The 288,358-nt window shown below is 40.9% G+C and overlaps 7 protein-coding genes across 7 annotated transcripts; 1 reads left to right on the plus strand and 6 right to left on the minus strand.

The window, feature by feature from the left end:
- Nucleotides 1-10,609: 10,609 nt before the first annotated feature.
- On the minus strand, nucleotides 10,610-23,353 carry wnt5a (wingless-type MMTV integration site family, member 5a). Its single transcript, XM_042491234.1, has 5 exons — nucleotides 22,251-23,353; nucleotides 18,949-19,097; nucleotides 16,445-16,692; nucleotides 12,789-13,081; nucleotides 10,610-12,191 (listed from the first exon to the last, which is right to left on the minus strand). The coding sequence occupies exons 2-5, from the start codon at nucleotides 19,083-19,085 to the stop codon at nucleotides 11,733-11,735; spliced, it is 1,137 nt and encodes a 378-aa protein (XP_042347168.1). The 5' UTR covers nucleotides 19,086-19,097; nucleotides 22,251-23,353; the 3' UTR covers nucleotides 10,610-11,732.
- A 1,860-nt stretch (nucleotides 23,354-25,213) lies between these two features.
- Nucleotides 25,214-212,135, minus strand: LOC121946446 (ERC protein 2-like; the record flags this gene model as incomplete). The annotated part of the gene is made up of 18 exons (XM_042491008.1): nucleotides 25,214-26,603; nucleotides 69,649-69,714; nucleotides 74,181-74,342; nucleotides 81,718-81,865; nucleotides 111,158-111,318; nucleotides 115,539-115,691; nucleotides 120,626-120,719; nucleotides 132,107-132,112; nucleotides 132,434-132,627; nucleotides 135,173-135,214; nucleotides 140,651-140,839; nucleotides 147,391-147,528; nucleotides 170,701-170,868; nucleotides 187,887-188,054; nucleotides 191,715-191,870; nucleotides 194,688-194,762; nucleotides 205,055-205,816; nucleotides 211,389-212,135. Coding segments are annotated over 17 exons (3,390 nt in total), but the record flags the coding sequence as incomplete, so codon positions are not given.
- Nucleotides 212,136-219,055: 6,920 nt separating this feature from the next.
- On the minus strand, nucleotides 219,056-223,982 carry tlr9 (toll-like receptor 9). The gene is made up of 4 exons (XM_042491451.1): nucleotides 223,948-223,982; nucleotides 222,926-222,979; nucleotides 219,491-222,463; nucleotides 219,056-219,382 (listed from the first exon to the last, which is right to left on the minus strand). The coding sequence occupies exons 2-4, from the start codon at nucleotides 222,926-222,928 to the stop codon at nucleotides 219,176-219,178; spliced, it is 3,183 nt and encodes a 1,060-aa protein (XP_042347385.1). The 5' UTR covers nucleotides 222,929-222,979; nucleotides 223,948-223,982; the 3' UTR covers nucleotides 219,056-219,175.
- On the minus strand, nucleotides 223,446-236,603 carry apeh (acylaminoacyl-peptide hydrolase). Its single transcript, XM_042491452.1, has 23 exons — nucleotides 236,544-236,603; nucleotides 235,947-236,076; nucleotides 235,740-235,866; nucleotides 235,547-235,634; nucleotides 235,273-235,348; nucleotides 234,859-234,950; nucleotides 233,281-233,355; nucleotides 233,031-233,168; nucleotides 232,824-232,915; nucleotides 232,697-232,737; nucleotides 229,725-229,846; nucleotides 229,435-229,495; nucleotides 229,245-229,342; nucleotides 229,105-229,156; nucleotides 228,832-228,920; nucleotides 228,572-228,710; nucleotides 227,625-227,708; nucleotides 226,795-226,875; nucleotides 225,918-226,006; nucleotides 225,385-225,575; nucleotides 225,003-225,105; nucleotides 224,163-224,269; nucleotides 223,446-224,055 (listed from the first exon to the last, which is right to left on the minus strand). Exons 1-23 carry the CDS (start codon nucleotides 236,553-236,555, stop codon nucleotides 223,950-223,952), a joined length of 2,193 nt encoding a protein of 730 aa, XP_042347386.1. The 5' UTR covers nucleotides 236,556-236,603; the 3' UTR covers nucleotides 223,446-223,949.
- Nucleotides 236,604-237,092: 489 nt separating this feature from the next.
- On the plus strand, nucleotides 237,093-242,180 carry capza1b (capping actin protein of muscle Z-line subunit alpha 1b). Its single transcript, XM_042491538.1, has 10 exons — nucleotides 237,093-237,169; nucleotides 238,760-238,823; nucleotides 238,975-239,026; nucleotides 239,267-239,330; nucleotides 239,422-239,628; nucleotides 239,715-239,794; nucleotides 240,005-240,083; nucleotides 240,188-240,259; nucleotides 240,415-240,477; nucleotides 240,631-242,180. Exons 1-10 carry the CDS (start codon nucleotides 237,131-237,133, stop codon nucleotides 240,769-240,771), a joined length of 861 nt encoding a protein of 286 aa, XP_042347472.1. The 5' UTR covers nucleotides 237,093-237,130; the 3' UTR covers nucleotides 240,772-242,180.
- A 694-nt stretch (nucleotides 242,181-242,874) lies between these two features.
- On the minus strand, nucleotides 242,875-265,795 carry LOC121947192 (CTTNBP2 N-terminal-like protein). The gene is made up of 5 exons (XM_042492126.1): nucleotides 265,713-265,795; nucleotides 260,921-261,028; nucleotides 249,088-249,339; nucleotides 248,478-248,585; nucleotides 242,875-246,960 (listed from the first exon to the last, which is right to left on the minus strand). Exons 1-5 carry the CDS (start codon nucleotides 265,716-265,718, stop codon nucleotides 245,668-245,670), a joined length of 1,767 nt encoding a protein of 588 aa, XP_042348060.1. The 5' UTR covers nucleotides 265,719-265,795; the 3' UTR covers nucleotides 242,875-245,667.
- A 1,676-nt stretch (nucleotides 265,796-267,471) lies between these two features.
- On the minus strand, nucleotides 267,472-274,064 carry LOC121946723 (cytochrome P450 3A30-like). Its single transcript, XM_042491444.1, has 13 exons — nucleotides 273,959-274,064; nucleotides 272,731-272,824; nucleotides 272,587-272,639; nucleotides 272,389-272,488; nucleotides 272,176-272,289; nucleotides 271,535-271,623; nucleotides 271,207-271,355; nucleotides 270,988-271,115; nucleotides 270,226-270,304; nucleotides 268,613-268,773; nucleotides 268,303-268,529; nucleotides 268,043-268,205; nucleotides 267,472-267,917 (listed from the first exon to the last, which is right to left on the minus strand). Exons 1-13 carry the CDS (start codon nucleotides 274,027-274,029, stop codon nucleotides 267,822-267,824), a joined length of 1,524 nt encoding a protein of 507 aa, XP_042347378.1. The 5' UTR covers nucleotides 274,030-274,064; the 3' UTR covers nucleotides 267,472-267,821.
- Nucleotides 274,065-288,358: the final 14,294 nt, after the last annotated feature.

Here is a 288,358-nt window from a genome sequence, read left to right on the forward strand (position 1 = left end):
AACTTGTAAAGCTCCTGTAAATCCAGTTTCTCCCCGATGAAACTGGTGCCTGGGTCGCACCAGATCTTTCTCAGATGTCCTCATAGGTCTGTAAACATTTGATAGGCCATCCGGAAACTCTCAGATGACAGTGCGTTGACCAACTCTGTGTGGACCACTCTACTGGCCATGCAGCAAAAGACGACACCGCATACTTTCAATGACACTCTTTTCTTGATGAAAAGAGTGATGATTTTCTAAAGAGGTCTATTGTTGTGAACTGGAATGGTGCATCAGGTTTAGTTCTCTCTGACGGTAAGTCACCCACAGTCTCCTGCAGGTCACGCAGCCACCAACCACCCTTTATGACCCATGCCTTTCTCCTCATCTTGAGTAGGGTAGCAGCGACTCCGTCATGACTTTCAGAGTGGGCCTCCCAGGCTAACAGCGTGGACGCCCAGGCATCATGGGGCAGGATAGAGACCAAAACTTTGTCTTCTTTGAAGGCTTGCCCTCATCCACCACAAACCAACAGCCCTGAGTCTTGGTCTCTGTACACTACCAGCCTGTCTGTAGTAGGGCTGGAGAAGGTTGGGCCCTCTTGTGCTGCAAGAAAAATGACTCTAAGGGCATCTTCCCATTCTCTCATTGAGATGACTCCTGATGAAGAGACTGCCTCACACTTTTTTATCATTATTTTTTTGGGCTTTTATTGCCTCGAATTGACAGGACAGTGTAAGCGTGAAAGGGGGAGAGAGAGAGTGGGAGACATGCAGCAAAGGGCAGAGGCCGGATTTGAATCTGCGGCCACTGCGGTGAAGACACAGCCTCTGCACATGGGGCGCCGCTCTATCCACTGAGCCACCAGACTGCCTCCCACTTTTGACTGTTCATGGCTTGGTTTTGTTCTGTGAACAGTTTTTCTGCTTTCCAAATCCATGCGACTGTCCTTACAAGTCCGGTTAGAACACTGAACTGTGTGATGTTCACAAGGCCTCTAACGGCTGACCCTGCAGGCAGCCTCACTTGCTTTTTGGGGACTTGATTGTAATTTTGCTTTAGTTGTTGTTTGTTTGCCTTGGCCCTTGTCAGTACAGCAACAAATGACTTCTTTTGCAACATATGCTCGACATAGCAGGATAGCTCCTTTCTGCTTTACAGGAGTTACCAGGCCAACTGAGTCGTACAGTCCTGACACTTGGCTGAGCAGCTCTTTCCATGTTAAGGGGTTTGGCATTTGGACCCTGATTTGCTCATGTAGGAGGTCTCGACCAAGTCACATTTTTTTCCTTCTCTTTGAGAAGTTAATTGAAACCATGACGTTGAGCTTGTCCTCTTCCACCATGTAGTGCAGGCTGAGTGCTTTGTTTTCCTCTTCGCACATTTGGTTTGGTAAGACCATGGTGTTTGCATTGGTTTCTAGCTTTGCTTTGGTTTCTAGTTTGTTGCATTCCTTCCTCTTACTTTGCCCTGAGAAGACCCAAGGCTAGAGTAAGAATTCTCCAGCTTTCAAAATCTGCTCCACATTTGCTGTGATGGTTCACAGTTGGTCGGGATTGTTTTGGGATGTGAGAATGTCATCAACATAACTGTCGTGTAGGAGTACTTTTTGCTCCTCTTTGAGGTAAGTGAAAGGAGAGAGGATAACCTTTGACAAACTAGTCTCATAGGGGGCGCGACAGAGTGCTGGTTAGGGGCGATCAGATGACTAACATACCATACCATTCCAGTTGACGATCGTGTCTTTGGACAGTTTAACTACGGCCCGTCGGTCGACCATGTCATGCACTTGAGCAGTGTCGGTAGTCTTGCAGTCAGGCTCTCTGACTAGTTGTTTCTCTGTTCTGAAGAATGTAGTGTCGACTGTTTGTTTGATGTATGGCAGGGAAGCTGGATCCTCCACCCAAGGATATTTGGTGTGCCAATACGGCTCTTTGCTGTGGCTGTCCTCTGTGACGTAGGTGAGTCTTCATTTTATGACTTCAAGTACTCTTTCCTCAGTAAGAGTCATCTCTTTGTCGCCTAGATGGCAGTTTCCACAGCACTGTGCCAATATTATCCCACCTCCACCACTGTAGAAAAACCTTTCAAAAAGGAGCAGAAAAAGAAGGAAACTATTTATATACATGTACTAAATATATGCTACTTAAATCCATGTAATAAAAATAGAAACACATTTTAAACCCATTTACAATCACCATAAACACATATTCCCACATCTAATAAAGTGCAATTAGCAAATAATTACCACTTTAGTCTAAAATAAGAAAATAATTGAATTTTGTATTTAATGAACGGTACATTAATTTGGTAACTGTTGAATTCATTCATTTTTATCTGTGTCTTTATCATATTTAATGACTGTTAAGTTCTTTCTGTTTAACAAGTCTTTTTCACATATTTGAATCAATGTCAAATTATGAATTAAGGAAGTATTTATAAAAATATATATTTAAAAATTAAATTACGAATTTTTTCTCTACCAGCATCATCAATAAACTGACTGCGCACAAATCTATGCATCCTCTCTACACACCAATGTGAACCAGGAATATTCCTGCAGCTAACAATCACCGCCACCACTGCTGCGCTTTAACACGCTATACACTGATATATTTACAACAACCCGGTGACGTTTACCAGTAAACAAAAGAAAGTCCATGAACGTGCGTAACGCCAGCGCTAAATTAACCCAGCGCGGCAGCAATCTTCAGCTGTCATACAGTCTTTCTTTTACAAATCCAGCGGTTTACCGGCTTTCCTCTGCTCCGAAGACTTGTCTTGCTCCGCACTGTTTCGTTGAAAGTCGCTCGCAAACAGTGAGGAAGGCGTGGGGTGCTCCATGATGGGATGATGTTTTGTAGCATGAATCTATTGTAGCCTGTTCCGGTTGTCTTTGTGTGCGTCTTCATTATCGCTCCGGGCAGCGCTGACAAGTTCCGGGTTTGACTTTACACACACCCGTGCCTAGAGAGTAAATGCAACCCCTCCTGGCCGTGCGCCGCATCTTGCGCTCAGATTATCTGCTGCTTAACTAGCAGAATGGACATTGGCACCCCGTAAAAAAGCATTTGCGACATGCATTGCAGATTGTCTAAATAGGATCCTTGGAAGTAATTTCACATCATTTAAAAAGTTCTAACAAAGAATTCGTATAGTATGTCATAAAAGGTAAAATAAAGACATGGTGTGTGTATTTTTCTTTGAATCCTCAACTATAGGATGACCCCCTAAATTGGCACTAAATTATTATAACTATAAGAACACCTGATATATAATTTATGTTTCAAAATACTATAAAATGGTAAGTTTAGCTCAGAGGGAGTATATATTCCAAATAGTGCCCCCCCCCCAAAAAAAATTAAATGGGTGATTCCAGACCTGTGACAAACAAATTATCATCTTGCATGAAAAAAATCTTCCTCCCCATGTGTATCTGTGGGTGTGGCTTGAAAACATTAAAAAGCATTACTGTATACAACTGCACTATTTTAGAAAAGCTATCATCCTTGCCAAAGCAGACAAATAAACACGACATACAATATGTGGGAATATGGCGGCCTTTCCAAGCCCGCCCCCAAAGAAAAGTCAAAGCCAATAGGAAGTGTGAATGTTCCACAAGCAGACACAGGGCCTTACAGAAGGATATTCACCTTTTAAAAGGTGTTAGGTTTATTGGATCTAGCGGGACATTACCTGCATATCCAGCTATTCCACTTTTCCGTCTGCACTGTGTTGATTCATTAACCACAAAGACCTCAGTGTAAAGCCCCTGTTTAAACCTTATTTCATTAAGTGCTTTTTAATGAGGGCGCTAACTAGCCCGGGTGTCAATCATCAGGAAAAAGACGGCCAAAGCTGTTGGAAAAATATGTTTTTCTGTGGTCTATTACATTTTTCCTGTGATGGTAAAAGTTCTGATGAGCGTGTGTGTCGATTCTCCTAGCTCTCAGTCCAAATGCATCCTGTGTGACCTGTGCAGGGGGATTTTTTGCATAGCTGTTCCTTTATAAAGGAACTGGCAGTGGCACAGTTCTCCCTGTTCCACAATTGCATGACTGGGCCTCCATGCTCACTTGCAGAAATATTATGGTCCATTTACTGTGCTTGTTTTCAACATGGCAAATTAATAAGTTTGTCTATTTTTTCTGATTGATTTGACAATTCTTGAGGCAGTGCCTCATCTTCACTCAAGACTTCATTCTTGTCACTCAGTTTCAATGCATTTTGAGTATCAAGTTTTCCTCATCCTCCATGTACGAAAGGTTATACACACCTGTAATTTACAATTACAGTCCTTAATCTATACTTTATTTTAGTTCTCCTTTTTGTTATTTTATTCTCAGATTGGTAGGAGGGATGAGAGTCTATGGGAGGACTGGCTCTCAGCTGATTGATTGCCACCAGTGGCCATTGACTCACAGGGATCTCTCTTAAACCCGAATTTCAACACTTCACTGATACACTTCATTAATAGGAGCATTAAAGCAAATGACTTCATCTGAGAGACCAGAGGTGCATCAGTCACTGTCTGTCGGCTTCCGCTGCTGTTTCCTTACAGTTGTTTTTTTAATTACATTTTTACTTTTGAGAGCTATGAGAGTGAGTGTGTTCAGCTTATTGTAATGTATGACATGTATCTAGCCATAGTGGATACACTTTTGCTTGCACAAACTGAAAATACATTTGAAAACAGGTGGATAGAAACACCTTTAGTTCATGTGTCCACCATACAACTTAATTCACTCTCATCGCTCCTATAATGCCACAGCAGGACCACTGCACACTACCTGTTCAGCACCAAAAAGCAGACAAGCACAGTAAGCAACTAGCAAAAATGCTAAAATGAAAAATTTCCCTCAACGGTTGGTAGAGACCAAAAACAGAGATAAAAGAGCAAATATTGGACATTAAATCGCAAAGAAACCAATCTCCAATTGAATGCTAATACTGTTCCATAATTTCTAGATGTGTTCACAACTAGTTTCCACTGCCTTCAAGTGGCCAAAAAAAGGCTGTTATGACAGATCTTAGTTATTATTTAGGATATACCCTGCACTGTGAACAACACACAGGGTTGTAGGAGAGTAGAATTCCTCATGGGGATAAATAAAAGGTCATACTTCTTTTGTATCTTCCTGAAGTTCTCAAATTTCTAGCAGAGTTCCTGCAGTTATCTGACGTCATTAATACTGCATTCTACCACCTCTTGTAAAGAGTGGTGAGTGTCATGGTAGCTATAGATGTAAAGTTAAAAGGTGGACACTGAGGATGAAGAGCGAAAAGGAAGCTTAGCAACTGCCGTATGATAGTTTCACCATAACTGGGCAGAGCTGCGCCGATGTCGGAGCAACTCCAGGGGCTCACTTTAGTGTAATCCACGAAGGCTTAGCAGGCTGACAGAATCACTCAGCTACTGGCTCTGACCTGGCACTCAGCTCCCTGTGGGGCAGAGCCGCCACCCCCCCACACACACACAGACACACACACACCACCATCAGAGGAGAGAAAAGAAAGAGAAGATCTCATGGCAAACCACAAGCGAGTCTGTTCTGCTCTTATAAACATGTCTCATCGTGTAATATATTGCAGGCACTCTGAGAGGAAACCATAATGCAAAGATGTGATGACAGTGAGAGAGTGTAAAATGTAACCTATGTTAACTTGGGAATGTAGTTGTGTCAGAGCTGAGCCGTGAGATGACAGAAACAAATAGCATCAGCATGTTTAAGAACAGCAGATCAAATGTCAAAGTGGAAAACTTCACAGTTAATGTTTACCTTTTGTTGTGAAAGTTCTGTAAAATCAGTTAAAGTCGTAATCGACGAAAACAAGGAAAAACTTCATTGTCATTCTGTACAACATTTAAGACAGAATAACCGATTGTAATCCTTTACTGTCCTATTAAGGCGAATATGTTTCCACATCTGTAGGAAATAAAGCGAGAACTGCAAGAACTGCAGTGCAGCATATTGCGTGCGTTAATATCATAGAAAGTAATTTTGAATTTATGTTTCACAATAATTATTGTGATTGGATTATTACATTTGCGGGCTAAAAAAGGTGTTATAAGTTTACTGATCCCTGTGAAGACTATTATAAAACACTTGGGTGATACTGCATGCATTCAGTTTCTGAATGGCTGATGGGAAGCGCTTTTTGATGCTTTGGCCATCCAGGTCTTGCACAGAGAATGTGTTTTCAGAGATCACACAGATCTATGCGCAAGTGTATTTAAAAGTATGTCAATTTCTTATTCCTTTTTTGGGGGCATCTCTCCAATTCTTGGGCATGTGTCAGAGTGTTTGCACATGGCACAACACCTGCCCTTATATAGTGTTTAGGGGATACCTATAGGTTATATTTGATAAAGAGGGATTCATCATTCAGCACATCTGGGTAAGAGCAGATTTGGTTGGTTAAGAATGTTTGGCGCATCTGGAGTTTACCTTTCATATTTTTTTCTTAACAGAAAACTAAGAGAAAATATTAGCTGCTTTAGGCCCAATCTAAGAAAGAGAACAGTAATTGAACTTATACTCATTTTTCTTAGTAGTCATTCTTCCCTCACATTCTTTTTTTTTCTCGCTTTCTAACACACACATACGCATGCATACATGCACAAAAGCCTCAGTCATGCAATTGAGAAAATGTGACCTATATGTATAACCTTTCTATTTTCGGCCGGAGTTGTGCCCCATTGAAACAACTTGTGGTGCAAGTGGTTTTTGGGGGGACACTGGGATAGAATTGGCAGTGAGAGAAGGGGTGAGCCGGTAACTCTGTGGCACCGACCCGTCTCTCTGATCCAGTCCAGACTGTTTGCGACGTCACGGTGCGGTGTCCTGCCCTCTTTCTCTAAAACACACAACCACAATCCCAAATAGCTCTAAATGCAGCTCTGTGGAGAGCCTTATTTTGGCCCCGTTGTCGCTATATGAGCGTTTTACAGTAAAAGCCGGGAAATGGAACAAGCTCTACTTTGGCTTGGAGCGCTGAGCTTTACCAGAGCTGATGCCCTGACAACAGATGTATTCTGTTTTTAATGGGGCTTTAGAGTATTAAGCTGGCCAGCACTGATCAATAGAGTTTGTGTTTTTTGGGGGGTTTTTTTTGCAATTGTGGATGTTTTCGACAGTGACAATTGTACAATGCTCAAGGTAGAGTCCTGATTAGTAGTGATATAAATTGACTACATTTGCACCAGAACTCACCCAGCCATGATGTAGCGGTAAAGAAAAAAAAAAGGCCAGAGTTCAAGCTGAGGTTTTGTTTCACAGATGGTAAAATGTGGTGTAAATGTATTACATCAATATGTGCAGCCTGGTATATTACAGTTACAGTAGAACATTAGTTCAGCCTTTTTCCACTGCAGGAACAGAATCAACAAAATATTTATGAATCTACAAAGCTGCGGTCAGCAGATCTGGCTTCAGTAGAGGGAGGTTGCCTTATATCAAACAGCTGCTTTGTTTTAGGAAAACACAACTTGTCACGTAATCGTCCTGAAGAACCTCGGAGGAATTTTAATGCAGTGGGAAAAGAATAGAGTAAAACCACTCGATAAGCCCGGTGAACCTCAATCTTTATCCGGCCTGGTCCATTCATCATCGTAATTATCACCTTTGCATGGATGCAAAAACACACACGCACGCACACACACATGCAACCAAGTATTTAACGCACAATAGACGCTTGAGTTATTTTCATATTTCAACATTTTCAAAATATAAAACCATGAATGCTAGTTTTAGGAAAAACATTTTCGTAAACATTTGTTCCTGTTTATTTTCCAAAGAAAAGGTGATTAAAAAGAGAGAAAGTATGAGAGCAATGTGAAAGAAGGTCACTGTTTTCTTAGATAAACCGTGAAGAGCGGATGACAGACTGCCAAGGTTTACACCAGCTCAAAATATCTGCTGAGCACCTCCTTCCCTAAGTATGTGCACTTGTGAAGCTGCAAAGTGCCCCTGCGGTGAATGCATAATTGTGTGAGCAAAACCTAAATCACAACCTTATCACCCTGTGACCACAGCCCCCAAAAAAGAAAGTGTTGTTCCTTGCAAAACAGGCATATAAATATTTACACAGTCGCCCGCATTATGTGTCAGATTGTAGGTGGGAGTGGAGTGAGGAGCAGGTGGAGAAAAGCCTGCATCCAAGCACTTTGTTTGAATATTTGAAAGAATCCGTGCCTTTTCCTCTCACCGAATGTGTCATACCTGTGCGCACCTGTGAGTTTCAGGTTTCCTCTGTCTATGTGTTGAATCAGCCTGCTGTGCACCTGGATTTCTGTTTATGCTATTGCTGGAGCAGTCCTGCTGGTATGAAGTCAGTCAGTCACTCTGACAAGGAGCCCCGTCCAGCACGTGCAAGTAGTTCGTCACCTTCATGAACATAACAAAGTTGAAGGGTGATTTCATATGCTTATAAACCACGCTGTTGACAGAAGGTTCAAAAATGTAAAAACTCTTTTCTGGTCTCCTTTGAGCCTTTTTACACTTTCTCTCTATTTGTATCTGTTTCTTATGCTTTTTCTTACTGGCCTACGTGACACCAATCAGAAATGTAAACACTTGTCATGATGTAACACGTTTTGTGTGAGTAGGTGCTCATGCAAGTGCACAGACACACACACACAGACACACACACACACACACACACACACACACAAGGCCCAATTGACAGGGTCACATATGGGATGTGCTCCTAAAGTCAGTATCATTTTCCCAATGTAAATATTAGTCAATGTCAAGACCGTTTACACTGTAATGGCAGTCCTTCAGCTCTACTTTCCTTAAAGCACTTTCTCGCTCCGCTCCTCTCCCTCGGGCTTCTCCCCCTCTCCTTATTACTCCTCTCTCATCCAGCCCTCGTGTAATCCCCCGTTTCTCATTACCCAATCTTCTCTTCTGTTCTCTGCGTCTCCTCTTGAGCTCCAGCAGTTCCCTGACAAGGCCCAGTCGTCTTCCAGACAGCCCCATTTCCCGCCACATTGAAAATCCCCCTTCTTCCTATTCTCCTGACACAATATGATTAATCATTCCATTAACTGATCCACTGTCATTGGATTGTTGAGGGGGCTCGTAGAATACAACCTCAACCATCCCCCTGAGAGACACCCAATCTTCAGGCCATCTTCCAAAGCTCTCAAGAAAACTCGCCTTGTCTTTGTTCACTACACGCCTAAAACAGCTGTCATCCAATGTGGGTTTGACTGTCCGTCACTAAATCTGCCCATGGGTGAGGAGACTGAATGAAGGAATGTAACTGGTTCAGAAAAAAACAAAACTGTAATGCTGTTAGAGGGAAAAGAAAAGTTAGATCATATTGAATGGGACCAGAATCCAAATCTGTATTTAAAGACACATTTCAAGTAAAAACAAAAATGGCTGGGTTAAAAATGGAGCCAGATTGAGTCAAACTTGGTTAATTTTGCAGAGTACAAACTGGATATTTTCATCCTAGGTTAGTGTTATTTTTGGGTTATTTACACAACTAAAACATGGTTATTATGACCAATGTCATACGCAAAAAGCTCAAGTTTTACCTTCAAACTGTCAGTCTTTTTTAACAGAATACATGCAGACAGGGACGTAGCATGAACAAGAAGGCCCTATACATAAGCTGTCTGTGTGACCCCCCACCCCCTTTCCCCCTTTGATCCATGTTTCTCTCAATCACCTTTTGAATTTTATTTTTACAAAGTCAGTTTTATTTATGTCTTTCTTTCTTGGTACCCTAATTTCTCCTTTCTTGGGAAGGACATGACAGAGCATAAGCAGTCACTCACTCAGCTGTAGCTGCAATTAGAGACAAAGTCTCGTGCAGGGTAGGACTAAACAATTTTGCACCTTTAAGGGGTAAGAGGAGCCTTTAGAGAGCTTCCACTTTTTTAATATGAAGTTCAGTATTTCAACCTCTTCATTCAACCAATTTACATTTAATTATGGCAATAATTATTTAGAAATACACAAAAACTGCAAATAGAACCTTTTCATACCAGGCTTTTCGAGGGCTTCCCTTCCAGTGGGCTCCAAATAATCTGTCCTGCTTTCCCCCCACTTCAACGCCCCTGCATGCAAAGAATACATATTTACACATTAGTTAACAATCTGTCATAAATACTGACATGCCAGTTTAAAACAGAGCTAAAGTAGATTGTAATGCTTTTCAAAAAATAAGGAAAAAAACACATTGTCTCGAATGCTGAGTAAAAAGATCCAGATGTTGTGTTGGTGCTATGTTGACCCAGTGGTTTTTAGTGTGAAGAGAAAGTTTCTTAGTTGTGTATATGTGAAAAGGAAAATTAAAAAAAACACTATGAATATACTTCTCTGCTGTTTTTACATTTGATATTTATTGAAACAAAGTAGAGCACGGAGCCAATTTGTAAAAAGTAACAAAATATTAGCTATAACACATTATCAAACCTCAAATTCATGGAGAAGCTTATAAATATACATGTTTGGATTGGTAGTTTTGTCTATTGAGAATCATCACAGGGATAGTGAGCAGTTAACTGAGTGGTACTGGGAATCTGTGGTGACAATAAAAAATCTGATCATCTGTGACATATATATGTGTGTAACAGTAAAGACGAACATGAGTGAGAAGAAAATAATGTGTGTGTCAAAACAATAAGGTGCATTTCCCTTTACAATAAAACGTGAAGAGCCGCATTAGTGAGAAACTAAATTTTAAAAGTGACTTCAAAGCTTGAGGATATCTGACTAAATACTGATCTACATTGGGGATGCTTTTCTGTTTTAAACTTAGAGGAAGACCTGGTTATAGAAAATAAATACAGTTTACTGATTGGTTGGATAGACATACTATATACACAGAAAATGGAATATTTCACCACTGTAACCACAACATTGCCCATATATATTCAAACCATATTAAGTATTGTAAAATAATGTTAAATGGATAATCTGAATTAATATGGAAAAGAATGTAGGCTATAATATTGATATATTTGCTGATGCACTGTAGTAAAAAAACAGACACGCACAGACAGGTTTAAGCCTCTGTATCAAAGTGCATAATGGTGGAGGGCTTGTTGCAACACCTGGGGAACTCTAAGGCTTCTGGGACAGCTTAATAAATGGCCCAATTCCCAAAATAGCCCTCTTATTGTACCCATTGTACTCAAGGACTCGCACAACCCAACAGTGTTCCTTACTCTACATGTGGTGAGAGGGGACGAGTAGACCTGGGTTAGGATGTGAAGGCTGGTTTGGGACTGGGCCTATGAAAACACATCCATACACGACTACATCATACCGGCGTTCTCCTCTCCACACAATCAGACCTCTTCTCAACTAAATATCAAACACTACTCTTCTTGGGAAATAGGAAGCACAGTCCAATTTCAAAATCAGTGTGACCCAACTGACAAGAAAAATGGCATTTTCTGATAATAAAAGAGGGTGAGGGGAGATTTCCAGCCTGTCTTAGGCACTTGAAAGGGTTAAAATCGGCTTGTGATGACTGGGCCAAAATAAAACATAACAATCTCAAAATAAATATTTCACGATACTCTCAGTTTCTGAAGACATAAGATTTTTTTTTTTTTTGAAAAACGGAGTCAGTCTTTTTGCAATGGCATAATTGTTTAACTCTATAAATATAATTTATATAGTTTCTTTCTTCCACTCTCTCTCTGTGTTCAGCTCCTTTGCTCCTGAATACACACAGATGTATGCCCATCGTCTGCAAGCAAACTCAAACAGGTGACTCTCCTCTTCTCACTTGCAGACAAATTGGTCTACAATTTTGGTGCAGCGTTTGCACTTGACGTAGCAGCACCAGTGGAACTTGCAGTGGCAGCGCTCCACTATCTGGGCCTTGTACTGGTCGTAACCGCGACCGCAGCACATCAGCTCGCACCCATCCATGCCCTCCGAGGTCTTGTTGCAAAGGCGCCCCACTGTGCCTAGGGAGCCCGTGCTTTGGTTCTTCAGGCAGTAGTCTGGACTGGACTCGATGTACACCAGGTCATGGCTTGTGGGAGCATTGAACTTGCTGTGCATCTGCACCAGCTTCCCACGCGCGTTGAGCTTCATGGCAGCGGCGCTGTCATACTTTTCCTTCAGGGCATCGCCCACCTTGCGGAAGTCGGCTAGTTGCAGCCAGCAAGTCTTCAGGCTGCAGGAGCCGGATACGCCGTGGCACTTGCAGGACACATTGGCAAGGTCCGATACGGTCTGAGAGCATGGAGGAGGGGGAGAAAGAAGGATTAATAACCAGATGAAGAACTTGCAAAAACATTTATTCTTATGTGACAAACTGCAGTCCAAGCGACACATGCTTCATATTTCTTATTTGACCTGTCTGCATAAATATTTGCACAATGTGCTGCTCATGATCTCATAAGGCATCGCTTTGCCATAAAGGACCGAATGATCCTGTCCATGTCTCCAATAGTGCACTGAATAAAACGTTGTCCACTCATTTGTCCGACTTGAAAGAGAACAGCCTGGCAACAGATATCTGGCATTACATTTCCTTTGAGGTGGTTTCAAGATATTTGGAAAGGAAAAGAAACCCCAGAGCTGCCTCCAATGACTCCATCTCCCCACAGATCAAAGCCTCAGGAGGGGAGAGCTGTGAGAGCTGTTACACAGATGATCAGCGGAGACCTATCTGATTGACCTGGATTGTCTCACTTCCAACTCCTCCTGCTCTTTCTCTCACTGGTCGGTCTCATTCGAGGGCCTGCAGTTTATATCTCTCTGCTCCCTTCTTATCTGGTGACATCTTAAGATCTGTGTGTGTGCGCACATATAACCCCAGTAACTTACCCTCCTTCCAGCCTCGTTATTGTGAAGATTCATCATCAGCCTGGCGCTCTCATATGAGCCTTTGGGGTAGCTCTTCTCCCTCTCACGTGCGTCCACAAACTCCTTGGAGAACCTGTAGCCATAGTTGAGGTTGTCTCCACAGCCGCCCCACAGCCAGTCTCGCGGCAGGTCTTTGGGGCGAGCTGCACGGCTGCACCCACAGCTGGAGAGCTCCCCCTCTCTGCAGGCACGGCTCACCGCGTTCACCACCCCTGCTGCGCTGATGGCATAAGTGAACGCTGTTTCTCGGCTGCCTGCAGACACACAAACAGGAACATCATGTCACATTTGCCACAGTAAGAAACAGAGTAAATGAGACATGTTTATCATTTGGCACTTCCATCCGCCTATTCCTTTTTTTCTCGGTTATGCGTGTATATTTGTTTTATATTCAACATGTCATTCTACTTTAAGAGTTTGTGCAGTGTTTGGAAATGTGATGTCATTTGACAGCATTGACCATACATTTAAGATTACAGAGCACTTCAGCCAAGTGCTGCAGGCTTCTCATCACCAACATGTTGAACGGTGGAATCTGGTTTGCTGTTATTGGGCTGCAGCCAGAGAGGAGAGCGCCCTCCAGTGACAGAGACGCTTCTTAACAAGCAGCGGCCATTTCACCCAGATTGAAAGTGACAGCAGCTTTTTTGCTTTATCTGTCATGACTCACTGACCCTGGAGCCGCTGCTCATTAACTCCTCAAAATTTCCTCGATAGGAACAAGAAGTTAAGAATACACCAACAGTTTTTGTTATCACTAATCCATTACTACCTCTGTACAAAGCCACATTGCAAGAAAGAAATGAGATGAGGAGACAAGCTACTAAAAGAAGAAACACCCAACCAAACTATGAGGCTGCGTGTTGACATTGAAGACGGGGGCTGCTGCAAAATAAAAATGCACAGCTCATATACCTGCTGGGCCGAACCTTTAGAGAGCGTGCTGTAATGACAATAACATATGGACAGAGAACGGGAGGTGAGGGAGTAGAAAGAAAGGACAACCTAAGAGATAAGTCAAGTAAAAGACGTTGAAGAAAAAAGCAGGCAAAATGGAAAAGGAGACACACGCACACAGTTAATATCACAAAAGGCGGAAACAGACAATGGCCCAAGAAGAGGAAAGATGAAGAAAGAAACTCTTTGGAAAGTATTCCGGTGGGAAACTCTGACAGGAGGTGATCAGAGAGAGTGGGGGATTTATTAGTCTAGTACATGTTTTAATCCAGCCCGAGGATATTGGCCTAATAGTGGACCTGTGGACAGACAAACTGTCGTCTCCCACACTGCTGCCTCCCTTCTCCTGTACCCCACCCTGGAGCGAGCCAAGCCAGGCAGGGGAGAGGGTCTGAACCCAACTACGCCAGCACCCCCTGGAGCTCAGCTTTAAATCATCAGCAGTGTCCTACGCCAGCACACAGACAGACAGTAAGACAGGCTTTCAGATAGACAGCCTTAGAGGGGAGGACATGTTTACATGGCCCAGAGTGGGCCGAGATGGGAGCAATGTTGGGGAGGGAGAAGAGGAAAGGGAGAATGGCTGCTGATGAGGTTTCTATGAAGACTGATCTGTGGAGAGGGAGTCGGCAGCGCCAGAGACATAGAAAAGCAAAATTACCAAGAGGAGTGTAAAAATGCAGACACGCGCATTCGAGGGCCAGTTCATCTAATGTAAAAACATATATATAGTTAAAATTATTTTGAAAAATACATTTTAAAAGAGAAAATGTGTTCTTAGAGCTCATGGCATTAAATATAAAATTTACAGACAATGTCACTTTCCAAAAACAATACCCTGATTACTCCAGATCATCTACAGACAGGGGCATGGTGGTGGGGGGAGGGAGTGGGACTGATTACCCAGGATCCCAATGGGATGGGGGCATCAAAAAGGAATAAATGGGTTAAAAGATAGAATTTTGTATAAAAAAAATAATAGAGGAAGCTCTCTAAGGCCAGTCTTGGCCAGTCTCAAAATGGTTTAATCCACCCCTACACTAGGATTTATCTCTAAACCCAGCTAGAGCCCCGTAAGTGACTGATTATGCTGCTGGAGCACTGCCGTAGACTGTCATATCTTTCCCCAAGAAAGGGAAATTGGGGTCCCAGAAAAGAAAAGACATAGTAAACAGATTTTGAAAAAAATCATAAGGTGCATGAGAGAGAAAAGGATCGAGAGAGGAAGTGAAGTGGCCCAGACAGACTGCTTACGCATTGGGCATTTTTGTGCTACGCCGCTGTCGACAGACCTGAGTGTGAGCGGTTTTCAGTGGAACTACTTTTCTAACTTAAAATAGTCACCCTAAAAAACAGTTGACAGTGTGTTCTTCATCGGTGTTGATCATCAGGAGTAATGGGAACATTATTACTGGAAAGACAAGTTGCTGTTGAGCACATTAGAGGGTTTTTTTAAGCTATGAGCCTCAAAAATGAAATTCCATTCGTTATTTAATCCATTAATTGCATCAGGATAAGAGCAGAAATGTCAAAGATAGATATCTCATATTCTGGGCAGATGTGTGCTATCTAATTAGGTGAGAAATGTATTGTTGGGATTTTTTTTAGGAATTTTTGATGAACTGACCCTTTAAAGCGTGCCAACAAGAACAAAACACTGACCCCTCTGCATGTGTTACTTAAGCATAATTTGAAAGATTCCAAAAAATGTAACCAACACAAGCGCTGACTTTTGCTACTTTTCAACCAAGCCTCCTGTAACTCTGCTATGATCACAACATCAACATCATACAGATTCATTGTAATTCAGCTGGAGAGTTATGATCAATAAATGGTAAACCACCTTTACATTAGCCCCTGAGGTGTGGGCTCACATCCAAAGAAAACTAAAACAAACCATGTTAAATGATAGGATCCAAAAGTGGGGATCACTAAGAGAGGATTGTAAAGCTCTTGAACTTTCTATACGAGATCTGAGCACACTGCATGTCCATGCGTGCGCGCCCGCCCGCCCACACACACACACACACACACACACACACACACACACACACACACACACACACACGCGCACACACACACACACACAGTTTAATCTTTGACAAGGTGATATATTGGTGCATACACTCTCTGCACTCCCATTACTTGTAAATACAGGGCAGCTAAAGTCCAGCTTCACAGTGTGTGTGCATCTGTGTGTGTGTGTGTGTGTGTGTGTGTGTGTGTGTGTGTTGAACTAGATTAGATTGTCTCCCATTCATCAGGGGAAAAGCAGATTCTCTGCCTCCCTCCTGCTCCATGTCGGGAGCTGGTTTAGCAGGCCAAAGCCACATGTGATTTATCCAGCAACCTCACCCACCAACTATTCCCTCCACACAGCTGCTGAGAATCAACAGCCCCATACATTTCACACGCACACGCGCATGCCCGTGCACGCACGCGCACGCGCACGCACACGCACACACACACACACACACACACACACACACACACACACACACTTTCACAAACACACAAAGAGGGTCAGTGAATCAGAGAGATGGAGAAGAAGAAAGGAAAGACACCGTATGTATGTACAGCATACATGTTGAAATGTGTCTATGTTGTCCTGCGTATTCATGTACATGTTTCAAATACTGTTTTTTTTGTCCATTTCTTACCTATTTGCATGACCCGTCCAAAAACAGAGGAGTTGTCCACTGTACTGCAGTTCCAGCGCCGATGTCTGAACTGGTACTGGCACTCTCTGATGCCTGTCTTGGCACCTTCACCAATGTACTGCATGTGGTCCTGGTAGAGCTGGCACAGCTTCTTCTGGCCCTGTGACAGGCCCACCAGCTGGCTGCACAGCGGCTGGGCTCCGATGATGTAGGCCTCCGGGATCAGTAAAGGGTTCATGGCCAAAGACCTGGATGGGAGGGGGGGGGGGGGGGGGGGCACACACACATAATGCAGTTGTTTTTCATCATTTGCCGTTATGACGCAAATGTATGCATTCTTTGAGGCCAAATTTACAACCAACAGCTCATTTCACTTTATTAAGTTGTCCCTCTCATGGGTGAAGATATGTTAACTGATGAAACTGAATGGAGCAAAACACTGTATACTCTTAGTTGTTATTGAAACTGGACTTCAATTTGTGTGCTATTTTGGGGCCAAGGACATACAGTAAATAGAAGCATAGTGAGGAAACCAAGGGTCACAGAGTAAAAAAAGATGAAGAATATTTAAAGTAAAAAGAGAGGCTAGAGTAAAACGAAGAGGGCAAAACAGAGAGCAAATCTGACACAAACATACTATTTTCTATTTGTTCAGTGTCATAAATCAGAGTATGCCAACCTTTTTTATTTGCGACTCTTTAGAGCAATGTTTGTCAGTTCCCTCATCACAAGTTGCATATTATGTCTATGAGCTTAACCAAAAAGTGATGCTCCCCTCTCTCTTTGTTTCATTTAAAAAATAAATGTTATTCAATTTGTGTAGCAAAAGTGTTTTTTTGTCCTCTCTTAACTAATAAAATAGACCCTTTAGATTTTACTTGTGACCCCATGTGCCCAACCACATGTTCTGAAGCAATGTCATAAACCTACTACAAACAAGTGCTGTATCGTTTGAAAAAAAAAAAAAACGATCGAAAAATGAACAAATGTTTTTGACGCTTGTGTTGAGTGCATTTCATGATTCCTCTCGCCAACTTAACGTACCGGATAACTCGTTCTGATCATTTCATCTTACAGTTCTATTCAATGTTGTGTAAGAGAAAGAAAAAGAAATAAAAATGGACTAGGGGAGAGAGAGAGAGATGAACTAACAGTTGAAAGAGAGAGAGGAACACTAGTATGAGCATCTGGTTCCAGGCCACAGGACAATTAGAGCAGCCCATCCCTGAGCCCTAAGAGAAAGACAATTAGCCCCCAGTGTAACCTGATCGACTGGGGAAGTCAGCAGCGAGGGAACACAGACTGAACACACACAACATACAAGTACACACATAAACACATGGAAAGAAAAAAAAAAAAAACATACAGACATGCAGAGTGACGCTCTGTCTCTCACACACACACATACATACACACAGTCAGAAGGCCCGCTGCTCTGACACTCTAAATCATTCACACCTGTTTGTCCTCTCAAAGAGGAAACTGAAAGACACACACAGTTTGTGCTCCAAACTCAGCTCAGGGTCTGTGGTAATGTGTGGGTCCTCAGCATGTAAATCCAACTCATTACTTAAACTAAACTGTAGTCGCCTATTCAGGTGAGCCCACTAAAATATGTTTATCTGTAGAAATTCTCTTCAATTTAATTCTTTAAATTATTATTTTCATAAAATTAGGCCATCACCAAGTGATGTCACTACAGACTTTGATCTGCTCATTTGAAGTAAGGAAAAATCATACACACAAAGTGTGGGTTTACTGTAAATGCTCTATGTGCTTCTACAAGCGTATATGCCGGTATACACAATTAAACACAAGTGCACAATTAGACAAAAACACAGAAAACAGCCACAGTATGTAAAGAGTTGTGATTTGCTTTAAGCGGTGCCTCTACAGTATTTTCCCCCTATCAGACCTGCTCTGTGTGTTTCAGTGTAGCATGCTCAAATACAGACTTTTCTAATGGCAGCAGGACTTGTGTCTACTCACGCACACACACACACAGTCACACACGGTGCTCGTGTTTGCACATATTTGGACGCCAACTCATAAACCACAGCATTCTATGTTTTCTATAATATTCATAATTTTGGTTTGGCAATATACGAAGAAAGAAAATAAGGGAGAAAAAAGGTCCTTCCTGAAAAGTTAATGTGCTACAGTCAGCATGTTGTGTTACTTCATATGTGGTGCAACTAAAGCTGTGGAGGCTTACTTAGCAAACACGCACACACACACTCACACACAGGTTTGAAATTGACTCTGAAACTAAGACAAATGTAAACATAAACAAAAATAAAAAATCAATATTACCCTTAATCTGGCTTTTTTCATGTCTTTTTTTAAAACTTGTTTGCGCTTAGCTGCTCCATTTACAAATATGACTCTTCTGTGAGTGTAAAAAAAAAAAAAAATCTTTTGAAAGCTGACAATCTCAACTGGCCATGACACAAGTAAACACAACGTTCACAAATTTCATATATGGAGAGAAAATTAATGCATACCACCATGAGTTGGCCTCCACCACCACCTGCATGAGGAGTGTGAGGAGTGTCAGGGCAAAGACACAGTGTCTGGAGTCCAACAGGCTGCTAAAGGGCCAGCAAACCGGCCGACACACACAGCCCAGCCCCAGGTTCATATTGCCGCTGATCTGAGGGAGGACAGAGAAAAAAGGATGCTTGTCAGTCTGCCTGCCTGTCTGGCTGTTTGTCTCACACACAGTTTAATGTGCATAGCAGAGAAAAAGACAGATATCTGTGATGTCTAAATGTATGAAGGGAATGCAGGAAAAATTCTTTCAGCTGTATGCCTGCATATCGAAACTCTCTCTTTTACATGCAAACAGCACAGTGCTTGTGTGTGTGTACGTGTGTGTGTGTGTGTGTGTGTGTGTGTGTGTGTGTGCTAGTGCCTGTGTGCGTGTGTGTGTGATAAGAGCCCTGAGGCCATCAGTGCTCGCACAGCAGAGCAGTCATTTGGCAGCAGGTCTGAGTGTGAATCACGTAAGACTGATAGACGTGCAGCCAGAGAAGACACAATGACCATGAAAACCCAGCTAGACACATTCCTGACAGTTCACTTTACTCAGGGAAAGAAACACCCAGAGGCAGACAGACAGACAGACAGACAGACAGACTGACAGACAGACAGACAGACAGACAGACAGACAGACAGACAGAAGCCTTAACTGACTGTGTGAGTGCCTTATTTTAAATCCAATTTAGCCAATATATTTACTGTTAACATTAGAATAAAAAATACATTTTCTCAATTTCAACTAATAATTAGCCTATGTCATTTTTAATGCAAAGATAGTTCACTTAATATAAAAGATCTTAAACATGGGCTTAGAATAAAACAGTATGTTTTTATTCCACGCTTGTTCATTTTCAATCTATGGCAGGCCTGACTGGTGACAAGGTCTATTTTGTTTCAATTTTTTAATTAAGAAAAATCTGTGGGAAATAATACTAAAAGTGTTATTCTAGTTTGTTAATTATAAACATTTTAAAAGGACTTCAATGAATATTTATACAGAAAATGGAAATATAAGGGAATACATTTCATTTATAAAGTTGTTTCCACCTCGATTTGTGATGCATATTGCTATCAAATATGTAATTTGACAAATAACGATGATGCCGGTATACAGTTATATTGAAATTAATTCTAGTATTTATTAATTGACTGTGCATCGGACTGAAAGGAGCCACGTCAGCGGCCTGGGCCTGCACTGTGCAGTCTTTTGCCTAACGAAAATTACAAGGAATTAAAAAAGGGAAAAAATGTCAATTCTCTTTGTGGCTTTGGTGATACAGTTTGGCTGCTATGTGGGCAGAAAATGAGTTAAAATAATTATCCTTAGTATTTGCGACTTTAACCGATGTGCCAGCCTTCCAGTTGGGCCGTGTGTGAATTTTGGGACTCAGAGCAGCTCTAATTTGTCACGCTGCGTTATTTTCCAGGGTTGAGTCGTGGAGACCTGGACCTGCCTAATACTCATTAAACACAAGGCCAAGTTCACCATCACTCACCCAGCATGCGCGCGCGAGCGTACGCACGCACGCACAGACACAGCAGCATGTGCTTTCAGTTTGTGCGCTGCTGCAGTAATAGCTGGAGAGGTTATGTTATGTTCCCAGCAGTTCTTCCACATAAATTAACGCAATAATCCACAAAGGGCGGCGGTTTTACACTGATTTTAAATCAGCTAATTGGACTTGTTCCGCCCGCCAGGAAGTGGATTTAAAATATATTCTTATTTACGGATAATTAACTTCTACAATTGAATATAATCTATTTTAGCGCAAAGCAGTACAATTCAAAATAAGTGACTCAGCCACACTGACGGACAGGTTTCATTCTGCGTATTCATGTTTGAATTCACTGTGGTGATGCCACAGGTGCCTGCAATTATCTAACACTTCACAACAAACTCTCGACCAATGAGAATATAGAAAAGTAATTATTCGTTTTAAGAGAAAGGTTATTCTATAATTAATATTTCGTATTTTGTGAGGCCAGAGAGCCAGCTATTTAACGCTATACATAACTTTCTAATTGATTTTTAAAAAAGGTAAATGCGCATTCCTGCATAAGGCATCCCCGCTGCAAACTGCGTAAATCCTGAGCTCCGTGACCCATGCAAACGATTTGACCCGAGTGAAATATTCACTGGGACTTCAGTAGATGATTGACGACCACCTCGCTGATTTCTGTCGGTAAAAATGGCATCAAATTGGGCAAATTTCAGGAAGAGAGCAATTAGAATACCGTCGGCAGGATGATAAAACATCGGGGGCTGCTGTTGCAATGGATCATTTCAGAGGCTATTTTAAGGCCCATATGGGACTAAATCCATTTACATTAAACCGGAGAGTGAGGGAAAACTAGTCTACTGTTTATTTTACATGAGAAAAATCTTCTTGAATTATTTCACCCTTTGCTCTAATTTGGGCCTGTGGGTTTTTTTTTTTTTTAGTTTTCTCTGGCTGGAACATTTGACCAAACCATCTAAAACATCATTACAATTCAATATAATAGCATTTGAATAATCTTGGTAACAAATTAGTGTGAAAATGTGAATGGAAAAGCATATGAGTGTCAAACTATGACAACTTTCAATAATTTTCTGGGCTTTTATAAAACAACGTTATTTTCTGCATCATTAAGCCTTTGGATAATATGCAGTGCAATGATGACTTTGAGCTTTTGTTTAGTTTTTGGTTTTCTTAAGGAGGTGGATGGGTGAAAAAAATTAACTCATAAAGCGGTTTATTATTCTATTACTTATCGTTATTATTTTGATTTATTTCTTTAAAATAGCACATTTACCCAAACTGCATGTCATCGTAATTTAGAGTAATGAATGAAATATTATCCGCATTTTATAGCGCTAAATAATGAATCTCTTTTCTTGCCTCTCTTGTTTAAAAAAAACCAGGAGAGGGAGCCAGGTACAAGGATTTGATGAGGAGAAGCAGCACAAAGAATACTGCCTGACTTTAAATGGGGACCGTTAACAATGGTAACAAAAATATATGGGCTTATTTTTTCTCATTAATATGCATTTTAAAACAAATAATTTCTGCAGAATTTTATCTGAATTCGTTATTTGCTCTGTTGACACATGGGTCACAGTCACTGCAGTAAAGGGATAGCATGTTTCACACATCACATCTGTCAAGGACTTTTGTCCACATCCAAGATTAGTCCAGAAAGGTCCCACAGAAACAGCTTCCTCTCTTTAAGATAAACTGCGGCTGCATGGAAAAGTGAACCAGGAGACCTGAAGGCTACTCACCAGGGAGCACAGCCCGTCAGAAGTTGTAATCCACTTTCTGCAGACGATATCAAACCAATAATCCCAGAGCAGGCCAGGTGGATTTAAGATTTCCTTTTCCGCTGCAGTGTAGACAAGTCTCGTCGTTTTATCCGGATTTCTTGGAAAGTGCTTGGCTGGGGTTGAAGGAAGCGGAACGCTTAAAAAGTTTGAGAGTTCTTCAGGTTTGGTGTTTTGGTGAACACAACAACGCTCCGTGCGCCAAACAGTTTAGAGGGTTTGTAGGAAGCAGCGGGATGTATAAAACGTCCAAAGACAGTGTAAGAAAGCGATCAGAACATTTAAAGAATCAGTGCGTGACTGTAAATATCAACTATTAACAGATAAAACCATCTACGGTAGCCCAATGTGCCACTGCCGGAAACGTCGGGTTGTCGATTCTTTTTTTGATTGAAAGCGGCCTACTTTAAAACTCCCTATCCGAGTTAAAAAAAAAACTGTCCCAAGTTACAGCTAAACTATGTCAGAGCAAAAACACGGAAAACTTCGTTTTATAAGCATTAAATCCAGCCGCTGACACGCTCAGGTCATAGCGTGTTTTACCTGCAGAAAGATCCACACGGTGATCCTCGCCACAAACGACTTGTCAATTTACCTTCCATTCTGCGCAAAAAACGACTTTGACAATTCCTCAGCACGACTTAAAAGTCCTCACTTGCAAAAAAGTAAGTCATCCGCCTTGCAAAAAAAAAAAAAAAACAAAAAAAAAACAGATGCCACAATTAATCGGCTCCAGACAGTATGCTCCAAAAAACTTTCCGCGCGGACTATCTCCAAACAGTGCGGCTTGGCGAGCGCGCACGGTGCCAGGGGGAGGAAAAGAGCACAGCGTGTGAACAACAGCGGCTTTGCTGAGGCTCCGAGTCTGTCGTCCTCTCACACCGTATGTGTGTGTCTGTGCGTGTTGAAGTGCAGAAAAGTATCACCGACTATCCCTCCCTCTCTGCCTTTTCTCTCTCTCTTCCTCTCACCTGCTTCAGTCGCCTCTTCTCTCAAACTAACACACTGCAGCATGGATGCACAGCGCAAAACCCTCACATGGCGCATGCGCTTCACGTTACTCCTCAAATCCCTTTTTTCTCCTTCCAGTCACCAACTTTCAAGAAGCAAGGAATCTGAGTGTAGGTGAAATTGTGGGGAGAGAGAGAGAGAAAGAGAGAGAGAGAGAGAAGGGCGGAACAGGCTGTAACAAAACAAGCGTCTCTATTACCTAAAATAAACTTATAAAGCACCCGAGGCTATTACCCTAGGAGTTAGGATTTTCACTGGAAGCAGATCGAGTTACCACTCAGTAAAATCAAGACAAGCAGGTCCATATCGTGTGCTTATACAGGCTGCTCTCATCACCTGAAGGCCTGTGAGCATTACGGTCATTACGGTAATTATTATTTTATGGTACATTATCTCAAAACATGCTGCAGGAATCCGCCGGCTTACAGTTCGATATTTTTCAACGAACCCGATGATGAGTGTCAGAGGGCAAAGTGTTTAATAGTTTCACGTGTGTCACTGCAGATTTCTCAGTGTGAGCAGGCTGCAGGCATTCAAGGGTGAAAGCCGTGTTATTTTCAATTGCGCTGGACAGAATTTCACCTGGATTGAGGAAACAGAGATAGAATAACAGTCAGCAAAAGAAGTAAAACAATGCTCTAAATTTAATGGAAGGAGGCAGTCAACGGCATATCAATCTGGCCGTGTACCCAAATAAAGACTTGCCTCGGGTGATAGGTACAGAGAGCAGGAAGAGAGGAGGACAGAAATTTAATCAGACATATTTATAATTCTGACCTTTGTAATTGAGAATAGTCAGTCTTGTGGGTCTGATAGCAACCTCATTTATATCAGTTTTAGTCCTGTCACCATGGGCAAATAATGAGACAGTGGGCCCCTGGGTGCAGAAATGCAAAAAGGCCCCACCATTTCACCTATGCAGGACTGGAAACACACACACACACTGGCTCTGTGGTAATTTTGCCTCTCTCTCTTTTTTTTTTAAGCTATTTTTTTCTGCTTTTTTAAGATAACTTAAGAGTATTTTTTTTTTTTTTTTTTTTTAAGTCTCTGTTGTCATTTTGTGTATCTTTGCAATTGCTTTGCATCTCTTTTTATGTCTTTGTGTTCTGGGTCGGTACGTGATAATTTGAGTGACAGTTTGCAGGTAAAGGCCAATGGAGCCTCTTGGCCTGTGCCCAGTAGGCCCATTCAGTAATCTGTCCATGTCCACAACCCCCATATAAATGAAGGGGGCAAATAAAAGTAAACATGCATAAGAAACAAATCTTAATTCTAAGTCCCTAAAGTGTGTAATAAAAAAAGATCAGTAATGAAAACTTCAGGCCCCAAAATTGCTTTGTGTTTTTTTTTTTTTTTGTGAGAGCCATAATTTTTTTCACAATTTTTCAACAAAATGTGTATCTCCTTTAGTAATGTAACTCTTCATGTGATTGTGAATATCTGTGGCAGAATTGAGTGTGAAACGCCTGCAAACCTTGCGAGAGTTCTGTTCCCAGCTAATGTTACCGTGGTGGATGCTGGAGGCTGCGACTGCGTCAAAGAGCACTTAAAACATGCTCAGCCACATTTCTGATCCCTCACCATGCCTCACCACCCCTCCCTCTCTCCTCCGCCCCCCGCGTTCCCCTAGGAAGAAAACTGGGCAACATCTGGCTGAGTTTATGAGAGAGAGAGACAGAGAGAGAGAAAGAGGGAGAGAGAGAGAAAGAGAGAGAGAGAATTGGTAGACCATGAAAACTGGGGAGAATTCTTTCTTGGGCAGTGCAAGAGTCTATTGTTGTAGTTGCCATTAGTGGCGGTGAAACTTTAATCTTGTGAAAATACCCATTGTTGCACTCAATTTTACCAATAACACTGTCAATGTCAATGTTCACATTATTGTCTTTCTGATAAAACACATGTTGCAGTTCTTGTGAAAACAACTTTTATTCAAACAACAGAGACAAGCTGACCACTGCAAAACACTGTGGAACGAGTCAAGGGTGAATACTGTTACCCCCTTCCGAAAACTTTCACAGTCATCACAATCATGAGAGCAGCATGAAACCACACACACATGCACACACACACTGTACAAAAACTGTACATGTTAGATCAGGGCCAAAATGGAAACATTGTTATATTGTTGAATCAAAACACAGTACTGTACATTATCATTGATCTCCAGTACAGTGAAAAAAGTCATGACACAGTGCTTTAAGATGCAAGTCACTTCATTATAAACAGATTCTCCACTCAGATTCACAGGATCAACAAAAAGACAACAAAATAATGCATGGCTCTTCGGCAGAATAAGTCACACACAGCTGTTAAAACTTTAAAAAAAAGAAGAAGAAGAACAGTGGCACTCAAAACAGTTTTGGATGTAGAAAAGCTAACAGAACATGATATTGGTTCATTAAACAAACGCACAGCAGGCTAAAAGAACACAAGGAGAAATGTATAAACAGACTGTTCTTACGGTACACTGGCTGATTTGAGCTCAGCCACGTCTCGTTCCCTGTTAAAGAGGGTCCTAATTTGTAGAGAAGGTGTAAGATGATGCTCAAACTGTTTTTGTGGGGGCATCTTTTAGCCTAAATTAGCCTTTTCTTGTTGATCTCTCAGCAGGAAGTGGGAGACAGTGAAAGACATGAGTAACTAGGGCGGCTCACTGGGTAGTCCGAATGATTCAGTCCCATTTCAGTAATTTGTTTCAGCAGACAGGATTGTCTCCTTTGGCACGGTACATTGAGAAGGTCTCTGTGGATTGTGGATTTTGAGGTCCATGTTGTTATATTTACAAAAGTCTGATATTTAGCTGCAGAAGTAAACACATTCATGCCATGATAAACCAGTCCGGGATTGGCATGGGTTTACGGCTGGTTCCACTGGCTCAGCTTTGCCACACCAGTAGTCGACAGTGGTGGAGTGATTGTCGGTTGATGTGGAGCCAGAACTCTGTAGCACCGCAGTACTGTAAAGTGAATCCAGCTCCCAGTCTATTGAAAACAGCTAGGGAAATGAAGGCAGTGGACCGCTTGCCAATTCCTTGAAGCTCCACACTGATGACTGATGGTCCTGTGAGGGACATTCACCCACCCTCCCTGGGCCACTGAATTTATTCGAAAAGGTGACATTCATCAGTAAGAAGAATTTCTGACTGGCTTAGCGCTGAGCTTGTCCACAATACGCTGACTTCCCAGGGTATCTGTTTATAAGTATGTCTGATGGTCTCAGTGTTGGAGGGCATGGGCCGGTTCAGTGTACATGCTTGCAGTTGAAGCTCTTGAACCTCTTGGTACCTGGCTCTACAAACAGCTGTTAAGAGAAACATTCGGAAAGAATAATCAGCCTGAGAAGTCAACCACTAAGAATGAAAAACAAAAATCCACACAGGGATACGAAGATGCATCATCTAACCAAGGAACTTAGCTTGTTTTTAAGTTGTCTCTCCTAAAAAGGTTACATCATACAATTGAATTGCCTTGTAATGGACAAAGAGAACTCAAGACACTCAGGTCCAGTGTAGATATTTAGTTTTTCCTTAGCTTTAGGTTTACCATTTTCCTCCTCTGACTGTCTGGCGAGCCTCCAGAGGTCCTTAAGAATGCTCTAAATGCAGCTGGAAGCAGCCCAAATATCAAGTGCTCATTAATAAAGAAAAAAAAAAACTCGATTGGAATGTGTCTGTTATTCAGGCCACACAGCAGTCAACAACAGCTCACTTCTTCTTAAGGGGTAGGTTGTGAAAAAAAGAAAAGAAACAATGATGTATGTCTAGCTCGCTGGGGGCGCCTCATTGGCTGAGCAAACAGGCCCCAAAATAACTACCAATCACTGAAGATGTTATCATCAGTCACTCAGAGAGTGCATAGTGACAGAGCTTTAAAACTTTGTTTGTTGGAGATGTTCACAGGTAGAGTTGGGGAAAATGTTGTGATAGAGATAATTTGACCTGGGTACCCCCAAATCTTGATGGCAAGGGAATTGAAATATTATTGTAATATTTTTAGTAGTATCTGATGTTAGTGAGTTGTGTATAAAGAGGAATGTCAACTTGTATGGAATGTGTCCAGTTCTGCTGGGCTGCTCACACTCTTCCTGTCTACCTCTGATTGGCTGCCAGGCAGAGAAGGACCATCCATTACAGCCAGGAGTAAATAAACATGCACAGCAATTAAAGTGCCATCATTTGTTATGCAACACAGGGTGCGTGTGTGTGTATACATAAACCTGCTTCCATGTAAGTGTGACCCAAATGTGTGGATGCGCATATACATGCTGGTGTGCATGAATTTGTGCATGTGCGCTGGACGCCATTCTCAGGTTTCTTCGCCGTCGTCTGCACTTAAATTAATGATTTGGGGGCTAGAGAATCAACAAATGTGGCCCCCGGCAGGGCATAATGGAGAGCACGAGCTGCCCGTGGATGTGTTTGAAGACCGCTCCTCTTTCTTCTCTGTCAACACCTCACTACTTCCACACAACAGACGCATTCACTATACAAACTCACGTGTGACGCCTGTGTTCATGTTGTTAATGAGGAAGTGTGTGTCGCTATGTGGTCATGAATGTGTGTACGCTTATCGGCCTGTGATTATTTTACATGTCAGCATGTTGTGACAGAGTGTTAAAATCAAATGGAATTTTATGTTCATGAGTTGTGCATTTGTAGTCATGATTATGCCCGCTTTAGAAACATGTGACAAAGCAAAGCATATTATATCAGCCAGGAAAGCCACAACCATGCTCCGGATAATTTAGTGAGCTCAAATGGCTCTGACAGGCTGCTTAAAGCCTTTTCAGCCCAAAGGTCATTGTCCACAATTTTCTGCATCATCAGCTGCTAAAGGCAGAAAAAAGCCAGCTACACATATATTGCACAGCACTAAGAGAACATTTTAATAACTTGTACATTCTTGTTTTTCTCAGTATAAACTCCAGCTGGGCAAGGTCACACTTATCCCTATTTTTATCAAAAGTAAATTTGATATTAGTAAAATATGATTAAAAACTAGAATTACCACGTTGAGGCTGTATGGCTACACGAACCAGTCAAGTCACAGTTATAGTTTAGTTGGAGGAAAGCAGCCCTGGAGGAAAAGGTAGGGCTAAAGGTGCTGTAGGATGAGCTCAAACAAAGGCTTGCAAAGCTCCGCCGAGCAGAAAGGATAAGGAGGCGGAGAAAAAAGAAGGAGAAGGAAAGAAGAGACTTCTTCAAGGACCAATTCAGGTTTGCCCACCATCTACTGGATGAAAAGAGAAGTGGCAAGCTAGTCATCTTCAAAGAAGAGTTGGAGCAGTACATCAAGGTCCAATACGCAGATATAGCCAAAGACACACCACTTGGCTCACTGGTGTATGTACCACGCCCAGCACCACCAAGTACCCTCTTTAATACCTCCCCTCCAAGATTGAGTGAAATCCGAGAGGTCATCAAAAGGACCAGATTAGCCTTAGCGCCAGGACCGAATGGAATCCCCTACAAGCTGTATAAGAACTGCCCCCAAGTGGTAAAAATCATTTGGAAACTCATAAGGGTTGCATGGAAGAACCAAACAATACTACTTGAGTGGCAAAAGGCAGTCGGGGTATTCATTCCCAAAGAGTAAAATTCCGCCACCATCAGCCAGTTCAGGAGCATTGCTTTGTTGAATGTGGAAGGGAAGACTTTCTTCTCAGTCCTAGCAAGAAGGATGACCAGCTTCCTCAAGGGTAAGGGGTTCATCGATACTAGCTTCCAAAAAGCCGGGCTCCCAGGCTTTCCAGGATGCACTGAGCATTCATCCATGATCTTGGAGCAGATACAACATGCAAAAAGAGAGAGGAGTGATCTACATGTGGTTTGGCTCAACTTGGCAAATGCTTACAGCTCCATGCCACATAAGCTAGTCAATTTCGCATTCGAGTTCTTCCATGTTCCACCGTGCATCATCAACATCATAACCAAGTACTACAGCAACCTCCACATGTGCTTTACCCTGGAAGGTTTGACAACAAGGTGGCAGCCACTGGAAGGTGGCATAGCCATGGGCTGTTCGATATCCCCAATACTCTTTGTTACCACTTTTGAGATCATCCTGATTGGAGCCAGGCAATCAGTCAGAGGTCTGATGTTACCGTCTGGTGAAAGACTTCCTGCTCTGAGGAGCTATATGGATGATGTCACAACCATTCTGCAGACACCTCCGTGCACAGCAAGACTCCTCAAGTGCCTGGATGAACTTATACTGTGGGCGAGGATGAAGATCAACCCCTCAAAGTCCGAAGGAAAAGACAGAGAAATGACAGCGCAGTGTTCACAGTGGGATGAGAGAAAATACCATTGCTGGCGGATCATCCAATCCGAAGCATCGGAAGGCAGTATTCATCAGAGCTCTCAGATAGACAAATGGGGAGTTTTGTAAAGAAGCAGCTGGCAGACGGGCTTACAAGAATAGATAGCAGCCAGCTCCCTAAAAAGCTAGAGCTGTGGTGCTACCAGTTCACACCCTATCAGCGAATAATGTGGCCTCTGAAGGTGTGCGAAATCTCATAGTCATTGGCCAGCAAGATGGATGGCATCTCCAACACCTATTTCAGGAAGTGGTCCCTTGCTGTTTTTCAGATGCAGGCCTCTTTGACAGAAATATTCTTCAGCCTCCCCTGATGTCCATAAGGCTCGGATACAGGCAGGAGAAAACCCATCTTGCAGTTGAGCTGAGGGAATCCAGGAGCCATCTAATAAAGACAGCAGAGGTGGACACCCACACAAGGCATAGGTGGAGGGTGCATGAGGAGGTGGACCAAGCCATCAATAGATTGCAGCACAAAGAGCTTCTGGGGAGAGTCCAAGACAGTCGGGCAAGACTTGGCTGGGGGGGAATCGGTCCAGTTCTGGTCCAAAGCCACAAGGGAGCAGACAAGGAGCATGGACACATGGGAAGATGCCATAAGCAGGGTCCTAAGCTGGGAAGACATCTGGCGGACTCCACAAGTACGCCTCATCTTTCTGATAAGGACAGTCTACGACACCCTTCCCTGTCCTCGAAACCTCTTCCAGTGGTTTGGAAGTGAGGAGTGCCCCCTATGTAGCTTAGCCAACACAGGCCTCCAGCACATTTTTTCAAGGTGCTGGAGGAATGCAGAGTTGGGGTAAACAATTTCCCAGGTCATGATCAGCCACTCGTCCCCTTCATTAAGCCAGGAGAGAGTCAGCAGAAGTCAACTGCAGGAAAACCATCATCTTCTCACACCTGGAAAAGAATGGGAGATGCGCGTTGATCTGGACAAGCAGCTAGTTTTTCCCATCTGAGATCACACAGACAACACTCAGACCAGATGTTGTGATGTGGTCCACATCTGCGAAAAGGATCCTTATCATTGAGTTGAATGTCCCTTGGGAGGAGGGAATCTCAGCATCACATGAAATCAAGAGGCTCAGTTATATCAGATTATATATATCTGGCAGCGGATTGCAAGGAGATAGGTTGGGCCACATCCATCCATCCATTCAGTGGAAGTCAGGTCCAGTTGACCTTTTGGATCTAGAATGTCATCACTTCAACATTTTATCCTATTAGACGTTTGTGTGAAATTTAGTCATGATAAGATTATGAATTCTTGAGTAATGACCAAAAACACTTTTGCGAGGTCACAGTGACCTTGTTCTTTTTTGACAATCAATATCTAATGTATTCATTCTTCAGTCCAAGTGGACGTTTGTGCCAAATTTGAAGAAATTCTCGAAAGGCCTTCTTTAGATATTGCATTTTGAGAGAATGAGATGGGCACAAGACCAGTGTGACCTTGACCTTTGACAACAAAATTATAGTCTGTTCATCCTTTCGTCTATCTGGACATTTGTGCCAAGAAATTCCCTTGAGGTGTTCTTGAGGTATTGTGTGCACAAGAATGAGATGACCATAGTAACAGGGAACTTTGATCTGTGACTTCTAAAATAAAATAAAATATAATCAGTTTATCCTTGTATCCAAGTGGACGTTTGTGCCAAATTTAAAGAAATTTCCTCATGGCGTTCCTGAGGTATCATGTTCAAGAGAATGGGACAGACAATCCAAAAACAACTATTGCTGGCCATGGCTATTGCAGGCACAGAGGTATAACAACTGAATGCACATTTGACACAAAGTGGTAAACACACATGGAGATTCCATTTATCAAACAGACACTGGTAAAGTGCAGCAGTTTGGTGTATAAGCACTGCATGGGTAGGAATGTGACAAATTGCACTGTAACATCCAAACCGTGACCTGAATCTTCACTGGAAAGGCTACTGATAAATCTGAAACATTAACACTTGACACTCACTCCAACAGATCAGACATAACCCTCCCATTATCATATTGAGCCTCTTCACTGAAAGTAGGTTTAGTAAGGGGGGAAAGGGCACATTTGCTAATGGTTTTATACACACACATGTGAACATACATATTTCTATGTCTCTTCTGAGGCTCGGTTTAGATCTTACTTGGCTGTACATGCTTTTAAATCAAAAATTGGTGCCATTTCTATGCATACCTTCAAATATAATTTCCCTCTCCTCTTCGCAGCACTCAGTCATCATCTCCCTCTAACTCCAATCAGCCATTCCTATCTTCTACTCCCTGCGTAACCCTCATCCTCCTCCCCACTCCTCTACTCTCTCAGCGTGCTTGATGGTGGGATCAGACGGGGTGAAAACTTTCTCATATTAATACTGCTTCAGCCTGCGTCTGGAGACAGGAATATGATTGACTTATCCAAATCTACAAATGCCCACTGAAGAAACAGAGGTGCAGTTGAGGTGAAAACCTGTTTCTCTTGCCTGATGCCCCTGTGTTAATTAAACAATGTTCATTTTGTCAGTATTGTGTGTCTACATACACAACATACCAGGTCAAACTCCTTGTAAGTGGATAGGTAATTCAAATGAGGCTGTAAGGTGTCTATTTTGTTAGTCTAACTGTATTTCTCCAAAGCCTGTACTCGTCTGACGTTATGTCCGAGTGTCTGTCTTTGTCCTGAGGATTGGGTATCAGGCCAGAGAGTCTGGATGTGAGTGGCTGAACCCCTTCTGGTCTTTAAGTGCTACTAATATAAACTGCCTGTTAAATGGATCCTTACAGAGTTTTGGGACCACCAGTGTTAAAGTGCTGCTCTTTCACTTGGAATTACGCTGTGGTTAGTGTCCTTTCACTCGTACAGAAAAAAAAGAGAAACACACCAAATTCAATTACCAGTACAAAGATTTGTTCCCCACCCCCCATACCTCCACCTCACCAAGAACAGAAATGTAAAACAACCAATTGATGCAACATTGGGGTGAAATACAGAAAGAGAGAAGTAACAATTAGCTGACTCTCACTGCTCTGTCAACATAGTCGTGCAAATGTTTTTGTTGAGATACTTTGATAATACAGGATGTTTGAAACATGAAATTATCTGCGTGCCCACAGATGATATCATGTTTATGATTGGATGACCTACTTAACCTGGGAAAAAAAGGTCAGAAGAGAATCACTTTTGACAAAATGCCTCACAAGGAATGACCAAAACCCTAAAAACAAATCACTGCTCTTATCATATGTCTGATTTATTGAATGCAGAGCGAGTTACAACCTCTGAGGTTGAAAAATTAAGCCAATGCATTAATTGCCAAAAACTGCAGTTTCCCAAATGGTCACTTGAGGCTGGCTCCAAGACAGGGTCAATCCTCATAGAGCCCAATGTTAAAATGCTGGATTTTACAGCAGAAATAAACACGTTTACAGCCTAATATAAAAAATGGTTTTGGTCTCAATAGCTAGATTCAACTTACATGACAACTGTAAGGGGGCCTAATTTATTTATTTATTTTTAATAAGTCAGTCATTTGCATTTTATCAAGGCCCAAAGTCACACATATTTAATGGAAAGACTGCTTGAGTGATAGGCTGTTTACAAATTGTTGCTAGTCAAGTCAAGTCAATTTTATTTATAGAGCCCATTATCACAAAACATGGTTTGCCCCAGAGGGCTTTATAGTGTACGATATCCCTCTGCCCTTCAACCCTCACATCACCCAAGGAAAAACTCCTGAAAAAGAACCCCTGTAATGGGGGAAAAAAAGAAGAAACCTCAGGAAGAGCGCCAGAGGATGCTACCAGTCACTATAGTCCATGAGTCAGACCCCCCCCCCCCCCTCGCTCCTCCACAGCTCCAACCTCTAGTCCAAACATGGTCACTTCTGGCCCCAAAAAAATATAAGATGGCAAAGCGGAAATGCCAAACTCCAAGCCTCAAAATGACAGTCCATAAACCAGTGGGGATGTCATGGTAGCTATGTCCATTTCAGTCTGTGGTTAAACCCCATAGACACTTAAATGTGTTAAAATGCACAACTTTACAGCAGAAATGAACAAGTTTATTTATATCTGCAAGACGTTGTTACAGTCCATGAGTCAGATCCACCCCTCGCTCCTACACAACTTCACCATTTTGTCCAAATACTGTTACCTCTGGCCCCCCAAAAAACATGATGGCGGCACATGAATTGCCGAACTTGATTGGTTGCTACGCCCATTATTTTATACACTCTACAATGCAGAGCCTATGGTGTAATGGAAAGTCAACATGCTCATTAGTGGAACAAAGAAATCATACAGCATCCCTCAGTGTCTCTTCAGTGTCTAAGGTAATAACAATTAATATCTGGCAATAAACAGCACCTAAATTTTGTTCCATCTCCAATTCATTGATCTGAGGTCACAAATTCCAATGAGCTAGATTACATATTACATGGATTAAAATAAAACATGTGTTCACATTCAGTCAATCTGAAACCACAGTTCTTTAGAAGCCTTAAAAATATGGCCTTCATCAAGCCACCCCAGGAAGAGAGAACATCTCCTCAGCAACAATTGCTTCAAGAGCTTGCCCTTTCTTCCCTATATTTCTCCCTTTTCCCTCCCGCTTTCTTTTTTTTGCCTGACTTTTACAACTTCCTCCTGGTTGGGACTGTAGCTCTAACCCAAACAAAACTCCATTTTTTAGTTATTGGCCCTCATGGCATGTAATGGAGAATCAAGCTAATTATCCCTACAGCTGTTTTCACTTGCTTTTTATGTAAGCAATACCTGGCTGATCCAGAGAGCAACAGTGAGGCCCTTCTTAGCGCTCCAGGCCTCCAGGCCGGCTGGAATTAGAGAGCAAAATGCCAGGTTTCCCCCCCTCCCTGCTGCCCGTGTGTACCCCTGCACCCATCTCCCTGCACACAACCCCCAGTCCAACGCAACCCCTGCACACCCAAATCTTCCATCTCCTCTCCGTCATACACCTCTCAAAACTCCCTCCTTTGATGTTCAACAAAGCTGCTCTTCATTTTAGATCTGTATGACAAGCATTCATTTTCTTCCACTGATGGTCTCTGGCAATTAATGAAGGAGGTGAGCTCGGGTGTGGCTCGGATTAACTGTCTCCTGCTGTCATATGACTAGAAAGAGAGAGAGAGTGCAAAAAAAAGAAGAGGGGGGTAAAGAGTGAAAGAAAACAATCCCTCACAGGCTAATTACATAATTTCCTTCATATGAGCAAACACATGCTGGGTGAAAGCAAGTGTGAGCAAGCCTCACAGATGCCAGGCCAAGAGGTGCTGAGCAGACCTACTAACACAGTCTGCAACTGCTCTCTGCAATGGACAGCCTACGCCACAAGGGCACCAATCCAGATCTCAGAGGCAGCATTATCTGCACTGTTTATAGCTTTTTGTGGGATTCATATCTAAATTCTTATTGATCCTCCCTCCTCCAGCAATCTCAGGGTAGAATGACTCTGCGCAGATAAACAATTGCTGGTGTAATGTTTCCCTCATTACAGTTCATTCCTCTCTGCAGCCAGAAATCTGTTCAGTGCAAACACCACTAGGTGGAGTTGACTGTTGATGAAAAAAAAATCTCATGTATCAAACTCATTAAACTCCCATGGAGAGACAGCGTGCATCTGTAAGTGAGTCAGACACCGTGCATGCTTCACATGTGCCATTTCAGAGCTTTTCTTCCTGTTTAAACATCGTTTCACTAGCGCACACTGTCTCCCTTTCCTTCATTTGCCTCCTTAAACTGACATCTGGTTTGAAATTAACAGAGGCAGAGATAGACAGAGACAGAGGGGGACACTGGTAGCAATTTTAAAACTTATATTATTTCAGCTAAATTATAGTAACAAATGTGCCAGCAACAACAACCAAAAGAGCAATCCCTCTCTTGAACTTTCCCTCTCCCTCCTTTTTGGTCTCTAATCCTGTGAGGAATGATGGAGGGCTCTGTGGAATGGTGATGAGTTTCCCGAGTCCAGCCAAGGTGTGCCAATGTACAAATGATACGGGCGGAATCTGCAGGACCTGCTCCTAATGTGAAGGTTGTTTTGACATATTTTGTGCACGCAGACACAAGAACCCCTGCACACACAATCACACAAACACATGCACGAATGCTTGCTATAAAAGGTAGTGCATGTATCTATATATTCATGCACACCAGCATCAGAGAGGGAGTTTAAAAAAGGATTATTGTTGGGGCATCTTCAAATATTCATTCATCACTTGGGGCGAGAAAGAAACTATGTTCATAAAAGTGCAAAATGTTCAAGCAGGTCTAAAACACAGGTTTGCGCAACAACAATAAAAGGTGTATGGAATTCTTTCTGCTCCCAAATTCCTCCCCTACTCTGTCTCTCTTGATCTGTCTCCTTTAGCGCTCAGAAGTTCCTCTCAGACTAATCTCACTCATTTAGTCCAAGATTTTTTTTCACTTTATCACAGGATTCTTTCTCTTTTCCTCTCCCGCTCTGAGCACAGTATGAGTGGCAGTGTTTATGTTATTGGGAGAAATGTCAAGAGCTCTACTGTGGGCCAGCTGTCTCAAAGTCTGCCTGTGAGTGCCTGTATGGCTGCATATACAACCCACTATTGCACCTTTTTTTTAATTTTTTTTTTTAACAGATGAATTACTTGGGGGACCCTGGTGAGTTTATGTCCCATAACAACACCTTGACTAGGAGCTGCACCTTGAAGTGCAGCAGCGACGGCACATCAGAATCCAGGCCGAACAGCCCTGAACGTGCCTGCATTCTGACACCAGCGCAGGCCCAGCCGGGCAGGGGAGACAAGTGAAACCCGAGCCCACTTTAAAGCACCTTCATCAGGTAGGAGATCAGGGGAGGCCTCCATGCTCTCAGTGTCTGCGGGGGTCCGGGCCTCTGAGGCCCTATCTCACCTCCATCTGGAAAGAGAATCTGAGGGCAGTCAGATGGTTCGATAAGAGGCCGTGCCGACTGACATGGTAACAGCCTCTCACCCCCATTCGCAAAAAGCGGAGTGGATGCAAGTCTAGCTGCGGTGCACTCTCATGCGGGTTAAGGGAGGGAGGGTGGAAACCTAGGTGTGTGGGGGGGTGTGGGTGGGTGCATGGTGGCATTCTTTCGCTTCGTGGGTTTCACCCAGTACCTTGAAATGTGTGTCGAGATGCTCCTCTTACAGAAACAAGTTTAGATGCTGCATTCAAATGGAGTTGTGTTTACCGTGCTCATGACAAGAATCCATATGAACACCCCATATGAACATGCTCTGAGTTCACAAGTGTGTTGTGTTTGCTGATGTTTTCAAAAATGCCGCAGCACATGGACGTAAATTTTTCAGAAAATGGTAAGTTGACATACTGTAATTTTATTCATATAGAGTTGTTCTTCATAATTTTACAATATTTCAAAGGAAAATGTAAATATTACGAGCAACATCATGTTTTTCCTCTGTCATTATAACTTTGCATTTACTGCTGGCCAACTTGCTAGCATTCTTACAAATTAGCCTAAGTGGTTTCTAGACAATAGACTGTAAAAGTTATGGACGCAGGTACAGAGACATCACCCACAGCTTCGTGGACTTGTGTTTTGAAGCTCGCCATCTTTGCTTACCGGAGCCAGAAGTGAGCATATTTGGGCAAGAGGCTGGCCCTGTGGACGATCGAGGAGTGGATCTGACTGAGAAGCTGAGGACACTATTGATGGAAGCCTGTCACTCAAAGTGGCATACATTTAATTATGTGTAACTTTAAGCCTAAAAAAACTGTTAGGTTATTCCCCAGGGTAACAGTGTGACTTACATATAAATTCACACATGTAGAGTAATGAAAAGGAAAATTAGCGATAGAGACCAAAGTGTTTTGTCTCAGGCTGTAAATATGTTTATTTCTGCTGTAAAGTTGTGCATTTTAACATAGAGGTCTATGGAGATTAACTGGCCTTCCGAGCCAGCCTTAAGTGGTTATTCAAAGAACTTCAGTTTTGGGCACTTTTGTGTTGGCTTCATTTTTCAGGCTCAGCTGCCATTTGTTCTAGATGCAGACAGTAGTGTCCATGTAGCCATTGCCTTGGAGTAGTTCTCTCACAACTTTACCACTTGAATGTCAAGCATTGTGCGTGCTATAACCATGATCTCACGAGTTCCATTTGAAGGCAGCAATAGTGTAACAGTGTGCATACATCAAACTCTTCTTTCGTGCTTTTATTGCTTTTTGTGTATTGAGAAACTACACACACAAATGTGGGGAAAAACATGACAGACATTCATATTTTAGTTTTATAAGGGAGGAAAGTTTCCATTGCGGAGATACAGTGTGGCCTGGAGTGAAGACCTTATTTCTGAAAGATGGAAAAGAAGGACAGAGAGCCAGAGAAATGGTGAAACGCATACTTTGCACAGTCATGTTACAAATATATATCTTCATTCACCATAAGTCTCTCTTACCTAGTATCTTCCCTTCCACCTTTTCATATTTGAGTTTTTGTATATGCACATTAAAAAATACTGCCACACTCATGTGAGGAGTCACCCCTCTATTGTTTTCTAGGGTGCTATTAATGCTTCACCCTCCTCTTGATGTCTTCTCAAGATGAGACCAACTCCACTGACCCGTCAGTCGTCACTTCTGACCCAACTAGTTGCTTCCTCTCTCTTTCTGCCCACAGACTCAGTCTCTCCATCTGTTCTTTATTGTCTATAGCTCACTTCCTTCTCTTAACCGATGTGCCCTTCCACCATACCAGGCTGCAGACACAGAAACATCTTTTTTTTCCTGATGTGTTTCTACAGTATAAATCTTGTTTCCTAAAAGCTAAGACTAAACAAAAACACACACTTGACAGAATACAGACAACAAAAAACCCTGAGAGTTGTAACACACATTAACAAGAAACGGCGGATTACTGAGCTTCATTTGGGTCTTTTAGACATGAGGCTGATATGCAAGCATACGAGGTAGTAAAGTCTCTCTCTCTGTATGTGTGTGTGTGTGTGTGTGTGTGAGAGAGGTGTGTGCTTGCTATAAATGGGCACAGAGACAATGAAGCAGGAGCTTCGGATTTCACATGGTTTGGTTTGGTCTGGTTTGGTCATCTCAGATCTATTTAGGATCACTTGAACCAGTTAAGCAAATAAATGTGATCCTTCAGATCTCAATCTGCCCTGAAGGAAAAACAGGCTCACCTTTACATAGGTGTGTGTTGGTGCACATATCTGCGCCTGCATGTGGACCTGTGCGTGTTTGCGTATGAATCTGTATCTATGTGTGTGTGTGTGTGTGTGTGTGTGTGTGTGCAGGACACTTGTGTCAACAAAATGTGATAATAATGTCTATTCAGTAGCTACAAGTATTTGAGGTAGACAAGTTCAGGCTGAGATTTACACAGTCAGCGAAGATCTGTGTTTGGTCATCAAACATTAGACCTGCTGCCCATCCAATGTTAACAATGTGTTCATTTATTCATCCATCCCACTTGGACGAGGGGTTAACTGATTTTGTTTTGTGATTTATTCTCTCTTTTAGCATTTGTGTGCCTCCTCACATCGTGGATAAGCACGGCCAAAATGTGTCTACAAGCTGGATCTGAGACAGAGTGGCGAAGTAGAGGTTGATGTCAAGTGGAGTGAGTGTGTTTGTGCTAGCACAGCTGCACTGTGGTGCTTAATGCTATTTAAGTCCGGTCTCAGGAAGAGCCAATCATGTTGTTGGCCGAGTGTGTTTGGTGCTCCTGGGGTCAGTATTGCCCCAGGACATGAGAAACATAGGATATACGCTGTGGATAAATAGGGAGGCTTTCACAATTCCTGGTGGTCTGCTAGTGATCTCTACCTTAGTATGACCTGTGTGTCAGTGTGTGAGAGAAAAAGGGGGGAAGGAACACTTTAAAAAGATGCCAAAAAGCTATTTTTAAAGTTGCTAATTCTGAGCATTACTCTCTCAGGTGAGATGAACTTCAAGAAGCATGTACGTATTAAGAAAAGAGAGGGTAGAAAACACTGATGACTTAATCAGAGTTTAAATGATGATGCAGTTCTAAATTAGATTTCTTAAAAGAATACTTAATCAAAGGACAGCTGATGTGAAATTTATATTTATTTAAAAAGAATACTTCACCCACAAAATGACCATTTGTATATCACTTAGTTAAGCTGTGTTATCTTGAATCCGTGAAGAAAACTTTCTCATACAAGCCTCCATGTAAAATAGTATAGTAACATATGATTTATTAATTGATTGGGGCCCATGTTTATCAGCAAACAGCAAAACTCTATCAAAACATCAGTTTACAAAACAGTATAATCCAAGTCTCATCTATCCAGTCGTACGCACACTACTTCTAAAACACATGCATTTTTACTTGAACCTTACTATTTAAAACTTAACTGAAAGTTAAACTTTTTTGCTGTTGTTGTTTCTGTGAAAATGTGTTTGGAACGCTGAGCACTGGGGACATGAGATTTAGATTATATATACTGCACAAGTTGTGCGAGAGTTTGTAAATGGATGTTTTCATATAGTTTTGCTGTTGTTAAATGTGGTACCAGTCAATCAATAAATCAATATTTTTGCTGTTTTCTATAGAGGCATATGGAATTCAAAGTAACACAGCATGACTAACTGCTTCACTAACTGTAATTATGTGGGTGAAATATTCCTTTAAAAAATACATTTCACATCAAACGGACTGTTTTTTGTGTGTCTATGTGTTTGTATGTGCGTGTGTGGTAGGTACACAGGCTGTGGGGTCCCACTGCCAGCAGGCATGTTGTGGGGCAATGAGAGGGCTGGAAAAAAGAGATGATCAGAAAAGAGGCAAAGGGGGATGTTTTTTGGGGAATAACCTAACTTTGCAGCCTCAGGGTGGATAGGGTGTGTGGTGGGGAAATGCGGGTGAGCTAGAGGAAGGGGAAGGAACAGGTTATAGGGGTATCTGATAGGACAGGGAGGCCAGAAACACAGACATGAGTAACCAACAGGGTAGCACTTTATTTGGATAGTCCACCTATGGATAATTTATAGAGTATGTTTAAACTTTTCAACAGCTTATTAGATGTGATTCAACAATTCAGCTGTTTCATTTTATTGTGTAGATCTTAAACAGATGTTCTAAGGAGTATATGTGACAATTCATGAACATACCTACATATTTTCAGAATAATTTAGTCAAACTTGAACTAGTCACTCAACCTTTTGTAGCATAGGTTGAGTAAGTAATTTCAGTTCAACAAAGTTTTTTTTGAGAATGTGTAGTGAATTGCCTCATAATTTATAGATAAACATCTACAGACAAACAAAACGGTGGAGTTGTTGAAGTGTTACAAATAATCTATAAACTATCTGGTGGACTATTCAAATAACACATTGCTAACAGTTAAGAAATCAGCGCCAGTTATGATTCCTGAGACTTCTCTGAACTTTGAAAGGCCTCTGGAGTGCCAAACCCCCAAACATGTAAATTTGTCGCTGTGACTAAAACCACCAACACTCCTTGTGCAGCCATCTTGAACCTTAAACAACCTTTTGGAACGCTCTCTACGACACTGGAAAGACCCTGCCAGTGAAACTTAAAGGGAGATACTGTGGATCATAAATAAGCATCGTAGAAAGTGACAGCGGTTTGGCTCGGAGCACAGATAGAGAGTAAATAATCCTCATTAGTTCTGACAAAGCGACTCATAGTTTTGTGATATTTATTGCTGAAACACACTGTACCCATTAAATAAGCACTGATAGAGCCATCCACAGTGACAGAGCTAAGGCTCACTTATAACATTAAGTCTTGCAGTGGGACTAATGCAACAGGTTATGATGCACTGGCCAGGCAAACACTCTTTGTTATGATAGCTGAGGATGATGTAGAGTGGAGTTGAGACTGTAATGTATGTAAACCTGTCCTCACTCTGTTTGTGAAAGTCTGTGATGTGGAATATTTATTGTGCTGGCTAAGTTAGGGAACACTTCTCAACTCTGGTTCATTGAACCCAGATAACTAAAACCAATGACGTGCTGCTCCAGACATCTTATTGATATTAGGACAGAAACATAGTCGCTGAAAATTCCCACTAAAAGGACCCGTGAGTCTGCGCAGACTTCTAGAAACTCATAAATTTTGAAATGTTGGTATGTGTGTTTGTGTGTGAGGGGGAAGTTGTTCCACTTTTGTCTGGGTGGTGCTGGGAATAGTATCGGCTTAAGGCTGAAAGAATTCAGGCCTCCCAAGCAAGGTCATGTGCTGATGTTTAGTAGGAGCTTTCTCAGGTCACAGACTATGATTTTCAACCATCACTCACATTACCACACATCTTTGAGTAGTTCTGTTTAACTGGCATACCCCACATCTCTCCCTAAGTTTTCTGTAATGACAGGTGACAGCCGTCTCAGTCTACTTACCTAGTTGAGGGAGAAGTCAAGCCGAATAGCTGCTAGACATAAAATGGACTTTGCAGAGTCTATTTTGTAGCCTATAAATTTTAGGTAAGGTAACTCGGCAAATATTGGTGACATAGTTTTAGATTTAGATTTAACTTAAAAATGTCTAATATGTAATTCATGTAAAGCACTTTCAGAGCCAATTGTATTTCTGCATTTAAAAAAAGATTTAGAAAAATCTACAGAAATGTGAGTTGATGGTTTTGGACCGATTCTTGCTTTTAATTTTCTTTAACACATAAAAATTTGAGGCCAAAGCAGATAATAAGAGACAACTATTATGATGTCAAAGCAGTTTGGTAGCGCACTCAAACCTTGAAGGATATGTCTGTCTTAAAACAAGACTGGCTCAAATCTAAGTATATGGCTTGATTGTGTATGAAATGCTAAAGAGGTTTCAATTTGAAACATAAAGTGGCAGCATTACTAGTCAGTCACTAGTCCTTACTCTTTGCAAAAGTGCATTTCAAAGTTCAGCTGAAACTTATATGATGCTTCAGTAGTCTGAGTTACAAAAGTCAAGTGGTTCTTTTCAGCGGTGTAGTGGTACTTGATGTGGTGTACTAATGGGTAGATGAGTAAGTTACTGAGGAGGATGTGGGTATACTCTCCTATTGCAATGACCTTTTGGCTGATAGGTGGATATGGTGTAAACGACCAGGAAAAGAGGTGAGTACACCTCGTATGCCTGTGTATGCCCTCTACTACACTATACCAAAACCATTTTTTTTAATGAATGATTACAGCAAGCATAACCTGTGTCAGTGTTCATAAGTGCACCTGACAAATGTTTAAAGACAGACTTGAAAAATTGCAAACCTATCCTTTAAGAATGTGTATTGAATGAGGTGCAATAGCTATGCAGGAGGATGTTTCTATGGTTACATAAGCCAGCTGAGTGGTAAATGTGCCCGGCGGTGGTTAAGCAAACAGAGATTGCTCCCTGAGGTGCCCTGGTCTCGCTATACCTGCTGCTTAGCTTGGCATCCCCTCTGCTGCACACTGTATAGTAAAGCTCTGCAGCACAGTTCTGATTTCTACTTTCTCGATCTCAGACTAACTCTGCAATAAATAAAACCATCTCTCTCACCCGCCCCTTCGACTCAGCTCCTTCTGTTGTCGTCCTTTAAAGTCTGCAGAACGGACCATTTAACTCACCACAATAAATTAGCATCAGCCCCTGTAACTGCCAGTACACATGTGTACAGTGTTTGCGTTACAAGGGTAGTGTTTCACAGGGATAATTGCATTGTGCCTCGTCCCACCTGGGTTCTCACACATGTTCAACAGCTCAGACAGACACACCCAACCTAACACTTTAACATCAGACTGTCAGAGCACAGAAGAAAGAAGGGAAGACAGAGAGGGGTCCACAGACTTTGTGCTTCCATCATCTCTTGTTCTAGAGTTACAGAGAGACAGTCTGTGGTGCTATTTCTCACATACATGAAATACTCACACAATCCTGAATGGTAACAAACATGCAACAGTAAAAGAAATGTCATGTGCATCAATGAATCAGGTCCAAAGTTTCTTCCTAGAAGACTGGATAGCTGTCCTGTTTCATTCCATACCTACCTCTGCACATCTGTTCTTAGCTAACAGCATGGGTAACCTTGGCTTTGACTGCAGGACTCAGTGGCTTTCTGACTCCAGCTACGACTCAATGCAACAGCTACTGCAGTAAATATTAAAGAAAATCCCCTCCAATTTAAGATTTATGTACACTTACAAGCACATTCATAGCACATGTAAAAAGGCAGCAAATGACAAAGACAGAACAAGACAAGCAGAATAAGAGAGAGAGAGAGAGAGAGAAAGAACAAGAGACAGCGAGACAGAAACAAGTAGTGATGTTTAAAAAAATGAGTGTAATAACAGTGGTTAAGGCCTGCTCTTTCATTGAGTAAATCTGGCCGGGGCTATTTCACACCGTAGGAATCTCCTGTCGACAAGATCAAAGGCTTGCATAGAGTCAGGGCTCGTACAGAGCACAGAGAACAGGTGATAGCTCCAACACACACAGAGGCATTCACACGTGCATACACGAACCCTCTACCACCAACACATATTTGAACACACAGTGAGATCAGAAAAGCAGAGAGTGACAGCTTCTTTTGTGTCTAGATGAGCCTGTGGGGAAGTCTTACTGAGGAACTACAAGAAAATCATACATCTATCATCTGAGCTTTGAAAACCACTTAAAGAGAGTCAATACAGGCTACACACACACAAACACACACACCAAGTATGCAGCGGGTATGACAAAGTACATTCAGACTTTACAAGTACGAGCGTGACATGTACCATATGAGTAGAACATTGATGAGACTAACACATGTAGAGTGGACATCGAGCTATGAGTGGTATAGGAAGCATGTGAGACTTGAGTGCAGCCTTATGATGGATAGATCTAATATAGAGTGGGCCATATCCAGAGGGGGTGAACATAAGGCTATGTCATCACTGGCCCATCTCTCTCCATACCTTCCATCACTTTTCACTCCCTCCTATAAACAGCAGGATGGGGGGATACTGTAACTCCCACACACAAGGACACGTACAAACATAGACACACAAGGACATACGCACTTGCAACAAAACACACGGGGGATTCAGGCATATGCGTGCACAGATCTACTCATTTAATTGCAGCAGAGTCCAGACATGCACAAAAACGCATGCATGCATATACACAATAACATTTTCACAAAGAGAAATTAATCCCGGGTGGTCTCAGACGCAGCAATGTTTCCACTTGAGAAAGCTCTGGTTTTGAAATCACGCGATCCAGTACATACTGGGTTCAGAATGCATTTGCACACGACACGCGCACACACACACACACACACACACACACACACACTGTAGAGTGATTTCCATGAAATAAAATAAAGATTAAATAAATGTGTACAGTAGAGCATGGAGACAGAATAAATGACTGCAGGGCTTCTGGTAAACACCACCCTCTCTCTCGTTGCTATCCAGTCCCAGCCCATATCAAGCTAAGATGCTGTATGTTTAACATGGGAAGGTCCCACCTTAAACATGGCCATTACGGCCAATAGCTTTCGCTGTTTTCATAGAATATGAGAAGATTACACAGCATTATGACGGGCCAATTACGTCCTTCACTAAAGCACACCTCTGTACCAACAACTCTCTAATGATGATGGCTTAAACGTTTTCACCAATAGAGCCCTTTCAGCTGCCCTGGCAGTCACACACAAACATACTCTGCTGGTATAGTTAAATACACACACACATACATTGCCCCAGATGCTGACTGAGTCAAATTGAATCCTTGTGTTAAGTGTATAGAGCATCCTTCTGCGCCACAAAGGGCTGTCTGTTTTTGTGTGTTTGAGTGTGTGTGTGTACGCGTATGTCATCCCCACGGGCCAACTTCTGCAATCAGGTCAAGGATTGCTTGGTATTGGAACTGAGAAAGAAAGAGACTGAGACTAGAAGTGCCAGCCTTCCTCTCACATCTTCTCAACATCCTCTCTCCATCCCCCTCTCCACTCAAACCTGTGTCACCTCTGACCCAGGTCCAATTCACTACTGTCATTATGCAATTAACACCAATTAAGTCATTTGCCTGTAAGAATGTGTGTGTGTCTGCATGTATGTACGTGCATGAATATGTGTGTGTGTGTGTGTTAAGTGTGTGGATGTGTGTTCTTGTGCATGATAGGGCAATTACAGCAGCACAAGGGAGCCTTTTGGAAGCGGAGAGCACTGCAATCAACCAATCAGCCTTCAGATGGCTTTGACATGAAAAGAGAGCGTGGCCTCTTCTAACCCTGAGGGTCAGCCCCAATTTACTCTATTTACCCACTCAGGAATGACTCGCTGTGTGTGAAGAAGGAGACACAGAGTGGGGGGAGAGTGGAGGGGGTGATGAATAGGTATGGAAATGTCTAAGTTTGTGAGTGGGAGCGAAATAGAAAAGGGGTGAAGGGAGGGGAGGGAGTAGAGGGGATGAGAAGCCTTGGGGTTGTTGGGCAGGTGAATTGTGGTGGGTGGGGGGTGAGGTTGAGTGGAGAGAAGGGGATGTGGGGAGAGGCCTTCAGGTTGTGTTTGCAAAGCTAAAAGGCCAGCAGTTGGAGCCCATTTGCTAACAATTTCCCCTTGGAGAGTGGCTCTACACACACTCCACACACTTTTCCTATTCCGTAGAGCGCATTTGAGGAATGACAACTTCACACTTGGCTGGAGCTGTTAAACAGTGAGATGCTCCATCATGATAATAGGACTGTCTCTGCTAAACAAAAGGTAAAAAAATTACTAATACAACAGCAAGGGATTATTAGATTACGCCAGTTTGTGTCAGTTGTTTGGATCCACCCTGTTTATAAAACCACACTTTTTTGCATGTTTTATCCCATTAACCACAAATTCTATATACAAATACAAATCATGTTTATATCACCGCTGACCATTTTCCAAAGCATACGTTTTTTGATTGTTTGTCCATCTTACGGGCAGCCACGTAATGAAAATGAACGTGGATACTTGAAACGCACATAACACAGGTAACCCATCTGTGGACAATATTTTGTTTTTTTGGCAAGTTGCATTAATGATTGTAATGCAGTTGGAAATTCTACTTGTTGATGCATCCGAGAGCACTCCAACAGCAAAGAGTTAGCTGCCAACAAACGCTGAATTCATGAGCCAAGCTGTCAGAATATTAAACTAAGAAGATAAATAATAAGCACACAAAGAGGCTGTGAAGGGATAATGCAAATGTGCCTGTTTCTGCTAATGAAAAATGCTGTAGCTTGGCAACCAATGCTAACATCTCAGAGCAATCTTGAATGTCCCAAGGAGGAGAGCGTTAGAAACAATCACTGTAAATGCATTACTGTGCAACAATGACACAACTTAAACAAAAAAAATCTGACAAATGTACAGACAATGAAAGTTTGTTTCCCCAGCTATGCTAGTTAACTTCTATGGATTTTACACTTGAAAAAGTCACTGTTTGTGCAGCTCTCCTTACAGAATGAAACAACCCACTTGATCAATAGCCCAGCTGTGAGGTCTGGTGCCAGGGCTGGGCTGCAGAGCAGTGAGTAAAATACAACAGGACCAGTCAGCCCCTCATCACACCAAACAACCTCCTGGCTACAGAACAAGGGAGGGCAGAAAAACCAGAAACAGACAGAGAAACTTAAAGAGAAAAGAAAAGAGAAGTAAACACAGATGCTCAGTGTTTCCAGTGCTCCTGGTCAATAATATCACATATCTGACGAGAGGGAACCAGGTTATTCTATATCTAATGTGTGTGTGTCAGAGAAAAACTGTCCTGCTCCAGGGGTCTTAGATGTGGACCGTAATCAGGACCACATGACTCTGCCACAGGAAGTCCTCCAGCGAAAGACAGGAAGCAGGAACACAAGGACCACATCATTAGTCTCGCTAGTCCAGGACTCCACAGCCAATAGGAGTCTCGGACATGGTGGGAATGGGCGTGGTTTTTGGTGTGTCCACAAGTGAGCACATGTACGATACATTTGTATTTGAGTGTGTGTGTGTGTGTGTGGCGCCTGCAGGCTGGTATTAATGACTTATTTGTTTACTGAGTGTAATGAGTCCAGGTTGTGTGTGTGTTTGGTAGAGTCAGAGCAGAACTCTGGAGCAGGTTTGGGCCTACCGCCAAGATAGCGGAGCTAAATAACTACAACACACACACACAGATCCCCAGACAGTGAAGACAAATGAGAAACAAATGGTTCCATTGTATGGAATATACCTTGTCTCCCCTTTTCTCTGTCTTATGAGAGTGCAGTTTTGAAAATAGTCTGTCCAAAAATCCTCCACCACACATACATAACCACACACACACACACCCACCCACCCCCACACACACACGCACACACACACACACACACACACACAAACACACACCTCTACAAAAAACCCCACCAACGGCCCTCCTACCACATTCTCACCGCCCCTACCTTCTCTGTTCTGCAACCCATCAAGACTAAAGAGGCTAATTTCTGTCGATGGCTTACAGGTGGCCAGTGCAAGGTGAACCACATCCACTCTGCTGGCCGATACACACACACACAGACACACACACACACACACACACACACACACAGGCAATGCAACACTTTGAAAAAAAATCATACCTCTAAAACCTACCCTTTTATAAACCCAATGCCAAACATCAAAGAGAGAAACACACCTTAACACACCTCAAAGGCACCAGAGACACACACAGTTAGGCATGTGTGCGCACACACACACACACATACACGCACATTAAAACATCCAAACTCAAACATATGCACACTCGTAAACCTTAAAGCACAAAGGATTTCCAACAAATGGTTTGAGGGTCAATCCTAGGCCTGTGACTATCGCGTTTCCAAACGCCTTCCAGTGCTTTCATAAAAATCTTGTAACTGTAAGAAATTTTCATGTTCAAGTTCCTCAAAGACTTTTGTGCCATTGCCAAAAGTTCAAAATCAGCATCAATCTGAAAAGGAGACTTTGAATCTTATCTTTGATCCTGAGAAGTTGCCTTTTGGAAATGGAAATTCTTCAGCTGACACTAACAATCTCCCCAGTGTGAGGCGACTGTTACAAATGACAGCAATATTATGTGGAATGAGGTTTGCTCCAGCTCTGAGCTTTGTGTAATTCAGTTCCCACAATTTGCCTATTAGCTCTGAAATTTCATCATTCTTTCAGCTTTGCACATGTCACCTTCAATATCTGCGTGCTGCATCAGCCAGAATGTATCATGATACAGAGACATGCATTAACACACACAGTTAGACACAAACATTGGTGTTTATGAATTAAATTTTATTTTGTGAGCAGTTTCAGTTGAGACAGGTGAGCCTCCAACCTCAAAGAAAGGTGAACTAAACTGTTTTGTCACATTTCTCAAGTCATTTTAATGCTGTATGTTTTTGATCATTCGCTCCCTTTCACACAAGTTCAACATTTTTGGATATCCATCTGTCTCTTCACCTTATGAAGGTTAAGAAGCACACCGCCAAAATACAAGACCAGGCTGAAAGATTGTGAGCTCAAACTTTCACATTCGTCCCAAACAGCAGAGGTGTATGTGTGTGTTGTGCGTGCTGAATGTGTGTATACTTCTGCACATGTCGACTGGATTGCAGCTCTTTGAAGCCATGCCCTTGCCTTCATTAAACACAGTCCTAGAGCCTGGAACAGTTTTCTGGGAATGTGTCGATAGCTCACACAGACACACACACGAGTGCACACACTGCAGTGCCAGTAAAAATGACCAGCTCTCTTTGAAGCCTGTGTCACTGTGCAAAGTGATAAGATGAAAGCTGATCATCCCCTCAAAGAATCTTGCAAAGCCTCAAGTGAACACTGTGCCGACAAGCCTGCGCCTAGGCCAGAAGGGCCTGACGGGTGCCAAGCTAACTGCTACATGCCATACTTATCAGCTGCTATCTGATTGGACAGCGATTGTAAGCTGCCACTTGGCAATTACAGATTAAAAGTGGACAAGCTCTTCTGACAAAAAAGGTCCTTTGAAGTTGTGTTGCACACATGGATTCCAGACCCAACAGGTAAATGGCAGAGATTGAAAGTATGTTTTTTTCAGCCATTTTAGTAATATGATTATTTCTCCAACTATGTGGCGGCAACAACTTGGACAACCATAGAGATGTTCCGATACCATTTTTCCTCCCTAATGCTTATTACGATACCTGAACTTCAGCATTGGCTGATACCGACCGTTTCAATACCATAGCGTAAAAATAATAATAAAAATAATAAAAAAAAAAACCTGTACTACTATAGTATACTACTAGGCTATCATTGTTGTATGGCATTGCTCAGGTTAAACCCTTTGTAAAACAGAAACAAATAGCCTATCTATACAGAATTAATGCCATAGAACTTTCTTTTATACAGTGTAAAATATTGCCAATTTATTGACATTTTGCTAACGAAGACCATGATTTCCCCAAGAGAGGTTGTTAGGCAAGGTGGCAAGTGCCTTTTGATGGGGCCACGGGCATGGCTCAGGCTGGGGTTCAAGGGTCTTTTTTGACGGGGGCCAGCGACAGACTTTGTTTTGATGTTATTGATGCAGCTAAGTTAAATCAAAATCATTTATTTTAAATGCATAAAAAGTCACATTTGGGAAAAGTGCCATTTACACAGGAGTAAAACTTCTTATCGGATGACCATAGACTTGTGCACTTGCCGATACCAGATCGAGCATTTTAAGCAGTATTGGAGCCATTTCTGATACTGGAATCAGTAACTGAACAGCTATAAATAACAGCCAACAGAATCAAACATGCTTTAAATAATATGCATGAAAATCATGAGCAGCAATCTGATAAGAAGGTTGACCAGATTATTTCCGTCTTTATCTTCTGAGCCACCAACACCAACAGACTAAAACCAGAACAGACTCGACCCAACATAGTCTGCTTCTTGGTGAAACCAAAATGTTACTATAGTCTGCCCAAAAATCGTAATGTGTTACCATATCTGGGAATGCTCAGCAACCCAGAAGAGTCTGACAGCAGAGAGCGCAATCCTGGCTCAAAGGCAGTTCCTAAACTCAGTTTATCTCAGTATATGCAGCATGCACACAAACAAACACACAAATGAGAAACAGTAAAGAGATACAGGACAAAAGAAACTGGGAGCGGGAAAGAGACATTTGAGAAAAAAGAAAAGATATAGTGAAAGTAAGGAGGGGTAATCCCTGTTCCCTCCCTGTAAAGGTGTGCAGGCAGTGATGGAATGGCGTGCTCACACGCATTTGAACAGGGGCTTATCCCAGCACTTTGATACACCTCTCTATAATTGCCTGTGTACATTTCTGTGCGTATGTTTGGAGCGTATGTGTGTGTGTATGTGTCTGTGGAAGTGTACAATGTTGTCTTGTCTGTCAATCTTGCTCATTATGCTTAATCCAACGGTTGACATTCTCAATCCTCTCTGTCAACCTAGGCCTTTGCAGCAGCACTCAGGCAAGGAGCTGGGTTTAGCACTTGCTCACTCTCTCTCTCTACACACACACACACACGCAAACACACACGCCTGTCAGGTAACACCAAAGCAGATCACAAAGAGAAGAAAGCATTTTTGCTTGGCAAGAAAAGCAAACAACTATCCCACATCTGTATATGTGTGTGAGAATGTGAGAGAGAAAGGGGAGAGGGAGTGAAAGCAACTGAGAAGGAGAAAGAAGAAATACACACACATACACACACACACAAAGAAAGAGGAAATCAAGCAACACTTCCTGTGTTTGGAAATTCAAAACTGCCACAAAGCGATGATAGAGAACGACTACAAGGAGGCTTACACTGATCACTGAACAGCGACACACTTTAAAACCCACATAAATATCTATATTCATTATTCCATTGACCCCCCCTCTCCCGTCTCTCCTCTCTCCTTCTCATCTCTGCCCATTTTTCTTTCCACCAAAAGGGAATCCGAGAAATGTCCACAAAACATCTTTCACCAGTTGTTAATACCGTTTCTGCTTTGCCATGATAAAGTCACGGTATGTTGCCTCATTCCATTTAAACTACCCTCACCCACCCCAAACACACACACACACACACATAAATATACAACAAAGGTGGACCTCAAGCATGCAGGCATACAAACATGCACTCATTTGAAGTTGTAGGTCTTAACCCATTGGGATTGAATTAAAACTTGAAATTCTGAACTCCTTGCTGCTTCATCCAAAATACACAAAATGTAATCAGTCTCTCCTCTCGTTCTTTGACATCAGAGCATCAGATGATAATGTGTTCGTGTGTGTGTGGGGGAGTGTGTGTGTGTGTGTGTAGGATGAGGCAGAGGTAGGGCTGACTGAGCTGACATAACAGCTGACATCATTGATAAAACTTCTGGCTTGTGATCTCTCTGTGTGTGTGGTGCTGGACAGTTGGCAACAACAACTTGGATCTGGCAACCCCCTTAGGTGATCTGGCAATTATTGCCCCCTGTTGACCCGTGGTATTGAGGGGAAATATGCTCTCAGTAGGTGGTGCGTGTCCATGCGTATTGCACTTTAAAACCCTCACACAAGATCAGTGAGGCCTATCAGTATGAAAATAATGCTGACCAGTGCAATTTAACTTTATTGGTTGACGGAGGAAGTATTTTACAAAGCTGTTATAACAGCCAAAGATGACATTTCAAGGGAGCGAACGGAAATGGGAAGAAAGCAGGGAGAGAAACAAGAATGAAAAGCATTAATTTGTGGATGGCTTGCTTCCAAGTTCAAAGGTACAGGCTTGTCTTTATGTGCAAATGTGTAAAACGCAAGGGAGTTATTCCTTTGATCATGCTCATACACACACAGACAGACACACACACACACACACACACACACACACACACACACACGCACACACACACACACAGACAAACATCCACACAAACAAATTATGGCTAAGCCTAGTTATTACCTAAGCAAACAGAGTTAGTCTGAATGGAATGCCTGCTGTGAGACACCACAGTTCCAGACACAAAGCCCTGCATTACAACAGCGAACCAGACACACACAGAATTTCGAAACGCACACACACTTTACACACAAACACTGTGTGAGAGAAATAACTATGTGTATATGTAATTAGAAGGCAAAAACAAAGCAAACACATGTTTGGGCCTTGTTTTCTGGCCCGCACTTCAGTTCATTTGCACCGCGGAGCAGGAGGTTCTGCTAAGCCGTTGTTTTTGGTGCTGCTAAACACATGGTGTCTCACTGGAGTGGCAAGAGGTTGAAGCTGGCCATGGATGAACACATTCATGTGTGTGTGCAGTGTGTGAATGTGTCAGTGTAGTTGGTCAGGGAATATCATTAGCATATAACAATACATACTGTAAACATAGGTTTAACTGAGCAGTGATTGTTTAGATTTTATTTACACAAAGGGTTTTGTTTTTTCTTTTGTGTTGACCCAATCATAATGTATATTCCGAGTTACAACTTCTGGGGCTGAAAAATGAAGTTGAAGTGCCAAAAACTGCAGTTCCCTGAATGGCCACTTGAGGTTGACTTCAAAAGCGAGTCAATCTCTATAAATTCCAATAATAAAGGAGAAATTAGCATGTTTACAGCCTTTATAGCCAATTTCTCCATTCAAGACAACCAGTGCTTCCCACAGAATTACAAGTTTGAGGGTGTTTTTTTTTTGCATTCATGTGCCCTTTGCATCACTCTGTGTCCATTCTCTACATTTGGACATGTTTGCAGGTCTGTGAACACAGTGCAGGCAGAGCTGTTCATGAGTTCTTTTTTTCCCTCAGCAGCAGTTTGTCACTGGGTGGATAACCGATCAACTGATCTGGTTGGAGCTGATCAGCTGATGAGAGAAGCAACTACTGCAGATTGTAAAGTTTTAGACCCAGGACAATCAGCGCCTAAGTTGCTCTGTCTGTGTCCCAGAGTCTGCTCTGCATTCTGTGGTGCAATGACAAACTGAACAGTGTATATTCTGATAGCGTTTCTAAGGATGGTCCAACTCCAAAAGAAAAAAATCAACAAATGGCGGCAGATGTTTTAATTACAGCTGGCCATGGGGATTGCTCCTCCACCTCTCTTCCAAATATGGTCACTTCAGGATACAAAAAATGCAAGATGGTGACCGCCAAAATGCAAGACTTGAGGCTTCAAAACAGTATTTCACAAACCACTGGATGACGTCACGGTAGCTATGTCCATTATATATATACATTCTGTGGTATATGCAGAAAACAAGATCACATACGCACTTGATTTGGTTTTCCATGTCATCAGACATGTTTTTTTGGTTAACAGTTTTTCGCTAATTACAGCTGAGGAATATCACATTTTTGGTACATGTTCACACATTCTTTCTCTGAATTATATCTAAAAAGAATTCAAACAAATATCTTTAAGCTTACATTATCAGTTGTAAAAACATCCCTCTAATGAAACAGATGTCAAATTCAACTTTAAAAAATTACCCCAACACTGCTCTGATTCACCTGTTATTGAATATTTGTTGAATAATTACTGTGCACAGCCATCGTTCATACATTTGGGAGCGATAAAAGCAGAGAGAGAAAAAGAAAGAGAGGGAGGGGGCAGAGAGAAAGAATGTGACTGAGAGAGAGAGGGGAAGGCTGAGAAATTAAATTGAGATGCAGAGGAGAAAGACAGATTGCGTCCGCTCTGGTATGCCATCTTTACGATCTGTCTGTGAGAGAGCTAGTGAAATTGAACTCAGGTGTAGTATGATGCCGTAAAAGCCATTTCCCCATTAGGGCTATGGAATCTCACATAAACAAATTACACAAATACTTTCTCTATAAAATAGAGGGTGAGTTTTCTCTAACTGTGCAGTGAAACCCGAGCAGGGGCCTTGTTTATGTGTATGACAGAGTGTTTACATTGTCCTCCGCTCCCATCCCTCCAGATGGGGAGAATGCCAGGCCTCCGACAGCTTGACTCCTGTCACACTACCTGTCTGTCTTTGGGATTTCTGTTATGGAGAACATGTGCTGGATCTGTATGTGTGTGTGTATATGTGTGTGTGTGTGTGTGTGTGTGTGTGTGTGTGTGTGTGTGTGTCCTCATTACAACCAGCTTAACCACTCAGGAGTGATAAGTTCAAGGATAGAAGGCAAAGCAGGAAGCCAAGGAAGAAAACAATGAGTAATGGCCATGACTTTGAGCTACTAACTGCGTGATTATAATTCTTCAATGTAACATCACGCACTCGTCACAAACATCACAAACCTCTCTCTGTTTTTTTTCCGCACCTCCTGTACGTTTGCTTACGCCAGCAACACCTTACCTCATCTTCCCAGCTGTATTGTTCCATCTGGTAGCTGACTAAAGCTGCAGTCATACCACATACACTCACTAAACACATCATTGACTTGGTCTTGTGGATTTATCTCCACTCATCAACATACAGGCAATTTCAGGTGACCCTGATCTTTCATTCAGAAGGTACTGAATTTTGCCTTTTTGTTTTTGCAATATTGTATGGTGAACAAAAAACAACAAGAAAAGAGTAGATAAAATGTTGATTTACATTTAAAATGCATAGATCACTTTTAAACTGTGGCACGCTGATGTTAGCTGGCTAGCTTGTACTTGCAACCCTGCCCACATTATTTCCTGCCCCGCCTGCTGTTTGCCACAGCAAGCAAGTAAATTTCGCCTTTGCCAGTTCTGGTCTGACCGCGGCATAATACAACCACAGCTTTCGAATGTTGGCCACTGAGCAGTAACACTAGAGCTCAAGCAGAACCCGTTTACCCAGCCAAGTTTTCCCAAAGAGACTCAATCCAACAACCTTAAAGTCATAAGACCATTTCTCTGACCTTGAGGCTTTTCTCTGATCATTAGTTCATGGAAACAATTGGAATATGTTAATGTAAGCCAAACATCAAGTAGGCTTGCAATGGTCAGACACAAACCTCAGTGACCTGACCTGATTCATAATCCCGACACCTAGAATGAGTGTGCAGTAAACTGCGATGCTGTTCTGAGATCAGTCGGAGGGGGACCACCCAGCAGTGGAGCTAATCCCATAGCTGCAGGGTTGAAGCCTTGCTGCATACACACTCTGACAGGCTAGGCCACTCCTGGATAGGATATTAGAGTGGAGCAAAAGTACAATGGCACCTATTGATGACTGGTGTTAGGTTTTGTCCTGCCATGCTCTACTCTGCTTTTGGTGAGAACGAATAATCAAGTAAGTCTCTCTTGCTCAGTTACCTCTAACTCCCTCCCTCTGCCAGCTGGTGTACAGTTCAATGTAGTTTTTATTACAGGTGGGTGAAAGCAGTGTTTTAAATAATGTTAATGTGGTTTCTCTGAGAATTCTGATTTCAAAAGTTCATGTGGTTATATTTTTAGGTCTGCCAATAGTGTTGTCTCAATGAAATATTGCAGACAGCATTATAATTTTGAGTAAATTCTTCAAAATCAAACCCTCAGACAGTGTATAGTAAGATGGACAAAAAGCCCCAGTAAAGGTCACAAAGGACATAAGAGACCACTGACTTGATACAAATAAGAGTGGGGGTCAAATCTCGGTATTTTATTTATTTTTTGCTATTGCAAAATCTATCAGTGTAAAAACTGTCAAGTAAAGCTGTTATCAAATGTTTGGTCAATCTTTTACTCATTCTTTTAATCAAAGAGTTCTATGTGTGAAACATTTGCAGATTTGACCACTCTAAGCTACCATTATTGTTGGTGGCGTTAGAAGATGACGGAAACAAGGGAGAAGGAGAAAGTTGGGATGACGAGTAAGGTTTCTGGCCAGAGATGAACTTGGGATAGTTTTGGTTAACTAACCACATGGCTACCAGAACTCCCAGGGAAAAAAAGGGTTTTGTTGAAAAACAAGTTTATATTTCTCAAAGGTTTTGGTGTTTGGACCAAATCTAAGGAAATGTGTTCATACTAGTATTGAAAGATTTCAAACAATAAGCAGCCTTAAGGTCTAAACACACTAAATCAACATCAAAGAACTAGTGGCGATGAAAGCCAACTGTTGCGTTGCCTCTTGTCACCTGTGTCTCAGCCAAAATGCTGCACATGAACACAACCCAAACACTGCAGCCAACAAGCATGTACATTCTGCACCTGCACGAGAAAACATAACTTTCCATTGCAGCAGATAGCAGTACTTTGTATAAGTCATTCAAAAATGGAAACGGGAAGACTAGAAAGATTCAAGGTGCAAGTAAACCAGTTAGCACATGAACAACATAAACCGATGTTGAAAGAACAAATTACATTTACCATAAACGATAAAACAAACAATTCCAAACTGTTTCTGCCAAAAGGCTAACAAAAATATTATTACTTGATACAATTTATTTGTTTCAATCTCACGCCCTCTTGACTTCAGCTGTTTGCTTGCTTTCCTCACTTCTGTTTCTCTTCTCGTGCACTGAGCTGAACTGCCACTAACAGTGATTTCATCCACATTGGCTCTGCTGTCTCCAACACCAATTCAACATGCTGAATTAGCCACATAAAAACAACAAGGGCTGACTAGTGCCAACAATACGGGACACACCACAAAAACTAGAGCAACATGCTCACTGATGGCCTGACATAAACCTATGGCTGACCACTGGCTTGGTGTGTCAGGGCCCTTAGATACACAACCCACTCCTAACACGCTCACACTGGACTCTAAAACTGAGATAGAAATAGGCTGCTATTTATTGTGAATGGGACCTGGCACTGCAACCTGCCGCCACCCGCTGAGCTACAGGATTTATAAGGAGTCCATTGGCACTACAGGGGAAACTTGAGAAAAGCTTAACTTTATGTAAAGGTCCTCTGACGCAATGCAAGCGACAACCCGGCGAAAGCCTATCAATCTTGTTTTGATTCCAACAGAAATGGAAGCATGTGTTGTTTACTGTTCATCTTGTGCCAATCAGTTTGATCTAGGCAAGCCACAAGGTAAAAGAAGACATAAAAAGGGCATTCTATACTTGGGAAACATACTGTGGTAGAGTAAATTAACTACTTTCTCATTGGTAGTGCAGCAGCTTCATCAGAAAACAGTGACTGTCCAGTCGAAGTATTTAGAGTACACACCCACAGAGCTACAGTTTCATGAGTGTAAAGAGACTGCCTAATACTTTGTATCTGTATGTGCGAACACAACGTGACTCTGTAAATCAACAGAACAACTCAGTTTTGATCGCGTATAATAATTGACGACTTAACACCAAAGGTTACTGTGGGCAACCATCTCCACTTAAAGCATCGCTCACTTGGCAGAAACACACAGAAGGCCCACTGCTGGTTCTGCTTTAGCCCGTCAAACAGACTCACATCAAACACACAGCCAGCGGCACTCGACAAGATATAGAGATGGAGAGAGAGAGAGAAGAGAAGAAACAGAGAGAAATGGAGAGGGAGTGACAGAGATGCACTGATTCAAAGCAACCCCCAAAGTGGAAGCCCGGGGATAAACAACCAATCAGAAAAGGATCGCTGTCTAGCCCAATCAGAACGCATTCCAATGAGAATCCTCTCCAGACCCAACCAACTAACCCCCAGAGGTATGCACAAAAAATAAGACACATACGCACAATGTGACCTACATACACAGCAGCATCTTAACTAAGGTCCTGACCATGTCTGGCCTTAGCACGACTAAAACCCAGAGAGTCTGCATTCAATCTACCACCAGTCTCAGTCCTCTCTCTGTGACTGCTCATCTCTTTGTCCACCCTGGCAACATTAATGCAAACAGTCCTGCATGTATGCATACAAGTTTATGTGTGTCCATGTGTGTAAGGGGATTCGTGATTCCATTGCAGACAAATGGGATTGGTGTCTGGGCTCATTCCTGGCAAGGATACCCTTGTTTCAGAGAGAAGAGCAAGTACGATAGTTGCAGGATGTGGGACATAAGGATGTCAGTGAGTGTGTGTTTGTTTGCCTGTTGTGTGTCCCTGACTGCGCTTTGCTGTTTGTTGAGGGGATAGACTTCATTTGGTCTCGACATGAGAAGCAACAAGGGTATGGGGATGTTGTGTATACACACATGCTCACACAAGTTTGTGCTTTCCTGCTTACAGTATGTGTGTGTATGTGTGTGTGTGTGTGTGTGTGTGTGTGTGTGTGTGTGCTTGCAGTTGTGTCTCTGCCAGTGTGTGCACAGGGTTGCATGAGAGTGTGTGGCTGTATAGATCCCCTTTTGGCAGAGGCAGTGTAAGCTGAGGAGGGTCTTACATGAGCTTTAATCCTGTGCTGAATGTCATCGTAGAAGTGTGGCTTTTCCACAGGCCCAGATAAGAGAGAGAGAAAGAGCTATGTGTAAGTTGCATGCATGTGTGCATGTGAGTGCAAGTGCATCCATGTATGGGAAAGACACCCTTGTAAAGTAGCTTGACCCATTGATTTGATGACAAGGATTATAGCAGTGACATACAGTAAGCTGTGAGGGACAGAGAGAGTAGCTACAGCACTAATCTGCTTGTCTAGTGATCTAGTGACAGAGAGAGAGAGGCCATTCTGGCATCCAATTCTAAGGTTTCACTGGAAAACACAACCTGGCTGAAATCTACTCAGCCCAACAAGCTGAGCTGTGTTGGACTAACTTTCGTTCAGGCCAGGGGTTTATACACTTTTTTTCAGCGTGGGGCCCAAATGAGAAGTTTATTCTGTAGCCCCGAGACTCAGGGGCTTTAAAACATTTTACTACCCATGTCATATGGGTACCCTGCAGCAATACGCCTGTGACCCATTTTGGGATTTGAAGCCCAAGTTCAACAAATATTGTGCAGGTTTGAATAGGTCACTAATATAGAATATCAACAACTCTTCTTTTGAGGAAAATAAAGCTATCATAACTACGTACACCACAAGGTATCAATTATGGAGGAAAGGTGTTGTTGTTCTGACAAACGGCAACACAGCACATCTCATTTTTTACAAGCTTCCCCAATGACCTTTGGGAAAGTGTTGGGCTAGCGTGAGGAATAAACTGCAGCCTACTGTTATACGAGGCCTAATTAGTGGTCAGCCCTTAATGTTGAGTGGCAGTCCAAAGGTTGTTGATATTAGTACAGTAGCTCCGTGATAGCCAGAGTTATGAAGCCTCTCCGCTGACTCTGCACTAGGATGACTTTCAGCGGGAGGAAACAGGTAAATTCCTGTTAGTTTTCCTCTTCACTCCTACCCGGAGTGTCCGATAGCAGCTCTGGCATTTCTAGAACAGGGAAAGAAAACAGTGAAATTCCTTCTGCTATTACTTATTAAAATACATTTAGTGTTATTTCTCCACCACAGTGTTTCCATGGGTGTCAATCTTGATCATAAATGTTTACTTTCTATTAGGCGAATTAAGTGTATGCATGTCTGCGTATGTGTGTGTGTGTGTGTGTGTGTGTGTGTGTGTGCAGTGGTGCTTGAACTGAGGCATCACAAGTTCTGTAGCAGGGTGTGATATCCTTTAAGTGAGTGCTACAATATCAGTCACATATGGCTAAGCTAGCAGGTGTGATTCCTTTAGTTTGTAAGAACCCCACCTCTCTCTATCGGCCCCTCAATATCTCCCTCTGCCTCAGAGCAGTGGGCATGTCTATGATTGGCAGTCTAGGGTTGGGTCTATCTGTTAAAAACACAGTTTGGGGAACAACACAGGACCTAACCCAAGACCTGAGGCTATGTGATATTTTTAGTACTTTTGGTGTGTGTGTTTGTGCATGAGACAGAAAGAGAGAGAGAGAGAGAGAGAGAGAGAGAGAGAGAGAGAGAGAGAGAGAGAGAGAGAGAGAGAGAGAAGCACAGGAAGTCTGAGGAAAATAACAGGTTTAAAGTCAAAAGGCTGTGATTCCCTTTTCCCTGTCTACCAAATCTCTATACCTCCCTCCATCACTGCCTCTTTGTGGATGCTCAGACTTTCTCTTTGGGATGTAATCCGGCTTGAACAGGGGATCTGACCTCAAGAGCATCCCACTGAGAGTTTGCTTATGCACACTAATGTTGCTCTCAAACGCTCAAACACACACACACAAATGCATGCAATTGCTCACCAGTGCCTCCCCAGGTGCAAGTTTCTCCTGAGGGAAGGGCTTTTGTGTGCTGCCATCAGCATAAGCTCACAAAACACCCTTATAATCCTGCCTATCTCTCTCTCTCTCTCTCTTTCTCCTTCATTTTCTATTTCTTGGTCTTTATTTTGTACACACATGCATGCACACGCATGCACGCGCACACACACACCAACATATGCTGACAAAACTTGTTTGAGATATTGCAAAAATAAATCTGTTTCCCATTTCAACCTCATCGAACAGATCCACCACAATGTTAGGATTCTCATTTCTAATCTCAAATATAATTTCTGATCCATTCTTGGTCTCTGTTAGCATCTAGCCACAAAAATACTTAAATGTGTTTTCTTGTGGCAATGGCATTTGAAGAAGCGATGGAGATAGCTGATAAAGAGTAAAACAGAGAGAAAAAAAAGAGTAAAACAGAGAGAAAAAAAGAGTGAAAGAGAGGTGAAAAATAGCGACAGCTTGAGGTGTCCTGATTTATGACTGTGGGTTGGCTGAGCCATTTCTGCACAAGAGAGCAAACCAAAGAGGAGTTTACAGACATAGACTGAATCACACCTGGCATGTTCAGACAGAGAGGGGAGGATGAGGTGCTTCAGTAAAAGTATTTCAGCTTATAAGCATACCATAACTGCAAAATGTTTCTATAATAATCTTTAAGAGTAATACATCATCAATGCCAAGTAAATTTGCATGTATAGATCCAGCCAATCAGGATAAAGCCATTTTTTAAGGGTTAATGTTACTTGCAGCATGTTTGAGATCACGAACCTGAGCCAGCGAATTAGTGGTCGTAAATGAGAAAGCACTATAGCGTCATTTCAATTACATACCAGAGAAAGAAAAGTAAGTGCTTATTGTCTTCTGGCAGGCATGTTTGTGCACTTGAACTAAAAACCCCGAACAACAACTGCTGGGAAAAACACTTAACTACCACATTGTAGCATAATGCTTTAATAAAGCTTGTGAGGTCAGAGCACTCAGCAGTGCACAGTTCAAAAGGAGAGACAGGCAGCACTGAGGTTATTTGCTGTCAACCAGACCGTATAAAATACAAATCTTCAAAAGGTTCAAGGACACGCTTGACCCAAATTGACCGATTATAAATACATTTTTACTCCAAATTTACTAAAAGTTAAGCTTCACAAAACAAAGCTGGAACTAAACTGCTAATAAAATGAATTCCTTAAACAATATTAAAGCAGAACTCATTTATAAAGTAAAGCAATTGGAATAACCTTGGGACACTGGAGAGCGTGACCAGTGAAAAATTTCTCGGCTCATGGCCCACTGTGGCCGCAAGGGGATGCTGACTCAGGCCACCATCACCGACCGCAGGACAAATCTCATTTTGCTCCCACTTGGATGGCTTGTACAAGAGAAAGGCTTGCCACTCTTGGAAATAGTGTGAGATGATGAGCCTCTGAATCACTTCCACCATCTCTTTTCAGATAGCAGAAAGGTCAGTTAAGTTCGGACCTATACAATTAACCCTTTGAACTCTGCAGTACAAAATGTCCGTCACTGTCTACATTGGTATTTTTGCTTATTGTGATGTCATTTCTTGGAGTATCTCCAAATGCTTCTTATCCCTAAAGTCAGTACACCTAAACTTAAAGTTTATGCTAGTCAATAAACCATAATCAAATAAGTAAATCTGATTCTATAAAAGTATTGCAATCGTATCATAAAAAAAAAAAAAAGACGTTTCCTCATCAGATTTTACAAAATAAAAAAACACAAAACACATCGATCCAAAAGATTTTTTAATGTAAAAAAAAAAAAAAAAAAAGAAAGAAAAAAATTCTTAACACTCCATAAGTTATTTAAAATATGTACATTATTTAGTTTTTTTAAAATATGGGTTAGGGGGTTACAAGTGCAAAGATGTTGTGATGTATTTATCACTCATCCCTCTGGCACTACCATACATTTTTGTACCACACGTAATGTTGCACCATAGCGTCATTACAAGCATACATCGTGATGATGAGGAAGACAAAAGCCTTAACTTTGTGCTGCAAGAAGAATTAATGTTCTAGCTCTTATGATTTTTATTTTGGATCAGTGTATGAACAGGATCACGCAAACAATGACCCCAAGCATCCATCTATAGGATGTCCATTTTAAAATGGCTGTCCCACAAAGACTGCAAAAATGTAATAACACATGCAAATTTCCATTGCATTGAAAAGCACTGACAAGTAGGAATTTACCTGCAATCATAGAACTAGAATTACAAAATCTGTTGTCTTCACTCCTGCACATTTATAGGTTTGCACAAGCGATTGTGTGTGTGTGGCCATGTCTTTGCGTGTGTAATGAGCATGTTGTGGGTGTGGAAAGGGAGCTTACTCCGACAACCTGCCTTATGATCCACACATCAGGTAACTAAATGTACTCTCCTGTGTACAACTTCAAGAAAACCACAAAAAAAAACATGAATAAACTTGTCTGCCTCACGACATTGCAAGTCGTTCCTTTCCTCCTATCTCATACCTCCACCTCCTCCTCCTCCTCCTGTCTGATGGGGCTGAAGAAGCGTCTCTGGGTCCTGTCTGTCTGCAGCTTCAAACACAGACAGTGACAAAGCAACTCTATCACCGTTCTTCATTCACCTACTCAAAGGTAATAATTTGTGTGGCATTTTTAAACAGCAATACATCACTGTCAAATTAATCATGATGCCAAAGTATAAACACAGTAAACAAATACTCAAGATGATTAAGACTGAGCTTCTATCTCACACTAGAAAAACACAGCTTCCCTTCACAAGCAGGGTTTTCTCCTTTGCCTCAGAATGCAAAATTACTGCCCAAACTTTAGGGGCTGAGAATGGGGTTTTAAACATGTATCAGTGTTGACTGTGTAGTGTAATTTCTAACTTTGATACAAAATGATGAAAAAAATACCAATATTAAATACCATTTTGAATACCAAGGGGAAAAATCTACATTCAGGGCAACAAGACAAATATAACAAGGCTGCACCTTAACAACAACTTTTCCTTTCTTGGTTAGCAGCAGAGAAAAGCAGAATGAATGTAGTAAATACTACCCCTTTTTAGCAGATATCGTGCTATAGGGCCACTACGAAGTCCCTTCGTTATTCCACCTTTGCATTTTTACACAGAACCAAACAAGAGTGGTATCAAGCTGTCCCAGTGTGCGATTTTAGATAGCATGCTGTTATCCCAGAACCATAAAAGGCGTGACATGTTACACAACAGTGTCGGCCTCTATGATATATAACAATTGCATTAGCAGCGCTTTCTAAACAATAGCAATGGCATAACATGGCAACAACAATCATTTACCATTCCTGTTATATGGTGATTGATCTCACCCTCTGCCTGGGGGGTAAGGTGGTCACTGAATTCATTGTTTTCCCAATTTGCGGACATTTTCTGCTGCTGTTCTTCTTTAAGTTTGTTGCTAACAGCTGCTAACTGCTTTTTAAATCTCCTGAAGGAGGATTTCACACATAACATGTTATAACACCTGTCCCATTTGTGATCCCGTTATGCCAGGTGTCTCCTTTACACAAACATTGATTTGGCTCTATTACTACGTGCGGCCAGGTTAATGGTGAGACAACTCCGTCCCTCCATTCAGTGATTGTACCTTTTATTATAAAAAAAAAGGCGAGGAAGAATAATGTCATGACATTCCCGCCTTGAACAGGCAGTGTAAAAGGGGCTACTAACAATGAGAGAGTTAGTGAAAATGTGCAGCTGATATTGGTGGGAAAATACTGTGGAAAATTAGCATTGAAACCATTCCAATTCAGTATTGTAACATACTGATAAATTGATAGTTTACAAAAACTGTGTAAAGACCTACAGTGCAGTGGACCCTCACAAGAAGACAGCCTTTGGGTGAATAATTCAAGTGTTGTTTCAAGAAATAGATACATCACATAGCACACTTAGATGTTGTTGCTCAGGTGTTACTGAGATATCGACTTCCCTCCACTCATGCTCAATCTGGTGGAACAACCTTTGACCTCACAGACTGATGATGCTGACAGCTGGCTAAGGGATGGCCTCGGTCAGACGCCTCTGCTGACCTCCGAGCTGTGGTTCACTGGCCACCAAAGACATACTGCTCAGCATGGCTACACACGTGTGCAGAAAAACATGCCCAAAAAGTACACACAAGTGTACACATACACGAGCACACACGCTTACCCAAAATCTCTCACACACACACACACACACACACACACACAGGTGGAACCTTTGCATTTAATGAAATAAGACTAAACCACTGTCTTGTTTTCACTTCACTCCTGAGTGTCTAGACAAAGCCAGAGTGAAACCAATGGATTATTTAATTAACGCTTAGTAAGTTGAGTTGATTACATGGGGCAGGTATTTCTTCAGGCGCCTTGTAAAAATATGTGCCATCCGCTTGTAGTAATTAATGCGTGGGGTGATTGTTGTTTACACTGGAGACTCATCCTGGTACGCAGTGCAGAAAAAAAAGGGTAGGGCCGCTGGCAGACTTCTTTCAAAGCTGCGACCTGAAATTAAATGTCATGGCATTTTGTTTACTCTTTAAAGGAATGTGAACATGGTGACATTCAAAGACAGACACTCCTGAGCTGTAAACTGCTATCACTGTAATTATAAAACGCTTGACACTAAAAGGTGCTGTAATTTCTCACAGTGAACACTGACGGGTTTATTTTCCAAGATCAATTCTACGGACGGCAAGTGTTATGCGGTTTCATCAACAACCTGATGATAAGAGAATGTTAAAAAAAAGAGAAATCCTCAGAGCGGAATAGTCATTAAAACACAAACGTCAGGATCAGCACACTTAGAACGGTGTTGCTGTCCTTTACTATTGGTCTACCACCAAGAAACAAAAGGCCATGCAAAGCAATAATCTTCCAAATGGCAATACCAGTCAAGTACCGAGGAGAGTGCATGCCACAAGTCTGACGTCATCAATAAACAACATCTCTGTAGCAACAAAAAAATGCTACTCTCACCATCAACAATTACATTGAAATGTGAATAAAATCAGATATCCTGCCTGTGAATCTTTAAAGTGAATTCTTTTGCAGCCACATATCCACTATTTCTCCATTAGTGCCTCTCTTACACACACTGCTAAATCACACTTTTTTAAACTCACCTAACTCTGTTTCTCACTTACAACTGGTTCAACTCCAAGATAATGTATTGTCCAGTTAACTGAATGTACACAAGGCACACCACAAGGCTTGCAAAAAAAGCTTGTTTGTCTTAAATGTGTCTGTGAACCAGATTTTTGTAGTAGCCTAACTATTGCAGACTGCAGCACAGCAGAACCAATCTGGAAAAAACTGAAAAAAATAAATAAATTCTGCATCAAATGTTTTCTGCAGCTTACAGTATTTATCCAACTCAATTATAACCAGAATAGAAAGATAGACACATAAACTACTGGGATTGTACCCGCTGGTTTTTTAATCTTTTTCATTTTTTTTTACTTTTTTATATTTGAAAGTTCTATTGACGTTTTAGAATGAAGCTCCGAATGTCTATCACCCTAAAAAACATCCCTAATCCCCCAAATCCTCAATTTGGAAGAAGTAATTTATCTGATTAGTTTAGTTATTGTTTTTAAATTTATTATTACATCAACTTTAATAAGTGAATAAATGTGATCTATTCTGCTAGATTGCTGCTAGACCACCCTGTAAATGCAGGTGCATGCCTCACTTTTTTATGCAGCAGGCAGGAGAGCAATACGTTTTTTTAACCACAGTGAAAGTGTTGTTTTTTTTAAAAGGACAAACACTAAGTATGGCTTGAAGCAGAATATTTTGAAAATGATTACATCTATCTTTTTCAATATTTTTTTTTAATTTTGGGAGTTCAAAAAAATCCTTCACCGCCCCCACTCTAATCCACTTTAATTAATACTATAATACCAGTAATATTAGTGCAGTCTAATCTGTATATGCAACTGTGCAGGAATACTGGGTTTAAGAATAAAAAGATATTTTAAAAAATGTAGCAATGAAGCTTCAGAGCTTTGAACTGTTTGGTACACCCCTACCTTCCACTCATTTATTGTTAAAAAAAGAAATATATTTACAGCGAGAAATTTGATCAGGTTCAGGTTTAACAGTGTAAATCCTGATAGAAACCTTTGTATACTGTGCAGGATAAACACCTTGTAGAGGGCTTATCTCTCTGTATCAGTCTTTCAGTTCCCTACAAAACTCCCAACAGACAGAAGAGGGGCCACCAAGCAACTCCCACAGTCAGTCGCTTGTAGGGGGGATCTATCGTCTTGTCAACTAAATTCACTGTTTCCTGCTTGCTTTGGTTCTATGGCTGCTGGAGTTTAGGTTCATGAGTTTAATAGGTTGTCAGGTCAGTTTTGAGGCCAGTTTTAATAAGGAGGAGCTCTTGGACTTGAAGGTAAAACCAAACAATCAGGATCAGGCAACTGAGAGACAAGCACAAACATGACACTTTGACTAAATTGCATTTTAAAGTAATAAATGGGATTAAGAATGTGCTGCCAAATTTCAGTTTCCCACTGAACTTAGACTCCCTTTTAAAGTTGCTTAAGCCACACACACACAAAAGTGGGATTCTTACTGGCATACACAATGTCGACATACAAACATTGTATTCAGTGCAAACACAGCATGGGCAAATGAAAGCCATCTTCTTGACTTGTTTTAACCTGAACAAGGCCTCACTCCTTCCTGCTTACACACACACACACACACACACACACACACACACACACACACACACACACACACACACACAAACACATACATATATCTGTCCCCACTTGGAAAGCCTCTCAGCTTCTTTTCGCTTCATTCAGTACAAATAACTTCACGGTGGGATAAAAGCATAATGTTTCCAGAAAACCTCTTCCCCCCACTTTGCTTCACTCTTTTGGCCCCATGTTCTCCTTCACTTTTTCCTCCAACCCCCTTCTCTTGTGCTCTCTGTCCAAAAGGACATTCTTATTTCATTAGAGGGGGGTCTGGGAGGCCAAGAGGGTAAACAAAACCTCTGTAATCAACAGCAGGACATACACAACCACAATGAGCCAATCAGAGCCCAGTGTCCTTTTTAAAGAGAACCATAGCTAACCAATACAAATCCACACCTGGACACACACAACTTGAACTTGCCAACTCAAACTCAGCACTTAGGTTTGTGTGGAATTCAAAATGTAGCCTAGCACTGGGAGTCAAGGTTATCCATAAGGAACACCAATCAAAGTTTGCATGCATGCCTGCACAGACACCGATATACACACGTACACACAGATCCCAGGCTATTTGTCTATCGGTGCTGTCATCTCTGTTTGCTCATATTAGGGAGGGCTCACTCAGGGACAGGATATGGGGATTAGGTCTGGCCTTATTGCGCTGTAGCTACACACCGCTAAATGGCTCCCATCTGTTCTCCCATTGAGAATGGCTAATACACGTTAGCTGCGCTCGCATTGTGCGCTGCCAGAATAACAGCAGTGGATAGATGAGCAGCACTGATATCGCTAGCCACAACACCATTCTGTGCTAAAGGCTAATGTGCCTGGCTTATTCTATTAGATCGGGATAAGAAGCTCTAATACACACACACACACGTGCATACACACACCATCATGATATCTGATTGGAGATACCGAGGCAGTAGGCTAGTCACGGGTCCGGCTCTACGTTTACCTTGAAGGAGTATACGTTAGAGCAGGCTGAAATCTATGGAGAGGTGGAAAGAACAGGAGTGATGGAAAAAAGATGGAGAGATGGAAAGAGAGGGAGAAAGGGGGCAGTGTGGTCTGTTTCATTACGGTGAATCCTGACACTGCTGCATTCTCAGCACACATGGACTGGATTATAGGCTATGTGGGCTGCTCCGGCACTGTATAGCTCAGCAACGCTCTCTTGCACACACTTACACACTTTGCAAACGCACACGCAAACATCATAGCTAAACACACTAAAATGTTGCACTGCAGCAACACAAACCATTTGCTCACACACGAGCCATAGGACTCTTAATCCTGAAAGCAGCACTAGGGCAAAGTGCACAACTACTAAGTCATTGAGGTTAGAGACAGAATCTGCTTGTGATGGTCCACCTGTGGATTACTGGGGGAGAAGAATGAGATGCACTGGAAACTATGAGCATACCATGCTGCCTGGTTTTCTCTCTGGTTCTCACATAAATGCATAAGCACCCTTTCCCTTGCTCTTCTTTATCTCTCATACATTTACAAATATTTCTTTTTCACTGTCACTCTTTGTGTTACACACATGTATTAGCTCCAAGCACATCACCCTCCCTCAACAGACCTCTTTCCACACGTCTGCGTTCAAAGGCATCCTGAGTCTATGGGGGGCTTCGATATAAAACCCCCAAAACAGGAATTATCCTTTATGACTCTGCATTCTTCATTTTATGCTTTTTCAGCTTGCAGCCTTACAAAAAAAAGCTTCATGACTGTTCTGTGTTGTATTGCAATTAACTACCCCACACACTGGCACAAAGCAGGGTGGGGTAGCGCGGTAAAACTTTACTACAGCTGAAAAACGTAAGGTGGGGAGAGACAGACTTGTCCATCTCTGGTTTTTCTCACTGTGTCGTTTTTATCACCTATGGGCCCTGGTAGGCTCACTTTAGGCTGCTGGGGTGTGTATTGGTCTAATATCACGCAGTTACCTATACAGCCACAGAGCGCACACACAGCATGCGGTACAAACCAGCATATGAGCACTTCATAGAAAGGCAACTTTAAACCTCTGAAACAACTGAGGCTCTTTAGTCGAGTGAAATTCATAAGCAATGGGAAAAGGAGCCGGGTTCTATTACACTCTCTTCTGTCAGAGTTGGGTAACGCTGTGGTTATTGTGGTGCCATCAATGTTCCCGGCTAATGGTTACACGAGCCCACTGAAGAAGCCCATTGTGTAGAAGATCATTAAAATATCTGGAGCTGATATAAACCCTGGCAAGGAGTACATTAACTCTGAAATTAGTAGAAAAGTGCAACAATAGCAATAGAAACTCACTGTGAAGAAATGGATGCAGGGTTTCTACAGTGATGGTCGTCATGCCCATATTCCCTCTTCATCATCCTGTTAGAAAAACATGGAAAAAGATCATCATCATCCATCCGTTTGACCATCAGTAATTTGTGTCTCCAAAAACTGCATGTGTGTGGCAGAAAATGGCTTCCTTTTAGACGAAACCATTTACTGTACAAACCCTAGCCCAGTGGTTATGTCTTTACCAGTAGAGTCTCTTTGCCTAATCGAATGGCCCTCCTAACCCCCTGTGGCTTTTAATCAAAACAATCCTGGTCATGCTCCTCATTCAGAAAGGCTGTGTGTGATATCATAAAATGCTTTCCTCAGTGTGACTGTTAGGAACCAATAACTAAACACACAAGGGGTTTCCTTGGGGCTGAAATTGTGCAGACAAGAGCCCTGCTAACAGGAAGGCTAATTCACTTAGACACTAACATTACAATGGTTAGCATGACCTGGCAGCTCACAATAGGCAAGATCTTGCCTGCATAATGCTAAACTAGGCTACAGCAAAGTAGAGTCTATGCTACACAAGAGCAAAAAGGAAAAAAAAAAAACACACACAAGGGCCTTGGCTGCGGTCCACAGTGGATTTGGTTGGACTGAGTGGTTGTGACAAGCTCAGTAAACTCAGTAGGCTACACCTAAGCAGCTAAGCTATAGATATAATGGCCTTTCAATGGAACATGCTAGATGCTAAATGCTAACATGCAGTGAATGGCTGTGACAGGCCCTGTAAACAGAGCCAGGCCTATAACCACTCATTCTGCCAGGTTAAACACACATACACACACACACAAACAGGCCAAATACCATGTGCTACTTCTCATAAACCTGAAGCAGGCAGCATGTTAAGGCTTAGAAAAAAACTCAGCAACAACCCAAAAGAAAAGGTTGTATAATTCTGTCTCTGATAAACACTTTATGGCTGTTTTCTATTTCCTTCCGAGGCCGCTGCCAAGTATCTGGCAGTGGTGCTGGCATGGCTAAATGAGAACAACATGAACACAACATGCCCGTCAAACTGCACGCGCTCCATGCTGAGACGCAGACCTGGGGTGGATCCACTTCCTGTACTTGTCTCCTCTGATTACATTTCACCTGTCCTCTGACGGAGTCCATCATAGATTATGTAGAGAACAGGGAGCATAGTTAGAGGATTGGGATGGACCCACTAACTGTTGCAATAAGCTTTGAATGACATGCGGTTTGGCTCCCTGGAAAACCTTGAAGTGTGTTTGTGTGTCCACTATTACAGTGTATGCATTTGTGCTTACGTGTCTTAAATGTGCCAGTTGGGTGTGCAAGCTTTGTGTATGTGTTTGAGCAAATGCAAATGCACCCCAAAAAAAAAGCATGTGTGGTCACTGTTATGTTATTCATGGCACTAGCTGTATCTTGGAAAGGCATTGTGGTCTCTAGGGTGAGCGTGCAGACCCTCTTCATCATCATTATCATTATCATCATCAATCATCCTTCGAGTGGCGTTCCTGGACCAGGCAATGCACTGAACCACTGGCCTGGCCGCACTTGGATGTTACATTTGAAATGGGAAAGATGGAGGGAGAGAAAATGGAAAGAAAGAATGAAAGAGACAGAGAGAGGGAGAATGTGAGTGGGAAGAAAATTCACCAGGAAGAAAAGCGATAATGAAGAAGTAAAAGGCAAAACAGCAGAGACGTGATTAAAAGAAAGGAGCAGCAATTGCACCATTAAAAATGTGGATACAATAAGAGAGAGACAGAACAAAGTGTTCAAGAAAAAACAAATAGAGTAATTAATCACATTTGGAAGAGGGGGATTAAAGGAGTCCTGTGTTTAGAGGGAAAACAGTCTCACCTCAGGGACTTTAGTGACATCCAGACTGTGTGACCTGACATCCCCAATCAGCAGCGTGCACACACACATGCAAAAAAACACACACGCACATATTGGAGGCCTTACCCTGACCTCTGCTGAACTTCCCCATGAGGTCAAAGATCACATACGAGAAAAAGCCATGAGGTGATTGGCTGACCTCTGTCAACAGGCTTTGTTGTTTTTTTGAAGCATGTGTGCTTGACAAAAGAGGAAGATCGACAGAAAAACAACTTGCCTAAATAATAATCAGATTGACTGAGGCTTGTGGTCAGAAGAGGGTGATAGCATCTTGTTAAACATCTTTCATTTGTTCTGATGTAATGTGTCAGCAGGCTTGGCTAAATCTATGCAATTTACAAATTTTCACGTTATCGAACATATATTTAAAAGGATTAGTGTGTATGATTTGTTATAGTAAAACAGTGCTGGTGAGCGTAGTGGCATCTAGTGGTGGTGATTGCAGATTGCTACAAGCTGAAATTTTTTCTGTATGCCAAGTGTGAACTCCTGGTTCAGATTTCTTCAATGGTCATTGTTCAGGAGGTTTATACTGGGAGATGAATCATCCAAAGAGGTCTTTTTCTCCCCAAAACAAACAGACCCAGTGATTAAAACTGTTAGAACCACTGAATAAGGCGGTTAATGGTTACATATCAGTATTTCTCCCATGCTTTTGGCTTGATGTGGATGGGCTGCTAGCCCAGCACCCATTAATATGTGCTCACCCTATTTCTCAACTAACTTAAAATCCGGACGTTCAGGAGGTTTTTACTGAAACCTGAACAACAATCCCCCTAAATCCTACACACTGGACCTTTAATGTATTCATAATGCTGTTCTTTAAAAACAAACAAAAACTGACTTCTATTTTTCCCAAAATGTTGCATACAAAGTGTGAGCCATCACAGTTCCCTTTTATAGGCATAAAATTCAGCTTTAATAATAAGAAAAATTCAGCCAATCAGCCCAGATTTATGAGTTATTTTACCATTCACTACATTTTTGACAAGATTTCCCAGCAACCCTAATAATACTCTCTTTGTGAGGCTTTTTCGGTCCAACTTGAAAAATTGAAATATCACTTGGAGAGAGCTACTGTTTCAAACACTATAAACACTGTTACAGTAAAACAGTGCTGGTGAGCGTATTGGATAAAAGGTATTTATATGTGCAAAGTAGAGTAATGTGTGATACTAAAAATGATCCTCTGCAGCTCACTGTTTAATATAAAGCCTTCCATGCCTGCAAAGTATTCTGTGATCCAATAGAACAATAAAGAGACTTGATGGCTTGATAACATCATTTTGGCAAGTTAGATGAAAAACATAACGTAACCTAATTACTAGAATTTAAAAGTGATCCTTGTGGGATTACAGGATTGCTTCTAGGTTTCAGCTATGTTCCATGCATTTGATTCTCTATTTTAAACCCCGATATACTACAGCTATGCTGCAAAAATCTTCAAAATAGAGGTAGATTCATTCTGTAGTTTAAAAGGATGCAAATGCTCACATAAATATACTCTACTGTGTGAGAATCAGAGTGAAAAGGGAGTATATGGATGTCAATCAACCCTAGACCCTAAAACTATTTTGGGAATCAAAAATGGTCTTTCCACAGGCATAAATGGCTAAAAAAAATGAAAACCAGCTATCCTGTCATCTCACATATTGCCAAGGCATGTGTGGGGTGATGTGTGTATATGACCGTGTGCTTGTATGCATGTGTGTATGCTGGAGAGGTACTACATACAGGGGAACCCCAGTGCATATTTAACTCCAATTTACGCAGCAGTTTCAGAAACCTTTTTAAAATCTGAAACATGAAATAGTTCATATGAGATGAACAGAAGTGGGAGAGTACACTCAGGTGGAAATCCCCAGGTATTCGTCTTGAATCCCCAAACATAAACACACACTTCATCTTAGTTTGGAATCCCCCAATCACAACCTCTTGACAACAATAGAGCTGTGATGAGTTTATATTGCATTCAAATTACTAAGCTTTTATCAGCTGTTGGAAAGACAGTGAAATCATCTCTGTCTTCCTTTGAAGATCACTTTCCCCCCTTAGCAATATCATCTTGGTACATAGTATCAACAAAGACTAAGGTGTGTACCTCTATGTGCATGTATGCACGCACAGGCATGCACACACCTAGTGTATGAACACTTGGATGCATGCACGCAAACACTCAAACACTTTGTGCTGATAACAACAACAGTTTGTTCTTCTTCTTCTGCTCTCTTCAATCAGACACATTAATGTTGTCCTCAGGGTAGTCTGGAGATGATACTCAGACAGAGAGAAGGAGCTCGTATGAGAGATGAATGATATATAAACTAATCTTGCACACAAATCCCATCGATCAAAAACTCTCATCTGGCAGCTTTCTCCTTCAGGCCCCTTATCTAAATGATATGAATAACTGACTTGGCAGGAAGTACTGGGCTTGAGATGGAAGAGGCAGTGGCAAGGAGAGAGGGGAAATTTTATGCTGTCGAGGCCAACCACAACTGACTGGTGGTGGAGATGACATATATGAAACTTTAAAAATAAGATGAAAGCCCGCAACATGTCAGCTTGTGTAAACAAGTCCAAACTTGCTGGTGGTGGTGAGTGTGTGTCTGTGTTTTTTGTGCATGCATACTGACCTGGTCCATCGGGGGTCGGTGGTTGGCATGGGGGGGCCCTCTTGGCAGGCTCCGGTGATGCAAGTTTGCTGGATGCAAGTGGTGAGAATGGTGTGGGTGATGTTGGGGGTGGATGTGATCTTCCTCATAGTTGTCTGCTATCAGCTTCATTCTGCTTTGCGTCTGTCAAATAAAAAGGAGATAAACAAGAAAATTTATAACGCATAATTATAACACGAGTACACACTAGGCCATTCATTTCCCCGACACTGCTTATTTGTTTCTTTAAAATGTTCTCGGGGTCTTACAATGATTAGGCTGAGAGATTCTTGGATGGGGGGAAACCATGTTGAAAGCCATCAAAGATGATAAAAACTGTGCCGCTAACAACACTTGACAGGTCATAAATTGAGTGAGTCGGAGAGTCTGATGAAAGTACTGTAAATCTGTCAGATGTCATCCATATTGCAGATTATCATTTAATTGGATTAGACGAATCCTAGTAAGAACAGTTAGAGTGTTTCATGTAGCCTAAGGCCACAGGCGTCCTGGCCCGAGTGAAGCAACCTCATTTTACATGTAATTGATTAAAATTTCGCTGAAATATGTATCTTTCTGCATGCCTGTAAAGACTATGTGTCCTTTGTTTGTGTCTGTGCATCTCTGTGTATTTGTGTGAGTGTTTGTGGAAGAGGCTGTCATCCTGCCAACATCACTGCTTTGGAGAGAGATAACAGCCTGGGCTGACTAACGTTAACAATCAGGCCTAACTCCATTGAGGCCAGCTGTTGGGGAGATAGACATAGACAGAGTGGGTGCAGATATATTGACAGGCTCAGCTTTATTCCCTTAACTGCAGATACTTCCCCCGAGGGCGGACATGACTGCAGACCAGGAGGTGGGATTGCGTATGAGATGAAGATGATTTGCAGGAAAGACATGCACACATCTCTCATCCAAAATGTTGTGGCTTTTCTTGTTTAAATGAGAGACAGCCATGGCAGGAAGAGACAAAAACGCATGAGTCAGCTGGGGAGATAGGGAGGGAGATGGTGTTACAATAGTCAGCGGCCCGGGGACATCGCTGCTGAGATAAGGAGCTGAGGCCTAATGACTGAGGAAACAAGCCAGTCGGGATCACAGGAGAGGATGTGGATGGTATTAAAGAGGTTAGCAATTAGTTTAAATTGGAGAAGAGCTGCTTAGATAAGGTGAGAACACTGACACTGTTGTGAGAGCAAAAGAGAGAGATAAAGATGAAAAGTGAGGGATGGAGAAGGGCTCAGACAGATACCAGACCAGTGGTTAGTGCAGTTAAAGGGTAGGTTGCAGTGTACAGCCCTCTGTGACCTCAGGTGTTGACACTAGCAGGTGTGACTGGGTGGGGCTCAGTGCAACAGTAACAGAGCTGACACCTGTCATTAAGGCCAGGACAATAACTGTCATATCACATGCAGCTGAGGTAACCACTGTGCTGCTACATGGTAAAAGCTGTAGGTGCTTCCACACAGACTCTATCCAAGTCCTTAAATACAAGATTCAAGATTCTATTTTGTCATTTCACTGCATATCCACAAACACAGAATGAAAAGAAATGCCGTTCCTCACCAGCTCAGTGCAGTGCATTTGAGTTCTGTGCAAATTAAGAAGTCACTAATAAATATACTAAAAACAACATAAATATACTAAAAGCAACCTCAGTGCAATAAAAACAAACAATATCAAATCCCAAAACAAACAGACATTTCAGACAAAAAGTGCACAAGTGTTCCATATCAGCCCATTGAGGGTGGTGAAGGTCTTTAATGATGGAGGTGGCTCTGCTAATGCAGTGCTGTTGGTAGACCTCCATTAGGAAGGGGAGAGGGGCACCAATGATTCTGCTGGCTGTCTTTACTATCCTGTTCAGCTGCTGTTGTTCAGAGGCCTTGCAGCTCCCAAACCAGGAAGTGAGGCAGTAAGTCAGGATGCTTTCGATGGTGCCCCTGAAGGTGGTGAGGAGTGGGTAGACCAGGTTCCTGGGGTGGTGAAGCCACTGCTGGGCTTTTTTGATGATTGCTGTGGTGTTGGTGGTGATGGTCAGGTCGTCAGCTAAGTGAACTCCCAGGAACTTCACATTGCTGACCCTCTCCACAGCAGCACCATCAATGTTTAGTGGCGTGTGATGTTGTTTTTCAGCCCTCCTGAAGTCAGCCACCATCTTTTTTGCCTTGTCCACACCAAGCAAGAGATTGTGGGATCTGCACCATGCTGTAAGCTGTTCCACCTCCATCCTGTAACCAGATTAGTCATTGTCACTGATGAAACCCACCACTGTGGTGTCATCAGCAAATTTAATGATGTGGTTGTAGCTGAGCCTGGCAGTGCAGTCGTGGTTGAGCAGGCAGAACAGCATGGGGCTCAGGACGCAGCCTTGGGGGTGAGCGATGGTTCTGGATGTGCAGCTGACCAGCCTGACTGTCTGCTGACGCTGTGTCAGGAGGTTGAGGACCCAGTTGCAGGTGCCAGTGTCCACCTCCAATAGCCTCAGCTTTTCCATCAGTTGTTGTGGGATGACTGTATTAAATGCTGAGTTGAAGTCCAGAAGGGGGTCCAGCTTTGCAGGGAGACAGGACTTAATGTGCTGCATGACCAGCCGCTCATAGCATTTCATTAATATCGGCATGAGAGCCATAGGGTGGGAGTCATTTAGGCAGGCTGGGTTTGGCTTCTTTGGGACAGGAAGGATGGTGGCATCTTTGAGACAGGTAGGCACAACTGCCTAGCTGAGCAAGATGTTAAAAATGTCTGCAAAGACATCTTTCAGTTGCTCTGCACAGTCCTTTAAAACACGTCCAGGGATGTTGTCTGGCCTGGCAGCTTTGCGTGGGTTAATGCTAGCCAAGGACTTTTTCACTCTCACTGTGGACAGTTGGAGCACCTGGTCACTGGATGATGGAGGGAGCATATGTTCCTGAGTGGTGTTGTTAGCCTTAAAACGTGAGATCATCGTGGCATATCCGCAGACTGAAATCCCTGCCACAAATGACGTGAGTCCTTGTCATTTGTGAAGTGGCTGTATAGTTTTTGGGTATACAGCAGCTTTGCCTCCCTGATCCCCCGAGACAGATTTTTCCAGTTATCTCCAGCTCTAAATGCACCATTATGGCTCTTAGCAGTGAACAGATTTCCCCAGTTAGCCACAGTTTGTGATTGGCCTCATGCCTCTTGATTGTTTTGGCCACTGTCACATCATCTATGCATTTGTTAATGTAGCCAACGACAGACTCTGTATATTCCTGTTGGTCAGTGACACTGTCATGTGTTGCTGCCTCTCTGAAGATGTCCCACTGTGTGATTTCAAAACAGTCTTGTAGTGCTGAAGTAGCTTCCTGTGGCCACGTTTTTACGACTCTGACCACTGGCCTGTCCTGTTGTACCCTGGATCTGTATGCTGGTGTAAGCATAACAGTTGAAAACGGAGACACAGCAGTTCCTCTCGTTGCATTGGGAAGCATTTTTTCGGCCTCTGTTTTCGCTGTGCAGGAAGCAGTATGGTGCCCACTTCCTATTCACAAACTCTTACCATTACAGCCAAATGGGGCATTAAAAAACCTTTCTGAAAATATTTTAGGTGAGAAATAAGCACTGTAGTAACATAATCTATATATTCTTTCAGTACTGAGTAACTTTACAGTTTGACTGGATGTCAGTTTAAGTTTAAGAGAGAGGCGGGACACTCTCTTGATCAGCCATATACTCTTTGTGATCAGGGCAGCGGCAGTATGGGTGGTGGGCAAAACGAAAATGCAGAAGTACCCGAAGAGCAGGCAAAATGCCGACAAATGATTGTCATTTGTCATATGTAGGCACTGGTTTGATGGAGGAAGTTTTACCACAATTCATCTAGACATAATACCCCCATTGTTTTGATACAGATCTGGTTGAAAATCAGTCTTGTTAAGTGGTGTCAGCATTGTTAAAAGTATCCTTTTAAAAATGTTGCTTAATTCTCAAAAATAGCTAATGTGTGTTTTGTCCTAGCAGCTAATCTAATAATAACCATATTACTTGTACCTGTTTGTCTAATCACGAACATATTTGGTAGGATAAGAAGCCAAAAGTCCTTGAATGTGTTTCAGTGTGTGTGTGTGTGAGAGAGAGAGAGAGAGAGTGTGTGCACGTAGTTAATATTTAATGACCTGAGACAAAAACACAAATGAACAAAGTGATGAATTGCTCCTGGAAGAATCTGACTGTGCGGTCAGGACAGCCCACATGTGGCCATCCACTTTATTCAAGCACACACATGCAAAAACACACACATCCATTCTCTTCATTCAGACATATTTCTGTGCGCGAAGAAGGTGTGCACATATCAAATGTCAGTGTGGTGGAATATGTGTGTCTTAATTAGTGTTAATTAGGGGCTTTGCAGAGTAAACAGCTAAGTAATGGCCTCCAGGCCTGCTTGTAGTTCAGGCGGTCTGGAACAGACACAGGTGGCAGTTCGGGAAGAGAGGAGAGAAGAGGAGAAGAGAGGAGAGTTCTTCATTGACATCTCTAACCATAACAGATTTGGCCTGCATGATGTGTGTGTGCAGCAAGTGGTCTTTGCCTGTGTATCAAAGTGCAGCTGCTGGTGTAAACATGGCAGTGGTGATCCCGCTGCTGTGCTCACAGCTGCATCCCAAAACCTCAAGCCCAGCCCTCTGTAAATCACAAGCCTGTCCTGATTAGAGCTGAGCTGTATTAACACATACGGACACAGGAGGCTGACAAAAAATGCCTTAAACACACAGGCAGCTGCGGAAAGGCTGCACAATTTTTACAACACTTATACATTCTCCTTTAATCAAGTCTCTGTGTGTGTTTGCATGTGTGCAACCTCACCATGCTATCCCAGTAAAATGGAGGAACGCAGAGACCCTGCTGTAAGCAGGCAGATCGTTTTACATAAGCCATTCTAAGTGGCGCACCTCTGAGAACACAAAATCCATCTTTTCAGCGTAGCCAGAGGGTGGATGCTCAAGTGTGTCCAAAAAAGACGGGAAAAAAGATAGAGAAAGTCACAGAAAATGGCACACCTCAGCGGATTCCAAATCCATCTTTTCTCAGCTTCAAAGCACCGGTGACGTTCAGCCATCCATCACTAGGATGGGACCACTCAGAGAATTCCCACATGGGGCCGCATTTGTTCTGACTCTCTCTTCAGGAAGTCTAAACACTACACTCTTCGTGTGTGTGTCTGTATCTTTGTATATGTGTGTTTGTCTGTGCTGAAGAAGGGCCATGCCTCAAAGGGACACAAACTGTCTGAGAAAGGAAAGTTTATCTTGGGCCGCCGGCTTTATGCACACACACACACAAGATCTTCCAAAGGAGGGATGTGGGGAGGTCAGACAGGGCACTCCTATCTGTAATCTATCTGCTGTCTACAGATCAGCTTTCTCCTATGAGACTCTGAGTCCCATAATTCTTTGGCATTTCCTAGTCAGTTTCCTTCCGCCATTGACTGTGGAGGACCGAAGGAAGGGGACCTATCCTGATATTTGTGTCAATGGGTCAGGAGACAGAGAGCCGGTGTGTGTCATGTTGAACAACATAACCTCCAGAGAGCTCATTCTGTCGAGTGGAAGGAATGCAAGTAGTGCAAAGACTCCCTAAAGGAACGACTTACCTTACAACCCCTGTACCATTAATATATGACATGGTCCCGGCATTAGGTGGCCATAGCACTGCCTGGTACATAGTTGCACTTAGCAGTAGCATTTACATGGACGTATATGCATGTGTGCTTGAAGACTCCTTGAGAAATCTGGATTGTGTGTATGAGAATGAGCAGACAAAGAAAGCTGATCTACTTTACAGGGTTCCCACATTTTTTTTATAGACAAAACCTCAAACTTTTCCATAACTTTTCAAGGACCATAATAAAATTTCCATTTTTAAAAAGCATGCACTTCACTGTCAGCAGCACCTGCTGGCCTGGTTATAATACTTTTCTATACAGAGAGTCTCACTTCCCATAACAAACGCTGCCACACTACGTCGCATATATACATAACCTATCTTAAAGGGGAAGGCTTAGTCAGTATTAGTCATGGAAAATGAGAATTGTGTGAGTTTGCCTTTCATATCAAGCAGAAAATAAATTGTTTGAGTTAGTTTGCCTTCTTGACATGGCGCAGCCTTTAATGCAACTATGGCACATTACAATGTCGAATTTGTAATAATATATTATGCTACTCTAAGTCGATGCACATTAGAGCTACATCATGTCTATAGCCAACTTACAGAGTACATTTTCCATTCTGTTAAACTACATGGAATGTCATGCCTTGAAGATTGCTGTAACAATTAATTTTATTACACACAACAAAATTCCATGACTTTTCAGAACTTTCAATGATTTTTACTAATTCCATGATTTTTCCAGGCCTGGAAAATTAGACTGTAAAATTCCATGATTTTTCCAGGTTTTCCATGACTTTGGGAACCCTGATTTTATGTGCCCCCATCCCTCTTTTCTCACAACCTTCCCTTTCTTCTCTTCTCCCCTCGTCTGCTCCGGGCCCGCAGGCCACACCGTTGCAATTAGAGCTCATCACATCATCAGGTGGACTGTAACTGCTGGTTACCCAACGGGAAAACATGACGCATCCAATGGCGATAAACAGATAATGGGCTTTCCTTGAAATTCCTTGAATGGAATTGCACCCCCTAGGGACTGTTTAGCATTTACGAGACATGAACAAACATGGGTCCGCACTAAAACACACACCCAGCCACTGCATCTGTTGACTTTTAAATGCACTATGTTTCCCAGCAGCCCCTGTGACTCAGGAGACCATATATGTGGACTCCCTGCTGTTGGCTCATTATCGTTAGCATTGACGTTCGCTCAGTCACTGATGTGGTCTGACCAGACCTTAATGACCCACATACCTTCATCAGCCTCAGGTTATATTGAAAGCCAGGGCAATATGAAATAGGTTTGTGTGTGTGTGTGTGTGTGTGTGTGTGTGTGTGTGTGTGTGTGTGTGTGTGTATGTGTCTTTTGTCTGTTTGACCGGAAGATGTGAGACACAAAAGTCCGCCAGTGACTCATCAATGATACCAGCCTATGTCTGTGCCTTGAGTGCAACTAATGACTCTGATTGCAACATGATTGTTAAGAGAAAAGCTTTCCTCATGTGTTTATGCCCCTGGATTTGGAATCACAGCTCCTGCTTGAATGGCTTGGCTTATGATGAGTGAATGCAGTAAGTGTGGTTTGAGGCGGGGGAGTCTACTCTGTTAACTACCAGGAATTATTAACCTCTATCTGTTCCTGGTTATAAAGTTCAAAAGTCTGCCCATGAGGCTGTTTAAGTGCAGGCAAGGCTTCATAATCTGCAGCAGGTTTGAATTTGTAGTCCTGCTTTGATTCACGTGTCCTAAACGGTGACCGCAAGGCCAGGCTCCATTTGATTCATGTGCAGGCCAGTCAACCTCCGGAGACCAGGATTGCTGTAAATTTAATTCATCATTTATATGCATGTATAAAGATCTTGGTGGTCCCGTGTGGTGGATGTACCTGCTGTTTGAGCTGGTGCATGAGCCTGTCTTTCTCCCTCTTCAGAGCCATGACTTCCTCCTGGGCTTTTTTCCTTTTGGAGGAAGATAACTCCAGCAGAGCAATGTTAGCATCCTTCTCACTGATGGCTGCCAGCAAAGCCTGCTGCCTGAAGAGATGAGAGCGAGAGATGTGGAAAGAAAGGTGCAAAATGTAAGAAGGAATGTCATCAGAAATAATAATTGACAATACTTTAAATATGGATGTTGCTGCAGAGAAGTTACAAATTCTAAAACATGGATGTTTCACATACTGCATCCTTAACCAAACAGCAGAGAAAATCAATACAATCAGCAGATTCAAGGAGACCCAAGATAAGTGTCACTATTCAGTATGCGACCAAATGTCTCGCCTTCTTTTTTAAGTTATGAGGCTGAATGATGGCCAGAAGTGTTTTTGCACAACACTATGATGTCGCAGTGAAGGTGAACTTTGACCTTTTGCATATAAAATTGCATCACTTCATCATTTTATCCTATTAAACTTTTGTATTCAATTTGTCATAAGCAGCATTATAATTCTTGAATTATGGCCGAAAACATGTTTTTTGAGTTCACAGTGACTTTTGACCTTTGACAACCTGATTCTAATCAGTTCACCCTTGAGTCCAAATGGATGTTTGTGCCAAATCTGAAGAAATTCCCTCAAAGCTTACTTGAGGTATCGTGCATCAGAGTAAGATTAATGTGACGTCCCAATGACAATGACCTTTAAAATCAAATCAGCTCACTGTCGAGTCCAAGTGCACGTTTGTGCCAAATTTGAAGAAATTCCCTCAAAATATTCTTGGTATATCAGATTAACAAGAATAAAATGGATGAAGTAACAGTGACCTTGACCTTTGACCACTAAAATTAAATCAGTTCATCACTGAGTTCAAGTTGACATTTGTGTCAAATCTGAGGCAATTCCCTCAAGGCCTTCATGAGATATTACATTCACAAGAATGGGACGGACAGACGTACAATCCAAAAACATAATGCCTCTGGCTTTATCTGTGGCCTACAGAGGAATAAAAAGTTAAAATTAAATTATGTCAAAAAACAGACAGGTGGACAGCACATAGACAGATACACAGTACCCACATCTGCAGCTGTGGGCTCTTGTACGTATGCAGATATCACAGTAAACTTAGTCATTCCAGAGCTCCTTAAACTCAGACAGAGATTCCACAGAAAAGAGGCAGACATCTTTGAAGTGGTCTGCTAAGTGCTGCATTAGTGGTACCTCAGCGTGACTCATAGACATGTAATAGTGTAATAGAGTCTAATAGATGAGACTGAGGAGGATATGACATCTTCCCTCTGCCACTGCTGGTTACCACATTGTGTTTGTGTCTGCCACTGTGTGCACGAATGGGGGTGGCAACAAATGACTGTCTACAGGTGCAGAGAAAACATACCACAAAGCGTCATCATACACGCACAATCAGACGTACAAATGTACACCCACAGGGACTCAAGGGATGCTTTGCGTAACCCTGTGCGAGAAGTTTTTGGATGATGACTGTCTTCGTCATCAAGCAGGATGTTGTAAATCAAGTGTTGTGATAAGCAAACGGTCTATCCACCCACTCTTGTAAATACAAGCAGAAGCACAAACATATTCCCATAGATAGCCAGACACATACACACCTCCCGTGCTACGGCTTTTGACCAAATGCACACTGTAAAAACATGAAAAAGAACAGGAGACCATGGGTGAAAAAAGAGAACACACATTCATGTGTACAGCAGACTGAAACTCAATGTATGTATGGTTCTTTGTCTCTACAGTTAGCCTCAGTTCATCTGACTGACCATTGCAAGACTCTCAATCTGTATACCTAACTAGTGTGTAGGCACTAAAGGTTTTTTAAGTTGTATAAACATAACGTGGCTGAACTCCAGACTCTTAAATCGCATTTGAAATTAGGAGGGCATTAAACCGGCATGGTAAGGTAATGTTTGGGTTTGTGTGAGGTGAGGGGCAGAGGAAGAGGAGGGAGGGAGGGATTCAAAATACACTTTGGACTCAATTAAAAATTGACCTGCATTGGAGTGTTTTTATTCCATGATTTAAGTCCCTGTAGAAATAACTCAATTGCGAAAATAAACATGCTCAGCTTAGAATAAAGTCCTGCTGGCCTGGGACTCCACATTTGGTGTTTTCAGTACAATTATCTGCACGCTGCATCTGGATTCTCCCATTCAAGACCATTAATAGGCCTCTGTGTGTTTGTGTGTGCTTGTGTGTTGTGCATGTATTTGCGCGTGCACGCATGTGGGTTCTGACATGGATCGGAGCAGCTAATCACACCATTAATCACACAGCAGGACTGAAGTGACACTTTTCGTCTCCCCACACCTCCACTGTTATTCCTTTTAATGCTCACTGTAATGGGAATGCACACACAGACGCAGACCTACACTGGACTTTTAGCACAGCAAGCGCTTTAGACCGCAGGACTATTCTGCCTAACCTGGCTATTAACAATGCAAAAAAAAAAGGCAAAAAAAAAAAAAAATCCCATCAAGAAATCCATAAATCAAACAACTGTGCGACTGATTTTTAAATCTCTTTTTATACAATTCCATTTTATATCCATGGCCGAACAAACCCAGTGAAGGATTTTGTATTTCAAAGCATGGCACAGTGGCGATCTGACTTCCATTCCTTTATCTTTGGCTGTGTCAAATAGAGAGAAGAGGTGATGCACAGAGACATATATGGGCAAGGAATGCTGCACAACGTGTCATAAACAGTGTGTCAGATTAACAGCTTGAGGCTACTTGCACAATAGCCAACTATATAGCACATCTACAGAGCCGCATCCCAACAGTCTCATAGTCACACTTTTCCTCATCTCCTGTAGCATTAACTGAATGCAAACCCAGCTTAAGATTTTTTTTCTACTTTGGTCAGTATGTGACTGTTAACACACACAAAACAACTGCACATTAAGCTGAAAAGCATACCCTTAAGACTGGGAAAACATTTATAGAATACTTTGACAATCTAAGTGAGTGATGCATTAAGTGCAGGGCCAACTTAGTGAAAGAAAAGAGTGCGGTGAAAGGTTAGGGGGCATTAACCCCCATCCCAGTTTTAAAGGGGAGGTTTATCTAATCTGTGAACTGATCTGAAAAAGCCAAACAGACATTTATCTCTTGATGACCACCACTGGGTCACTCTTTAAAGGACTGTTACACTCCCATTAATCAAGTTGCCTCTACTGAATTAACTGATGAAAGACATGGTTTTGGTGTTTGATTACTTATGAAAAAAGACTTGATGATGTGATACTTTGCTGATTCCGGAAAAACAAAAGTGACCTTGACCTTTGAACACAAAATTCTAATCAGCTTATCATTGAGTCCAAGTGAATGCTTATGTCATATTTGAATAAAATCCCTCAAGGTGTTCTTGAGATTTTGTATTCACAAGAATGAGATGAATGCAAGGTCACTGTGACCTTTGACCACCAAAATCTAATCAGTCCATCCTTGAGTCTACTTGAATGTTATTACCAAATTTGAAGAAATTCCCTTAAAACTTTCTTGAGATATTGCATTCACAAGAATGGGCCGGACATACGGATGTATGGCAACCTGTAAACATAATGCCTCAGGCTATTAGCGCAGAGTCATAATAAAACCCACAAAAAATGTTTGTGTATTTTCACTTTATTGGTCTCTCTTTGATAAACAGATTTCCACAACAAAGAGCAAATCCTGAATCTGATGTGACACACTCATAAGAGGACACCACATGAAAAAAAAAGTAAGAGACACCTCAAATAAGACTTTGTTCTTGCATGAGGCCCATTGTCTATGGCATTTCAGCAATTTTAGACCTCAAATCAAAAGGAATTACTTTATATTGTCATTTTATGACCAGAACATGTGCTGTTCACATGTTCACATCACACCTGTATTCCCAAGAACAAGTACAGACTGCCTGCCTGAAAACTACTGATTAACCTAGAGACAGTTCTGAGCCCAACTAAATTAAATCCCCAAAAAACCAAAGTGTCTGTTATGCTTCAGTGCAAGCTAAATCACTTCCAGGCTCTGAATTAACAAAGCCGATTACAGAGCTGTCTCCGTGTGGGTGCTCTCTGAGTGGTACAGCAGGGTTCTGCTGAGTGATGTCTTCCTAAAACAATAAAAAAGGGGGCATTATTATGATTAGCCAGCCTGTAAACTTTGTCTCCCACATCCTCAATCTCTGTGTGTGTGTGTGTGTGTGTGTGTGTGTGCATGCGTGTGTGTGTGCGCGCACTGATTAGTATTACTTACAGTCTTTGAACCTGAATCACACTGGAGCATTTAATCACATCTAATTTGAGTGTATATTTGGCCTCAGTTGTAGGACACACTTACACACACTTGCAATATACATGACTCTAGCAGACAGGATTCATCCATCAGACACATACCCCACCCCCCACCCACCCACACACACTCACACACACACATACACACACACACACACACAAACACACACACACACACCAGCAGACAAATGCTTGTAGTGTATCTGCCTGCTGATCTTGAGTGGGTGAACCCTCTCTTTTTCCTCCCCTCTTGTCTCACTCCCTGCTTAAGTTAGACTTGGCGTGTCCTGGAAAAACAAAGGATTATCTTCATTTCCTCCCGATTGAAAGGGCGACAATGAAATGGTTTTTCATGACAAACTTGTGATTAGTCTTCATAAAAGTCAGACCCCATGCCCTAAGAAGTCATGAGGCACTTCAATAAAAAGACAAATAAATCCCCTAGCTGGATCTCCAGTGTAAAATACCAGGCATTTTATTTTTTTAATATTCTATGAGATAACAGTATTTGAGCTGACAAGGTAAATATGACGCTAACAAAACAATTGCATTTATATATATCTAACATTCCTTATATTTACTTTTAGTATTATAGAGAGAGCATGCAAAGCCCTGCAGAGAGGCACAGACTGACATCTTATTTATAAGGGGTGAAATTCTCAGCTCGACTACAACATATGATTCCAATTGAACCTTCATGGTCCCTTGGACATATTGAGACATTTGGATCTACAGAGGTGGGAGATGGATGGCTAAAGTACATGACCATGCGATGAGAGGTGAGAGGGAAAGGAGGGGGGGCGAGGTCAGCAGAGACGATATGGAAAGAAAAACTGGAATGCAAAAAGTGGAACAAGAGAGGGGTAGGTGACATGAGGCAGAAGGAGATAATTCAGGACAAAGGAATGAAAAATGAGGAGAGAGGATTTTGATGAAGATGTCTTTGAGGTGGGGCTGCTGTCGAAGGACTGTGATGTCACAGGGCAGATGGGACAATGGCAGGTCAGACATATTTCTGTGTGACGAGGGGTTAAGACGGGGTCAAGAGTGAGCATAAACACACGTGTACATTTGTACGAAACTAATTCAAAGAAAGCGGATGTATACTGTGGCTGGGAAGGAGGAGAAAAAGCTTGGCAGAACCGCTGAAAAAAAGGAAAGAGATGGCAAAAGATGAAGGCAATAGAAAAGAGGAAAGTATGTGCTTGACAAAAGTGACTGCCACCTGTGCTGCATGTGAGAAAAGAGGGAAGGAGAGAAGGAAAAGAAGAAAGAAGCAAAGGTAAAGATTTAAGAGTCCCAGCCCACCCTAAATCAGCTCAGCGCACTCCATGTTGTTATTCCTAGGCGTCATGGTTGAGGGATATGTGTTTATAATTTGTGTTATGACTTACTTGAAATTATGAGTGCGGAGAGTCAGTGGGACAGAAACAGATGCGTCCGTGTGATGCCCGAGGGAGCCATCAATACTGTCTGCCCCTTAAGTGCAGTGTGTGCATGTGTGCGTGCATTTGCCTGTCTGTGCACACATTTGCACTTTCATGTCCTCATGTGCATGTGTGATGTATTTTGTTAGCGAGAACATGGGGAGCCCACTAATATCTGTTCCCAGAACATCCATTAGGAGGTCCTCTGGTTTGTGATCATGCCCTTCCACCACTTAACTGTCCGGCTCTGCAGAAACATTCCACGTGCATTTTATAGTTGTTCCTTGATTGTGAGTGTGTGAAGGTGCGGCACAAGGCCGGGGGCCCCCCGACTAAGCAGTACTAGAGGCCTGTGGTGAGAGCAAGCAGAGGACATGAGAATGGGGCATGGTTGAGTGACACTATTATTTATGGACTTGGAGCACTGTGTTATTTACAACTGAGGAGGCAGGGAAAATATCTATTTCCAACAAAACGCACACGCTCTGGCTTCATTTGTTAAGCTTACTGCAAAGCCAGTTAAGATGGTAAATCTGTGTTTCAACTCTAAAATCTGGGGCAAATGTATTTTTGTGAGGTCCAAGTTTTAGCTACCTTAGGCAGGATTAGCTCCATGCTAATTTCATTTAAGCCTTTATTGATCTTAATCAATAAGATGGGTTTTAACTGTACCCATTGCAATTAAAACTTGCTTGTCTGTCTGGTTTGAATATTCTTGTCAACTCCAATATTCCCCTGCCTTTACATTACATGCTAATCCTGAGCTTCCAGCATGAATGCTAAACTTTACATGCTAACCTTGAGCTGTGCTTCCCAAGAAAAATCCATGACAGCAGATGGTTCTCCCAGAACTGGGCCAGGTTGTGTGTGTTTTCACTTCACTAATAAAATATACAACCCACTTACTCCGCTCACCCCCACTCCCACACTAGTGCTCCAACCAGTGGGGGTGGGGGGTGAGGATGTGGGGGGCTGGTCTAATTGAAAGAGTATGTATCAGTTTTACAGCAACAAGAGGGGAAAATACGAGGGGACAAAAATCAACAAATCTGCCAAAACTAGCCAAATGTTTAGAGTGGGAGCAGGGACGAGGAGAGATGGTTGACTGCTCCCAGAGATGAGCAGGACCAGACGGCCACCGCTGCATTCCAGCCAGAAAGAGGGAGAGACAGATAGAAAGACCCAGACACAGGAACACAGAGGGAGACCAGGTGGCTCTGTGTGTGTGTGTGTGTGTGTGTGTGTGTGTGTGTGTGTGTGTGTGAGAGAGAGAGAGAGAATGCAGACAAACGAGATGAAGGCATTATAAGTTTTCCTCAAACCTAAGACTTGACAAGGCAAAGACAATATCCAAAATATATAGATAAGTAATAATAGTAAAAATATAAGATAAATTTAATGTTTTGATGGAACAGTTCAATATTTTGGACAATAAAATCATTTGTTTTCTTTCCAAAAGTTCTTTCCAAGATCATGATTAATCTCACAGTTCAGGGTATTCTCTAAAATGTTGAACTATTCCTTTATTAACCCCTGAAACCTGGATCAATCTCAGTCTTGTGGGTTGCATAGATTATTATTTGAATCTTTGAAACGTGAGGAAAATTGTTTTTTTTTTTAAAACCATAGGGAAAAAGGCAATGACCAAATGGGCGAGAAATGTCCCACAAATTGCAAAAGAAGTTAGTAAAAAGTGACAAGAAAATCAATTCCAAAATGTTTTATAAAAGAATGGAGGATATTTAAAAAATATCATAGAAAGAAAAAGAATCTCGAAAACTATATTTATAATTGTAATCATTTATTTTAAAAATTATCTTACAGAAAAAATGTCATAAATAAATGAAACTATTTCACCTTTAGGTCATTTTTGTGTTTGTGCTTATTTTCAGGTGATTTTCTTGTAACTTTTTAACTCATTCTTTGCTCATTTTTGGGCCCTGTATCATGAAGTAGCTTGTTGCCTTTTCCCAGTGTTTTTGAAAGAAATCAAACTAATTTGCTCATGTTTAAAAGGGTTAAACACAGGCTTGGGCTGCAGACAGTCTGACAGAAGGACTGGTGGCAGTTAGTGTCCTCTCTCATTGCCTGCTCCATTGCATCACCTTCTGAGGATCAGCTAGGGGTCGGGTGGATTCCTGTTGTTGTAAAAACAGGATAGATAAATAAACAAGGCCCAGTGGGATGTCAGTGATGATCATGATGTCAGCGGCAGCTCTTTCCTATTTTGGGTGACCTTGGGTGTCTCCATGTGTGCCCGTGTTTGCTTGAGTGTGTGTTTTGGCGGATTTTTTTTCATATGCAGCCTCGGCCTTTCACATCAATGACAAACACAATCCATATCAGATAGGTCAAAGCCGCTGTCGATCACTAGAGCTGTCTGGCACAAGGCCCGCCTACATGGCTTAAACCAATAAGGTGAGTTGTGGCCAGGAACCTCCTGGGATCCCACCAATTGCAGAGCAGGGGTTTCCATTCTCTTAAAGTTTGTTTTCTGACTTTATTGTTGCTCAGCTGACTGACAGTGTCTCCCAGAGGCACGAGAAACAAGACAGCAGGCTGTACTGTACCACACACATGTAGCACTCCCCTGCCTCACAGTCAGAGGCAAGTACAGGCACAGGCACACGCACACACACACGCAAACAAATTCAGCAGCTGGGTTGTTTAAAGTTCCCTGTCATCTGAGAGAGAGGTAAGGGTCACAGAATGAGTAACACTGCCTCAGTCACACTACTGTAAGAACACACACACACACAAAGGAGAGAGGGAGGAACATACACACATGTGCAGCGTGTTAAGAAAGAGCACTAAGGCTTCAGTATAAACATTGATGAGTTATGCCTCCCCTCCCCCATGCCCCCAATTTTTTTCAAACATCAAAAGATGAAACTACATAATTTGTGGCACAGGAGAGGGTGTTTCATTGAGGTCAGATTAGATGACAAATAGAGTCAACATTCATGCACATATGCCAAAGGTGGGACAAAGTCATTGTTTTACAAGTCACCAGTAAGTCTCAAGCCCTTGCACTCAAGTTCCTAAGAGAAGTCCCAAGTTCAAACTTTAGGTTTTCTGTCCTAAACACGTTATAATGCTACCTTAACCAAGTATAATGCCATTTTAACAATTAAATAATAATACACAAAATTTACAAAAATAATTTTCATTTGTAAAAGTGTGTATTTGTTAAAAAAAAAGTTGTGTTGTCTACTTCAGAAGTAGACAACACAACTTTCAACAAACTTTCAACAAACAAAAAGTAGTACTTCTGTAATATCAGCCCAGATGTTTTGCATGTTTTCATTTGTTTTTTGTCTAGTACCGCACAGTTTTTGTACTCAAATTGAAATTATCTTTGGTAGTGATTTTCACAAGTGTTAAATTACATAATGTTAGTTTTTCACGGTTCTTGCTGCAACTTGACTGGCTGCTGTCAGATTGGGTCAAATAAAGTGAATCTTTAGAAATAATTGTTGACTTGCTGGGAGTGAGTAGTTAGTAGTAATGTTAGCTGTTTCAGGAAATTAAGGTAAATTTATTGATTCTTGGCTTCTGAAATAACATACTTTTTAATCTATTGCTTTGGGGAAAAGGTATCAAGTTTTTTTCAAGTCAATATATTATATATTATATATTTCTTTTTACTTCTCCACCCTTCTTAAAGCCTGAGTATTTAATCTAAAGTGAAAAAAACAAACCCGCACATCAAATAAGTTCAATTAATCAATTATTGTAAGTTTATTCCTATCTACATAATGTATGGATTTTTCTGTATTCAAATTCAAATTCAAATCAGCTTTATTAGCATGAATTTTTTTTTGTTACATTGTTGCCAAGGCAAATGATTATTATTTTTATTAGAGCATTATTATTATTTATGTTTACAAGTATGTAACCTCTGGATAAGGTGAAGGCGCTGTTTGTGCGCATGGTGCCCAGTGGAGAGAAGGCAGCTGACAGCAGATACCGTCATTGACCTCAGCCTCAGCTCAGCATTACCACAGCCTCAGTGTCGTGGATGAATGGAACCTGCAAACGCCTCACTTAAATGATACAGGACACTATACTCTATGCACTTTGCCACTAAAATTCAAACTCATCATTATTGTTGATAAGTTTGAATAATCTTTTAAGCACATAACACACTTAAAAGTGATAAAAGTTAAGATTCTGCATTACTTTTTCACTTCAGTTTTCTATGTGGCCCCTGGCCCGCTCTCTGGTTCTCCACTCACAAGCTCCACTCACTTGTAAGAGCAACTTCCGGGTTACAACAAATCACACATATTAAATATCCAAATCAAGTTCAGCCCGTGGCCTGTTTTTTTCATGTCCTATTATTGATCTGATCATAAAATCAAAAGTATGAAAAACAAACCGTTATTTGCTTTTTGGTATCCAATTTATTAATGAATAGTGAAATGACAAATTGTTTATTCATTTTCCAATTTGGGATTTCAAACTGAATATCAAAAGAATGAATGATAGACGGATTAAGCATGATTCATTCTCTCTGTCTTTTCCTTTTTTCTGCAATGCAGTGAGAGGAGCTACACTAAAGACTATGCTCTCAGCTGTCAGTAATGTAAACTGAAAACAGCAGGAGGACGCCTTCTGCGTTGCATCATTTGAAATAGGGGTCCTCTGCATTGTCTTGCATGTTCCACTGTGTTAAAATAACCTTCTGTCAAACACAGTTCATCACAGGCTCAGAGGAAGGCCACCTCAGTGTGCTGCCTTTTTCTCTCTCCATTCTCATTCCATTACTCCCTCTTTCCTCCCTTTCTTTTGCTAATCAAAGAGAGGAGCCACTCATCCCAGGGGAGAATGCCATCACCTCCGCCTTGGACTTGGACCTCTCTATTATTCGCCTTCTCTCTCCCTCTATCATTCTCTATTTGGCTCCGCCATGCCCTTTACTCACTCCGGAGTGGGGCTAAATATTAAGTTCAAGGAGGTTATGCAAACACGTTGAAACAGCCATCCTTGGCCTAAGTATTACCCTGAACCCTTCAATTACCCGCCTTGCTTTCCTCTCTCCCCATTCCTCTTGCCTTTTCCTGTCCTCTGTACGGGTTCTCTCACTCCGGTCATCTAACTGCAGCCTGGAAATACAGCGCACACTCATGACGTGGGGCCAAAAAGCCTTAAAATATCAGGGGCAGAGAGTACAACATGGTGGCGCGCTATTACACATGCACACACACAAGCGTGCACCCAAAATACACAAGTGCACACAAACAGATGAAAGACGGGTCCAGAAAACAGTGGGAGCAAGTACCCCTGGTGTATTTTCTCTGTGTTCCAAATGTAGGGCCTGGCGGTGGACCACAGCTGAACCACAGCCGACATGCGGTGGAATGGGAGGCCACCACACTCACTTCCCTTAAAGGAGCCATAGACACACACACACAGGCGATCACAGAATAACACACACACACTCAGACACACATATACACACATGTTCAACAATTTCCTGGATAGCACTGTCATGACGATGGGAGTCCATGTTTAAAAAGTGGTTTGAGGTAAAGGGACAGATCTGTATGGGCTGTTTCCCACAATGCTTTGCCAGACAATTACACAACCCAATTAATGTGGTTACTACAGCACAGCTAGGACTTTACTTTGTGAGAGCCAAGGGTGCGTGTGAGCGCGCGTGAGAGAGACGATATGTGCACGCTCTTTTGGCCTATGTTTCTCTTAGAATTATAGCTTTCCTTGGAGCTTGGACCGGTCGATTTCCCGTCAGTGTGTAAAGGACACACAAGGTCATACTAACATTCACCCCACACTCCATCAGCCAATCCCAGTTATTTCCAATCACAGCCACATGAGCTTAAGTATTATAAAAGCTGCATAACCTGAGAACTACAATACCCACAATGTGTTTTGTGTCTTCCCAACAGAGAGTTCCATTTCTCTCACATAATGAAACCTGAACCAGAACCAAATGTTGGAAGAAACATTTTTAAGGAATTTGAAAATGTTTCTTAATTATATAGCGGTAAAACATGTTTGTTTTTTTTCAGTTACTGTAACATATATCCAAAATAACAACTTGCATATAAAAATATGTATTAGATATTCTGTGATCAGGGGCGTAGTCATCATTTCAGAAGTGAGGGGGAGAGATTGTTCAGGAATAAGCCTTTTATTGAGTGATTTATCATCCTCTCACATTCAATCGCGCCTCTCCTTAGTGGCTAAAGAACCAAAAAACCACAAACAGCCACAGTATGGCACCCGGAGACCAACTCAAGTTCTTTAAAATTATCAAAATCATATACTATCAAAATCAAAAGTTTGAGCTGCCAAGCTCTGGTTTAGTTGACACAGAATGACCCTCAAGCATCTACAATTTCCCTGTAATAAATTATAACTTAACTTTCACCATTAGCTATAATCTCTCCTCACCTGTGAAGCCTCTCCCCAACTGCCAGTGCTGCAGCCCGGTCTCTGTCCTGACTGTTGCATGCTGCCCTCTCCCTGCTCTGTATATTGCAATAATACAGATAAAAAATAAGAAGAATAGTAACTGTGAAACAGCTGTGAAAATGAATCTCAAAGTCAGTTTTATGTTACAGTTTCTCTGCCAATTATAATCTCTCCTCACCTGTGAAGTCCCTGCATGACCATCAGTGTTGCCTTCTGGTCCACCTTCTCCTCCCTGCTCTTTCTATTGTAGCATTAAAGATTAAATCAAAATAAGTGCAAAGCAACAGTGAGCATTAAGTCTGCGCAGAAATTAAGGAGTCGGTCTCTTCCTAGCATGAAGCTAACTAGCCAGCCATAGGTAACAATAACGTTAGCATTCTTGTTCACAGAGCTATATTGGCATCTAATTAATTTGACATCATTTAGCTAACGTTATCAACAGGCAACAGCATTACTCAACTTACACGGTTTGCTCTGAGAAGGAGTGCAAGGTTTTCTGCCTGTTGCTGGTTGGTTTGCTGCACATTGTTTGTGGTACTTTCGCGAAAACCTGCCGGCGCACGTCTCAACTGTGTCACGTGATCACAGGACGGCGCTGTACGGCGTCTATTCATGGTGCGTTTCAAGAGCGCTCGGAAAAACGAGGTACGACCACGGATGTATTATAAGGAAGTCGGGTATGACATGTTACAAATGAATTGAACGGCTGTAAAAAAAAAAAAAGTGCGGGGGACATGTTCCACAAGCACCCCGTGTCCAATACACGCCTGTCTATAATACACCCTTTCACAGACTCAGATGTAAACAGTGGGGGAAGATCGATTTGGTGTTTATTCCCATTTACTGTGTTGTCAACCAAAATGGGATTTTTTTTTATTTAAACCAGTATGAATATTACTTGTATGTATGACACTCACTATAAGGCATCCGGCCTACAGACAAAATACCTCTTTATCCTCTTGAATAAATATCCACAACTTGGATTAATTTTTATGAAAAACTGTCTTAATTATTTTGATCAGTTGGCCCTAACAGACTCAATGAATACCAAATATCGAGTAATGGATACATGTTTGGACTTTATGACAGGTTCAGAGGTCGGGAGTCAGCACTATTTTCATCACTACAGAATATCATGTCAGAATATCTGAATTAATTATACTTTAGTGCTCATTGTTTCTGTAAAATGAAAAGAGCAATTAAATTGTGGAGAATCTAACCAAGCTAATGATGTATAGCATATCCATACTGACAAAAGTTTAAACATTTATATTTGCATACACCATCTAAGCAGCTTACTAAAATTAGCTCCAGCAGGTAGCTGATAGCCTTTAGGGCTTTTAGAGGTTTTATACATCCAAAGATGTTCTATAAAAATGAACTGTTTGTGTATATGAAATAGTCTGATGAAAGCCTGTAAACTTTTGTTTTGATCAGAGGCGCCTGTGTGACATTTCTAGAGATTCTTATCAGTGAAAGAAATAATATCACAATGTAAAAATACATTACTTGTAAAAGTCCTGAATTTGAATTTGAATTAATTTAGTATTATGTACTAAAGTATCAAAGATGAAAGTTCTTGTGCAGAGTGGCCCAGTATTACATTATTATGTTATGAATTTTATTTTCTTGGCTGTATATTTTTAAGTGATGCATTGCTGTATAGGCAGCATTTTAATATTGTTGTTTGAGGTGGAGCTAATTCTAATGAATTCCTTTTGGATGGGTTAATATATGACAAAGCATCTGCATGATCATGAGGCGATTATTAATTGGGCATGTAAAATCTTAATCTGCAAAGTAATTTGTAACTATAGCTGTCAAATAAAAGAGGAGTTGAAAGTTTAATAACTTAAGAAGTCTGAGTATTCTTAAGTACAGTGCTTAAGTAAATGTACTTACCACCTGCATGTACAAAGCTGCATGTACCCCCCCCCCCCACACACACATCTGCTAATAATTAGAAATCCTCTGATTCCAAGCTTGGTTAATTTGGTTTTCTTTTAATGAAGGATGGTAAAATGTAAGTCGAACCAAAAAAGACTCAAACTGCTCTGTTTTGTGTCGAAGCAGCAAGAACCACATGCTTTCTTTATAGTCTACTACACAAACACACTCTGACCACATACTAACTTATACAGACTTCATTAGCCCAGCTTTAAAGTGCTTTAAAGTGTGTGTGTGTGTGTGTGTGTGTGTGTGTGTGTGTGTGTGTGGAGGGGGGGGGGTATATTCAAAGCAAGAAATTATGCAAGACAGACAGAGACGCAGACACAGTGAGACAGACACAAAGTCTCTCTCATATATACACACACACACGCAAACACACACAGTGGTCTTGGTGAGGGTGCTGATTAGAGGAGCTGTTGCCAGGTCTGGACAGGTCTGCTGTATATTTAAACAGATCAGTGAGGATCATGGGATCAAAGAGTAACATGATTACTACCTGGCCCTCTGATAAAAAACCTCAATATTATTTCCCTGTCAATACACACATGAACACACACATTTGGGACCAAACACACATATCCACATTTAGATAAACTTTGGTCTCAGCATTTAAAGGCACACAACAAGTTGTACCAGCACACAGTAGATACAAAGATAGATGCAAGAATACACATTCATGCACACACTCACATGCACATTCTCCCTCTCTCACACACACACAGACATATACACCCACACCGCTCTATAATCTGGGTAATTTGTACGTTGGAGCTGGTGTAGACAGATCACGCCTCTGGTACACTGAGCCTGTTGTGTCATTGCATTTGCTTGTTCGTCAGTCGGTGTGAATTCCCAATAGAGACGTACCCGTACACAAAGTATAGTGGTTGTGAATGAGTTTCGTGTGAAGAGGACACATTGAAACAGCTTGTCATAATGGCACTTCTCATTCGGGGAAGATTAGCGCGTATGTTTATAAGTTTTATGGGAGTATGAAAATTGAAGCTGCGAGCATGAACACACGGCCATATGCACGAGCATGACAGCATGAAACAGCAAAAGTGTGTGCCTTGTAATCACTACAGCAAAAACGACACTCCCTCTTTGACCTTTCTGCTCCTTGCCTTAAGTTGTCTTACTGGTATCCTTTTGCCTTTCATATGTTTTGTCTGCTTTTTTTCAAAAACATGCATAAGAGCATAAACTGATCCACAGACACTATAAACACAGACTAGACTGCACTGTGATCAGCGGGCCCTCCCACACACCTGTGCATGGATTCCAGCATGCGTCTGGTTTTTAATAAAGAGACCAGTGGTAGTGTGCAGTCAGATGCTGCTGACAGACCTACTGATTTGCAGATAGATAACACACACATACACAGCCGAGTCAGCTCCCTCGGTAGATTACATCACGTTTTTTGTTTTTAACAATGGCTTCCACTCAGTCTTTCTGCTGGCTATGGTTACATACAGGAGTGTGTGTGTGTATGTGAATGAATGAGTTGTTTTGTTTTTTTATATTCTTGAATCCTAAATGATCTGTCTGTGCCTACTTGAATATGCTGCTTGGAGTTGCAGCAGTTTGTTATAATGTTGCACTAAATATACATCCAACTCCTCAAGAGGGTTAAATAAATCTGTTTGTGTTTATATACAGCAGAGGGACACGCCTTGATGCGTCTGCCTGAGTGTGTGTGAGAGTGTGTTCATGCATGCTGTGAACAGGCAGTAAAGAGTATTACGATGCACTGTTCTGTGTAAAGATGCAGATGTGCTCCACTGACATTGGAGAGTTGCGGGTGAGAGTAACATCATTAACTTAATGGGTTCATAATGTCAGACACACATACACACAAAACTATATACTTGTGGGGGCGCTGCACCGTTACTCACCTTACATCACTCTTTTTCTTGTGCTGGGACACTAATAAGCAATTATGAGGATATTCCACATCCTCATACTTTTTATCTCTATCTGTCTATCTGTCTATCTATCTATCTATCTATCTATCTATAGCTTAGTTTTTAGCTATCTGGAGCCAAAGTTTGATTTGTCTGTTCTGGGCTAATGTAGAAACAACATGGCAGACTCACTTGACCTTTAACAGGGCGACATTTATAAATTAGAAATGCAAGAAAAAAAGTTTTGAAAATTAAAATCCTTCACGTGTTAGTTAATCATATTTATCTTTCACCTTATCTCCCTCGGTCTGTCTCTCTCTAACTGACACACACTTGAAGAGCGCTGCAGCACTAAGTCTTGTCTCTGTCCTTTTCTCAGTCTTGACAATTCTGCCCCAATTTCCATAAAAAATCACTTCTGTATTGAGGCAACTACAGCAGACTTTTCAATAATATGTACAATGAAATGCATAGTTAGTGAAATCAAAGTGCTATGTTTAAAAACAGAAAGGGCATTTTTATCTTGTGGTCATCCACAACGATTTGCAGAAACATTAAGGCTAAAACACAGACAGCAAACCCCCCCCCCAGATAACAACTAGCAACCTGAGATAGAAAAACATTGGTTTTTAATCACATTATTTGTGTTTTCCCTAATAATATTAATAAATATCACACAGTAAAATTCATGCTAAATAATACTAAATCTGACTGGACTTTAAAGGCACAGTGCTAGGCCTGCCCTGGCTCCTGCTGTGACTGCATGGACATGCAGATCTCTTTAGGTGTGTTGTAAATATTGTGAACATGGTGACTGTTCAGAGTCGTTATGTCTCCCGCAACTGTTACAGCAGAGAGGGTACAGGTGTGTTATTTTTTTGTGTTTTCCTGGACTTTTGAAGGAGAGCCATGCTGAGATAACACAGGAAGAGAGAAAGTGGCACACAGCCGTGTGCGTGCGTGTGTGTGTGTGTGTGTGTGTGTGTGTGTGTGTGTGGGTGGGGGGGGGGGGGTGGGGGGTTGCTGAAGGAATTACAACTCAAAAGATTTGGGTCTCATTTAACAGCTACACAGTGGTGACATAGTGTGCATTAACAAACAGCTCCCATTTTGTGCCGAGGATGGGCCGGAGACCACCTCAGAGCTACAGAAGGTCCAAAATAGACTCTGCTGGGAAGGCTACAGACGCACGAACAAACATTTTGACACGGAAATCTGTCCATGTCACAGAACATCAACTTTAAAAGGAGCTGAAGAGCATGTGAGGAATACAAGTTAGCAAGGAAGAGAGAAATGTTTATTACTCTTTTATCTGCAGTCATGCAGTCAGACATACCAGGAAGTTTTGGGGAAACGCTGGCACCAAACACACTGTGACTGACATGTGGAGATGTCTGCATTGTGGCGTGCGTGCAAATACATGTGGGCTTGAGTTTCTGTGTGTATGTCCATGAATGCACTCATTGTTTATGTGCAATTTTAGGACATGTGCCATGCGTGTGTGTTTATCGTGCACTGAGCTCCCAAAGTGACATGTCAGGACACTGATGTCAGGAAACTGAGACACTTTGAGTCTGACAAACAAACCATGCCAGAAGGAGGATCTAAACAATGTGCCGCAATTGCTTTATTACTCAGTGTTTGCCCTAGGTGTCACGTTACTGAAGTCTTCAACACCATAAAAGCCTCCTCTATGGTTCAGCACTGTGTTTGTGTGTTTGCTCTGGCAGAGGCTCCCCTATGACTGGTTATATTGGACATGCTCAAACAAAGCCAAACACACAACAGGAGCCGCAAGCAATTAGGGCCTGCCATAGTGCATAACTCCTCTCTGAACACCCTCTGTTTCCCCCCTCACCAACCAACAGTCTCCTCTACCACACATTTTCAAGGATTGTGCTACCATGAGCCTCCGTCCACACACACGTATCAGTCTCAGCAACATTTGCATGCTCACTCAGCATTGGCATCCTGTGCGGCATCAGTGGCAATAACACTGTTTGTGTGTATGTCATCTTCGGGATTAAATGTTAACCTCGGTGGGCAGAACATCGCTGACTGGCACGGGAATGCCTGTAATGCTAGCAGGCAGCCTAATCCACTGGATTAATACATATTACGATGGTTTAGCAGAGAGCCGGGTGGGCCCTATGTCTCCATTTCATCCTGCGATTGGGACAAATTTGTCCAGATCATCACGATACAGTTACTTTCTCTCTCTGCTATTGTTTGATGCAGTTTAAAACATGCAGTTTATATGTTTCTCATTCTTAACTCACTTCTGCATTGTAGATGATTAAGACATGCTCTCATAGCAGAGCAAGACCAGTCACAGTGAGTGATGGACATCCAGTTTGAATCAGATCCTCTGGAGCCTGAGTAGAGGGTGATATCTCACTGCCTGTGGCTTGGACAGCAGACACGCTGAGGATCTGTTTCAAATCAATGTAAGAAAAACTGGTAAACTCAATATGGGTCAATCTCCCCCCGAAACCCCTTTCCTCCTCTCTCTTTGTCTTTCTGTCTCTCTCTTGCTGTATTTGGGTGTTTCTTTGGCCTTTTGTCACTAAACACCTCATAAGAGAGACGTGTCTTTCTGCAAAAACTGAAAGGGGACAGGATGGAGAGATGGAGAAATGTTGCAGTTGTAGAGAGAGTGTTGGGTGGGGTGGGATGTGTGTGTGTGTGTGTGTGTGTGTGTGAGTGTACACACATGCACTGAGGGTATGCCTGTACCAGTTGTGTACTAATAAAGGTAATGATTGCCATCTGGCCAGCGAACAGATTCCTGAATTCCTGTGTTTTCATGTCACTAAGTTACCAGGCCATTATTCCAGCCCAGCCTGTGTGCCACTTTTTCAAAACCACAGCATTACTTTAAGCTTAAAACCCAGTTGGAATGAATAAAATGCAGAATGTGCTCAGATGACAGTGATAAAGCCAAAGTGTTCATAAGTGTATTTCTGTAAATATGCATGCAAGTGTGTGTGTGTGTGTGTGTGTGTGTGTGTGTGTGTATGGCATGGTACAAGAGCTATGACATAGTTCTTGCTGTGTGCAAGCATAAGTGCACACCAATTTGTGAGTATGACAAGGGACTGCATACCTTGCTATGTTTGTCCTATGTGTGTAAACCTTTTGTAGTGGCTATGGTAGCTCTCTTGTTACACATACACATGTTCTTTATGGGCTGGCTAATGGAGCTGAGCTCTTCCTGCCTCTGTGATGTGGTTTACTGTTGTTTGATGTGCTCAGGAATCCTGCATAGGAGAGCACCTCAAGCCGATCTTATCACATAAAAGCCCTCGCAATGGAAGAAGACACTCAGCTCTCTTTTTTAACTTAATAGAGATCTCTGTCCCTGTGAGGCTGTGTGTGTGTGGGTGAGTAAGTAAGTGCGTGTGCATGTGTGCACCATTTCTTTAATTCAATCGAGTGTGTAACCCAAGGCCAAACACACACATTTGATTTCAGTAAATGCTGAACCCAGAGACCTGTGCCTTGAGAGGACCAAAGACATGTCAGATATGTCAGTGCACGTTACTATGAGAGTGTGTGTGTGTGTGTGTGTGTGTGTGTGTGTGTGTGTGTGTGTGTGTGTGTGTGTGTGTGAGACAGAGGGAGAGTAAGTGACAAGGGAAAAACAGGGACATTTTTCCTTTCTAGATTTTACATTTAAATCATATAATGTGTGACAACAGTACTTAAGAACAGGCTGTTTGGTAAGAAAACTAACAACCTGGTATGTGAGTGGTACTACAGTTTACTGTAATTTTAAGTTTTACTCAATTTAAAATTGTATGGGTTTTTCTGCATGCAGGCTCAAAGGATTTCAACACATGAATATCTTATGGACCTTATACCTCAGTATTACTGTCACTCTAATTGTGTTCTTTTTCTTAATTTTCATTTGAATATCAAGTGAAAGAACCAAACAACTTGTGCACACTGTAGATCACTTGTGCTCACTCATGACATTTAGTGTTTAGACCTTCATCAGGTTAAACTCCTATCCCTTTACCCAATGAAGCTCTGAGGACAAGCACATTGTTTGATCCAACACATCTGCTTATATGACTGCGTAATATTTGTATATCAAGTAAATCAAGTAAATATCTAATTAATCAGGATGGCTGCAGGCTATCCCGTAAGCGTGGCATACACAGTATAATTTGAGCCTGACCCAGTTTTTTTAACCGAGTCATTTTAGAGTCTGACCAAATTTCAGCTTCGTCAGACATTGTTTGCGTTTTAGTCGGCCATCGTCAGGCTCTTGCACAGTTAAAGCAGAGCCACGAGATGATTCCTCAAGGAAAATGTCTTTTTTTTCCCCACTCAATCAACTATACAGTGCAGCTTTTACCCAGCTAGTTTGTTTGTGCTGCTAAGTTGCTAATGTGTGTGTGCCTGTGTGAGAGAAACGGGGAAAAGCAGAAAAGGAATCTAACTTGGACAGACTCGTTTTTGCAGAACAGACTTTAAGGCTCTTTTTGGGACATTTGCCTCTGTCTTATCTAAGCTTTCCAAACAAATCTTTATTGACAACTGTCACTGGCCAGAACAGTCCATAGGAGTCGATGGGCAAGTCTATTGTCTGTTATACACATACAGGGTGAGCAGGTTGTGGCTTTATTGTAGAGTGTCAGAACTTTATCATAAGCCTTGGCTTTAAATTGCAGACAATTTGCTTGTACAGTGGGAGTTGGAATTAAACAGCAACATTTCTAAAACATGCTCAAATCATACGATGTCTGCACAGATTTGGCAGTGTATTACATTTTAATTTCACACTGAAACTTCATGCTGATGATGAGCTTTTTTTTTTAAATATTATTGTCAAATCTTATTTAAGGATTTACTCTCAAACGGCAGAGAAACAGCTACTACTGAAATAGTATGCTAGCTGGATTTTGTGTGTGTGTGACATTTATGCATTCCAGTTTGACTGAAATGTGAGAAAAAGTGTGGTTTTGGTTGCAGAATGCATCAATGGGTGCTGCAGGTTAAGCATAAACACAGACGGAAATGAAAGGAAACACACTAATACAAGCTCTGTGACAGTAATGTCAATCTTAAATGCCTCACACTTCATAATAACGGAAACGTATACACATAAAAAAATTAACTGGGTATTTTGTTACAGTAATGTGTCAGTGCAGACATGCTGTCTTGTTCAGGCTTTAAATAATGTACTCATCTTATCTGTCAGTTCTCTGATCTTGACTTAAATTACTGCAGACATAAACATGCATAACCTCATATCAAGACATTCATAAATGGCCACATTCTCAATCACATACACACACTGTGTATATACTTTGTTTCATCTACAGAATAAAAGTCATGCCTTTGTCTTTGCTCACACTCCCCCTAGCCATTCTTGTCTCTGCAGGATTCCTGTGTTGTTTGTTTAGTGATGACCAGTCCTGTCTCTGTGCAGTCTGTCCGCCCACATGAAGGCCTTTTCTGTCTTATTGATGCTAGCTTTAAAGACGAAGGACTACGCAGATTAAGCTGCGGTTGTCATTTTGAATAGATGCGACGCTTGCTCCAAATAAACTTTGGGTTTTAGTTTGGTGTGTTTTTTTTCTCTCTGTTTCTTTCTCTTCTCGGTGGGTTTTGCTTTGCTTTTTCTTGGACATCAACTCTAATATCGTAAAAATGAGACAAAAGTTTTATTGCAGAGTTGTGAAACTTAACAGTGTCTGTGATGCTTGTGAACGGTAATTTCTCTCCACAAACAAATAAGAAAAATGTAGTTTTTATTTTTATGAGTTTTGAAATCCTCGCGGCGAGCTTAACTCCAGTGACCCCTACTTTCTCTCTTGATTTTATTTTTATTTCATCTTATTCTCTTTCCACCCTTCTCCTTTCATTTCCTTTTTGTCCTCTCTCCTCTCTTTTCTTCTGCTCTCCTCTGCTTTCCAGTCCTAAACTCTGGATACCCACCGGCCCCCGAGAGAACAGTCATGTTTCCAATATGTCTCCATTTAGCAGAGACCAAATGAACAAGAGCAGGGCCAAGACAAGAGCAGGAAAAATCATCACATAGCCACTGGCACAATCTGCTTATCTTTCACTGCTAATAGCTCTCATGCTCTTCACATCATTGCTTTTATGTGCACATAGGCATGCACGCACACACACACACACACGCAAATTCATGTATGCACATGTTGTTCTTTGCACACAAACACATTCAATGCGCATCAATGAGGATACACATGCTCATCCAAACTTGCTTGGGCTGTTTCCTGCCACTGCCGAGAAGTACATAATGATAATTACAGTTTGGGTCTACATCCCTGAATTAACCAGATCAGACACACACATTTCAGAAGTGCCAGGGGCTGCTGTGGTGTGTGCTGACTGGTGTGCAGCGTTGGAGCAGCCTGGTGCTGGGAAGTGGTCCGTTCTACTATTGTTTTCTATTAAAACCTCCTGGGAACCATCTCGGCAAGAAGTGCAGAGCCAATAAAACTCCAGTCGGACCAACAAAGAGTCAGAAAAACTAAGCCCTTACTGAGGGCTTTATGTAACAATAAGTTAGTCTGATTGATGAAAACTAGGTGGGAATGTGCGCTGCAGAGACACAGAGAGAGCTCTCAGCATTCTGCCTTTTTTAAATTGATGTGAGAAACAAAAGAAGAGACAGACACAGACGCAGACAAAGACAGAGACAGAGACAGAGGCAGAGAGACATACTTATACCCAGATAAAGGCAGACAGACGCAGCCAGAGAAGCCACAGAGGAGAAAAACAGGAGCCGGAGCTCAGGTGCTTGTGCCAACCACAGAGGCTTGGAGGTGTTTACAGTGTGTGAATATATGCCAGTAAGTCCCATTGACTCACTTGTGTGGGTATACCAGCATTTCATGTGCCCATAATGGTAAACCATGAGGGCATTTCACTAGGCCACTGTTTTAATGGCTGTTTTACAGCGCAGCACATCCAACAACATATTACATACAGCTGCACTCAAAATAACTCATCCCTTTTTTTTTTATTAAACCTCTCACTGCTGTACACTCTTTGGGATTTCAGTCAACACTTAATGCTTCATCTCTGCTGCTACTGACCCATTCATGTATCTGTCTGCATATCTCTATTTACAACCAGGGTTTCCCACACATTCATATATTTGTGGCGGCCTGCCATGATTAAAACATCTGCCGACACATACTGATTTTATATTCTCGGAGCTGGAAAGTTCATTAAGAGCGCCACTGACACTGAACCCACAGATCAATCATCCACCCAGTGACTTAAACTCCTCAAACTGTAGGTGGTGGACAAAAGAAGTCATGACGAGTTTGCAGAACCTCCGTAGTCAGTGGATGCTACACATAAAATTCTAATTCTGTGGGAAACACTGCTAACTGTATATCTGTGCATGAAATTAGCTTTACTGGCATGGCAATATCTATCTTTCCACACTGACAACACCTCCTCCCCTTCCTTCTCCTCATTCCTTTGGTGACCCCAAGGGCAGGACTGTCGTTAAAGAGGCCGTCAGTGGTCACCTCTGGGTACTGCGCTGCCTCTTTATGGCCGCAGGGCCCACCTAATCAATGGCCCACTCATGAACACACTTAAATGCTCCAACTCACACAAACACACAAGACTTCCAATCAATTAGTCTTGAGATTTATACAACCGAGGTAACCTTGGGGGTGTTAGTCTCTCTAAAGCCAATCACACTGGGCTTTCCCGAGACTTCTACATCAGCTAAATGACACTAATTAGCTGTGTGTGTATGTGCGTGCAAGTATGTGCATGTGTTTTGCGACTGACGCTAATTAGCAGAGCTAGTGCACCTACTTCCTCTGGATCATTTCCTGTGATAGTAATTATTAGGTATGTGTGATAAATTCCAGGCTTCTTCCACCCGTCCAGAGATAGAACAAGAGTGAAACAGACAAGAAAAAGGAGAGGGAGCATTGAATACTCAGAGGAAGTTAAGGCGGTCAGCCTTAAAAGAGCAACGGAGAAAAGTAAAAAGAGAGTTTGAAAGAATTATGTTACTCTAGTGGGGCAAACTGTGTTTCCACATGCAACATCTTCCCATTGCCTCCTTTATGTGGCCTCCCTGTGTTCTTCTCTAGTTGTCAGTCACTGCATTCTTGTTGTTGTTGTGTGTCACGAACCATCTTCACTGTGTCAGACTTCAGATTAAGACAAGAAGTTCTTTCTGTCTCTGGAAAGACTCTTCCATCTCTGTCCATCAGTTTAACTATTCTTCTACAAATTCCCTCCAAGTGTCGACATATCTTTCAGTTCAACATCAGCTTCATAAGACAGCTCTAGCCTTTCAGTCACTTGACTTTGGGAGACAATGCCACTTCACCCAGCCACTCCACAGCTCACAAATCCTCTGTGCTCTGACAGCAACCCAGTAGTCAGGCACACAGAGTGTGTGTGCATCTGTGCGCCAGTTTTACTAAACTCAAGTCAGGGTTTACATACTGTACAGGACATAAAACCTCCAATTCATATGTACCGGGTGGGTAATGCTTGCCAAAAATACTATGCGGATATAAGCACCAATAAAATATGAATAAGTAGTGATAAAAAATAACCATAATTGATGCTAGAGCAGCCAAACCCTGAGAGAAGTGAGATCAAGACATGACGTTTGCAGAGTCCAGTCCAAGTGAATAACACGGTCTGGGAGAAATGGGTCAGAAAAGTTACATTTAAGGCACTTAACCTCCAGTTGCATGGGCTGAACAGCACAAAATCCAATTTAAACGGCAGTTCTTACTTCAAGGGACCCAGGTAGAAGTCTGTCATTGCCTTACAGTACTGAAAATGGACTTAGAGGCAAGGATTTCCATGTGATGAAGCCCTCCATTGACAAAACCTCAAAGGAGGCGGAGGAGGAGTAGGGTGGAGCATGCTTAGGCCCTGACATAATAACACCTACTGGCCCGACAGCCGACACACATGTCGAAGGTAAACATGTGTGTCAGAGGGCACGGGAGCACAGACAGACATGATGAATGGCCAGAAGTTCCCACGAGGCAACACGCATACAAACCTGTTCACGGAGAGAGGAAGGTGATGTGTGGTCAACCCCGCCTCATCACTGCAATACAGAGAATCTCATTCACACTCTGCACCAGCGCTCCATGTTTCATCATTACTAATCACAACAATGGCTCTGTAACACCAAACCTGTCTGTGGATTTTTCCAGTACATGTGAATGTAATTTCAAAACCGTGTGAACACAATGCCGCTGGCTTAAATACACGAATTTGTTGAACATACTTTTTCGGCAAAAATGTGTTTCAAAGAGTGCACATGCTGTGTAGGAGTGTATATCGGCATGTGAGTTTGTCAGGGTGTGTGTGTGTCCAGGCCCCTCAGAGAGATCATAGGCGGGGACATGACCTTGCCAGTACAGCTGGTCTCTCTGTGTGTTTAGTCAGAGTAACCATGGCAATGGTGCTGTGCAGACAGGATGTCTACATCGGGGATTTGAAAGTCATAACGTCGCTACTGCTCTAAGCTTCATTATGCCATGGATTACAGTAACTAGCCAACAAACGAATACATGAACACACTTCACGGACAGAATTGAATTTCGGGGTTACGAGTTAGGGGTCATTACATTTACACTGTGAGTGGAACGGCTCATTTGTCTTTTCGTATTGAGTTGATGACAAAGTTAATATTTTGCTTTTGCAGAATTGCATAAAGGATATGTTTCCATTCAAATAGTCCACACATTTTAAGCACATGTCCAAAACTCTGGCAGAAGGAAATATGAAAATGAGACTAGTGTTGTATGAATGACTGTTAAGCAACTAGTCAAGCAAAAAATACACTTAAAGGGATAGTTTGGATCTTTTGGAGGGCTGTATGAAATACTTATCCACTGTCAGAGTTTTACATGCGGCGGATCGCAGTCAGCACTTCATACAATAATACAAACAACCAAACTGATTGAAGCAGTGACAGACATGCAGCTCCGGTGTTGAGAAGGCTAAAATTACTGTTTTTGTCAATGGAGTCTGGTGGCTTTGACAATAGCACAGATGGGGCACTGAAGCCATTAACGTCTTTCTGCCAGAAGGGGCTGTCACTGACAGTGAACTGCTGGAAATTTTACAGATGTAGCATACACTTAAACTAATGTTGACTTTTTTAGGTGGCCAAAAAACCTCTACATCAATGGGCTAATTTCTGCAACTTAGCTAAACATAAACATCTTTTGGTTATAAATACATTTTTATTTTTATTTTTTTTTTAAATCTCACTGTAAAGTAACAGGTGGATGTGGTGCAGGTATTTGGTGATGCATTGCTATATTAGTCACTTTTCTCCCCCTCTCGATTTCCACTTTGCTACATCCTCCATCCATCATGCCCTCCATCAACCACGCCCTCATTCTATTATCCATTTTCCTCATCATTTACTATTTCCTCTTTTACTCCCTTCCATGACTTTTCTTTTTTACTCAGTTTACAGTTTACTCTTTCTTATAATGTTTGCAAGATTTTCCCCTCCATCTCTCAAACTGTCAACTTCCCCCTTTGTAACTCCAAAAAAATTCCACTTCGTCAACTCTGCATCTCTTTGTGTGCCCACCTCAAAGCTGCCGCTACCTTTTTCTTTACTCTATCATCATTTTCCATCACCAAAATGTAAACAGAGATAATATCAGCGACATTCTCAGTGTCTACAGGAGGATCAGGTTGAGTAAGCCACTGCAATGTTGTGGCATGCAGTGTTATCCCATTCAGACTATGGAAACATCTCAATGACGAGCTATTCAAAATGTCCAAACACATAATTTCTCTATTATGCACCTACACCCTGTGACCTAGACGAATTTAATGACTAGTTCCTCTGGAGGCCATTGCTCTGTTTGTGTGTGTGTGTGTGTGTGAGAGAGAGAGAGACAGAGAGAGAGAGAGAGAGAGAGAGAAAGAGTAATGTACAGTATGGTGGAAACTCAATCTGGTGTGGGGTGATAGAGCAGACCCGCACCGCTCCTTATACATCAGGCACTGAGCTCTATATCTGAAAAAGGTAAATATGAAAATGTTTTCTCTCCATCTCTCTCTCTCTCTCTCTCTCTCTCTCTCTCACACACACACACACACACACACGATACAAGCTAGGAAACCCAGCATGCAATGAGAGGATATTGAAAATGATTTTTTCCCTCTTGTCTCTTTCATTAACAGTGTTGAAAAGCCAAGAGTCTGCTCTCTCTCTCTCTCTCTGGCTTATCCACACACACACACACACACACACACACACACACACACACGCGCACATTAAAAAACACACAAAGAGAGCTCCCCAGTTCACTGGGGAACGTGCCTCACATGGTTTGCTTCAGCTGGTCTTCTTGACAAATGCCACATTACAGCGGAGAGAAGGAGAAACTTGGCATGCAATCAAGCTTCTCTCATGATTTCTAAGATTTGAAATACTTCAGTTTGCATAGCCCCTCCATTCCATCCTCCCCTCCCTCTCATTCTGTCTCATTTTTTTCCTTGCTTTCTCTCTCTCTCTCTCTCTCTCTGTCGTTACCTCTCTTTCTCTGCCTTATCTTTCCTGTTTAGTTTTCCCTGTGCTAACTTGGACCAGAGCTGTGCTGTGGGAATATGGCCCCTTTTTAAAGCAGAAAGCCAAAGTTTGTGTAAGTATGTGCATGTCTGCAGACGTGAGTGATTATATGTGAGTTTCACTGAGGTTGTGTGTACACTCTGCATGCGTATCTTTGTGGCTTGTTCAGATGTAAGTCAGTCTCACGAAGCCCCCCCCCCCCGCAATTCAACAGTCCTTTAATCCTCATCATCAGTGACCCCAAACCCCTGCCTCTGACCTCCTCATACACACAGACACATACAGGTTCAAAGCCACAAGGGACCACACACACTCATGCCCCCTGTGCCCCCTCCATTAGCTCTTACCAGTGTAGACTTGCATCCAGTCAAAGTCTTGAACACAAAGGCTAAGAATCTCATCTACTTTGTTGCTGTTTATGTCAACCAACCATCACACTAACATCTTTCTCAGACATCTTTTTAATGGTAATATAACAATAATTTAAGCCAAGTGCCAGTAAAGTACAAAAGCATCATTCACATGCCAGTCCCATGAGCCTTTTTCTAATTTCACATACATACCTAGAAGCACGGATTGTGTCTGTATCATATGTAATACATTTCCTCTGCTAAACATCCCTGGTGATATTTGGATGGTGGAAATTGGAACAGACAGGAAGATGGTTTGTTTCACAAGTGCATGTGTGTAGATACACGGGCAAGGGCGCTCTCATTCTCGGTCTCCAGCAAACTGTACACATACTGTATGCAGACACAGACACACACACACACACACACACACACACACACACATTCCTTTAGAGTTAGTGTGATCAGAGGGGCTTGTGAGGCGTAATGGATTTTAAAAGTTATGTTTTCAATACACATGTGCCAGCCTTCCCTTTTGTACTGTGCTGAGTGGCTAACATTAAAGGCATTTCTCTGCGGCACATGACAACCAGATCTGTGTCTCCATGCTCCTTCAATCAGAGCACTCAAAGCAAACACACATGTAGCCACTCCACTGACAGGTCGCTGAGCTTCACTCATACATCCATACATACCCACTGACACACACTCACACGTGGAAATGCAGCCAATCCTGCACACTTTTTTTGGGTTTCCTCTTTCTCTAACTCTCTCTTTGTCCTACACGGACACACAGATGAAAATAACAGCCAAACACATTTTTCTGACCTGCTGTCTAAGGCTGCACCACCTGTCCTCAATAAATGTAACGTTTCACAAGGCAGCTATAGACAACGGCTGATCCTGCTTCAAACCACACCTCAGCGCTGATGTCTATATAACACTCGCACATGTGAACAGGTGAGCGTATTAACGTGTCTCAGTCTCAGATGCAGGTTTCTGCAGCAGCAACAAAGCTGCTGTGCAGGGTACTGAAAATGCGCCTGATGAAGCGCTGAGAAAACTGTGCCAATGTTAATAAAAGATCCTTGATCATATACTTTTATGGGCTGGGTGTGCAGCTACTACCACAAACACTTGCGGTCCATCATTTTGCGACTGTTTATCTTACTGCTGTTACCAGCAATTCTTGCTCTGCAGTACACATTATGCTCTTTCTCTCAGTGCAAATGCAGTCTAATTAATCTTTGTCACTGCAACAGACAAGTTGAAGTCATACTAATTGGAGAAGTGCATGTACAGGATATAGCATGAAGTTATCATTCTGTGTGGCCTGTAACAATGTGAAACAAGTTACACTGAAAAGAAGATACGTAGGCAGATATAAGAGCCATATACAAGGACAGATGTCTGAGTATGAGACTAACTTCATCTCCAGAATCTCCTCCAGCTGTTTGCGTCTCTCCTGGCGAAGACAATTAAGGTGTCCGTCTCTCTCGTGCAGGGACTGTTGAGTTGAGGACAGATGCAGCTTGGTGGCGTCCAGCTCCTGGCGTGTCTTCTCCAAAGCCCCCATCAACTCCTCCAACTATTCAAATGGAGACAAATACACACAAGTGTAAACATTACCAAAACACGGCAAGACTCATATTGCTTTGTGTTCAGTAAATCATAAAAATTCAAAATATGAGAACAACTGTATACCTGCAGAGTCTCACAAATGGACATGGTAATATGATCAGATACATACATGTGTGCACTTTAATTTGTCTGCATACATGTGTGTATTTCAGAGGGCATGTGTGGTAGAATCAGGTGTGACTGAACATGACAGGAAATGTTCTCTTTGCACCTAAGGATGGACATGTCTGTAAGGCTCTGGGAGAAAAGGATACGATATATTGGACCTCTTTGAACTGACGTTGTTGTAATGGTAACTTGGAACATCTTTAACTTTTTGTTATTGATTTTAATGGACTGCTACAAGCATTTTATTTTATTTTGCCTTATTTGATTTGATTTCGCCCTCTGTCTTTACCTCTCTGGGGAAAAAGGGGGAAAAAAGAAAAAAAAAGAAAAATGTCATCAAATGAACAGATGTTACCTAGACTCAAAGATAAAGCCAAGACCTTTAAGAGGTCATGGGACTTTTTTGCTCACAACATTGCTGGGACACTGTTATGATCCAATTGTATGGCTATAATTGCTAAATGTTTATTTCAGTTGTTAAAATATGTAAATATGTAATTTTCTAATAACTAAAGGTAAAAACATTGTCTGTTTTTACATCTACAAAACCCCCCCAAAAAATTAATTTCAAAAAAAAGAAAACAAATGACCAGTTGACATCTAGAAACAGGTGAAACTATTGAGGTTCTTCTCTCACCTTTCTCCACTTATTTTATCTCACTCTCAAGTGTGGCTCTACTTTAGAGCAGGTGAGAATAACGCTCAACCCCTCAACTACATCTTCTCCCTCTGCACACACACGCCCTCCAGCCATGCAGGCCAACCTGTGTGTCTGACAGACAGGATGTGACCTCAGGGCATCATTATCCTATGACAGGAAGTATCTAATTGTCTAGCAACAAGCACTTTACAATAGGATGCAGTATGAGGCAAGCAGACTTGTTTAGATGATGCAAATGGAATGACTCAAGAATTTCAGTTTATCTTTGATCAATTCTGATGATTTGCAGATTGGTGGTATAAGATAGCTGAGCAATAAAAAGTGTTCAATTTTCAATGAACTAAAGGAAAGAAAGTAACGGGGAAGCAAAAAAAGAGAGCGAGAGTATTAAGGGGAAGCACTCCATGGGGTAGGACATGAAAAAAGGAATGGGCCTCTTTTATGAAGGGGCCAAATCGTTCACACATTTTCAGGACACTCTCCATCTCCGCTGATTTTCTAGGTGTGTTTCACAGATGTCAGATAATGTGCTCGTGGACTGTTCATGAATATCACATATGGAGTGAGAGAAGAAAGAGTGAAAGCAGAGCGAGTGGGGAATACAGAAATTTGAAATGGTGGGAAAATGACAGCTCTCAGTCATAACTTTCCCAGAAATGTAACAAAGCATAAATAAAATACACCCTGTATTCCTGCCAAAAACAACTGACCTCAGTTGTATCCAGCTGTTAATATACCCAACAACCTCAACAAGACATCCAACCATCCAAAGTCACACCATGTTTAATGTTTGATGTCTTCTCTCAGGCTTAAAAGAATCCAAAGCCAGCCTTTTCATCTTAAAAGCCAAGGGTCGTGCACACACAACTCCATCTACACCCACCACATGTCTATCAACTCTCATGCGCCAACTGCCTACCTCCCAGTCTCCCATTAGTCCACCACCCAGGCTAGCCCTCACTTCACAATCACATCATTAATAAGGAATACAATGCATTTTAGTGAAATTAGGGACCTAATCAGCTTAGCTGTGAGCCTGTGCGTGCTAATTTAGCTCAACTTCAAGGCAAAGCCCCCCAGCCAGGCTAAGGCTCACTAAGACTGGCCCAAAGCCCCTTTAGTTGCTAAGCTGATTGGGGGCTCAGAGGTAAGGGCCAAATCCCTCTTGTCCATTTGTGTCGGTGTTGCTGGTTCAGAGGCCTAGTTCAAACGCCACAGAGGGGGAGAGAGGGAGAGAGACGGGACCAGAGACGAAAGAAAGCACAAGAGAGTGAGGAGGTAATTGGGTGAGACAAGTTAAGAAGGCAGATGGGAAAGAATAAGGCTTGGGACAACGGATGGACAGCCGAAATGATGGCAGCAGAAAGACAAGAGACAGAGAGAAGCGGAGACGGAGTGAGAGACTTAAGAGAGCAGGGGTGTGAAGAAAAGTGACCCAGGGCATTACCCATGCTCCATTTCAGTGGGTCAGGCTGATGGAAGACTTTCAGCGCCTTACACATCATGAGACTGATTACTCTGGGACAGAGTGGAGAAGAAAGAAGAAAACCAAGGAAAGAGCAAGAGGAGGGGAAGAAAAATGTGAGAATGTGAGTCTGGCAGGGCGCTCTGAAACGGTGCCAGGGTCAGGTGATGTTTCAGGAGGACCTGTCCCTCTCTCTATTCCCCCACCATCTTTTTCCACACACTCTCTGGTTCTCTGGAGTCTGAGGAAAGAGTGGCAGTTGACTGACGACTGTGTAACTGTGTTCATGGCATGTTGACTCGCTGCCTCCTTATGTGGTGACGTTATGCTTGCTCATGAAGTTGAGTGTGTTGACAGCACCAACTGTAGCCGTGAGCATCAGCGATGGAGCACCCAGGCAAAATGGATACCTTTCTTTGTGTCAGTCGCGCAACTGCAATTATAATCTAGCTCAATACACTGTTAAAATAAATTATTTGTTTACAAAGTCAGTGTCCAGGTTGTCTTAAATTCTTAAGGTGACTGAGAAGACGAATTGAACCATTGTTAAATTATTTTAACTTGTCTTCTCGTATTCAGTCAATTTATACATTTAAGGCAGCCTGGACACTTTTATTTTTTTAAGTTAAAACAAATAGTTTATTTTTACAGTGTACGTGTTAGGCGTAGTCATCAGTATAACTGCATACTGGCTCTATGTGTAGGCTCTGGATTGGCTTCAAATGAAAACAAGTTGACTATGACTTTCGGGGTCAACGAGTGTTAACCTGTCACAAGTCAGGAAAGGATTTCTCCAATTCCTGAGTAAACTGAGGTCAAAGATGAATCATCCACTTCTATTCATGCGAAAAGTCCCACAAACATAAATATACTTTTCTTTCGGACTTCTCTGTGAATCAGAATATTGTTTGATAAACACAGTATCCATGCTGAGTGCAAGTCAAGCATGTAAAGTACAGAAATTGCAAAAAAAAGAGGAAAAAACAAGCCACAGTTAGCATTGGCTCACGCAGAATTTTCTAAACTGAGTTTGACCTCCTCTACTTTCCCTCTCTGTCCGCCAATCTCCTCACTTCATCTTTAAACTTCTCCTCTATCACACTCTGTATGTGAGAATATGTATGAGTGTTTGAGGCAATGCAGCCACCGTTCCGCCTAAAAATGTTAGTTCTTGTTTTAACCGCCGATTGCTCTCATATTGCTCGTGGCACTCATCAGCAATGCGAGGTCATTCTCATTCAAATGCATGCTCACACCGGGAGGAAACACACTCCCTTGCCCTGTTTCTCTTTCCCACCACAGACACACCTACGCTCTCACACACACATACATACAAATTCATTTTTGGACCCACTTAAGGATGCAGACTGACCAGCTGGCAGTCAGAAAGTCAGACAGATAGCGCGACATACAGAGTGAAAAGGGGCAGCCTGTACTCCATCAAGGCTACAAGTTGACAGATTTGTTAACACATTCTGATTGCATGCACATAAACTTGCAATGTGTCAAACATATGCTCACATGTTCAACCATGCAAAGGAGAACGTAACGAGAGACAAAATATGAAAAGGAGGGAGTTCCTCAGTTTTAAATTTCAATCTAGATGGAGAAAGAAAACAGTATGTTTAGAGAAAAAAATGGAATTAAGAAGACAGGAAGCAAAATACAACTATCTTTTTTGTAATAATTATATAAAGGGTTTAGGGATCATTCATCAACATTCAAAGTCTGCCTGCAGTTACGTTCTTAGCCACACGGGGGTGCAGTTAAATTCCTCACATTTTTGCCGTGGTCCTTCTAAGTCCTAGGTCAGCTACAAACTGTTTTAAAGGGGTGCATGGAACTTTCTCTCTCTGTGTGTGTGTGTGTGTGTGTGTGTGTATGAGTGTATGCTGCTCTTGAGTCTTCCATCAGTGTGAAACATCAGGTAAACCTGTCTCTGGGCCTGAACACGGGCCGTCTCCTCCTGTGCCCAGAGAGCTTCCCTATGTGCTGAGGTGTTCATGCTCTCCCTCAGTGCCTGCTCCAACTCCCCGATCCGCTCCGCTGTCTCCCGCATGGCATCCTGGGAAGCTGAAAGAGGAAGCTGAGGTGGCAGAAGAATTTCAGAGGCGGAGGAGGATTGGGGTTGGAAGCAAAGTAGCAGAAGCCGGGGAGAGAGTGTTTTTCTTTGAGTACCCTTTTTTTTTTAAAGTCATTATCAAATGTTTTTGCTTTGGAATAATGCTGTACTGGGAAAAGGTGCATTTGTTGGTCCTTTTGCGAAAAGGAGTTCAGTCCATGTGAAAGAGAAGCAAAAAGAAAGACATGCGGAAGTTAAAAAGCAGTGGTGAGAGAAGAACAAGACATCTCTCAGAAGAAGGAGACACTGCCAAGACAGAAGAGAGTGATAAGTGATGGAGAGAGAGAGTGTGTAAGTGCTGTGACCTTTGCCGACAACCATATGAGTGCAAGTGCGTGTATGTGTGAGTGTGTGGAGTAGACTGTGCGTATTCTCATGCACAGTTTGTGTGTGGCCTCTCTGACACCTATGGTGAGTGGGGGAAAAGGATCCCTCTCCACACTGGGTGATGGAACTGTGAAAGAAAACACTGGACAGAAATAATAAACCCCTCGATTCTCTCTCTCTCTTTTTTTTTCAAAACTCCCTCTCTCTCAAAAGTCGACTCGCCTTCAAGTTCACACGTTCACACTTTTCTGGGAGCCGTGTAGAGTCACATGGATAAGGAGACACTTTGAAACTCAACAATGAAGTGTTCAGTTACACTTGTTGCAAATACAAACTAGGGGCGTGCCGAGCAAATACTGAGTAACAAAATCCGCCTTAGCCAAAAGCATCAGATCAGATGTTGTAGGAAATAAATTAAAAGTCACATTCTGAACTATTAAATATGAAACACCACAATAACAATGGTTGCATTGTGTGTAAATGAGAGCCGCTACCTGCCGACAGAACAAAACAGCAAAAGGAATCAACACTGGAGGCTTCAACACCACAAACTTCATAAAACACTTGTAGAAGCATGGATCAAATAATTATGACACAGAACAACCGACAAGTTGCAACCAGGTGAGACGGAGGTTTCAGAGGATCAGACATTGTTGGAAAAAATGTGGATGTGTAGCAACAAAGAAAAACAAAGAAAAAAAGAAAATTCTCAAGCTTAATTCTTTGGATATTTCACCAAGCTCTTAAACTCATGTTTTAATCTAAAAAACTACTGCTTGTTAAAGCAAATTAGTGTGTTCAGAATGCTTAGATACAAGCTTTGCACATATATATAGCTGATTTATAGAGCTGAATGTTTTTATGTATGTGTCTAATGTAATTATTTGCACACCAAGACTGTGTTTTTCATCCAAAATTGTCTTATGTTTAAAATACAACCTCAGGTTGTGTCATGTTTATACTGACTCCAAAACTTTCATCCATGATTACAGTTTTCAAAACAGTTCAGTTCAGTTTTCTTTGGTTGTCCGCATTCGGCTTAAGCTTTTACAGAAGACACCTCAGCTCCCTCAGGTAGCGTCTACGCAAAATGCAAGACCATGAGAGCGGCGAGGCCAGGGAGGTACCGCCAGTAGAGAGAAGCAAGGATGCAAATTCCATTTTGACTTGTATTGTACATTTTTGCAACAAATAGAACAACAACATATATAAGACTCAAATTGCAATGTTTCTGTTCATGATGATTTTTAACGGATGACTGATGACCCTGACCTTGCCCTTTGACCTTCGACCACCAGATTCTAATCAGTTCATTTTGAGTCTAAGTCGACGTTTGTGCCAAATTTCAGGAAACTCCCTCAAAGGCCTTATCTTTAGATATCACATTCAGTAAAATTAGACAAGTACAAGGTCACAGTGACCTTTGACCTTTGACCACCAAACTATAATCACCTCTTTGCTAAGTGTACTTGGACGTTTCTGCAAAATTTGAAGCTATTTCCTCATGGTGTTCTTGAGATATCACATTCACAAGAATGACAATGATGAGGACACAGTGACCTTCACCTTTGGCATTTAATGACCAAAATCTAATCAGTTCACCATTGAATCCAAGTGAATGTTTGTGCTAAATTCGAAGAAATGCCCCCAAGATGTTCTTGAGATAGACAACCCAAAAACATCGAAAGCTATCGCCAGCGGAGGCATACGAATGCATACATAGAATAAGGACAAAGGCCTTAAGTCTGACAGCACTGTGAATGGACGTTTTTTGGAACTGTAGGCTAAACAGTGTCTAACACATGGCGAATCTATTCTGACGAAAAAGGATATGCTAAATGCATGGAAAACTGGAAAGAGTCAGTGAAAGTCATTTTAAGAGACAGTGCCAGGAACATGCAAGAGATACATATGAACAGCCCATTAAGTGCCCCTAATAAATATTAAAGTGAGTTTTGACTTGGTATCTGTATCATACGTAGGCAGTGGTCAAGGCAGCTCTTCAAATTCAATCGTAAATATTAAACGCTCCTTTAGGAAAAAGACTTTTACGACCAAAAACGGCTAATCATCTGACTAATTCTGTGATACTAACTGAAAACGCGAGCGATGGGATTATCCCCAAGCGTGATGAAAATAGTGCCGCGCCAGCCAAATCACAAGCGGATACTTGTGGCTCGTCACGTCAGCACGACACAGCTGGAGGTGAGCGACAAACACCCGCACACACACGTACAGAGGCAGGCTGTGTGCGTCAGCAGTCCAAAGCTGTAATTGGATGTGACAGACGGGCAGTAATTCGATGCACCAGAATCAACAAGTGGTGGTCTGACCCCGCCTAACAGACACATGCACGCACGCACACACTCGTACTCACACACCCCACTGAGATGGGGCTGCCACCACTGGACCCCCGAGTGAAACCTGACCAGAAAGCTGTGTCTGCCTCTGTGTGTGTGTGTGTGTGTGTGTGTGTGTGCAGTGTATGTGTCTGTCTGTCTGTGTCAGTACATATCTGTGTGTTATGTGAGTTTTATTAGTAACAAGAGAATATTGCTGGCTTTCAAGAGTACAAAGAATGGAAAAAAGGGCAAGTGAGATAGAGAGATACAGGGAGTAGGGAGAAATGGAAAGATAATTGCCTCTGCAGCGCCGATCATCACCTAATGCCCTGGGGAAGGATCATTATGGAGTCTGGCCCTTTCTGGTTTGATGGAGGGATTATAATCACTAAAATAAACGAGCAGAGAGTGAGAGAATGCACATTTCCAGCAGCTGTGTACCTATGATCCTAAGCCTTACACACACACACACACACACACACACACACACACACAGGCACACACACACACACACACACAGGCACACAAACCACACAAACATCTGTCTCTGTCAAAAAAGTTAAGTGTGCAGCATCAACCTCTGTGTGTTCTATTTCATGATTTAAAAAATGTTAAGCATGTGTGCACGGCCAGCAGCTTCATATACAGTTTCAGTCAAATATAGACTATGGGAACAAGCTCAGAGTGAATGAGAATCCTAAATTTTCTTTAACTGTCCCCAGATTGAAAATGAGAGTTTTTATAATCCTTGTGTTTCTAAATAGACGAGGGGGGGAATTGAGTGTCGCTGATACTTCTACGTTACAGATAAAAAAAAGAAATAAAAGGCCTGTTTGAAGGCTTGAAGTGAACATTTCCGATGTGTGTTTTCTCTGTGTTTGTGAAGTGCAGCGTGGCGCGATGGAGACGATGGAGCAGAGAGATGCTATCGCTGCGTCCCATATAAACTCTCCTGCATGGAAGGAGAGCGGGAGCGGTGAGGGAAGGCCCTGTTTGTTTGTGTTTACCCTCGGAGCGTGCTGTGTTCCTGATGGAACCAGAGATAAATGGAGAGAGAGGGCAAGCAGGGAAAAGAGAGTAGGATAGAGGCAGCAATGCAACCTGACTGCTGAGCAAACATAACTGCATACTGGACTTATAACATGAGCTAGAATTTGTGGTGGTCATTCTTATGTAGTTTTCTTACTTTTGCATTTCAGTGTTACCCATAGAAATTAGAAAATATATGTTTGCATCTAATTTTTCATTAGTATGTGCCCATGTTAGCTACAGTATAAGCATTCTCACTGTACATGGAACACATACTTGCAAAAAATAAAAAATAAACAACCTCTGAAACTTTCCATTTTGCTCTTTCTGTGAACGTCATCAATATCTCCCTGACATCAGTCTCACTACTCCCTTGCACTTGTCCCTTTACCTCTTTCTTTCTTCCTGGCACTCACTTCACATATCCTTCCAGGTTGTAGCAATATTAATGTGTACTACTCAGACACTGTTTAGAAGAGGAAATAGGATGTTGGATGCCGCCTGCCAGCACACACAGAAATAACAAAATAGCTCGACCAAAAACAGACTGAGAGGAGCTCTGGTTCTTTTTGGCAGAGAGGTACAGAGAGGTGTACTCTACTTCATCGGTCCTGTGGGAAAAACCTGGCATGGCTGCACTCTGCATATTAACACCTCAGCATAGCTCTGCAGGCTAGCATACAAGCATGCAAAGAGACACTCACACACAGTAGAGCAAACAGCTGACACTCTTGTTGACACCCAAGAAGAACTACACAAACTACAAAAAAATGGTAAATCAAGATTGTCTCTCCTGCCTCACTAATCTATTCCCATCTGAGCCATTATGCCGCCGCTCATGGCTGGCGTATGGAGCTGATTTCTGCAGGACTAAATACCTGTCTCTTCCACTTAGGACTGACTCTGAGATGCACTGAGGGAGAGAGGGCAGGAGGCATGAAGGACTGGAACATGGCTCTCCTTGCTCAGAAGAATAGAATTACACAAAAAGATAGAATGTATAGAGAGACAGAGGGAGGGGAAAAAGATTAAACTATCTGAGGAAAGGCTTGCAAAAGGGGTCAGGAGGAAAGATAAAGAGAGCAGGATACTTGAGTACAGTCAGTGACAATTGGCACAATGTGGGAAGAAGAGGTGTGGAAGAGCTAAACTGGAGGATAAGGAATGTACATATGCACAAACAAACACGCATATTCAAACCTGCGATAAAGAGTGTGGATGTCCATCGGTAAGGGCGTCTTTCCTCATCTCACCCGCCACCGTCTGCTTCTGGATATTTGGAGACTTGACTTGCCTTCAGATAGAGAAACACAGGTCACAACAGTTAAAGAAATGCTTAATAAATAAATCATTAAAAGCATGGAATATAAATGATATGTATCACAAACTGGTATGATCATGCATGTAAAGATGTATACACAATACATAATGGCCCCAGCTCACTGTAAATCAAATTTTCTGAACCAGCAGTTTCTTTTGTCAACTGGCATCCAAACTATAAAAGGTATTACCTGAAATTTTGCTTTAATAATTATAACAAGCCCTGCATGTTGCATTGTGCAGGTAATTATAAGGTTACTTTGTGTACAGTAAAGCAGGGAAGTACTGTGCGTATGCCTTGTCTTAGTTTTAAGGGACACTGGGACAAGACCAGACTTGACTGATGGAGGTGAGACACTGCTGTGTAAATCTTTCAACAACAAAACACACAAACACATGCAGACAGGAGATGCAAGCACATGCATGCACACACACACACACACACACACACACACACACACACACACACACACACACACACACACACACTCAAAAATAGATATGTGCAAGAGCATGTGTTTTTAGAAAATAAATAAGTCTACAGACACTGCCAGAAACACGCACACAGGATAGTAAATCTGCTGTCAGTGTTGTGTATTGCTGAGGTCTAGATTACAGAGCTAAACTGTGTATTAACCATCCAGGATGGCTGTGTATTTACCTCCACACAAAGACCTGCTTCTCATCATTTACTGAACTTACTTAGCCAAAGGACCACACCACACACAAGTAGACAAACACACACACACGCATTCACAGACACACACGCACGCGCGCGCACACACACACACACACACACTTAAAGGTCTAGTGTGTAGGACTTAGGGGCATGTATCGTATATAATATTCATAATTATGCTTTCATTAGTTTATAATCACATGAAAATAATAATTGCTATATGTTTTGTTCCCTCAAAATAACCTGTTTGCATCTACATATGGAGCGGTTTGTCTCCCATGGAGTCAGCTCTGTTGTTTCTACAGTAGCCCAGAAGGGACACATCAAACACTGACTATATGCCATTAATGTTTCACGGCGGCTACACAGGTAGGTCACAAACCCCGCCCCCTCCATGTTAGTGAATGGGACATGGGACAAATTAAAAAATCTACGCACATGCCAAATAAATTTTTCTCAAGATCATTTCTGTCATTTTATGTTGTTTTTATCACTCTAATATATGCCCAAGTATATGTTTAAAATTAGCTATTTCATCATAAAAAGAAGGGATTTGACAGCATGTGGTCCATCTATATGATCGGCCAGTATAGTTCTCCTACATGCTTAGCACATGAGGGAGGTTCTAATTCTGCAACCTCAATGCAACATGCCACCAAATCCTACATGCTGGACCTTGAATACACTCACTGGTGGACACATATAAACAGCTGCACTTATAAACAACCTATATCTTCTCCCAAACACTCTCAAAATAGAATCAAAACACGCTCTTTGAGCTCCTAGTTTTGCTGTCACACACACACACAAAAAAAAAGCATTGAAAGTGCAAAAAAAGCTGACAGTGACAAATTAGCGCTTTAGAGAACCCTCCAACACTGTAAACAGGCTGTGACCAAGCAGCTGCTAAAACGTGCCACATTATTATTCCATATCCACACGGGTGTGTTTACTCTGGGCAAAGTATACAAGCTGCCCCCACATATGGGCAAATATTTGCTGTCACAGCCCTTATAATGGTGTGTGTGTCAGCTTTTATGAGTGGTGTTGGTGTGTAATTAATGTGAAACATACCTAACAAGATGATAAAATAAATTTAATACACACTTGCCTTACCACACAGACACACAACATAGTAAATTTCAAATTATATTTAAGGAAATATTTGTTATAATAAGACAAGACAGAGCAGGATGGGAGAACTTTATATTTCGGTATTCATATCTAATATTACTCCTATTTTACAAAAACACAGTGTTAGTCAGTTTATTAGACCTGTCTTTTTATGTCTCTGGATTTCTTCTTTATTTCTTTTCCAGTGGCTCTGCTGTTTATTTTATCAGTGTTTTATCATTTTTATGAGTGGGTTTTGAAATGGGTTTGTTAAATAAAGATTATCAATAAATTCTGTTACCATTATGAATGAAATACATGTGCGCGCATATTTACACAGCCAGGAGGAGAGGAATCTGTTTATACTCTGATCTTTGACGTCTGTGTGTGTGTTTTCATAAGCTCAGAGGCATGTCCATGGAGAACAAACTTGCCATGAGGGCATATCAGCTATCACACACAGCCACTACTGGCACAGGTGTATAAACCAGCCGACACGCTGGTCCCTTTTGATAGCTGATATACCCCCATCAACCCATCAGTGCGAAATGAAGTAAGTGTTTTGACCAAAGTGAAGGCAAATGAGGGTATGGATAGTGTGAATAAGGAGTGGACGGGCTGGGCTGCATGTTAGTGGAAAATGTGAAGGAGAGCTGTGATTTGTTGAGTACCGAAATGAGTAAATTCATGGGCGGAAAATAGTATTTTATTGCTGTGACATTTCTTAGAAAGATGAAGTGAGAGACTGAGAGACACAGAGAGAGAGAGAGCGCACTGTACATGAATCCAGTCATTTCCTAAACTGAGCGTAATAAGTAATTTTTCACATTTCCTCTCGCTTCTTTCACCTGGAGACTTCCACACATCCGCCTTCCAACATAAGCAGCTCCGCTTAATTTCTGGTTGTCAAGGCACAATTCAATTGTTTGGGTTTTTTTTCCCTTTAAATATCTATACATATTTCCATCTTTTTTTCTTTATCTCATCCCCTCTCTTTTTTTCATGATCTTTTTAACATTCTTTTCCTCTTTCTGATTGTCTCTCACTTTTTTTGTCTAGGAGAACTCACTTCCAGTTTAGAAGGGCACTGAGAAAAATCAAACAAATGAATGCTGCTCCCTCAGAGGCTCCATCTGATGTGCTCTTCAGCAAGGCACATAAACCACATTTCCACTTTATTAGAAACATATGTATATAGTGTATACTACGATGGGTATTAATAGTTAAATTATATGAACAAATACAAATACTGATGTGGGTTACTATAATGATGATAGTGCTGTAGAAAATTGGAAGTACCAATTTAGAAATATCATGGTAGTTTTTGAGCACCATGACTATATTTGTGTGGGCTATTTGGATTATTTATTTATAATAAGTTATGGTCTGCTCAGTAACTACAACTCAATAATAAAAAATCATTAATTATATATCTCTCCGTATAAGAAATCTGTCATACAGAGCGCTTTCTTTGGAGGCAAAGTGAAAACATTATTGACTAACTGTAAACTAATGTATATAAACTCAACAGACTGCAGTGCTATTACCTCCTCCTTTTAGTATTAGATCAGTGAACTCTAAAATCTGACACGTTGATTTTATTTAAGATAAACTTGGAAACAGATTGCCTTAAAAAATCTAAGTAAATATGACTTTTAGTCCTAATTTTTGTTATGTACTTCATATCTAATTTTGTAAGTTTACTTAGAATTTAGCTGCCTTTACTTATTTTTGTGAAGTTATGGCAACTTAAAAATGACAAGTGAAATTGCCTTGTTCTTTGTTAGTGTTAACAATTAAAGGAAAGTAAAGTTAGATTTACCTTGTTCATGACAAAGAGGATTATACCAATGATGGTGTTAGATCTGCGAGTTCTGTGTTGTCATCATGTTTCAAGAACATACAAATATGACTGACTAGTTTGCAACCAGCAGAATACAAATATATGGCTCAGTAAACTTTGTTTACTGAAATTGCTAAAACTTCAGAGATACCTTCATTCATTTAATTAGACTTGTCCTTTTTAAGTTGCAACAATTTCACAAAATGAAGTACATTTTGAGTAACCTTTACAATTAGATATAGAGTAAACATCAAGTAAGGCTAATAGTTTGCTTAAACTTTACAAGGCAATTGGTTTCCTAGATTTTTTTTCAAGTAATATCAACTTGACAGATTTTACAGTGGGCGCAATATCTCAACAAGGCATGATGAAAAAACAGAACAGAATGAAATGATTCTATTGATACAATCCACAGCTTTTCACAATGGAAACACAAAAATAACCATTATAATGAGTACTGAATTGAACTGAGCTGGATTGCTTGGTGGAAGTAAGGCTAAAGAGTAACTGCATGGCTCCAGTGGAGCTGCTGAGTGGCCAACATCAGGAAGCTGCGGTCGCACTGGGACGCTCCCAGAACTGAATGTGGGAAACTGCGAATATTAAGTAGGGTGTTGCTGGAAAAGAGTATGCATTCTCAGTTGACTTTTCCTGGGTAAATAAAGGTTAAAAAGGAGCAATAACCTTTTAAGAAAAAAACCCAGATTTTTATCTCCCCTTCATAACTCTTAATTTAAACTCTGTCTCCTCCTCTTCTCTTTTAATAAACAACAGAGTGGAACAAAATCCTCTGATTTCAAGCAGACAAGGACAGGGCAGTTACTACTCACGGCTGCACAATATATGGAATAAGAGGCAGATATGATCTGAATTAAATAAATGTTCCCTGTAGTGCAAAACGAGGAAGGGCACAGGATAAGGAGAGAAGGAGAAGAAACAAGGGGACTGTGAAAGTAGAGTGTGAGGCAGTTGGGTCAACACTAGAGTCTGAAGTTTTATCTGAAGGGCTTGTCTGGTGCAGTGCTGAGAGATCTAAACAGAACAAGTCTGTTTATTAATGATAGATGCTTTATGGTGCTAAGACATGTCTTATCGCAATGCAAATACCATTTTCCTGTTGTCTTTAAATATTGTCTGTGTGTGTATGACAAGGAGAAACTGAAACAAGGTTAAAAAGAAAGAAAGGGTTAGTCTGCTCATGTGTCTATACATTTAAATCTGAGAAGATGTAGCCTGATTCAGTATTAGTAGGGTATATTTGTATTTAACATGTGTGCTATGAAATACCTTCTCTCTGGCACAGGTGCAACTTGTCTATATTTCTGCAGTACGACAAGAAGTTGATGGGTCATTTTCAAAGCTAAAATGGCAGTTTAACAACCATGGACATCTGCAGATACACACTGTTTACAAATATTTTTATGCAGAAATATTATACACAGACTTTTTGAGGTTATTCATGCATTAGCATGCATGCATTCAGAATGTTAGCTTTTAAAAGACTGAAGCTCTTAACATCTGGAGTTTGATCATGGTCAAAAGGTTGAAAGTTCAAAAGTGATATACAGTATGTGTCTTTATCTTGTTTGTGTGTGTTTTAATATTTGTTAATCAACTATCGTAGATTCCCACCAGGTGGTAATGTGGTACTTAAGTCTGAGTCCATATTCTCTGGTCTCGTGATTTGACTTGGACTCGCACACTGATGACTCAGACTTGGACTCAGAGAAGTTGGATGAAGACTCAGACAACTTCTATGTGTAATAGGTCTTAAAAATTTAAGATATTGATATTTAATTGAGTCTGCAACAGTAAACACACAAACAACTGTCTGATGGTCCAAAAATGTATTAAAACCATCAGATTAATATCTTAAAGGTGCCACAACTAGTCAGCAGTGGTTCGAACTAAGCAATTAATAACAGCAGTATTATCCATACACCTTTTTAGCTATAAGAAAGATTGCTTGAAACAAAACAACACCTGAACAACAAAATACAAACCCTTACCACAATCAGTTATCAACAAATAGACTCTGGAAGGCCCCTAAGGTCCCTAATGGGGCATTAGGGTTTTCACTATTTTATTGTTAGGATGTTTATATAATTGAAGGTGGCATAAAGCACATAAGTAAAATTTAAAGAAATCTCCCTTTGGAATGGTGCCAGCAGTGTCATTTTTATTTAAGGTAGACCATTTATTTGTATACCAGCTCTTTAAGGGTGCATGATGATGACTTGGACTCGGGACTTTGAGTCAGGCAACGGTGACTCAACACAGACTCGACTCAGACTCAGGACTATGACTCAAGTAATGGTGACTCAACACAGACTCGACTCAGATTCTTCTTTGGTCACTGGGACTTGGACCCAGACTTGAACACTGGGGACTAAAGACTTAACTCGGACTTGAAAGTTGGTGACTTGATTACAACACTGCTACCAGCTAAAAGACTCGACAATTCCACTACCAACATGCTGTCCTCTAGACACACACTCACACACATACAGTACGTTCACATATATATAGCCTATACACACGCACAGACACACCTCCCTTTTCCTGAAACCCCCCCTTACATACCAGAGTGCTTACAACGTCAATAGTTGTGATATGCTGAGACTGGGAGGCTGATTTATTTCTCAAACTTTAGCTCCCACATCACCACAAAAACATAAAAACTGTAACAGCAATAGGAACTATACACATTAATTTCACTATTGCTGATATACAACCACGAAGGAAGGAGTAAAGGAAAAAGAAATAAGGCTTTATATTCACCCAACATATAAAATATAAAGCATCTTTTTATTTTCCAGAGGTCACACCAAGTCATTGTTTTGCAAGTCTCATGTAAGGCTTAAGTCCCTGCACTCAAGTCCTAAACTTTGAGTTTTAAGTCATGAAGTCATAATGTGCTCTTCACTAAATGCAGTGATGCTTTAACAATTGAGTAATAATATATTAAATTTACAATCACGAATGCTTTTGAAAAGTTGTATGTGTGGAATCAAGTTTATTAAAACAAGTGTGACTGAAATTTATCATAAAAAAGTAGTGCTGACATTGCATTTTCATAGAATTTCACAATATTAACCAGTACCATAATTAACGCGATAATTATGTTAATATTAGCGTTGACTTTCCATTCCTTGAGCAACTTCAAATGTCAAACAAAGTTGGAAGATGTTGCACCTCAATCTGTAATTTGCTACCCACATGTTTAACATATTACAATTTCTTTTTTAATGACCACCACAGTTTTTGTATGACAAATGAAATTATCGTTGGTTTCACTTTTCCTAACTGGCGCTCGTCAATAACGTCAGGAAAGGTTGTTGAATGGCTGTATAACTCCTGTCTTCTTTAAATGTTGAAAAGACTGTACTAATGTTTTCTGCAAACCGGTGTAAACTTAGGGACTGTCCTGACATCTTAGTAAACAGGCAAAGAATCAAAAATGTGGATGAATTCAAAGATTTGGGTGTTACCCTTAATCCAACTCTTAGTTTTAAAAATCATGTTAAAAAGCTGCATAACACACTAAAACTTAATTTTGCAAACTTTAGACACATAAGAAACTTGTTGGTCTCAGGTATCTAAAACAGCCTGAAGACTACTTGAATTATTCTATCCACGACAAAAAAACATATCAGTATCACTGTCACTGTCATATACTTGTGCACCATTGTACCTATTTTATTTGTTTTATATTAAGTTTATATTTTGCACATATTTATGAATGTTGGGGGGTGGGAGGGGAGCAAACTAGTTGGGAATGACTGTGCCCTGATCATCTTATTGCTGCAATGTTGCATAAATTTGTGATGATTCGATGGGTTGGGATATGGGGATGACAATGTTTGTAAAATTGTATGACCTGGTGTTTTGTAATCTATTTACATCAAATTATTGTTCCATCTACCTTCCTAAGGACTATAGGCAGAAATGGCAGTTTTGCTAAATTCTGGTACAATGCATCTCTTCTTGTTTCATACAAGGTTAATGTTTTATCATGCATTGACTCTGTCTAAATAAAATACCATTACATTAAAGGACAGTTCTTCATGGTTCTCTCTTGCTTGATGCTGTTGGACTTGCTGAGAATGGGTAGCTTTAACATTAGTTGATACAGAAAATAAATTGGTTTGTGATAAATGATTTAGATAAGATACTTTTTAGTCTTTGGCCTTGGGGGAAGGTATCGAGTACTTTCAAGTCAAAAGCCCCAAGTCCAAGCGAAGTCACAAGTCATTGGTGTTAAAGTCCAAGTCGAAGTCCTAATCTTTACTGACTTTTTCAAGTCTTAAGTCATCACATTTGTGACTTAAGTCTGACTCAAGTCCAAGTCAGGTGACTCAAGTCCACACCTCTGCTAATTCCCATGTTAGAACAACATTTGCCACAACTTAGAACTTAAATAACTGCAGATGTTTGCAAGTAACAATCTTTTAAATATGTAAACTTACTGTTGATGTTTTAAAGTTATGTTTCAAATAAACTATTCGCTCATTCTCCTGTACTTTAAGACATTTAATACCATGTTATTCACTATATTAAGTGTAGAAACATGATGCATGGCACACAAAAAAAGCTACTTAATTGAATGCATAGGGAAAAGATTAGAATGATTCACTCCTAGTATGTCATACTATGAAATGTATTCATTTTTCCATTTTAGTCCACCATATGTGCCCAAACTGCTCCAAGAGATCAGTAACCATGGCTTCCAGAGCTCCACTTAACAAATCCAACTATTAGCATTAGTGTTAACAGCTGATACAGATGCTTTCCACAAAGCCTGTTCAGTGTCTCTGATCACTTAGGCAGATTAGCTGGGATTTACACCTACACACATGACAGTAAATAAAACACCAACAATAAACTGCCTAATGTTATCACTGATTGCTTACAGTAGATCACCGGGAGAACTAAGCTGTGAAATAGCTGTGAGTGAGTATCCGCTGTACTGGAAGGTATTTATTACAATGACCTGCTGGCTACATTTATCTTTGACTCTCTCTGCTGCACTGCCAACTGGATGAGAAAGTGTCTCTTTCCTCATCTGTTGCTCTCTCTCCATCTCTCCAGATAGTGGTTAATAGGCCATCTGACGGAGTTCCAACAGAAACACTCTGATTAAATAGACATTCATCCTCTGCCCAGACACATCTCGTACTGTCTTACACAGAAGTCCAATCAGCACGCGGACACACTTGTCCGCCCATGCTGTCACATAACACATGTGCGCAGGCACACGCATATGCAAAAATTCTTGTGTCTGGTTTTATATTTAAAGGAACAGTTCTGAATTTTTTAAAGTGGGTTTATGGGCACTTATCCATAGTCAGTGTACTACATATAGTGGAAGTCCGTCGACAGTTTGGAGAAGTGACAGGAGTGCCATGTACTGCTGTGGATAGGGGGCAGCAAAAAAAAGCAATTTAACTACCTCAAAAAAAATCCCACTTAAAATAATCAATATCGGTTTAAGTGTATGTTATACTGAGAGTATTTTCACTGCTTTACCTTTTGATCTGATATCCCGTTCCAACAGGAAAGTGGCTTCAGTTTCCCATCTATGCTTTTGTCAAAGCCACCAGGCTCCAATGACAGTTATTTTGTAAGCAATAAGTTTGACTTGCTTAACACAGAAGCCATTGGTCTACCACTGCCTCGATCAGGTAGTTAGTTTATGTTTTTGCGTGACTTTGATGAATGCGAACAAAGGTTTTATAAATGCAAAAGTCACACAATAGCAAAAAAAGTACCTCACCAAGGCAGGAGTATAAGAGCTGCTCCTGTGTTCAGCAATGGTTATCTCAATGGAGTCTGGCTTTGAAGAGAGCATATTAAACAGTTTTACCTGTTGGAAATTGCTGTCTGACTGCAAAGTAGCATGCACTAAAACTAATTTGATTAATTTAGATTTTTTTAGGTGGCTAAATATATTTTGCTGCTGCCTCGCTCGTCAGCAGTACATTGCTTAGTTTCCGTGTCAGACTCAAGCCTACTTCTCCAAACTGGAGGTGTAAAGACCAATAACTACTGTACGTGATACACTGGCAATAAGTACCTCATAAGACCCTACTTCGAAAGATCCATACAATCCCTTTAATGTCTTTGTTAAATCAGAATTTTCACAAATAAGGTGACAAGATTGAAATTACAAACCACAATTCTCTATCATGCACATTTTCATTTGCTTTTATTATTTTCTATTCTATACATGTTTACAACACAAGATTAAAGTGGAACCTCCTATGATAACCTGCAGCTGACCTGCATGTGACCTCTGACCTGTCTACTGGGCCAGAGGGGAGGGGTCACACCGATTGGAGTGACTGACTGACACTAATGAGACAGCAGGCGCATAAGATGGACGAGCTGAGGGCAAAGAAACTCGCTCAATGCATGATCCAAAACACTCCTATCCCACATACGGCATACAGTTAAACACACACATGTGCATGTGCACACTCTGGTGATGGCTGCATGTGAGTAGCAGACACATGTATAAGTTGCATGAGGCATGCACAAACACATTCAAACAGAGAGCAGACTGTGTGAACAAACTCTGCGGGAGCTACTGGATCCCTATTATACTTGATGCTCATGTGTTCCCACACAGTTTGAGTCAGCACACAGTTTCCATGCCAGAGTGGAGAGTCTGTAAAACGGGTAATGAATGAGGCAGGAAACTGTTGGATTCAGTACGTGCAGCCCATCCAGATGCATTTTAAGCCATTCAGAACCAAAGCTAGCGTTGACACACCTGATGGAGCCAGCGTGTTAAAAAATTGTGCTTTCACATACCTTTTTCATGCTCATGGCATTTTCTTTGCAGTTGGCGATACACCAACAGACAAACCACCCACTATAGATCTACATATACAGACATGCCAAACAGCACACAACTAACTATAACCACTCCATGTTCAGATGCACTACAGACACAAAAACATCCCTCTTTCTTTGCCTCTTTTTCACCCCTGCACTTGCACACACACACACGAAGTAAATACACCCTCATACAGTGTGTGTTGGCACTAAACAACCACTCATTTGGGTACATACACACACCATGCCAATCCATAAATCAGATGATAATTGAGTAGCACTGCGCCAGTAATAAACAGAGCAGTATAAACAGCCAGTGTCTGGGTTGGATACACCACCTCCCACTGGCATGCTGCTAGCTGCCTTCCTGGCAAACTGAAAAACACACAGGCGCACACACACATACACACAATATTCGCTGTATGCATTTACAGTAATGCAAAGACAGAAAGAAAACTACTCACCTGTTGAGTTTACAGACACAAGTGTGAAAACACAGTATGATATGAGGAAAAACACACACAATACCACTCATGGTAACAATGAAATGTGAAGAAGCTTTGCAGAAGTTGACACAACAGAGAGGCTATACGTCTCCAGTGAGTTAGGAAAACATATAAAGTCTCTCATTGTGTTATTGACAAGAATGACTAACCAAGATTGTTTGCTGTAAATGCATTGTACATTTACTGTCTCACTGGGATAGTCAAATCTGAGCTCCTTGGGAATCAGATTGGAGCCAAAATGCCTTAATGTCCAACTTTATACCTGGGAAAGTTTCAAATCAACCCAACTGTCATGGCATGATGTCAAGAGTGATGGCTACGGACAGTGTTTGCGGTATAATGATGATATTCCTTTAACAGGCACTCCAAGAACTACTTACCCAGGTCTGCAGACGTTGATACACAGAAACAAATGATAAGACACGAAGCCAAATAATTAAAAACAACACATGAACATTGGTCACAGTGCATTTCTAGAGTATGATGACATCAGGCAAAAAGCATGACAGTGTGGAAGTGGTTTCAAGTGCTGGGAGGACACAATCTAGACAGTTTATGTCTCGTGGATTACTCCTTTATAAATAGAGCACTTAGGAATGACTTAAGATCTTACAAAGATCCGGTCACTTGGAAGGACACTGCTCTCTGAGGACACAGAGATGCTGTCTTGTGATGGATTTGAATGTCACTGAGTTTTTGAACCTCACCTTTCAAGATCAGCGATTTTCTTGTCCTTGCAGGATTTGTCCATCTCAGCATCCCTCAGAGCTGCCATTAGCCTCTCCACCTCCGCTTTTGACTTTCCTGATTCCTCTTTGTTGCGAGCCACCTCTTGCTCAAGCAACCTCAGACGATCTGTGATGTCTGGACACTTCCGAAGGACATCTTCCGTGACTTGGGTCTTTGGAGGGAAGGCAGGACACACGGTGGGAGTGGATACATTAGAGATAACCACAATATACAGCATAATGCATTATTGAGGTAGTATGATAGCAGATATATAGTGAAAGGTTCAGGACAACTCTGGCTCAGCTTCAATTTGTCAAAGATATTCTCACTCTCAACTCGTCATATACCAATGCTCTGTCAGTGGCCCAACACCTCAAACTATGATGCTCTAGGAACCCCTCCAGCATCACTTTTGGAAGCTCTGGGACAATTACCGCCTGTTACATGCATTTTGTCTTTTCAGAATACACTTCCATGTTCACAGAAAATGTACAGTTTCCACTTCCACGTGCATACATTTTTGTTTAAAGTTAAACTTCCAATGTAAGTTTAATTAGTTTTTAATTTTACTTTCTTAGGTTTAGGCAACAAAAGTATGCAATAAGGCTTAAAAATCTGGGTTAAAATGAGTGCATTTTACAAACATAATGTCACATAATATACTGCACTACATTGTTGAAATAACTCATTGATGACTTTTGGTTTTACATGGGACACAACCATTTGTATCCTACATGAGAGTCCTGTGTTTGTTTGACCTATCCACCATTACTTCTGCCTTCCCTACTCGGACTTTCTTGCTCTTTACCCTCAACAGTGGCTCATAGCATCTAATACTGATACAGCTCAGTGCGACTCATACCGCCACTCAATGGTGCCTCCATGCATCAACAACTGCTGTCGAGGACCACTGTCCACGCATCAGTATTTGATGAGTCGTGATGAGAAAGCGCTGATTTGTCAAACTTACTTCAACATCCATTAGCCCTAGCCCTCCTTTGTCAGCAAATAACATATTATTCTCCCGAACTCCTCATGAACCAGCTACAGATTAGTAGGTCTGGGTATTGTTTGAAAAGTATGATATTATTACCAATACCAGTACCCTTTAAGTGATACTGATACCAATAGAATACATAAGTTGATACCCTTAATATGAAAGATGTGTTTAGTATAGCCATACTTAATATTTTGGTGGTATCTTGGCCCACTGAACTGCCAGCTCCATCAAATACATTGCGCCTGACATCATCACACCACAGATTGTATGGGTTGTAGCCTCTGCTGCAGGAGTGTGAGCTCCATGCCAGGGGCACCAATGACAGGGTTAACTGTTAGCATCACACAACAAACATTACCTATGATTATTAACAGATTTAAGAGCAGAGTGGATATTTGATGCTGATGCTGTTTTAGTGCAGACCTTAGACTGACTGTTTACCAGGAGGGGAGAGGCTCCGAAGATGGCGGCAAAACAAAGATTGCTGATCCAGTGGGGATTCAGGATGTTTTGGGATCAGACCTCCGGTGCAAAAAGGATCATATGCAGGCATTGTTTGAATGAAAAAGTATTAATATCACTTATTTCTGGGTTATTTCAGTATATACCTTAAAGGTTCCAGGCACTGATACTCTCTTGCCCTGTAGATTATAACCTTTGGATAATTTTAGCAACATAAGAATTAACTTAGTTAACTAGTGAATAAATATATGCTATAATCATAAAAATGTGACATTGCATATATCAAAAAGTAATAAGCTTTAAATGGAACAGTGTTTTGGTATGACAGAATTAAGTTAGCATTATGCAAATGCTACATTACTAACTGTAAGCATGCTTTCATTAGAATTATGCTGAAAGTACAGATGAACCTGGCAAAAGGCCAGCTGAAGCTGAATGACAGTGGGTTCACACTAGACACAGACTGGACACATAGAACTACAATTTTATGTGGAGCGCCAGCCACTTGCTTTCGGCACCCTTGTTGAGCAGTCAGACTGTTCACACTGGACACACCACGGGCACCAAGCCCGGATTGGTCTATTTTTTCAGCAGTGAGCAGATCTGGCAGAAAAACACATTGAATACTCTATTATGAATGATATAAGGGATATATTAGATATGACATACATGATCCAGTTATGATAAACGATAGAATATGCATCCAGTGCCTCCATAATGCTCGTCAGTTTTGTCTAAACAGAGAGGGAGAGTGAAAAGCAAACACACAGAGACAGACAGGCACACAGAGGTGCACACACACACTCACCTATAGACACAGACACACAGCCAGAGACACACAAGCAAGTAGGGACAGAGAGACAAGGACACAGCTCTCTGTATGATTAGAAAGGAGCTGAAAAGGAGAATCGCTTGCTGATGAGCAGCTGCGCGGCAGTTAATTTATCGAGGCACTTCAGCGTCCAGTGTGAACCCAGTACGAGTAAAGCTTAGCCTAATAAAGCACACCTGAATCTTACAAACCACACATGAGACTGACAGTGCAGATGCGGCTGACCAAGCAAAACTAAGTACAAAAAAGTACAGCAGAAAATGACAAAGGAAGGATAGGGCTGATGAATGTTGAGCTAAGCGTGACAAAATGCAGCTCAGACAGATCCATGTTAAGCCAAGTTTGGCAACATAGAGCTAAGAGGGTCTGAGATGTCCTAAAATGGCCTTTGCTCACACACAAACACAAAATAACAGAGCCTACCATGGGGCTTCCTGCTGGTAGCCCATCGACTTTTGCTGGCATCTAGAAGTTGAGACAAATAGATAAAGCAGATGTCAAAATATGAACATAGTATAAAAACCAAGGAAAGTTATAACCTTTTAACATCCAGTGGTACCAAAAGATTGGACACTGACAATCACACAGGGTCAGATGTGAGATCACTGTGCATGGGTAGCTTTGTAAACTAAAGGAAAAGGTAAGTCAATACAGAAAATGTGGTTAGGGTCACAATCTAGCTGAAGCAGAACCAATCTGTGCCCTCTTCCGCTCTCATCCCTTCATCACCCCCCTGGTTCCTCTGCTGCCTGCTTTTCTGTGGTTTGAATCTATCAGTTGCCTCCCTGGGGCGTCCGTCATGTAGAGTTTGGAGTTCAGTCATTATCATTATAAAATTACCGTCTCCCTCTGTATGGCTGCGATTTTATGAGACCACCAAACATCTCAATTTTTTTTTCTAAGTACAATGTTGAAAAAAAAATAGAGCGTTACACTGATGAATTCTTTCTTCTCTGAGAAAAATATCCCAGAGGAAGTTTGTACCCTAGAATTATCTTTCTCTCTCCCTCTTTCGCTTGGTCTTTACTCCTCTCTGTCTGCTGTGTTTGCGAAGATTGTTTAACTTGTTGAAACAGCTGAGGCCACTCGTTTAAACATCATCAAGTGAGCGCGCACAAACACATGCACATTGAGAAATTTATTGTCAGCTCTATAGGTCTGGGACTGTACATGTAGTTCTGCTTAAGTCTGTCATTAGAAAAAACCCCAAGGAGTGTCTGTTAACTATTAGCACTAGCCAATCTGAACAAATGCCTCTTTCCCATCATGACAAACCCACCAGATGAACCATATGCACAAATTGGCTCCTGCATATCGGAGATACAGCATATGGAGCACAACAAAATGTTTGAAAAGTCTCTAGATATAGGCATGCATCATGAGGTAGCTTAGCAGGAGTACATCTGTAAATGTTAAAATATGTACTGAAAATATCAACGATGACATTATTGTAGACTGTGACTCTACTGTTTTGAGCACTTCAGTTCTATCCATGGATATGAGATTGACTAAAAGCTCATGTTTGCTCCCTTTATGTACAAAAATAGATATGTCTGTTTTACACGTTAACATCGCTGCCCTCATACTTCCATGCATTCTTTATGGACACAGCCAATTCATAGATACAGCCAATAGATGGCACTAGAGGACGGAGTCAAAAGTTTCAGACAAAAACAAGCAAGACACTGGTGGAAAATATTGTACCTTTAACAGAGGCATTGTTGTAGACAGTGGTGCTCTGTGAGGCCATTAAATACATGTGGAGAATTCTTTTCACTATATCATCTATTTGCTCCATTCTGCCTTTTTTTAAATGTCTTTTAAATGATCCCCATTGGTACTGTTCTGTTTTCTCCATATCCATATGCTTTCAGGAAACGTTCACACACATACATGCATGGCATGGACAGAATCCTCAGTCAGTATCTATTGTGAACATAAATGAGTCCAAACATGTTTACAATATTCAGTATATGCCCCATGCGACCACAAAAATACATCTGCAACTAGCAACTATTTCTACTGTCAATTCACCTGTTGAATATTTTCTGGAATAACTGATCAATTGTTTGGTCTTCAAAATGTTATACAATGGTGAAAAATGTTGATCAGTATTTCCCAAAGGCCACTGTGACATCTTGTTTGTCTCCATCCCAAAGAAATTCAGTTTACTGTCACAGAGGAGTGAAGAAACCTGGAATCAGGCAATTTGGCCTTATTTTTCTTAAAAATTACTCAAACTTATTAATCAATTATCAATTAGTTGTCATTATACAACAATATATAGTGGATTTTTGCAGCAATAAAAAGCCACATAAGCACAACACTGCATGCATATAACATCGACTGTATAAAATAATAGACATAGTTTGTGGACTCCCATTTTAAAGCCTCCAGTTGCTGATTTATGTTTCCTAGGACAGCAAAGGAACAGCTTGCCTTTCTCTGCCCTCCTCTTGGCTTAGTCTGACATTCTGGCCTAAACCTAACCTATCCAACCATCAAAGGCAACAAGTATTAGCCACTCATACGGGAAAGAAGGAAGTGACATTTCTTCACTATCTTGGGATTTGCAAATTTACTCCAGTTTGGTACTTTGGCCTTCATCATTTTGTTTTTTGTTTTGTTTGGGTTTATTTTTTTGTTTGGGTTTTTTTTGCTTTAAAGTTGAGCATTTTAACATGTGTCAATGGGGACTGACTCACTTCTGGAGCCAGCCCCAAGTGGCCATTCAAGAAACTGCAGTTTTTGGCCACTTGGTGTTGGCTTCATTTTTCTACCCTGAAGGTTGCCGATTGGTGTATACACTAGTGTCTACACTTGGGATTACATGGTGTGTAAAAGGGGAACACTTGGCCCTCTGGAAGGTAAGCAGAGTCACTGTTTACCTCATCCTCACCCCCATTACCTCCACACCTAGCCTCATACACTTGTGCACACACATCAAACCCAATCTTAGCTTGCACAAAATGCATTAGGCTTAAGTGGTCCAGAGTTTGTTATGTTCTTTCAGTGGAAAACACAGACATGAGGAAAGCAGCGGCTGAGAGGACGACGGGTCCGACAAGAATTTGTGATATTATGACAGGAGGGGGAAGGCCAGTAAAGATACGATTACATATTTGGTCACTAAATTATTATTATCATTCCTGGAAATGTCTCCGAAGTGTAAATATTACAAATAAGTTAAATATGTGTGGCCACCAGGATCTGAACTGGGTCACAGGATTCCCAGCTGCACTGTGGCTGGGTAGCGTTAAGAAAGTTTTGACTTCTCATGCTAATATCTGTCCCTGAATATCTTACATATGACAGCATTCAATCTTATTATATATCTGTTCGTGCAAAAATCAATGTCTGATTAGTCTGATCTCTACATTATCATCAAAAAGACACAGAGAACAACAACAACAACAACAACAAAAGGAACCAAAAAAGTAATTATATATGACACCCCCTGGATTGAATAGAGTCTTTTGAACAGGACTCAAAAGTGAGTTAAGGTGTGGTGCCTCCTTGCTGATTTAAGCCGAGCCTCTCTGGAAAGGTCACTGCCTTCCCTGAGGATCTTTACAATTTTCTCTTTGAAGAGCTAGTGTTTAGTTTCAGAAGTCCTTTATTAACCTTGGAATCAACAAATACTGTTTTATGGGAAGAGGATGAGGATGCAGAGAAGTCAACAAAGCACTGAGGTCAAAATAAAAAGCTCCACTAACAGCTTGACTGAGTCAGTAATACAAACATCTGCAGATACAGTGAGTGGGCCACCGCGTATACACAACCTGATGGCAAACGCAAACGCTACATCTGCATGAGAGGTAAATGGCTGTCAGGCAACAGGCTTATTTCTCCATTTTTGGGGCCGTTTGAAATTAATCTCAAATAAGGATGCTTCTCATACAACTATTGGTAGTAATGCGACAGTTTCAAAAACATTTACTGTATACTGGCTTGAGAAAAAAAAAAACTTAATTCCTGAAAACATGACGTCACGGAAATGCAATAATTTTACAGAGCAACAGTAATATTGTATCTGCATTAAAAACAACTGACAGTCACAAGTAGAATTTAGCTAATTTGCACAGGAAATTTCGTTATTAGACTATTTAAGATAAAGCACATTTAGTTTCTCTTTAGCAAAACACATTTTTTAAAGTAATAAAATAAGAAAATGTCCTGATTAAATTACTCACTTTTTCTTCTTGTTTTTTTTACATCACAGCGTTCAGTGTTCTGCTGCCATATGTAGCATTGTGTAAATACACGGCAGTAACAACACAAAGAATTCAAAGAACACACTGGCGTTAAAAATGCTTTGATGGACACACAAGTGACCACATAGAATCCACTTAGTGCTCTGTGGCCGATCAAGTTAATTTACAGATACATGCAGTTTTTTTCTTCGCTATTGACCAATCAATTAGTTGAAGAGTAGGTAGAATTTCAGCTGACCAAGATTATTCTTGGTTGACTACATCCCTAAAGTGCTAGCATAGGGCAGATTTTCAGCGTGTAGCGGAAGATGACCCATATTGTACGTCTGCTATCCTGACTTCAGTGTTCATTCAGCCACCTTGACTGAGATGAGTGACCACAGCACTTTTAGAGTGATAATGCAGGAAATAGCCAGTATGCAGAAGAATGCAATTGCCATGTCAAAGTGGGGTTTGACAATGGCTTGGCTTATAAGTTCAGCTTTTGCTAGTACTACACAGCTTTTGCTGTTCATAGCATACTGGACACACTTGAACACATGCAGACATTCACACATTCGCACATCACCAGTTGTTTCGGTGCTGGCACGCATGCACAGGCACACTGAAAGAAACACACAGTCATACTCACAAAGAAAAACATACAAACAGCATCCGTGTTTTTGAAGTATCTGCAAGTTTACATAACAGACCTGATTGCTGCTGAGTACACAAAATAGGCCAATTATGGCAACACTTCTATCAGAGTGTGAATCTGCTCACTACAAAGAGTTATTGAGCTGCTGTCCCTTTCATGTGGTGCCGCGTCCACATTCAACAAGATATCATTTCACAGGAATGAGATGTGTGTATGCTTTTTATGAGAATAAAAGAAAACATTCTCATAAATTCTGGCAGGGCGAGATTCTGTCCTGGCTTGTAAGCCTGGGAGAGGAATAAGAGGGAAAAAAAAGACAGCCAGGCCTCTTACTTGGCATCCGAACAGGGATAGAGGGATCTTTTACGTCCATAAATCACTCTCTCTTAATTCATCCCTTTATCCTGTGGGACAAAGTGCAGGCAGGCCCTTTGCTTGGGAGTTGCTAACAATAATGTGGATGCACACAGGGAGGTAAGAGAGTGGAATTACCACTACTGTAGATGTAAGCAGTGTAAATACAGAGTGCAAGAAGCATATTACAACCACTGCAGAGTGGTTGTAAAAGTAAATTCTTTTAATTCTTTTTATACAATAAAAAAAAATAATTATAAAGCATTGCAATGTCCGTTTGAAGTATTCAACAGTAAAAGGTTTCGAGGAAGATACTTGTTATTATTTGTTTTATGAGGTCTGTGAAATGGGATTTTGTGTTTGGACTCATTTTTTCAACTCGGCACAAGTGGCGGAGCATGTGTGAGTCTGTTATGAGCATGTGTGAGTCTGTTACGATGAAATATTAATGGCCGTTTGTCTGCAGTCCACACACATACCAGGCTATCAATCTTGTGTACCGTGATCGTATCAACATGCGCAATGTTTTAGCCACAAGTGTTGTTTTGCATATCTCACATTAAAAGTCATACAATAGCCATACATATTTATACGAATTAGTAATACTGCATGCCACACACACACACACACACACACACACACACCTTTTTTTACTACTTTAGGTTTAATAACTACATGAAAACAATCCATACTGACCTCTCCATCGGGCCTCTGGTTCTGGGTTGGGACAGAGTTAGCAGGTTGACTTGGGGACAGTTTCTGGGGTTGCAGGGCCGAAAGTTTCTCCTTTAATGCCTGGTTCTCCTTCCTCATCTGTTCCAGCTCCTCTAGCCGAACCCTGTCTTCCCGCTCCTTCTGCTCACGCAGATTCTCAATCACTCGCTCCTGAGGTCGTAAAAAAAACAAAAGAAAAGAGGAAGGTTTGGTGAGAGTTGTGAGAGCAGGAAGGGCCAAGGTGGCTATTATCTGCATCAAAATGTCACATTTAAGAAATGTGTGCTTTTAATAATGTTATTGTGAGGACGGTGTGCTGTACTCAGTCCATAATGTGTGCCTGTATTTTTTTACTGTTATTTTTAATGCCTTAATATTGACTGTAAAGTTTTGCCTTTGGCCCTTTTAAGGCTGTACCCTAAAAAGTCAAAGATTCAATTCATCAGTCAGAAACCCCTCAGTCAACTGAAATTGCTTCAAGTCTAGCAGTTGTTTTTTTTGTTTTTTCTTCTTTGCTTGTCAGTTTAATTAGCAGTTTGCTTCTAAGGACGTTTTGGTCCCCAGACGTTGTTGTGGAGTGAGTGCTCTTGACTTTCATGCTATTTTTCGGTAAAGGCTGCAGCAAATGAGATGCATTGGCACAAAGGAGGAGACACTTTGTGCAGTAAGCCTCTGAGTTAATATTATCTTGTCTCTAAGAAATTGTGAATTTACAGCTTACAGCAACTTCATACAACACAGTCATTTATTTGATATCTAGTGTCAGCAAAAATTGTTGTTGCAGACTGCTGATTCATTGTTACCGCTGTTATGTTGTTTACTGTATTAAGTGAAAGCTGCTGTCACACTGAGCCCCGTTCAAATCTTAAAACTTTATATGAGAAAAAAAAAAAATCACTGAATATTCATATTGAATGGCAGAATCTGATTCAACTGGCATAATTCTGAGTTGGGTACAGCCCTAGGCCCCTTACTTTTTTGTTGTTTGTTTTTTTTGTGTGTGTGTGTGTGTGTGTGTGGTTTGTTTTTCCTTATGTAGTTTATTTTAATTTATTTCACATTATTGTAATTGTTATTTTTCTTTTTTCTGTCAGTTCTTTTCTCTTTTTTTATTCAATGCCATATGTTCTAAAAGTGGTGGGAGGGTGGGGTTTCTGCATGCATGACTTGTTAAATGTTTTAAAATCAATAAACATATGTTTAAAAAAAAAAAAAGAAATGTGTGTTTTGCTTCCAGTGTGCAAAGGGTTGTCAGCCCCTGTGTGATTACAGTTCTTTCCTATCATTACTGAAAAATTTGATCCAGTCTCTCGCTGTTTAGGCTCGCCAGCATGCCTCACCAAGTGAGGCCAAAGACAAACTCATAAATGCCTGTCATAAATAACACTGCCATAAATAATAGCAGGGACATGAGGAGATCAGAGCCAAGTAGAAAAGACAGAGACAGAGGAAACAAGAGAAGAGTTGAGGGACAAAGACAGATTTATAGAGAGCGGATTGGACAATACTGTAGATCACTTCCTAATAACTCCACACTGACTGCTGATAAACTGAGCTGGAATGTTTACATCATAATTTTCTCTATTCTCTAATCACATTGGACAGCGGGAGGACCACGGCTTTGGGCATTGGCCTGAGACCAGGTCCACACCATGGGTGGCGGAGCATGCAAGGTGTGTGTAGTAGGTGTGTGTTAAGGTGTATGTGTGTGTTAAGGTGTGGACTGAAGTGATTATCAAGGTGTTTACTCAGGTGTTTATTTAGGCACAGAGCACAGCTCAGCAATGAGGCTTTACGATGTGGCATCGCTGCATGATTGGCAGCTTTAAACCCCTGGGTAATTGGACAAATACACCCACTAACTAGACCTGGCACAGTAACACGCTGCATAGTGGGCTTTGGAGGAGAGGGCGAGAGAGGGAGAACAGAGAGGGAGAGAGACCACATGGCTAATAGGTCCTGGGTGTTTTCCCCACATTATGAAATATCTCTAGGATGTTTGGGGTTTAGGGAAAGAGACCAGGATGTGATAATAAAAAGTGTGGCGCACATGTAAACACAACAAAAATACACACACATAACATTGCAGACGAGCACACACACACCAAAGAGCAGGGCTTGGCTTGGGCACAGTGCCCCAGCCTGTTAATTAGAACCACAGCACTGTGGCTAGCGATTGGCTCCAAGAGCAGGTTTGTGACAGGGAGTGTGATTAGCAACACACACACTCGCTCTTGTAAACACATTACACACACCCTGTGTTGACCACAAAGTCTGAAAAGCTCGCCAACGTTCTCCTCATCACAGCTGAATTATATGTAGGCTGCATCAGAAGTGGTTTCTGGGTAAACAGATGGGCCAAGGCAGAGAAAGGATTTACAGTTTATTGTGCCATTATGTTATTCATTTCAAAGTCTGTCGGCAACAAAAACAAATTTAGGTGATAAAAGATCATTTTAAGTGAAAACATCTATGTGCTGAATGAAAAACACATCAGCCAACATCTTGTCTATTAATATACTGATTCCTGCAAGCACAATGCAAACAATTCTTTTTCTTGTCGACTGAATGGATTTAAAATCAGTGCAGTTAAAAACATTCAACACAATCAGTGGAAGTAATTGCAGCCGACAAGACGGAGACAACGCACGCACGCACGCACACCCACACACACACACACACACACACACACACACACACACACACACACACACACACACACACAGTCACATATCTGTTCATACCTGTCAAGAACACAAGCACCTCTGTGTCTGACACCACTTAACCTACTTTCACACAATCAGTGTCACAGCACTTAACATTGTGTAAAAAACATAATTATCTTTTATTGAGGAGGCGTTGTTGGCTGACTCAGCACTTACGTTGTATCTCTGGTTCAGAACTGCTTAAAAAACATTGAGTTACGATGCTCAGATTTCAGACTGTTAGAACTTTGAGCCAGTTTTAACACTATTCTTTCGAAATGTCAGTTATGAAGCATTGTGCTAGTTCAGGCAGAACACTGAAGTAACACTTGTATTGGTTGATTTGCATCTAGTGTTGGCAAGTAACATCCCATCATATTCATGCAGGCATGCAGATAGATAGATAGATGGATAGATAGATAGATAGATAGATAGATAGATAGATAGATAGATAGACATGATGTGTACTTGTATAAACAAGCTATCTACAGGCAGTTTAAAAACAATGTAAAAAAAAAAAGAAAGAAAAAAGAAACATGAATCTTAAAACAGCCTTATATAGCATGGACATTATAACCTTACATGCTCATGTCAATGCTGTTTGCTGCTGCAGCTACCTCCATCATCCCAACCCTCTCTAACCCTGACTAAGATTTATCATTGGGGGAGTATTAATTTTTATTTAGTAAAATCCTTGTCACTGTTTGGATTCATTCACAGCTACATCAAATGGGAGAACTGCACCACTCTTAATTCTGTCATGGGAGATCTCGTAGAATATTTTCAGCTGATCCTTGGAACGAGCCATGATTCACATCACTCAGTTGGTGAGGAGGTTGGGGAAAGAGATGTCCAGTCTGTGTGAGGCCCAGACTAGGGTTGGTTTGTTGAACTGCAGTGGCCATCGCACAAGGGCAGCTGGTAATGATCCTTCTGCAGGTTTATTGAAACCTTTTACTTCCTCTAGATGGTCAAGTTTGATCATCTTTTCGGTGCTCTGCCAGAGCCAGACGGATCCAAGGACCCACCAAAGCGTCTAATTGGTGTGTACAAAAGGCAGAGACTTAATCAATGCAAGCTTATGACTCGCACTTACTGGGAATTCCTCCTTTCATTAAAGCAATGATTGCAATCCTTAAAACCCTTAATGAATGGGAGCAGGTTACCCGCACCTCTCTGCAAAAGGTAGATACATGGACTTCCTACAGTCCCTAAGATGTGTATACATTTGGCAGGTCAGAGTACAAGTAACACAAGCTAATGTTGCAAACAGAAATATTTAGGCATAAACATATATGTGCACACTAGAAACACATAAAAATGTAGCAGCCACTGGGAAAGTACAGCTGGACATCCGCATCTGTCCTAATTGGGAACTCTATAAACTCTTAAGCAGCAGCCAGTGCCAACAAAATGTAAACCAGTATCCATTTTTTAGCCTGCAGTACAAACAAACACGTAAATGGGAACCATTTTTAAGCCTGCAGCGTCAAAGCAATCATTTTTTAAGACTGTAGCACCAACATATGCGTGTTCGCAACAACTTCAAACATGCAACAAAGCTCAGCAAGATCGAGCCACACTGAAATCAAGCCAGTCAGTTCAAGGTAAAGTGTATATACTTCCAGACTTGGATTTGACATCTCCGTGGTCAGTACACTAAGTAAATCAAAACTGCCCTGTGTTCAAGCCTGTCTCCAATTAGAAATCGCTGGCACCCTGTAACTATGAGTGCAAATGCATAAACACATCACTAAAGGCTTGTGTAGGAAGAAAAACACCATTAGCACTCCAACTTCTCGAAAGACACGCATTTACCTGAGAATCCGAGAAAATCAGTGCGGTTTTATTACGTAAATGTGCATGTACCATAAAATGCAGTGCATTACAAAGCACAACAAAATACCACAGTGGCCAGCGAGACCATTCATGTTGTAGTGTTAGTGGCGGAGTACTAGCTCAGTGGTGTTAAGGTGAGGCTTTATGGAGACCAGCCGCTTTCTCATGTTGCCAGAAAACAAAAAACGTGTGTTTACGACCAACATCCAGCCTGTCCACTGACTCACCCGTTCACTCCTTAGTTCACCTTGATTCACATGGCAGTTTTTTAGCTGTGTGGTTTTACTTAGCAGTGTATCTTCCTTTGCATATGGATGCATATGATGCACATTTGATGTGCTATTTAGGCAAGTAAATCCAGTTAAGAAAGCAATGATATTTATATTTTACTAACATTGGACTGGGACTGCACATATACCATTAAAACTTTATGGTACAGTCTCTCTCATTACAGGGTTCCTACAGCTTAAGGCAAGTTAAATTAAATACTTTTCAAGACTTTTTAACGCCACCCAGGATTGAATTTAAAACGAATTGTACAATAATTAAAATTAAAAAGAAAAAAAAACATGAACCAACATGTTTTACTTAATGATAAGGACAATTTTTCCCAAATGTTTATTCTTGCATAAAACATTCCAGTTCACTGAAAAAGTTAGATCTGGTTAGAACTGGAAAATACTTGGCATTTGTTCGAAAGTTTTTTTCTGCAAATTTGTGTGTTTCTCAATTTGCATGTGAGATTCCACCGACTCAATTCCAATTATAACTAGTTTAAGAAGAGGGGTTTGGTAAAAAAGAAAAAAAAAGCCACCATTTATTTTTAGACAATACAATGTCAAAAAACATTCATATTTCTAGTTCCCTTGTCTTAGCATTTTTAAGACTTTTGAAAGATTGATTTAAGACATTTCAATACCAGTTAAGGCCTTATTTTTAGATTAATGAATTCAATGCCTTTTAAGACTCATTAAGGATCTGCAGGAATCCTGAATAATGTTCAGTCACGGTCACAGCTGCTAATTGTTTCCACTCTATGTGCGTGGCTGTGTTATCTGTGTCTGAATTTCCATCCCAGTCTGATCCTTTGTAACTGTATTCCTCTTGCCAGCTCTGTTCTTTCTCTTCTTCTTTCATATGTCTTGCAGAAGTTACTCATTTTTTACTCTGCCTCCACCCTTACATTCCTTGACCTCTCCCTCCCTGAATTCTGAGGCCACCTCTTCCATCAGCGCTGTGCCTCTTCTGCCATTCCTCTTTTCCATCCCTCCATTCCTCCCCCTTTCAAAACTTCTATCCTCCTCTTATTCTATAGATCATTCCCTCCCTATGTTCAGCACAGCTAGCTACAGACAGGGACTAATCCTCTGTCTATGTTCACCTTAGACCTCCCTTCTCCTTCTCTCCCTTACTGTTTTCAGAGAGGACCTCATCTAGTGTGGTCCAAGCTCTGTAAATCAGGAGGCCATGTCAGTAATTTATGGCAGTGAGTCATAGCAAAGCACACAACTTCATTAAGCTGTATGTTGTATACCAGCTTCCTGAAAGACCAACATGCCTCAACGGGTAAAAATTTCCAGACCCTTCTAGGCCAAGTGTTTGTCAAATATTTTAATTTTGTAAGGTTTTGTTGTCTGCATCTGACAAACAAACTTCTCATCAATAGTGTGCGTTATTTTTCTCAGCATCCTTTCAGCAACTATTCAATAGAGCAACAATCAGGATTTCCACCCATTTTTTACAATACGTTTTCAAAACTTTTTAATGATATTTCAGCACATTTCCATGACTTAATTTTAGTAGTTTAAAATGGGTAGGCCTATAAACACACACTTCCCAGGCATTTATGGATAAGCAAACTGCGAGGGCTTGCTGTCTTATTAGGTTAGACATTTCTGCCACCATTGTCTGCATATGCCAATAGTCTAGAGCAGCACGTTATAAACCTGAGGATCAAATCAATAATCACGCAGTGCAGCACTAGATTTTAAATGCAATGGAAAACAGTTTTTCTAATTTCATAACTTTTCCAGAAATTTTAATGACCATGGGAACCCTGAACAACTATCTCTTCCCAGCAGCTGTTGCACGCTTTGCGTGACCTCCATCTTCAGCTTCTGCCTATTCTTTGGCTTTTTAAACAAGGTCATCTTTATCGTCCCTTCATCCCTTCCTTACCTTTTCTGAGAGGGCTTCCTCCAGTGTGGCCAGGGCTGTGTCGGTGTTGCTGGAGTCAGTTTGAAGACCCTGGACCCTTTCCCTCAACCCTGCCAGCTGTTTGTCCTTATCCTTTAACTGCTCCAACAGGTTCTCAATCTGGAGAGAAATGGACAGTAATATAAAAGAGGGGGAGCTGAGGTTAGCAGCATATTAATGTGAAACAAGCATATTACAATCCCACAGATTAAGAGTCATGGGCAGAAAAGTTTAGACTGCCAAGTCAAGTCAAACTTTATTTGTAAAGCACATTTAAAAAAAAAAAAACCACACAGTTGACCAAAATGCTTGACAGTCAAAATATAAAACAGATAAATACAGAAGCAAACAACAATGGGAACATAGGAGAGAATAAACATAATACAGCACACTGCAGCACAACAAAGGATGAGGCACAACAAAAGAATAAATCAATTTTAGTTGTCATGCTCAAAGTAACTAACAATGAAAAAAGGCAGAACTTCAGCAGCAACTTAAAAGTTTCTATTGTTAGAGAAGTTTTGATTTGTATGGGTAAGCTATTCACAGCTGGTTTTGTGCATTAGTTCTGGGAAGATCCAGGAGCATCTGATCAGTGGCCCTCAGTGTTCTAAGTGGAGCACAGTAATTGTTCTGGATAAGGCAGCGCCAGACCAATTAAAACCTTACAGACCATCAATAATATCCTAAAATCAATCCTAAAATGGAACTGAGACTGAGCCTGAAATGTTAAGTTGTGTTTGAACAATGCACCCAACTGGACAATCATATCCAGAGACCTTGTGGTACCAAAGTACCACTAAAAGAAATTGTCTCATTGACAATTCATCGAGAAGATGAATCTAGACACTGAATATTGTGCTCAGCTTCTGGCTGCATTTTCTAATTTCCTGCCATAATGTCTTCCATTCTGGCCTAGCATCTCAAAGATGAGCAGCAATAAGGCCTCTACTGTACAGCTTGGGTTAAGACAATTTTACTTGGATCCATGAAGAGAAAAGACTTAGTGGAGAGGTGTAAACAACACAGCCACTGGATGGTGTGACCAAAGCAGCTTCAGTACCAGTTTAGCAGCATTACATTAAGAGTTAATTCAGCCCATTGACTCAGGGGACAAGTCCTTGCATCTGGCTTTCTGCGGCTAACCTCATGTTGCTAAAGTGGCGGTGTAATAGCCAGTTGTGGTGTTCAAAAGCCTTTATCTGATGAACATCCGCAAAACGGAACACAAACACACTCAAGGACACATTCACAGGCACACAGACACACAAGCACAGACACAAAAAACACAAAACGCTCCGAGCTGTACCAAACAAAACACTAGCAGATGCAGCTGGGGAAGGACACAGCACGATGCAATGAGACTCCAGAGGTCTACAAATTAGTTACAAAGGGATCGCACATCTGGTGACAGGACATGGTGACATGGTGACTTATAATTTCCACAAGCACACCCTGAATTCCTTTGACTAAAAAAGTCCCTTGATTTAAAAAAAAAAAGTACTCAAATTTGAAAAGTCAATGGACTCCCTGAGATCTACACACTGGCATAAAGTATCTATTTTCCTGTCTCCAACTATTCTTTAGTAGTGTGTTTTTTTTCTACAGGCAGACAAAGCACCATTCACCCGCTGCTGCAAAGAATTAATTCCACATTTGACCCAAGTGGTCCTTTCTCAGATCAGGGCTTGTCTTGTACAAAAGAAAGGCACATGCACTAAAAAGAATTCATTATTTAATGAACATGAGAACCCAATAAAAGACACAAAAAGCACTTCAGGCCATCGAGAGACCAAACTTTAACTGAGATGGTGACGGGGTAAAACATGTCCAGTGGGGGAGGAATAAGCTGCATTCCAGTCATGGGTACATAGATAGATAATGTCCAAATCTCCACAGCTATTTTACAAATGAATCCAATTAGACTGTAGACTTTGGTGTTCTCTGCTCCCCGGAGGGCGCGAGCAAGGATTTAAAGGAGCCATCTTGGTTTTTGGCAATGGAGGGAGAGTGGCAAGAGGGGGTGGGAAAAAGCAGTCAGGACCCTTCGGCAGATCTTGATAGGTTAATGACAGTCATTATACAGCCAAACTAAAGGCTCTGGCAGGTCAATCCACAAGCGATAGGGACATGAAACCCTTCAGGGAATGATGGGAAAGCTTCACACTAGCAAAGTCAGATACAATTCCCAGCAATTCATGATTGCAATGAGTGTGTTAGATGGGATTTTTTTTGTGAGAGAAAGAGGCAAGGTTGATATGGGTTTCCTCGTTTATTCTCTAATGCTTCCCTCATTTTAAGTGAGCGGGCTGAAGAGGTACTTTTCCAAGGGATGTAGGCACTTGAGCACTAAAGCTACACACATTATAACAGTCACGATCTCCACATCAAGAAGCCCCGATGAGCCCCCAACAGATTACACAAGACTGACGCTGGAACATGCTTATCTCCACATGCAGTAAACACAAGAGGAAGTACAAACAAACCAAAGATCTGGCCTCTAGTTGTAGCAGCTCAATAGTTTTTACATACCTTGTTCTCCCAAATACGCACTGAAACATATACATATGCACTCATGCACACCCTGGCTCCCTGTCCCTATGGGCACCACAGAGCCCAGGTCAAATTGAGCATGTCGCCCCTGGTCCTAGATAAATGATTACATTCTTTACCACACTTAAGTTTGCTTTGGCCTGGTCGCACAAAATAACAACCCTTCGATGAAATATTTAGCCACGTCGCTCTGCCTTCTGTGAAATGGTGCAGAAAAACATTAAACGTTGCACCGGCGTATGAGAGAGAGTCACGTGAGCTATGGATATGGGAAAGAGGGCAAGGAATTCTGTCAGAATTCTCAAAGTCAAAACATACTCTTCGAAGAGAAATGGCTTTTTGTTGACAGGCAAGGCGCAGGGCAGCCATATGCCTTTTTGGGAGCGGGGGGGGACTCCTTCCAGTAGCGCGATTGTTATGATGAGAACAGCAGCCATTCATTTTATCTCTGAGCTATACTCCCGCATCTCTCTCTCTCTCTCTCACACACACACACACACACACACACACACAGGCTTTTATCATTAAACCGCTGTGCATATGTCATCCCACTCTCCAACCACACACACCTCCCGCTGAAGCAGACCACCTACGATAGGCAGCTACCATGACTCTATGGGCCAGGCGTTGCGGTGTGGACTGTCTGTCTCAGTGAGTGTGTATCCTCCTGGGGAAACCATGACGTCTGTCTCAGTTGTCTCCCACACACGGCTCCCCAATGTTTACAGCCATACTGTTTTGACTCTGATAACTTTATCAACGAGCTGATAGGAGGGGACCAAGTTCTCCGTAAAAGTGCTGATGGGCAGTTACCTTTTACTGACCTTGACTTTGCACATGGCGTTGATTTTTGCAAAATAGTAGTTAATTAAAGAAGTATTTCACTTCAAAATGGCGTTTTTTTCCATTTAGGTATTTTTGGGGGCTTTTATTGATGTTATTAGACAGGAGAGATGTAGCATGAAAGGGGGAGAGAGAAAGGGGATGACATGCAGCAAAGGACCAGGGCTAGACTCAAACCTGCAGCCGCTGCAGTGAGGACACAAACTCTGTACATGGGGCTCCTGCTCTACCAACTGAGCCACCAGGTGCCCCGCAAGATGGCATTTTGATAAAACTAGGCTGTCTATGTAGTAGAAAGATAAAAGTACTTGAAATTAGTGCTACATGACAACAGAAAATAGAGAAAAAGGACACATTTGCTCAAGAGGTAGACTACAACTACCAGAATGCACAGTGCCGCACCAGATGAATAAACACTCCTGCTGGTAGGGGATGTTATTGCAAACTCACATGTGTGAAACAATGGTGGTTAGCAGGTATCAAAAGACCTTGTACTACAGTTAAACAGTAAGCTTAAACATGTTTCTGAAAACATTTGAGGCGAGAAATATGCGACTCAGAAACCCAATCATGGTTTCTATTTGATTAGTGCTGCTTAGTTTTACTGTTTGATCTCAGTTTTATCAGCCTCCATTTTCTCTGTGCAGGAAACAGTATGGCACCCACTTCCTCTTCACAAACTTTCACTATTACAGCTAAACACAGCAATGACATGTGGTTCTAAAGACATCTGGTGCAAGAGGTAGGTTGTATTCAATCAGCATATCGAAGTGTTGACAGAGAGAGAGAGAGAGAGAGAGAGAGTAGAGGGCGGGTTTGCCTCTTGATCTGCTTCTAAACTCTTTGTGCTCACGTAGGCGGCATGGGTGGCAGGCCAAATGGAAGTATGTAAGTACAGCCTGTTGTTTGAGCAACAGCCTGAGAGCCCGCAGAACTCTGACAATGTGTTTTGCATCAATTTGCGTCATTAGGTGGAGTTTTAACAAGGGGGGAGGGATATCTAAGCACTGGTTAGATGAAGGGAAGTTAACCACAATTCATTTATACATACTACCCAAGTGTTTTGATGCAAAGCTGGTTGAAAATCAGCGACATATCCCTTTAATTGACAAATCATTGAGATAACTATGTGAGATAGAGAGTTGCAGAGCTGGGCAGTACTGTGCAACACACACAAAACTATGCATACAAAGATTGTTTACAAATGAACTACTGTTAATTTGGTGGTAAAGGCCACAATCACATAGTTACTGACCTATAATATATATTTTGTCATCAGTGAAAGAAACATAATGAAATGCAGCATTAATTAATTGTGAAATGGGTAACAAATATTTAAAGTCTCAAATGTCCCAAACAATAGCTGACACACATTCATGGAAAGTTAATAGTTGTCAACAACAAAATTTGGATTCCCTGTTTAGAGGGCATTTGAAATCCATTGGAAGCCTTGGTGTCGCTTTGTGTTTGTAGTCAGTAGAGTACGATCATGATTAGGGCAAGCTGAGTTGTAATGTAATGGGAGGGAAGTGAGTGAAACAGTATCGGGCCCTGTGTCTCTGGCGAAAAATCGTGATCTAAAAGCAGCTTGTTCCGGAGCAGAACCACAAACCCGGTCGACCCGTCTGTCTTCCATCCAAACTAAGAGCTAGAACTCAGTGGCCTCCAGAGGAGGCAGAACACAAAAGGAGACCAGCATGGAGCGTGACCACCATAAAAATACAATCATTTGTATTTTTAAAACTCTTTTGGACCAATAAAAATACCAAACAATAATTGGTCGCCCTTTTCTGAGAGGCAACTCATTTCTCTGTGCTTGTCATCACCTCTGAAAATATGACGGGGACAGTTGTAAAACCCAAAGATCCTGGCAATGATACGTATGTGCACGCATGTACATACACATACACAGCCACACACAAATACACAGAGGGACAATAACCGCAAACTGAACAATATGTAGTAACACAGTGTGTACTTCCCCAGAGAAATCTAGGTCACAGTCAAACAGAAACACGATTAAAGACTACATTTCATACTGCTACTTCAAGTACTCCACAATCACACACTGCAATCCAAGTAAATCATGTACATATCAAACTGTGTGTTTACATATGTGTGTGTATACTTGAACACATACACCTGCATACTGTTCCCATCTCCCGCCATCACAGCTGGTTGATTCCCAGATTAATAAAGGACTTCCTCCTGCTGCTGAGCACTCAGATGTGGCTCTTCAAAGAGAAACACAATTTTTTCATGGGGCTCAGGGAAGATAGTGACCTTTTCAGTGTGAGGAAGTTGTGCTTGCACTTCATTTAACCCCTGTCCCGCTACCACCACCCCTTCTCTGCCTGTGAAGCAAAGCAACACCGGCAACACTGGCAAACTGAAGGAACACTGATACAGTGTAAGCTGGTGCCCCCATGTGGGAAGTTTCTGCAATAGCCTCATTTATACACCTGTGACAACCACAGAGTGGAGATGAAATGTATGATTATTTTCATTATTGATTAATATATCAATTAATATCCCAATCAGTAGATTAATTGTTTAGTCTATAAAATTGTTACAAATGCTCATCACAATTTAACAGAGCCGAAAGTGACATCTTTAAATTGCTTTCTTTTGTCCAACCAATAGTCCAAAACCAAAAGATTCTTCATTTCAAATCATATCAATGACAAAAAAAGAAGCAAACCTGTACATTTAAGAAACTGGAATCAGCGAATGTATGACATTTTTGGATTGAAAAATGACTGAATGGATTAAACGATTCTCAAAAATTTTTTAGAGATTAACTTTCTTTTGATCAACTAATGTGTTAATAGTTACAGCTCTGCTCCAGAGTTAATTTTACCTGACAAATGCTGTTTTTTTTATTTTGTCTTTCAAACATCTGCTGTATGAAGACAGTAAAGCAAAAATTTATATTCCCAGAGTTCTTTGAGTAAGTGAACTTCAAATTTTTGATGATGTGACACTTCACATCTTTACTTTACAGATCAAGGAGACACACAAGAGATACTGTCCTCGCTGGTCCCAGATTTTACTTGCACAATTGAGGAAGACAATAACCTTCTATCCACTATTTCATTATAAGTTCCCTTGAACAAGAGAGGCAGCTGAACATTAAATTGTCTAGAAACATTGCATTGCACAAATGGGAGTTTGAAAGGGAACTGCCACCATATCCTATCAAATCAAAGCGGTGACGTCTCTCCCAGGTCTCTACAGACTGTTGAGTTGAACGGCTGGAAATGTAACGGGACAACATGACGCAGAAACCCTTAAAGTAGAGAGTGACACCTCTCCCCAATTCCCCTTGAATAACCTTCGTGATTTCACGCTGCTTTGCTGGAGGAGTCATTACTCATCTGTTATCGACCAGAACGACGGAGCAAAATGACTTCATAAGACGTGTTGTGCCCGAGAGAGAGGAAGGGGAGGGAGGGTCAAGAAGCCCAATGCTCAGGTTCTGAAATCATCCACACTTTTCTCAACAAGGAAAAGTAGAGGTCATTCTTTATTGATATCGGGGAAAGGTTTTGAATTCTTTTCTTTCCAAACTATAATGTATGTCAAAGAAAACAAAATCTTTCTCCCAGACGAATGAATGAAAAAAAGGCTTTTTGGATCTGTTGGCCAACACTTGCCTGCAGAAGAGGGCTGGGCACAGTTGCACAAAAACATGTATTGTGCCATTGTGTATCTGTATATGTGCCAGTTTGCCTGCATGTCTCTCTATATCTGCTGCAATGCTCTCTATCAAATCTCTTTTACCTCCAAACTGAGGACCATGTCTGGTTGACAAGCCAACAAGGCAGGTCCTCGCCTATCCTGCAGCCAAGGGAAAAAAAGGTTCATCAAGGTGGAACTGGGAGCAAACGAAAGAGACAGAATTTTCTACGGGTCTCACTACGATTACGAATGAGACCTGTGACGCTCACAGCAGCTTCCTCTCCATTGCCCCAATATTCATTCTACTCCTAACCACCAGCGCCTGTTAGAAACACAAAGGTCCTCTGTGTCCATTAGCAACACTCATACACAGATACACACACACGCATGCACGCACGCACGCACACTCTCATTTGAATGCAGGCGCACAGGCGTCTAAACAAACACAAACTTTATGAATACTGTGAAACAAGCATACAAATGAATACACATGATGAGCCTCATTCGTCAATATTCATAAATGTGTTTTAGATTTTTGAACATTTTTATATAAAAGCAAATGTCCTGTATTTGTTCAGATACATGAGGGTGTCAGCATGCACACAAGGAATCTAAGTCATTTCAAAATTTTAAGTGACCTCCATCACATGACCTTACTTATAATTTAATAACTATGGGACAAGCTTTAATGCATGAAATTGAATCAAATGTGCCTATAAGAGATCAGAAAAACAAACACACATTAATTAGCAGCCAAAGGGCTTTGTTTTCTGCTTTACAAGGGTCATGATTTAACAAGAAATTACAGATTATATTAATATAATTACATTTATGGAATGTAAGATGAAAGACTTGAAACAACAATTGCATGACATGAAATAAAAAAATGAATAAGTACATGCAGACAAAACTTAAGGGGGAGGCCAAGGAATTGCAGATAAGATCTCTTAAACTGATGAATGCAGCTGCTTTTCTCAGCAAGGTGGTGAGGAGGCAAGGGTTTACTGAATGATTTTAACATTGCGTTTTGGTTGAAAGCACATTACAGTCACATTCCGCAGATTTTAAAGTCCCCCTGAAACTAAAGTTAGAGCATCTTTAGCTTCTGTACTGTGATGTATTTCCCAGTGAAACGAGTACACAGTTAGGGGAAATATATATATCATTTGCATTTGATTGGCCGGGTTTACAGTTAAACACACTACGGAGCTACAGCGGAGTAAGACTGGTAGCACCACACACACACCTTGTGATTAGATCAGGAAGAAAAGGAGGGAGAGATGAAGGAAATAGACCTCAGTTGTTTTGAAAATTAAAACAAAGGTTTTGCTCAGTGATATCCAAACTCAGTCTTCTCCTGTCTCTACTACTTTGCTTTGTAAGTTATCTACTACAACCCACAAACGGTGCAGAGTGGTTTTATATGACCGATGTGACTAGCTAGTTGCCCAAAGTTGCAATCGATTGGATCTGCTCTTGAAAATGCCTGTGAGTGCAGCATGAGTCATCAAACATTTGAAAACATTTTAGCTGGTTTCACAGAAAGAGGAAAAATTGGTACTTGATGTTAAAATACTCTGATGCTGATTTTTTGGCATATATTTGGCATTATACAAGAGATAAATGATCAATAAAAACAGGAACACAGCATTAAACCAGGAAAATTCAAGTTTTGAAAAAGCAAATCACAATTATTTTACTGACACAATTGCTTCATCAAAAACACTACGTAAAAAGTAATAATCTGGGTTTGCAATGAACCATTATTGCTTGTTGGGTTGACTGCCTGAGTACAAACATATTTTGAGTTAAAAACGTAAAAAAAAAAAAAAACCCTTTCTTAATTTCTGCCTATTCAAAGAGTCTTTTGTTAGAGGTCTGATGAACAAAAAAAAAAGATCAATCCTTATTTACGGTTACTGAAACAAAAATATTTCAGAAACTTGATAAATGAGGCCTACTGTTTGTGTATGTACTTAAACACATTTGCATATGCACACATACGCAAACAGGAAGCCATTTCCACCATATCTAATTCTGTCCATTGTAACATGTGGCTTATTCTGAAAATACAGTACTGATCTCTGAGGAATACACACACACACACACACACACACACATGCACACACACACAATCAGGCTGTGATTATTATCATAAATGTCGGGCCAGGTTCAGGCTGTGGAGGCTGCATATAGCACTTACACACATGACAAGCAGACATCCTCCCCCTCTCCCCACACATTCCTCCAGAAAGCCATTCACACAGAGAACCTCCGCTGCATTCATACATATCAAATAGACACCAATTCTCAGACACATTAACACACACACATTATGCACACTTACACACACACAGACGCAGACATGCACACAGAGAATGACAGAGAAACGGCAAGAAAGACGAAGCGAGTGTTGTTTTCATAGTGATTTCTCCTGGTCGACCACAGAGCGAAATGAGCAGGGAGAGACTCCTGCAGACTCCAGAGCTGTTCAATGAAGACAGATTGCACTTGTGCAAGCTCGGCTGTTACGTGAGTGTGAGTGTGTCTGTGTGTGTGCTGGCCAAGTTGATCCACGTCCATGCTCTTTAGGCTCAAGACCCTATCTCTGCCCCCCTCAGCTGCGGAATGCTGCAGTGATTGCTGGGTAATTACCCCAACGCTTTATTCCTCTGCTCCCAGCACCATTAGTATTAATTCTTTTCTTTTTCTCCTCTTTGGAGAGAGGGAATGGGAGCCCTTTGATCTGAAAGAAAGAAAAAAAGAAAGAGAAAGAGAGAAAGAAAGAAAAAAAAAAGTAATCTGGCCACCCGGCAGGGCCCACAGCAGCTGTGTGTCACCCTGTAGCTTCTGACCCTGCTACACTTTACAGTGATCTGGTCAGACAGGTCAAACCCACCATACAGTCATACGGTTGAGCTGAGAGAAAGAGGGTCAATGTGTGACTCAATTTAGACAGAAAATCAACTGCCTGTCTCAGATGTTAAAGTACCAAATACGAACACTTGACCACCAACAGGTTCGGTCAAAACAGGTCAGCCTGAGTTATGGCTTGTTTCATCATCGGGATACAGTCAGGTTTAGGTTCTTCATCAAGTCCTCAAGCACGTCTGATTTCTTCAACTGCAGTGCACGTGTTGTGGTCAGGAAAAAGATGGACTTGAATAGAGAGCCTGACATGTGGCCCGACACTGGCTTTGTCTTGACTGATGTGTAGCCTGGCTCCAATCAGCCAGCCTCGGGCTCTCGCCATTAACCCTGGCTGATTGCTGATAGGAGCAGGAGGGTTATACGGGGGGGCTATCACACGCTGTTTACCGGAACCTCCCCAGCTCCAACGGGCTTATCTGTAGCCATGTCTCTGCACTGTGATTGGTCAGATGGAATCCATTAGGATGAAAGGCATTGGTGGCCTCATCACCAAGATCTATCAAGATCACACACATGTTCACATATAGGGAACATACACAGGCAGTGAAGAGTTATCTACAAGGATCTCTGAGAAATACAGCTGTTACACACACATAATTGCTCACCTGGAATACTTACAGTGTAGTCTACAGTATATCTAGGTTATGCATGTCTGTCAGTCAGTCAGTGTTTCAATTCTGCAATTTCATCACATGAGCTTGGGTGAGCGCAATAAACATTATAGATGCATTTCATAAACATTTTTTGTTAGTAATGATAATCAAACTGAGCATGTCTCTGTCTCAACATTTTGGGGTGAAACACTAAGTGGTAACATCCTTGATTAGAATTGGGTATCCTTTGGATTTATTTTCAATAAAAGTGCCAATAATATACTACCACATTTCGGTAAAGATACCAGGCTTGGGTGGTATCACATTATTACTGTATACTAGGATATTTAGAAATCCAGATTGTATGATATTCAATACGGTCAAAAATACAGATGCTCAGCTTTCTATTAAACTTATTGTATGTGGTGCACAGCTCGCACCACCAGAGGCCAGTCTCTGCTGGTGGAACGGGTGACTGAGCTGACTGACATGGCGACTGAGTGGTGGGGATAATGTTACAAGTCTGCAAACAGCTGTAATGGCAGAGGGAGACCGCGGGAAAAACAGAATATTTTGACATCTAAATCAGTGAATTAAGGGTTCATTTTAAGCAAACCAGACTTGGTGATTGTTGGAACAGTGGATTTAAGTGGACTTACTAGATGACTAACAAAACTAATTAAGATGGTTTTGGTAAGATTTATTTTTTATCTGTCCAGTAATACTGAAGTGAGTTTTACTGAGAGTTAACAGGGCAATTAAGCTAGTCTAAGTGTAAGTCAAGGAAGACACTTTAATTCAGCAGGTGTACAGTTGTATTTCTCTGTTTAAAAAGGTGGAATCTGGTTAAGTATATAACCATTTTTTGACAGTTTGTGACTTTATATTGTTTAGTTAATAGACTGAGAAATCTACGAGGGCTTACAGCACATAGTGAATGTGCCAGTTTGAGAAGGGGTGGAACCACAGAATCAGAATCAGAATCTATGTTTATCATGTTTTTTGTTTTTTTGTGTGTGTGTCCCTCTGTATCAGTCTGTGTCCCCTCTCTAAATTCATAATGTTCTGCATGGGTACATAAACGTGTCACAGGCAGAACTCTTCATAAGCTTGAGTCAGAGTGGATAACTGATAAGTCGATCCGGTCAAAACTTATCAGATCAGATTGATGGATGAGAAGTGTAGCTGCTACAGCGAGTGAAAGCTAACTTTTAGATCCAGCACAATGCTTTCACTGCACCGAACTTTCTGCTGTTTCGTCTGTGCCCAAGAGTGTGATGCAGTGAAATACTGAATGATATATTTATTCTAACACTGCTTCTAATGATGGTCCAGAAACAAAAAAAAAAAAAAAAAAGGCAGATGTTATTGTGGTGGGCCACTCAAAATAAATGATGTGTGGGAAACCCTGCACTAATATGATCATATATTGTATGACAGTGAAATTTGAGGAAGGTGCGAAGGTATTAAAAATAAATACCACCCATGCCAAAGTTTTTTAACACCATATTTTGAGGGTATATATTTTCTTCTTAAAAAACCTTTTTTTTTATTTAACAAAATGTGCCACATTTCTCAGTCCATAATATGTAGTGTTTTCTTAATTGAAGCAGCATTACAGGAACTTTGAAAAAAAATGCAGTCTAAAATAAGCAGTTTCTTGATTTAGACTAGGACATCAACAGAATCTGTGCCAACAGAGCATATGATGTGCAACTTGCTGCACTTTTCAATACTCCAAGCTTCAAAATGTAGCGAGGTTTGATAGCCAGCCCTTGTAAGGGTGCGGCACTAGACAAAATTACCTTTTAAGTACCAACACTTATTATTTTATGACTGTTGTAGGAAATCATACACATCTGCACACTTGCTCTGTTGTCCCTGCATTCCACAATAAAAGATACACATCTGGACACAAAGACAGAAAGCAATGCTTTGTTTACACACACACACACACACACACACACACACACACACACACACACACGCCAATGTTGGACTAATATTTTCCTTTCTATCAAAATGCAGAACTTCCCCTTGCAATCCATATGCATCAAACTCAAAAGTGCCAGTGTTGTTTTCGGGCAGTGTGTAAAAAATGTGGGAGGAGGGAGAGAAATGAGAGAAAGAAGCACTGAAGGTTTTTTTGGGAGGGCAAACATGGTCACCATAAGCCTGCACTGGCATTGCTTTTCACTCAGATCAATATGACACTTACAGAATGTGGCCATTAGATGGTATGCATGTGTTAATTCAACAAGGGACATGAAAATGGAGTGGATTTCAACAACAATGAAAGCTCATAAAATTATGAAAAATAGACAAACAGAAGAGCAATTGCTCCACAGAGACAGATCAAAGTGGGGGTGGAGGAAACAGAGGAAATGTAGAAGGCCAGGGAACATCTCTATTTATCTCTATATCGCTCTCTCTACTCTTCTTCAAAATCAAAGGCCTCATGATGCCGATGACACCAGGCCACAGCAAGTGCTGAAAGAGTCTGGCAGAGGGTGCTCTGAAACAGCGCGGGGTTCCCCTGAGAAAGTCTAGGGGAGACCTGCTAGACACTAATAGAGACCCTTGTGCACAGGGCATCATTCTGTATAGACACACACAAACACACACACATACACCCAAAGCAGACGTAATCGAATCTATCTGTCTGTGGTTACTATAGGGAGGGAACATGATAGGGGATACTATACTTCCATGCACATACTAGCCAGTCTTTTTAAAAGCATGAATATGGATTGAGACGACCACAATGTTTGAACATGAATAACACATGTATGCCAAAACCACACCACAACCGGCTCTGCATATGTACCTCCCACACCCCTACCCCCCCAGCGAAAGAAAAAAAAGAGCCTAAAAATGAAAAAATAAATAAATAAATGCATCATTATGCATTGGTCATGGTCTTGTAGACCAGGGGCTCCAACAGAGCTCCCACTGTTCTGCGTTGTGATACGTAAGACCAAAAATGCCCACACAAACTTAGCATAGGCATTTCCATTTTTCATTTAAAGAACTCATCATATTTAGTTAAAATCAGCCTCTAACTATTAGAATCAATGTAGGGCTCAAACTGCAGCAATGACATCATGGTACCATGCTATAAATCATGGTGATTGTTCATGGAGAGGCCTCTAGGAAAAGATAAAAATCCTCAAACTCTCCTGAGACAGAAAGTAGGGCACCAATGATGCACCATGCTGTAATTTAAGGTAGTCTCCGCAGTGGTGCACTACAATAATTTTAAATGCTTAGCACTGGTCTGTCTGTGTCTCATCGGCCCACCAGTCTGGGAGTCATTTCCTCAGTATGTGAAGTTTCACTCGCTGTATTAAAGAAGTGATTGCCACAGCAAAGAGGGGCTAAAGAGGGGCACTTTACCATTCAGAAGTCCCACACTTCAAACACGGATTGGAGCAACAGACCCTTAAACTTCAAAGTCAGAGAAGTCTGACACAAGTATAACACAAGTACTCTCATTTGTTTGTAGGTTTACTCTTGACACTGTAAATATCTGGTAGAAACTCTTGTGTCTCTAAGAGTAAAGCCATAGGAGGCAAGATATAAATAGCCATGTAGAAATAAAATAAATAAAAAGTCAGTACAGACAAAAGAAAACTAAACTGAATGACTTAAAACTTTCAAATCAACAGAGGACCAGAGCGGAAAGTTATGATTTACTAGTTAAACACAAGGGATATAATAGAGCTCTGATTCTGTGATTGAGTTTGATTTGGCCCAAACGAGTTCAGGCCGGGCTGTAATTTGTTATTATTCCCACAGGTTTAATTGTATCGGGTTCTCACCAATTTATCGTTTTTTGTTGTTGTTCTTTTATGAAACTGGAGTTTTCATATATAATTTGCAGTACTTTTAATGAACTAGTTCAAAAGGAAATGGCAGAGAAAAAGAGGGGGACTGTGACAGAACCAAAGTGATGGAACAATGGAGCAATGTTAATGTTAAAAATATATAAAATATAACATTTAATTATTACAACAGAAATTGTAGGTTTCATTTGGGCTTGGGCCCCAAACTGCTGCTGTGCTTGGGGCTCAGATCAGACTTGGACAGAAACTGTGGGGGTTTATGTATGGTCAGGCCTGATTTTTTGGGCTTGATCAGAGTTCTAGGGTGTAACGATGCATCAGTCTAGATCAATATATCAATTCAACAATCAACAATTTGATATCACTGATGCAAACACTGATACATATTGTTGTCTTTAAGATACACTTTTATTTTGAAATTCCGATGGCACAACTCTGTCAACATGTCTGTCCAAGCACACCTCCTTTCTAAACATTCAAACAGGTCAGGCAGCCTGGTGCTGGGCAGGCAATAGCAAGCAGCAACGAAAAAGATAAATGAGGATATTTTCCGATATTTTCTCATACGATTGCAGGCCCCTGAACTGATTTAAAAAAAAATGTTATCATGGCAGAGTTTGTGATATCAGTAAATATCATATTGTTCTAAAAAATCTGCATAATATTGTATCAAAACTTGTAATCTACACTATTAAATTTAAAACTGCAACATGAAGAGGTTCACAAACAGTCTAATACAACAAACAGACTCCCTGATGTTATTTACATTTAATTTTTTTTTCTTCCATTACACCACATAAAATTGCTCCTGGTTTTCCAGACGTCAGTTTCTTATGACCGTGAAGAGATTTTTCAAGCACATGTACACACACACAATCCCACAGCCACACGCACACAAACAAAAGCAAAAACACATTATGACACACCATCTGATCTGTCATCAGCCTGTGTCATCATTGCCAACACTCTGTGTGGTGGGGAACTGGACCTGTTTGTAGTGAAGAAAGAGAGCTTGTCGTAATAACAGAGATGCATCATCTTAATCTCCAATGCAAGTCCAGAGGGATGACACATGTCCGTGTGTTTGCGTGTGTCTGGTATAGATATTGACTCTTTTCTTCACATATTCAAGAGATTAATAGCCCTATGAACTGTGTTTCGTTGACTCATTCAGAGCTGATAATTTTATGAGTTGGAGGCCCGCCACTCGACTTTTAAATGATCTAAGCTAAACCTCCATTCAATGCGTCATGAAAGCAACAAAAGTCTTTGTTCACATTCAAAGAACTTTCATAAGCTTTTCTGCTGACCCACATTTAGTGGATCATGCTTTTCTGTATCTGGAATATTTTGTCATCTCTCTTTACTGAGAAAAATGCACCCCTGATATGTAGACCCAGGAAGTGTCGAGGAAAGCTTTATCCTGTCCTGGGTAGACTTCAAACACACAAGGCTAGTCAATGTCTTTTACAATTGGGATGCAATGACTCATACAGTATGAAACCAGGAAGGAAACAAGTTATGCTTCCAAGCATTCCTGTCGTTCCCCTTGTAAACAGATTTGTAAGTTATAGTTTCCTAGAAAAAGAGATATGCTGTAAAAGAAAAGGGTATGTGGATTTGTAAAACGTAGATAGTTATTGCAGTATTTTGGACTCAAATTTAAGGGTTTAAATTCAGTTCACCAAAACAGCATTTTTCAATTTAGAAATACTGCCATGAAATGATTTGTCATAACATGTTACAGGGTTGGTTCACCAAAATTACAAAGAATATATTTTCTCACGTCCTCGGGAGGTATTGAGCCATACAGATAGTTTCTGTATTATTTGTCCAGGTTTTCTGGCGTCACCCAAATACAACAGAGATGAGTGGAATTTCATCTGTGGTGCTCTCAGAATTGAAAAAATACATGTTAAGATTGAAGCAACTCCCTCCAGGAACAATGTCCTGCTTACTCTGGGTAATCCACAGACCTCAACAGTTTTCATTGGAACTATTGATTCCTAGATTCCCTATAAAACTGTTGACAGTATGTTGATAAATGGATGTCTTCCTGGTAATTCACAGTCCAAATTTTGTGACTTAAGATCAAAATGAGGTGAACAATACACTCCCCTATTTTTAAGGTTATTTTGGGGGCATTTTGCCTTTACTGGAAAGCTGATAGTATAGAGGCAGTTACAAAACAAGGGGAGAGAGAAAGGTGTATAACATGCACCAACGTAGGGGTGGGCGATAAATGGAATATACTTGATGTATTGCGGCTTGTTCCACGTGCTATGTATAAAAAAAATTTATCCTGAACATCAAGTGGAACATTGTCACCATAAGAAGACTTGCATCAGCGTTTCATTTTTCCCTCTCTCTCCTAGGGCTCTCTGCCTCTCACAGAAACACACACACAGAAAGCAGGGCTTTTGAAGGGCTCCAGACCATTACTATTTAGTCACATTTTGCAACCATGGAGCACTTCTTCGGCTTGTAAATACTATCAATATATGAACAGCACAAAACCTGGATAACGGATTAAGCCAGCATTTTCCAGGTATCCGGGATGAATTTAGCCGTGACTCGGTTGCATGAAAGGAGAGGCACATACGTTACCATGGAGATTTTTTCTGTGCAGCTAGCCTGCTACCGACCAGGCTAACAGCCAAGCTTGTTTAATCCTGGTGCCTCATTTGTTATGTCAGCTGTCACTCTGATCTGAAATAAATATGTTTTATAATTATTCCATGGTCTCCTTGGCCTCTGTATTTTTTATTCATTTTCATTGAGGGAGATTTAAACCAGGGCCAAACAGTTAAAAGTCAGCACTCCTGACCACAATACCACCTGTCCTCCTAAACATGTTACTCTTAGAAGTTCCATTAATATATAACATATACCAGTAGGTTATTACTACAATTTCTGGAATAATTAGAAATGGCTGATGAAGTTACAAAGGTGGTTTCAATGAAGTCAGTGATGAGGCTCTCACCCTTCTACAGGTGAGTGTGGTGAAGGTGGATAAAAAGGTAATTAGTCTTCATAGTATATTTCCAAAACGTTAATTTCCACTGCTAACTTTTAAGGCATAGTGTCCAACTGATTTGTAAAAATAGCAAGTATCTCTTTGCGTGGTAATTACGATGTATCAGTGCAGCTGAATATAAAGGAAATGAATGATGAATAGAAGTTTTGATCTAAAGAGACATAGATTGCATCAAAAGACTCTTGAACCTGAGCCCCTTTGAGCAAAAGCCGGCATTATCAACACTCCAGTCAATCTGCTACTATCTGCTGTTTTTTTTCTGTATTTGATTATAACATCCATATTTCCTTTTTTTAGCACATTTTATGTTTAACCTCCTCATACATTTCCATGATAAGCTGCTGCCCACTTGCTAAAAACTTCATCGCATGCATTTTCTCCACGTCTGCATCAGGACAATCTGTGATCAACACATGTAGTCTATTCATGGAAGCTGTGAACGCGCATTTATCCAGAATACTTACACCTAGCTTGACAGAGTCGCACCTCCTCATCCTGGCTTGGCAAACATGCAACAGATTAAGTTAGGTAAAGTTAATCACGTGCTTATCATCAAGTATCATCAATGCTTTCATTCTGTGCTTCTAGATGAATCTCCATGTTTCTGTGCTTTGTCATCAACAAGACGCACTGGGCAGAGGGATGAACTGGCTGGCACATAATGCCAAGCAGCTTCATAGAGACAAGATCTCTCTGGACAACAAGGCTAACTGCCTCCTCACCAGTGATGAACATGATCACCTCCAGCCTGAGATCACCAGAGTGATGCAGAGCCAGACTTTGCATCCCATCCAGAGCAGCAGAGATGAGATGGTTATGTTGCGTGGCGCAGCAGGATATTTTAATCTCGCACTGGAGAAAGAAATGCTGGAGGGACACATGAAAGGAGAAGCCAAAAACCTTTTGTGTGAAGAGACACATAAACAAGATGAAGGAGGCCCTGGAGATGTAAAGGCAGAGACTGACCAGAGAAAGAGAGGCCTTTCAAAGAGAGTCTGCTCAAATGACTGAGATAAGGAATGCCTTTCAGTTGGAGAAGGAAAACATGAGAAAAGAAAGAAAAGCCTTTAAGACAGCACTTAAGGCAAAATATAGGAGAAGAAAGGCCTTTAACGCAGAACAATCTGCTATGTGTGAGGAAAGGAAGGTTTTTGAGATAGAGAAGAGAGAAATGGAAATGACGAGAGAGACATTCATACAAGAGAAGTCGGACATACAGAGGAAGAGGGAGTCTTTCTACTTGGAGAGAGAGAACATGAAAAAAGAAAGAGAAACCTTCAAAAAAGAAGTCAGGGCACACTGTATGAAAAAGAAAGCCTTTGAGGCTGAGGATGACGCTATGGCTGATGACAGGGAGGCCTTCAAGATAGAGGAGGAAGAGATGATTTGTGTAACATTTTAGATCGTAAGGGTTTTATTTTCCAACCAGACTGTTCGCCCTTTTCTATTAATTGCTATTACCCACTTAGTCATTATATTGACATCACTGAAGATTTCATTGTTTCAAAAATGTCAATGTGTAAATATTTTGTGAAAGCACCAAGATTCAACCCTACAATGATGTAATACTTAATTTTCTATATATCGCCCCAAATGCAATTTCATTAAAAATATACTATGCTGGATTTTCCTGGAAAAAAAAATATATGGATGGACTCATGCAAAAGTGTTTCCTCTCAGTCATCACTTATGAACCACTAGAAGTGTGTGGCAGTGATTTTTTTAGCAGAGACTCTGCCCTCTGCAGTTCAAACTGTCAAAATGGTGATTCAAAGTGTCCATTTCAGTTATTTAAGCTCTGGGTGACAGCAAAGACTACGTTTTGTAAAAAATCTGAGAATTGCAAACTAAGCTAAATAAAGCTTCACATTCAGGTCACCCTCACACATTTGACTTGCAGGATGTAGGATCAGTGTCACTGCTGAAGAACATGCAGTCACTCTTTGGTTAGGAAATACATCTTTGGCATTTAGATTTGTGTCTGGGGAGGACTTCATGCTGCCTGTGAAGACTTTAAACACAGAGCTTGTCTGTGTATTTTATAATAAATAAGTAGTAACTTAGAGAGTGTCAAGCCCAGAAAGGAAACTACTTTTGACTCCTTGTTCCACTCCTGCCTTTCCCATGTGAGACAGCACTGTAAGTTATAGCCCCCAGGGACTGATGGGAGGTAGGAAGTTTGGAAAACCTATCAGATTATGTTAAGAGTGTACTGTGTGGCTAATGGAGTGAAACACCTGTCGGTTTACAATGCAAAACTTGGCCTGGCTCTTCATTAAGGTACCACTTCTTCCATTCACATCACGTTAACATTTAAAAAGTCATAATATAAAATGGATGTTCTCTCATGGCCCATTTACTAGGGTAAAGTCAGGTAATCTGGGACATCAGGTAAAATGGGAGAAATAAGGTTTTATATTTTGGGCACTTTAAATATTGGCAGCCAGATACTGAATATGTTCTTGAGTTGTTGCTACTAATGCATTTCACATGAAACAGTCTTTTTTTAATGGTCTGAGATAATTAGCATGGGCAGCTTACCAATAAGGGTAAAATAACAGAAATGGTTCTTGCATTTCATTAAATGTTTGGCATATTATCAAAATATTTTCCCAATACACTTTGCTTTTCGTGAGAAAGGGTTGAATGTAATGCATTCAGTTCAATGGAATGGAAATTAACTTAAAATGGGACATTTTTCTAACGTGAAACCAGCATATTTTTGGGCTACTGGATGTGATAAAAACATTAGTTATCAGATTTTGAAATACAAGGAAAAAAGGAGTACACTCCCACCCGCATCTGAAAAACTCTTCCAGGTGCGCGACACAGTTTCAACCAGAAGTCTTCTGGTTGAAACGCGTTCGTCGTGTGGCTGCCACAGGCCCAGAATTAAAGAATTCTCAAAAGGACATTACTGTGTGTCAGTTTTTGTTATACATTATCAGATTTTCTGCAACACTGTCATATTAAAATGCAGTTTTAGCATTTTTGTCACTTAGAAAATATTAAATATGGTGCAGTGAGTCCATGTCAGCCACAATACACCAGAATTAGCCATTATTGTAATACATAAGCAAGCACACACATACATCCATTGTCGACAATTTGGCGTCAAGGTAGCAAGAGAACAAGGAAAGCATGGCCAAACGTTTGGACAATCTTTTTTAATGAATAGCCGCAGGTTACATAAATGATTTAATTAATTTTTAACTTAACTGATAAATGGATTTAACTATTTAAAAAAAAAAAACATGACTGTCCCATTTTACCTGAACATAACATCAGAGTGAGGTCAGTGTTCCTCCATGTGTTTGAAGGTTGAAAGTTTCTAAATTATTTTATTTGGCAACATATTTTATTTATAGAAATATAGCAGAGAGCCAGAACAAGTTATGAAAGTAACACCTAAGGTAGTCTGCAGAGTAAGGTGTCCCAAATTACCTGACTTCATCCTGCAAGTCATGTATTAGTGTGCTGGATCACTGCTGGATAAACAAAAACAAAGAAAAACTGAGGTATGATGAATGAGGAAGAAGACTTTTTAGAGGGAGTAACAATATGTGTGAGGACAGGTTGGTGTCCTGGAAAGAAAATATGAGAAACACACAGGGATACAGAGGAAGAGGGAGGCATTTTGCAAAGAGACAGATGAAAAAACATCAATGAAGTAGCAAAAACTGTCCAGTGAGAAACCAGCCATCAATGCCATGACAGGCATTATTTAATATTTACAATATTTACCTAGTCATAATTCAACCAAATCTCACTGCTTTGTAATGAAAAATCTTTTCATATAAAACACAAATGGTGACTAAATTTCAAACTTTGCACCAGATGCCTTTAAAAAGACCCGGCAGCCTATGACAAATGTGACGGTGAAATAAAGTCAACATCGAAATCAAGCACAAATGAAATGTCAAAAAGCAGAGGGGCCCCATTCATCTGCTACAAACAAGCCTATTAAGATCCTCACATAAAGAGCTATACTGTAGGAGGGACCCAAAGGAATACAGTGCAGGGTGCACATAAAGGTCATCTTTAAACTTCTCCCACAGAAACACCCTGTGGTCACACAAACATTATAATGCATTTGAACATATTCATGCACATATACACATGCACATACACAGATTCACAGCACTGCATGTGACCTTTGGAGCCCCTTTTCATTAAACTCAGCAAGTGGGAGTGTGGGAGGAGAGAGAGGGAGATCTAATTTGAGGACATGAGAGGAAACAAGGAAGTTGAGTGGGGACCTTTATGTGTGTGTAATTGGTCCATAGAGAAATTGCCAACATGCGCACCACAGGTGGTCACAGCCCCTGTCTAAATAGCTAACCTTATAAAAGTCATTAAGGACATGCCGTGCAAGAGTGTGCACGTGCGTGTTTGAGCAGGTCTGCATATGTTTCCACACTTAAGGATGCGTGTGCTGCTCTCGGTATAGAACACATTCAAGTGTTAAGGTATCTGTGTTAACCATATGTAATAGTGATCAGCTGTGAGTAGAAGATCTTACTCGGCACACATTCAATGATTCATTTAACAAACACTCTTACTGTCTATTCGCAACGCCAGAGACAAAATCACGTGGCCAGAACCAGAACGGGGAATTAATTTCCTATATGGCTCCAGGGAGAGTCACCTGATGTGACTGTCAACAAAGCTGTCACTGATCAAATATCTACACTTCTTTGTTCCCCAATAAAAGTGATTTAATTCAGTGAGCAACAGTTTTTCCTGGCAAAAGTAGAGTGGAAAAGGAGTGGGTTACGGTAATTAAAAGTTTTTTTTTCTTGTCTGTTTCTTTGATGAGTGTAACTAACCCAAATCCCGACTATAATCAGGACTTGCAAACTTTGTTAAAGTAGAATTAAGAATTAAGAATTGTCTCAGATCAACGGTAATTGATGTCAAAATCAGTATTCAGGGTTCCCACACGGTATCATGGTTAAATTTAAAAACTTTTCCAGAATTTTTCAAGGGGCCAATTTTTTTTTTTTTGCCCCACTTGCCCAGTAATTTTCAGTTTTTGAAAATGACATTATTCACAGGAAATTACTGTTGTCATTACACCTGAAAAAATTCCATCACTTATCCAAAACTTTCATTGGTTTATATAATTTCATGACTTTTCCAGGTCTGGAAAAATTGTTTGTGAAATTCCATGTCCTCTTCAGTTCTTTCATGAGTGCATAATCCTGAGTATTCGAAAGGTCAGTTTTTTATAGTTAAATTACCCCTAAAAAAATCCCAAATCACCCATAGATTTAAAAAAAAAAATGGTATCCAGCATTATTCATTCTGCATCAACATGAATTATTTTTCATTATTCTCAGACAGGGACATTTAAACGTAAAAACAGTTTTGTGATTCCGACTTGCTCTCATCTAACATCAGTCACCAATGTTCCAGCAATGCCAAAACTTGGACAGTTTGACCACAATTAACAGGGTTATAGATGCTTTAGCAAGTTGTGAAAAATGTGAAGGAATAGTTCCTGAAATTTGGGCAGACGACCCCCAAAACTTGAGTGTCAGATACACCAAAAGAAATCTGCATGTTATAAATTCACCACAAGCTTGGCAAATTACCTGAAATTTAAGCAACAGCTTAATTATATTCCACAGTATTCTTTTTCCTGGCTATTATGGCTTATGTGCAATCTGCATGCTAATGACATGGAAAATTGTCACATTACTGTAGGTGCACTGACTGATGTCCATGTCTTTGATCAATTTGGCCGAATTATTGAGTAATAATTCTTATGGATTTGTCACTACAAGCGACCCCAGGACTCACTTACCTTCTTCTGCAAGACATTAACCTTCCTCTCCTTGACATCCAGCATGTCCTTCATGTCTCTGATCTCTCCTGTTAGTGTACTTTTTTCATCGGTCAGGTCCTGCAGCTGCTTGGTCTTTTTGGTCAGGAATTGTTCCTTTTCCTCAAGACGCACCCGCAGAGCATCTACCTAGAAAATACAAGTTACAACAAGAAGTTCAGTACAGATATGTTGATAACAAGTCAGGCAGAAACATGAACAGACCACTAGTGAGTTTGACAGACATATACTTCAGCAGAAATCACAGGGGAGCTGCTGTACAACACAAACTATACAGCTAAGAGACAGGCAGACAAAACGTCAGAGAAGCAGAGAGAAAAGGGGAGAGTTAGAGCAGGTGATTTAACCAAATGTTCATACAGTTTAGCCAGACAGTCAGATGGACAGGCAAGCATATATGTTGAGCGTAATCTGTAATAGACTGTACTAGACAGGAAACAGACCAGATTGACTGACAAAGACACAGAAAAACAGAGACACTCACAAAAATACATAGAAGTTCCTAAATTGACTACGAACACTAACACCATGACTTTTTCCCCCCAGTCCTCAGCCAGGTGGCCCATATGTTATTATTCAGTACTGGAACTGACACGTCTCAACACATTTACTTGTTGACATTTGGAAGTAGTAAAAGTTCAGCTTTGACCTACTGTCCATAATGTGAACCACTGTGGACTGATGCAGTGTGTGTGAGAAAAAAGGAGCCTGGATCCTGTCCCATCATTTGTTATTGGGAGTGCTGCATGATTGGGCCAGCACCGCTATAGATCAGACTGCTCACACACTTCACACTCACACATTAAAATCTTCTGTATCGGGCTGTTTGCAATGAGGTGAGTGATATCTGAGCTCACTCCAGAACGTCTTATTGGACATCTATCAGTGTTCTGCTGCACCGCCTACATCGTGACACACACACACAGACACACACAGACACACACACACACACACACACACACACACACACACACACACTCAGCTGGCTGTCATGAGCAGACTATGTGCTCCTCTGTTGCTCTTCAACACCTGATTACATTTCCAGCACTTTTTGCCATGGCGCAATGAGTGAACCCACTTGAACTTAATTTTAAGGTGTGCATGTGTTTTATACAGCTTCAAGACACACACACACACACACACACACACACACACACACACTCTCTGAAGATAAAGGAAAGCAGTGAGGAGGGCTTGTTAACAGTCGTTTTAACAAGCCTCACTTGGACGTAAAGGGGATGTGCGAAAACACTTAAAGCACAGGCTTTGTTGTAATTTCCAGCTCATCCCCAAACTATTTCACAGGGCACCTAAAGGGAAAATTCGCTGCCTTTTATGTGGTTATCCATTCAGTGTTAATGGTAAATATAGTCAATTGAAGCTATAAATTCCTCAGTACGTGCTATATTTAGCAAGAAAGCAAAGTTCTTCTGCTTGCGGAGCCGTGCCGGCAGCACCTACATGCATTACATTGCGCAGGAACTACTAGCCTATAGCTGTTACTTTTGTCAGCCAAAACAAAGCATAGCCAAAACGTATAAGTTGCACATATAGGCAGGTAGTAAAATAACAACACAGCATCCCGGCAGTCTGAATAAGCGTATTCCAAGACAGCAACACAATATTATCTGTGGACACTGTCCATGTCAGCGCATTAACGCTTCACTCTTTCCATTTTTCACCTTTTAAGAAGAAAAAATAAGGTGACAAAAATCTGAACATAGTGGTCATCTTCGCTCTCAGCCCTGCTGATCTTGGTTGTCTTTTCCAGTTTATAATTGGGATCGTGAAAGTCTCCTGCACACCTCTGTCCAAGTGAGGAGTAAAACTTTCATGCATAGTAACGCAAATGCAGGGTGGGGTTCTCCAGGCATCGGTGACAGCATCCGACAAACTGCCCATGCTGAAATTAACTGCAGTGGAATTATTTCATTTCTGTTGGCATCGGAGGGTATTATGCAGTGTAGGGCCGCACCCTCAGGCTCTCTCCACTGCATTTCTTTGGCCATTAGCTCTGACTCGAATAAATACAGCTGAATATCTCAGTCAAACAAAACACTGTTAAATTCATCCGCCCCCATAAGATCCTCCACATTTCTATTTTTCAAGACCATTTTCACTGTTGGAAATGTACCTAGTTCTCAGTACAAGTGAAGAAAACAAGGAAGTTCTGTTTATGAGCGGCATCTAGAGCACGTCCCTAGCTACCTGAAGGAGAAATCCAACCTGTAGATCTTCCTGCTTCCAACTACTTCATGGTAACATTAAATGATAACACTGAATGCAGGGGGAACAACAAATTTTACAGCTGTTTTCTCTTCAAAATAGCACACACTGAGGGATTTATTGCTTAAATTAAATGAATTTACCATCAACACTGACTGGACATCCACTTAAAAGGTGTAAAATATCCCCTTTAAGGAGGATGTACCTAAGTACAACTCTGAGGTACTTGAACTTTACTTGAGGATTCAACTTAATTTAATTTTTTTAACTTCAGTGACTTTGGAAAACAATATATATATATATGTATATATATATATATATATATATATATATATATATATATATATATATATATATAATAAATGGTCAGCATGCCCCCTTGCATCCTGTTGTGGGCCAAATTTTGTCCACAGGCTGTACGTTGACTATCACTGCTGTGAATTAAGCAAAAGTAACAGTATAAAACTTTACTTTGTCCGCACATCTCTGACATTAAAACACTTCCTACAAATTAAAGTTAAAAAGGTTAATAGTTTAAAATTTTCATTCTTTTAAAGACGTATCAGAACAATCTTTAGAACAACACATTAGCTTAACTTAGCATCAACACTGTTGGCAGGGAGAACATGGGTGATTATTTCAGTCATTTCAATGTATGCTTTGCAGTACCTCTGAAGTAGCTTTTTTTTTTTTAAAAAAAATTCCATTCAATGTTATACACTAAGTGTGTATGTACACGTACTTTAAAAAAAATGTTCGTGAATGATAGTGAGGTTTTGTTTTATTTTAAATATTGGAATGTTGCTGTTTTTACGTCTGCAAATTACCTGCATACTTATTGCACTACTTGTTGGGAATTATTTTAGTAACTAATGAGTAACAAACCGCATTTGAAGAAAAAACAAAAAAAAAAAAACAATTACAGTATGTGTCACAACAGATATAATGGGAACTGGGAGGTAAGGCCGCATTGGGCCACAGTTAGTTCCTAACTGCCTGTATGTGTGTATGTGCGTGTGTAAAATGAGAGTGCACCATGCAGGCCGCAGACACACAGAGGGCTCCTGTCAAGCAGTAGCATTAGAAGCAGGCCAGGACCCCCAGGTGTAAGATGGTGAAGTATTTATCTCTATTGCTCCCTCTGGCAGACAACCAGAGCCTAATACTGAGCCCTGCTCTGTCCTCCCCTTTCCACACTGGCGCACACACACACACACACACACACACACACACACACACACACACACACACACACACTAATCCTTTGTACGTACAGTATGTCAGTGCATGCACATCACCATGTGCTGATGCCTATGTGTTGATCCATGCGTGTGAACATGTGTGTTTGACACTGTGTGTATGAGACAGAGCCCCCCCACGAACACACACACACACACACACACACACACACGCACACACACTCCAACCCCACCTGGCAAGGAGCAATTTAGCAAGAATGTTGCAGAGAGGCCTAACAGGAAATCCCTGCTGTCTCACCTGCACTGGCCCACTAAGCTGTGATAGTACTGTACAGACACCCTGCTAATACCCTCTTAAAGCACTCACCGCTGCCAGCCATGGTACATGACAAACAAGGAGGGAGAGATGGACGGATGGGGAGGGGGGGGGTGAAAGGATGGAGGGTAGTAGGGGGAGAGATAAGTGAAAGAGTGAAAGATGGCGGAAAGAGCTGATGTGAATTCTTAAGAGCACATTATCACCTCCGACATGCTGCTCCTCCACTGGCTGAAATGACCCCTCCATCAGCAAGTCTGTCACAGGAAATACTGTATGACTTTATCAGCTGGCACACACGCTGAGATGATAGACAGCTAACAAGTCAAGGTGATTAACCTCTTGCTTCTCCTTCAATTTCCTCTCCAATTTTCCTTTCCCTCTAGCCCCGTTCTTCTCAATGTCGTCTTCCCAACAACACCTCTCTTTCAGCCCACCACTACTACCTCTCTTTCAACACTCCATCCCTCCAGGCATGCTCCAAACTCTCCAGGAGTTTTCCTATTGCCATTTAAAGGTGTGGGTCCTATGGCGAGACAAAGTGATGTGTTAGTGTGAGAAATCCCTCAAGTCCTTGAGCCAGGTTGTCTTTGGGACGGGCCCACATTTCCCAGCTACGACTTGTGCATTTCTGTGCGTTTCCATGTGAGAGCGATAATATGCAAAGCAGAACTCCTACGCTCCTCAGGACAACTGGGGTACTCATTCTGCTGATGCAATTGGACACTAGGGACCACATCCTGTTTTGTTATCACAGTTTTTTTTGTTAAGTGTATGTGAAAAAGTGTAAGAAAGTTAAAGGTGAGGGAAAATATTGAGGGGGCCAACTGCTGTCCAGTCTGGTCCAGTTCAAATCCAAAATGCACATTGGAGATTACATTGAGGCGTTCCTCAGAATAGATGAATAAAAAATATTATTTATCACCCCATCTTCCCCCCACAACCCCACTTATGCTTTCCAGCCCCTCACTCAGCACCATATCATTTAAAAAGATGACCTCGATATGTTTTCAAGATTCAGTGGATGCATATCTATTAATTCTTTGTAATATGTGGAATTTCTTTAAACAAATACAGTCACAAACTGACAACAGCTCTGAAGTATGCACATGCACTATTCAACAGTTTCATACATGCACACATGCATACACCTGCAATTAAACATGCAACCATGCACACACGTGCACAAACACATGCTCATTCTCCTTTACTTCCTCTCTCTTGCTTGCAATGACAGCCAAATGTGGATTCTGGACACTGGTTAGCAAAGTAAAACAGAAGCTTAAAGAAAACAGCTTCTCTGTTTGTCCTCACCTCCCTTTTTCCTGCCTCACATTTCATCATAAAAGTTTTTCTGGCAGGCGAATCTGCAAAGGTATCAGGCCCAGCGTCGGCTCTGGGCCGCAATAAACAACACAGGGACTATATGAGTAGACCACAGTCGAAACGGCCGAACCAGAGACGATGGGGAGACCGCAGCAAAGGCCTGGGGACGCACCAATACTTGCAAACACTGACAGTTGCACTTTCACTCACCCACTTGGGTCCGAGTAGTCATAGCTTGACCAGAAAAACATTCCGTATACAATCTCTTATCTCATTCTAGCATTTTAAATATCTCTGACCTCCACACACGCTCACATGTATACACTCACCATGACTTTTACTTGTTATTTGTGTTTCTGTTCAGAGAATAAGTCTGAATGTCACATCAGCTGACAACACCGCCATAAAAGTAGTTAAATCCCATGAGTGGGTCTGGTGGATCCCATGAGTAGGTCTGGTGAAGTGTGGGGGATGTCTGAGCTCAGGTCTGCTCGGGCTGCTGCTGCGGTGCACTACACACAGCTGTGTGAGCACTTCTCTGGCTGTATGACATCCAGCAAGACTGTATAAATACAGCACAGGGCAGCCATTAGATGTAATTTATTTAAAGGCCCGTGCTGTGATATTAATCATCTAAATTTATGAAATAATGTTCAACTAATTCATGTTTGTCTAGCCATTAATATGGCCAAGTCTGGATTGTATCACTAAAAGAAGGAGGCCTTTTTCATTTCAAGATGATGCTAGACCACCAGAGTCTCTCGCATCAGCTATAATCAGTCAATAATGTCCTTTATTGAAATATATGTATCACAAAACATGCTCAGGTGATGAAGAAAGAAACTAATAAAGGTGGACTGCTGGGTTGTTTTCACTCTGACTAATGTCTGCTCTATCAAAGAGTGGTGAAAGGTGAAAAAAATGGTCAATCCAATTTATGAAATGCATATGTTCTGGTGTGTAAGCACCTGACTGCGGGTGTGTTTTACTCATACAGATGTGAGAAGAAGTACCGTTAAATAATCCATAGTTTCCAGATGATGCAACAGAAACTTCCAGCAGATGTCAAGAGGTCACTGTTGAAGGTTGTGAGGTTAGACAACGTGACGACCGAAGTGCGATTTTTGTCATATGAGCACATTAATGCGTGTTGGCGTGAATGTGTGTGTGCACAGGTGCAGGGGGAAGTTGCAATGTCAAACGCAAGAATGAGGCACTTCAAGGAGCAACTGTGAACAAGGACCCTGCACTGATTCTGGGTTCTTTCATTTACACACACACACACACACACACACACACACACACACACACACACACACACACACTCTATGACTGTATATACAAGCACAGAACAGAAGATTTCCTCTCCACCTGAGCTGGCTGCGCCAGACATGACGACACTGGGGCTGAGCTGTGCGGAAATGAGGGACGTTCCCTGTCCTGAGTCTTAGGCTGGGTGTCATTTGAGGTGTGTCATCAAAGCCAGGGTTAAGGCAACAGTCAGAGCTCTGATCGTGAATCGTATAATAGACGGATCACCTCAGGGCCGGCTCGGGATAATAAGCGGATGTAAACTGCCTCACAGCAGGGGCTGCGAGGTGGAGTTTGGGGCACAGTCTCATTGTACACTCCAACATCTGTGGATCAAACCATGGCAACACAGCTGTCTGCCCACAGGCTACATAGGGAACATGGGAAAGCACAGTTTTAAAAGGACACAGACACGTACACACACAGAACTCCCACTAACAAAAGGATCTTTGTCAACAGAATGAATGAATGTTTTCTGCTAAACCACAAAAGTCAATCATGCCATTCTTTTGGTATTGTACCAGAGGATGGATATATGACACAGAAAATGTGGGGGAGTCACCCCAAGTACCATCGCACTAACCCTCACTGCACACAGCTGCTTCAATTCCTCTTTCGCCCTCCATCCATCATCATTACCTCTTCCAACAGAGATGGACACAACACACACATGCACATATAAAGGAAGAGACGCTGCAGGCGTTCCCCCTCATTAACACTTGCTCCTTCTTTGATTATTTTTCCTGATCATTTCCAGCGTTGCACGCCAGTTGCTACATCCTGTTTCCAGGGAATCCGTTTCCTGTCAAACCACACACTGAACAGTCACTCTGGCAAACATGTGCAGAACGATCACAGGTCTGCGATGTACAGTAGGTGCCTGAAATCAGCTTAATTTCTGCTTGATCAACTAGTAAAAATGTTTCTTGTCTGTCATTCGTGCTGGTCTGTCTGACACACACACAGGATCTTGTAGCACTGAAAACACTTGGGGTTGGCAAGTGAAAAAATAACCCCAAAAAACTTTCATCTGCTTGTGAAGGTCAAAAAATGTTGCTAAAAGTTCTATAAAATGTCCAGCAAGCCAGCCAATCTTTTAATCAAACTACTATTATCAAGGTAAATATTAACATTCAATCTTAATATTACATTTTAGAATTGAAAGGGTATTGTCTAAATTCGCACATCCAACTATCTCAGATAAAGGTGTATTGGAAAGCCTGTGCTGCCTCTTTTGAATGACAACATTACTGTAAGGCAGTTCTGTTTTTAAAAGGGAGCAAACAGCCTCACATTGATCAAGGAGGGAGAAATGGTGGATTGGTGATCTTTCTAATCTACAGTGGCAATCCAAAATGATTCCTTACATTATTTTTCAAAAGCTGCCATTAAATATCTATTCAGTGGTTCACTAGTTTCCTGTTTTGGGTTGATAAAGACAATAATTAATCATTGAAATTATGTGTCCAGCAAAGAGTTTTCCCAGGTGAAAACATCATGTACTCCTCAGCAAACACCCAGCTGAGAGCGCTCGAGACCTCTAGAGGCACAGCAGGGTTTTTTTCTTTCTAGAGATGCTTGGCTTGCATCTGGTTGCTATGATACCAAATATCCAAAGCGAATATGTCGGCACAAGGTAGAGTACTTGCTCTGAGAGAGAGAATGGAGAATGAAAGTCGGGGTCTTAAAAGAATACTTCAACCAAAACGACCACTTGTATATCAGTTCCTCACCCTGTGTTAAATTGAATTTGTAAAGAAAACTTTTTTTTTCTCATATACCTCCACTGTGCACCCTTGGTTTGTCACTACCAGCCTGTAGCATGCAATGTGCTCTGTTGTGTCTAAATTTTGTGGATAATATTATCTCTATTTGCTGCTATACTAGCACTGTACAAGGAGGAACAGGCTGAGTAATGCATGTACATATAACTGAAATGCCAGTCAACCTCCTAGACTCTACAGTAGTCACACTGGGTGCAGCCAGTGAGAGGGAGGGTCTTCACACACATTCTAAACCCCTCTGTGTAGCTGTTTAGGAGAAGACCAGACGAAACAGATTAAGACTCATGATAGTACCCAACATTTATATAAGCCTGCTTCACTTAAACCTCCTGCTGCAAGTCTAGTCATCAATCAGACACCAATTATTCTTTATCTCTTAAATTTGGAAACCTCAAGCCCCAGCACGGTTTACCAGCACGTTCTCATCCTAGCCTGTCACATGCTGCAGCTCTGTTAGGTGACTTCTGTGTCTACAGATTTCCAGTTAGGTATTCTTCTGTGTCTGCTGTTTACGCTCTGCGATGCTGCTAGCGTGATGTCAACAAATGCACATGGTGGGATGATGTGGTACATGGTTGTGTACAGGCAACAACAGCAGAGAAGGTTAGGTTTAGGCAACAAAGTCATGGATGGTTAGGTTTGGGGCAACGAGGCACATAGTAAGGTGTAGAAAAAAACATCACATTCAAATAGGAAGCGTCCACTGGACTTCCGCATCAAAGGTGTGTGGGACCTATCCACCATCCCCTCCGCCCACCCTATTAAAGCCCTCGCACTGCTTATATTACGTTGTTACTGATGGCATTACAACGTGAAGCTGTCCTGGTGCGTTTCATGTGCACATGACAGTTTCTGTTTGGCCGCATTCTCAAGCGATGCCGCCCGTGTGCATATCGGGCGGCCACGGCAAGTGCCGTCCGGCAGTGTATTATAACACTGTGACCAGTTCTGTCCAGCTGTGTTCCATGTGCATGCAAAAAGTTCCTTTTGGCATCACGCACTTATGCCAAAAGCACTGAGTGCAGTGCTATTTGATGAGTTCGGAATAAGAACAGACTGGCTTTCCACAACTATCTGAAGGAGAAGCCTTTCTACAAATAGGTCGGCTAATACTAAATACAAAGCACCGACAGTAGTTTTCACGAGGAGGTTAACATCCACCGAACTACGTTGAAATTGTTGCCCTTTTTAGAAATATAGGGTAAAAAAAGCTATCCACCTGATGTTAATACTCCCAAACACCCTTAAAACTATAAGACAAAGCTTTAGCATGATAGTCATTGATTCATTTAAAGTAAAATGTGCTGGATTGGAGCCGAAAACATAACTGTCCCTAAAAAGGAGACGAGAGAAAGCTCTAATGTGAAGTCTGTACTTTGTTTGATTTAATCCATCTATTGAGAGACCTACTGTTAACAAAGACTGAACTATCTGTAAGTGGGAGTGACAACTCTTCTGCTGTATTTTTCTGGGACTGCATGTTTGTGCTAGTGTATCTTTGCATGTGTGTGTGTGTGTGTGTGTGTGTGTGTGTGTGTATGTGTGTGTGTGAAATTAGAGGTTAAGTGGTCCAAGCAATGCAGGGTGACCCTGAGGACAGAGAAGGTCAGAACAAAAAGAAAGGACAGTATTGTCTCTGGCTCTCTCAATCAGCACCTCACTGCCTCCTGGTTAACCAGCCGCTGACTGACGAAAGACCGAGCAAAGCCCCAGTTACTCTCTGTGTATTTGTGTGTTTTTGTTTCAAAATGTAAAAAAATACAAAACATGAAAAAATGTAGAGAGCACACACTTCCTAAATAACTTTATGTGGGATAAATTATCACACAAATTTACCTGAGATGTCCTCCAACTTAACGCATCATTTACGCCGAAGTATGCAGCTCTGTATTTGCATGGTGCATGTTTTCATGTGTATTTACACAACTAGCCATGCACACACTCTTGTGTTTCTCGGTTCCTTCGAGCACATATTTATCTCATTCCCTGTGCAAACCATTAAATATTTCATCCCCATTTTGACCCCTATAACTCCACTTTATGGCTTTTCCACATGGCCTCTGAAGAACTCGCGGGGGCTTTATTTTGGACCGCGTTATGTTTGTTCTGGGGGGCCCTGACGCTTTGCTACTCACGCTGCATCGCAAACCGCGCCACCCCATGAACCCAGGAGCATGATGTTGGGTCTGACAGTGGTGACCGTGGTCAGTCAAGTTCACATGAGGTCATATTATAACCGATCTGCAAAGGTTTGGACTCATCACAAGAGACCCAGGGTTTAACCCTTTGAAATCTAGGGGGACATAATTTTTCTTGCACTTCTGTCAGACGCCTTTCATAAGTGTTTAAACCTTTGAACCTTGCTTTCAAAAACATGGGGAATAAGGCAATGAGCAAATTTATTAGAAATGTTCCACAAATTGCGAGAAATTAGTAGATTTAGAAAGTTATTTTTTTAAAAGCTAGGGAAAAATGTCAAGGGAAAAAGAAAAAAGGGGGGGGGACTACACTTATAATTATCATAATAACATATTTAAAATTATGCTACAAAATTATTATAAATCTTTAATGCACTTTTTCCAAGTCTTGTTTGCCTTTTTATTAAACATTTTCCCCTTTTCCCTTTAAAAAAAATGTTACATGTTCATTTTTTACTAATTTCTTCTTTAGGGGTCATTTCTTCTTTCATCACTCATTGCCTTCTTCCCATGTTTTTGAGAGAAATCAAGCCAATTTTCTAAGGTTTCAAAGGGTTAAATGTGAAGTTGATCATTACTGGTCAGCCTAAAATAGGAACTTCTTTATATATGCCAATCACCTCACTGCTGTCTTCAGTGTGCTTATCAAGTTCTCACCTAAGTTTAATTTATGTACATGCTTTCTTGCAGTAGCACAACAGATGGGGGATGAGAATGGATGCGGAGAGGGAGAAGTAGGTGAGAGAAGGCGGGGGGCAGATGGAGGCAGAAAGCATGAGGGAAGAGAAAATAGGGAGCAAAAGGGAATGAGGCAGAAAGAAAGACAGAGAGTGAGAACGCAGCAGGGGGAGAGTCCAGGGCGGAGTGTAACCAGGTTGAGACCACATCTTTTCTCTGCCTCACTACCTATATGAACCATTAATCAGCAAACAGAACAAGGAAAGATCAACAAAAATAGTCCAGCGGGGACCACAGCACACAGTACCATCGCATCACTCACTGACAAAAGCCCACAGCCCTCTACATCCATCAAGCAACTCTATTCTCTCACTTCTCACTTCCTCTTGTCGCTCCATCTATTCCCGATTCTTTCCCTCTCCCACTCCAAATTCTTTTTTTTTTATTTTCCTCTTGTTTTTCCTATTCATCACTGTCATTACGGTTGATGTTAGCAAGTCATTTTTGAGTCATTTATATCTTCTTCAAGTCATTACACCTCAACCTCAAAATCAAAACCTCAGTGGAGGTCCTCTAGCAGACGTGCTGCAAATGCTTGTGATGAAAGAGAACACAGCGGTCACGGCTCAGAAAGTTAAACTGAAAGACCACAGGCTGCTCTCTATAAATACAGACAAGTTGCCACATTGCAAAACATACATTAAAGGCGTGCTGCTGCTTACACTTCTATTGGTCTTCTGTAAAGAGCAAAATATCCAATGTTATATGTTATTTTTTTCTCTGGTTTAGACTTTGATTTAAGCATGTTGAACCTACTTCAGTCCTGGATTTCCCCTTTGTGGATTAGCGGCCACCTGCAAAATGCTTGCCTCAAGTGATGAATATTTAAATCAAAGCATGTCAACATTCAGTGGATGATAATCTTAACTAATATCTTCCAAAAACATTAAACACAACATGATTTGTTGCATCAAAAATCCAGATAATAAGAAGGAAAATTACTTTAAAAAATCTATAATAAGCAACAACGAAACAAGAAAATGACCTGAAAAAATGTTAAAATTAAAAAACATACATATAGGTGAGTGTATCATCCATTCATTTATTATTTAATTCCATCTTGATTACTACAAAACAAAAAAACGAGTGAGAATTTCATTTAATTGGTTTTTCTGTATAATCCAAATATTAAATAATATTTAATATTGAATAAATATTTGTTTTCTCGTTATCTGCTTAAAAGTAAAAATCAGAGCCTCTTACCATGGACATAAAGTTATGTTTATTTACTACGATTGTTTGATCCATGTGAGAGCAGCTGAAGATGTGAATACTGGACAACAGGCTGCGTGTGCTCCCGTGGACGGCAATCAGTTTCTCTTTTTGGCACGACACCGGTCAGCTGTTCGGGTCAGAAAGTGCTGTTAGTGGTTGTTACATGATCTGAAACAAAACTTCACGTTCAAAACCCTCTCGATACAGCATCATCTTAGGCTGACATTGTATTTTCTTAGCTCAGCCTTTTTAAAGTAGCTAAAGCATATATCAACCACTGCATGGTAATGTTGAGCCGTGGGGTGCGCACTGACCACCAGCTATCCATTTGATGCTATACACAAGAAATGCTGCCCTACTATTTTCACTTTTGGGTTGTGTGCTGCTTCCGTTACCATGGATACTCCATCATCATGTCCTTAACTATGAGCGTTACTCCTCTGATGGCGCATGCGTGAAGCGTGGGGCCGCAGCAGAATGACACCATCACAAATATCAAAATAAAATAAAGAACAACATAAATTTGACTTGTTATTTTGTTTTTTTCCTCTTGCTTATTTGATTTTTACTTTTAAGCAGATAACAAGAAAATATTTTCAATATTTGGTTTATACAGAAAAACAGATAAACAAAATTCTCCCTCGTTTTTTAGTTATGGAGATGGAATTGAATAACAAATGAACGGATGATACACGGACCCATATACCTGTATATTTTCTGTAACATAATTTTAAATATATAATTCTAATAATCATAAAGATTTTGTGGACATTACATATTTTTAAAAATAATTTTCGCTCCTTTTTCAAAACTAATTTGGAGCTAATTTTTTTGTCATGTTTCACCAATGTTTTGCTTATTTTGTCTTTTTTTCATGGCTTCAAAAGAAGATTGGCTCAGGGTGCAGAGGTTTAAATACTTGTGAAAGGCATCTGAAAGCAGTACAAGAAAAGTGGTGTTGCTCAAGGTTTCAAAGGTTTAAACCATCCACCTACGTTTAAAGTTAACAGCTGATTGAGATAAACAGCCCACATGTCTCGTGGTTAGATCTGCGATGAAGGTGACCGCTGATGTCATCAATGCTGCTGATAATCTCAAAATCATTGGGAGAGCTGGAACTGGTGTGGACAATGTCGATGTTGACGCTGCAACCAAAAAGGGTATTACTGTCATGAACACACCGAGCGGAAACACGATCAGTGCCGCCGAGCTGACATGTGCTCTCCTAATAAGCCTCTGTTTTGGCCTCATTTAGTACAATTTTTATATTGAAAAAATATTACTTAAAACTGCAAGCCCCTTTACCACTGAGGTTGCAGCCTGTTTCTTTGCTGCTGGCTGGTTAAATATTCAGGAAGGTCTCAGATAGGTTACCTGATCTGCTGGAGTATAGTTACAGCCCTGCATTGTCGTGATCAGGGCAGGAATGACACATACTGTATTAAAGGGTTAAGTTTCCACAGACGTGGGCAGCAGACTCACAATGCTCACACACACTCATTATTTTCCACATTTTCCAGTTATCTGGAGCCGTATTTAATCACACCAATTTAGAAGCTGTCCTTAACTTTGACTGACAAATAAATACACTTCCATTTTCTCATCCCCTCGCTCACAGTAGCTGCTCTGTTCGTCCCCTTTTAGTTCCATCCTGATGTGAATTGCTTTTAGAGACAAATGTCTATGCGATGAAGCTTCTCTGCAGGTCTGGCAGACACCAGTCTGTCTCCGGGGGAGTGGACTACTGTACCAATCACTGTCATTCATGATGAGACTCACCTGGCACACACATACACACACATATGGGGAGGGGTATGATGAGCCAGTAGTAATAAGCGAAACAAAAAGTAAATCTGGGGCTCTTGAGGAATTTTAAATGAGATGTAGGAAAGCTGAAACAATCTGCTGAAGGGAGATGAAGTAATAATATAAGTAGATGGAAGGAATGAGGTGAGAAGGGAGATCTTGTGTGAATGGCCGTGCCTTCTAGTCGAAGTACTGACAGACAGTAGAGGAATGCAGGGCCACGGCTGGCCTCAAGCGCACTCAATAACTTTACTCATCCTCTGGTTTGCCCACTTAGTCCAGGAAACCCAAGCCTTTCCCAAGCGGGGGAAAATGCCACTTCAATAGCAGGGGAAAACGACTCCAGACCGGAGATGAGAGTCCAGCAGTCAGCACTGACAGCGTACGTGTTTGTGTGTGTGTGTGTGTGTGTGTGTGTGTCTTTGCGTGTGCGAGTATGTGTGTGTGTTTGCGGTGATCGAGACTGTCGGCTCTGATTACAGGCCGCTGCAGTAGCCTATGAGAAGTGAGAAGAAGACAGGCTACAGAGCACAGTGATGTACCGAGTGCCCAGTGAGCATTACAGCCAATTATATATAATTCCCTTGACATGCACCCGCATGTTAATGCATAAACATACACATATCTGCGTCATATTTACAGGCACAGACACACACACCACCTGCCCACTTCAGGGCATCATATCCATTTCAGCTTTGGCAGAAGCAATTACTGGTTAATGTAACTACAATTACAGTCTTCACCAACAGGGATGATATATTGTAATGGTACAATATACATGTGTTGTGCATAAACTAATGTATATGTAACTAAATAACACTTATGTTAGATTCACACAGTAGCAGTGATTATGTTGATTTCACTTGTGTGCATGGACAGGACTGTGAACTATATTTCCATTTAAAAAGGTTTAGATAAATTATGATATCAAGGATTAATATTCAAAGGTCCAGTGTGTAACATTTAGGGGGATATATTGGCAGAAATTTAATATCATACAATAAGTATATTTTCTTTATTGTATTACCACCTGAAAATAAGAATCGTGTTTTCACCAGCTGTTTATATCTACATAAGGAAAAGGTTCTCATACACAGAAATAACCATGTTGCACAGCCATGTTTCTACGGTAGCCCAGAACAGACAAACCAAACAATGACTCTAGATAGGCCATTCACATTTTCATTTAGGCCACTATAGTTCTCCAACACACTTTAAGAAACACATTTACAAATATGAATAAAAAGGAATGTTGAGACTTTTTAAAGAGCAGCAGCCATCCTGTCAGCTGTTTTATTGACTCAATTAATGAGACATTCAATGTCCTAACAGCGACACAGCATCTCATCTCAAGCTCAATCCCAAATAATGTACTGTATCTACATCCAATATGTTGACCACCGAAGTTAGATACTTAAGATAAAAGCTGTAGTTTGTATCTTTTATAAAAATAACTCATATTTACTGAAGCTGTCACTACATCAACAGTATAACGAGACAAAATCTATGAAAACAATAATGTCCCTCCTCCTCATAGTGTTTCTCATGGCATTTAAAAGAATCGACTGCACAAGAACAAAAATGAAAATCAGAGCTGAGGAGTCTCTCACGAAGCAGTCAATCTTGTCAATCACTGCTTGTGAACTGTGTTCAAAACTAGGCAGAGCTGATCAAATATTAATCCAGATTCTGTTACTGTATTGCCTTGCCTCAAATGTACTGCTTAGCTCTAAAATGAGAATATTTGTGACCTGGCCGCCATGTTGAAAACAATCAAGGCACCACTCACCAGCCAGAGCAAATGTTCCCATTTCTCTCATTGGTTGTTTATCAACAGCTGCAGTAGGTTGTAGCAAACGCCACAAGAAGCATTATTACAACGACTATCTGTCTTGTGTACTGTTGCATGGATGTAGTGACAGCTTAAGCAAGTATGATAAAAAGTTATTTTCATAAAAGTTTCCAACTTTAGCTTTACCATCAGCAAACCTTAGCTATCTTTGTTACACTGCATCATGGCTATCAGCTGACCTCATCTGCTCGTAACTGTATTTGGAAATCATTAGTTCGCCATAAATGATGATAGGTTTGAGCAAGTCAGATGACTAAATGGCTGACTGAAAATTTCCCCTGACACTGGTCTCCTGCAGCCACCATGATTTGTTAAGATTGTAGTGGGCACTTGATAGACTTAATTGAGGGGAAATGTTTAAATATTGGGGGAGATATGTCTTTAGGTCTCACCACAAAGTTACACCTATGGCAACAGCACCTGCATGCACACAATAACATTTCTTTACATGCCCTTTCAGTAGGACACACAAACAAAAACATGTACACACAGAAAACCACCCACTGAAAACCCATTCCTTTAAGTATGATGTATTCTGCTGACTGCAAGGGCCAAAATTCCTTGCACATGTATGGACAATTAGGCCTAATTTTGGCCCAAATTGCTTCCTGTAATGATGAGTGGACATAGTTAGCAGGCTGTTCTCAGCTGCCTAACACAAAGAGATCTAAAGTATCAGTTCCAAGTCTAGAGAGTGATGGAGAAAAATGCTAAATGCTACCCGCCCCCAACCCCCCCACACACGCACACACCTCTATCTCTACATACAACACGCCTCCATCCCTAACAGCAGTGATAAAATCATTATAGCCACAGAATTTAGAAAGTTCAAAGATGACGAGGAAAAAGCTGCCAGCTTTCTCCAGCCTTCTGACTGACTGACCCGCCCACACATACCAGCCCACTGGTGGACTAAAGGAGCCACACACAGACATTTTTTTCCACCCACCTCAACGTCCATTAGAGAAACAGAACAAGAAGGAACTGAAGCAGAAAAAGACAAGATTGTGTACAATTGCAGAGGCTGTGATGAACTCTGATATTGCATAAGTATCTGCGCATGCAAGTTGGTCATAAAGGTTATATTTCCACAAACAGCGCACATTGATCATCATCACTGTAAACGTGTCAGTGTTTGCCGAACAGTTAATTGTCTGTGTGCTTGTGTGTACCGACCTCTGTCTGCAGTGTGTTAGCCCGTTGCTCCTTGGCGCTGAGTGACTCCTTTAGCACCTCGATGTGTTGCTTGCAGTCTGAGTTCTGATTGGTCAGTGTTTCTAGTTTGGTCTGCAGGGCCTGCATCTCTGACTCCTTCCTGTTCAGCTCCTGCTTCAGCTGCTCGATCTGACAATTACAGAAACACAAGCACAGATTTGTCATGACAACCTTTTAATCATCATTGAGTGAAGTGATGCATACTTGCAGATAACAACAACTTTCAAAGTGAGAAAGAATATCTTAGGTTTCAAGCAACATGCACACACACAAACCGCATAGCCTGCAAAATCACACCAATGTGTGTTGCTTATGTATACTGAATGTGACCACTTTACTACACTTTTTTCTCCATGAACAGAATTTTCAGAAAAAGCAAGTGTTTTGAAAGAGGCTTAAACATGCTGATTATAATAGGAGTGGGCAATTTGGGCAAAATTTCTTTAAAAAGTCTCATGCTGCGATGAATTTTGGTGAAAATGAGGTTTTAGAAAAAAAGAAATGAGCAAACAGCCTGCAAAGACATGAATTGTAAAATTCCATAGATTTTTTTAGACAAAACATAAGACACTACAGTGTTTATATAGCATGAAATCTCAAAATGAAGATTTACTGAAGAAACAATGTTTTTACCTGGACTGTTTCAACTTAAACGTGAAATTTTAAAGGATAACATCTAAATATGTCGATTGTGTCATGATACATTTATTTGGCGAGATGATGCATTACAACATTGCATTATCAGCTCTACATTATTAGTCCTCACGAAGGGGAGTCCCAGGCCTACTGTCTGCTCTGTGGACACACCAAGCTAAAAAGCCATCGAGTGAAAATGCATGCAGGCAGAGTTATGGGGGAGAAATATTACACTCACATAGCTGACAGATTACAGATTGTTTTAAGGAAGGCCATACAGAACAGGACCGAAAACCACAAAGGAAATCAAATGCATTAACAGAGGGAGGTTTCTGTGCTGAGGCCAGCTATGTGCACAAGATTGTCATCTGTCTACTAGTGCCAAAAATGCGCAAAGCTGATTTGAGGAGAGATTGCTCTAATTGTGTGAGCGGGCTCATAACACACCAGAGGCTGGCCAGTCAACCCTGACTCATAAAAAAAGAGAGAGAGACAAGTGGGACTGAATAGCAGAAGCCAAAAGGTGAGGTGGGATCCGAAAGGGACTCTATGAGAGATAGGCTGTATATATAGATGGAAAACGTGTCCCCACTGCCTCCCACTGTGCAAAAATGGGGCCAAAATATCCTGAATATGCTTTTGGAGCCAGTGCCTGTGCAGTAGCAATTGAGGAGTGTAGCCATTGTTTTAAGTTCTTGCTGATACCATTCACAAGCAGCACCACTGATCATGAGCACAGCGATTGACACACAGCTGTCAATCATGATGTCATACCGCCTTTTAATAACATCGCATAACTACTTAAAGCTAAACTGACCAGAAAAATTAAAACTTCAACCTACATTAGCGTGATAAGAACTACTTAATATAAAAGAAACCATCTTTGGAAAAACTATATTTGATGTGTCCTTTGAGCATTTAGTTTGGCCCATATCTCGTCTGCTAAAAAAAACACTGAGGTTTATGACCTACACTGCAGCCAGTCACCAGAGAGTGTTAAAGATGTTTTTGCTTCATTTTGGGTGAGCTATCATGCTGTCCATCTTTATATACAGTGAGTGTGTTTACATGGACATGAATAACTCGTTTATGATAAGCTTGGTTATTTATATTGCACTCAGGGCTGAGACAGTGCAGCAGAATGTCAGGCATATCGGAATGAAAGTTAACGATTCACTCTGCTGGGTCAAAACCTTTTCTTTCACTTACAAACAGCTGCAAACAGCTTCTTTCATCCATTAATGTGACCTGATCAACTGCCCACAAGTGACACACTGCTGCAGAGGAAAAAATAAGTCATGGAAACTCCACCAGCTGCACTGCATTCACAGTCCCGCAAAAACATTTGATTTTAGTGTAAGGAGACAGAATGATATGATTTTAAGATAAAGATTAACCCTCCATCTTTGATTGAAATGGTTCCACTGAAAACTAGTGGAAATGTAGGCCGGCTCACTAGATAGCACCAATGTTCCAAGACTCATAATGAAAGTGGTTCAAGAACGAGAACTAATTCGGTGGAAAAGGGGGATCACTGGGTAACACTGGTGAGAGGAGAGGAAGACAGGGAGAAGAGGAAGCAGGAAAATGGGTAGGGAGTGGACTCAAAATAATATGATGAAATAATAGAGCTTTATAGATGAAATGAGCAAAAATATTAGATTGAATGAAATAAACAAAGAGAGAGGCTAATGAGAGGGGTACTTCTGCTTGTTCTGTGATCCAGGGCTGTTGGGTGGGGAGGAGGAGGGTGGGAGTGGTTCTGATGGAAGACACACATGGTGACAAGGCCTGCTCCTACAAAGACACAAAGACAAGAATACAGCAAGCCGCTAAACTACGGCCCACAGCCAGCTGGGACACTGTCTAGGTTTCCCAACTGGCTGCGTGTTTCTCCACACTCCTCCGCACTCTGCACTCTTCAGCCTCACCTCTGCGGCTCCAGAATTTTAAAATTGGTGAGGTTCTGTTTGAAATGATTGTCTGAATAAATACATTTACCTCTGCTTCAATGCCTTATGATTTTTTAACAAATTGTCATGTTCTCAAAAGCCACTTTTTGGTGTTTTGAGTAAATCAAAGCCCGTAGAGGAAACCAGAGAAGACTGGAAGGCTGTCCTCTCTGGTTTCTCTTATCGCAGTCTCACCTCAACACCAGTCACCACCACTGCTGAAAGACCAGGACCCTACACACTTCAAGCATATAGAATGAATCTGTGTATATCTATGGTGTCTCTGCGTCACACAGAAAGATGAGCCATGGGAGAGCGAGCCAGGGCCATCACTGTGATGTATATCATCCTGGGTCAGTACGGGTGAGGAGAGACCTCTTTCCCCTGTCGTTGTAAGCTCACATTCATCTGTCAGGGCCCCATTCATAAAAACATCTCTTTTATGATTGCATCAGGGCTTCCCCGATGCAATGACAAATGGGCCCACAAAGAGCACCATTAATGAACAAAAGATAAACAGTTTCACATGGAGCGCTACTCATGGGCCTCAGCCATCATGGACATTCAACTAGAAACTCTGTGAAACTAGAAGCTTCTTTTTTTTTTTAACATGGCTCCTGTAGATATGTTCAAGTGCCTATCCAAATGTGTACATGTCAGTCTGGGCACTGCTGTGTGCCTATGAATATACAGCTTGGAACAGAGAAATCTCAATCTGCCTTTGTAAAAATCATCCTGCCAGTTGAAGGTAGGACAGTAAACAGACACGGTGCACTGTAAACTGATAGGGCCCGGGTCTGCTCCCTCTGAACAGTCAGCTGTCACAGACAGGAGAGCAGCACAATGCTTAGTAATCACACAGGTAGCACACACAAGCATTTCATGGAAAATAAGAAAGAAACAAGAAATCTTGCTCTAAATATGAAATAACAGATACATCTATGAGCGTAGGAGTTCTTGGTATCCATGCAACACAGGAGGCTAAAAGCCTTGATAAAGCAGCCAAAAGACACAACCTACTGTAACATGCAGTTTGGAATCAACATTTCAACACACTGATTTTTGCTTCTCCGTGAGCATGCAATGGCATCATGCACATAACACCTTCACTTGCAGTCACAACTAATGTTTTAAGGCAAACATGCATCACTCGAATCGTGCAGTGAGAAGTCGTCTCAGGTAGCGTGCAGAGACATTCTACCTTAGTCTTCATGAATTTAGAATGGCTCTTGTAGACCTCCACCTGCTTGAGCTCATCCTGCCTGTCGTCTGGGTGCAGCAGGCCGCTGGTCTTTAACATCTGGACCTCATCTTCTAAGTCTCTGATGTTCCTCTCCAAGGAAGAGATCTTTGTGTCCTACACCAGCAACAGTAGGTAGGCAAAGAGTCAGCAAGCTTGGATATCAGGCTCCAGACTTAAATTAGGGCATACCAGTCTTGCATATTACTGGTCTTTATAACAATATATCCCTCCAAAATGTCATGCAAAAAAGCACAAATACAGGAAGAGGGCAGGTTAATGAAAAACAGCCGTTAACAGAGACCCGACAAATGAGAGATCATTTAAAAATAGGGAACAGCACATCTTTTCAGAAAGTCTCTCCTGGAAGAGATTCATAGTGCTACTCTGGTTTGTTCACGTGAAAAGCGACAGAAAAAAGAAGTGGTGAATTAACGGCTCACAGCAAGTTAATAGGATGCAGTCTCTGGCTTTTGTTGATATCTGGTTTCGGCAAAAAAAGTTGTTGCGCATTTGCAATCCCCCATTAGTGCCTTTAGCTTATGTAACATATGACATGAATGCCGCTGTTTCGCTGAATGTCCAGCAGAGCCCGTTCAGACTTTAAAACTTTGTATGAAAAATAAAACCAATCATTGAATATTCATATCAAATAGCCAAATCTGACACTTGGCATAATTCTGAGTTAGATACAGCCGTAATTCACTCGCAGCAGCTGCTCCTCTCATTCATCAATCTGATCTGATCAACTCCGACCAAATCTACAGATTAATTATCCACTGTGAGAGTCACAAATTGCTACTGATGAAACAAGGAACTCATGGAGAGCTCAACTTGCACTGCAAAACCTCCAAACTTAGAGAAGGGACAGTGAAATGACTTTTAAGCTTAAGGGAGAAGTTCACCTCTGCACAGCTGACCAATCATAGCGCGGGATGAATGAATGTCAATACAAAAATTGACAGACACAGCCTAAGTCGCAATCAGCATTTAGCAAACCCAGCACTAACAGCGACTCAGCATATTCACAGAAGACCTTGTGGTGTCCTGTATCTGGATTATAACCTATTTCTGACTGGAATGTCTGGGACAACAGGGTAAACCTCAAGGCAGGCAGTTGTGTGCAGCCAAGATGTTTTCCTTTGCAGTATCTATGAGGGAATGGAAGGGTTTGTCATGGACAGGTCTTGAGGTTGTTTAGCTACATGGGTTCAGACATACGTTAAATGCTAAACCTTGGAAGAGAAGAGAAAGGTAATTGAATAAATGGAAGCAGATTGCATGATGCCATCAGCAAAAACCACAGGCAACATGTAAGCATCTGACCTCTATTACATCCTCTGACATCAGTCCTGCCTATAGCACACTGTGCTGCGTGTACCATCCAAAACACACCAACACACATACACCAGACAATGCATAAAGGTACGCATGAAACACACACACACACACACACACACACACACACACACACACACACACACACACACACACACACACAGTGTATGCAAGGACATAGACTTTTAATGAATACCAAGAACAAAATTCAAGGTGGGGCATTTGGGCATATAGGGGAACCCACACACAGACTATGCTATGCAGTCCTTTCCATTGCTTTATGTTGACTTCTGCATTATAAGCCATGCTCTTTCTTCAATAACTGATTTCTATCTGTTTCTGCTCCAGAGCACAGAGAGAAAAAACATCAGCCAGAGGAAGAGAAACAAGGCAAACCCAAAGAAAATACAGAGGGTAATATCAAACACAACATTCACTTCAATAGGAATACATAGAAGAAAAGCTAGCCTCAAAACCGCTGAAACATGAACTGTACAGGACGGTGTGGAATTACAAGGAAGAATTTATGATAGGGATAGAGGAAAACACAAATACTGTGTGTATTTGTAGCCAATGTTGAATTGACAGAAGTCTTAATAGGTGAGCACTCATTACTGTACCTGCCAAATAACGTCAGGATCAAAACAGAAAGGGGGGTTGGTGTTCTGTAAAATGGAAACATACACCACTCAGAAAAAACAATGACCTAATCAACTCAGAAACTAGAGCAAACATATAGAACATACAAAATTTTGCATCAATATTCAACAATTTGTGACAAAGAGCCACAATGCAGGAAAATATATCCTCATTACTATCAACATTGCCAAAGGAAGACTGCATCTTTCTCTCTCTTCCCCCTTCATACGTCTCATCCCTCTGGCAATGTCTATTTTGCATTTCTAAATGACAGTCAGATTTAATTTGACCTCTCACATGCATTTATAACAGTGTGGGCATTGCAGCACATGTGCAGTCTGTTAATAAGCGGACAAATCACAAAGTATGTGTGAAAAATAACTGTGGTTTTGCTGTAAAGGAACCACTTTTAGAACAAGCGTTTGCTGAATGAACACTAACTATGTGTGTGTGGGGGCTGTGTGCATGCAGACACATGTGGAGTCAACTGCATTTTTCACAGCTCCACCAACTTCAAAGGGCTGAGATGAGAGTGAAAGCTTCCATATGTGACATTTAAAACAAATTGAATAAGTGCTCAACTCTGCATGAGCCAATAATGGCCTTTACTTGGGCATAGCCGCCGTACAGACACAAGGCAACAATAAGACAATGTCTTTTAGATTGTTTGTGCATGTATGTTTGTGCCTACATTTACAAGGCGAGCCACGTCCTTTACTACTGCTCACATTACAGCAGTGCATATTAATTATTAAGGCTTTGTTGGTATGAAGCTGACATTAGAAGAAACCAGACAGCTGAAGAGCAAAACTACATTGCTCAAACATGATCACAACTTAATACTAGAAACAACACTACAGGTCAAACTCGCTGATAATACACACACTCCCTGTGTAGCACACTGTTACTTAAAATGATGCCTACTCTTGTTGACTCCACATCCATTCTAACTCCTACCTTCATATCAATGACAGTCTGCAGAGCTCTGGTCTTGGCCGGATCAGCCTGGAGCTGGTTCCTGCGATGGAGCTCCTGGGGAGGGACCCGGTAAAAATAAGCCTGGCGGCTCATCATCTTTAGCACTATCGAACACCCACAGCGTCAGAGCCGCTTAAAGCGATAAACTGATCAGTCGGACCAGTTCCAGTCTCTATCCTTCCTAAAAATCGCTGTTATCCTCCACTGTGCATCCTTAAAAATTCTTGTTTGACAAAAAACAAACCAGCAACTTTTCCTATGATTGTCAAGCCAGTCCCCGTTGGAAACTCTCCCGAGGACTTCTTTCCGTCTCTAACAGCAGGTGCCGGTATGTTCTCTGCTCTCTATTTTTCTGTCTTTCTGTCTCTACTTGTTAGCAGGAAGAGACACATTCCGCTATAGGTCATATGAATCTGTCTCTACCACCCTTTCAGTCTCTATCTTTCCATTTCTCATCTCTCACTTGTTATCTCTTTTTCTCTCGCAGATGTCTCTGGCAGGCTAAAGCTCTTGCTTAGCAACACTTTCTACCAGCACATGTGCTACACTTCTTCTATCAATAATTAATGGTAGCTCTGACCCAGAGCTATGCCCACACACGAGCACACACATTTGAGCTAATGGGGAAATACACACACAAATAAGAACACACAACAGGTTAAACCTACTTGTTGAGATAAGGACAAGTCCATTGATGAGTTTCAGCTGTTTTAAATGATCACAGCATTCAAAACCTGGTTTGACATCTCATGGTTGTGTTATGCTGTACTATTTTATGTCTGCCCGTGTCATGTGGACAAAATATTAGAAACACTGTTATTATTATACAATCAGAAACAAAATAACCATTTACAAAAGCCTCTTAAATTTCCAAAAAGCTAAATCAACAGCTCTCTAAAATAGTCACAGCAAAAAAGTCAAAGGAAGCGAGTTTTAACAGCTGCTTCATCCACATGTGAATGCACCACTGCAACTTCTATCCAGCACAACCATCAATGCTGCTGCTTAGCTTTAATGAGCCTCACCACTGCCCAACTGTGGACTCTGACTCTAGTCTTTAGGGGAAATATCTGCTATAACAGCAGCAGCACATACTGTATTTGTGCAGGTATGTGTGAGGTCAGAACAGAGATACCAAACATTAACTATTCATGTTAATTTACACCTATGTTAACTGACTAACTGAACTGCACGTAATACACTTTTTTCAACATTTATTTAAACAGGGAGGAACAGACCAAATGACAGTGCACTAATGACAACATTCACTTCCGGGTGGACAACTGGCAAGTGATTTAACTTGCAGAGAAAAGTGAAATCAGCAAACTCGTTTATTTCTGTTGTCATCTTCAGCTGTAACTGTAATGATGTGATGATTAAAGATATATAGTTTTGTTTTAGTCTTTTTTTTGTTTTTTGTAAATATATTCACAATAATAATCCATTTCATCTGACACACTAACCAATCAAGGCAGGGTAGCCACTCAAGTCCAGTGTTCGGGAAAGCAAAATTAATGGTTTTGTCAATGGAGTCTGATGGCATTGAGATAATGGCTTCAGGTCCTCTTCGGAAAGGGCTGTTTGACAGTAAAGCTAAGTGGTGAAAATATTTTAAATGCAGTCTACACTTGAACTGATATCATCTTTTTTATGATGGGCCTTTTTTAAGTTGCTTATAAATTAACCGATTGAGGATGCAGGGACTTTCTGCCTGGAAGTTCTTGCAAACAAACATGATTTGGTCTGTAGACAGTTTCATTGGAATTGCATTACTAGGCAACAGCTTGGGTCCACATTTACTTCCCATGAGTTAATGTCATTCACAGACACTGCAAAACACTCCGACAGGAAACACAAAGGGACCCAATTAGAATAGTTATGTTGTCAAGTTTGAAATGGTCGACAGCTGAGAGCAATGTTCTCTTTGTCACACACGCCCTGTTCACACCCACACAGCCACACATTCACACACCAAGAAGCCGCCCAGTACAACCACTGTCTGATCTGTTGGCCACCGAGCGGCTCCACTGGAGCAGTTGGGGGTTAGGGGCACCTCAGTTGTGGTAATGAGGGAGTGGCCCTTGCTCAAAGGCACCTCAGTGATGGCAAGCTCTTTCAATCCCCACCCAGATTTAGCTTTATTGAACCACGGGCTTGTGACCTGCTGGCTTGTCAGAGTTTTGGGCCACCAAATTTAGCTTCACAGAGAAAATGCTGCATGAAAAATCTCGAAAGAAAATGACAAGGTTTGAGTGGCACTGAAAAATGAGAGAAGCTGTTTCTCTCACCAGTGGAACAGATAAACAAACCAAAGGTACAGATGGATTAAAGGACAGAAAAACTGTAATACTATCAAAGCCAAATTGGACAAATAACAGTCACTGGGTAAAGAAAAGCCACCAAATCAGACAAAAACCACATGAATATGGGACATTCACATTAAAGCAGCTCATCAGTCAGTCAACGGACATAAAAAGACTTTAGAATGTTTTTTTTTGTTGATATCCAATATGCCGATAAAAAAAAAACAACCCATTTGGGTCGGTTACTGATACCAATATCGATAATTATTTATTTTAGTGAACATCAAGTCTTTTCTGTAGTGGAATTAACATCATATTACGCTTTTTCTTACCATGATGACCCACCAGTGGAAAGACACATGAAATGCAATGCTTTTCAGTGTATGTAATATTAAATCATTGTGCAAAATAAGAAAAATACTTCAATTTTGTACGTGCTCACTCAGTGTATATATATGTGTGTGTATATTGGTTTGTTCAATTGGCAGATATCAGTATGTTGGCCAATTCCAATACTTCATTTTAAAGCCAATATCTGCTGATACGAATGATGTGCCGATAATATTGTGCATCCCTATAGAAAAGCCATACAGAAAGAGGCATAAATTGCCATAATTTCACATAGCTCCCATTCTTCCTAGTACTCCCAGTGAGTTGAAACGAGAGGAGACAAGGGTCTTATCCTTTTGTCCATGTCAGTAGTGGATAAGGAGGGATTACATGCCTCTCACAGACTGGTATGTCCACTGCTGCCACAATGCTAATCTCTGAGAGACCATATGTGTATTAATGTGTCACTGTGAGTGTGTGTCTGTCCGTCTTTTTGTCTCCCTGCACACATTCAAGTATTTATCAGTCCTGTGGAAAGACTGTCTATTAACTGCTTATCAACAACTCTTAGAGTACAGTTCGAGCACAATGGGGGAAATTAAGTCATGCAAGGGAGCATGTCATCAAAGACCGTCTTCTCTCCTCCACATGTGTCAGAGTACTGAGCATATGGAATGAATAGGATCAAACGTAACACTATAGCAATAAGTGCCGGCATCCTGAATGAAGGATACGGTCAAAAGGTTCAATTCTAGCCCGAAGGCGATGGTGTCATATATGCCATGCGTGGACGAGAACATGCACAGATTACACACACACACACACACACACACATTCATAAATCACACTCCCATCCATGAGAGAAAGAGGAAACACATTTGCTTGCCACAAATGTGAAAATGTGTCCGCCTATCAGCTCAGTGGCTTGAAAGAGCAGTTTGAAAAGACAAAGAGAAAATCAGGGGGAAAGCCTTACCGAAAAATAGGGAGGGGATGAGGAGAAGGTTCGAGGGGTGTAATTTTGTCCCGATAAACTTTTCCGCTCAAACATTCTGGGAGGTCAACAGAGCGTGGCGAGTATGTGGTGCCCGGGGTGTGGTGGGGAGTAGGGAGCATTGGTGTGTGTGTGTGTGTGTGTGTGTGTGTGTGTGTGTGTGTGTGTGTTTGTGTTTACTGATGACATTTACAGTGGTCTTCTTATGTTAGTTGAGAGGGGCTTCATTAGTGGAGGCTAAAAAAAAGCCAATCAAGAATGGTGCCCTAAAAAGCCACACCCGGGACACGCTTTTCATAGATTAACCTAACCACAACAGATATCAGCCTGAGGGGAAAGAAAGAAAGAATGGATGATGTTTACTGACAAAAACATACATGCAGACGAGAAAGAAGAGAGCTGATACGCTGGCTGATAGGCGAGCCTTCCCCCATTCCAACCTAAGGATACCAAAATCCAAAATGCAAATAAACAACCTTGCTAACAATAAAAAATAAGAAAAGAATATGTCCCAAGTTTCTCGTCAAAAGCAACATTTTGCAGGAATTCACTGAATACATCAAGTAAATGTTATTGTTGACTTTTCACCCAATGCTCTTTTTTACTGAATAGAGCTTGAACACATTATAATGTAGCTCAATGTCAACCTTTGTGAACTGTTCGTTATGGTCGCTGGCTGCTTAGAGGTAACATTAAGTAGCTCTATTCCTGTCGATTTCAACGCACTTTTTGTTCCCCACATACACTCCTGTCAGTGGTGTAGTTGTAGTGGATGAAGTGGATGTACTAATAGGTAGATGGGCAGGTTACAGAGGAGGAAGTAGATGTACTCTTCTATATATTATACTGACTTTGTGGCTGATAGTTGGGTGTAAAAAGGTTCTCTGATGTCCACTTGACTTGCTCATTGTGCATTGTTTAGATGGTGATGATCACTTGAACTTTTTTTTCTGGGCGCAATTTTAGTGCTCCCCTTGGGATGGCGCCCTAGACAGCCGTCTTTATCGCATATGGCAAGCATCGCCACTGAGAAGGTGCACAAAAAGAAATGGCAGGAAAGAGATTACAAATGAGACAGATCTGCTGACATGAACTTCCACTTCTCCTCAACATGCTGGCACTGGAAAGTCTTAAAAAGATTAATTTCTGAAGTTTCATCAGTGTTTGAGAGAGGATGCGGGGGCAGACAGAGAGGGTCTGCCAAAAACAGCAGCAGGACTTCTGAAGCGAGTCTTACTATAGAAAAAAACAGGGGAGCCATAAGTGCTTTGGCCTTACATTTCTGAACAGTAGAGCAATGCTCTGCACTCAGTTGTATTGATCCAATACTGAGATGTCTTCATATACAGAAGGGGCTCTAACTCCATCAAGAGCCCCTAAGGACCATGTGAAATCTGCAGTATGATATGTATGAAAGTAGATATGCCATCTTGGAGTAAAATTCTCACAGTGAAAGTGTGCATGTGTGTGCACGCTCTTGGCAGCAGGTCAGGGCTGGGCAGGAACAGACCAGTGGTGCGGCTGTTATTATTGAGTCTACAGGGACCTGGCGGCTGGGGAGAGCCGATTAGGCCCAGATTTATGCCTCTCAGCATGTGAGTGTGTGTGTATGTGTGCACCAGCACACATAACTTTGGGCTCACAGTTAGTGCATATAACCAGCACACTAAGTTAAATCCTAATAGAACACTGCCACTTTGTGGACATTTCTAGAACTGCTAAATTTATCAGTACATACTTAAGATGAGGTTTAAAAACAAGAACTCAAGCATTTCACTTTACCCTTTGGTACCTGAATAAATTGGCTTGACTTCTTTCAAAAACATGGAAGAAAGGCAACAAGCAACTTGATAAAAAATTACCCAAAACTTAGCAAGAAACTGGTAAAAAAAAAAAAAAACTACAAAAAGATGTCCTGAAAGCTAGCAAAATTACCCAAAAGTGAGTTTAAAAAACAGTAATTCTGCACCTTAGAAAAAGATGACTATGATGATTATAAATAGAGTTTGATTATGATTATGTGTGATTAGTGATTATGAATACAGTATTTTTCCCTTTTCTAAATCAAATTAATTTGCTCAGGGTTTAAAAGTTTAAATAACTGTGAAAGGTGTCAACACAGCACAAAAAGGGGATGTCTATTCAGGTTTCGAATAGACATCACTTCAAGTGGCTTTCACATTGTTGTAATAGCTAATGGTGATGTGACCAGTGTTTTCATTTTCTTCCAAGAGCCAACTGAATAGGCTGACACAATGTAGATGTGCAAGTTTCTGTGCAGACAAGAAAAAAAGAAAAATGAAATCAATGCAGGAGACTGCCACAACACACACCAACCCCTGCTTACAACACAAACCAGCAGGTAGTGGTGTAATGTAACAAAGTAATTAGAATTTGTTACAGTACTTAAGTATTTTATGGGAGTATCTGTACTTTACTTGAGTATTTATATTTTGGTCATTTTTATGTTCACGTTTACTTTACTACATATTTGAAATAAAATGTATGCATCCATTTTTATGGTGGTGTACATGTTATGAAGAAACTTCATAATTCCCCCAAAAATCTGACAACTTTTTTTTTTACTACCAGCATTTAAGCTACTTGTACTTAGCTACTGGCAATAATTAAGTACATTTAATATCATACAATTAGTTTTGATTTTTAGTCACAGAGTATAAATATATATATACATACTACACACCAGAATACCATACACACATAAAGGCAGACACCAGGTTAAAGTGACTTCACATCTGGCTATGGTGAATAAGTCCTGAGTGGTTCAACAGAGAGAGAGAGGAAGGCGAAAAGACAAAAAGAAATACATATTCTCTATGGAGCCTTACTAAGTTCTCTGATTTGGATCATACAAATCTACATAGATTCACACATTTTCATACCCACCTCCTAAGCTGCCCTTAAAGTAACTTACCATAAATACAAATTTAAGGTGATAATTTCTCTTGAACTCAACAAAGAATGCCGGTAAGGCCCCAGTGTCAGCTCTTAGCTATGTTTGAAGGATAAATAAAATCAGAGGTGACCTGAAAATGGAGGCATTTATTATCCCAGCTCAAGCTAAACAAGCTGGCTCATTAAAAGGAGAGTAATGGGCGCAGTAATGAAAGGCAGTTGGGCTGGTTTCCTCTGGAGCTAATCAAAAGAGCTAAGAGTAGTGACCTCCAAATAGAAGCAATAGCTGCGTTACCATTACCGCCGTGCCTTCAGTAAGCATGATAAATGCAAGTGTGAGGCTAAATTATGTTTATGTGTCAGAGTACCACTCTGACACGAGGCCTCACAGGAAGCAGGCTGCTTCTTCAGTTAAATGAGTGCACAAAAATCCTCTCCACATCACCCTTTCATACCCTTTTTTCAACTAAATTGGCAGTTTTATACATTAAAAATAGACAGTTGTTTGTCAAAAGCTAACAGATGACAGCTGCGCTCATGGCTCTGAAGATAGTAGACTAGTATGCCTCTCTGGTTTTTTACTGGTGTGTCATTCAACGTCACACATGGGCCAGAAAACAGGTTAGTAAACAGTACAAAGCAGCATGGAGGCCAGTGAAATTATTATGACGATTACTTCTTTTTCAAAATCTCTTACTTATATAGTCACTCTCTCTCTCTCAGACTTGGTGCAGACTTAATTTTGAACGATAGCCAAGTGCTGCTTGGGCAGACGGATGGTATTTTATGGTGGCCTATGCATCGTGCCAACAAACGACAGGAATGAGCATGTCACCAAGCTGTTGTATTTCAATCACTGCCGATCAGAGCTGATTGGAGCTGGAGCAAATACAGTAACTTTTGCAGAGTAATTTCTCCCAGGAATGAATGCCGATTTTAACCTTTGACGTTAAATACAAAAGCAAGATGTTAGCCATATTTTCCATTGTGAAAGGGGCTTCAGATGACTTGGCTATTCATCACCACAATGTTAATGAACTCATGCTATTGGAAAAATATGCCTTTCTGTTAGGCATTGCACCACACTCTCTGAACGCAGTGCATACTCTGGACACAGGAGCAGCAGAACATCAGCCGCAGTAAAAGCCAATCTGAACTGTTTCGTTATGCTGGGTCTAAAAGTTTGCTTTCACTTGCCCATCTGCAGCAGCTGTTTCTTTCATCCATCAGATGATCTGATTAATTCTGAACAGATCTCCGGATAAATTATCAACTCTGCAACTTGAACTCCTCAAACTGCTGCAGAGGAAAAGAGAACTCATCCAATGTCGATGCTGCTGCATTCACAGGCCCACAAAAATTTTAGATTTTTAAGTGTCAGACACAATTAAAAATATACAAATTTCAAAAACAACCTTTTCTAAAAACTGTTATGAATCCTATAATTCTCTAAGGGATAAACTGACATTTTTCACTACAATTTAATGTGTAATAATAGCTTAGTCACTCCGAACTATTTTGATTTATCACGTATTCATTGCACATAAATCAACTTTGTCAGTGAAGTTGGACAATGCATTTTTATCTGTCAACACTACATTATTCATTATTGTGAATACGTTTCCCTGATTGTCATTCTAAAACAATGATTTGGAGACCAGCCTAATAGTATTAAACTATTATAAAATAACATTTAGAATATTTTATTTCACCTATACCTAATGGACCATGCACAGTGCTAAACCTTGTTAAACCTTACCATCTCGTATTTATACCATCGATTGACAATAAAAATACAACCATAAGTAGAAATTCAGACAGCTCTGGAGCCTATCAACACTAAGTCTAGTACTATCTACACATCAGTTTGTATCAGTCTAAACAGACTTTTAATTTGGCTTAAAAACTGAAAATTTAACTGTTACGCTGACACTGCAATCAGTTCAACTTGCACTTTAACTCCATCACCCCATCTCAACCTCAGAGGAGAGGAGGCCAATAGGAGACGAGGGGAAAAAAACGAAAGAACAACAACCGTCTCTCTTTTCAATCAGGGCGAGTGTTTTTCCCTCATTAATCATACATTAATATTCAGACAAACACAGCCTGTTTTTCTACCTTAGAAAAACACTCCTTTCTCCCATCTCTCCCCCTTGCTCTCTCACCTCTCAGACTTGCTCACCCTCTCCTCCTCAATTGCACCCATAGTGTGTGTTAAGCTGTCAAGCAGTTAAAAATAGCACAGCACACAGAGTGTGTGTGAACAGGTACTCACCTCTTACACACACAGCATGGTCAGGTCCCTTACACACAGACACACACAAATACACACGTGCACAGCAGTGTTTGCTTTAGCATGGGCTGAAACACCCACGCTCCCCTCTGACAAAATCATCACAGCAACCGAACACCCGGCACGGGTGGATATCCCATCAGCCACCGGCAGCCCGGCGAGGGAGTGTCCTCCCTAGAAACGCTAAGCCGACAGGCCCCAGATGTGCACGCATGCTCACATACACACACATACAAATACACACACGCAATCATTCCGACTGGGCACGGCAGACATCGAGGCAGACAAACAACAAAAACAGAAAAACAAGAACATCATGACACAAACAATAGCAGAGGCATGCACAGACATGAAACACACACACACACACAAACACACACACTGACAGAGAGGTAGAGAAATTAAAGGCTAAGAAGATTTAGGAGTTAAAAATAAACAAGGCAGGAGTGAGGAGCACAGAGCAGCCTACTGCGAACCTTCCTGGCAGAGGATACAGACACACCTGTGCTACACCACGGCTTTCAAAAAAAAAAAAGAGTCTGAGGAAGAAGCAGGAAAGACTGAGGTATGATCATACCAAAAACCAGCATTTAAACAGAGAATATTTGATGGGGTGCGATAAATTTCCTACCTTATTTAACCTTTTTTTCTTTACAATGCACAACACGCTCACTGCATGCTGCATGCTGTAAATAAATGCCAAATGCAATGCACAATGTACAGACAAGTGGCATTTGAGCAACTGCCATATGAGCATGTGCATACCCAGGATCACACACACAAACACACACACACACACACACACACATACAAACAAACTGAGTCAGATTGTAAAACTGCATGGCTGAACACAGGCTTAGAGCTCTCCGTATGTTAATCTGGCCCATTGATAAGACCTGCTGAGCTGCCTCTGCCACCACACTCTGCCTAATACACACATTCAAAGGTGTACACACACACACACACACACACACACACATACATATATGTATACATACAAAATGTATCAATAACATTTGCACAGCCATATGTTATTCATCAGGCTCATCAGTAGATATGCATACTTAAATAAAACATCAAACAGATTATATATGTATTTAGCATGGAGTACAATATGAAAATAATTTCTTACTCAAGCTATTTATATATATCAAAGTAATGGTTTCACACTAATCTAATCTCACACTAATCACATGCCACTTACATGTTTTTGATGTTTTAGCCATTATGCATTAGACAGTATGAAGATGTCAAAGTGGAAGTTATTTTAAGCTCTCAAGTATTTCAACAACTATTCTGTTTAATATCTGACATAGTGCTTTGTGTTATCAATGCAGGCAATACAACTGTGATGATTTGGGATATCAAAAAACTCCCATGATTTTATAATAAGTTAAATATAATAAATATCCATACACTCCCAAGCCCTACTGGTAAAATCACTTTGATACTATACATTCAGATTCACATTTACCCCACGGAGCTCTTAAAAATATGAAGAGACACGCACCTCTCTCAAATGCATGTTCTCCAGCTGCGCTTCAGCCTCCTGCGCCGCCATGGTTATGATCCCTGTCCGCTGCCCCCGACCCCAGTGTCCTTGGCCTTGGCTTTGACCTTGACCTTGGCCCTGAAGCATCTCCAGCAACCTCTGGATGCTCTCGTCACGGGCACCCAGGGTCTGTTTCTGAGAATCGATTCTCATCTCCATCTCTTCCATGGTTTTCCTTAGCAGGAAGAGCTCCTTGGCTTGCCGCTCGTGCTCTGACTGCAGCCGGACGAAATTTTCCTCCGATGGATCCAGAGGAGGAGGTGAGGAGAAGCCGTCACACCCAGGCACCTGGCAGGGGCTACAAGGCCGGAGTGTGCTGGAGCTGGGCGCTACCACTAGACCTTGGCTAGGAGTGTAAAGGGACTGACTTGGGCTGTTCCTCGGCCCAGGCTGAAGGGTGTTGGCAGGACTGATTCTCTGCGCAGCTACTGCAGCATTACAACCATAACCTGGACTGTGAATGATGACATCAGCTTCCTGTTGCCTTGGATTGTAGGTGTTGGATGGGCTGGCTCTTGGGCTATTCTTGGGTACAGGACTGTGCAGGTTGCTGGAGCTTTGTCTGGGGCTGTGGCCGGGGCTGAGCCGGTCCTGGTCCATATGGAGTTCTCGGTAAGAGCCAGAGTTCCCCTGCTGACGCTGTTGCTGCAAGCGACTACTGTTCATCTCCCTGTGAGCTCTCAGCTCCTCCTGAAGCTCCTGAACTGTCAATGGAAGCTGCTACAAAGACAGAGAAGGAAAAAGCACATGTTTATTCAATAAGTACACAAAGACATAAATTTAAAAAATTCTTAACATATGACAACACACACATAAAAAATATGGTGGTGTACATAAAACAGACCTTGTTTCTTCTGATATCCCCAGGCTGCAGCAGGGAGATGTGATATAAGAAAGACACACACATGCATAAAGCAAAAGTAGAAAGAAAAATACCCTAAATATCCAACCATGATGTTGATGACTTCAAGCTCCTGAGTAAAGGTTACATGATTTGGCCACAAGGGGGAGACACTTCTCTTCAAATCACAGGGTGAACACACACTGTACTGTGAGCAAAAGTGACTTGGGTTTGTTTTCAGTTAGATGGACAAAGGGGGAAAAGACAGGACAAACAAATTTATGAGAATAAAATGAATTTAAGAATTTAGGAAAGAGAATTAGAGTAACAAAACCTGGCCTAAATGAAATGAGCCTTATAGGGTCTCAATTGTACCACTCAATAATCTAAGAACAATTTAGGACACTTGCAAACCAGTGGGCAAACTGAGTTCAAGTCCTTAATAAATCAAACATCCCCTGTTATGCAGCATGGCACGACATTTAAACCCTTAGCGAAGATTTTTGCCATGAATTCATTTTTGTGGGTTTAAAAATATCTGTAGTGTGAGTTTGTAGAGATGGACTGAAGAGGTTTGATTGATTTGTCAATACATTTATAACCTGCACAACTGATTACTAAGTGACATAAGTGGGCCCAAATAGAGTGTCACTGGGGACAATACATTTCACTCTCGTCCCTGTTTTTGCTGCACATTGCAGTGCAAAGTGATACAAAGTGCAATATGCTCATTTACATCCACAGCTCGCAGCTTTCCTGACTGGCAAACGGAAATTTATTCTGTGCTTGAAACTATGGACACAGAGCATTCTTGATGATTGACTGAGCAGGGTGAGAAAAGGCTGTAAGGAAATCAAACAAAAGGAAGAAAAAAGAAGAAACACACATTGCATCTCCCTCAACAGAGTATATCAAAGATTCATTGACACAAACACTAAACGGAAGTTAAATTACTAATGTTTTCATCCATGTGAGGATATTACTAATTTTTCCTAAAATATTCTAACTCCTCTGCTCGAGTCCAGAAGGTGGGGAGCGCCAAGGACACGGAGTTGAGATGTAGGAGGGAGGCGAGGGTGAACACGGATAATCAATGCAACAAGCTAGCACGGAATATCAAGTCAGAGTGGGTGGACAATCCTCCACATAAACACACATTCACACAAACACGCAGCCAAGACTGTAGACACAAATACATATGTACAAGTATGCACACATGCACATACACACACATACACAAAACAAACAGATGGTTAGGGGACAACTCTGGTCACTGCAGCTGAGAGAAAAGGTGACATTCCTTATGCTAATTACAAAGTTCTCCTGTCAGACTGAACTCTTCCTAGAGTGTCTCAAAGGGCAAAACAAAAGGGGAATGGAGGAAAAAAGGAGAAGAAAAGTGATAACCTGAAAGGAGAGATGGGGGATAGAGGTGATAAGGGAGAGTGAGGTGACAGCAGATAAGAGTTAAAATAACCTCCTCTGCATGAAGTATAGCTTTTGTGTTTTTAAATTAAACAAGTAATTGAAAAATGTTGGCTTATTTCTGACTTTATAGAAAAGGGCTGTAAACATTCTGCAAGAAAATTTAAGAGAATACTTCACAAAAAATACCATTTGTATATCAATTACTCATCCCATGTTATGCCGAATTTGTCAAGAAAAAGGTTTTTTTTTCCTATATGCCTCCTGTGAATGAAATAACAGAGACAATTCTTGATGAATTTTTACAACAGCAAAACTATATCAAAACATCATTTTGCAAACTCTCACACAACTCATGCAATATAATTAAAAGTCTCATTTATCCAGTGGTTTGCTCAGTACTTCCCAAAACAGACAGAAGTGGTCCTGAATCAAAAACTAAACTCAGTCTATGCTCCTATCAAAGCCAGAGTCCATTGACAAAAACAGTAATTTAACCTGCTAAACACAGGAGCTGCAACTCTACCACTTTTTCGATCAGCAGTTTGTGTTATTTTGTAACTTTGCTGAGTCTGAACTTACCCTTTAAAACACGAAAACTGACTCATCAAACTTGATCTAGCAGCTTCCATGTTCCGTAAAGTAAAATTACTGTTTTTGTCAATGGACTCTGGTACAGATACATTTCACTTTTAGTTCAATTCCCGGTCAGAAAGGGCTGTCTGATGGTAAAATAATTAAAAGTGTTTGGGCAGTACTGAGTATATGACTGTATAAATAAAACTTGGTTTAACCTGTACGATTGGTGTAAGCTTGTACACAGAATGCTTGGTTTTTGGAAGTTTCAGTCATTATCAACTGGAGCTGAACTATCCCTAAGTGTATATTATGCTATAAGAAAGACAGAGAGAAATATGTTTTATCATGAATAATGTTTTGTATACAGAGCTAAGGCAGAGCAAACTGACTTACTTAGTTACAGAACCAACAGAGCTGAATGACATACTAAAATTGGACACATAAGTAGCTAAGGCTGGTGTGAAATAAGATGCTGTTAATTTAGAAGAGTGATCAAGGACAGGTGAGTTCAGTATGAGAGAAAACTGCATATCAACGCCAACACATCTTGTGCATTTAATTCCTATGATATTTTTTATTTTTTTTAAGTTCTATGGTGTGTGTTTTGATCCCATTAAAAAATTTAACCAGTTCTGCTGATGATATATTCTCCACATGTTTTATTTCTTGTTAGTGTATGTTGGGGTTTTCATTAGGTACAAAGGGGCTATCTGGTCATACATCTACAGGTACTGTACTGAGTGCTTTCAGTGGATAAATGAAGATTAACGAAGAGATAGGGGAAGGTAAAAAAGACCGTACAAGTGTGTTTGTGTGGGAGAGACAAATGAGCCGACGCTTGGAAAAAAAAAGTAATACACTAGTTGAATGGGTCTGTCAACTAAAGGAGCATAACAGACACACACACATCCATCTATTACAGACAGGGCCAAATGCCTGCAGATACACAGAGACTGGCAACAGTGACTGTCCTGCTTAATTTTAACACCACATACAAGAGAATCTCAACATCAGTAGTTCAGCAGCAAGTGCAATTATTGTGTATAAACCTTACTGAAGTCCTCCTGGCATTTTGTGGGTGGAAAAAGTAATGTATGAGACATTTTGTGTACCTGCAGGTGAGTTGCCTCTGCATATGGATTTCTCTTGCAGGGACAGGTTACCCTCAAAAATGCCTGTTTTTCCTCTTACCTTTAGTGCTATTTATCAGTTTAGATTGTTGAGTGTTGAAAGTATTGACAATAAAGATGTCTGACCTCTCTTGAATATCATGTAACTAGATGGCGCTCGGCTTGTGGTGCTCAAAGTGCAAAAAAAAAAAATTTAAAAAAAAAATAAAAACATATTTGAAAAACTCAGCAGCAATGTCTCTTTCCAGAAATCATGAGCTGGTTACTCAAGATAATCCACAGACCTTGTTGTGAGACGTTTCATGTAGGAACTATTTTCTGTCTACCAAACTACACCCGCCTACTACATAACTGCACAGAAAGAAGCATCTCATCCATGAGTAGATGCACGCTTCCCTCCGCACGGTGATACTGTTAGAGAGTGTAATTCGGCAGAAATAAAATTGTTCCTAAATGGCACTGCTCACAACAAGAACTGAGGTTAGGTAAGTAACCAGGTCATCGTAGGGTTAGGGTTTTGGAAAGAGACATGCTGTTGAGTTTTTAAAATGTATTTGAAAAGCCGAGTGCCATCTTGTGCCATTATATTCAAGAGAAGGCAGATATGTCTATGGCTGATACCTCCAACACTCAGCAACTAACACAAAAAAATCCGAACTGATAAAAAGCACTAAAGGTAAGAGGAAAAACATACATCTGATTTGGGGATGAACTGCCCATCCAAAGAAGAGAACAAATAGCAGTAAATGCAGATCTGCTTGCAATATTAGCATACAATCCTGTTTGTTAAGGAAGCATTTTGCGACTTGTTTATCAGCTAAAATTATATAAAGCTACACTACAATTACTATGCTCCTGAAGGAGCAAATTAATGCTGTATTCATTTTCAAACTTTCTGCTTTTATTATATAAAAATCACAGGAAAAGTGTGTCTGTGTGTGGGTATGCATGTCACCATGTCCTCACACTGTATGACAATGTGAGATGAAAAAGCTATAAATACAAATGCAGAGGTGGCTCCTTGGTTACAAGAGGGAGGAGTCAAATATGATTAAAGTTTTTGCTTGTGTGAGAGAAGACGAGCAAGAGAGGGCAATGAAGAGATTCAAGATAAACTCCACATGCATTATAGTGCAAAAGAGGATGAGATATATATCTTAAACCTCAGGAGAAACACTTCTCTGTTTCCACCTGCCTAACACAGACACACTGGGAAGTTACACAGACAAATGGAGAAACAGAAGGCTGGCGAGATAGAAACAGAAGGAAGACAGACAAAGAAAGAGAAGATATACAGTAGCTATGCAGTGAGACAGAGAGATGGATAATGCCTCAGACTGAGTGGGATGGACTCCAGGGAGAGGTGGCACAGGACAGACTGGTCACTATCCCTTCAGGAGTAGCTGAGCATTTATTTAGATTCTGACTAACACTGGTGAATGGCTGCCACTAGGGCACGTTCCCATGGAAACACAGACAGCACTGAGCTTGGCAAGCGTCTTTCCAAATGAACTGCACAGAAGCCTTTCTACACAACCTTGAAGATGGGAACAAAAGGTATGATGTGAGAGGTATAATGTGCAGAAGAGCTGGGTGGGGCAACAAAAAAACTCTGAATGTGATGTGCGGACGAATTAAACAGTTTTGTTTCAGAATGAGATTTCCACCATTTTGAAAAAAAATGTCACATTTTCTGCATAAAAGGCTTTCTGATTACTAAGTTATTGAGCATTTGATGTAGTTGAAATCTGTGAAAATGAAATTGCCTAAGTTTCGCTCACAGCAGGATTTTCCACGCATAAGCGTATGTGTAGTGGCCCACCACAATTAAAACATCTGCAGCCATGTATTGATTTTATATTTTTGGAGCTGGACCATCATAGGAGACCTATTGGAGTATGTGCTGTTCAGTTATTGATTGCACCTCACTGTCGAAGCACAGTGCATATTCTGGGCAGAGACAGAGCAGCAGTGTGCCAGGTGTCGTGAAAGTGAAACTTAACCATTCATTGTGCTGGGTTTACAGCAGCTGCTCCTCTAATGCATCGATCTGGTCAACTCTGACCAGATCAACAGATCAATTATCCATCCCATAACTCAAACTCCTCATGCTGCTGACAAGGGGAAAAAATACTCATGACAAGTTCCATCCGTGCTGCATTCACAGACTCGTAAAAACGTCCACACTTAACATTGACTAACTAACTAACACTAACAATGACATAAATTCTGTGGGAATAAAATGTCATCTAAGAATTTTCTACAAATTGGATATATATCAATTTTGAAACAAACTCCAATTTGTCATTTTTCTCACCTGCAAATCCTCTTGGTTAGTCCTGTACTGGTCCTTCAGAACCGAGGTCCTCACGCCGTCCTCTCGCCTCACCCCCTTGTCTCTTTTGACATCCGGGCTCCAGAAGTTGACATTGTTCATGCTGGGGCCCCTCCCAACATCCAGTTCCCTCCTCAGGTTATCATTCTCCCTCTGCAGCTCCCTCAGCTGAGACTGGAGATCAAATGATGGAACCTCTCCCCGTCCAGCTGAATCCAGCGCCTGTGGATGTCTTCCAGACTGGCGCCGCAGACTGGAAGTCCTTGCAGGATGCAAGGTTTGGTCTCCATAGGGGTCTGATGGGTGATGTGCCCCAGAGGAGGTGATGTTTGGGGTGCTGCCCATAGCTGTTGTTCGGTTAGAGTAGGATGAGCGGTTGGTGCTTCTGCCCAGCGTCATGGTGCCTTTCGGGTACCCACCAGAGGGCTCCAAGGAATCTCGCTCACAGGGGTACATAGTACCTGAAGTGGCATAGGCAGCACTCAATGACTGGATGTTCTCCATAGACAAGGTTTTGCCCCCTGGAGCTGTCGCTGAACCACGATTTGCTCCCTTCTCTGCTGCTGTGCCAGGCTTAGTCTTTGAACCTGGCCTCGACACCGACCCTTGACCTCCGGACAATTTCAACGCTGGTGCAGGCACACCACCTGACACAGAGCCTGGTTCAAGCCCCGAGCGGGATCCTGGTGCTGAGCTTACAGCCTGTTTGCCTTTTCCCTGTTTGGTGGATCTGGAAAAGCGTGAATGAGATGTGCTGCCATCAGTGTGTCCACTACTCTTTGCACCAGCAGACAGCTTGTTCTGCGCGGGCTTGGCTCTAATGTTTAAAGGCATTTTTTTATATGGCAAAAGTGGACTTCTGAGAAGAAACTGCTAAGACTGGAGATATTTTCATGTCCCTTAATGGAACCAGAGAAAATAACAAGGTTTAAAATAAAGGCCACCTCTCGGCCTCTCAGTTTTCACCTGTCCATCCCTGATTGTTTAGGGCTTGAGGCTGAGTCTTATTTAGTCCTGTTAGAAGAAAATGGCAGTGACTGTTGGCTAGAGGGCTCCCAGACAGGCAGGCCAGAGGTCTTGTGGTTTCAGCTACAGTACAGGACATCATGGATTCTAGACAGTTAAAAAAAAAGACAAACATTTAGAGAAAGGTAAATCATATTGGTAAATCATATTGAAAATACATCAAACCAAGCATCACCACGCTGATCATTGACTGGTTATTTATGTACAAAACCGTTGTCAGGACCAAGTGATACTAAAATCACTTCTTTGTTTAGATACCTTGAGTAATATAAACATGTTTTTCTCCAAAACCTGTTTGTTCTTTACCAACACATTTGAAACTTCTCAAATGTCAAATGTCGTCTAAACACATACACAAGACATTTGCCTTGGTAATACAAAAAAAGCAGTTATAAGGCAGAATTATGTTTTAAATGAGGGACTCTCTGCTGCCTGGGAGGATGAACTGGGCTTGACCTCACATGAAAACTGGTGGGATGTTGCTCTCAACAAGATTCGTACAAGTTCAACTTGTGCTCTTCTCACACTCATTCAGTTCAAGGTATCGTTCTGGATTAATTTTTCGGAGGCACAAAAAATTTTGTTTTGTTTCTCTCGCTTTCCTTTTTTTCTTTCCTTTTTGTCTTCCTCATATTTTGTACACAAAAAAAACACTGCAGATTATGGCTTGCTTTTTTTTTCAACCTATTGAGATGCACAGTGTAGAGGTTTTCTGTTTTTATTTAAGTATGTGTATGCATGTGCATATGTATCACTGAGTATATGTCTGTGCTTTTTTACTGTGGCTCACTGCTGTACTGTAATGACATCTTTTGTAATGTGCCACATTTTTCAATAAAAATATTAAACAAAACAAAAAAAAGAGGGACTCTCTGTTTGATAATAAAAGTAAGTAACCATGTTTACAAATCTAACAAATAATGCAGATCTTCTGTACACTTCTCACCCCACATGGTTTATAGTAGGAAATAAAATAATTAAGACCCTACAGACTTAGAATTTCAAATACTATAATTTGTTGCACTGAATAATCCAGAGAACCAGTTCATACTGGATTTGGACATCAATGTTCATTTATTGTATAGAGTAATCATAATATATAAGTAATGTATAAATATAAACAGAATCTGACAGGACATAGTGCTGTAACTGCTATGTATATATATCTGCACAGATTCATATAGCAAAAGTGACAGATCTGCACAGGTAAAGTTTGGTGTTTTTGGTCCGATATCAATCCAGCTAACGTTATAGAAAAATGGAGACCAGGCATAAGAGTGATGTCTGGAGGTATTTCTACAAAATAAACAAAATGAATGTGCAGTGCAAGATATATTACTGGAAAAATTTAAATATAAGCCTATTCCCAATTAAACATCCAGTCCCTTTTACTAGCCTGGTGTGATTTCAAATTTTGACTAATTAAGGCCTGTCTCACTTAGTGGCCTCGCCACCACGCAGTTCCACTTTTATAGAAGTTTTTTTGATGTTTAAAACTGGGTTGTTAGCTACCCACTGGAGCTTGGTTGCTTAGATCGCACATATAAATGATTAAACTTTTGTCAATATAATGCTACACATATGACAACTCTGTCATTCAGTTCATTTTACTGAAACCATGAGAACCAAAGATGAAGTAATACTGGCATAGTCAACAAGAGAGATGTAGTAAAAAAAAAAAATAGAAGAGGTTTAAAAAACAGTGTGATTGTATTTCCCATCTTTGTTTCCCACCCTGTTGAGTTCAAGGATTTCAGTAATTAACAGCCTGGGCTATCAATTCATATTTTACGGATTGTTAAATTTGCATACGAAAAATAATCTCTACAGTCTGTGCATTGCAGAATGGTAGATTTACCCTAACCCCTAATCTCAATACACTTGGGTGTTCACTAGAATCCAAATCTCACATCAGATTTAATTTTGTACAAGTAATCCAGCATTCAATAATAGTTTAATGTGAGTATTTGAAAATGGAAATTGTTTGAAATTCCAATCCCTAGTCTAAAGTAAATGCTATGATTACGCGCAGTGGTTTCCATCCCTGCTCCTGGGCACCCACGGTCATTTTTTCTCCATCTTTCCCTGCTCACGTGTGGCCAATCAAGAGTTGAGAGGCACCAGTTCTTGATTAACTGAAAACCTCTGCCTCAGCTACTCAGGCGTGGGCAGAGGTCAGGGCTACAGGAAATACTCAAAACTGTGGGTCCACAGGAGCAGGGCTGGGGGCCAGTCAACTAGTCAAAAACGTATCTTACTACGACCACAGTATAATAAAACAATCTTGTTTCTGTCTCTTTAATCATATATAGGATAACTTGCCCAACTGCAGTAGATGGTGAAAAAAAACAAACAAGAAGAGGGACCAGCTTGACCATTTCAGCACCATGGACAGCACTCAATCTATCCTCATAAAGCACATGGATTTGAATGGCTGCTCAGGTTTGAAGGAAACAGGGACAAAATAGTGTGATTGGCCTCGGCCATGGCAGACTGTATAGGGAATTGGAAGACCAGTCTTTATTATCTGCCATCCCTCTAGGGCATTTGCTAAACTCACTGTCAGACTTTATTGGGGCTGAAGACATATTTTAGGACTCAACTAAAAAACTAAAAATGGACTAATGTCTATAGCAGTGGTTCCAAACTGTTTGAGCCACGGGGTCCATATTTCTCCGTAGTCACTAGTTCATGGTCCATACATGATATATATTACCCCCCCCCCCCCCTTTTTTTCCATAAAATGTAAACAACACCTTCACTTAGAAGACAAAGAAAACAGAACAGATTGCAAGGATAAACAGAAAGAGCACTTCAAAATAAAAGCTCTGAGCCACAAATTCAGAGTTCAAAATTCTTCAAAATATAGTGTTTTAGTTGGGGGTTTTTTAACAAATTTGACATGGTCAATTCGGAACGAAGGCGACCCACTTTTGGACTGTAACCCACTGAAAAGTTGGGACCAGTATAGAACCACTGGTCTACAGCATGGTAGGGCTGTGCCAACATTAGAATAAAATATTATGTTTATGTCACACACACTATTGGTTCATTTATTGTATTAGAGGCAAAAAGCCACACATTAATACAACAAAGTAAGCATATATATTTCCCCAGGAAATCAAAGTAAGCAAAAGCAAGTGCATGATGGATGGAACAGATATTGGGGACTGTCTGCAAAGCAGAGGCAAATCCAAATCATAATCCCTCCTCTAATCCAAGAGGATTGGGTGCTTTGAGTCACTGCACAGGATGCAACTGAGAGATTGGTTAAGTCTGCTTGTCAGTCATAACATAGCTGTCAATCCCTTATCCATCATTGTTTGAGACAATGAATTTAGCCTTCTGTGCCAGCAATGGAACTATCAAGTCCGTGAATAATTTTGGTACATCAATTGTGCATTAATATTAAAAAATCTATGATGGTAATTTAAATAAAATCACAAAAATAACTGTATGCAAACCTTCTAAAACAATGAAACTGCAAACATGTTAGCTTGCTACTACTGAAGCTTTGTCCACAGATGCAGATATAATTTTGCATTGAGATGGAGGTCAGTGTAACTGGTCAATTTCAAAGGGCACGCGCCAAGTTCACGCAGCTGTACACCTCATTGTCAAACCATACTGACATACTGAACTGGCAAAGACACAAAGGACTGATGAAAATACAAAATTACAATGCCAAAAGTAGGAAACGTCTCACTTCTCTTCAAGCATCTGCACTTACTTCTGAGTTGACAGCCAGCTGTTGCCGCGAAGAGAAAACTCGAGTCACCACCCAAACTGCAGCAGCGTAACTGGTTGTTACATTTGCCTTCATACAGCCAAAAAAGCGATCAACCTGACGTACAACTATAGAGTAAACTGCACTATATTTCACGGGGGGCACGAGTGAAGCGGTCGTTGTGCTTATGACTACGCAGCCTGGACACAGACGCCCGAATAACTCTACTACGACCACGGCATGAAGGATTAGTTTCTTGCTCATATGCACACGGCTACATGATTTCCAGCTAGTACCTTACATAATAATTAATCTGCCGCACAAACTGAAAGCACAGTTTCATGTTTTTGAATAATGTTTCCAAATGAAGCCACAAACTCCAGGTGTGCACGCGACGTGTGCTCCAGCTTACCGGACAGGCACCTCTCCATCACCGTCAAGCCCCAACCGTACCCTGTCCGACCTCGGCGCAGGCTCCATGATCTCATCGGCTCAGCTCTCTCATGACCTGTCCTGCCATCGGGTCCGCGTGGGCGCGCTCTCCCAAGCTGGCGCGTGCGCGACCTACGCGGCGTGGTGGGGCAGCACGAACAGAAATGACGAGAGGGTTTATGTTTTTTTCATACACCTACACCAGCGTCAGGTGGGCATGGTACTTGCAAGGTCTAGCTTGCACGAACTCAAATTTGAAAGAAGAAAAAGATATTTGCCAAGTAAATTAAACCGAATTAAAATAATAATAATAATAATAATAGCATTCCATTTTTCATACAGACCATCCTGACAGCCATCAGTCATTAAATGGCATAAAAGCGAGTATGTTTATGTAGAGTCAAGATAACTCAACTAAAACTATACCACATGATTAAGTCACACTGGGCCTTGTGACATGTCACAGTAGAAACAACAGAGGTGTAAACAGGCCTAATGAGATTGATTATGGCCGAATTCCATTTAGTTGCTTCTATTTCAGAATCTGTGCATCTTGCTCTCTGTCACTCAATAGAGCGCTTGAATACAAGAGCCATCCTTAGTGTTAGCACCAGTGCTTTCCCTCCTATGGCAGCTCAAAATGCCTGCTGTGAAAAAGACCTGCCAAGCCCTATATTTACACCTTGACAAGTTGACAAAGGACCACCAAGACTAGGGATGTCAACTGCTTGAGTCTGGGTAAAGTGAATTCAGAGAATGGTTTCAAAACACAATCTAAATGTTGGAAACTGATTGTTGAAAACATGTTACAAAGACCCTTTACTATAGTACTGAATTGTGGAGTTAGATGGCAGAGAATACTGTGCATTTTTTTGAACTTTTCCAATGGATTTAGATTACTGCAGAAAATAAACTGTGGCAAAGACGTTTATGATACTTTCACATTTTGTTCAGCAAGATAATCTTCACAAGTGAATACAATTTTAAAATTATTATGTCTATGTAATCGCCAGAAGTAATAAGCCAACATTAGGCCATAAACGAGCTAGACTAAATTCGCATGAATTAACATCAGCACCACAACAAGGTTGTAAAGCTGTGTTCAGTGTGATGGCATTCTGTGGTCTGCTTTAGCCACTTGTTAGCAGCCACCTGTTTTAAGACACGTAAAGGCTTCAAAATTCAGGAGTGGGGTGTTTTCTGACATATATGTCGCAGAACAAAATGTCGAAGTCTCTTAAGCTTGTGTTAACCACTGACCTTATATCAGGCATCTAACCAACAACCTTTTTGAAAAAAAAAAACAAAACAAAAAAAAAAACAGGTATTTTGAGATGAGGGAACCAGGACTGCTAAAATGCTAACTTATTTCCAGGTATTCAGACTCAACTTGAGGCCCATGCCTGGTGGCCCGCTGACCATTTTCTAATAAACAGTAAAAACAAATTAACAATGGAATTTTTCTTTTGTACTTTGAATGTAAATAATGTGCCAAAGAGCAAAAATGCATTTAAAAAAACCTGCTTGTTAATTAAGATTAAAGTACCATAGGAGAAACCCGCAAACCCCCTGACAGAGGTCCAGATCTGACCTGTGCCAGCTGCTGTGGCTGGATATGCTTCTTGGCAAAAATGAGTGACAACAGATAACATCCAAAGCTGGAAACAAGCAATTCATACTGACATTATTCATTATCAGTCATTAACAGACTCCTGATACCCTGTCATTCTGAAAAAGTGGCCCCAAGGAACAAAAAGTTGAGCACAGGTTGCTCGGGGACTGAAGATGTTCAGTTCACTCAAAATAACTCTTTTGAAGATATGTCTGAACATCTATTTTTGGTCAGAGGTTTCACTCTCAAAAAGGACATGCTGTTTGTGAAATGGAATTCCCAAGCCACAAGACCAAATAATAGAATAAGGATCCCAGGTTAAAACAGGTGTGCAGTGCTTCAGACACTGCTCAGGCATCACATCTAGTTGTACGAAACTGTTTTGTTACTTTAAGTATTTTTGCATGCACATCTATTGCTTCCCTTTGAATCTCCTATTCTGGTCAGCAGACTGCAGAGTTACGGTAACCTTTCTTGCATTTCAAACTAATGCGGCTACACAAGAGGTTTTCAACTATGTTTTTTTGGGGGGGGGTTTTAGAAAATGCAGGTGACTCGCCTTACTTTGAATGGATGTAAGCAGATGCAATTAGTTTCAGTTTCAATTTCATTTCCTCCCAACAATCTAACCAAAGAGAAGTGAAATTTTCATCCTGGGTGTGGGGGTGTTTTTATACAACTTTGTTATTCCTTTGTAATACTTGTGAAAGTTAATTTACATAAGCCAAAAAAGTCTATGTGCATAGAGTCTCGATTAACTTTGCACCCAAAAAGTAGCAACATGATCCTTCTCTCTTAGATAAAAAACCCCAAATCAGAATCTTGAAAAAAGTGAAATATTTACTTTACATAAAAGAATGGTTACATTTCAATCTAAAAATTTTAGTTACATTTTAAGGTAAGCCATAAGGTAATTGCAATAAGATCCTTAACAACAAGGACTTTTTCACAAAAGTGCTTTCTGAAGGGAAGTCATATAAAACTTTCACTCATGTTGTGGTCATAGAATTTGAGGTTATCTGATGACAATGCCATTCTCATTTGGTTCCAGAAAAGAGGTTGAGCCCTTGGGTTCCTCGGCCAAGACAACACAGACTTTTTGCACAACCTCTTCCTCAGCTCTAGGTACTTCAGTTTCGGAAACATCTCATCCAAAAGAACCAATATAGCTGCATCCACCTTTATGGGTAAAGACAGAGATAATTTTGTGTTATGAAATCACAACAACTCAGAGGCAATATGATTCACACCCACAAAATGCACATGAAAATAAACATGTTTACTAACCTTCTCGTCCAAAAGTCGCTGCTGAACCATGAAGAAAGCCTGGCGGATCACACCGTTCACTGTTTCTCCACCAGTGGCACCACTAGACAGCACAAACACTGTCTTCACACTGCTGTACACAGCATTATGTAGATTTTCAATACATGAAAGCCCAGGAACCCAGTCTCTCTCCTCCAAACATAGGCAAAACCTCCGGTGACCTGAGTTTTCCAGATTGACAGTTAACTCATTGTAGACCCAGTCCCTCACAGCCTGGTTTCTGGTGTCAAACACCACAAAAGCATCATAGTGATAAGGTGAATCACTACCCACCAGCTGGGAGTAGCCCTTATGTCCTGCCCAAAGTACCTGTAGGCAATACCACAGATCCCAGCCGTAGAGATGCTTCAGAAGGGGCAGAACAGTGAACATCACAGCTAAAAATGAACAGACGAGGAAGGCCAAGCTACCATATATGTCCTGGCATGAACGCTGGTCCATGGACAGTATACTCACGCCCTGTTGGGACTCTGGGTAATCACAGTATACACGTGTAGTGAGATAAGGAATCCGCACCGAAGTCTTACGCAAAAAGTCTGCAAACCAAGATGTATCACAGTCACATTTGAAGGGGTTTGCATGCAGGGTGAGTATCTGAAGGGCACTACCATTTTTGAAGGGAGCAGGAAGAAACTGATGGTTCAACTCTTTGATCTGGTTGTGGCTGAGATAGAGGTACTGTAAGGATTTTGCCTTACTGAAGAAATCCTCAGGAATAAAACTAAAGCGATTATGACTGAGGTCCAAGAGAGAAAAATCTGCTCCAAATTCTATGACGTGATTAGGCAAGTAATATAGGTAGTTTTGACTGAGGTTCAGGTAACATAAATTGCTGAGCACCGAGATGTTTAGCCATGGGAAGTAATTCAGCAGATTGTCGCTGATGCTAAGGGTCTCAATGCTTCTTGGGAGGTTGCACAGCACTTCTGGTGTGATTGACTTCAGATTGTTGTTAGAGATATCAAGGTGGGTAAGGTTTGTTAGGCTTTGGAAGAAGTGAGTGTACTTATTGTTATCAGACTCCCACATAATGTTGAGATGATTTCCAGAGAAGTAGAGGTACTTCAGAGAGCTGCTGACCAACCTTTGGTCTATTCGCATCCCAATGCCATTGTTTGCCAAACTCAGAACTTCCAAGTTTTTCAGATTTTGAATGAACTCAAAACGATGACCCATGCCCTTCATGTTGAAGTAAAAGTCATTGTTACTGACGTCCAGTACTTTCAGAGTAGAATTTAGCTCACTGAAAGCATCTCTATAGTAAAAATCAAGTCTATTGTATGACAAATTAAGAAAAACTAATTGTTTCATGCTATTGAACAGACCACATTTAAATGCCTGGTTCATGTAATTAAAGGAAAGGTCTAAACAAACAGCATTTTCCATGCCTAAAAACACCTCTTTGTTAAGAGACATAATGTCATTTTGAGACAAGTCGTATGTCAGTTTATCATGGCAGAAATCATTTTTAAAGTCCCATAGTGATTTAAATTTTGACAAATGATCCTCCACCATTTCTAGTAGGTTTGATTGGTTGGATTCCCAGATGTCACTTCCAGGTGTAGCTTTTCGATCTATTAGCATAAGCGATGGGTCAGGAAAATAATGTGTGTACAAGTTCTGGTTTTGACAGCTTTCCTGTACCACAATCTTAGTTGACACATTCAAGCCCCAGGGAAGAAAATTTAGCATGTTTTGGGAGAGGTCAATATCTATGAGAAACTTTAATGGTTTCACAGATGTCATATTTACAGTATTGATAAAATTCATTCTTAATTCTAATGTCCTTAGATTTTGAAGTTTGGACAAAACATCAAGGCTGTCACTTGAAAGCCTGTGGAAAAAGTTACCACTTAGAAGTAGAGATCGGAGATTAGTCATATTGCCAATATGTTGGGAGAGGTTAAACTCCTGAAATGTCCTCAGTGGTTCATAGTTATAGATAAGGCTAATCCAAGTGAGGCCCTCCAGCTCTGCAAAGAAGGTGCCATTTTGTATTGCATATGCCAGAAGGTTGTCAGAGAGGTCCAAACCCTTTAAATTCTTCAAAGGTCGGAAAAGACCCTCAGGAAATGTTTTCAAAGAGTTTCCTCTCAAGCTTAGGAAGCTGAGGGAGCTGTTCTCAGCATAGAATGAGTTTGGATACAGGTGTAGAGAGAGATTTTGTGGGCAAGGAAAGCAGGGCCTGGCTGCATGGTCACAACGCTGGCAATTCCACTCCACATTCAAATACTTCAGGAGAGTCAAGTTGGCAAATGCTCCTTCTAAGACCTCTGTGATTGTATTCTCTTTTAAATCCAAACTTTCCAGTGAGGGTGGTAGCCCTTTAGGGATAGCTGTGAAATTATTATACCCTAAGGTAAGGTTTTTGAGTTCAGAGAGCCCTCTGAAAACGCTCTCGTTGATGTAAAAGGACTGCCCACATGGGTTTGCATAAAAGCAGTTCTTGGTGAGGTAGAGGTCTTTGAGATGTGGAGTGTTTAAAGGCTGGTTAATTTCAAAGATGCAATTATTCTGTAGGTCAAGAAGCGTCAGATTTTCAGGTAACTGGGGAATAGAGGTGAGACTGTTTCCTGATAGATACAAAGAATTCAGCTTTGATAGACTCTTGAATGCCTCATCATGGATCTCCATTTTGCATAAGCGGTCCTCCAAATCTCTCAGGCGACCCGGTTGACAGTTCCCCATTATTTTCAGAGTGCCAAGGTTTGGGACACCGGAGAAAGCATGCTGCCCCACTTGCTGGATCTTAGTCTGACTTAAATCAAGTGATATTACAGTTTTATAGTTGATGGAGGGGACATGCTTGAGTGGTCTGTTGGAGCAGTCCACTATGGTGGTATTCTCATCAGTGTCACACGGGAATAAGATGGTATTTATGGTCATCACTAATGGAAGAAGCTGGCACAGGATGAGGGTATGTTTCAACGTGGCCTGAAAACAAAAATCACCAAACACTTGTCATTCAAACTATACTACATGTGGCTCACCACACACACACATTATTGGTTTATCAAGCTCTTAGTATTTTTCAATTCTTCTCATGATGGAAGGGCTATCATAGTTTGTAGACATGCACCAAATAAACCTATGCAGAATTGTTTTATCGTAAACAGAGAGTATAGAAGATAATGGTTACAAGCAGTTAAAAGTTAAAGTTTTGTAATTGAAAAATGAAAGAGCTGTATTTGTCTCATCTAAATCTAATTTCTTTTCTAAATAACCCATATGATGCGAGAAGTAGATGCCCCCCAATATCTTCACATTATCTAATCTGTCCCTCATTCAAAAAGTTTGGACACCCTTGGTATAATGTAACAACAGAGCATGGACATCATTTTCTTCAGGGAAATGTAATGCATTTCTGATAGGTGAATAAAATGTTATCCTACTTACCATGATGGGTATTGAATGTATCCTAAAATTCACTCAGGAACCAGACGAAGCAATCTTTAGTCCAGGTGGAGAGATGGAAGATTAAAAACAGTGTCTGAAAGTCACTGAAGTCACGAGAAACTCGATGCATGCATGCAGAAGTGAAAGCATGTGGTCATGACATGCCAGCACGATGCAAATCATGTGAGCCAAGTCAAAATCATGAAGGGCGGCAATAAGATATCACCTTAAATATATTATTTTAAAAACAAAGATTTCACAAACAGCACTGTCCTAATAACTATTTAAGAGAATCTGAAAAGTCAAAATTACTCAACATTTCCTTTTTCTGGCTGTAGAGACAAAGTAAGGACAGCAGGAGGAGAGGGTTTTTTCCATAGGTCAAGAATTGGATGACGTCATAAATTTACAACAATGCTAAAGAAATGGAATAAGGAAGTAATAAACCACTTTCTTACCTGCTTTCAAAGATAACCTGAACAAACGCTAACATATTCAAATATTCATTGCACACTGGTAATATATTTCACAATCACTTTATTAAGTGCACTGTATTATGAAAACTGAAATTATAAAGATTTTTTTTTTTTTTTAAACCAAACTGTAACAGCTATCACAGAAAAGACTGATTATGAAATAATTTTCCTGTATATAACCTCAAACACAACTAACACTCCAAAAAAGCCCTTTATTTTCTGTGTTTATCTAGATATGACCAAAGAAAACCTGTATCGATAAAATGTGTTTCTGATTAATCAAAACTGCTTTCATTCAACCGCTGTGTTAAAATGTCACCCCCCCCACCCCCCCTTTAACTTATTGGAAGTAGTTATGGCAATAGCGGCAGATGGATTACAAGTAAAGGAGTTATACAGAGTGTGCTCTGGTTGGAGAGCTGTTTCAATGCTTTGGCTTTGGATTGGACCTCACACTGTCCTGAAAACAGGAGCAGAACATCCCTTACACACAGTGGTGTCCTGCAACAGCATTGGCACACCACCATGCATTTAAATGATATTTACCATCACTGATACAAGTGTTGAACTATCCACAGAGCGATGTTCATAAAGCCATCAGACTCAGCGTCCACCTTGGAGAGAGAGTGATTGTTCCCTGGGTACCACAGCAACCTAAACAGCACACATCAGAGCATTAGTGAATGAACAATATAAGCGCTGTGGTGTATACTATATATGTGGCATAACCAAGAAACACATTACTCAGACAAGCTGCTTACCGGACTGGGACCTGCTTTGCTTTCAGAGCCCTGTAATATTCAATTCCTTGCTTGCTGGGCACACGCTTGTCATCTTCCCCTAAAGTAAGCAATACCGGTGTCTGTACCTAAAAGAGAGATCATCCTAAGTTACTAAATTGTGAAATGACACCAACATTAGCCCTTTTTACACAAATATCATGCTATAGGGCTACTACAAAGTCAATTCTTCCTTTTTACAATTACAAAGACCGAAACAACAGCAACATCATTCAGCTCCAGTCTGTGATTTTAGACAGCATGCTAGCATCGGAATCAAAAGAGGCGTGAAGGCCGCAAAATATAACATAACAATGGCAGCGTCGGCAGTGCTTCATAAACAATAACAATGGCACGACATGGCAATAACAATCATTTACCGTCTCCATTATATGGCGGCTGATCTTGTCCTCTGCTCGGAGGGTGAGGAGCTCCCAGACCCCACTGTTTTCTCAATTCTGCAGACATTTTTGGCTGCTTTTCATCTTCTTTGAGTTAGCTGCTTAATTACTTCTTAAATTCTCCCGGTGGTGAGTCGCAGGCATAACATCAAACGTCATATGTCAAAATGTCATACCCGAGCCACCCATGATCCCATCCTGCCAGCTGTCCTGTTTATACAGAGCTTGTTCCGGTACTGTTACACCCTCTGCTGCCTCCGTAAGGGCGACACAACTCTGTCCACTCATTCTGCAATTGTACCTTATACCCAGCACTGCGAGGTGGAATAACACTTTAACCCCCCCCTCCCCCTCAGTGCACTTTAAGAGTGGCTAAAGTCACATGCATACATTCAAGGGACATAGACAGAAATGGTCATACCTGTGGGATGTGTTTAATTGGGGACTTTTGTAGCATCTGTTCCCAAACAGCAGGGTCAGGCAGACAGTCTGTACTGTAGTTGTAGCCAGCCTCAAACATGCACCTGCAAAAACCACAGTCAAACATCAACACGAAGAAAAAAAAAAACCTCAATGGCTTTGAGGTCTTCTGTTCCTGCAGTGTTTGTGTGCATTATTGAACGCTTCCTTTCCTGACAGTAAGGCAAACACATGCCCTTTATCCCACTCACAGCTGTCAGAGTAGAATGTCAGGGGTGAAATGATACAAAACAACAAGGATTGGTTGTGCACAACTGACACAAATGAAAAAATGAGTAAACAAGTGTGAGCAAGAGTGTGGGAATATGCATGCCAAGATGTACCAGTCTGGGATGTCTGTGCTGCCAATCATAGAGGCTAAATTAGTGACAGGGTTGCGAGCTGCACAGGCCTTGTAGAACCCTGGGTACTGGCCAATCAGGTGACAGGCCAGGAAACCCCCATGAGAGCCCCCGACGACTGCAACCTTCTGTGTGTCGAACTCATCGCCTTCAAGAACACTTTCAACAGCAAACTGGTAAGAAGAAAAACATGGCAAAACTGTAAGATAACATTTTGTGGTGGAGAAGTAAGGAAATAAAAAGTTGAAAGAGTGAAAAGAACAAAGGAAAAAAATGAATAAGAATACTGCTTTTACAAGCTATGACTAAAACTGACGCGGTGGCAACTAACCTCAGCTAAATAAAGAAAGCAATTAAATCAACAGTATAAACAAAGATTTCATAAAGCCACACCAGAGGTCATTTTTACCAGCAGGGGAAACATATCTTTGTAGATTAATACATTTCTTTACTTGAAAAACTTAATAATCATTATTTAAACAGCATTTGTTTCTCTTTCAGTGTTTTAATCTTACTTGAACATCTTTGACATCCTGGGTGCCAGCATTGCCAGGTAATGAGAGGATATTGTCCTGGCCGTATCCAAGAGAGCCACGATAGTTCACTAAGAAAAGGAAAAATAAAAAAAACAAAAAACATGTTAACATCTATATATCAATGTTAGACATTATGATACATTCTTACACACTATCCTAAAAATTGTCAAAGTGACTTTGAGACCAAAAGGTAAAAAATATGAAAAAAGAAATAAATACATAAATTAATAAATGCATACAAGTACCATTAATTGATTTTTTTTAAATAGAAAGAAAAGGGAGCCAGTCATGCTTACCACCTTGAACATGGTTCAACAGACTTGATATACTGAGTACATACAACTTCCCTAATTAAACAAAACTAAAGCACCTATACACTGTAAACTGTTGGCAATGAAAAATGTGCATTTCTTTATTCAATTATATTCCGCAGTTAAATGGCATAGATGTAATCGGACACATTATAGACCATAAAGACACAAATATGGCCTCAAAGTACATGACAACTTGGCTAAAGGTTTCAAGCAGGCTTAGTCTAAGTCATCAACAGTCCATCAGCTAGAATAATTTTGTACTGAAAGCAATTTCTCTTGGGGAAAATGTACCATTATTGGTCATTATTGGTTATACCTGTGATGCACATGAGAGCACTAAATGTTCGCAAGATAGGGAAAATCATAAAGTCTTGAAGTGGCTAGCGCAATGTATAGTATATACTTTTGTCTTCTGAGACAGCATGTGAACCTTGGTCATCTCCTTTTATTTACACACACATACAGCATATCCTATCAACTGACGATTAACCTTGAAGCAGGTGTCCCACAGTACAGCACTTCACATTAACATATGAGCATACCCAGTAATACAGCAAAGCCCATCCTGCACAGCACAGACGAGGACAGAGCCCAGTCAGCTACAAAGACAGAGTGAGGACCCCCTACGAGAAAGAAACAAGTTATGTAATTATGCATGTAGAATCAAAACGTGACACATCTCAGGACTTGTTTTTAAAGACCAATCTTGATTTTAGTGTATGTTTAAACAGTTTGCCACTAAGGGCGCTGTTGTCATAGCAACCACCGGCATTGCCAATCTAGTCTGAAGCAGTAGCTCTTGACTGAACAGAAACTAATCCAAACACATATGCATAGATTCATTCATTCATTCATTGTCAGTTACCACTTGTCCTCGCAAGGGCCGCGGGGGGGAGCCTATCCAAGCTGTCACTGGGTGAGAGGCGGGGTACACCCTGGACAGGTCTAGACAGACAATCAGTCATGCTCACATTCACACCTATGGGCAATTTAGAGTCACCAATTAACCTGACCCGCATGTCTTTGGACTGTGGAAGAGAGAACCCACAGGGAGAACATGCAAACTCTGCACTGAAGGGCCCTCTTGCTGTGAGGCGACAGTGCTTACCACAACACCTGCACAGATTCAATCAAGTGCTATTAATCCATGCTGAAAATATTTTAAAATTCTGCTGGGATTAATAGCACGCTGAATGTAAGAGTAAAGTGTATTAATATGGTGTATTTCGAATAATACTTGTGCTTTTTGGGATACTACATTAAGTTTATACTGTACAACAATAAATAATTACATAACACCAACTGTTAGCTTTGTTAATACTGGAAAATAAATAACAGCAACAGAATAATAATGATAATGAGAGTAACCAACCATGAGGAGTGACAATAAGAGGCAGCTTCACTCCGTCTTTAACCTCCTTTGGTTTGATCAGCAAAGCTTCAAAATCAAGGCCGGCTGGAATAAAGAAAATTTAGTTAGCCCTGTTGAGATGAGCATATGTTGTTCTTCATGCACCCCACAGGCAGCAAAATCTTTTCAATCTTCAAAAAACTTGGGGACACAATTGGGGCTGTGCAAATAGCAAAAATCAAATATTACAATATTTTTTACAAAATATCTTAAAATCAAAACTGATAATATTGTACGGTTGACTGTTGCTGCCTTCTTAAATATTTACACAATGGGAGTTTGGTTATCAGTAATGTGGATATAATGACTATGCGGGTAAAGGTAAATAATAGAACAGCTAAAACAGTCTGGGAGATTCAGAAAATTACACTCTACTGTAATGTCGCCTTTGAAACCAGATTTTTTATTTACTTGTTTATTTGACAAGAAAAAATGCATAAAACATGGCTTCATATGTAAAATACAAAATAGATGCAATGCATAGAGGTTTGTAGCCAAGGCTAATTTGCAATCCTTGTTCCTGGTTAGGCTTTTAGAATTAAAACAGGAAGTGTAGGATTACTAAGCTTGGAGTAAGACAATAAAATAATACAATACAACATACACAATAAAATTGTATTGTATGTTAAGTCATGTAATCCAATTTGATGACTCTGCAGTAAATTTCATCTTTGAGACCTCATAATTGTCACTTGTTGACTCTGTTAGAATGGTGTCACTTTAACTCTGGTTGCAGAGTATGTAGAGGTGTTTTATATTCTGCACCCTTTATGTATGTAAAACAATATGCAGATCGGACAAAACTAAATGCATTTTATCATGATGTAAACAGGAAAAGACTGACTTTTAAGTCCCTCTGCCAAAGTCATTGTCTAAATGCTACTAAAACAAAAAATTGCCATTCTTACGGTATTGACTATTGTCTTGCTCCGGGGGAGGGGTGAAAGTCAAGATCTGCCAATCGATATCTGGCGCTATCTGTGATTCTTCCAAAGTAACCCAGACCACTTTTTCCTGAGAATCCCTGGCTGGGAGAAAACCCACCCTCTGGACAGAGAAATTATATTGCAATTGGTGACACAGACATAAGATCACTTCATGCTACATCATATTTAGTATATACTATATATCAAAATGTAACTACTTAAATAAAGAGCACTTATCCTACCAGACTTGGAGGGTAGTTTGGAGAGGAGCAACTGACCACCATCATATCTCTCTCTATGTTCAGCAGACACCAGCTACCAACATCAGACTCTACAAACAAAAAACAGAACATCATTAGTAACAGGTTGAAATAAACATGTCCAAGCAGTCCCAGAACACTGATTCTGTATGCAAATCACCTATTAGAGCCTGTCAACACCAAACATCGGTAAACAAGACTGTCTAGACCTGAACTGAGTAATGCCTAGACTAATAAATATGTCTTGTCACTCACTTGAAGTCAGAGAGGTGACGCTTCCTGTGCTCGTATCCACCATCAACAAATCCTGCAAGAGCGACAATATTTCTTATTTTTTGTAACTAAAGAATAAATACAATATTCTCTTTCTAAAATTCTTTTCATCAGAAAAATACCTTGCGGCTGCGCTGAGGACAAGCAAAAATAATACGCTGACTATCAGCTGACCAGCACTGAGGGGACAGCTGAGAGGTGTAGATACCTGTAAAGCCATCTGTAAAGCCACACCAACACACACACAAGCATAAATAAGTTTGATATATGATGAAAAAAATTGCAATCATGTGATCGACAAGTATTCCTTACCCTCTCGAGGTCTCTTCACCACATCCACCACCACGGAGGTCTTCTTAGTATACCAGTCATACTAGAAATTTTAAAAAGGGAAGCACAGAGAAAAGCCTATGAAAACAAATGAATCTCATTGATAAATACATTTCTACTTGAACAAATCTGTGTGGAAGAAATAAACAAGATGGTGAATTGTGGAAAGAATAATCAATTCCAACTTATTCGTTTCAACGAGTGATGTGCACTTCATAAAAAAGGCCAAGTAAATGGCTCCAGTGTGGAAAAGAGGCTCAATTCTGTCTTACCATACAGAGCCTGCCGCTCTGCATGTGTGGTCCAAAGACAGAAAATTCCAGGTAGACAATCCGACACTGGTCTGGGCTCAGCCTGGGGGAGCACACTGCACTGTCGCCTGATGTCAGCTGCTCTAAGAGGCACAACAAACAACATTGCACATAAACACGGGTCTACACTAGGGAAGCATCGATTCATCAGCCAAGCATCAATACTGGCCAATATCTGCTTTGCTGACGCCTATCTGCAAATAAGATGACATTTACCAATGGCAGTGGCAAATATTTTACATTATGTCACATCAACTTGTGCAGGCTAAAAAGCAGAGCTTGATGACCAATGTTGTCCTGTCATCATGGGGACAAACGTGGAGATGAAACAATAGCTTCCCTGAGACGTCTTCAGGACGAAAGGGCGCAGTAAACTCACTACTGGCACGTCAGGGGACGTACCCCTGATCTCTGATGATGCTATATGTAAAAAAAAATGTTTGGAGTGTTGTTTCATTAATGTGAACGGGTGTTGTGTTCAGTCAATGGTAGTATAATGAGGAGCTGAATGACTTTAAAACAGTTTGATTATTTTTTTCATGACTTTGTTCTTTGTTTCCCTAACACAAGACTGGGGATAAATAACAACAAAACAATATGAACAATAACAGTTAACATCTATTTTAATATGTGCCATTGGTCAACTTGTAATTATAGCATTGGACCAAAATTTCAAAATCGGTGTCTTCACCAATAGGGCAACATGAAAACCACTGACAGATAAGGTGAATAACATTGATAATCTGTTACACAGTGATGTTTTGTTCTTCTTGGGTCCTGGCATTCACATTGATGCTAAATGACAAGCACCACCCACCCAAACAAACTTGCAGGCAAAGAACGCCCCCGTATGGCAATCGCAGCCCCAGGTGGCAGTGGCCCTCCATCAGGACAATGGACGACCACGCCACAAAACATCTGTCCTAAAGAATGTGACAAAGATCTCAAGATGTCGGCATGTCCTCCAAAATCCCCAGATTCCAGTCCGATGGAGCATCAATGGGACATGCCAGTTCCCCAAGTCCCAACCCACAAGACTCAACGGATCTGTCAGTGACATTCTTGTTCCACACACCACATGACACCCCCAGTGGTCCTGTGTCCATGTCTCGACAGGACAGAACCCGGTGCTATTAAAGGAGGCCCGACTGCGGATCAGACTTCGCTCTGGGGTGCTGCCATGTCTCGTGGATGCTTGATCAGATGAGATCTGGGGAATTTGGAGACCAGGGCCCTATTTCAGAGAGCGGGATTAGTGAAAATTTTGAGTATGTTGCGCCTGAAATGAGGGAAACTTTGAGTTTTCTGTTTCACAAAGCCAGCTCAGCGTCACCCTGAGTCAGTTACTATGGCAACAGTCTCTTAGCCTGAGACTGATCACCTGCCGACTGAGAAGCAAAGTGGACAATTTGAGAGGAATTAAATATAAAATATTTTGGTATTAAATTGAGGCACAAATTAATTTAAGGCTGTTGCATCGGGAGAGGAGGATTAGACCCGTTTGGATGTCCAATTGTTTCTGCAGGAGGATCTATGTATCATTTCACAGTCTGTCATTTATCTGAGCAATCCTCGCCCACATATATCAAATATTACACATTACATTATCATGAATCAACACTATTATAAGACATTATAGCAAATTACATTACAATGTATGAACATTGTTTAAAAAAAGTTTATTTATCTATAAATTAGACTCAACACAGTTGACATTTTTCCACTAAAAGTAAATTCATAAAATGTCTATAGTCACTAGTGAAATGATGTTCAGAATCCCGGAGATTTGTTTTTTCACTAGGCCTTTTTGAAGACATGTATTAAACGTTCACATTGAGGCCATAATTTAACTGGCTTTGCAAAAGTGACATTGGCATCTTCTGAAATGTGCAAATAAAAGCCTTTAATCATGATGGAAAACTTCAAGGACAATTTTCAATTCAGAGCTTTAAAATAACACGTTTTCCACCAGTTTTAAACTCCACACTCCCAGTTACAGGCGCAGTTTCTGATCCTCTACACCATCGTCTCTTTACAGTAACAGAGATGCCTTTGTCATAGTTCATACTCACTCCTGTGTATGCGTATGTGAATGAGACTACAGTGAGAAGAATTATTTTTTTAATTTGACAGGGACAGCATCCCCCTCCACGATGTCTTAAAGTTTCTTGTTGGCAGCTGACAGCATGTAGAGCTCTTTTCATCACATATTAAGAAACATTGCATGTGGTGGAATTTTGCCTTTGTGAAAAGACCTGGTGAAAAGAGGTCTTTATTCATTCTGAATAAAGGTAGCCTGTACTGAATATTCATACATAATAGCAGCCAGTTTTCAACTAGAAAGTCGTGTCTTGGTTCTTACTGGGAAACGAGACACACATGTCACCAACTTGCCATCATTTTGTTAAAGTGATTGAATGAGTGGACGTTATAAACTTCACAGTGTCTAAAGCTTGTGCATTCACGCGCCCTGCAATCTTTTCCCATGCTATTTTACATTGTTAAACTGCAGCTGCCATATTAGTTAGTTTTTTGGGTTTTTTTAAAGATATTTTCATGCTCTACATACGTAATCATTAAAATCTCTAATTCAGATGGGGTAAAATAAGTGGCTCTGCTTTTAACTCTGCCTCCTGCCAGTGTGGATTATGTTGTCTGCGCTCCACTGATGACAGCTTTCTGTGCTCACCGTGAACACACCTCTCTCAAACTGAACAGACTCAGAGTTGAATGATCTTATCCTGATCATCTGTTTTGAAACTGGAAACTCAAGAGTTTCTCTGCTCAGGCTCAATCAACTCAGAGTATGGGATCAGGCTCAGAGGTTGTTGAGCCTGCTTTCTGAAACAGGGCCCAGGTTGACGTCTTCAGCTCTTTGTCAAGTTCTTTGATGGTGTAGTTATATAAGTAATAGAAGACAAGCATTTACTTACCACATTTTCCACCAGTGAGGTCCACATAGAACAAAGATGACCTGATGGAGAAAAGGGAAATGTGAATAACTTGCAGAAGTAATACTATAAGCCTCAATAGGGAAATTTGTCATAGGCCAGTAATCACCTCCTGTTAGGGCAATACTTGAGGCCAAGTCTGAAAGGCTCATGCCACCAGCCTACAAACACCACACCTGTGTCACCTGGAGCCCAAAATGCCTGCAGAGACAAAGACAAAGTAACAGAAAGACAAAGACAGAGCAACAACAGGAGTAAGAAGATATGGGCGTGCTAAAAGTACACAAAAAAACATTGCACTAACTGCTGTACCAACCTGTCCAGGTGAGATATTTTCAGGCACTCCTTCCAGCACAGAGACGTTGTCACCCTCAATGTCCAAAACACAAAGCACTGGGCAGCTCTTACTGACCAGCGCTTCTCCCCAGTCCTCATGGAAGACAAACTGCTCCCCCTGCAGGAATAAAAAAGCAAAAAGACTACAATTTAAGAGAGTGGAATGTAATCTAATAATGTTGAAATAATCTTGAAAATATTTTGTGTTTCAAATTATTAATTGCATTCACTTTCACAGCCTCCTTTTTCTCCCCTCGGATGGTCTCGTCCTCGTCCCCAAGAGAAGACAATTCTGATGGCTCCGTCTACAAACATATTATGACACACAGAATGATGAGTTTTTGCCCACTAGCCTTACCTTTTAATTACGCTTATTCAATCTATGGAATTGTCAATGCTGACTCACACAGGACAGAAAACCTGCTTTGCCACTCTTATGGCCACACCCAAATCACATGTTGTCAAGTTGTTTTGTTTTTGAAAGAGAATGGAAAATACCTGGGGTGCATTCCTCATGAAACCATTTGCAAAATGCCCCTGATAGCAACGTTTTTATGATTGAGCGATAAGCTCCCTATAAATGGTATAAAACAACATCTGAGGTATTTCTGATCTGGTTTGGTGAGTCTGTTTGGAGTGTAAAGTGTTTGAAGTCGGCTGAAGTCTTTAGCTCACCAATTAGATCATTTTGCATCATCCAGCATATATTAAAAGAGATAGTCTGGATTTTTTAAAGTGGGGTTGCATTTAGTATTTAGAAACAAAGTTTAGAGAAGCAGGCAGGAGTACTCATAAAGAAGCAAAGCAATATACTTCCTTGGATGGGACAGCAATCTAATGTATTTTAGCCACCAAAACAAGGTCAGTATCAGTTTAGGTGTAAATTACATTGATTACATTGTCACCACTTTACCTTACTGTCAGCATTTCCAATGGTGAACTGCAGCCGTTATATTGCGATCTTAAAAGCCAGACTCAGCTGAGAAAAATAATAATTTCACACAGTTGAACACAGGAGTTGCTGGTCTATCTCAATCAGTTAGTTACTCTGTGTTATTGTGTGACTTTGGTGTTTAAAAGGGTTAGTTTAAATTTAACCAAAGTTACACAAGAAACAAAATAACTAATTGAGACTGCAGTAAACCATCAGATCCTTTGTTCAGCAAGCCAAAATTATTGTTTTTGTCAATATATTTTTTAATTTTTGTTTTAATACTCTATTGATGCATGTACAATGCAAAGAGACTTTCACAATCAACAATGTAATGGTACACAACACCAAAGGATGTAAAAATAGCTATAATCCCATTCACTTACACTGATTTTTATTGTTTTAGTTGGCATTTTTTAGGTGGCTAAAATACACTTTGTTGCTGCCCCATATCCACAGCAGTACATTGCTCAGCTTCTGTGGCAGCTCTGCCTGCTTTTACAAACTGTAGGTCATACACTATCCTGAAATATCCCATTGAAGCTTTCTTATCGAACGACAAGGCAATTACTGCACCATGTAGCTACTTTTTTTTCGGGGTGGGGGTTCTTGCGTGAATCAAAGGCCTTAGGACAGATGGTATTCTATGCCGTTCAGATTGTTAAATCCCTTAATGCAAATTTATGATATTGGGCTATATACATAAAACTGCCTTGACTTACATTTTTTTTATGCTCTGTGCAGTGTTGAATACAATCCCAGCAATATGACATCTAGCAAAGAATTAGCATGTTTAAAATTTCTAGCCTACAGGGAGCAGTGCAGCCCTATGTGATTAGTTACTGATTTATTCCCAAATATAGCTTTGCTGACAGACCTGGAAATAGGATTCTGTCTTTGGCCTCTTCCTTTCTGCCACATACAAGAGGTGGGTCTCAGAGTGGGACCAAACCAAGCAGCCAAACTGGTCTAGGGATGCAAAACACAGTATGATTAAGACCTGGACTGGCACATGTAAAAGAAAAGTTTTAAAGGAATTGGTTGACAAAAACATGTAGTTTTAAAGGGATACTTTGCTGTTTTTTTAAACCGGTCTGTGTTATCACAGTGTGGGGAGTGCCCGGAACTCCCTGCCCGTGCCGACAGCAAAAGTCCACTGGATGATGTGAAAAAACAAACAAACTGCTGACTATATGACTTGACACCCTTCATCTACACACACTCCCACACTGTTGTGACACAGATCTGGTTAAAAATTGGCAAAGTATCCCTTTGAGCACAGATGACTCACCATCTTCATAGACTTTGCCATGCTTCTTTAAGGCTGTTAGACTGATGCTCTTCATCTTGATGTTTTTACTCCAGATCTTAGGGGTCACAAAGGGGTCAGGAGAGGAGAGAAGTCAAAGTTCAAAATGCAGTGTCACATGAGGTATTAACACAGGCTACAGGTGGAAAATGTGGCAAAGCAGGGACACAGAAAGGCACCATAAAAGGGGTATTAAATAAGTAAAGTAGGGTGGATAAGAAAGTTCTGGGTCAGAGCCACAAAGACAGTGACAAACCTCCAGAAACTGTTTGTCCTCTCCTTTGATGGTGCACTCTCTGATGACAGCCTTCATTTCACCTGAGGGGGAATCCTTACATAGTACCCTAAGAGGACAAACATTAAAAAGACACAATTCAGTTGGTAATTTAGGTGGTCTATAAGAACATCTTCAACACCACTCCAGATAAGATTAAAAAGTGTATACATACTCTCCTTTGATCTCAGTGCAGTTTCCTGAGGCTCCAGAGTATACCACCGACTTGTCATCGTGGAACACAATGTACTGTCTGCAAAACTTGACACTCTCGTTCCTGTCCAGATCACGCTGGCTCCATTCTACATTGGTACACAAAATGCCATCAATATCAATAAACATAGAGGTCTGATAATCTTGGTATGACAGAGGCTGAGCCCACCTGTATAGATGTTGCTGTATTTGCCTCCATACTGAGAAGTGATAACAGGTCCCACATCGGCTCTGCTTAACGAAGGGAAGAGGCTCAGTTCTCTGTAGAGCCTGGCAATTTCCTCAGGATTGGTCATCACCTGACAACACGCAGCAGAATAACTCACGCTACGTCTCAGTGATACAAACTGTCCCGCAGCGAACAACAATGCTCTATTCATATCCTAGCTAGGAAGATAGCCAGTCATACATAAGTTTGTTGTTCGTAGTCAGTTTGAATACATTAACCAAATTCGCTGTGCAAACCAATAAAGCGATTGCTACGTGATGAATAAAGCAACCAAGTGCACGGGCTAGTTTGTTTTTAGCAATGTTTGGCGGATTTAACATGACCAGGAACTTCCTGTAGCAGCTGAAGGCAAAACAACCGAACCAAAGGCAGTCTGCTAGCTTGACTTGAAAACTGGCTAACGTTAATTGAGCAATTACCAAAATCAATGACAGCGTAATTAACGCCAGCTACACATTAGCACCTACTTGTTATTTATTTTTGCGACGTAATTATCAGTTCAGATGCAAAGAACAAGTAGTTAAATCCAATTCATACCTGCGACTCCATGATAGGGACAGTGTGTGTCGCTGGTCTGCAGTTGAGCACAATGGAGTGTACAGCTCGAGCGCAACGGTGACTGAAAATAAACGATACAACCGCTGCAGCTTCCTGTTGCAACTTAAAAAATAAAATAAAGTAACCGATAGGCACTTCCTGAATGAACCAAAATACCGGGATTCCGGAGTGAGGTATACTTAATATTAATAATTCAATCGCACACAGTAATCTACATCACATGCCAGGTAAACAGGAATCTTGTCCACCAAAAAGAAGTAGTCCATGCTTTTATTTTGGAGGCTGTATCACCGCTACAACACACAACAGGAAGCTGCAGATAGAAAACATAACCGAGCTTTTAACGCCCTCTTGTGTTGTAATATTTGGACTATTTTTCATGGCGCTAATGCAAAGTTATTCATATAAGTATGTAGCATTCCCTGTCGAAGCATAGTAAATACATTTATTTTACGAGACACATTTTAAAAAATATTTTGAGGCTCAGTCAATTCTTACGTGTGAATGCCAACTACCGCACTGCTTCTGTCAGTCAGCTGGGGTAGGTGGGGTCACAAAGAGCCAAGATGGCTGACTTTGAGGAGCCGCTGTCAGATGAAGAGAAGGTTTGGAGACTGTTTTATTCTTTACTCAACGTCGTTTTCTTTATTTGTGGAGAGCTACCCAATTTAAATGTTAGCATGAATAAACGGTTACATATTGTAAACAGAATGCCAGTTTTTGGTCACGTATCGAGATGATAAACTAGTGTTTTTAAGCTACCATTAGCTAACTAGCCAATGCTAGTTAGAGCTTATAGTTGGCTAGCGGCGAAATCAAAGGTTGATAAAAGGGTTTAACCAATGGACACTTGCACTGGAAACTTTTAAATGCTTGTAACGTTACCTAGATTAATGAAAATATACGTATGGACACATTCTTTCCAAAAGTCGCGTTGCAATGTCAGTGCCAGCCTCCAATAACTACAGTGGGGGCTACGAAGCCCTCCTGTTAGCTAACATCAGCGGCTAACGTTACTTTGGATTTCTGGGTCAAACAGATTCAGTTGCAGCTCAAATACTTGTTAGCCTCACATGGCTTGAGATCAGGACATGGGTGCCTACAGTTTAGATGGACCCTGATAGTGACACCCTACCGGTGGCAGCTGGACACACTAGTCGGAGGCTCAGATTATTATGAATCACAAAACTTTGCAGTTTTTCTGCAATGAGAGTCAGATTTTCCGACAGTAATCTCGAAATCAACAGGGTGGATTTAAAGCTTGAAACAACGGTGGCGACATACTCCTTATCACCAAAGGTTGACGATCAACTGGAAAATTGAGGGCAAGATGATGGCATGGTTTTATAGCGACATGACACATAGTCTAGACAAGTCGTGTCTACTGCAGTGTCCAGTCATTAAACTGTCCTGATATTAACTCCTTCATTGCCCTTACATTACTACATCTAAAACAACAACTACTCTTTTATTTCTTAAAACATGCTTGCTGATATTTTTGTAACTGACTTTTTTGTTTAATCGAGATGCTGTAGCCTTTTTATTTAAAGCAGAAGATATGTTCATCAAGAGGTTAAGATGGCTTCATCATAAGCTAAGGGCTCACTGGCACTGAAATACTGAAAATACATCTCAGTATAATTTATGCAAAAGGCTCAAACTGACGAAGTACGTATCAATTTTGACAGCACGTTATTTTGATAGGCTGTCTACAGATAGTTTATGGAGTATTTGTAACATTTCAACAGCTTATTTGTTGAGATTCAACGATGCAACATGTTTTTTTATTTACTCTGGAGGTGTAAAATTATAGAGTATATGTGACAATTCATGAACATACTCAAAAAAATCAGTTGAAATTGAACTATTCACTCAACCCATGCAGCATAGGTAAAGTAGATAGTACAACAGTTCAACTCAGTTTAAACATATTCAAAGAAAAATAGCTGAATTGTTGAATATAAATATTAAAAAAAAAACCCTCTTCAAACTATCTGTAGGTGGACTTAACAAATAAAGTTTTACTGTAAATTGTTACATTTTTGATGGAAGACTTTTTATTGTAGAGTGAAAACCTTAAAATATTTATTCATGTTTTTTTGGGGGTTTTTTTTGCATTATAGCCTCCTAATGCAGAGCAAATCATGTTATCGTGGCAGATGGATTAATTTGTAGCATTTTATTTACTTCCATAGGTCCGCATAGCGGCCAACTTTGTGACTCATGCACCCCCGGGAGAGTTCAATGAGGTCTTCAATGGTAAGAAGTAGCTGTTTGTGACAAGATGTGCATTTTAATAATGTTTTCTTTAGTATGATATATGTGAATATAATTTGTCTCTGATACTATTTTTTATTGGTTTGTCTTATAAGAGTAATGCACAAACATTGATTTCTTTGTGTCCTGCTAGATGTGCGGCTTCTTCTCAACAATGACAGCCTCCTCAGGGAGGGGGCATCACAGTAAGTAACACTTAACTACGACAAATGTCAGAAATTCAGTTACTCATAATTTACACTGTTCAAAATGCCTAAGCCTCCAGACTGTATGGGGGATATATAACTGTGGATTGTTCTCCATTAATGAGCATGGAATGTTAAGCATAATCAGTGTTTTCAAATGGCCAGTGGACAAATATTTTAAGCATTTTTGTGTCATGTTATGAATGCCTACTGTACTCTTGTGCCAATCTATTTGTCCAGCTCCTTTGCCCAGTACAACATGGATCAGTTTACTCCTGCCAAAATTGAAGGCTATGAAGAACCGGTATGTTTCATCCTTACGTCTTTCTTATTTATACCAGAAGAACAAGTGGCCAAGCTAGACTTTTCAATCTTTCACTCACCTTTATTGATAGGTCCTGATCACAGAGCATGGTGACTTGGGTCAGGGACGTTTCCTGGACCCTCGCAACCGTTTGGCGTTCCGCTTCGACCATCTAAGAAAAGAGGTGAGTGATGTGCAGCCATATGAAGGAGAGACGGCCCTGAGAAGCTGGAGAGATGCCTGTGATACTTCCCTTAGTGCCTACGTCAAAGAGCACTACCCTACTGGAGTCTGCACGGTAAGGCCCACAAAAAATGCTCAAAATAGTCATCCAAGTAATATCGATGACATTAAACTCATACCTATACTATCTGTGTGTTGCAGGTATATGGAAAAACGGTTGATGGTCAGCAAACTATCATAGCCTGCATTGAAGGACATCAGTTTCAACCCAAAAACTTCTGGTATAGTGACTTCCCTGAAAACAGCTCTTTAAACGCATATCTGATAGGATATATTGCAAATTTTTATAATATAGTTTTATCAAAAAGGTTTTAATTGAACAGTTTTATATGTTTTTTTTATTTGTGGTGAAATAATGAGTCTCTCACTTCTATTGAGCTTCGTGCCGCTTTCTGTTAGTAATATAAGGCCTCCCCTCCTTTCTCTAACAGGAATGGTCGCTGCAGGTCAGAGTGGAAGCTTACCATTGGTCAGTCCACTGCTCAGGTGGTAGGAGTGTTGAAAATCCAGGTGAATTCAATTCAGTGCATCCATCTGCATAAATGATAAATAAATCAGAAAGGAATATTCTTCTAAAACTGCAGCTTGCTAATGAACTTCTTCTCTATTGCCAGGTGCACTATTATGAAGATGGGAATGTGCAGCTGGTTAGCCATAAGGAGGTAGAGGAGTCAATACCAGTGACTGTAAGTAAAAAATATTATCTATAAGCACTCAGACTTTTAGCACCATATTTTGCTTAAAGTAGAAGAATGGCTTTGTCAGTTCCACATATATAAAGATGAGATTGTCCATCTCTGTAACTAAAATAAAAGGGATGATTAAATGTGTGTTGAAACAGAATGAAACCCAGACAGCCAAGGAATTTGTTGAAATCATTGAGAATGCAGAAAATGACTACCAGGTAAGATACCATTTATTAACTACATGTTTGATACACTAATGTTTAAATATACAGGTGTTTCTTTAATCAAAATGCGCATAAAGATACATATACGTTTTGAAATGAGAAAATGTGAAAAAAAATTTCACTTGCCCTCCCAATTTTTGCCCCCAGACTGCAATCAGTGAGAACTACCAGACCATGTCTGACACCACCTTTAAGGCCCTGCGTCGCCAGCTGCCTGTCACACGCACTAAGATCGACTGGAATAAGATCCTAAGTTACAAAATTGGCAAGGAGATGCAGAATGCCTAGAGGAAGGTCAGGGACTTAACCAGGCAGATGCACTCTCCACTGGGCCCACAACCCGCCTATATATGCGCAAGGACTAACCAAAGCAAAACTATATCAGTATGGGGCAAGGCATTAATAAGAAATAAAAAAAAAAATTTAAAAAAAACAATAACTGAAGATTTGCAGACTATTAGGCACAGATATCCATCTGCTGTATGGAAGTTGTGGTTATGGAGATAATCATGGTTTGGAGGAAGTGGTTACTTCTGGTTGTGTGTTGTGAAAGAGTTCTGTTGGGTCAGTGTGCAGGGCTGTGCTCAGGACTGCTACATTAATGAACTAAATCTTCCTTCGGTCATCTAAGGAATCAGAGACCTCCAGAGATTCAGATGTCAGAAGTTACAATATTTTTCTTTAGTTAAACTGATGCAGAACTGTGATTTTGTCACAGTGGAGATCTCAGCACACAGGGAGAAGAATCAGGACCAGACAAGGCAGCTGATGAAAGAAATTAAGCACACCATCACATATCAGGGTTTGATTTCGGACAGGAGGATATGAATTTTGCAAAAGTTTTCGTTCCATTGTGGTTGTCATGTTTGGTGGACGGGGAATAAGACGCATCAGTAAAACCTGTACATTTACAGAAAAATGAACAGATGTTTTAACTGGTACCATCTCACAGTAATCCTGAACTGACAACTGACTTAAACATTGCTAATGACATGACTGTATTTCCAACTATTCACATGTAGGAGTGGCATGATCCTCGGCATAGCTCTGTTCCTGCACTGTACACCTGTATGTTTGCGTCTGTCAGGGCTGAGGGATTGTTTACTTGTCTTCTGTTGTGCTCCACCGATGTATGTGTCTCCACCCACGCAAGCAATGATGTCTGAATTAAGATAAAGGAACTTGTACGCTGTTGCATCTGTAATGCATTCTCTGTTCTGTTACTTACTGGCAACACCACCTCCATTGCTGTACAGCTTTTCCTTTGTGAAAGGAAAACATACTCATATTAACCAAGATTTATTTGCCAAAATCTCTTTCCTATGGTAAAGAACTTCATCCTCCCACCCATGTATGCAAATTTCTATTTTAATACGCTGGTTTTTGTTGGAGTCTTAGAATATTGCACTCTTTAACTGTAACAACTGTTTGTGTATTGGTCAATGCCAAGTGAACGCAAAGCAGTTGCCGTGTAAGGCAAGATCATATACTGCATACGTTACATGACTTCTGTAAGGCCATATCATACTGTATGTGATACATAATGTCTGAGTAGGCTGTCTCTGGATCAGTTACTTGTTAGCTATACTATGTGCTGTGTTCAACCCTCACACTATTCTACAACTGTGTGCCGATCAGTTATAAACTTCAAGACTGAACTGCCCCATTCTGTTGTACAAATAAATGGATTGAACATCTTGGCTAGACTGTTATTTAACATAGATGAGTAAAAGGGATTCAGAGCATTGCCCAAGTTTTAACAGAAAAAACTGCGACACACTAAAAGGCATGGATCATTTATTTAAAACAGCACTAGATGTTGCAGGTGTTCATGTTAGACATATTTACTAGAAATGGCTGATGGATGTTGCCCCCCAAAGACAAATTGTGCATAAATCTGCAGAGTTCAATTGATTGGCTAAAAAAAGTTACTTTCAAAAAGTTCTTGATTTAAAAGGGATAGTTCAGATTTTTTTTAAAGTGGGGTTGTATGAGGTTCTTATCTATAGACTGTATATTACAAACAGCAGAGGCAGAGTTCCCACAGTCATGGAAAACCTGGAAAAGTCATGGAATTTTACCATCACCATCATCATTTTCCTCTCAAGTACTATATATATATATATATATATATATGTATATATATATATACAATTTTACTTTTTTTAAAAATTGCTTTCTTTACTTTTTTTCTATTGTAAACTATTTTTGCAATTTTTATAGAGAACTTAAAAGAAATTGGAGATTTGTTTTTAGTTCTTCAGAAAAAAGGTTTAAAGGGCATGTTTTTTGAGTGATTATTTTTTCCATTTTTAATTTTGACAAAACAAAAATTAAAAACATTTGGCAATTTTTATAGAAGAATTTGGGTAATTTTTTTAAAATTACATTTTTGAAAGGCAAGTTTTCTTTCAAAATGTAACAGTCAGAAACTTAACAGAAATTATTTTTGGATGTTCAAATTTCTAACGGCCCTTGAACAAATCATGTGGGGTGCTGAAACTATGTTTGAATAGAGTTTGAATCTTACACGTTTGAAAAATGCCAGGCAAGTGAGGGAATTAAAAAAAAATATCTATGTTTTGGGTCCATAAGAAGTCGTGGAAAAGTTTTGAAATTTTTTCCATGATAATGTGTGGAAAACCTGAAGATGTCAGTTGGCACGCCCTGAGTATGGAAAAACAGGCTGGAGCCCGACACAGAAGGTAAGCTATGTACTGCTGTGGAGGGGTCAGCAAGGACTTTAACCACCTAAAAAATTATATCAGTTTAGATTTACGCATTATTGATAGTATTTTCATTCATGCCAGACAGTGATTAACAGGAAAGCGAAGCCATTATATTCCTCTCTTCAAAGCCAGACTCTTCATTGCTGAACACAGGAGCTGCTGGTCTACCGCTGCCTCAGACAGTTACTGTTTGTCATTGTGTGACTTAAGCGTTTTAAAGGGTTAGCTCAGATTCACCAATGTCACACAATAACACTATCTTCAGCCAAAATTACTGTCTTTGTCAATGGAGTCTGGTGGCTTTGATGAGAGCATAGATGTTGAAGCTGAAGCTGTTAACCGCTTCCCTGTCAAAATAGACTGAAGAAAAGAAAACGCAGTAAAAAATACTCACAATTGGGCGTCATGCAGCAACATTCTCTTAAATTTCTCTTACATTTTCTCTTAATTTTCTGGTAAGAGAAAAATCAAGAAAAGCCAACTTCAGATGCATCAAACATTCTTAGCCATCCACATTTACTCTTACCAGGTGTGCTAAATGAAGAATCCCACTTCATCAGAAGTCACCTGTTAGCATGGGTAACGCCCCCTAAACACTATGTAGGTTTGATGCAGTGTATAAAGACTGTTGCCACATGGCTGATATTGGAGACATGACATCAAAAAATGCTGTAAGAAGAAGGATTGATGTAGGCTTCTTGTTAAATAAACATAAAGAAAGTAAATGGGATTTCAAGGAAATGTGTTGAAGTACTTTTGATACTTCGGCACATTTCCCTGAAGTCACATTTACTTTCTTTATTAAACAAGAAGTTCACGTGCAAAAAGGTTTGAATACATTTAATTCATCAAAATAATTACGATACTTAAAAGGAAAAGCAGCAAGTCCTCATACATACATGAGAAGCTGGAACCATGAAATGTTGCCAATTAATTGATTGTTTTAGCTGTACTTGTATACTTTCATATGGTTTGTGCACAGAAATCTTATTAATGGTAGTGAAGTAAAATGTACAATAATTCTCTCTGAAGTGAGGTACAGTTAAGAGAAAATTTGTTCATATAACGTTTCTTGCATGAGGCCCAACATAGCATGTACTTAAACTGATACATAGTTTTTAGATGGGACTTTTTTTAGGCGGCTAAAATGCATTTTATTGCTGAACCCCATCCACAGCAGTAAATTGCTTAGCTTCTGTGTCAGACTTAAGTCTGCTGGGGGCGTGCCGACTAACATCTACTGAATGTAATATACTGTTTACAGATAAGTACCTCATACAACTTCAATAAATCTTAACTATCCCTTTAATGCCAGACAACAACATGGTAAAACTAAAACAAACATCTGATGCGTAGCACTGTTTGGACAGGACACAATACTATGTGAATTATTTAACAGATACAGTACTACAGAAACAGTTACAGTAGCAAAATGCAAACCTTTAGTCCTCCTTATGTTCACTGATGGAATATCCCCAAAGAGCTATCACAAAATCGTGACACATAGTCCTTCTTGACTGGGTAAAGCAGAAATGAACCTTCCCTGAATAAAAAAAAAGTGGACATACAGTATCTTACAGTAACATAGTACAAAGTGTGCTCTTTCTTTTCAAGACAAGTTTCAGTGTATTCATAGCAAGTGTAATAGAAAAAAGGAGTGTTTCTGTCATAGAGAATCAGATGTGAATTCTTTTGACTATTTACAGTAAAATTGTGTTTTCATGGGCCATTTAAACAGGAACTGCATGAAGGAGTCATTGCAAAAACATTTAAAAACTACTCACTAGTTTATTGTGAAACAGTGATAGCTACACATTTGCTAAACTCTACATCCATATTTTTTAGCCCTTCTATTCGCTATACATCTTTTTTTGTATGTTAACAGGATTGGCGATATGAGCATTAAAGAAAAGAATTGGTGTACTATACTATGAAATCCTGTGAACATTTCTTTCATCAAAACCAAACAGGTCTTTAGCTAGGTTTCTTTATATACAGTATATATGATTTCTAAACACCCTTAAGACAGGGTTAAAGTGGGAGAGAACATAAATATTTTCATTCTAGAACTTAAAACATACAAAAGGAATAAAGACAGGAATGTTAATAGAAATATTAAATTCAATTTTAAAAAATCGTAACGTGCTGTATTTTATTTCAAAAAATTTTTTGCGATTGTTTCTCAGGTTGTGATATGGAGGTAGGGGTGCAAACTCTCACATACATCTGTTTGAACCAGTCCAGCTTTGAAGTGTCTTTACAAATGATTATGTGAACTATAAAGCCACAGTACAGTACACTACAGTAACTGCTGATTTAAGCCTGACTTTTAGAGCGCCCCAGGGACGACATTTCTCTGGAGGGAACCGGAGATGCTAAACTGCTATCAGATTTCGGGGTTTTAGGACTCATTACTGGGGTTCTCCATTTAGGGGTGAGTTTGTTGATCTGGCTGTTAGCTGCTGGACGATAAAACCAGGTCTGGCTCCTTGGCCCCTTCCTGCCCACTGTTGTTGTGTCCACAGTTCCCCGTCAGCTCTGGGAAGAGGCTGGTCCGAGCAGAGTGATTCGGGGAGCCCGGAGTCGGACTCATGCCTGGCCTCTTGGGAGGGATCGGAGGAGGGTGCATCCTCTCTGAGCGAGGAGTGAGGGGGGAGCGGATGCCCGGTGATAGAGGCCCTGACGAAGGCGATCTCCCCCCAGGAGGAGATGCTGCTAGGTTACGGTAGTCTGTACCGAACGGAGAGCTGCTGATTGGCGCCAGCTTGACGCCAGCCTGCTGGCTGGTGAAGCGGGACAACACCTGAGTGACAGTGTTGCGGGCCAACTGCTTAGCTGAGCTGTGCTCCAGTGGGGGAGGGAGGGAAGAGGTGGTGGGGGAGAGGTCCCGGGGGGAAAGAGGGCCACCATGCTGCTGCTGCTCCAGCTCCGCCTGGCTCTGGAACTTGTGTCTTGCAGCCTGGAATCGCTGGTTGACACCGGCCTGGTAGGAGGACTGATGGAAGCCTGGGCTGCCCAAACGCTTGGCAAGAACAGGGGAGGAAATGGGGGAAGACGAGAGGGAAGAGGAGGCTGTGCTGGAGGGAGAGTGAGGGTGAGGATGAGGGTGAAGAGGGGAATGCAAAAGTGCTCCTCCCCCATTCTCTATCACCCCTCCATTTTCTGCTCCTCTCCCCTCCTGTGTCGGCTCTGTCTCTTTATGATGGCCGTTGATCTTTGACTGTGAGGACGATTTAGGAGTGACAGTTACCTTTCCATCAGGCTCTGTCTGAACAGAGGTGGACACCACCATATTCTTGGAAACTGATGCTTTCCCCTCTGTCGCTGCCTCCTTTACCTCTTCTTTACATCCCCCAGTTTTTGCCAACCTCTTCCTTAGCTCCTCCAGCTGTCTCTCAAGCTCCCTGCTCCTCTCCTCCTCTTTGCTGATCCTGGCTTTCATCTGCTCTCTTTCTGTGTCAAACTCCACCAGCTGCCTCTCAGATCTGGCCTCTAGCTGAGCTGCCCTGCTCTTCTCATCTTCAAGAACCCCCCGGAGCTTCTCCAGGGCACTGGTCTCCTCCTGGAGCAAAGTGCGAAGTTGAGAGACCCTCTGAGCCTCCTCCTGTGCCTGGCTGCTGGCTCTCTGGAGCTCCAGAGTCAGATTTGAGGAGAGCTGTTGCTGCTGGGACAGTGACTCCTCCACCTGGCTCACTGCCTGTGCTTGTTCCTTCTCTAACTTGACCACTGTTGCACGCTCCACTTCCAACTAGAAAGAGAGGGAGAGATACAAGTCAAGGCGAGGCAGCTTTTCTACGTTTGACCACAAGGAGGCAAAAGAACACCGCTTTGCTACTTGAGATCCAACACAGGATAAGAAACTTTACCTTTTTTTAAAAAATACAATTGTTTTTCCAGTAGCATTCATGATAGTGGCTTTAGTCACTCCTTCTTCCATTTAAATAGCTCATTTTGAACAGATTAAGTGGTATAAAATATGTATTCTATATTTTTTGGGGCTCAATTCCTGTTTCTCTGGCACTTTCCATCTGCTTATCCACATCTACTACAATATGTGTCATCTCAGAGTCAGAGGAGACAGAGAGAAAAGCAGATAACAGTTTGAGACAAAAGGCAAAAAGCAACTTAAGAGGCAATGACCCCAAAAAAATCTAAAAATTACCTGAAAATTTGAAAAAAAAGAAAAAGAAAGTAAAACCTAAGTAAAAGCAAAAACAAACAAAATAAACAAGGGAATGACCTGAAACATGTGCTTAAAAATACTAATAATGATGCAAAATAATTTAGATAGATATATAATTAGAATAATTATAAATATCTTTCTAGCATTTTTCCCTGGCTTCTCCTAAAATAATTTTCCTTATCTTCTAGTTTCTTGCATCTGGCGGAGCAGTTCTTGCCAAGTTGCTCACTGCCTTTTTTCCCATTTTTAAAAAAAGAAATCAAACCAGATTTCGAAGGTTTAAATACTTTAAATACACAGCAAAAGAAAGGTGATGTTGATCAAGGATTGAAAGGGTTAAATAATTATTTGCTTGCTAGGCACATTATGGAAAGTTCAGTTTGCCATGAGGTCATCGGACAGTGACCCTGCAGCTTTAAAGCTTTGATGAGTAACATGTGGAAATGGGAGGTGATGAAATACAATCTAGTGTGTGTGATTAGTGTACAGAAAAACAACAGCGGCAGGAAAGCCTGAGGAAGACTGAGAGACACTCAGGAACTCTTTCTTACATAAGACCCTTTGCAAACTTTGTATAGTGGCAGATTGTGTGTGTTCACAGTGCGTGTGTGTGCGCACCAGCTGACCTTGCATTAGACATGGACATCCATTATCTCAGATTTCCTGAGGCCATAAAGCCACATGGCTGTTGGACAACTAAACAATGGTCTCTTCCTCCTCTGTTTCCTATGGAACAGCCCTGTGCTTGTGCATACGGCTGCCTGTGTGTGTCTGTACTTTCAACAGGCCAAACCCTCTCCACCCTACCGAGTTACACAATGGAAGTGCACCGATGCTTTCCTGCTCAGTCGCTTGGTTTTAAATCACAACTGCCACTGTGAAGGAGGACACTGTGCAGACAGGCAGAGGAGCGGGAAAGAGGAGGAGCGCAGGGAGGGAAAGGGAAACAGAAATATCTCTTCCACCAGATGTGCTCGTCCATCAGCAAGCGAGAACTGTGGTCTTCTACCAACTTACCAAACCTACATACACACAGTGCAACAGCACATGCACACTTTCTATCTTTTAGACGTCACTCATACCTGCAGCAGCAGTTTGTCTCTTTCTGTCTGCAGCATGAAGGTGAAATCATCGCTGTGCGCAGACTCCTGGGCACGCCGTCGTTTCTCCTCCTCCAGATCAGCTATCATCTATCAAACAACGGAACAATGAAATCACGTCACATGCAGACAGGATTCTTGTTGCAGGATTTAGCGCATGAATTTGACAAAATTCAGAAACTTTCATTTATCTTTCTGAGAAGTTTCCTGACCAATAAGCCACATCGCAGAACCTCTATTACATTACAAGGTTTTTACAGTTGAGTAAATTCTCTACAGCTCACTCAGAGACTCAGTCTACACGTTGAGTGTTTATGGGCTCTGCTGTGATAAAGCTCTATATCCCCTCTCTAAGCACTGGGTGCGGCTGCTGTCTGTCTGCCTCACTCCCCCAAGCCGAGTCGGCAGGGGACACACAGAGACAAATAGACACACGCATACATTCACACACACAACAAGCCTATTGTACAAGTGTGAGCCCCACTGTAACACCGGCTGGGTGCTTGCTGCATCGTCCAGACACGCAAATCTGAAATAAAGACGGGTGAGCTGTAGAACTCGCTGAATGCATGTTCACGACTGTATTACTTACCCTCCTGTGTCTGCTCTCTGCAGCAGCCAGCTGTCCCATCATCCTCTCCTGCATCCGCTTGCAGTGAGCCATAACCAGTTTAAGCACAGCCAGAGGGTTTGGGCCCACCGCCCGGCCCTGCAGGTGTGTGTGAGGCTGGGTGAGCGTGTTCTGGCGCTCCGCTGACTCGCTGTCCCGCTGCAGGGCCAGAAATGGATCGCTGAGATCATACTGGCCATATCGCTCCTGGACGAAAGCGTCTCTGTGCTGAGCCTGGACACACACACAAACGTAGCACGCATGTAATGGTACTGTTTGATTGTTCCAATAACAGCTGCTGTTATCATTAAATGTTATCATTAAATCTACCCATGAGCTGTGTATGTGTTTAATGCCTACCTGTGGGTTACAGGGGAAAACAATGAATACATGTCAGTGTACATGTTCAATCTCGATTGAGCAGAAAAAAATGACCAGTGTGTCTGTGTGTGTCAGTATATGGACGTGATATGTTGGTGTCTCTTTTTCAAACTACAGAGCAGGAAAAAATGTGTGAAGAAGATAACATGAGGCCCAGCTGTCAGCGCCAAGAAAAACACAAAGTAACACATCACAAACATTCTGTACGAAGAGGTTGACTTCTATGTTTCATATCATCATCGAACATAGACTCAGAAGTGAGCGTATGTGTCCATGTGTGCAGGAAATCTGTGTGAAGTGATGTTATTGTCAGTGTGAGCACAGGCAGATGGTCTTTCCCCTCAACCCAAACACAAAGAGGTGAGGCGCAGCGGTCCAACCCCCACCAGGGGCAGATGTTAACTCCTCCCCTGGGATGCAGGGGTGAAGAACCGAGCCATGAAATCAAACACACACACACACACGCGCGCACACACACACACACACACACACACACACACACACACACACACACACACAGAGCTGTTTCTAATGAAGAGGTTCGATGATGCTTAAACCAAAAACACAATAACTGAATAAAAGTGAACGCACACTTGTTTAAAGGCAAAATTGAAGAACTGTAAAACTGAGAAAATTAAGCAGGCAACTAAAGTAGTTTTCATATATCATACACTATGCAGACTTGTTTGAGAGAAACGGGCTGGAATGACAAGCGATGAAGTGACACGCGATAGAGCCTTGTTGACCTCTCTCCGGTCAGCCTGATATACCATCGGGAGGTCTCATTAACTACATACAGTGAGTATGTTCAAGTTCTGGAGGCATGCAGGGTCAGCTGGTGCTGCTAGTGACGTAAGCACAAGCCACAGGGTTTGCTCCACGTGCCCTCGAGACACCCGTCGCTGTCTCCCCATGCAGTCGTCATCAGACACCCCGGTCCTCTGGCCCCCTTCGCCTCCCTGCCCAAACATGCATGGCACTGCATTCCTCTGCCTGTTCATCATTTCTCAGAAAAATGCCTCTCTCAACTTCCGCCTCTCTGTTTGCCTCTTTTTCTCACACGCGCTCTCAGACTGTGGCAGCGCACACACGCACACACACACCCTGAGGGCATTAGTAAGGAGGTTGTATTTGAGGCTCTTTCTCTGACTGAACAAAGAATGCGACCCTCAGTGAAGAGATTACAGGGACTTGAACAAAGACACTGTCTCCATGCCTTCACTCTTATGCACTGTCTCAATGTCTGACATTAAAAGCTTCAATGTGTGAGAGTATGTATGAGTGTGTGTGTGTATTACCCCTGTGTTTTACCCCCCCTTTTTTTTGTGTGTGTAAGCCAGTGTGATTACCTGAGGCTGTGTGCATGTGTTTGTGTGCTGGGCTTTGAAATAAAGCTATAAAGCTTCCTCATCTAGCTGGAGACAAAACTGCAGCTTCCTGAGTTAAATAACTGTTCAAACAGACCATTAAGGGCTGGGCTGAGATTGGATGGTGTGTGTGTGTGTGTGTGTGCGTGTGTGTGTGCGTGCGTGCGTGCGCGTGCGTGTGTGTGTGTGTGTGTGTGTGTGTGTGTGTAGCAGTCCCAGCCTTGAAGCTGGTCTCCTGTGGTTTTCTAGGGATAGTTCTGATCATAATGACAGAGTTTGCCTTCCTTTATGAGAGGCCACGACAAGCAAACCCTTGCTGCTGCAAAGCTCTAATTTTGGTTTCACTATCGATGAGAAATGTTTCTACGTCATAGGAAGGAATATATTACATGCTATTGATTCTCTGTTTTATAATCAATAAGTAATTTGCATTAAGTTTGTAAGAATTCCTCGATCAATGTCATGCAGTGCAGGTATTGAAACGTGTGCTGCAGCTTGTTTGAGCCTTGCCTTCTTTAACAGCTTGTATCCTCTAATGCATACCTGCAGCTGTAATGAGGTGTGAAAGACAACCTGATGCTTTTAACCTGGAGAAATTCTCTGTCTCTGTCAGTTACCTAAAGCCTCAAGGCACAATCATGTCCTTGTGTGAGCTGAAAAGAGCCAGGGAGTCCTGTTACCTTGGAGAGCCTCTGTAATGACTGTCACACAATGAAGTCAGCAGCTCAAGAGTGGAATTGGGTGCATATCTCCAGTTACAAATATGCAGTTTAGCCCTTAATCTTATTTGTGAATAACACACTGCGGATAAAAAAAAATGCAATTGCTGTTAAAATGAGAATTAACACATATGCATGCATACATTTTTATGCGTGTGCATCTATGAGCATGCAGCTGGGATGTGTTTCCGCACACCATGCTGTGTAGGGTCTTAGCATAACTGGCTGTCTCCTGGGTAACATCTCAAATCCAGAAGCTTTGCAGTGGGGGCTATGGAAAAATATGTGTTCCTGGTGAAGAACAACTAGACACACAGAGACAAAAGGACAGCAGGACTAGACCTGTCAGAAATGAAAAGCTTCTTTTGTGGAACTTAAGGAGTCCAGTGCAAGCAACAAGAGGACAGCGGACAACGCATCGGTATGCTCCAACATTTTACTTTTGTTAATTTAGTGTATGAGGTTATCTTTTAGTTCTATTCTGTAATATAAAACCCCAAAAGGAGTTAATTTATTTAAAATTAATGTGCAGTGCAAGAGACACTGGCCATGGAGACTGGCCAACACAGTCAGACAGAGAAGACAGGCTGTCTCAGCTCTGTCCACAGAGAGTAGTGAAGACAATAAGTGAAGATAATATAAAAAATGATGTTTTTGGCTTTTTGTTGTTTGTTTTGTTTTGTTTTGGGAACTGCTTTGACAATAACATATATCTGTTCAAGCTAATAAAGCTATATAAATTTGAAAAATTTGAATTTGAGAAGCACAGTGTTGGATAATTGTCTAAAAAGAAAAAAAGGGACAGGCTAAAATGTTAAATAAAGAACAAGAACAAAAGACGACAGTAGGTCAGCTGCAGGCCCTCCGGTGTTGGATCCTGTTCAGATTTATGTCGCTGGCTTCAGTGTTTTGTTGGATGAGGATGTAAGACTTTAGCAGTGCAGTTTTTCTCCCTGGTAAGCGGACAGCTACTCTGCTCCACTTAATAGTGGAGAAGGACATATAGTCAATGGGCCACTTGTCAGCTGTGCTGAATAACAGGCCTTGGCAGGTGAGAGGTATCTGTCCGCTGGCAGTCACATCTGATTTAACAGAGCTGGTGAGCCTGCAAACTCAAACAGACACAGCGGGCTCTGACCCATTTTGTTAGTGCTGGTCATTAGAGCATTAAGAAATTACAGAACAGTCTTCCACAAATGCAAATGGGAAAGTGAGACAGGCAAAATAAAAGCTCCTGCCTGTCGTGCATTACTTATCAATGAAGACTCAATTTAATCATTTGCCTTCTTCTATTAAACCAGCTCTTTACGCTGACCACATTTCAGCAGTGTGCTCAGAGGTCACCAGTTAAGAAAATGTAAACAATTACCGTCAAAAATAATATCATATCCTATCCCGGCTGGTTGAGCACTAGAAATGGAGTTTGCTGTGACAGTCTGCTGCTGGGGAATAATGACTAGCTAATCAGCCAATAAGGACAACATGATCATTATCTGTATAACACTTTGATAGCATAAGAGTATGTAGTATTGTCTCGGGAGAGCCCAAATTCTCATGTACCTACCTAAAGCTGTATTAATTGATTTTGGCCACTTGCAGGCAGAAGAACTGTACAACAAGTTAAAAGGCAATTGTTTGACAACTGTAGGCTGTAAAACCAAAAATAATAATTTTCAGGATGCTGTGAGTCTCAAAGAGAACCTTTAGCGCCAGAGAGTTGGGTGATAATTATCTGTGGGTATGACACTAGAAGTGCCCCAATTCACATTTCACTATTATAAGAGCCTTATGTCCTGACGTCTCTTTATTTAAACACATACTCTCATTAAAGGGGAACACCAAATTAATCATTCCAATATGTTATTTCCATGGCCTTGGCGAGTTCAATCAATAATTGTGAACATGAGCTACTTTCTCTCAAAGCCAGAAACCAGAGAAGTAAATCTCAAACTTGTGATGTCGTTAGGTATTAGGTCTGGAGCCGACTCCTTGGACAATGACTGAGAGCCTGATTTTGTGGACTTACAGAATTTTATTTGTTTTCTTTTTTTGGGGGGGATAATCAAATAATTTTTATTTCATTGCAGTGTTCTCAGTTCTGAAACAGAAAATGTACCCATACACTCAGGAAGTTCCCCTGGGTGCTCTCAGTGTCATCAAGAACGTGTTTCCTAATTCACTGTCTGTGAAGCAGCTTCAGACTTTATACTTGATGACATCAAAAAATTGAGTTTCAGCACTCAAGTTTTAAGATTTAGGAGAGAGTTTTTCATGTTTACTAACATTTTTGACTGTCCTAGACCACAGTGATTTTGAAAATGGGCATAGCTCACCTTTATGTGATGTGAGAACACTGTCACAGGTGTACTGTTGCACTGACAACAATAGCAGTACCTGGTTTGGGCTCTCATTTACATTTACTGAGAAAACACTGAGGTTGTACAGAATGTCCTCTGAGGTTAATCAGTATTGGAAATGAGTAACCAGTGAGTATAAGTCATTTGCACACTCTGCTCTGCATCATTTATATCATCGCCAGCTTTGTTAAAATAGATAAAAAATAATGACCAATTAAAAAACAGTCAAAGAATTTTACTACAAATCAAAATTGAGCATACATTACGCATAAGGCAAGCCATATCAATTTAAAAAAACAGAACATAGAGTCTCACACAGACAGTACAGAGATCACAGCAGAGAGAGGGGGAGAGGGAGACAAAGCTTTCAAGAAATAAGTACATCTTAGGTCAGAAAAGTGCTTTTTTTTCCCCAGATTTAGAAGCACAACATGTGGGGCCCCAATACAATGGCTGCAAATTTTGAGAGAAAGAAGAGAGAGAGAGAGAGTGAGAGAGAGAGAGAGAGAGAGAGAGAGAGAGGAGAGAGAGAGAGAGAGAGAGAGAGAGAGAGAGAGAGAGAGAGATGAGATTTGAGATTTTTAAGTGTGTGCTTTTTGAAGTGCCTGCTAAGGTGTGTGCTTAAGGCTCAAAGCCGTATCCTCCACACCTCCCACCCACATATTAACCACAGATGGCACTAAGATAACTGAGGAGACGCCACACAAAGCCTCACTTTACTTTATGGGCCGTGCAACGAGACAACTTCCAAGTAATGTTTAACTGCCTCAGATGCTATCATCAGTGAATAGTGATGAAACATAGGAGCAGGTGCTCTCACCCTTTGGTCAGGCAGTGCTTTTGGAGAGGCATAACATGTCATAAGGGTGGAACAAGGAAGTGCTCCTGCATTTCTTGAGTCAAAAATCAAACTCAGACATTGTACCAATCCCGACACAAGCACAAACTGCATTAAGAAAGCAGTGATTTTTCTTATCTCATCCTCATTATTCCGTCTGTAACAGGCAAATACTATCTTGTTTAGTGCAAATAGAGGCAAAGGGTGGAGCTCATGACCATTAAAGATATGTCCGGTCCCTTATTTTCAAGCTGGGTCTAGTAAAGAAAGGCTGTCATTAAAAAGCATTTTAAGGGACTGTACTTTATTTAGCAGAGTAAGGGGAAGGCTGAGGTGCAACTTCATTTTTTTATATATAAAAATATGATATATGATCAAATTTTTTTTACACACACACATATATAATATATATATATATATATATATATATATATATATATATATATATATATATATATATATATATATATATATATATATATATATATATATATATATATATATACATATATATATATATATATATATATATATATATATATAGTACACACACACACACACACATTCACTGCTGAAGTTGCTAACCACTAGACAGAAGAAGGTAATTTCACTTTTCATTTTAAAGTTGCAACACCTTCACAAAATTAACAAAATACAGCTACATTTTAAGATGTAGGAAAAAAATTTAACAATTAGATAACACATAAATTAAGATTAATAGTTATACATTCCTTTGTCTTTCACGGTTTCCAAGATAGTATTGATCAACTTGTAAGATTTTACAGCAAACCTGTTTTTAATCATAAAAGTAAGGTAAGATCAGTCACTTTGATGTCATCTCTGCATTTTCAGGTCAGGGAGCTTCACTCTCTCGGGCCTCGGGCCGTTGATATGGAAGCACTTCCCTGACATCACTGACCAGTCTGCATTACAGACTTATATTAGGTTTGCTTTTAAGGGCACTCTCTGTGTAATTTCTGTTCTTTTTTATCGCATTTTCCCCTTGACAATCTTGATAACATGACCAAATTGGGCAGTGATTCTTTTAGAGGAGCAGAATATACAATCTTATCAGAATAGCACATTCTGGCCTGGCCCTATTGTTTTATGGAGCCGGGAAAAGACGTCATCTTGTAAAAATAGACAAAGCATTTTAGGATTACAGGATATGACATCATATGGAAAACAAAACAGGCTCTACTGAGCATGACTGCAACGTTGTTACCACACTTGCCTGGGTTAACAAAAACAGTTCAATCCATTGTCAAGCAGCAATATTTGTTTCCCAGCCACACTGACTCAATACCACAAAGTGTTAAACAAAAAGCTGAATCAGACCTGAGAAATATGTCACAAGTTAGTCTCCCGCTGTATTTACGTAGTGTCTCAAAAGTATACAAGAACAATCAAGGGCTGACTTTAGAGCTGAGGATTTAAAGGGCAGGTGCGGGTTTGTTTTCATATCTTTAACAGACATTCCTTTGAGCTACTGAGAATTTGCCCTGTGCTGGATTTACGCCATGATCACCCGACTGAAAGAGGATAATAATAGCATTAGTTTCCTTACAGATATAGACAATCATAAACTCAATAGATGCGCCACTCCTGCTGGAATGCAGGACCTGTTTCTGGTGTCACGTTCTCAGGAATCTTCCCTCTAGTAAAACTGCTTATCTGTTTCCTTAGTGATGAGAGTTAAAAGCAGTACAGTCAAGAAAACTGTAGAGACATTTCTCAAAGATGACGCCAACTTACAAGTAAGCACAATACGATTCTAAGTTTTTAGGGGTTTCGGGTGAAGGAAGGGTTAAAAAGGCCCCTGAATGTGGTTGTCCCTAGCAATCTACAGGCATCCCAAGTACTTGCTGCTGAGAGGAGGAAATATTTAAGAAGTGGCAAGGATTCAAGAGCCTCCTCTACCTTTCTCAACCGTCCTCACATATCGGCAGATACTTAATATCAAACGGCTTGGTTCAGGATCGGGGGCAAAAAAAACTTGATGAGGACATCCTTACCTAAAACATTATTGTTCACTGTAGCTTTTGAATATAATTTAAATGTTCTCTTAATGTATTGTTTGTCATGTATTTCTATGTCCCTGTAAGGCACGTTGTATTACCTTTTGTCTAAATGCTGCTATTTAAATAAACTTTCCTAATCAATATTGACACACAGTTTAATTAATGCAGCACGTGGGTTGACAACAGTGAGAGGACAGCTAGAGAAAAACACTGTGGTACATCAGGATCCACGGAAAACAATCACAGTGGGGAAAATGAAAAACGACAAAGACAGACAAGCAGAACACTGAGTTCCTGGGTGCCAAATCAATGCACAGACACAAAGCTCAATATTAGACACATTGGCCCACTATCAATCAGTACCTGATGCTGCCCGCTGCAGCCACATGTCTATACACAGTCTGCCTTAATGCGGACCACTAAGTAAAACTGGTCTACAGGCCCCCAGTGGGAACGAGGGAAGTCAGTGATTTGAGCCTACAACTCTGTACATCCTTTCCACAATAAACACTGCAGCCTCTAACTGGCCCACCAGAGACCACTGTGGCGTGTGTGTGTGCGTGTGTGTGTGTGTGTGTGTGTGTGTGTGTGTGTGTGTGTGTGTGTGTGTGTGTGTGTGTGAGTGAGTGGGCAGACAGGACATGGGTCATGGTCAAACATGAAAGACCCCCCGTAATGTGACTGTGTGTGAGGAAGAGAGATGAGAGAAGGAGGAAGAGGAAAAAAAAGCAGTATAGATGGAGATACGGGAAAAGGAATAAGTACAGACAGCAAGGCGACTTTGCCCTGAGGGGAATGACTCTGTGTGTCAAGTTTGGGGCAAACCCTGCGTGCATCAGATCTGGACAGTAGTGAATGAAGTACCTGAAAGCCTTTAATTGAGTAAAAGTACAGATATGTACCAGCAAATGACTTTGGTAGAAATTTAACTCACTTATTAGAATATTACTTTTGTAAAAGTCTTAAAGTATCTGATATTTACTGTACTTAAGTATTAAAAGTAATTTTATAATATTTAATGTAATTAAGGATTGAAAGTAAAAGTACAAGTAAATGCTGTTAATAAAAGAGAAAGCGGCCCAGAATTTTGAGAACTTTGACAATACTTGGTAACATACACCGCCTTAAAAACAGGGCCTGTAATACACTTGAAAAAAAACAAGGTCTTTTTTAAGACTTGAAGGATTTAACCCTTTCAGATCTGATCAATGTTGCTTTCTTTGTGTTGCGTTCACATGCCTTTCACTAAGGCTCAACAGATTATCAGCCTGGCCACTACTGGGACCAATATTTTATTTTATTATTTTATAATTATATATTTACAACTACCTTACAGATTTATAATCATTTCTGGCATTTGTTTAGGTCATTTCTTTTTTTTTGTTTGTTTTTAACTTTCCTTTTTTTTTTTGCTTTTTTTTAAGATCATTATTTTGTTTTTGGTTTTTGTTTTTTACTAATGTCTCACTTATTTCTGGGTCACTTCTTCAACTGCTCATTGCCTTCCTCCCATGCTTTTGACAAAAATTAAGCCACTTTGCTCAGGTTACGAAGGGTTAAAGAAATCCATTCTTTTTTATTTGTCTGTTCATCCCCTCCTCCTGTCTTCCCTCCCCTCCTGTCTTTTGTAGAAAGTAACTACAATGCTTTGGGGGAGAGAAGTGGAGTAAAAGAATACATTTTATTTAGGAAATGTGGGGTAAAAGTGAAAGTTTACAGAAATAGAAAAGCTCAAGTAGAGTACAGGTTCTCAAAAACACGTATGTACTGTACTGGAGTAACTTATTTAGATTACAACTCTGGATCTGGACAACTGCCACCTACGATGTCGCTGAGCTGGTGCGGTTACATTGGTTTCCCCTCAGGCTCTGACACTGAAATTCTCTCATGATTGCAGCTTTGCTTTCTTGCTAGATGATCTTCACTATCAAGGCCTGTTTATTAGAACAAAACAGTCATGGCTGCTACTTGTCCTCATCTCAACCCCAATCACTGTTTCAGACAATGATTCAAGCATTCAGGATCTGAGGAGCTTCATCCAAGCATGGAGCAGCTGCTGTGGTCATGAGTGTGAAAAGCAGCCGCGGGCACGGAGAGAGCCAATCAGACAAGACTTAAACACTGCGAGGCATTGTAGCTGAAGGAAGGCTATGCTCTTTCACTTGAATATGAATGAATGAGCTGCACAGAACTGAGGATTTAAGGTTGATGTTGGAAAATCTCTGGGATGCTGTTCACAATGTGCTCATGGCTGATTCAAGCTGTCCAAGTGGACAATGTAGCTTAAAATATTCAAGGCTTGTCTGCGATGCACTTCGCATTAATGCAAATTTGTCTTCGACTGCCTTGACAGACTGCTATGGTGTCTCCGTTGTCCATTTAGTGTTTAAAACACAGTTGGATACAGCTGGTTTTCCAAGAGCCAAACAACTCTCACAAGGATCTAATGTGTGTAACTGAGGCAGAGTGCCAAACAGCCACCAAAACTTTGTTTCTGCTCAGCAGCAACGGGAGTTTCCCAGATTACAACAACTGTGAGCACAAATAGTTACTAAGGACACATTTGACAAACACCAGGTATGAACTGCAGTCTGTCTGAACTGGGTCTAGACACAATGTGGACATATTCAGGTCTGACTAGATCTTAAAATAAAAGAAAAAAGTAAAGACGAGAAACACAGATTTCAACTGGTCTGACCAGTAATAATGTTGGTGCTGGCCTGGGAAACCAGAATGACTCCTGTGCCATTGTCTTTACTAGCTCTGTTTCCTTTGTTTCCTGTTTACATACCCCCTCCCTTCTAGTTCACATTCTTTTTTGGGGGTGTAATGCTGAAACAGGTTAATTTAAGCGTCCGAGCAACGAGCATGTATTATTTAAATAAGTATTTCACTGATGGTCAGATGGTCTGTTCACAAAACTTGGCTGTCTATGCAGAAGAAAGACACAAATACTTTGAAACTGGTGCTATATGACCAGAAAATGGGAAAAGGGCCATGGCATTTGCATTCGCTCAAGAAGTAGAAAACCTACAACTACCAGACTTCACTGCGCTATATAAGACCAATAATCGCTCTCACTGTTGACTGATATAACACGAGCTTGGCTGTTCATATGAGATACGTAGTGATGCAGACACATTCAGTTTGTTGCGTACACGACAAGTCCCAAAAAACTGTGCCTACCAACAGCACAAGACAAACCCACCAACAGACAGTTATCTGAACCCTGCTACAATGTGACATTCTAGTAAATAAATAGGGCCAAACGTTGCAAAAATCTTCTTTATAATATGTTACATAAAAACACGATTCCCCCTGTAAAACACTACAGTAGATAAAACCCTTCCTGTTACTCTCTTCTATTTTTCTAGCCATAACCACATTACGTAGCTACACACTAAGTAAGCATTTTCTTCAGGGATTCAACTTCCCAACCACGGAGCAAAGAGGGCTGATGGTGGACTTACATGCAGGTTATGGAGGGTGAGTCATGTAGCTAGTGCATGGCTCACATAGCTCCGCCTTCTGCAGCTATTCGTTTTTTCTACAGGAAACAATATGGGGGCCTGCTGGTAACAAATGATCTCAAAGTACAGCTGAACAGTATGTTTCTGAAAATATTTTAGGTGAGAAATAGGCAATGCTGTTACAAAATTATTGTTCAAATATATGATAATTTTCACGTTTGTCCCTGTTGTACCCTTTGATCTCAGATTTTTTTGCCTTCGTTTTTACAGCACCAGAAAGAGTATGGCGCCCACTTACTGTTCTTGTATCACAGCCAAACAGAGCACTAAAATGTGTTTCTGAATGTTTTTTAGATGAGAGATTGGCAATAATACAGTCGAAGAATCTTGGTTTTTATTTGGTCAGCAGCGTCTAGTTGTACTGTTAGATCTGAGTTTGGCCTGTCTTTGAGACAGAGAGAAAGGGGCGCTTCTCTCTCTCTATCCACTTCTATATTCTTGGACGTCTGTGGTAGCAGGCATACAAAAAAATGGACGTACACTCAGTTTGAGCTGATTTAACAATATTATTTCTCAGTTATATGTGCTACAAAATGTATGTGTGGTGTTCTGTTGTGTGTCACAAGGGGATTTGTGGGTATCAGATGTAGTCACCAACTCACCCTCAGGGCATGTATGACCACATCCTGGGCCTCAAGCTCTCCCTCCAGGACACTGAGGAGAGTCAGTAGCTCTGCTCTGCTTAGAGCCTCCACATTCATCTTCTCATCCTGAGGAGACAGAGCAAGTGAGGGGGAATAGGAGACAGAGATATTTCTTACTGGTTATCTTTTATTACATAAAAGCAGCAAATGAGCTTAAAATCCTCCTGTTATAAATGGATTGATGTGTAGCATAGCACTTAGTATTGGCTTGTCTGGGTGCATTTTGTCAGTGAGTGGCACAGAGCTGACATAGGATGGGACTTGGGGTCCCATCTGTGGCCTCACTGGGTTGTGCTCAGGGTTATAAACAGGAAGTCGTTAGCATATCTGCATGTTAAGTTGCTAAGGGACTAAGGACAGTTGTTTGCTCTATTTGGTCCACACTGTGAAGATTCAGTGTGCTCCAAATAACACGAACATGAACACAACATTAGGCAAATGTGATCATTCAAAACATCTTATTTGGCACACACTATAGGTATTAGCCATCCCGCTCCACATCCACTGTATCCTGTGAATCACCAGCTAGGTCATAGGTAGTCATAGGGTCCAGACATATCGCACTTCAAACAGCTGACATCATCCTTAAAACTGAGAGAATGACAAAACGCTGTGACTTCATCTTTGGTGAAGTTGCTTTTAGGGTATTATCAGTGCCTTATAATGGTGCGGCTGCTCCTCAGAGTGTTGATTATGTGTTTGACAAGGTGTGTGTATGCTGGGAAGTCAGATAACAGCAGCTGTAATAATCAGTCTTTCTCTTACACTTTGCATCATTCTCTCTCTCTTTCTCAGTAAACTGACTTCGGATCACAAAGCTCAGTGCAAGATGCCTTATGAGTTCACAGTATGCTGTACAATATGCGAGATAAAAATCCACATATAAATGACTTTGGTGATGGGCTGTCAGCATAAATGGATAACTAAACAGGCTTACCATGCCCAAATTACCAACCAAGATACTCAAAAAGACCACACAGAGATGCAAAGAAATGGCAAAGACACCAAGGATGTCAGTTTCTGTTAATTCTGCTCTCAATAGGCTGGCACCCACTGACCAGTAACCAGCTACATCATCATAAACATGCCCACTTCCCGTTCTTCAGTCTCCATCGTTCCTCGGCCACTCTGTGTGCTCCTGTGTAGGAGGGGTTGTGGAGCCTTTCTTTATCTGTGCCCAGGAGCCCATTGTCTCATTGTCTGACCATGGCTGCCAGAACAACTCCAGCAGAGGATTGTATCTTTGATGATGCAAAACTGTCTATTATGTGGGTTTAAAATCTATAGGTGTTCAATTCAGATACAATCTGCATCTGATTCTTATCATTTTCATGTTCATCAAACCATTCAGTTTGCATTTGATATGTTTCTTTATTCAGTTGTCCTGCTATTTTTCTTGCATTTGTCACCCAGCGTCTGCATTACAACAAACAAACCTCTCCTCTCCTCTTCACTACCACCGAAGGTTGAATCTCAACTGTCCTGTTTACGTTCTTGCAGCAGCGTCCACATTCCTCGGTGCAGTCTGTGGCTCACCACACATTTACAGCAAAGCAACAAAGTGTGAGTCAGTAGTCATTTATGGCTATTACCTTGTGGCCACATACCACACACTAACACACACACACACGCTTATAAGTTAGATATTAGTGTGTATTTGAGCTGCTGGCTGTTAATGTAGGCAAAACTCACCATGTGTCACCCGATATCTGTAAATTAGCTTCCATGGAAAATCATCCCAGCATTCCAGGAATGCCCTCACCATGGGAAGCATCCCTCAAGAATAACTCCCTGAATCCCGATCTGTAGCCTGCATGGTTTCAAATGGCAGTGTTGCCATTTGGCTTTGTGATTAACTAATAACTGGACTATATCTTAAAGGAATAGTATTTTTTTTGCAGTGAGGTTGTATCCATAGTCAGTGTATAGTATAGTTATGACCCCAGAAGTGGCAGGAGTGCAGAAATGGAAGCTATGCGATGCAAGAAGTGCTCAATGGATGATGTTTTTCTGTAAACTAACTTCGCCCTGGTTCCCTCATAAAAAAGCCTGAAGGATTTCAAATTGGATTTTTGATTACTACAGAAAATGGGCTCTTTGGCAAACACACATTTATGATACTTACACGTTTTGTTCAGCAAGATAATTTTCGCAAATGAACACCGCTTTCAGGTTTTTTAAAGCATAAATACAATTGCCAGAAGTAAAAAGCTATTGCTAGGTGAACAAAAACTACACTACGGCCGTGTTGCCACCACTGTGAGGCTGTAAAGCTGTGTTCAGCAGGGTTCAGCGTAATGACGTCCTGTAGTCTCATTTAGCCACTTGTTAGCCACTGTTTTTATTAAGATGCATAGAAGCTTCAAAATTCATGAGAGGTGTATTACAGATGCATTTTCTGTTGTAGAAGAAAACTTAACCATAAGACCTTAACTGCAGCTTTTCACCAAAAACCCATCCAAAAAACCCACTGACTTGGGAACTTAACGAGGGAACTTAAACTGCTAAAATCTTGATTCATGTCCAGGTTTTCGGACTCATTATTGGGCTTCTCAATTGCATTGCATTGCCGTGGACTGTGGTCAGTAGCAAATCATAGCCTATATTAGCCACTGAAAAAGTCCCACTTAAAAAATCTATAACAGAATAACAGAAGAGCTGCTGATCTATTGCTCCCTTAATCAGTTATATATTTTGTGTTATTTTTGTGACTTTGATGAATGTGCACTAACCCCTTTTAACACCAAAGTTACACAATGACACAAAAAACATAACCGATCAGTGAAGCCATACACCAGCAAGTCTTGTGATAAGCGATGTTAAATTTCTTTTTTTTTTTTTTCAATGGAGTCTGGCTTTGAAGAAATTTATATAACTGCTTTATTTCCCTGTCAGAAATCACTGTCTGGCATTAAGGTAAAGCAGTGAAAATACCATCAATATAGCACACACTTAAACTAATATTGATTTTTTTAGGTGGGACTTTTCTTTTTGTTGGTTAAAACACGTTTTATTGCTGACTATATCCACAGCAGTATATTGCTGACTCCAGTCTGCTTCCCCAAACTGAGGACATGCCAACCACCAGCTACTGTGGGTAAAGCACTTGCGTTGGATAGCTTCCTCTTAGAACCTTACTTCAAAAAAAGCAGAACCATCCCTTGAACAATCTTGTCATGAGATGGTACATTTATGCAAATCAGCAAATGATTATCATGTCTGATTAACATTATTAACTTATTTGGCAACACTAGTCTGGTGAGTGTCAAAAATGCCTCCATGCTTGTGTTCATTCATACTCACTGTTTTCTTGTCCTTTTTTCTTTCCAGTCGTCAATCTCAGATACCAAACCAAGTCTGGGTTAAACTTCACTCATCCTGTCTCAATAACCAGTAGGGATTTCCCGATTGAATTGGAAGGTTCAGTACTGGGCCTATTGATTGGGATCATTTATTTTGACCACACGTCCGGCCCAATCCTTTGTTTATGTCGGCTATCACACAGGTGTCAAACACGGAAAGCACAATTTGCGGCAGATATTCATTAAAAAATTCATTAAAAAAAAAAGTTAAACTTAAGCTGCTACACCACTTTAAGTGGAATTGGAATTTTTGTTGTTCATTTGTAATGAACTTTCTTTATTATAATGCTATGATAAGTGGCATTGTCACCAATTTTTATCTGTTGTGACTGAGAGTGTTAAAGTTTAGCTATCATTACTTTGAGGTGGAATTGTGATTATATTACTTATAATTGAGAGTGTTCTGTGCTGCTGTACTTTTATTACAATGCTATAATATGAACATTTGAGTTTTTGAAGACACGTTTAGTTTCTTAAACCTATGTGGATTTTTATTTTATTTTTTTAAATGCTGCACTAAATGGAAAAGAGCCTTTTATTGTTTTGTTTTTTTGTTTACTTTGTTATTTTGCAAAAATGAAATAAAAACCCTTAGACATTTTCTTTCTTGTATTGCATTGCAGAGATAATAAGCTGTCAAGCATAAACAGTGGATTCATTTTTATAACTTTAAAATGCTTGAAGTGTGTATTGTGCAGCTGTATTATCCAGGTAAATACAAGTAGCCTATCACTATAACTCTGTATCGGCAGATATTAATATCAAATGATCGGGAGCAAAAAAAAACCAACTTGATCAGGACATCCCTTGTAACCAGGGAGGATCTGTGATGGTTCAGTGTGTTCAAAGCAATAAAATGATCGCAGTGGTTGCTCAGGAACAGCAGAGGATCCACCTGCCGTCCTGGGCCTTTGTCTAACACAAGGGATTGTCATTATATTCCGTGTTGGCAACATTTACTTCAACTGGTAAGTGTCACAGACATCCAAGAAACACCAAATTAGCCATTTCCTATATAGATTGCCTGGAGTGATAATCGTATAATCAATAGCCTACTGCATCAATATTAACTGGAGTACTCACGCCCATTAGCCTGAAAATGAACTCAACACGAGACCAGCTGCTTCCCGGCGATTGTTACTCTTATTTTCTATCTAAATGTGTTTTTAGCATAATTGTTAAGCACACAAGTCCTACATAATTTACGGCGGCAAAGTTTCACTTAAGCTGACCAGAAATAGCAAAGCACCACACAGCACGAGCAGATATCAGGTTGGGTCAGAAACCTGTCTATGGACTTTTTGCGTTTTGCTTTCTGACTGAAGACGCCCGACCAAATTGGACGCTTAATTCCTGGAAACCATGCAGCAAATAAAACACAGACATACCTTCATGCGCTCCTTTCTGGCCGCATTAATTGTTCTCCAAATCCAACAAGGAGGCACCACAACAGCATGAATCAAAGCAGCCCTCTGTCACAGGCGCTCTGAGGCGACTGTGAACAACAGACGTGCAGTGACGAGGCCGCCAGCCAATCAAAGGGGCGTAGTGCAACAATCTGACCAATAGCTGCCGAGCGTTTCGCTGGGGGCGGGGGTTAGGGCGTTCCCAGTTCTGTGGGATAAACCTCTTTGTTTCGGACGTCCAGTGTTGATTTCTGTGTCCTAGTGTGATCTTTTTCTAAAATGTTTGAGGATTTGGGCTTATGATGGCACACAACAGGTGTAATTTTACAAATAATGATAGTAGTTTCTAAATCTGAAGTGAATCAGTGCACTCCAACTGTGATTTCTGTAATCTAGAAACTGCAGTAAAATATGAATTTGATTATTTCCCCCCCTCGTATACAGGTATACCTACCTCTAGAACTCATAGAGCTAACTATTTCTTTAAAATCCCCCAAAATTGACGCCTCGCGTGGATGAGGGATTGTATTGTCTCTCATTGATTTTAACCGCCCCCTAATGGCCAAACGACATTATTGCAACCTAATGTTTCTGCTGTGTAACATATTTCAGGTTACAGTTTAGTGTATAGTCTAGTATATATATTAACTCATATGGTCTAGCAGCTCTATGATCAAATAAATCATCCCATTTTGGACAATACTGTCACGTTGCAGTTGTAGCTTTATGATGCGTTCATAAATTAACCCTTTAGAACCTGAACATCAGTTTTATTGTGCTGCTTTCAGTCGCCTTTCAAAAGCAAAATGGCCTCAAAACCTTATACAAAACTTTACACTTTAAACATAAGTTACAGAGAAAAAAAAACACATGTTTTCTTTCTCATTGTTTTCAGGTGATTTTTTGTAACTTTTCACCAATTTCCAGCTTTTCTTTTGGGCCATTTATTTGAGATGTTCATCACCTTCTTCTCATGTTTTTGAAAGTAATCAAGCCAGTCTTCTTCAGGTTTCAAAGGGTCAAGGTTTAGTGGATTTGATTTATGTCAGTTTGTGCAGTGGTGGATGAGTGTGAGGTCACAGTGAGATCCAGCCCCTTAAAGCACTGTCCTAACATTTATAACTAGGCCGGTTATTCAGTGTAATAGAACAGGGAGAGGGCTGGCATTGAATAGTGTAGTCTTTGTTCTTAACATCTCCCTCTTTTGTCTCTCTACCACCTTTTTTTTTAGACCTTATTGAAAAAGAAGGAAGGGAAACCTGATAGATGAGATCTGTTTCACATTGTGTGTAGTCATTGTTGCAGAAAGATTAAGATTTCCACAACAGTGTTTTCATACTAATCAAGCCTGCGTGTCATTCTCACCTCTGTAGACACCGGACAGGTGTCTAGTAACTCACCTTCCATAATAACAAGTATTAAATGTGCTGTAAATCCAGGACACTTGAGGCTCTGATAAGGAGAAATTTCAGGCAAGGTTAAGCCTCATATTTCTTATGAATCCCTATAAAAAAATACAAGTTTGCAAAGTTTTTTTCTTGGCTTTTATTACACTTGTGATAGATACAAAAAAATCAAAATGATTCACCCCAAATTCCTCCCGTGTTTTGAGCGGTCAAAGCACTGCATGACTGCAAATAGAAGATAAATCAAATGTTAGCTGAAAGAGAATGTGATGATCATCTGCTGTTGGCCCATTTATATTGATTCCAGAGCCCAACCCACTCAGGTACCTGGATAACTGAGCATATTTAAACTCTCTACAATGAGCCCTTGCAATGTAATATGAGAGTATTTTTTTAAGTGATCCATACAGTTGCGTAGAATTTTATCGTGTTATAAAAGGACTTAAACCTATAAAAAGTAGCAACAGTTGACATGTGTGCACAAAGTGATTATCCATTGCAATGTTATTCAATTGTGTGTATGCAGGGCATACTTTAGAAAAGCAATGGTGTCATATTGGTAATATTTCATCAAGATGTCAAAAAGATTAGCTAGATTAGATTAGATGGTGTCCTTAAAGTATTAATAAATGTAACTGCTATGCTGTGCAGTTTTTAAAAAAGTAGTTGGTTCAGACAATGAGAGTTAGCTTGAAGAAGGATTGGCTGTTCTGGGCTCCAGCTTCAGTTTGATGGGATTCTTGGGTGTTGTAAATCCATCATTTCCAAGCACAATTGGAATCTAAGAAAACAAAACAAAAAAATGTTTTACAAATGAAGCCCTTCCCAAACTCAAATCCAATCTCACCCAATCATGCATAAAATGTCATTATTTTATGACCACAAATACTGAAAATGTTTCCTCACTTCAGTCTCCTTGCACGTGACAAAGCTGAAGTTCTGGAGGATCTCCGCCATGGCCAGCTTCATCGTCAACATAGCAAATCGCATGCCAATACAGTTCCTTGGCCCTGCTCCAAAGGGTAGGAAGGCATAAGGATCTATGTTGTCTTTATTCTCTTTGCTGAACCTAAAAAAAAAGGTGCACAAAAAATTTCAATTTATACACCAAATATCCAAGTTTGGGTAAAATCCAACCACAACCTGCCATTAGACCAGTATAGTACCTCTCAGGTTTGAAGGCCTCGGGCTCAGACCACAAAGCAGGGTCATGGTGGAGAGTGTAAACTGGTACAGTGATGACAGTTCCTTTAGGGATGGTTACACCGTTAATTTCCACAGAAGACTTTGACACCCTCTCTAATCGATTAGCGATAGGGTACAGCCTCATGGACTCATTTATCACCATGTCCAGGTATTCCATCTGCATCAGGGCTTCATATGTTGGTTGACGCTGGTGTATAAAGCAGTCATTAGTTGGTAACACATGGGTTTCTAGTAAAAACAATTATTAAATCCAAACATTTCCCAAGTAACCTTTTCCGGGAAGGTTTTATCAATCTCCTCTTGCAATGTCTTTTGGATGTCAGGGTGGGTTGCCAGATTGTAGGCAACAAATCCCAGTGTGCTGCTACTGGTTTCATAGCCAGCAAAGATGAATATCATAGCCTGAGACAGGATCTCATGATCAGTCAGTCCTGTATCATAAACACACAACAAATAAAAGATTATCACTGCAGTGATAATAGTCAAAGCAACTGCTGTTAGCTCAACCTGTAACTCTGCAGTATGCTATGGGAAGGCCAGTAATGCATTGGCTTATAATTGACCATTTGTTTAGTTAAATTTAGTTGAGTTTATTAATTTGTACATTTAGATACAAAGAAAAGAAACAACAGAAAAAGGAAATAAAACAGTTTATATGTCGGCGTTTCTGGGCGCAAACCCTATATCTCCACATTTACCTTTTTTTCTATAAAAATAGTACATTAATCATATTATATACATATCTTTATTATTATTTTTGTTATTTTACTTCTACTTCTAGTTTTGCTGCTGTAACAAAACAATTCCTCACGGGATTAATAAAGTAATTCTATTCTTTTGGAGATTGGAGGTTTGTATCCGACAACAGCGATGTGCAGGTGAGGCAGAATCCCACAATGGGCTTTTATAAGGACTGTACTGTAAAAGAATAAAATATACAAACATTTAAAAATGATGCAAGGTAAAAATCAACATAGTTATGTATCTTCCACCCATTCATTACTACTGTAAACGAAATAAACATATCATCAAATAAATTAGTACTGTGCAGAATCACAGCAGCCACACAACACAGCTACGATCTACACAGAACCAAATCTTTCTGACATCGAACCACTTTAAAGTTTCTCTTTGTATTGAGACAAAGACACAGAAGCTGTCAAACAGTTCAAGATCATGTTCCATAATTTAGCTCACCAGTATTTTAAACGGTGCTGTCCTCTAAATGTATTATAAATATTTCATTCAGGAGACATGACTTTTCTAATGTCTGACTGGACAGTTAAGGAACTCAGTGGGGTCACTGGTTTTTGACTGATTTTTGGGGGGCATTTTTGCCTTTATTAGACAGGACAGATCAACAGCATGAAAGGGGGAGAGAGAGGGGATGACATGCAGCAAAGGGCCACAAGTTGGAAATGAACCCAGAGCTGCTGCGGCAAGGACAGTGCCTTCATTTATAAGGCGCCTGCTTTATCCATTCAGCCACTGGATGCCACAAGCTCTGGCAGTTTCTAAAACAACTTTACAAAGTTGTTTACAAGGTTCTGGAGCACCAAGACAAAACAAATCATGCCATGAATTCTTTATCGTCTTGCTTATTGATCCAACTCTTACCCGACTTTTAAACCTTAGTCTTTGTTTGTTTTTAACAGTCTGACCACTGTTGACCAACCAAAATGCTCTCCAACGAATTTCCTTTTTTCTTTTTACAAAAAATCTCATTGTACACACGTTAAGAAAACACAGAACTTGGTCACAGTGAAAAGCAAGGCTTTTTTCTCAAGGATGAAAGTGACCCTTGACATCTTAAATTTAGCCTTCAGCATTAGCAATAGACAAAATTGTCAACTACAATTCCTCAGTCTTATTTCTTTATCTACCTTTTTGGGTTTTTGTATCATCTTCATTGTTCTCTGACACCTGAGCATCCACCATAAGCTGCATGAGGTCCACTCGGCTCTGCAAGACAAAAACAAGTGGGGAATCCTATTTTGATTTTCCAGTTTTGGGCTCAATGGAAAGGTTATATAAACAAAACATGCAATACCAGAATTACCACCTTGTGGTTGTATGCCACAGCAAACCAGTCAAGTTGCGCTTGTAGTTCACACCCATGTCTGTGAAAACATGGATGCTTCACATATATCTACGCAACCAGCAAAGTTACAAGGTGGACACCAAAAATTAGTGTCACCAATTCAGTATCTGACCAAATGTCTCCCCTTCTGTTCCATTGAATAATGGCCAGAAAGGTGTTATTGCAGAACAATGTGGTGTCAGAGTAAGGCTGACCTTTCACCTTTTGGATATAAAATGTCATCAATGCATTTTAGTCAGTTCATATTTAAGTCCAAGTTAACACTGGTGCCAAATTTTAGGAAACTCCCTCAAGGCCTTCTTGTGATATTGCATCCATGTGAATAAGATGGGCATAAGACCACCAAACTCTAATCAGTTCCTCTTTAAGTCCAAGTGAACATTTGTGCCAACTGTGAAGAAATTCCCTAAAGTTACAGTGTTCACATGAATGCTACTAATGGACGGACAACCAGAAAACATAATAGCTCTGTCCACCGGCAAGAAAGCATAAACATGGCCAACAATCAAAATAAAATCTACAGTACATACTGTATGCACACTACCTTGTGGTCATCCTTATTCCGGTCTGATTTGATTGTTTCCAAAAATCTGTAAAAGAATTTTAGCACATCGCCAGGGAAGAATGACAAGTCCATCTTCTCAAAAATCCCCTTCAAGAATGGAAACAGAACTGGAAAGAATGAAATTATAAATATATCAATCAGGGCTCAAGGGCACAAGATACAAGACATTCTGGTGACACAGCATGGTATCAGGCATACCCGCAACCACAAGCAAGGGATTCATGAAGTTGAACGTGACCATTTTCTTAATGTTTGCTACAAAAGGATCAGAGGGATGGTTGATGGAATCAATGTCCACACTGAAGGCGGTGCTGGTCACAACATCCATACTGTAAGGTCCAAATGATCTGCAAAAAAAGGCAAATGATTAATGTAGGAACAAAAAAAAGCCATCTAAATATTTGTGTAAATAAATGTTGTTTTCTTCTCAGTGAATAGCACGAATAACAAAATCACCTACCAAATATAAATAATATTGATGAAGAGTCTATGCCCAAATCTCATCACAAACCATAACAGTACTCACTCTTTAACCGCTATGACTTCGTCCGCTTTCACTTTCTTGTGAAGACTCTTGATCAGATTACTTGAGTGGCGCAACATTATCGAGTACATCTGCTCAGAAGTAAAAAAAAAAAAAACATGGAATCATTATTTATTTTCATGCCCCTTGAATGTGTGAATAATGCACCGAAAATGAGTATTGCATAAAAATATGTTACGTTCACACAAAAATAAAAAACACATACTTTTCCCTTTTATCTGTAGTTCTATTTATTAATACACAGTAGACTGTTTTGGTGTGAGTTGCCAATTGTTGGAGATATCGGTTGTATAGGTGTCTGCCTTTTCTCTAATATAATGGAACTAGAGGGCACTCAGCCTGTGGTGCGCAGTGAGCCAAAAAACACATTTGAAGAAGTCATTACTCATTACAAAACTTGAACAATGTCTCTTTCCAGAAATTATGACCCGGTTATTCAAGATAATCAACAGACCTTGTTGTGAGCAGTTTAATGTAGGGTCTATTTTCTTTCTTAGGAGCTTCTCCTATCAGAAGTACTTGCACGCTTCTTTCTGCGGTGATACCGTTGGCCTATAGCTCCAACACTCGACAACTGACACCAAAACATTATTCTTCTTTAAAGCTGCAGTGTGCTTTTTAACCTCTTTCAGGCGTCCGCTGGTGAATGATGGAGACAGCACACCACGAATCCTCTTCCATTCCTCATCTTTTACTTCTGATACAGCATCACGTAAGGGTCCATTCAGGCCAAAATCCTAAACCACACACATACATGCACACAAATAATGCCTTTTTTTACTCTGTGTTCTCCGATTAGTATTGGGAAACTGTCCCTACGTTGTTTTCTTTCTTACCCGTCTGTTGGTGAAGACAGAGTAACACTCCTTAACCAAGATTGTTTTGATCATATCTGTGTCCATTACGGCCAGTAAAGGCTCCCTGCCATCGTACAGCCTTTAATTGCAATAGCAGATATTGTGGCGAGTCAGTTACAGCCTTGAAGCACTGCATGAGAAATTTATGGTAGGGTGTATTCTTGCAAACACACTTACCCCCACAACTTTCCATATTTCTGATAGCATTCTGTGTCAAAATTGTGGACGCCCTGAGAAATAAAATGAGAGTGGTGTAACAAAGTTATCAAAACAGTCAGTATCTACTTAGATTACTGCACTAATCTGACAAATGCGTCTCACCCTTCTATATTCCAAAAATGTCCCAATAAAGGGCAAAGGTGTGGGTCCATCGATGCCTATTTTCTTAAAAAAGCCATATGGAGCATATCCATATCTGAGAATAAAAAAACAAAACAGGATTAGAGCACCGAGACCACATCTATCTGTTACTACAAAAATCAGTTTATCTCATTTTCTATATGTTATTTTGTGAAACTCCTCTAGAATTTATTTCATGCCTTGTCTTTGTATGGATCCAATTATATGTTACAGACTGAAATACAGAGTGAAATAAAAAAAACCCTATTTATTTATTTATTTTTAAACTCAAAACAATATTCCTAATTATTACAATTATGTATTTTAAATTGTTACAGAAAATAAACATTTTTGGTGCTTTTTCTCTCTTTTTGTGCAAATTTTCAGGTAATTTCTCACAAATATTTTGGGTCATATCTTGTCAAATAGGGGAGGGAGCAGGTGGGAAACACTTTCCTATGGGGGAACACATTTCGACACAACACCTGTATTTCCCCAAAGTCCTGTCTGCAATAGAGAGTCTACTGAGGAGACAGACAGCATTTCATCCACAACATATCCAGCCACAAGCAGCATTAGTTCTCTGTGGCCTGCAGCTGTCCAAAGTTTGGCTGTTTAGTCTGTGTAGTGCTTCAACTATGACTGAGGAAGGCTCACTTTTGGTGGAGTGTATTTCCTGGATCTTCTCGTTGTTGAGCTGTTGCAGCTTTTTTTTTTTTTTTTTTTTCAAATTTCGTCCCGGCAAAACCAAAGCAAAAGGACACACGTTCAGCTGCTTCATAATGAGCGTATCCACTTTACAAACTAACGTTGTTTGCTGCTTTGTAACGTGCGTGCGCAGCCTGTCAGTTGTAAAGCAATGGCAAAAGTTACGATGTAACGAATTACTTGGTTTTGGGGTAACTGGCATTGTATTACTGGAATTTGAATAGTACATTACCCGTTTTGATAAAAAAAAAAAAAAGTAATGTTATTACTGTTCACAGTATAACAGAAATAAGTGCAAAAACACTACTACTCAAACTTTGGTCAACCTGGTTGTTTTTAAACTTTCTATATAAATAAAGTTGACCTGACCTGACACACAGCCCCAGAATCTTTCAAACATGTCAACAAGCAGAAGGATTTTTCTCACTCACTTTTAGTGTGGAGTTTAATTTGTTTGGAGAGTTACTCTCTACGCCAGAGATAAACAACACACCATACTCACGCTGCGATGAGAGTGATGAGAAATACTATTAAAGTCCAAGTCTCGATGGAAAAATCCGGAAAATAGCCCATCTCTGTTCCTCTGCACACCGCTGAAGACTGTGGTAACTCACTTCCCAGTGTTAGGAGTTCAAGCTGGAGTTTAAACTGGGCAAAGGGGCGGTCCCACATAGCTGGAAAACATTCAAGTTACATAACATTATGTCTCAATCTTTACCTGTGAATACAGTGACTGTTTACCTACTAAGCAATCTGCATTCAATTTCCAACAGTGCTCTTTTCCCCCTCTTGTTCCTTTTAAAGATAATATCTTGTCACCCTTTCACCAGGAGTTGAAATATTAATAGTATTTCAAATTATTTTAGTAGCTAACACATAATTTATCATTCTATATTATCAATAAAACAAAGAAATTATATTGATATAGTAAGTGCCAAGTGTTGCATTTTTCCCAAACAAAGGCCACAATGTATTGCAAGAAGATTGGTGAAAATATATGATGGTGTAAGACAGTGTCACACACATTATCAAGTCTCCTGATATTCCTGTCTAAATGACATGAAATATACACCAGCCTACTAGAAAACAGGCCTTTTCCACTGCAGACATTTTGCCATAGTAGGAAAAGCACAGGTGGAACTAATTACATTAACAATGGCTCAGATTCAAGTGTCCCTGTAAACCATGGCAGTGTGACAGTGAGCCAGCAGGCAGAATACCAGGACCCTGAAACTGAAGCGGATAAATCCAATCATTATTTACACCTGTGCTATTCTGACTGTGGCAAAATGTCCTCCATGAAAATGGGTGTTAAAATATTTACAAAACAAAAAATGAAACAAACTTCAACTGGCTTAAAGCTCAGCAAGAATTGCAGAGGCCAGCCATTAATTATACAATCAGTGAACTCATCCTGTGCTTTACAGAAGCAGGCGTAACTAAGATAAGGTTCCCCTGAAGAAAGATGTAAAGTCCAAAGCTGTGGACAAATGAATATAATACAGCGTATTTACTTTTTCCTGGTTTTGACCTTTTAGCCAACCTGCCGAGCATTTTTTTCTCTGGATCAAATGTGAGGGTCACAAATTTATATGACATTTTGACAGCTTGAAAAAACAGGTGTTATGCAGTCTAAATAGAGTTAAAGTTAAGGAGTAATAAATGACCTTTAGTCATTTACTTCATGTTCTTAATTACTGCTGTCAGCCAGTTTGTGTCTACACTATATGGGCAAAGGTTGTGCATGGCAAAATGAATTAGTTAAGTAAGTTAACATTTATATAGTTCCATTTAAATAAAGTAGAAAAAAGAAATGTTATGTCAAGAAGCGAGAATGTTACTTCCCACTGACTGTTCAGATCATATATAAACTACTGTGGAACTTAACTGCAGTCTTCACATGGATGTACAATATAAAATTTATACAATATATAATTTTAAAATCTTTAAAATGTTTACTCAAATGCTAATAGAGACTGAAATGAGCTTCTGATTCCCATCACAGTAAAGGAAAATGTCTGTGCAGTAAAACTGAACGTGGCTGAAATGATCTTGATACATTATATATGTTTCACTATTCTTTTAGTATGGAATGTTTTTCTTTCTTTCTTTCTTACTACAATATAGTATTAGTACCCTATTGTAGAACAAGATGTTTTAGAATAAAGTCCTAATATTGTGAGAATAAAGTTGTAATTTTGAGAAAGAAATCATAATATTATCATAATTAAGTGGCAATTTAATGAGAATCGAGACAACATTTGATTTCAAGGGTAAAAGTCTTAATATTACATGACTAGACTTGTAATTTTCCTTGTTTAATCACATAGTATTTTGTCTTTTTTTGGTCTTTGAAATATTGCAACCTTTTATTTTAAAATCATAACTTTATGCTTACAATATTCCAACATTATTCTCATTATTTTAATACTTTTTCCTCACAATTAAGACATTATTACTGTAATTGTATGACTTCAGTTTATCCTCATTCATACTAACCAGCCTATGTAGACTTTAGTTTAAATAGATTTAAAGTATTGTTAAAATTAAGGCTAAAGTCAAAATGCAAAATTATAGGGAGTACGTTAGGCCCTGGATAAATGACTGTACTGCACTTTGAAGTACTGCAAAGTTCTACTGTTGTAAATTGTCTCCCTTGTCAAAGTCATAAACAATATCAGAAAATATTTGCTGTGTCATGCAGCCCCAGTGGTATCACATAGATATATGAATGACAGTAAGAGCAGCCGATCAAAGTTTGATCTGATCGTGTGTTTAGTTAGAGAATCGTGTTTAAGGAAAAACATCAGTAGCAGAGTGAAATACAGAAAATGGAGAGAAAAGTGTCCTTTCTGCCTGGTTCAGCGCAGTGAGACAAAGTACATTTCCAAACACTATCAGCAGCAGCGAACGGTCGATGACCATAATTAACAACTCTGCAGCCACTCTGCAGCCAAGTCCATGGGATCAAGCATGTGTACCTGGCTGCAGCAACATATTTACACTGTGCACAGACCCATATAATCTGCTTCCAAACTTTTCTTTGCTGCAAACAATCAGCCTTTTGCTGGATCCTCAACAACAGGTTCAACAAGTACAGACTTAAACAAGTTTTCTGTTCAGTCTTTTCTACGTAGACATTGTTGCATCTATCATCATGTTCCCTAACTCTCTAGTTACCCGTCAGCTGCACAATCTGTCTCCCTTGCCTCTTACTTCGGATGCATTTTTGCCTCCTGGATTACAAAAATAAATGAATAAAGCAAAAGAAAACTCATCAAGAAGTCACGCAAAGACAGTGGCACCTGTCAGCTGAGTTGGTAGAAAAAAATACTCTGTTGTCACATGAGGAGGCTGCCTTTGGCTGTGGCTGGGTCAGCAGAGAATAAATAGAGTTGTTTTTCTCATTTCTTCTCTCGTATTTCTGTGATCCCATGTGAATGTATCAATGTCAATACGCTGCATGTGTTTGTGTGTGTGTGTGTGTGCCCACAATTTTGCAAATGCCTGTCTGCCTGCAGCACTACACCGAGCGACTGGCAATAGTTGCTCTCTGTTTGGCTCAGATCAATCTTATAAAGATGAGTTTCCAAGAAGTAGTGAGAGAAGGCCATGAGAGACAGATAAAGTATTGAAGGGAGGCCATAACAAACAGAGAAAAAAGCTGATGATGAGGTCTGAACATGAAGCAGGGGGATGTGGGAGAATAATGCACAAATGTATCAAATGGCTGCTGATTGATTAAAAAAATCTCCAGAGGCCAAAGCTAACATTTCTGACATTTTTGTTTTAAATTGCTCTGGGGTACTTTGCCAGACGATAATCAATTACACGCCGTAATGCAGTTCAACATTCAGTACAAGTCGAAGATGGAGCCATTAGGCTGCAGTTACATAGTTTTTGATGCTATTCTGAGGAGAGGGGAAATTAAGAGGTGTGTAATAGCAGCTGGGTGGCCAGTGTGTCCTCCAGATGTTGTCTGGGATATGTTAATTGACCTGCTAATGAAGTCTGGGCTCCTCCTGTCAGCTCTGAGCCTCGGAGAGTCTGTGACATTGTAAGGGACACCTGCCTATCTGTCCAGATGACAGCAAACCAGAGTTGTAATGAGACACACACCAGCCTGTATCACTTGTTCTCACTTTATGTCACACACACTCACACGTGTTCATGCCTGCATACATGAATGAAAACCTTGCATGAAACCCATTTAAAGGTCTTGGATTGTTGGATTAATGGCCTCTAGTGGCTGAGGTTGAAGATTGCAACCAACTGAAACTTCTTGAGTGTGCAAATATTCATGTCCTTGGATAGGACAAAGTTATTCAAAAAAGGCTGGGCCACACACTTTAACCCATGGGAGCAATGGGATTCGACCAGCCCGTTCCGCACTCATTCTGACTTCATAAAATAGTAATGCTTTGTCAGTGCTTTCGCATGTGCATAAAATGCCACTGGCCAATGTAAGTTGAAAATGTGGTCCGACAGAACTAGCTGTGCTTTTTTTGTACATTGGTGGATGGCTGGGCGGTACCTGCCACATCTGTCCAATACGCACAAGAGTGGCGTCACTTGAGAATGCAGCCGGACAGAACCTGACGCGTGCGCGTGGCTGGCTGAAACACTGCTTGTAACTACATGATATAAGGAGTGTGAGGGTGCTTATGTTGGGAGGGGAGGTGGATTTGTCTAACAAACCTGATGCAGGAGTCTGATGTTCACTTCATGTGTGAAAGCAATGTTTTTTTTTTTTTCTACGCCTACCCAGTTGCCCCTTCTAATCTTAACCACCTGTGACTTTGATGCCTAAACCTAACCATCCGTGCCAGCATGTGTGTTGGTTGGTGTCTCAGGTTGGTTGCTGTTTGCTGTTGTTGCCTAAACATAACAATGTGAAGTCTTATCTCACCCTGTGCTTATGTTGACATCATCATAGTGGCATTCTGGAATGCAAAGAGAAGATGCAGAAAGATACCTAAAATGTAGTATTTAGATGCAGAGGTCCACTGATAAAGCTGCAGTATGTAACGACTTGAGATAAGAACATGTTGGGATGACGTGCAGTGTAATGGAATCCACTGCTGGGGTGCGTGGTGGCTCAGTGGATAGAGCAGCACCCCATATTCAGAGATTATATCCTCACTGCAGTGGCCGTGGGTTTGACTCCGTGCTTGACCCTTTGCTGCGTGTTGGCCCCCCCCCTCCCCCCCCCTTTAACGCTTAAATTGTCCTGTCCATTAAAGGCAATAAAAGCCCAAAACATAATCTTTAAAAAAAAACAATTGAAAATTCCTTTATGGAGAATTTGCAATGTGGCATGCAAAGTTTTAACCAGCCAGCAGTATTACATTCTTCATAACTCTCACAAATATTCACAGTCATAGAGCTGTCAGGAGGCCCTCAATGTTAATTGAACCCTTTTGCATTTGGCTATGACCACCCTAGCTTGTGGATAGCCTGGTGAATGTCACCTTCTACAGCCACTGGGTGTGTGCATGCATTTGGGTGTTTATGTGTTTCTCTCTCTCTCTTTAACTGCCCTGCATGTGAAAGCAGTACATGGTGAGTCATGCTGGGGAGAGGTGTCTGGCTGCAGCTGCCGGATAGGAGGAAGAGATTTTTAAATTACAGCATGGAAAGGGGGCAGATGACTGTTATTGTCTGGTAGTTTTAAAGGTGAAAGCAAAGTCACTTTATACCACAGTCACTAATTAAGAGGCACAGACAGAAGCAATCTGGTCTCTTCTTGAAATAGAAAATGTTTTCTTCTGACTGCTTTTTTAAACTGCCATGTATTTCTTATCACTTCTGTGCAGCAGAGGGCAGCACAGGGTAACATTTGTTACGGTCAAAACAGACAGTAGAGATTTGCTGGAAGTTAAGATGTAAACAGCCACTTGTCTGTCACAGATAACCTTTCTGCCTCTGAAAAGGTCATATAATATGGTGCCTTATTAATTTTTACAATACATTCACAAGCTCTATCACAGTTTGCTCTGATGAAATGAAATGATGAGACACACTTTCTCATTAGCGCTCTTTAGCTTTTAGCAGCTCACTGCTCTGTAGCTTTTCTCTGCAGGCTGCTGTGCCTTTCACCGATTAATATTAGTCCTCTGAGCATCCGTCTTGGCCCACAACCCCTACAGTACCAGTGTCTCACAGGAGGAGCCACATGGCAGTGTGAAGTCACAGGGGGGGACAGTTAATGGCAGTCAGGCTGGTGCAATATGTCTCTGTACAGCAGCAGGTACAGGGTACCCCCCCACCCCAGGGAGCTGAGTAACATTGGGACTGTGTCCCGACCGAGGCACTGCAAAGTCACACGCCTGCAACACCGTGACGGCACACCGCAGAGTTTGGACCCTCTGTCTCTTTATATTTCACATATTTGTGTGACAGGGAATGTAGGTGCAGTTTCCTTTCCCCTGTTAGAGGTAGAGGGGAAACAGCAGGGAGAGAGGGAGGGAGAAGAGTAGAGAGAGGGGAAATCTGTATGCAAGAATGATAGAGGCACTGATGCAAGCTTCTGAGTGTGTGTGTGTAATGTTTACTTGTTCGATGCCAACTCCGGTGTCCAATTTATCCCATTAATTTAGACAGGAAATCATGTCCACCGTCTGGCGGCCACTTTCTATGAGTTATGGCTGCTCGTCTGAGCGAGCTGCTGTGATGAAAGGCAACTTTGCTGGCAAAAATGCACCAAGACACGGGAGCACATATACAGAATAAAAACATGCGCGCGCACACACACATACACACACACAAACACACACATGCACACAGTACAGTGACAGGGTGATTTAGTGGCTTTTAATTATTCCTAAATTGCCTGTCTTTCCCTCTCTCAAAGCAGTGCTTGATAACTCACAGTTATCCTATGTGAAACAAGATCCTACTCCAGGTACTGGGAGAAGCACAAGCCAGTGTTTGGTGGGTGTTAGCTTTTAGGGTGTTAGACTTTAGAGTCCATTACATAGCTTCTGGTCTGAAACTAGCAGTCGGAGGAAAGTGCAGAGTGAGCAGAGAAGGCATGGTGAAACCCTAATAGATCTCTGTACTGTAAAGAGCAAGACTGTGAAGACCAAGACTCCATCACTGCCATCAGTGACGTGCGCTAAATCTCTGAATCCACTAAATCCACCTGCTCCACATTCGGCTGCATTTCCAAAGGATTTCTGAGAGGTACAGAGCCAGTGACTTGTGATCCTAAATCCCAGCGCTATGTAGTGCCAAGCTGATGTTTGAAACAGCCCAAGGGTAGAAAGCTTTGGTCAGAGCTGTGTCCTTATCTGACTGCTACCATTAATTTTACAAATTCAGTGTTTACAGAGCCATCATTTCACACAGTTTTTGCTTTAGTTATTTGGGTAAAAAAACAGATGGTATGGATACATTAACTATAAACAGAACCAACTTTTTAAACAATCTATCATATTGGATGCTGTACATCTAAAAAAAAAATCTATATCTGACTATTAACTTTTCTAACTCAACCTTGTCTGTTGTGCTTGAAAAAAGAAAAACAAACAAACAAACAAAAAAACCCCATAATATTTCCATCAGGTCACCTGATGTGTTCACTATGCTCTGTAACACCCAATAATGTAATTATTTCCAAAAAATGTAATAATGTCTGAAAATGTAATAAAATTTGCACTTAACTTGATTGAGGAAGAAAACCAGCTTATGTAATAGTCTGATCAATAATGTCATAAAATGCCTTGGCTGATATTGACATTGTTACCATAATATCTTATTACATTATTGGTAATATCTTACACAGGGCATAGTAATGCAAACTTTTCCTTATCAGAAAATACAGTGAATCACCAGGGGTGTATAAAGCACCCAGAAAAAAAGTGTTAAAGTCTTAAAGCAGTGGTTCTCAACTTTTTTGGTCAAACCCTTTTAAAACTAAAAAAATCCATAATTCATTTTTAATTGATAGCGATTTTAGTTTAATACATGTTTGCCTGAGAACAACATACCACTTGACATCTGCTGAAAATTTACAATTCAGTTTAACACCTTGAGTTTACATATCCAAAACATCAAATCAGTGTCAAATGTTAGTGTCATGTTTTCCTACTGAAAACACTAACAATACCATACATTTTGTATACCTGCACACTTTATATTCTGGGAAAAAAAACATACTTTTGGTTTTTCGTGATATTTTATTAAATCGTCAGTTTAGAAAAGAAATGACCACCTCAAAGGTATTTTTTCATTATTAAGAGTATATAAGAGTATATAGTATATAGCTATCTTATATAAGAGTGTTTCCTGTTGCTGGAATTCGATGGTTGAAATGACTGCAGGGACGGATTACTCATTTGCAACATGGACATACTCCCGTTATTTTCAACTTGTCAGAGAAAAGGACAAGAACATAATAGTAAAGTGCAATTTATGTGTGACACCGAGGGAACTCTCTACATGGAGAAATAGCACCAGTAACTTGAAGAAACACCTGGACAGGTGCCACGCTAATGCTAAGCTAACCACAAGAGTTTTAGGCGTGGAGAAGAGAAAGAGTGCGTCAGCTGTGCAGCGCCTAATTGCTGTAGCCTATTCAAAGGACACAGACAAAAATCTCCAACTGTGTATGTATGTATAGAGTAGATAATAGATGTATTTGTTTTCATATGAGTCCACTAAAACTAACGTTACACAAAGTTATTAACTGTGACTTTACCCAGGGTTACCAACTCTTACACTCCTGGCATGTGACACACGCCTTCACCGTCAGTCTTACACTCTCAAGCTTCCCAGGCAAATCTCACGCTAAAACGTTGTGACAGCAAAGGTGTTGAACAATCATGTAAACAACTGTGAACAACTTTGACTCTAATACAGCTGAGTACTGATAACATAGCAGTGTTTCACTATCGCGGATCAAACAACTGATGGTCCGACAGCAGCGCAGCGAGAGACACACAATCAATGCAGAACTTCTTGTCACAGCACCAAAGTGTCTGAAACAGCCAAACATTCAGCAGTGCAAAGTGACTCCTTTAGACTTCTACAGACTACCTTGTTTTAGTTTCAAGTTTAGTCAGAATTTGGATGGAAGTATTTAGAAACACCAGGACACATCGTCCGTGTCTCGTCCAGCTGCTTGCACTGAGCTCTCATGATTATTAACCGGGGCAGATGTAGTGATTTGGGGGCCTGGGGCCATAGGCACATTGCCTTATTTTCACCCTTTCTCAAACTCGGAATTTTTGCAGGCTGTGGGCAGCTATAGAACAAGAGGGACTGGAAATTTCCCAGTTTTCATTTCTGGAATCTGGTCACCTCATACACAAGTACAGTACTTGAGTAAATGTAACCTTATTTAAATTTCACCACTGTTGACCAATAAACATTTAACTGTCTAAAACTGTTCAATGTGTAATACTCGCAATAGCAAATAGAAATGAAAAGAAAACAAGATTGTGTGTCTTGACATGTCATTCGGCTATCGGTTACATTATAGTAGGCTATAGCTCTATTGTGTGTCATATGATATGAATAGGCCTAGATTTGAAATATTTACAGTATCTTACCAGACTTTGATCCTTTGTCTACTTTTGTGATTCTGACAGTTATAGTTAGTTAATATATAATGCATGACATTTTGGAAGTAACTGTCCCACACTGTATATATACGTGTACATAAATAAATATTGCAACCCGTCAGATTTATCTTGTGACTGCTCCTAACCCTAGGTTGAGAACCACTGCTCTAAACCTGTGAATGTGAACCAACATGTGAATCAACCGTCATCTTAAAATAGCACAATATGGGTGTGTAGTCTGTTAAGGGCAGAATTAAGTAGTTATGGGCCCTGTCTAGCAAAAACAACATATGTGGTTTGGCTGCAGTTGCAGCTGTATACACCCGAGGCTTTTTAGGGTCATATTTGCAGATTGCTCTTAATACGGAGGGCATTTTGGAATGTGTGAAAGCTGCTTGGAGATGAGAGTTCGTAATCTCTCAATCCATCTTTGGGTTATTTTGAAGGGCTTAGAGTTTTGCTGGTTCGTTGGACATGTGCCTGGGTTCAGGATGTGTGACCACTGTCTGACTGACTAGTAGGGCAGAGATTAACACGCGCACACACACACACACACACACACACACACACACACACTCTAAAATCCAGACAGATGCACAAAACAAACTGCACAGTCATACTCTTGTGTCTTAAATAAAATGTCATGAGGGTCTGTAAATGAGTGCAAAGTTTACACTGTCAATGTTTAAAGTGAGACTACACAACTTTTACTGAGCAGAAGCAAGTAGTGATAAGAAGATAGAAGGTGGAATGAAATATTACCCCGAGATTCTCTTGATTATTTAAAGACATGTCATGTTTACCTAAGAAATGCCAATTTAGAAGGAAATTCAAAATAAGATCTCTTCTTTGTCCAGCCTTGGGCTCCTAGACATATCCGAGCTCAATAAAAATAAATTCAGCTCCTGAGAAATAGCCTCCCACATGTCTCAGCCTTATCCTAATTAAATATATTAAAATTCTCATTTTCCTCTCTCACTGCTGTAATCTTTATTTGTCTGAAATAATCAGCTCTTGGGATAACAGTTAGATCCAAAAGAAAACTTGAATGGCTTATAAATGAGCCCGCACAATTTCAGAAATTTGTCTGAGGTATCAAATTCAAGTTTCCACTCTGTGTATTTTATGTTCTCACACAGCACAACAAAAGAACTCCTTCTTCTTGTGCTCCTTATTTCTCCTAAGGGGCAGGTTAGGAGAAACAGATCAGAATTTAGAAAAGAATTTCCTCTCAGAAAGTTTAGTGTAAACTGAGAAATTTTTGAAAAAAAAAATGTACTCTTAGTTGTAAGTTACACAATGTCTGTCTGGGGTGGATTCATAAATCCAATCTGATACCCCTTTCCCAACAAAATGAGCACATGCACACGGGTTTGGCGGCGCATCACTGCATCTTGCCGATTAAGGAGCTAAAATTAGCATGTTCACCGCTGTATTGTGTTTTCATCACAACCGTTTGGAGCTGGAGGCAATGACTACTGCAGAGTCATTTGAATGTTGATTGTATGCCTTCCCATTGCATTAAAAAGCCACATGTTAGCTGTTTTTTTGTACAGTGGGAATGAGGCTTGATGTTTTACATTAAAGTAAGAGCGCTGTTATTCAAAGAAATAAAGCCTTCTCTCTCCACATAAATAAATAAATGGTTAAGGCCATGACACACCAAGCCAACATCCAATAACTAGCGGTGATGAAAGCCTTTTACTGTCGCCCTGCCACGTCTTGGCCAAATAATTGCATAGGAACACACCAACAAGTACATATATTCTGTGCACGCGTGAGAAGAAATACCCCTCCATACCAGCAGATGGCAGTCATCTCTAATTGTCAAATTCAAAACGGGAAAACAGAAGATTGTTATGATGCTAGTTAGCCAGTTAGCACATTGACAACACAATCTGCAGTTGAAAGAATGAAGCCTATTGACTGGGCGCCAGTGAACAACAACACTCTTAACTTTAGCTATTTGTTTACTTTCCCTCTTCCATTGTCTTCTCATGCACTGAGCTAAACGATCAATCAGAGTGATTTCATTCACAGATGGGCTCCATGGTTGCCGCTTTCAATTCGTAACCGGCAAGAAAAAAAAAAGACGAGGGCCAGCTGTGCGGAGTGAGGGCCGTGGGCGCTCGCTCTCGGCTCGATGTGGGCAGACTGCCAACAGTTGGCTTGCATGTCACAGTCTTTAAGGTAATCACGCAATTACTATGTTTATGCTCTAATGCTCTGAGAAGGTGTTTTGACAAAACAAAAAACAAACAGTACATTCCAACAGTGCTGCGAATTATCAAACAGTCCAGGTTATACCAGGGTGCTCTTTGGCACTCACAGTGAGTATTTCCAAATGCATCCCTAACGTTTGTTAGGGAACAAATTCAACAAAAAACAAATTCATAAATTCATATGTTCGTTTCCTGGGGAGGCAAGTTTTCTTCACAAAATTCATGGTAGCGTGGCAGGACTGATATTCAAATGCTCATCTTCTGGGTGAAGTATCATTTAATGCTGGCAATGCACATCAGCTGTTTCTTTTTAAATTATTTAATTATTTTTTAACTTGGCCCTACTTTAGCCTTGCGGGAGATATTTTGAAATGTCAGCCCATGTGACCATATTTTTTGAGATTATCTGAAAGGCATCTTTATCATAATGAAGGAATATGTCATCCAAATGCAACATCATGCCTCTTTTATGTAAGTCTAATGGGTTTTGGATGACAGTGGAAGTTGATGGCACAGAGGAAGAAGCAGCATGCGATTGAGGCTTTACAGACAATATTCTTTAGTTGGATAATAAGATTTTTTAATAATATTAAAAAGAAACAACTTGAGCATTATCCTTTAAGGGACCATAGAATTATTTGGACTTTGCCTTTGAATGTCACATAAATGATATTTCTAGGACATCTTTTTTCCACTATAAAAATATATCAGAAAGTTTAGAGGATTTATATCTCAAGCCGATTCTGAGAAACCAGGCTCATAAATTCATCTCAACTTTGACCACTGTAATGCTCTCTTTGCTGAAATATAGCACAGACAGAAACACAGCACTCTTCACTCATGTACACAAAGCTGACCATATTATTCAAATTCTTAAATCACTCTACTGGCTGTCAGTGCAATACAGAATCAACTCAAAATATTCTACTAAGAGTGTAAAGCATCAATTGAAGTAAACTTAAAACTTACTCTATGTGTTTTTATGTTTTTTTGCCTATAAAATGTGTGCAAGGTTTGTCTCCTCTCTTATTATTAGTGTATTTATTTATTATAACCTTGTGTACATGTTCCTCATTGCTGTGTGAATTTTATTATAAGGCACATTTAGTGTGAAAATAAATATATTTCTGTTAATTAAGTTGCCTTGCCATTTTTAATGAATACTCTGGAGGAACAGTGAAGAATCTATTATAGTTTCTGTTAAAATTTTAGTTCTGTCTTTGTCCCTTCTGTCTTTGTCCCTTTGTCTTAAAGCTGGGTGATGGACAGCATTACATGACCCTATGCAATTAAGGTGACACTTTCATCCCTTTGTGTTATCTGCAGTGCCATTAGAGACAATCAGAAAGTCCATGGCACAGACAGCCATCACCAGTCTGACCACACCTCCCTCCACCCTCCTCCCCATTTACAGCACAATTGAATCCCATAAAAGATAGTGTCTATTTATGTGTCTGTCTCTCAGCCTGTTACAATGTGCCTGTCTCCCTCTTTCCCCTTATGTGTTTGTGTGTGTGTTTCTTTATCTGCACTGCAGCTTGTGTGTGTGACTGAGTCCGGGGCTTATTGAGATGTATAGGATGACACAGCTGTTATCATACTAAAGCCCCCAGCTGTGTCGGCTATTCTGACATTGATCCTAGTGTGAGATTTTCAAAAATGCACATCAAATCTAAAATACACACATCAAACAGAAACACACGCGCCATGTTTTCATCATGTTATGGGGACAAAAATCTGTGTTTCGGTGCCTGCAAGCGTGTGTGTATTTTTTGTGATGTGTGTCGCATTCGTCTTACTTTGCCTTCAGAGGTAGACTCGCTAATCCCCAAAAGAGGGAACCGAAAGGTGCTATAACGTGCAATAGTTGGATTTGGGCTCTGTGGCTTGTGCAGACCTGACATGGATTTACTGATGGAAAATCTAGTAATTCTCTCTTCTTTAACCTCACAACCAGAGAGCAGCAAACATAACGGATTAGAGACAGTTCAACCCGAGTCAATTACATTTGTCAGGGTGCAAACGAAGAGTTGAACAGTGGTAAAGGTTCTGTTAAGCCCGGGTACCTGAGTCCTGTATCAAAGCTGACAAGACTCATGTTGAGCTTTGCCGTTCTCTGACGGATAATTTCAGTTTGTAACAACTTGGGCCTTATTAACAGAATTATGCAAAAGTCTTAGGCCACCTTTAACTTTGCTATTTTAGCAAGGTAATAATGATCATACCTATTTATTTCACAATAGCCTCTTTACTTTATTATGTGTGTGGTGTTTTAATATGACCAAAAAAATCCAAACAAACAAAAAACATACCCTCATACAACAGTTTGTATGATATCTTACAAACTCAGGAATGACATCAATTCAATTCAGCTTTATTGTCACTCATACTATACATTTGTGTAAAGAGCAGACGGAGAAAACGGATCTCAAAGGATCTCAGGTGGAAAATATAAAAAACATTTCGAGAAGACATTATCACTAAACACAAACACTAAATACTTAAAACATCGTTGCAATAAAACTACTATAACAGGCTGTTCTTAAAAACTGTTCATACATTTTTCTACGAAAGGTTTTGCATCCAAATCGGTACATCCCACTTATTTTGAAAGGCGTCGATCTGTGTCACTGGTTTCCTGGTTCAATGCCGACCTACTTTCCTTGCTGTACTTGTGTGCAGTTGTGCACACAAAAGTAATTGCCTAACCCCAAGATCTCAGCAATTACTTTTGTGTACGTTTATGTCATCATAACTGACAGAAATGTTGTAACACAAAGAAATTACACTTTTCCATGAGAGAGATGCCTGTTGAACCATTTGACACATCATTCTCAACAAAATTTGTTAGTCTTCAGCACAGAAAGAAGTGCATTATGGGGAATAGGTATACATTGAAGCTTCATGACAAATGCCTTGAGGAACTGGGGATTAATCATACTCCAGCCAGGCCTGTCAGGGTGGTGACGGACTTGCACTGCTCAGGGATCACACAGCCTCCCATGCTGACCCACCATCCATTATTGCCATGGTAGAAACACATGTGCAGTAGTGGTACTTATTCTCTCTCTCTCTCTCTCTGTCTCTCTCTCACACACACACACACAGAGTTGA

Source organism: Plectropomus leopardus, chromosome 8 (assembly GCF_008729295.1).
Source record: "Plectropomus leopardus isolate mb chromosome 8, YSFRI_Pleo_2.0, whole genome shotgun sequence".
NCBI lineage: Eukaryota > Metazoa > Chordata > Actinopteri > Perciformes > Serranidae > Plectropomus > Plectropomus leopardus.

Coding starts and splice junctions, on each gene's coding strand:
- wnt5a (XM_042491234.1), bottom strand. CDS start 19,085: ATGAACCTGGGGCTGGGCTGTGTGTGTCGGCCGGTTTGCTGGCCCTTT. Junction 13,082..16,444: donor TGGACGGGTCATGCAAATAG/GTAAGAAATGGA, acceptor GTGTGTCTGCAG/GCAGCCGAGAAACAGCGTTC. Junction 12,192..12,788: donor ATAACGAGGCTGGAAGGAGG/GTAAGTTACTGG, acceptor CCATGCTCTCAG/ACCGTATCGGACCTTGCCAA.
- tlr9 (XM_042491451.1), bottom strand. Junction 219,383..219,490: donor AGCGACTTTTGGACGAGAAG/GTTAGTAAACAT, acceptor TTACCCATAAAG/GTGGATGCAGCTATATTGGT.
- apeh (XM_042491452.1), bottom strand. Junction 229,847..232,696: donor CCTCACTGGTGGAAAATGTG/GTAAGTAAATGC, acceptor TGTGCCTCTTAG/AGCAGCTGACATCAGGCGAC. Junction 224,270..225,002: donor CAATTAAACACATCCCACAG/GTATGACCATTT, acceptor TCTCTCTTTTAG/GTACAGACACCGGTATTGCT.
- capza1b (XM_042491538.1), top strand. CDS start 237,131: ATGGCTGACTTTGAGGAGCCGCTGTCAGATGAAGAGAAG. Junction 238,824..238,974: donor GTTCAATGAGGTCTTCAATG/GTAAGAAGTAGC, acceptor GTGTCCTGCTAG/ATGTGCGGCTTCTTCTCAAC. Junction 239,027..239,266: donor CTCAGGGAGGGGGCATCACA/GTAAGTAACACT, acceptor CTATTTGTCCAG/CTCCTTTGCCCAGTACAACA.
- LOC121947192 (XM_042492126.1), bottom strand. Junction 249,340..260,920: donor TGGTCATACATGCCCTGAGG/GTGAGTTGGTGA, acceptor GTGTGTGTCCAG/GCTCAGCACAGAGACGCTTT. Junction 246,961..248,477: donor GAGACAAACTGCTGCTGCAG/GTATGAGTGACG, acceptor CTCTCTTTCTAG/TTGGAAGTGGAGCGTGCAAC.
- LOC121946723 (XM_042491444.1), bottom strand. CDS start 274,029: ATGGGCTATTTTCCGGATTTTTCCATCGAGACTTGGACTTTAATAGTA. Junction 272,489..272,586: donor AAATATGGAAAGTTGTGGGG/GTAAGTGTGTTT, acceptor TTGCAATTAAAG/GCTGTACGATGGCAGGGAGC. Junction 271,116..271,206: donor TCCCTTGCTTGTGGTTGCGG/GTATGCCTGATA, acceptor CATTCTTTCCAG/TTCTGTTTCCATTCTTGAAG.